Source organism: Caloenas nicobarica, chromosome 1 (assembly GCF_036013445.1).
Source record: "Caloenas nicobarica isolate bCalNic1 chromosome 1, bCalNic1.hap1, whole genome shotgun sequence".
Taxonomy (NCBI): domain Eukaryota; kingdom Metazoa; phylum Chordata; class Aves; order Columbiformes; family Columbidae; genus Caloenas; species Caloenas nicobarica.
Genome location: NC_088245.1, coordinates 88118684 through 88402629, shown reverse-complemented (window position 1 = coordinate 88402629; position 283946 = coordinate 88118684). Strand labels below are relative to the sequence as shown.

At 45.1% G+C, this 283946-nt stretch overlaps 15 protein-coding genes across 16 annotated transcripts; 8 read left to right on the top strand and 7 right to left on the bottom strand.

Annotated features, from left to right (window-relative positions):
- The first annotated feature begins 54810 nt into the window (after positions 1-54810).
- On the top strand, positions 54811-98166 carry LOC135995236 (extracellular calcium-sensing receptor). 2 transcript variants are annotated; one of them, XM_065646395.1, is made up of 7 exons: positions 54811-54995; positions 64669-64975; positions 68296-69177; positions 89852-90082; positions 90706-90727; positions 93632-93763; positions 96640-98166. In XM_065646395.1, exons 1-7 carry the CDS (start codon positions 54811-54813, stop codon positions 98088-98090), a joined length of 3210 nt encoding a protein of 1069 aa, XP_065502467.1. In that variant the 3' UTR covers positions 98091-98166. The 2 variants fall into 2 exon arrangements, with proteins under 2 accessions (XP_065502467.1, XP_065502458.1); XM_065646386.1 differs by lacking the exon at positions 90706-90727 and having other exon boundaries at positions 93640-93763.
- A 4055-nt stretch (positions 98167-102221) lies between these two features.
- Positions 102222-108241, top strand: LOC135994791 (cystatin-B-like). The gene is made up of 3 exons (XM_065645655.1): positions 102222-102335; positions 106591-106692; positions 107426-108241. The coding sequence occupies exons 1-3, from the start codon at positions 102270-102272 to the stop codon at positions 107552-107554; spliced, it is 297 nt and encodes a 98-aa protein (XP_065501727.1). The 5' UTR covers positions 102222-102269; the 3' UTR covers positions 107555-108241.
- A 1314-nt stretch (positions 108242-109555) lies between these two features.
- Positions 109556-118127, bottom strand: LOC136001352 (cystatin-A-like). Its single transcript, XM_065655587.1, has 3 exons — positions 118012-118127; positions 111908-112009; positions 109556-109721 (listed from the first exon to the last, which is right to left on the bottom strand). Exons 1-3 carry the CDS (start codon positions 118081-118083, stop codon positions 109593-109595), a joined length of 303 nt encoding a protein of 100 aa, XP_065511659.1. The 5' UTR covers positions 118084-118127; the 3' UTR covers positions 109556-109592.
- A 9896-nt stretch (positions 118128-128023) lies between these two features.
- Positions 128024-129154, top strand: LOC135990666 (extracellular calcium-sensing receptor-like). Its single transcript, XM_065638584.1, has one exon. It carries the CDS (start codon positions 128024-128026, stop codon positions 129152-129154), a length of 1131 nt encoding a protein of 376 aa, XP_065494656.1.
- Positions 129155-133216: 4062 nt separating this feature from the next.
- On the top strand, positions 133217-139224 carry LOC135994937 (cystatin-B-like). The gene is made up of 3 exons (XM_065645875.1): positions 133217-133318; positions 137575-137676; positions 138408-139224. The coding sequence occupies exons 1-3, from the start codon at positions 133253-133255 to the stop codon at positions 138534-138536; spliced, it is 297 nt and encodes a 98-aa protein (XP_065501947.1). The 5' UTR covers positions 133217-133252; the 3' UTR covers positions 138537-139224.
- Positions 139225-140559: 1335 nt separating this feature from the next.
- LOC136001298 (cystatin-A-like) lies at positions 140560-149256 on the bottom strand. The gene is made up of 3 exons (XM_065655425.1): positions 149141-149256; positions 142574-142675; positions 140560-140783 (listed from the first exon to the last, which is right to left on the bottom strand). Exons 1-3 carry the CDS (start codon positions 149210-149212, stop codon positions 140655-140657), a joined length of 303 nt encoding a protein of 100 aa, XP_065511497.1. The 5' UTR covers positions 149213-149256; the 3' UTR covers positions 140560-140654.
- Positions 149257-162145: 12889 nt separating this feature from the next.
- On the bottom strand, positions 162146-170842 carry LOC136001303 (cystatin-A-like). Its single transcript, XM_065655439.1, has 3 exons — positions 170727-170842; positions 164160-164261; positions 162146-162369 (listed from the first exon to the last, which is right to left on the bottom strand). Exons 1-3 carry the CDS (start codon positions 170796-170798, stop codon positions 162241-162243), a joined length of 303 nt encoding a protein of 100 aa, XP_065511511.1. The 5' UTR covers positions 170799-170842; the 3' UTR covers positions 162146-162240.
- Positions 170843-183731: 12889 nt separating this feature from the next.
- On the bottom strand, positions 183732-192428 carry LOC136001307 (cystatin-A-like). The gene is made up of 3 exons (XM_065655454.1): positions 192313-192428; positions 185746-185847; positions 183732-183955 (listed from the first exon to the last, which is right to left on the bottom strand). Exons 1-3 carry the CDS (start codon positions 192382-192384, stop codon positions 183827-183829), a joined length of 303 nt encoding a protein of 100 aa, XP_065511526.1. The 5' UTR covers positions 192385-192428; the 3' UTR covers positions 183732-183826.
- A 12879-nt stretch (positions 192429-205307) lies between these two features.
- LOC136001515 (cystatin-A-like) lies at positions 205308-213105 on the bottom strand. The gene is made up of 4 exons (XM_065655916.1): positions 213043-213105; positions 209092-209100; positions 207711-207812; positions 205308-205531 (listed from the first exon to the last, which is right to left on the bottom strand). The coding sequence occupies exons 1-4, from the start codon at positions 213103-213105 to the stop codon at positions 205403-205405; spliced, it is 303 nt and encodes a 100-aa protein (XP_065511988.1). The 3' UTR covers positions 205308-205402.
- A 12450-nt stretch (positions 213106-225555) lies between these two features.
- LOC135990619 (extracellular calcium-sensing receptor-like) lies at positions 225556-226686 on the top strand. The gene is given in 1 exon segment (XM_065638439.1): positions 225556-226686. A coding segment is annotated over 1 exon segment (1131 nt).
- Positions 226687-230757: 4071 nt separating this feature from the next.
- Positions 230758-236766, top strand: LOC135994319 (cystatin-B-like). Its single transcript, XM_065644806.1, has 3 exons — positions 230758-230859; positions 235117-235218; positions 235951-236766. Exons 1-3 carry the CDS (start codon positions 230794-230796, stop codon positions 236077-236079), a joined length of 297 nt encoding a protein of 98 aa, XP_065500878.1. The 5' UTR covers positions 230758-230793; the 3' UTR covers positions 236080-236766.
- A 1315-nt stretch (positions 236767-238081) lies between these two features.
- LOC136001420 (cystatin-A-like) lies at positions 238082-245874 on the bottom strand. Its single transcript, XM_065655730.1, has 3 exons — positions 245762-245874; positions 240434-240535; positions 238082-238247 (listed from the first exon to the last, which is right to left on the bottom strand). Exons 1-3 carry the CDS (start codon positions 245831-245833, stop codon positions 238119-238121), a joined length of 303 nt encoding a protein of 100 aa, XP_065511802.1. The 5' UTR covers positions 245834-245874; the 3' UTR covers positions 238082-238118.
- A 12444-nt stretch (positions 245875-258318) lies between these two features.
- LOC135990545 (extracellular calcium-sensing receptor-like) lies at positions 258319-259449 on the top strand. The gene has a single exon (XM_065638329.1). The coding sequence runs from the start codon at positions 258319-258321 to the stop codon at positions 259447-259449; it is 1131 nt and encodes a 376-aa protein (XP_065494401.1).
- A 4142-nt stretch (positions 259450-263591) lies between these two features.
- On the top strand, positions 263592-269600 carry LOC135994396 (cystatin-B-like). Its single transcript, XM_065644924.1, has 3 exons — positions 263592-263693; positions 267951-268052; positions 268785-269600. Exons 1-3 carry the CDS (start codon positions 263628-263630, stop codon positions 268911-268913), a joined length of 297 nt encoding a protein of 98 aa, XP_065500996.1. The 5' UTR covers positions 263592-263627; the 3' UTR covers positions 268914-269600.
- A 1336-nt stretch (positions 269601-270936) lies between these two features.
- LOC136001510 (cystatin-A-like) lies at positions 270937-278738 on the bottom strand. The gene is made up of 3 exons (XM_065655904.1): positions 278663-278738; positions 273340-273441; positions 270937-271160 (listed from the first exon to the last, which is right to left on the bottom strand). Exons 1-3 carry the CDS (start codon positions 278732-278734, stop codon positions 271032-271034), a joined length of 303 nt encoding a protein of 100 aa, XP_065511976.1. The 5' UTR covers positions 278735-278738; the 3' UTR covers positions 270937-271031.
- Between the last annotated feature and the right edge of the window lie 5208 nt (positions 278739-283946).

Here is a 283946-nt window from a genome sequence, read left to right as displayed (position 1 = left end):
ATTTTCAAAAGGAATTAAAAAAATCTGTTGAAATTTTCTTTTTAATACCTACAATTTTCTCTGCACTGAATTTTCTTTATGGGCTGATTTCAGCTGACCTAAAGAGAAACACTGAGAGACTGACCTACAAGTGAATAAAGAGGCCTGATAGTTTAGGTTAAATAGATCCCACTATCTAACATGTGTCATTAGACATGTATCAATATAAGTACAGTGTTTTTTAAGCTACATAGTACAGAATAACTCCATCGTGTATACTCTTTTCCATCAGCTGTATTTCCTAAATCTTTTATTGATGTGCATAAGTACAATTTCAAAAATAAATAACAACATGAAAATAGTGGAATTAAGTAATACTGCTGAGAGCAAGAAGGTCAGACAAGAAAAGGCCCTCTGAAGACTCTTAATGTGGCACAACTGTGAAAAAACAAGAAGTGTAGTATGAAATCCTTTCAGTTTGCACTAGCACTCTATACAATAGAACATCAGCTGTCTGAGACAAGAAAATCCATCCTCTTACATGCCCCTGTGACAATTTTGAAGCATTTAGGTAGGTTGAGTAGGGACCCGTAGGGGAAGGCTCCAGCATCACTTTTACTGCACACGCATGATGACTCCCACTGTGCAATGTAGCATTGTACTGACAAAACTGTGAAGCTAGGTAGGAGTGTCACAGTGACATTTTGCGAAAGCACTCTTTTGCAACATTCCCATGCAACCTCAACATCTTAAGGAAAAATGGTGTTATTATGTCCTGTTTACATTATCTAGTGCAGCAAGCAAAGGAAATGTAAGGCTCTGTCAGAATGACACAAGTATTCCTGCAATTGTGGATTTTCAGCAGACAATTTCTGCTTTCCCTGGGCATTTTAGGAGGTAGACTGAAGAGCGCATGGGACTTAAAGCCTTAGAGACATTACCATAGTTATTTATTGGCTTTATATAAAAATGTTACCTATTACTGATCTTCTCTGAGCTACTTTGTACATTCTCACTCCGGCTATACAAGCAATATTAACTGAAATTTTTGCCTTAGCAATATCTGAAAAGTACTTTAAATCCCCGCTCTTTTTTCTTCCCTTTCTGCCTCTCGCATGTGCAGGAAAGAAAAAAAAAAAAAAAATAGGGAATGCCCCACCCTTCCAGTCCTGGCAGCAGCTCTGCATGTTTGAAGAATACAAAATATTCTGGAAGAAAGCAATCAGTATCACTTGAGCTCTTGTAGTTGATACCTTGATTGTAGGAGGACCATCTTTTTTCTGCCTTTCTGAGCAATTTGAAGTAAAATAGCAGTTTCTGTGCGATCTCACCAGCCCTTAGGTCTCTTTGGCTCAGAAACAAAAGTTATTGGACCTTACATGGACTTAGCCCTGCTAATATGAGAAAAAAAAAGTTGCCCATAAGAAACTTCAAAAATATGCAGGAAAAACATCCAGAGAAATAAATTTCTTGATTTAAGTGTACTTCTTGAATAACCTCTAACAAGTATGTCACCAAATGCAATATATTCGATGGCAGGCAACTGCAATGGGTTTTTGCCTTCCTAGTGAAATATGGCCAAAATGCTGTTTATGTGAAAAGATGAAGAAGACAGCAGATCACCACAGGCTTAAGTGATTTCTCCAAAAAGATTTGAAGAGAAAAAAATTGAGATCCTCTGTAGGTCCTGATGAAAAGTTTCTGAGCATTAACTAGGTAAACCTGGATCTGGGTGCATCAGGACCTTCACAGTTGGTCCATGAGAGAAAATCAGAAAAAAAGAACACATCCCTTAGTATATTATGGCAGTACTGCTACTGGGTGCATACTGCTGAGCCAGCACTGTGCCCTTGTGGCCAAGAAGGCCAATGGCATCCTGGGGTGTATTAGAAGTGGGGTGGTTAGTAGGTCGAGAGAGGTTCTCCTTCCCCTCTACTCTGCCCTGGTGAGACCTCATCTGGAATATTGTGTCCAGTTCTGGGCCCCTCAGTTCAAGAAGGACAGGGAACTGCTGGAGAGAGTCCAGCGCAGGGCCACAAAGATCATTAAGGGAGTGGAGCATCTCCCTTATGAGGAAAGGCTGAGGGAGCTGGGGCTCTTTAGCTTGGAGAAGAGGAGACTGAGGGGTGACCTCATCAATGTTTATAAATATATAAAGGGTGGGTGTCAGGAGGATGGAGCCAGGCTCTTCTCGGTGACAACCAACAGTAAGACAAGGGGTAATGGGTTCAAGCTGGAACACAAGAGGTTCCACTTAAATTTGAGAAGAAACTTCTTCTCAGTGAGGGTGACGGAACACTGGAACAGGCTGCCCAGGGAGGTTGTGGATTCTCCTTCTCTGGAGACATTCAAAACCCGCCTGGACGCCTTCCTGTGTAACCTCATCTGGGTGTTCCTGCCCTGGCAGGCGGATTGGACTAGGTGATCTTTCGAGGTCCCTTCCAATCCCTAACATTCTGTGATTCTGTGATTCTGTGATACTCAGCATTCAGTAGGAAAATCCACTGCTTTTAAGCAAGTAGTCCAATATAGGTGTCAGAAATGCAGTGTCAGGAAAAAATGAGTTAGATTTTACAGGTGGTAGAGAATGCATATCGTTCTAACATGTTTGTCTGGTGGTCTTCTCCCACTGTTTAAAAAAAATGTCTATTGCTGAAGAGGAACAAGTTCACTCTGTTCCTCTTTCTGAGAACTGGAAGCAGCTAACATGGTTAAGCAGCCGAGCTGCTCTTAACTGATCTTAAGAAGATCTGTAAGAAGAGGCAAAATTCTGAAACTTGGTACCAGAAAATATAACAGGCCTTGGAATCAATCCTGCATGAACCATGCTGGGAACTAGTGAAAACATCACAGCCTCATCCCTTATCTTTTTGATAAGTACACATAGAGCAGCAACAGGAGAACTTACCCGTGTGAGTTTGCATATTTGGAGACGTGGGTGTTTCCTGCTACTTTACATGGGAAAGAGTAAAGATGTTTTCCTGAAGCTCCATTCTGTTCAGAAACTTCTGCAACAAAGTGCTAGGTAGAATTTCTTTTCAGTGAGAGAGAAATGTGGTTGCCCTGTTAGTCCTCCAGCCCAACGGCTAATTAAACAACTTGCACGATGTCTCATAAGGCAAAAATTATGAAGATGCATCTTGTTTGGGAATTTTTTCTAACTAAGTAAAATTCTTGATTCACAAAACAAAGGAGGAATCTGCCACCTTTAAGTCATAGAAAAAAAAGTAATTACAGGGTCCTCTACAATGTCCGAAGTGAGAATAAAACACAAGTCACTGGTTTCTTGGACCCTTTCGCTTCACAACTTTTCTCCTGCAGCCAGAACCCCACAAGAAAACAGAGAACTGAGATCTGGCCCAGAGTTGTATCCTACTGATTTTCCGGGAGACTCTGCTATGGAAACAGATCCTGAAAATGACCCTGCAATGGAGTGTCAGCCACAAGGAAATGTGTTTGAGAGATTAAGTTACCTTCAGTGAGGTGGGCATGTGAAGGCCTAATTCTCTATGTGTCGTATTCATTCTGTGTTGGAACAGCTCACTACCAAAATATCTGAGATGGACCACAGCAATTGTTTAACATCGCCTACAGACAAATGGTTCAAAGGAAGTTAGAAGGACCACTGACTAGCCAAAAATTCCAAGGACCAACTTCCTGCATTTGAAAGTAGATAGGAAAAAATTAAAATGGCTGTTATGATTAGCTGCAACCTGATTTATAATCTGGCATAAACGAAACCTTTCAGCAATAGGGAAAGTCTGGAATTGAAACCATGGAGCTAAACAGCTCCAAAAAAGAGCAGAGGAAACACTTAGGAAATTAAATTTAAGGGAAGGCATCTGTGAAGGTCCTGGTGTCTTTGTAGAACTGAGGTATATGTCAGGGCAGATACGGAAGGTGTCATTGGAGCTATCTAGTAATTTAGGTGCTCAATTTGTCAGCATCACCATAATATGCAAGGAATTCCCAAGGGAAGTAGTCAGGTACTGTCACACTGTGCCATGGGAGAACTAAAATACAGAGTTAAGCCATTTGACTGAAGCCACACAGGAAGGCTTTGACAGACCAAGGTAGAGAATCTGATCTCCTGAGAATCACTCCACTGTCTGATCCACAAGGCCATTCTTCCTTGTTGAGCCAACTGCTCAACAACTGGTCTCAGCCACTGCAGACCACTTTTCCAACAGGAAATCCACATTCTGGGGTTTGCTTGAAGCAGGATAAAAAAGGATGTAGATGTTTCTGAATGGCAAATGGATAAAAGCAGTTTTAGAATCTGAGCAGATTGATCTGCAAGGGAAAAAAGCACAGGGGAGGAAACAAACTGAGTCAGAGGCTTGAAAGTAGTATTTCGGCAAATGTGGATTAAATAAAGTATTGATTTATTGGTTTAAGTATCCTATATTCTTGTCAGAATATGCCTTTGTACTATCTAGAGCAAATAACCCTGCTTATCATCCATCCAAACGAGTATACTTAATCTTTTATTAATAACTGCATCTCCTAAGCCAGCCATTGGCATTTCCATGGCTCCTGGATCCTAGACCATTGTACACGTGCAGTCAGTACACAACAGAATTAATAGATTTTTCATAGTAATCATTCTGTAGTTGCTCATTTCCCATACACCTAAGGAAATGCATCACATCAGCAGTACAGTGCAGATATAGCTTGTGGGAAGTGCCAGGAAGCTGTCAGTAGGCATTAGGGACCATGTTACTAACCTGATCAGGAACCTTTGAAATTTGTCATGCTGGGGACAATATAGAAATAGACAGATTGCCTTGTAAATAATTTCTTGTCTCATTTGCAGCCATAGAGAACATGCTTCCCTGTATGCACATCCATGTGATGATATGTTTGTTACTGACAAGCAGCATGTGCTCCCCAGCCCCCATGTGAGGAGTTTTGCATTGCTTTTAAACACAGTCCTTCTTAAAACCAGATAAGATTTTCTGAAGTAACAGTGTTCATTAGGAAAAGCTAATTCTTCGAAACCAGCCCTGCTAGTGAGAGGAGCAGCTTTTCATAAATTGACTTGGTAAAATCTGGGGAAATTATGTGGTTATGATATCTGAACTTAATGCTTTGAAAATGAAGCCTTCTTTTTCATCTGGAAAATCTTTTTGTTTCCAATATTTATGTTTTAAAAGGTTTTAAATATTCAGAAGCTCAAATGGAAAAAGTAGGTTTCAAAATCAGCATAACAATATTTCAAAACTCCCCAATCTTTTTTTCCCCACAGATGATTTCCCACAGAATTTCCATTCACTATGTTTTATAAGCCTATGGTCTTTCTGCCACTTCAGGAAGAAGAGATACTTCAAAATCAGACCCTCATAGAAACACAAATCTGCTTGAGACTCCTCTGTAAACTTTCTCTATTTTTTTCACATCAGTGATACCTATCCAGATATTCCAAATCAGGCACTCTTCTAAAGCAGTTCTTACTAGGGCCTTTGCCAATAACTTTGCCTATTTTCCAGACATCTGCTTGTGATCAGTGTGGTTCATTCAACATCACAGATGTTGGCAAAATGAATACGTTCCGTCATGCCCTTTCCTGTAGATCACTTTGGTACTTTAGGTGTTTTTCAGACTTTCTAGATCAAAGAAACAACCACTTCATATTTCAGTTCCAAGGTCTGAAACACTGCAAGAACAATCTGATCTATCTATATAGTACTGTTCTATTTCTAGTTTCATTTCTGGCTGATGAGGGCAAGTAAAGGGATATGTAAGCACTTAGAAGCATAAATTGTATTTGAACTTTGAGCACTGACATCTAATACATTAGACAAAACATGCCTGGCATTGCTGTTGTCAAGCTCTGTATCCAGTAAATAACTTCTTTCATACTGACTCCATCAGTGCTGCAATGTACAGGTTCCAGGTGGAGACTTGAGACTTTGGGCTCAGAGAGTCAATCAGTGTCTGCAGTAAGGCTAAGATTTAAACAAAATTATTCCTGCGTTGTCTAAATGCTTGTGTTTCAGTATGTGTGCTCTTATAAAGATGGACAGAATAGAGGTATATACACATAAAAGTTGTTGCAAACATGGTTCATTCATTAGAACACAGGACTGAGTGTTGAGTATCTCTGAAATGGGAAGAATAATAATACTTCCTTGCCTGGGCAGTCTTTCCTTGGGTAAATCACAGGTATTTCTCTACCAAGTCACATTTTGGTGGTCTTTTTGCTATAGGAAGGGTTAGTCAGTTAATAATTACACTACTAACAAAGTATTTTAAAAATTACATCCTCGATGTTGTAAAAATAAGGTCCACAGAGAAAGGTACAGTCTCCACCATTGCCGGCCCTTACTTTCTGATTGTGTGACCTGACTTTGCACCTCAACTCTCTGCACATTAGTGTCCCTGATTGTTAGATAAGGTAATGGTCCCTCAAGCTACAAAAATGCTTTAGGATCCCTAGACAAAAGGCACTGTGGAAGCACAAAAGGACTGTTTACATGAGTTAAAAAATAACTTTTAACCTTTGATCTTGAAGATCTATTTCAGGTGTGCACCATATGCTCAAAGGCCTGACAGCTTCAGCTTCGCCTTTTTCCTGTGGATGCACTCTTTGACTTCACAGCCCTTAAGCTTTGAGCTTGATGGTACCCAAGATGTTTCTTAGCAATTGTATTCTGCCAGCAGCACACATTCTTTGCTCCTCAGTATCTGGGAAATTTGCTGCTTACCTCTCTTTTCCACACTGCTCTCTGGAGAAGTTAACCTCTGAAGAAACCCAAGCAAACAAACAAGAAATCCCACAAGCATAAGGGATTTGCAGCATGTTGAAAATGCATAGGGGTGGAAAAACAACTCTGTAGTTGTCAGCTGAACCTGATCCAAACAATCTGATCAAAGATGATAACTCAGCTTCATTTTGTGCAAAAAGACCTTTGTTTATACATCAGGTGCACAACAAGGGGAAACCATTAGCAACATTAAAGCAGCTGGTCTGCAACAAGAGATATGATGGCTAGAAGAGAGGAACAGCAGCCTTCAGAAGAAATTCAGTTTGTATAGGGCTTCTGGTGCCAAAGGAGATGGTATGGAATGTGGAAGGTTTACTTCAGGGCATATATTTTTGAACTGATATCTTCCCTCTAATATTTGATTTAGGGAATGTTGTGAGGCTATGGAATGGGCAGGAATAGGAACAGAGATGACAGAGACAGGAGATCAAACAGAAGCCTCACACTGAAAACTGCAAATTGAGTCACTTGAAAGTACAGGACAAGAAAAGGAAAAGGCAGATTCTTTCCCTGCTCTCCTTTCCTCCTGTCTAGCAGTCAACAATCACATCACCCAGCACTTTCTCACAGATGACTCGATATATCCCAATGCATTCAATGCTCCTCTCCATCTCTCTCTCCCTCTCTGTTCACAGCCTTCCTAAGCACATGAGAACAACCATCCTCAGTTTTAGTAATGCTCCACTTAAGAAGGTAGCATACTGCCTCTGTGGGCCATTGAGAAATGCTGAGGGAAGGAGTATAAGAACAGTCAAAATGTGTTTCAATTCTCTCCCAGGTTCTAGAAGTCCACCAGTTCAAATCCTCCCCACAAGCCAGAACAGTCCTGGGTGGAGGTTTCTTTCATGAGATTGTCAAATTCAATTTTGAATCCATTAATCCTTTTGGTGTCAATGACATCCCTTGTCACTGAACTCCACAACCTGTGTGGAAAAGACATTCCATCCTTTTGTTTGTTCGACCCTTTTCCATATCGTTTCACTAGGCTTCCAATGCAGTTCTTGTATTATGAGAAATGGCAAATTCCTTTTTTGCTTTTTCCAGACCATTCACAATTTTGCAGGCCTCTATCATAACATACCTCATCTGCCTCATCTCCAAACTGAAGAGCCTATGTAGTCTCTCCCTGAACATAAGCCATTCCTGTTCACTGATCATTCTTACTCCTTTACTTTGTGACTCTTGTAGTTCCAATATACCCTGTTTTCAGTGGGAAAGACCAGAGCTGAGGACAGCATTTCAGATGTGGACATCCCAGGGTTTTAGTCTTCCCATGGCATCTTCAAGTCTGCTGAATTCAACAAGAAGCTGAAAGGCAAACAGCTGGTAGCTGAATTGCAACCAGTTGTAAACAGTGTAAATCCTCTTGTACTATACAAGTATTCCCAAAAAAACCAAAGAATGAAATAAACAAAATTAGCAACCACCAAAATAAAAAAGAAAAAAAATGGGAAAAAAAAGAAAAAAAAAGGGAAAAAGAAGAAGAAAAAAGAAGAAAAAAAAAAAAAAAGGGAAAATAAAAATAAAAAGAGAAAGAGAAAGAAAAAGAAAAAGAAAAAGAGGAAAAGAAAAGGAAAAGGAAAAGGAAACTTTAAAAAAAAATAAAATAAAAAAGAAGAGAAGGAAAAAACAAAAGAAAACAAAACAAAACCAAAAAACAATCTGGTCACTGCAAAATAACAAAAGTTTTGCCATCATCCAAAACAAACCAGCAGCAGAAAAATAAATTTGAAAAACATTACTTACACCAAGGTATAGTGCCAAATGTTGCCTTCTGCCTTGTAAAATGATGGATGATTATTTTATTTCAAACTTCAAGCAAAATAAGTTGGATTCTGAGGAAGTTAAAAATTACTACAATACTTTCTGAGGGTGGCAAGTGCTACTTAGAAAAGCCAAAAATGCAAAGCAAGTGTAATAACTAGAAGAGAAGGGAAATGGTGAAAGCAGTAAATATGACAACTACTGATGGAGGACTATGGAATGATCAGCATAAAGTAAAAGGTAGAACTAATATTAAGACTCCAGAATACTACGTAAGATATCATCTCTGAGTACTGTCATTTGGTCATCCTAGACTGGAAAACTGTGAAGTGATGATACTAATTGTTGAGCCTTTGTTATAACAAATAAGTTATGTTTATGTCGAGTTACTATATTCTAATTGTACTTATATCAACCTTTTCCCAAATTCCAAGAAATCTGAGGTGAGCATTGAGAGGCAAAAAATTCAATTAATGTCTGATTGAAACTTGATTATACTAAGAGGAGGGGCCTTTCAACCTGAGGAGTGACTTTAGCTTACAAAAGCATTTTGAGAACTCCTAAGCAAGGGCTAGCTTTTTGGAAGAATCATCCTCAGACTAATTAATGTTTTCTGGGTTATTTCTCAGAATAGCTTCAGGAACCATCAAGGAATATGGGCATTATTCTGGGCCACTTTTTATAGCTATTTCTCCTGATTCAGGCAGCTGCCCTTCCTGTTCCCATCTGGCCTCTCCTTAGTTGTGATGCTATCAATGATTGCGGGGCTGTTCAGTAAAAAGGATCAAGTAAAAACATGTATTTTTAATTTTAATTCTTTAATCAGATCAATTCTCCGATTTCCTGTCCATCTCCACAGTCAAACACACACAACAAAGAGGTGACCATTGAGGGCCAAGGGAGTCAAGCAGGAATTTCTTAACCTTGTTGCTCCTTCTAGGAGGATTTTCTTGGAGTCATAGCCTCAAACACAGACAGGTGATGTAAGATATTCATCTGTGTATCTTGTTAGGCCCTTCCTTCTAAAAATGTAGAACTATCAGTGTTGTGATAATAGGTCCATTTGTTTTATTTCAATAGTGACCTAGTTGTTGAATCAGCAGAGGAACAGATGTGGCCATGGAACCAGTAGTTAAACTGGTCAGTCACTGACAAATAATAAGGTAAACAAGATCACACCAAAATTTGTTACAGACAATTAGACCAAGTCACAGCTGGTAAGGTGGAGAAATTATTTTCAAATACCCAGCACTAAAGGCCTATGTAATTAACCACTGCCTACTTGTTTGCAGAGTTGCTCATTCTTGTAACTATCTGAAACTAATCTCCGTAACACTGAATATGGATATTAACTCAAGTGAGTTGATTCATATTTGCAAAGGAGAGGCAATACTTAACCAAGTGTGTCTTTGCAGCAAAAAACTTTCCCAGAAGGAAAAGACTTCCTTAATTAAGACATTTTGTCATAGAAATTATTAAGACTGATCTAGTAAAAGAATGTAGTAGGATATAGAGCTAAACATGATAACATCTCTTCTCTTGCCCTTCAAACATGATGTCAATATTAACCAATAACTGAGTGTCTAAAAGCCATCCAGAAAATTCTCATTGTCTATAGAAGACTAAATAATTACTCTGCCCAAGAGTATGTTCTAAGGCATGATAAGTGTCAAAAAGTAGGTGCAACACAATAGCAACATTTTAAATTATTTTCTATGTTTTTAAAAGGAAACAGAATGTACTTTATGATGCACGTTACAGATATCATATCATCCCATTAGCAGCTGTGACAAAGAAGCCAAGAAGAGATTAATTATTTCCTTTCTTAAATGAAAAGATTTATTCAGTAATGGCTGAGCAGTATGTGTGACCATTTCACAGAGGTGGTTAATGAGAACTTCATTAAGACTGATGACCAAACAATATTGTAATAAAGGCATACATTAAGAGACTGGATGTTATAAAGACAGGAGAAAGCATTGTGTACATGTAACCCAATCTTTTCTGTGACAGAAACTGTTTGATTTGGAATTAATGTCCTGACTATTAAAAAAACCCAGTTTTGAATTGCGAAGATTTCCATTGCAGGAGATCATACCAGAAATTGTTGGTAATTATTCTGAAAGCTACTTTTCAGCTATGTTGCAAAACTTACTTGATTTCAAGTCTAAATTTGCTTAAATTCAAATTTCAACGAATGTCTCTTGCCCTCCTAGGTTTCTGGGTGTAAATGCGGGCATGTGGATGTCTGTCTATTTCTGAGGAACTAAGGGCTTACCTGTCTCTTTTTGCCTAGCTTGGACAACCAAACAGATAAGGTTATCTACTTTTTACTTTCCTACCATAAAACTGTCTCTGGCTTTGAAAATGAAAAGCTCTCTATTATGACTTTCCCACCCGCTGTAGGTGCTTGATGGCTTCCTTTTCATAAAGTAAACATGTCTGTCTCTTTCAAATTTTCACTGAGGCATTTTTTCCAAATCTTTAATAATCCTTATGTCCTTTTTCTTGCTCATCCCCAGTTTTAAGGCCATCTGACTTAAAGTGAGAACATTTGCCCTTGATACACCATTCCATCTGTTGCCACAGTAGTGCAAATCAGAGGCAGAAGATCTCCAGTTTCTAAATTAACATGTTTCTGTGCAGCATTGTTCAGGTGAACCTGATGTTCATCTACATGTCCACTGAGACGTTCAGCTGCTTTCATAGCAGTTGAAGACTAAGCCATAGTGGATACATGCACAAGTGTCAATGTGTGTGGATTTCTCATCACTAATAACCCAACAACAGCTGAAGAGATTAGATTTTTGTGAATCACTGAGCAGAAATGCTAAAGGAAGAGTGGTGGCATTTTGTGTGAATCTAAAAATATACTGAGAACTACATTCATCCTGGTTTTAAGATTTTTTTTTTCATCCAAATTTTAAGGTCCTGACTGAAGTATCTTGGTTAGGCATAAAAATTGTCCCATGTTGCCTCTCTACTCTGTAGAGACAGATGCCTCCAGGGTCTCTTGATGGGGCCTTATACTTTCACTGACCCTCTGTTATTTGTTATATAGTAAGTTTCCTAAATGATCTGAACTACAGACCACCTCTTGCACTGCCATTTCTTCATCTGCCTAGTGTTATTAGAGAACTACAGGAGACGGCAACTAATTTGTAGAAAGGCAGATCTCCGTGATTTATATGGAGGAGTGCATTAGCATTCAGCCTTTACTACAGTAAAAACTTTCACTTATGAAGATTATAGGGAAAAGGAGCTATTAACCTCCATCATAATGAATAATTAACCACAACAGCAGCTGAACTTAAGATTCATCTCTCAGTTAATGTTTGTCCAGACAGATAATACCTGAACTGACCAAAATCAAACACAAAACCCACACCACACCCAGTCAATCTGTCAAAATCTGCTCACACCTGCAACAACATGACACAGAATTGACTCTTTAAATAAATCACATTTTAAAATTATTTTCAGTATGTGAGCTAATTAAGAACCTTCTGTTCTTATAAGGCTCTTATTCAAAATGTAAATTGTCCGGGAATGCTAGTTTTGGTACAGATCATATATGCAACAGAAATTACAAGAGAAAGGAGTTGGTAGAAGAACCCAGAAAAGCAATCTTACATGCATACGGCTAGAAATCTGGCTAAAATGCAGAACTTTTGTGACGTGCTCTTTTAACAGAAGTGCAGCAGGAGATCAGGAAGGACAGGAGCTAAGGAGCTGTGGGAAACATGAGGGAAGACCAAGAGGCTTCCCAAGAGTAAATGAGCACTTAAGTTTTGACCTTGACATTTTTGGCTGCAAACATATAGGTCCTCCAGAAGCACTTCTAAATATGGGGGGCGGGGAGGAACGACACACACAGACAGATGGGACATTCTTGAGATATCCCGCTGTAACTTCAAAGTCTTCTGATTTCAATGTAGTTCTGTGTTTGGTTTTAATTCTATGATATAACTTTTGCTTGGGTTGTCAGTGCTGAAGGGACATTTGGAAGCCTCCTCTGAGGTCAGATTTGATGTTTCTCCATTCCAACACTTCACTTGCACTAACCGCAGACTGACACAAAGGGAATAGCATTTATGGACCTCCAGACTTATTAATCACTACTGCGTTAGGCAGATGTGCTGCCTTTGTGCTTCAGTCTGAGGAAAGAAGACAGGGTAGTGTGTGCAAGGTTTTCCTGTAGCTCTCCTGAACCAAACTTTGGAAATCTAGAGAAGAAATAAAGATGTAATAATGAGGGAAGACAGTGAGAGAACTAACATTAGAAAGGAGGAAAAAAAAAAACCAACCACCACCACCAACACCACAAAAAACAAACAAACCAAACCTGACTGAGGAAAGAATATCAGAGAACACAGCAGGAGCCTGACTGGAAAAAGCAGGTAGTCAGACGCTAGTGAATTTTGTCTTCAGTTCAGTTATTGTGCTAATACTGGAAAGCTTCATCCTCAGTGGCCTGTTTTGTCATGCTAGTTGTCTCTTCATTTATGAGCAAACAGAGACACTGTTCACCACACTGATTTTTAAATAGTTATTAATAGGCTCTGTTGCTGAAATATTGAAAGCAAGTCCTGCCTCCCAGAATTATTGTTTGAAGCTGGCAGCCTTCTAGTGCAGATATCACTACATCCATTTTGGCTGGCTCACATCTAGAAAGTTTTCTTTGCAATCATAAAATGTGGACATGAAACTGTTATTTTACCCATGGCTAGCTCCTGAAGCACAAGATGACTCTGTCATGAGGGAAAACAGCCAGGTCACTAGGCTGCCCCAAGAAGGCCAAATGTGACCTATAGATCAAACAAATGCAGGGACTGAATAATAAAAAAGGAGCTATGATAGTTATAAATAACATTTTTAACAGAAAATTCATTGCTGAAAAGTTATCGCAAAATAGGATTTTAAGAAGACTGTGCTTGGCTGTGATTAACAGAGGGACAGCATTCTCTGTGTGCTTCTGCTTTGATGTTCAGCAAATACCTTGGAGCTTTTGTTTTGGTTTTTAATACTCCCCAGGGCAGGATATTCCAGGGTTGCTCAACAAATAACTGCTCAAACGATATTGCTTAGGCTGCTTGTATCTGCCAGGGTAGCCCTGCCCAGCTGCACAGATCCTTTTATAAAAGCTAAGGAGGGAGAAGAAACACTTAAGAATAACCAAATAAGAAGTGCCTGTGCCCGAAAAGGGAATTCAAGAACAAAGAAGATGAAGAGGGAAAGGAGTAAAGAAAACATGAGAATGGACATCACCAGCTGTTTCCAGAACTTTACACGAGGAACACAGACCCTCACCAAAAAATTTAAAAATGAGTTTGGAGATGGTCTTGGAAAACGTACATGCAGAACAATTCTGCAATGGCAGCAGGGGGGATGGACTGGATGTGAACTTATTTGGTCTCTTCCATCTCCAGTTTCTATGAAAATAGTCACCATTCTTTAGCAATATGATAAATATTTTAAAAATCATAGATACAAACTAAATAAAACATATTAAATAACAAGTTCAGCCAATTTAATCATGACTTTTCAACTTTTTAAACCAAGACAGCAGGGAGGAAGAAGGAACAGGCTTGAGATTTTTAGTCCTCTTTGTTTAAGGCTAACTCACATAGGACACACCTTCATGAGACTTGTTCAATAACATTTGTGGAGCTGGGCTGAAGTTGTTGTTGGATTGTCCTCAGTCCATAGGGCTGCAGGTTTTATCCAATGCACACTGGGTGCAGTCCCTTTCTAGCAGCCTTTAATTCAGATTTTGCCTTGTTTATATTTCACTCCTAGACAGACCAGTAGATTTCATTTTGGGTAGTATAATACCAGTCTAGTCCTTTCAGCATTTAGCTACTAAAAGCTGATTCTCTTCTTCATTCCTGCACTGACCAAAACATCAACTGCCATCTGAGAGCAAATCTGCTCCTCTGTAAGGGATCTGTGTGTTGCAGATACACAGACTTCATGGTCCTCAGCAGGGGAAGAAGAATTTTTGCTTGAAAAACATAGAACTCATTATTTGAACACATGATCTATCCATAAATTCTAACCGCAGAGAGGGGACTTGTTTTCCATGGGACAGCCACTAGACAGTGATAGAGCCACATCTACACAGCCAAAGTATGTCAGCTTCACACCCCTGTAATAGCCCCAGCCTCTCTCTAGCGTTTCCTCCACAGTATAACAGCTCGAATTTTCTCTGAATCCCAGTCAAAACTCAGCCTACATATATTCATTCTGAGTGCTCATCATTCGGTCTCAGTAGAGAGGAAGGCTTGAATAAAGCTTTTTCTCCTATACAAGCCAAAGATGAGGAACGTTCTGGGGTAGCAGGAGACAAGGACATGCCTTGCCTGTGGTGCTCAGCTTGTCCTTTGGAAAGAAGACCTCAGCCTTCTGAGTTGTCAGTCTTCAAACTATGAGTCTACTTTCTTTGATTAGCAATAAAAGTAGTTTAAGAAGTTGAGGTAGACATAGTCATTCTCCCTGTCATATACTTCCCTGAATTTATCTAACAAAACAAAACAATGGAGAGCCTGGTTTAGGCTTTGTCAGTATAATTCTCTTCAGCACGTCAAGGCCTGGGAACAAGACTCATCCTTCAGTAACCTGGCTCAAATTTGTGTTTCAGCTTCACAGGCAACTGGGCTAACCCGCTTACATCCACACCCATTGTAATAAGCATACCTCTGGCAAGCACCTGCTGCATCCTCAGAAAGATTTGTCAGAATGGGACTTTCCAGCTGTCCCATCTGACTTTGCACCTTGCCATCTAGCCTTTACACCTGTGTTATCTACTCCCTAACAACCTTCCTCCTGACCCTTTCTTCTTCCCCAACCACATGCACATCCTGGATAAGAGACACAGATAAGCTGGAAGAGGCTAACTTAGAGGAGCAGCAAACCTGCCCTAGCACAAATCCACCCTGCCAACTAGGGCCAGGTGAATCAAACAGCTTTCCAGCCCTTTTGGAGAGCTGCCTGACTGCTGTACTTGAGAGCTGCAAGAGTTTTGTCTGGGAGGCCACGTAAATCTTTGTCCAGATGATGGACAGAGTTGTATCTCTGCAGAATTCCTGCAGGAAAATGATTCTGTGGGATTATTTTGTCCTTCACAAATAAAGGCAACCAGCAGCGGGTGAACAAAATGCCTGTATGCAAAGTGTGACCTTCAGTCCTCTGCCCTAGAAGCTTGCACCTGCCCTGTTCACATCAACATGACTTCCTGACTGCCTATGCCTTTGTGAGATTTCATGACCTCATGGCATCTGCACAGTCCCAACTCTGGCTACTCACTAGAAAATTAGCTTGGAGAGGAAAGATGGCTGCGCAATGCCATTCAACAGAGATGTTATTCCTGACCAGGGATCACCAGAGGTATCATCAGAAGAATCAGCAGCCTAATATAACTTGTCTAACTGTGCCCTAAAGGACAGTCCAGAAGACCCTATTTGCCTTAATTCTGCAAAATAAGATGTGTTACATACATAAATCCTCAGTAGGTCCAACTGTATACAGACTCCATTCCAATCAATGGTCTCCTCCAGGAATCCTTCCCAGCAGTTGCCCATGTCTCTCCCAACCCGCTTTTGCCTCTAAGTTGTTAATGTGCCTGGGTATCTGACGATATACAGTTGGAAACCATACCGGCCCTGCAGTCAAACAAAACCCTTGCAAGAGGAAAGCAGGTGTTTCTGAGGGTGATTCTGTCCTTCCAAATGGTCTCATTCTGAGAGACACCCCTTGTTGCTCCTTGAAGAATTTCCCCACTGACACCACAGGTGTCTTTCCATCATAAGGGACCCACTGCAACTTGGCAGACTTGCTTGACAATGCAGCCTTTGATCCCTTGAAATCAAACCCTGAAGGCTACAGTGCAGTAGAGGTGACCACACTACCCTGGAAACCAGAGAAGCCTCTTGCCACCTCAGCTTTTCTCTTCTTTACTCTTAGGTCTGGTGTTCCAGCTCAGCCCTGCCTGGCTTTTCCTTGTTTAAATTGCTTGTCGTATTCCAGGAAATACTCAAAGGTGGATTTGACTTGTAGTTTTAAAGGAACAAACAGCTGCATGTTCTCTGTAGTTCTATGTATTCCTTTTCTTTTTACTCTCACACACATCTTTGAAGTAGAGGTGATCCTCAGTTGGTTTGCTTCTTTCACAGGCCCTGTATCACTGGGCTACTAATGCTGTATAGTATTACAATAAATAGGGAATTTAATAATAAAAATAATACGTTTGGCTTTCACTTGTTATTTTTATGCTGTATTTTAAGTGTATGTTGTGTATGTCAAAGGCAGAGAGAAGTTGAGATATAAAGACTAGCTCCCAAATCGAGTCACTACTGAAGCTGGCTTGGATCCAGAGTCTACTAAAAACGGCAGCTTCATCTATAAAGAAAGTGATAGAGTCAAAACCACAATCAACTGTCATTAGCACAGCAATCAAAATGTTAGTGTTTCCCTGGTGTAAGGAGTTTATTCTTTCTTTTTCCCCCCACCAAATTCAAAACAAAATGAGGCGATGTGAAACAAAATGAAGGGTAGCATGGCTTTCAAAAGGACCTCATGGGTAACTCTTCCTCTGGAATGCTCTGTGGCCAGCTGTTCAGGCTACTCCCATGCTAAGTGAGAGATGTGGGTTCAAATCTGCTTAGACACAGGAGGAGCTGAGCCTTCTACATCCTGGCTGAGCTCTCCAAACACTGGAATTCGAGAGTGCCCTGACAAAGTGCCTTCTGGTATGGTCTGCTTGAACTCAGTAGGTGAGACCGAGAAAGAATGCCTGTCATGTTGCTCAGGCTTAGATACAAGGGCCCTGAATGGCTGTAACTTTACTATCTTGGCTTGTGTAGCTAAGCTCTAGGAAGCAGGGAGTTGTCCAGCAAGAGTACAGAAGGTCCCTATGGGCTTGTCCTGCTGCCTCTCTGTTTTCCCATTTTTATCAGCAGAAAACAGTTTTTGCTCTATTGCTGCTATCATTGTGGAAGAAGCAATCACAAAGTGATGAAATGGCAGATAACAGGGAGCTACAATTAATATAAAGAGAAATAAAAACCCAGAACCTTCTGTTACCTTGTTTCCTATTTGGTAAAACCATGCCTCAAATACTGGACCACACAAAACCTACAACATAAATTCCACCATTGGCTAAGTGGGGGTAGTGCCGCAATGAATATAGCAATACCTGATTTACAGATTTTGTGGGAGAAGTTTGGAAAGGTACCACAATCTGACATCTGACCTGGATGGTTTCCCATTCTAAAGGTGGGTCTTTTTGCTTCCATTTTTCCTGTCTCTACCCCAAAGCTATAGCTAGACGATTACTTAAAATAGCCACCTTCTTCTTCAACTCCAGTTTCTGTACAACCAGAGAATAGCCTTAAAAAAGTTGAATTTTATTGCCATGATACAGCATAGTCCTGAAAAACCTGACTCCACACACTTGGTATACAAAGAAATCTCTACTATTTCTTCCAATGAGTTTAATTTTTTGGGGGATTTAAAACATCAACACTTTTGACTGCTGCAGGGAACTGCTAGGTTTGTGTGGGTCCCTAAATAAACATTTAACTTAACCTTCATAGGGAATTGTCTGAATTTGTAAGTAAGCATGATTAAGAATTAAGGAAGCTATTCATTCACCTTTGCAATCAGCATTTTTTAAAAATCTGAAAATCATTTGTGATAATTTCTTTATGATCATGCAATTATACGGTAATAATTAACAGAAGTATGATCTGCTTCTTAGAAGTTTGTTTACTGCAGTAGAAGTGGGAAAATAAATACAACTATTTCTCAAAATAACTGCATCCTAATACACGAAATGCTATTTGGGGACCTAAGTGACTTTAAATCCATTGGTAATTCTGCAGTAATACATGGACTACTTATTTACTAAAGTTGGGTCTCATGGACCTCCTTCAGAAGCAAAGGTCTCTATCACCTCTTCAGGGTGAAAAATACAATACACTTTCAATATATTCTAAGTGTCACTCTCATGAGTACATTGCAGCTATAACAAATTTTATTTGGGAAAATGAAAACTGGACTCTCAGGACAGATCCAGACGACTAAGGTTGGGCTGTAGAACGGCAGCAGAATTTAAGTATAGGGCTACGTGCTACTTTTCCTAAAAACAAAACAAAACAACGAATTTATCAGGTTAAGAGATTTCAGATACAAACTGTATTATGATCCCAAAAGACAGTGTTGCTCTCAACCAATGTTAACAGATCGCTGGACGTGAAAAGCAGTGTAATAATGTGATAGCAAATAATGATGAAAACATTTTCTTCTCTGCATTTCAATTCTTAAGATGCAAAGAAATGGATGAACATGGCAAATCTGGAGCTGTTCGTGGCCGCACAACCACACAACAGAGCGAGCCGGGGTTTTTCTGCTTCAAGAGATACAGGTGTCCGGTATCTTTACTGCACGGGGCTCAGGTACCAGGGAACAGTGTAAAACAGGCGGCCAGACTTTTTTGGTGTGAACTGGAAGAAGACCTCAGACTTTAAAAGAAAACGGAACGAGTAATGCTCTCCCCCTCCGCCCCCCCACAGTCGTGTCCTGCTGCAGGGTGAAGAACTCGGGTGCCAACCTGCCGGATGCCGCTGCACGGGGAACCCCGAGAGCCAGGCAGCCCGGCGGCCGTGCCCCGGTGCCGTGCAGGGGAGCTCGCACGTCGGTCAGCGCAGCGCAGCCCAGCTGCAGAAAGGTTCATGAAGAGGTATCCGACCTGCCCGCACCTCCTGGCCGGTGTGCGCGGTGCCCCGGCCGGGGACGCCGTGCCCGGGAGCAGCGGGCGGCCCGGGCCGCTACCTGTGGGCGCAGCGCGGGGCGGCGCGGAGCGGGACGCACCCGGGCGGGTCCCCGCGGTCGCCGCCGCCGCCCGCCCCGCCTTGCGTGGCCCGTGGGAGCGGGCCCGGGTGCCGGAGGCGGCGGGGAGGGCTGGGACGGGGCCCTGGCCAGGGGTTTCTCTCTCCCCCACCCCCTCCTCCCCTCGCCGCCGGTTCCCGTGAGGCTGCAAGTGCCGCCGCGGCAGCTGGGGGGCCGGCGGGGGATGCTGCCGCCGCCCTGCCCAGTGCCGGAGTGAGGGCAGCAGCTGGTGGCGGCAGGAGCGGCCCCGGCGGCGGGAGGAGGTGAGCGGGGCGCGGGCCCGCGGGGCAGGTGGGTGCGCGCCCGGGAGCGGGGCCGGGAGCGGGGCCGGGAGCGGGGCCGGGGCGGGCAGTGCTCCCGCCGGGGCCAGCCCGCCCGCGCTGGGGGCGCACGGGGAAGGAACGGGGCACAGCCTGCGGGGTTTGCACGGGCGGCGAGGCGGGAGGGGAGAGAGCCCGCAATGCAGCGCCGGGGTCTGGATTTGGGGGTGCGGAAACCCAGAGGAGCAAAGCCCCCGGCGAGGCGGGGTCGGGGACAAGCCGAGGGCGACGAGGAGACAGGGCATTTCAGGCTGAGCCCGGCCGGCCATGCCAGATGCAGACGTAATTCCACGGAGGGACCCCTCCACCTCCCTTCCCCAAACCTTGGGCAGGGTGGCTTCTGTTACGTGGAGGATCAAGCAAAAGGAGCAATTTCCATAGACATCTGAGGTGTTTTGTCTGGCTGAAGTTATCTAGAAATAATATTGAGGGGAAGAACAGTAATTCATAACAAAACTTTGAAGAGAAACAGGTTGTTTTACTGAAAACACACGCACAGGGGAAAAAATCATCACAAGTGGGCCTGGTAGGAAGCAGCTAATAGCACTATTCTGCAAACTGATTTGTAACACAATGAGAAGTTTTGAGAGCTCAAAACACTGCTAAAAACAAATTTCACCCTATGCCTGAAGAGAGATTCTAAAACCTAATGAATCTGCCTTTAAAATCTTCATTTTGACTTCTGTGGATAAAGGATATGATCCTTAGAATTTCTTTGATATGTTTAATTGCTTTAAGTGTTTCCCTTTTTACTGATTTTTTTTTTTCTACTTTGAACGGGTGGTCTTTTATGTGCAGCCCTCCTGCTCGCTGTGAAGCTCTGCCCCCGAAAACCATCTCTGCATGCATTACTGTGTAGTCCTGGTGCAAAGCAGGTGCAAAACTGCTCGGCACTCCAGGCTGGACTGGGAGGAGTAGGGGAGGTAATGGGCCAGTAGCCCTACATCTCCCAGCCGTGCCCAGCGCGGTGCTCCTGCTCGGTCATGTGCGTGGGGGAGAGCGGCTTTGTAGGCTTTTCCTGATTTCCCCTTGTGAGTAGTGTCTCTATCACAGCCAGGACTTTTTTCCCTCCTACTCGAGTTTCACCCCCTGGTGTAAATGCAATGAGGATGTGCTGGGAGGGGCAAGGTCAGAGGAGTGTTAGTGAGGCGTTGCTAAGGCTATTTCCCAGTCAGTGTAGTGTCCCTGGAAGTGTTTATGCTAATTCTGGAAATTAGAGCCCTTAACTCCTGTTCTTGATTGAGGCTGGGGCTGGGCAACTCCTTTCTTCGCTTTCTGTCCTACCCTTTTCACCTCACCAGGCTGCAGGACTAAGCCCGCCTTTCAGTGAGAAATCCAAGTTCCAGCCCCAAGGACAGGATCCAGTTCTCTTCCCTGTGTATCCACCGGGGTCTGGTCATTGGTCCCAGTGTTGTGAAGTCTGGATCCATACATGTGTTCTAGTTGTGAGAGTGGAAAAAATTAGTATGATGATTATTAGGAATACTTTTGCTGAGGTTTACTGAGTGGTGGTGAAGGAATCTGATGGCTATTTCAATGAAACTGTTTCAATAACTAGCTTTAATTTAATTAATTTAATTTACATTAATTGAATTAATGTAATTGAAGTTGTTGAAAAGTAGATAGTTTTAAAGCAGATAGATTATGGCAGGTTGGTGATGACAAGGCATGCAGAGTATCCCAAAGTAATTTCTTTTATTCTAGGACATGACACGGCTGATGTTTGGAGTCATCTATGAAATTATTAAGGTGATCCCAATTCTGTGCCCAAGTGTGTGTTAGATTTCACCACAGTATTTGACACCAAACTGTCCTACCTGTAACTTCTCCAATAGGCTAGTGATGGAGTGGGTGACATGCAGGCAAAATTTTGACATCATTCCTGAAGTAGCAACAGAGCAATATTGACAGAGAAGGTTGCACGGTTACCTCCTGTGCTTAAACTTTATGGCTCAATGACAGAATTCAGATCCCAGGTCTGTCAGTCTGGCACTCTTTGTGTCATTCTCAGACCTCAATACTTTCTTGATGTTTTATAAGCTTGTTAGAATTATCTTCCAAAATACAAGCAAAAATGCCAAGTGAGACAACAGGAGCTTTTTCAGTCAGCTCCCATTCCATCTGCATGCTGGTTGCAAACTGTTGCATCTACTGTTGGTTGCAAACAACCTCTTCTGCATAAGTTGATAGACTTTCTCAGTCACTTATTAACTGCAAGAGTGAGGAATGCTTTACCTGCACTAATTTGTGCCACAGATTGTAAGAACATTATTGACACTCAAATAGGCTGAGGAGGGCATTGACAGAGTGGTGGTAGCTTTAGTACCAAAATAAGCTCTGTTGATGTATCAGGGCTAATTCTGTTCAAGTACATGTTTTGTTCAGCTGATGAAGTTAGAATAGATGAGCTGCTTAGCTCATGAAATATAAGAGATTGTAATCTCTTCAAGCATACATGAATTGCTAGTGAAGGCAACATGATCCAATGACTTAATTGTGAAGATGATTCCAGAACCTGTTCCAGGCTTGGACACTGGCCTCGGGCAAACCATTTCCTTTCAGTTTTCCAGTTTCTAAAGTGGGGATAAGAACCGTGCCTCACAGAGTCTTGTTAGAAATGTCTTGTTTTGAAACAGGGGTTTCTAAAGCACACTGGAATTTCCATACAAAATCTCTGTATTTTTGTAAGTTATGGTTACCGTATGGGAACAGGCAAAGCGGAGCGGTTCAGAAGTTTCTGATTCTTTTTCCTGCCATTTTCAGAAGAGTTCAACTGACTGTTGTGATGCACAGGGACAGGCGACTGTTTCTCTGTTCTGCAGTCTTCAGGTGGACCTTGTAGCTAGATCCCCTGTACCTGAAACTAGCTATATTGATCTAAATCTATTTTGCAGTTGGAAGGAAAACTTCATCTCACTGAGCTTGATAATTCCATTTATTAATAGTTTGGGGCACTTGGGGCTGGCATATTAACCTGTCCCTGCCTACAGTGCCTGACACTGGGACATAGACTACTTGGTGCTGAATATTTTGGTGGACAAGATACTGAACACCTGGGTGAGTGTCTGATATGGTTATGGCAGTTAGTAAATGCCTGGGTTCTGATTTTTGCTTCTTGAAAAACGGGCAGGAGGAGTTGTTAAACACTGCTGTGACATTGCAGATATAGATATGCAATATTCTCTTGTGGTACAGAAAGTGCGGGCCATTGTGCTGTGTCCTAAGTCTGGAGATAGACTTGAACCTTCACTTCTCAGGACTTGTCAGGGTGCAAGTACTCATGGTTAAGTGTGACACTTTGCATGCTAACAGTGACCACTCCAACACATTGCACAGGGGATGGGAATTTGTGATGACACATACAAGAAGAAGAAAAAGAAGACAGAGAAAAGAAAGAAGGATGGTGAAGGAAAGAGAGACAGAAGCAAGGGTGGCAATAATCCTAGCAAAGGGAACATTTTCCAGTAAGCAGTTCTGAATGTGATGTAAAAAATAACAACTAGAAGTTTTATTTTACTAAACAGAGCCCAAATTCTTTCTTTGATCTCTGTACAAGCTTCCTTTTGGCATCTGTGGGAGATCAGTAGAGAGAGGGGAGTGTGTAGTCTTGAATTTATGATGCAGCCCATGGACAGTCATGAAATGGAATTCGGTCCTCTCAAAAAATGAATACATTGCCATGACTCAACCAGAAAGGTACACTCATGGTCCTGAAAGATATGATAAAAATCAGTCTGTTCACAGACATCTGACAACCAAAACAGTAGTTATCTGAATACTCCATTCATTACAGCTAAACTGTTGGCATCTATTTAAAAAAATAACTCAGTGTCCATGCTAGTGTCTACAGGAATTCCTTAATACACTTGTTTTGTGTAAAAGTTTACACAAACACACTATTTTTGAGACTTTTACCAGTGCTCAGCTTCTAGAAACAGTTATTTCAGCTTAGGAACACATTAAGTGACCTCTAATGAGTAACAATAAATTCTGTACAACGCTTAAATTATGGGATCAGTTTAGTAAAGTTTCCTATATTAAACTTACTACTTGAAAATAGAAATATGTGAGCTTTGAAAGGTAGATGACAGATGCACCAACCTTTCTGAGCAAAACAAATACACAAGAATTCATAGGACAGTTTCTGGATTTTTTTCTGGTATTTATCATAGGTCTATTAATCTACAGAAAGCTCACTTTAACTTGAGAGAGTTTGACATCTGATGCTTCTGTTTGTTTATTATGCCACTGCTATACTTGGACACAAAGTCTTCAATTAAAACATTGGGAAACTAGGGACTTTGGGTTTCTTTACATACATCTTATGAGAAACAGAGTATTTAGGAGCAACCCAAATAAAAATCTAACATTAAAGGGTCACTATAAATCATCACTGTTGTAAGAAGCTCTGCCTGCTCTCTGCCTTCAGTCAGCAAGTCCTTCCAGCACCGCGACACTGCTCAGAGCAGTCTTGCTGGGTTTTGCAAGCAGCAGGGCTGCTGACCTGTTATTGTTACCATTACTTGTCTCTGCTTAGGAGGACATCTCCTGAATCAGAATAGTGGTCTACAGTATGCTCTGCAAGCTGAAAAGAGAGCTGGTCCCTGCCATAAAGTGCTGAAGTTGTCTCAGGCAGATTCAGTTAAGGAGATGTAAGACATTTAATCTTTCCATTTCTTGTTGTCATCTCCTTAAGGCAGAGCTTAACAGATCTAGTGGTTTTTTCCAAGAAGTACCGTCTAAACTGTATTTTCTGCTTTGTGTTCTCTGTGCTTTCTTTTTACTTTGTAAACTTAATCTTCTTGAAGCAGGGACATTCATTCCTAATTCCTGTTTTTCTACCCTCTGGCTCACCAATGTCCTGGCACCATTAATTAAGCATTTGCTTGTGAAGATGGTTTGTCTGGGAGCTGCCTGTGCTAGAGGAGCACCATTGAAGACCAGCTGTTGGAGGAATGTAATGTTATGGGGAGATTTCCTCCAGCCCCATTTTTGCTGGCTCCTCTAGTACTAACTGAAAGCATCAGGAGGGGATGGGGATGGGAGCAGACTGTTTCAGTGAATGTGCAACTGATCTGTGTCTCTTTTACTGGCCATTAGAGTCAAAGCATTCAGCATACTCGGGAGCTCTCCAGGAGCATCCACTCATGGCTGTGTTTACATGGTCTATTGCTCAAAACTCTCCACAGAGGCAAGGCAAAAAGGGCAGTTGAGGTCTTGGTGGTGATGAGGTTCATCAGTGAATTTGCAGGTTAGGGACTGAGGTAGCAGATGGGTTGTTCATCCGGTCTTCTACTTAAATTCTTCTTTGAGAAGCCTAAGCTGATCTAGAGCTTGAAGACTGTTTTGTTGGCACCCTTCTCTCTTCTCAGAAAGGTTGAGCTACCTTTAAAATACTCAGTGAGTACCATTTCATGTGTGCAGCAGTATGCCAGCCAGCCTGCAGCCGCTGTGCCCTGGAAGGGTAAGGACCTTTTGCAGGTCCTGTGTCACGTCTGTCAGACTGGTGCAGTCATCTCTGGTATTCTAGCAAGGCACAGTGTAGGCAGGTTTAAATGTCTAGACTAATGCCTCAGTAGTTGGTCCTTGTGGTGGGGATTGCCTCCTTATTCCCATCTTTCTCCACCTTTCACCTTATTGCTGCCTTTGCCACGTGCAATGCACATTTCTGCTCCGTTCTTTGGCACCACTTGAAACCCTGTTGCGGGAAGCCATGACTGGATGGGTCCACTCGTACCACACTCATTCTGCTGTGGTAGCTGCTTTCAAGGTTACCTGTTTAGCTGTATGTGGTTTTAAATATTTTGAACATATAATTGGTACTCACTATGAACTTCTGACTATCCCTGAGCAAGCCAACAGTCCACGCCCTCCAACAGCAACCCAGTTTTCAGATCTCTTTATTTGTTTACATTTTAGAACATGTTTTACATTTAGCCTTAGAGGAGAAATTTAACTAAGCTGTACCCAGTCTACAACAAACAGTACACTCTACACCATGCAGTGTTGCAGCTGTTCAGATGCCATTCTTTCTACAGAAGAGCTTTGAAAGTATTCTGAATTGTGGAGGTAGTTCCTTCCAGCAGACCTGGTACTGGAAATACAACAGTCTGCTCAAAGGACAACTAATCTACGTCACAGATAAGTCCCACAGATATTTTATGCCTTCTGCATGGCCGTATATTTTGCAAGACTGTCATATTCTTGCACAAATGACAAAATGTCAACCCTGCTGATGAGTTTCCTCCACTCAATGGCCTTCAGTCTAGCAAAAATGCACAGATTTATAAACCGGGCTGTAATCCTAAATCTTCCACTGCCTGTATTTATTATCGCAGGGAACAGGCCTGCAGTCCTTATCTTACCTTAGGGAGGTAACTAATTCTCCTGTTTTAAGTATTAGAGATTGAAGGGGCTGTATCCTGTTACTGAATGACAAACTGGGTATAAAAGTCTGGTTTCTGTACAACAAAAATAGTTCCACCTGTTGTACCACAATGTCCTTTAAATACATTACTCCATGTGATACCCTGGCCTAAAGCATCTTAATGAAGATGCAAACATTAGTATCAACAATAGTGTGTGAACGTGTAAGCATGAGTTCTTGATATGACTTAGACTTCTGTCTTTAACAAACATACCAATAGCAGATTATGCTTCTTTTACTTCCCAGGATAGTCTTAGGTGGACTAATTGTAGCAGCTAGCTGAGATGCAATTACTGCTGCTTCCATTTCTCAGGAAGTAGCGTTTGCACAGTTAATGGCCTCTCATGTGTCATGTCCATTTTTGTGGACATTTGCATACCTAAGCCTTTGAAAGCAGCAGTCAGTCAGAAAGCTCTGCTTAATCTTAAGAAGCCTTTACCCTCCCTTCTCCACAGTTAGATCAGCGTACATGCTTTGAATATGCTGTGTGGGAGCTTTCAGTTGTCTCTCTCTATGAACTGGTTCAGGAGGCACAGTGTCAGGGTGCTGGCTTGCAGTGATGAGATCTTAACCCTCCAGGCTTAAGCAGCAGCTGGGTGACACTTTTGAGGGTGGAAAAATCTCTGTGCCTAAATTGGGTGTTGAATATCTCAGGAACCTTAAAGGACCTGAGCTTTAGTTCCTCATTGTTAATAACTGCAATCCTGTCCTCTTCTGGAGTGTCCACAACATTTAATGCATTTGTTTCACTTTACTTATGCATTGAAGTTTCGGTTCACAGCCATGAGAGCTAGAAGTATTTAGTTTTAATTTAAAACTGAGGTTTAAGTGAAACCACATGATCGCTGTTCACCAAAGTCATAGGTACATTCTTGATGAGTTTGTGCTCTGACCATGGATGCATCAGTAACTCTGTGGTTGGAATCTCACAAAGGCAGGAGGATCTGTCACCATGTATTGGAAATAGCCAGAATGAAGCAGATCAAGTTTTGGGGATTTGCTTTCCTGTAATTAATTTCATTGATTTCACAGACTGTATTTCAGTTTTCAGTTGGGACAATGAAGTATTTCATGAAGGAAGAGCAACGAAAGTTGGACATGGGACACTTTTGATGGGAAGGAGTTCACTACAGTCAGAAATATCCATATGTACTGGTCAGTGTAATAGATGAACAATATGTGGTTCTCCTTGTGCAGTGGTTCTCTGATGGACTTCCTGTGTGCAGTGATAGACCTGAAGGTACTCCGGTAAGGGCCTGGATCTAGCCATTTTTCAGTACTTGTCAAACTGGAATTGCTCTAGCTGAAGTAGGACACATCTGATGTTATATCATCAGCATCGGATGAAGTAGCTGGCAGCGCGATGCAAGTGGGAGATGCTGCAGTGGTGGCACTGAAACCAGCAGTAGTGAGAGGGTCTGGATCAGATGTGGAGACCTGACAAGAGGCAGTGGTGGGGTGGGAGTTGAGGCAGGTACAGCGCTTGCACTGTCCGTGCTCTTACAGACCTGCCTAAGTGAAAGGTGGGAAGAACATAGTTCCTTGCATGGGAGTGGACAGGGCCAATGCGGTGAAACAAGGGACTGTGAGGCTGAGTGCTCCCCATTTGTTATTTGCATGAGGATGACATGCTTTTCCTATGAAGTGCTTGGTTCCTTTCTCCCCTTTGCTTTGTACATCAACATGTTATTTGCAGAAATAGACTTATTGTCTTTTAATGAGACTGAGGCATAGCACTTATTTTCCATCATTCTGGGTGAGGACTATTGCTGATGATAGCTGCATTTGATGATGTTTTTTAAGAACCTTTAGGCTGGTGACAGTGCCTGGCAAACAGCACTGAAGATCCCAATGACATCCTGCAAGAAGAGACTGTTGACAAAGATTATTACTGAGGAACAGATTATTTTAATGCCACTATGTCAAGATAATTTAAATAACTTATTCTGAAATTACTTCCATTTTCCTGAAAATTTTATAGTTTTGCCAAGATATCTTTCCTATAAGCAACGCTATGATATCGTTAGTGTTCGCAATTTTTACCGCAAAATCTTATTCCGGGTGGTGATTTGTAGTAGTCTCATTTTCTTATTCAATACATCTGTTGCCATATTTATCAAGGTGATAGCTGCAGTTACTGAAGACTAAAACAAATCTTGGGCGCTGCAGCTTCTATTAACATTGCAAAACCATTGGAGCTGGCACAACAATTTGTGTCCTCTCTCTTTGTGTGCATTGCCTAGAGAATTACTGACTTGTAATTGAGAACTGTTTACAGTTGTGCCAACAAACTGGGGGATACAGAAGAGTGTAGGTGACACTGAGGGTGCAGTTTGTTCTGATGGCTTTCTCTTGCTGTTAGCAATTTGCAAACTGGCAGATAAGTTTGGAGGGATGGCCATTAAAAACAATAACATCTTGTAAATTATAAAGAATATACTTGCATGCAACACATGTGGAGTATTAAGATTTTGTTTTTATAGGCACTTTCCAAAACAGCCCTACATTATATGGCCTTGTTTGAAAGCTCTGCTTGTTATAAATCAGAGTACATTGAAATAGCTGTCTCAGAAGTAAGAAATATTGGCTTGATTGAGCCAGGATTTGAACATACAATTCCAGACAGTAAAAACATTTGACAACAGCTTGGCATCCAGATACTGTCTTTCATCCAAAGATCTAAAAGAGCTTTTAAAAATGTCTAATTACAGCATAATGGGTTCTCATTTTGTATCAAGGATTGTCAAAGTAGAAAAAATACACAACTGTAACTTTCAGGTTCAGATTTCTATTGCTGGGTACTTACATTCATATTATATTTCATGTTATTGATCTAAATATTGGTTTAGATGGCAACTTGCATTCAAGTTTGAAATGATCTGACTTCCAGGCCTAGAGATGAAAAGGTGGAGTTTTTGATGAGCATATAAAACATTTAAAAGCCTGAAGTATTTTGTTTCTCACTAGGATTTGTGCTTTTAAATGTCTTTTTTGCTTTTGATACTTTGTCTCTGACTTCAGCCTGTAGTTGCCAGCTAGCATATATCTATGATGCTTACACTAATGTTATGACACCTTCTTCAGAAGTGAAGCAACTACAAAAATTGTTCTGGGAATATTACAGGAAGGATAACTAGGAAGGAAAAAGAAGTCATAATTCTTAGTTAAGCATGTAACGTGGTAGTGCTGGTGTGTCCCTAACAATGCACATTTCCTCCTAAATTAAGTATTTTAGGTGAGCAAGAGTTCACATCCTGTTGGGGAAAGGGATTACAAGATCTATACCTCTTGATTAAGGAACACAGTCTCACTAATACAGCTGGTGGTGGGGCTAGATAACTCATGGCTCTAATCTTTTCCTTTCGATACTGTGGGCTGATAGAAATTGAAGATGAGCACAGTAGCCTATGGGATCTCTCTGCTTTGCCTACACACTTTGTCCAGTTTAAGTGCTCTCATGTTAGTTTTATGGCATTGTTTCATCCCAAAAGTTTACAGAGTAGTTTTTAAATTGAGACGTTTCTAAAATTCAGAGACCTATTTCCTCAGTACTGGCCAGGTCCCTTAAAGTTTCCTGTACCTGGGGAAAATACCTGTGGGAAGTAGAGTTCACCTTCTCCTAAAGGTCCTTGGTCATCAAAAACCCTGTTGGAACCACAGGCAAGTGGGTGATATACAGAGACATCCTGTAGCTGTATGGTGGCATGCTGGGCTGGGGCTGCCCTCCCTGTTTGTTACAGGATTTGGGCAGCTGCAAAGATGGCATAAAGCTATTTTTGTTTCACCTTCTCTGGTCTTATGTCAAGAATAGCTTGGAGAATCTGGGCATGACTCGTACAGCAACACTTATTCATGCGTAATTGTTCCTTGCAGCACATAGTCCCTTTTCAGTTAAATGTTTAAGCTGTGAGTTTTAACAGATGCCTAGATTCATTGCTTTCTGCTATCTTTATTTTTTATTAATAAAGTAATAAAATCCTTATCTGCATGAATTGTTTAAATCTTAGAGGCAAAAAATAAATCCCTCTTCCATTGCTTATTTAGTTTGTAAAGCCCACTGCAGTCCTGACATCTGTTTAACACAGAGCATGTTTACAGTACAACTTAAATGGTTTAGAGTAATAATTGCGTATAAAAATATACAGATGTGCTCACTCTGAACAAAATCCATAACTATATCAAATGCCAAACCTTATCTCAGCCATTGCTCACTATACCTCTATTTTTCCTAAATACCTGAAGAAGCAGAGAGGATCTTGTGGGTTTGCTAAACGATCTGTCCTTCTTACACTATCTCCTTGGACCATTTCTTCAGAAATATTCTGCATGTTCCAAGACTCTACACTGACACATATAAAATTACAATAACAGCTGCCTGACATGATATTATTCCGGGAATACTGTATGGCTGTGTAAATAAAGATTGCATGATAACGCAAATCTCAGCTAGTTGAAAAATCAAAAGGTCATTCATTCTATACTGAGATGAAAAATGAAAAAATAGATGAATAGAGCAGTACAAATTTGAGCTCATGTTGTAGAGCTGAACTAGTTAATTTTTCAGTTCAGTTCTAACTCACGTGCTGCCATGACTGAAGTTATTTCATCTCATTTAAACAAAATAGCAAAATAATCATTCAGGTTCAGCTGTGATTTGAGGAAACGCTCCTGCTCCCTTGTTATGGGATGATTTAATTATGCATGGGTAATCAGGTAATTACAAATTGAATATAGGTAAAATTGATAGCAGGTTACAAAATTTTAATTAACTTTACACAGATTTTTTATTTGTTCAGAAATTTGTATCAGGAATGCATTTCCTTTGCAGTTCTTCATGTATTGTTTGCTATTGCGTAGTCTTAAACTATTAGTAGTTTAGAAATTAGAAAGCACATATGTAACTTTTGGATCCTTTTAAGGTCACATGATATCAAGAGAAATAAACTTTCTCAAATATTATTTGGCTGAACAACTCTTCTGCACTCACAAATAAGTAGAGTTTGAACATTTGTTCAGAGCTGTGTCCTCCTTTAACCTATCTCCTGGCTTCTGGTACTGTGAGTTTTTCCCACACTGCCCCTAGATTTCCTGTCGTCACACCTTCCCCATGTTCGCAAGCTTGATGCAGTTGTGTTGCTGTGTGATCTGACCAGTGGCAGAGCATGTTTGAAGGTTCATGCTCTGCAGATGAGAGGCGAGTTCTTCAGCCGAAGTTAAAAGGCCTTCTTCCCAGAGCTGAGCTGGAGATCTGAGCATTCTACCAGTGTGTGCAGGTGTGTTCACAAACAAAATAGCAGGTTCTTGTTTGGGTGATACTGCTCTGAAGGAGAAATGAGGGTAGAATTTGACAGAGAAAGTGAAATTATGTAAATCAAATCATGAAGGTATATAGAAGTCGTATTGGGAAAGGCTTTTTTCAAATACACAATAAAGTATTGGGTCAAAAAGAGGAAGGTCCATTTCATAATTGAATGACCATAACCTAATGTGCGGGTGGCTCACTTGGTATGTAGGATGGCCCAGTTCTAGTCTTTCAGGCAGATCAGGGCCTGGTTGGACTCCAGAAGTCGTGTGTTGCAGACAAGTGCCCACCTGGCCAATGGCAATGGCTTTCCTGGGCAATGTTCCTGACGTTTCTGGCTTAAAGCTGGGAAAGGTCTTGTAGTTCTTCTGATGAGGAATGGAAAAAAATATGTTTTAAGTTCTGACAACATTAACTACATGGGGGAACTTTTTTTGACATAGCTTTGTTATAGTGGTGGCTGATGTGTGGTTTTCAAACTCTGAATGATACCTTCATGGTAAACAAATAATTCATGGCTTTTTCAGCACCACTTAGGTTTTCAAGAGTCAGATTTTTAGACTTAAACTTTATCTGAACAGTAGATTAGTAGCCTAATGGGCTTTTCAAGTGTCCAATATCACCTAACTCTTTCTGGACTTTGTTTCCCAAGTCTGAGGATCCAAGTTTGGACTCTCCATTGAAATGGCAAGAGACTGTAGTATGTCATAAACTATCAGCATTTCTTCGAATAAAATGTAGTCCAGTCTCTCTCACTGAATCTCCAGTTCTTACTTTCAGTTGTTAATTTCTTAATTTCCTATTGTTACCAATCATTGTAGCTGTCTTTATTCACAATGTGTTTTGCTGGAGGTGTATCAGAAATAGGTTTATATTTATATTAATATGTCTATATAAGACACTCTAGCTTAGGGAAAGCTGAACTAACAGCAGTGACTGATCCATTTCAACATGTGTCAAATGCATTAACAGTAAATGGTGCTTAAACAGATGCCTGTCTCAAGGCCTAAACTTCTTAAGGTGATGGACCTGTGTAACCGTACTGGTTTGGAACCTGTGTCCTTGTGAATGAGACATCAGCTTTTTCCCTAAAAAAAACCCCTGTGTTGTTTTAAAGATGCAAAGAGTACTTTGCTTATTTTTACTGGGCTGACTTGATGCAAACTTTATTCAACATACTAGATCCCAGAAGACACAGGGAAAGCTGACAGTTTTACTAGCAAGGCCAAAGCCAGAACAGCAGATTGACAGACAAACGAAGACACACGGCTGTGTTTATGTGATTCTAAATACATAAATACAGTTAATATCTGAATAAAAACATATGCTTAGAAATTCAGAAATATTAATCACCCAGATATATAAATAAGAACAGTGATGGTGTCTGATTCATAGTCCTTGATAGAAGATATGTTGACAAACACACATCGTAAGGACAATTGAGTTAAAAAGTACTCACCTTTGAAAAAGGAAAAGGAACAGTTGAACTCTGGATTACAGCAGAGAGTTCCTCATTTTTAATCTCCTAAGTACAATGTGAGCCTTGTCTCCTTCTGATGGTTTTAACATGTGCACAATAATATGTTTGGGGACACTTACCCAACTCGGTCTTTCGGCTGGTATAGACAGAAAATCAGTATGGATTTTTAAAATCACCCTGGATATGTATGTCAGTCAGTGGAAAATTTACTGGCCCAAGAATATAGCAGGCTTGCAAAAATTATTTTTTTAAAAAGTAATGGTGAATAGTCATGACAATAAGAATATTCATTGCTAATGATGACACTTATTAGTAGAAATATGAAGTCCTTTTGCCTCAGTGCTTAAACAACTTATAACTGTTGGAGATGAAGGTGGAACCCAAGGTGGGAGGTTAATTATCCCAGCTCGGTGTATCTTGTTCTGAAATGACCAGTGATGATTTCTGCTGTAGAGAGAACCCATACAAGTTACATAGAGATGTGGATCCATTTTTTTTTTTCTGTGCCTGTGCATAAATTTTGATGCTGTTACTGGAATGCTGATAATCAAAGTAACATACTCGTATAATATTCCCCTCCTACTAATTTGTCTCTAAAATAAATAATAGAAATCTTTTCTGTGTCTCCAGGAAGCTTTTTGCTGGCTTCCTCTAAACTCTGAAGACACTTACTGTCCCTTGGTATTGGTGTTCCAGGCAGAGCTATTAGTGCTGAGCCTCCAGACACAGAAATTGAATTTACAGGCTCAAAGTTTTAAGGCTTCAAAGAGCTGAGGGAGTGGAGAGAGGCTGGCATGAAATAGTATACTTTTCTCAATTTCACTTTTGGGAAATTAAATAAACATTTACCAATAAAATCATGAATACTTTTTTTTTTTTTTTTTAAATTAGCTGTATAGACATTAGCTGTTCATTATATTCTCCCACTTGCAAATTGTAGTGAAGAACCATTTGTCTTCTGAGAATGTGGTGGTAAGGCTTAATTTAATGTTTATTAGGAAGTCTTGGATCCTTGGAGGGAAGCTGAGAGGAGTATGCAGTATCATTATAATAATTTTATATATAATAATATTCTGTTCTTTTATTTTGCTGAGGAACAATGATTCAGTCTCAACATCTTCCATCCTCCACAGGTCAAAGCTAGTTATCTCTCTATTTACTGGCTAGGGAAGCAGAGATTTCTTACGCTGCATTCAACATTGCACAAGAAGTAAATGACTGAGCAAGAAATAAAGCTGCCAAGAAATAAAGCATTTTCAGAGCACTCGAAATCTTACATCGTGTTTTACTGGAGTACCTCCTACTACTGTTTTGTTAGCGATGTGTTTGTTGCTAATGGGTTGAGCTCAGAAAGAGGTTACAAATGCTAATGTTAGTTTTGTGCTCTCCTTGATTACTTGCAGAAGGACCAATAGGGGAGTGCTTTGTTTTGTTTGAAATTGTTTCCTTCAGCTTTACAAATAGCAAGAGAGATGAATATTCTGTCTTCTGAAGGTTTAGGAGCAGTCTGCCTTGACGTTTTATAATTTGAAAAGGCGATTGTGCTGAGTCTTTAGCGAGGCTCTTTAGCAATGTTATCAGGCATAATTGAATAAAATAAAAAAAACCGAAATGAAACAAAGCAAAATAAATCAAAAAAGTGTTGAACAATTTGATTAAAATTTGCTGCTCCCAGTCACTTTCTAAATGTTTACTGCCTTGACTGTTTTGGTGATACTTTTTCACAGCCTGTCTGGTATTTTTGTAGAGTTTTCTGGTTTACAGAAATCCGAATTTGCTCAACTGCATTTCTGTTGTACACCTTAGGTCTGTCTTTTCAATAGTGGGAAGGGAGATAATATGACAATTTTTTCCCATTGACAGATTAATTTTAAGAGTATTCCCTTTCACTTTGTTCCATATGAGGTCTTTTAGCTGTGTACAGATCTGGTAGACTTGGGCTTATCAAGGTGCATTTTGAGTACTCAATCTGTACAGTCAAAAAGAGGAGAAAATAGGACATCACTTCAGTGAGAAGCCTCAGGAGGGTTTGAGAACTAGGTTTCAGGTGCAGTTTGAGCTTCGCCTTTTAAGTGTACTTAGCTCTTATAAAAGTGAGCTATCAATGTAATGATCTCTTGCTCATCTATATTTATTCTCCTTTTGGGGCTTTGTCTTTGCTCCATTCCGTTTTTAAGTCAAAACAAAGTATCACACCATTGCTAACACTGCAGGTTTATCCTGCTATCTGAACATCAAGCCAGGCTCGTTCTGCTTCATTGCAGTAGCACCCACAGGAAAAGGACTCTGGATCTGGAACTTATCAGGGTTTTTTGTTTATGCTTGAGTCAAGTATACATGTGACCTAGACTTCAACTTCTACTGTGCTGACACTATAGGAAACGCTTCCCTTGTCAGTAAGTTGATATGTCAACACCAGAAGTAGTTACAACAGTTATAACTAGTGGCTACTTTTTTAGCAGTTTTCTAGTCCTTTTTTTTGATATTCTAAGAGGACTGCCTAAACAGCTGAAACATGACAGCTCTGCAGAATTAATTCCTCAACAACTGAAGTTTATATAATCTGCAGCAGAATTCAGTGTCACATCATTCTCTTTTTATGACAGTGACGCATCTGTATCACAGTCTATATATGTCGCCTTTTGTTATGCCTCAAGTAGCTTGCAGAAAAACTCTCATGAGACATACAATATCACATGTAACCTCCCTTTACCCAAGTACTATGCATGGTTTTTGCCCCACATTTACTCAGAACGAACAAGCCTCTTAGTGTCATGCAGTGATTGCATCGCCTGAGGAGATATGTTTTACTTATTTAAGATCTTGTAAATCTATCAAATCTCTGGGTTTAAGTTTGTTATTTGCATCTCTCTGTGCAAGTCTAGGGAGATAAGAAGAGAAAGCAGTGAGTTAGCTGCACTTGGGATTCTCGCCAGTCTTCGTGGGGTGGAAAATTCCTTCCTAATTCCATATCTGACTTTAAATTTGACCCTCAGCGTGCGAGCAAGTTAGACCAACACAGGCACTTGAGAAAAAAAAGAGCCTTTGTGTCCTAGCAGGACACTGGTGCAACTTTTCCAGGGTCTCAGTCTAGCTGCTGCCAATCACTGAAGCCTCATCTTCCCTCAAGCATCCTAGAGTGTGCGGGTGAATTGGGCACCAGAAAAAAGAACAGTCCTCTGCCTCCTGCAGGCTGTCAACAAGAGCCTTGAAACACGAGATTTGGATCATCCCAATGCAGAGCTACCAGAAAGATGAGTATGTTGAGCACAATACAGAAAACCACTGATCCCCAGGGGACAGTTGTAGTTTTGTATATTCCAACATTAGTGATCACTTATACATTAAAACTGTCTTCTTCATTGCTAGCTTTTGTGTTCTACTCGGTTTTTAACAAGCACAGTTTCATTTTACTATCTAGACGACTGATTAAAAAATATTGAATAGGTTCAGAATGAGATTGATCTCTGAGTGTTGTCTTGAGAGATTACTCCACTCGTTGATATCATCCCTCTAACAAAACTTTCGAGATCTACCCATAAACTGGTTTCGAATCTCTCTATTAATTGCAGTTTTTAAATTTGTACAGTCATATGCCTTTTGGAAGTCTATGTTGTACTCCATGCAGTTGCTTTTATCAAATCAGCTTCTCATAAAAAGAACAGTGGAGTTTTTTGACAGGATGGTTCACATTAATTGTATTTTATCCTCATTGACTTTTAGAAAGAATGCTGAATTAACTAATTTCCTTATTGTATCCAAATTGATATTGGGGTGTGGTGCCTATAATTTCCTGGGCCTTCCTTCCTTAGCAGTTATTTAATACCTAGATACACTCGCAGTTTTCTGACCCTTCGGAATTTTCCCATTTTTCCATGGGTTGTTCAGTATCAACACTAGTGGTTCGGAGAACTCCTCATTGAGTTTATGTAAGACTCCAGGCCTGTTGATTTGAAAACATGTAATTTTAGCAGATCTCGTCTCACATCTCCTTTTATTACCTACAGTGAATTTTGTTGTGCTGACGTAATATGGGATGATATATTCTCCAGCTTCATTCCAAGGACAAAACAATGTGCAAAGGACAAAATGTTTATTGGATATTTCCGCCTTTTTTGCATTGTCATTTATGGTTTTATCACCGCATCTAGCAACGGGCACATGGCCAGTCTCAGGAGCACTAATATTTAGAAAAATATCTTTTTTGTCTCTTTATCTCTGTTAACTACTAGTACTTCCTTGATTTTATTAATTTCTCTCATAAGTTCTCTGTATATTCTGTCTTATGAATTGTTATTAACATTTACTTTTACTTTTCCCTTTCTTCTATGCTACAAATAAGCGATTAATAGTATGTTTTATTGCCATCTTTTATCTCAGACAGCTTCTGGTTTAGTATAAATCTTTTTGTGCTTAGAAGTGCATTTTTGGCCTGTGGTTGAATAGGCTTAATACTTTATATTATGTTTCCCATTTGACTTTACCAGTCAATTAGATTGATGATTGTTCAAAACTTCTGAAATTCGTCCTGTTTAAACCTCCAAGCCTACACTGTGGAACCAATCCTCTCCTATTGCTTGATGCCGCATTTTACTTGCATATCATAATTGTGAGCATATCACCAGTGTTGGTACCTAGACAATTGCCAGTTCTAGGCAAGCACTTAAAACTTCTTGTCCATCAGAAACAAGTCCATGGCTGAGCTGTTCAAGCTTCCACAGGGAAACTTTTGTGTTTCACTAGAGCCCTGGGAAACTTAACCATGATTTCGTTACTGGCCACTTGACAGGTACAGCACATTCTCTTAGCAAGAGCACATCCCCCATGACACAGTTTATTTCAAGTTAGCAAGGAAATTGTAATAAGGAGTGGGCAGGAAATGTGAACAAAAAGTCATTAGGAACAATTCCAGTCAGATTCCCAAAGGAAGCATGAGGGGTTTCCTGAAAATCCTTGAATTTCTTTTCCTCCCACTGGCTGCTTGTGATTGCTCCATGCTGATTGCCCCTTCTGTAGTGTTATGGAAAAGTTTATAGGGCTGTGCTGTAAATAAGAGCACGAAAACCCAATCAGACTTTCAAAATGTTGCCAATGAAGATGTGTTCTGATTTATAGCAGGGTCCCCTGGAAGTTTTATCAGCCAAATATCTATTCTTTGAAGTATTAATACTAGACTGAAAAAGCACAGGGTAGCGTGTTTTGTACCAGTCCCCAAGGCAGAGAGCTAAAATGGATATAGGTTGTCCTTCATGCAGTGGCAAGTATGACTTTGATGCTCGCTTCTGTAACTTCAATGCCATAAGAGCAGTCTTGGCTCCAGTTTAAGGAGGCTCCACTCTGAGGCGTTATAGGGATCCCCCTCAGAGAGAAAAGAGAGAGAAAAAAAAAGTCAGTTAAATATCTGAGGTCTTGTTGGGGATGATGAAAGCATGTGAAAAAAGGACCATCAGAAGGGAAGGCTGACCTTTCCACTGTGACGCACACTTTGTGTTTATCTTTTGGTGAAGGGTAATCTGGTTCATCCTCTGGTCTTGCACTCGTGTCATTGCTGGAGAATAGATCCCAAAATGAAGAGGCTCCTCACCTTTTGAAACTTAAAAATGGTCCGTCTTGCCTCCCTCCGGTTCTTTCTCTGAGATTTTCCAAGGGCAGAGGTAGTAGTATTTCCTTCTTTGAGGGGATTTATAGTCTGCCAGGAAGAATTACAGGAATAGGTCAAGAGAGGGCAGGATGGTTTTCCTTTGTCAGGGAGCAAAATTTCTCCCAGGCGAGGGGAAAGTATGCCTAAGAAATGGTGAATGAACATTTGGTTAATGGAATGAGCTCCTTCCATTCCTGTGCCTGGAATACTGACTCTCATCACTCACCTTTTGTCCCATGTAGCTAACGAAAGCACTCATTAACTCTGGTCCTATCCAGAACCATGTGGGGATGGAGTGAAGCCCTATGGGTGGGGAGCTGACTCCCGTGGAAAATATTACTGGAAGTGCAATGTGCATCCAAGTCTGGCCCTCTCCTGGCATTCATTCATTTGCCACGTTAATCCTGACAGCAGCACAACCGGTCAGCATACTGCCTCATTATAAACAAAGATACATAGATATCTAGTCAAAGTACAAAATGTGGGTTTGTTTTTTTTTTTCCTTTTCTATTATTTTCTTTTTCCACTTGCTTAAATAAGCACAGCAGAGCTGGTTTTTTATCACGCTCCTGCTCCTGCATTTTTCCAACCCAATTAGGCCATTACCAGGGCTAAATGAGGCATGGAGCCTCCAAAAGTCACACCGTCGTCCCGGAGATGAAGCGTGTATAGCTGCAGAGTTGGCAGGCGGGTGAGGTGGCTGGGGCTCACTGGAGTGTGACCCCTGGTGTTTTTCTGTTCCAGAAAGATCACCTTCAGAAAGTGTATGTGCAGCGGGGGCGGGGAGGGGGAGAAGTAAATTTTAAAATATTATTTTTAAAAGTAGTGTGTTAATGAGGGGTTGCCATGTTGTGGTCAATTAACATGGCTGTGTTTCTTAGGGATGCATGGAGGAAGTGAGTGGCCACAGTGTCTTCTGATTTCTGGACAGAGTGGCAAAAAGGGTCATGAAGACTATGGGTCAAGAAGACTATGAAAGCCTTCATGTATCTTCCAGTGGTTCTGATATTATTTTTTTCCTTCCTGGTCAAGAGCTCCCACTCTGCCGCAGCTTGCTCCAGGTCTGTAGGGCTGCTGGGCGATCCTGCTTTGCTGGGGGATGACTGGCATCCAGCAGCTAGGCTCCCTTGCCAGCTGAGGGCCTTCAAATCATTTGTATCGTGCCAGCTTGTGCAATAGAGCAGGGTGCTCTTCAACTCTTTCCATGACACAAATGCCATATTTGCTTCTATTCCCAAGCTGCTGGGAGGTCTTTGTGCTGGATATAGAAATGATACAGAGGAGGGGGTCATCTGTCCTGCCCTGAAGCTCTGGTAGCCCTCACCAATCATTCTTAAACTGTGAACTTAAAAAGATTACGTCAGAAGTGTCTAACACAAGGGGAAAATAAGGCTTCATTTAGAAAGACAGAATACAAAGCCTAGCAACTAGACTCATCAAAGACAAGCCTGGGATCTCCTGCTTTATTTCAGACAGTAGCTCTGCCAGTTTTAAGCGTATAAGTATTTGTGTGCTGAAAGAAAACTAGCACGTGTGCTTTTATGAATTTTCGTTTTATACAATGAAAAGAATGGATGAATTCCTTTGCTCTGAATACAGATTATTTTAAAAGTTGAATAGCTTTCATTGTCCTTACCTTCACCTCAGTTCTGCTGTCTTTGCTCACACTGAGCAATAGCTTAGTTACCAGCTAAATCATATGAAACTTCTTGCAGAATATTGTAGTAGAATCAGATGCAGTAGTGAATTCACCAGCTAAACAAATCTGGAAATGCAGAAGTTACAATACCTAGCTTTTTTCTGGTTTAAAAGCGAGATAATAGATCTGTTGAGATAAATGCAGTCAAAAGAAGCCTACACTTGAGCATTATTGGACATGCTCTTCTGTATCTAAGTGCAGTAGTTTGAGGTGTTATTCTTACATCAGGATGCTCTTCACCTGGGCATTCTCCCCAGCAGGAACCATGCTCCTGATCTGCTTCAGTGCCGAATCTCACTGATTTGGTTAATTGCATCTTCACAGCAGTTTGAGCTAAACTGCCAGAATTTGCAGGAAAAAGCTAAGGTGAAGGCTTGAGATCTGTTTTGATGATCCTTTGGGGCTCCTGATGACCTCCAGTGGAGCTGCAATTAAAAAATCACAGGTGAGACTTAGGTGATTGTATCAACTGGGAAGAGTGACAGGGAATTTCCAATAGGAGAATATCACTCAAGGATATATATTTTGTTTGCAGGAATGTGTGTGTCTCAGCTGTGGAGATAAATGAGCTTGAAAAAAAGTTAAGGTGTTGATTATTTTATTCTAGGGCTGACTTTTACAAAATTGGGGCTGTTTTTCACGAAAACTATTTGCTTAGGACCCTAACCAACTGCTAACTAGTGGAGCTAGGAATGTTCCTTGTAAGACAGTAGCGCTATAATTTTCTAGCACAATATTTTGAAGCAGGTATCACTGGGTACTGGTAGAGGCAGGCTTTTACACCAAATGGACTGCCGATCTGAATCTGGATGGTAAACTCCATCATCCTCATATGTTACGGGGCAGAAAACATGCATCTGTAGGGTTCAAGATGAAACCTTTGTAGAATCTAAGTGGGATTATTGAAAAAATGTTTACGTTTGTCCTCCACATCTTTTACAAATTATCACTGAAAATTTGCTTCATACAAACTCATGAGTGATAAAATGTTGCTGCTTTGGTATCATGACTCGCCAGTCTGTCATGGCTCTGTGGTATCACCTTTCTTACTGACATCTTTAGCAGGGAAGTGCAGCCTCACAGGCCCAGCCAGCATTTCTTAGGTGAATAATATAAATAATCATAACAGATAAACAAGTCATTGCATATCACATTGATCTTCCAGTGCATTGCGTAGGCAGATAAGGGTCACTGTTCCTATTCAGGGGTCAGTGTACAGCATTTTTTTCCACCCTGTGCCCCATCACCCATGAGACATGCCAGCACAAGCCAGCTCTGCAAAGAAGAGTCAGCAAAACCTGCCTTCTCTCCCCATAGGACTCATCTGGGACATGTGCCTGTCTGTGCCAGACACTCACCTCCCCATACGCCTGCATTTCTACTCAGTTTTCTCCTCTGCCTTCCACTGGTCTATGTTTGGTGATTTTATGGGTTCAGCAGAACTTCAGTCCTTGCTAAAGTCCAACATTTCTGATAACCTTACTGAGACTCCCTTTACATTGAACCTGTTTTCTTTTTCTGGGGAGCCCATTCACCCCTGCCTTCTTTAACAGGAAGAGGTTATGCATAGTAAGCAGGCAAAATAAATTATAAAATAGGAAAGAGTGTTTTGGTATTAGAATGAAAGGAGGAGAGGGAAGAAAGCTGGAGAAGGAACAATAATTGTTCCATTTTGAAAACCATAGAGAAGAGAAAATAAGCAATGGAAAAACAAAGAAAAAGACATGCAGGGACAGCAGAGAAATAGAAATAAAAGAGAAAGTATAGAAAAAAAGACCACAAAAATCCACAAGAATTTATTAATAAATTATGATGGACTGAATGTAAAAATAAACCATCCAACAGGAATAAAGTGTATATTTGTTTTTAATAATGGTATAAATGAGAATGGAACAGCCAGCCAGGGGCTACTTCAGTCTCTGATTCAGCAAACCACTGAAGTACATGCTAAGCTTTTAGAATCTACTAAATTTCATTAAAGTCAAATCTCTCTATAGTTGAGCACATACTTAAGTGTTTTTTTCTGAATTGGGTTCATGTTGAAATTGGCCCAGAATTAAAGTTGTCCTTATTGTTTGGTTCACTGAGGATTCTGCAGGGGGAAAATGAGACCAAATAAAGTGTTTCGCTTCAGACGCAGAGGTTTAAAAAAAAAATCAAGAAAAATTAGAGGAAATTACTAGGCAAAATATGTTTTTCCTTTGTAAGTTGAATTGGAAAAAATGTTTGGTTCTCAAATCTGTCTTTTATTTTATTTTTTTGCTAGAGAAAAGCCTGCATCAGCCTTGATTCAGCTGGTACTCAGTTTGACATCTGTTGACATGGATGAAGCATAGTTGCAATACATTTCTGCAATTATTACTGGCCACTATTACAAGTTGGGAAGCCAGGCCCAGACAGAGACAGTGATTGACATAAGGCTGCCCAGCCAGCAGGAGAAAGAAGCAGATATTACGGCAAGGATCCTTCCCCATGCCAGCTCTGAAAGAACATAGCTTTCAACAACACAGTACTGAGTTGTTATCAGAGATCTGTTACCCTAGTTTATGTAAAAGCTGCACTTCACAGACAGATTGACCTTTCTAGTGGCTTGCACCTAATACTGATGCATCACAGAAGGTTCTGGAAAGAAGAACTTTGCTGATATAGCTCAGGTTCTTCTTCTCATGTTTATTTACATGATCTGAACTTATTTGCTCCAGCTATTTTGTAGAAGAATCATCAAAAGCTGGTTGATTAAATCATGAAAATACAGAAAGGTACTTAAGCTTTTCCTTATTCTAGTGTTCTTATTCTGTTATTTTGTGCTTCCCAACCTCTCAGCTTGCTAACCAGCAGATCTTACGCAGGCCAGTCAGAAAGTGTGACATATCTCAGCCTGGAGAAGAGAAGACTCCGGGGAGACCTTATTGTGGCCTTTCAGTGCTTAAAAGGGACCTATAAGAAAGATGGGAACAGACTTTTTAGCAGGGTCTGTTGTGATAGGACAAGGAGTAATGGTTTTAAACTAAAAGAGGGGAGATTCTGGCTAGACAGGAAGAAGAAACTTTTTACAAGGAGGGTGGTGAAACACTGGCCCAGGTGGCCCAGAGAGGTGATACGTCTCCCCATCCCTGGAGACATTCAAGGCCAGGGTGGACGGGGCTCTGAGCAACCTGATCTAGTTGAAAATGTCCCTGCCCATTGCGCGGGGGTTGGACTAGATGAGCTTTGAAGGTCCCTTCTGACCAAAACTATTCTATGATTCTATGATTCTTTTCAACAACACTGCACTAAATTGTGTAATTTTAGCTACTTACAGATGACCAACTACTTTGGCATCTCCCCCACTACCCTCCTCTTCTTTCCTGCCTCACAATGTAGCACAGAAAGTAAACAGTTTAAAATGGCCTGATCCTGGTGACTAGTCCTTCTAACCTGGTATTTTCTAAACAGAAGAGAGACAAAAATTAAAGGCATAGAACATCCAGGAGCTGATAACAAGGATAGTTCCTTCTTATTTTTTCCAAGACAGACTAGAGGAGCTCAGTTTCAGAAATTATGTTCTTGGATTGGCACTTATTGATATTCAAGAATTGAGCTGAAGCCTCTTGTCATTTGCTTGTAGAGAAGCACATCTTAAAAAAATGCCCTGATGGAAAAGAGCATAACACAACCATATTGTCTGACGGGCATGCCTAGCAAGGAAGAAGGACTGTGCTAGGGGAATTGAATCTTCTTGTCAACCCCAGAGATGTTTCTTGTGAGAGAGGAAGAAGATAGACTAGGAGCCGGGAAAGATGGAGAAGCTTCTCAGTTACCTATGCAGGGTTGTTCTGTAGAGTAGTGGTGGACTTTACTTCTGTGGGCTGTGAACACAGTACCCATTAACACTTCTGTATCTTCTAAAGCCAGACCCAGAAAAGCTATTAATCCCACAAATTAGGAATTAAGAGCAATTCAGTTGAGTGACACTTCCTGGCAAAGCTTCTGTGTTGGATGTAGGAGGAAAGGCTTGCTTGAGATGCAGGAATGTATATATAATATGCAGGAATGTAAGGTACTCTGAAAGGTACACAGGCTGAATGTCTGACTGTTTCACCTGCAGGCAAAAGTCTGAACTAATCCAAATTTGCAAACAAAATCCCAGTGCCATATGCACCATCCCACAAGGATGTAGAGTCTTCATTCTGCAGAGCATCCCCCAGACTTTCTTTCTCTACCTGTCCAGCAGGGTCTAGTCACTTCCCAAAAATATAGAGGTGGGCTAAAATAGCTGTCACTGGAATGAACACTCTTTAGCATGGTTGGTGGGACTGTCTTTAGAAACAAGGAAAGACAAGGAAGCCAATTTCATAACAAGTGACACCTTAGAAAAGTATTTCACCTCCTATTTTATTGAAGCTCTTAAAAGGTCCTAATCTCCCCTGTACATGAAGACAAAAATAATTGAAATTACTGCGGAGCCTTAGAGTGGTATTATATCTATGCCATCTTTTCACCCATTCAAGCAATTTATAAAATCGTAGGCTTTTAACAGGAAGGGTAGGAACCAGCCAAGTTAGTAAACCATGACACAGCAAGAGAAGGTCAGAGTCTGGAATGCAGAGAGACAAAAGAGGACAGCTTTAAGATGTAGACAAGATGGATTCCCTGGTCCCTATATTCTCTAAATCTGAGATTGCTTGAGGGTCCAGTGCAGGTCCCAACATAAAGTAGGGTAGTCAGTAACCGGTTGGTTTATGGCGACTTCCCAAAAGGCTGCAGACAGGCTGCTGTGCTTCTGGAACTCCCTAGGACTTGGAAATCCCTCCATGCTCTGCTGTCCTGCCACAGCTCCTGTGCAGTGCTGTACCTCCTCAGCATTTCTTAGCAGTTCATTAAGCAATCTAATTAATTTGCCACATGTTGTTTCTTGTCTAGTCATTTTCCAGAGAGTGCTGGGGATGCAGCAGAATGATTTGCTTGACAGGATGCCTTGATAGCTTCATGCATTTCAGTAGTCCATTTATGTATATACACATGCACTTTTGCTGCACTTTTACTGAAGAAGGTACAGGAGTGGGAAGATGAGAAGTTGCAGAATTGTCTTATTCACTTCTGGTGTTTGTTTTAGAGCTCTGTGATAGGTCTTGCAGAAATGAGCTTTAGCGCTTATTGCAGAAAATTCTTACCCTTCATAGAAATAAAAAGTCATGCCCATGAGGCCTATAGAGCTGCTTCTCAGGCTAGTTTACAGCCACGCCTGTGTAGAAATGGCTCCAAAGACATAGGTAACCCTCCACATAGATTTCCACCAAGCACTCGCTACTCAGAAGCCACTTAGAGCCCTGTGCCTGCTGACACATCCCTGTGTCAGCTAATGGTGTGAGCTGAGTGCATTCAACGAGTCTCTAAGGTATTTTCTGTTACCACTTTTGTTTCTGGTTTTTGCTTCCCACCATCAGCATATGCAGAATTATTTCCACAAAAGGATATCAGTTCCCAGGACCCAAATCACACTAATCGTGGATTTCGAACAAGCTATTGATGCAAGTTACTTGAAAAGTTTTATATAAATCCCAAATTCGGATACAGTCCTGATTGAAAAGTGGATGCAATAAAGCCATTCCCAGCTACATTGCTTGTGAGCTTGTGCACTTTATGTGTGAGTGATAAAGTGGGGGAGAAGTCAGAGGCCTTGTAATCCCACACTAAATCTTCACATGCTAGATGCTGCCTGAAGAGCTGGGTGGGTTTGGATTTTTACCTGGTTCTGCAAAAGCCAGGGTCTGATGCTCTTTTGACTGCCATTGCTGCCACCAAATTTGTTTGAGACTCCTTGAAACAAAGTATTCTGGTTAGTCCTGGCTCCTTTTTCCATATTTGCCTTTCCCCAGAGGCTCAGACATCAGTCTGTAACAGTTGAGGCCTCCTTGTTCACAAATTACTGTGTTAAGCAGAACGTCAGCAGTGGTACCCTAGGCATATTTCATAGTGCTAAACACAGATCAGGGTGTGAATCCACACCCTTTTGTAGTAGGCTCTTTATTATTTGGACACCAGTACACGAGCTTAGGAGTAAAGGAAAACTAATAATATGGCTGCTACCTTAAAATAATGTTATAGGTACAAAAACTGTAGAAGCTTAAATGGTAACCCAGTGACAAGCTTAACAATGTTGGTCATATCAGATGTAGCAGAATTAAATGTGGTACAGTTGCCTGGTTTACTATATATTTTTAATGTTTAGTTTACCTTGGAGAGTTGAGAATGTTACTTTAGGAAAAATACTTAGGTTTTTCATGTCCAACTTAAACATATTCTTAGGCCTGCTTTTCCCTCTGTGGGCTATTCCTCCCAGTACTTAAGAAAGTGGCTTTTTTAATTTATCGGCCAGGTCTTGTTATTTATGAGATTCAACAGATTCTTCAGTACCATGACTGATTTGTATGAAATGTGTTCGACTTCCTCTTAGCTTTTCTAATGCTAAGTGTGACTGTGATGTACCTTTTTTTAACATACATTTTCTGTAGAGTAATAGGACATTAGCATCCTGATTCTTGCCAGCAAAATTCCATCAGTACCAGAAAACGCCTCTTTAAGCAAGTAGCAGAGCATGGTAATATTGTCCTGGAGATGCTGTGCTGATGGTCTTGATGATTTTATAAAGTCCCATTCTCTGTAAAAGCTCTAGCATCCATGTTTTGTACTTAGTTCAAAACCAAGAGTGTGGGTAGTGTTTTTAAAATGGAGTTGTTATTTTGTTCTGCACTCCTCTTGTCTCTGAACTGTCCAGACTTTTCCAAGGCTGAGATTCCATTTCCCAGTCATGCTATTTGTCCAGACAAAAATATCCCTGTTTTGAGGGGTCCAGTGTGTAAGAATTATGTCTTTTGGCATTGGCAACAAGTGCCTCATAGTAATTGTCAGTTAACGCTTGCCTTCTTTAAAGGCAAAACAGTTTAATTCCACAAACTTCCAACACAGGTCCTCCATTTGAGCACACTAGCAGTCCAGTTTTTGTTCCATCTTTGATGTGTCTACCTCTCTTTTTGACCAAACAGATGGAAGAAGGCTGTGCTAATATCTGCCCTGGTAATAAATGGGAACAATTTACCTTTTCTCATATTGCCATGGTGCTTCAGAATTAGAAGTCTTGTCTGGTCTCAGAACTATGAAGTCTTGTGTGTCTTGACAATTTGAAGTGTCCATTGTCCATTTTTCCACAGAATTGCCCTCCTTTAGCTGTCTTGAGCAAAGAGATTGGGCACAAAGTTGACCACATGTAACCTCTCTGATTTCTGTTCTACCTTAACCTGTTCCTTGTCTGTTGAGGGCAGGTGTGTTGCCTGAACCTCTTCCTTGTCTGTTGAGAGTCCAGGGTCTTTTGGGGTCTGGGATAGCCCTGTTGCCACGGCCAGGATCAGGAATCTTCCCCAGCTCTCTGCTGTAAAAAGGTCCTGAAAGCCTGGAAGACTGCTGAGCTAAAGCACAGCAGTTCCTTGTTGCTACCCAGATTGATCACATGAAATTTGGCAGGTTTTACCTTTGGGCTGAATGGCAGGGACAAGCTTTTGGAAGATGAGAATTTCTTGTGAGGTTTCATGGCCTTGTGGATGTAAACATCCTCAGCTTTGCCTTGTGTTCAGCTGATGATCTACCAGAAGTTAACAATGCCATGCTGTTCCGAAAAAGACGAGTGCCACGCTGAGCTGTATGAACAGAGCTGTAGCCTGCAAGACACACAAAGTAATCCTGCTACTCTGCTCGGAACTGGTAATGGCCCAACAAGGGTACTGCACCCATTTCTGGGCACTGGTCTGCACTAAATGTGGACACACACTGGAGAGAGGCCAGAGGAATGAAACAAGAATAATCTGAGCTCAGGGAAGCATCCTTTATTTTAAAAAAAAAAAAAAAAAAAAGATAAAAAGGTGAGGTGGATTCAAATCCCAAATAAGGTGACAATGAGGAGGAATGCACTGGTCTGCCTGTGATAGACAGAAGAAGACAGGCTTAAATTGCAATAAAAACCATTCAAGTTAGATGTGAGGATCCATTTGCTTTGGTAAGAGACGAGAATCATTGGAGTAGGCTACCCTGGGTTTCTGACAGGTCTCTTTCCTCAAAAGGTTTTAGAGGAAATAAGTCAGGAATGGCATGAGTATTGCTGAGCCTTTCCTGGGCTAAGGGACAGGCTGCATGACCCTGTGAGATCCTTTGCAACCCAACAGTTATATGAACTTGAGCAACTGTCATTTAAAGTTTTGGTTAGTTACTATTTGATTAAGAAGTACTTCATAAAGTCATGTATACCATGAGTGCACCACTCAGTTTCTTGTCACCCAAAGAACAAAGATTTATTGAACATTGCTGGCTTTTCTGCGTGATTTAATCTGACAACTAAAACATTCATTCAGCTACCAAGACAGTACCAATTGCTGAAAGCCTTTCAAATACCCATGGCTGTACCTTAGGTACCATCTCTCCTCCCTCAGGTATTGTTTCTGCTGTTATAATGGTGTCCTGATGTTTCCCCCTTTTCCTGGAACCACTTTAAGTTCCCCCCCTGAAGCTTAGGTGAGATAGCTGCTACTTTACTTCCACTTCCAAGGGAGTTCAAAATCAAAATGTCTGATAGTTACAAAACAGAGTGGGGAAAAAAAAAAAAAAAGAATATTTAAAGAGGGGGCGGAGACTAAATATAGTACTGTGTCAAAAAAAAAAAGAAATTACAATACTTTTAAAAAATATTTTTTCTTACAAAATAAATATTATAGAATTATAATAGTATTTTCTGAATATATGTACAGGGAAAAGGTTTTCTGAATTGAAGAGCTTATAATAAAAGAATTTATGTGCTAATACTAAATAATGCTTTAATTGCAAAAATATCTGCAAAGGAAAAAATCAGCAATGGATTCCAAGCTTCCTTCTTAATTCAGTAGTTTGTTAATTTAATGTTTTCAAGTTATTAGCTGAAAACTGCAGGACCACAGTAATTTATTCTATTAGCCGTTCAATTTCCACCTGCATTTTGCTAAGCTTTGATGTCTTCAAGCATGCATTAGCAGGTAATTCAATCTTTGGCTGCATAACGCTTTCCTTTAATAAGGAAGAGGCTCATAATCTTAATCCAGTTAGAGAAAAGAGAACTGAAGGAAGATTTGCCACAACAAAAGATTATTCTAAAGGATATTAACTTCTGGTACTGGCAGCAAGCTAATAACTGGTCATCTGGAAATCAGTATCTTCAAATATTTTCAACCTCAGGCTTGGAGAGCACTTGAAAGCAGCTGGGAGACCTGCACCTCATATTAAATGAGTTTGAGATACTTGGTGTCTCAGCTATAGGAGGTGTTTAAGTATGGAGAGTTTTAAATTTCGACACTGAGATTTACAAGGAGCTGGGCATACACTTAGTTTTGCCTGTCCTGGTTATCTTTTTTGTGTCAGTACATCTTTGCACATTTATCCCTGAGTCTGCAGCATCAGGGATGTAGTTTATATATATATGGCTCACCTTGTTCACAGACATTGATATTATTTCAGTTCTGTTTTCTATCCCTGAGAATAGCTAGTTCCAAATTATTCAGGGGGATACCAAGTATTACCCTCTACCATGAACGAATACCTTTTTTTCATTGTCTAATCCCTTCTTGTGCTCTTGGAGTACTGAGTGCTGTAAATGCTGTTTGAAAATGAACCCTTTTTGACCAGTTTAGATCTTTCAACTGCCTACTGTGAGAAAAGAGAAATAAGAAAGTGAATTTACTTTTTCTATGTTTAATACTTTAGACACATACTGTGTGGTGGTAAAGAATGGTTCCTAAATAGGCAGAAGCATCACCTCAAGCAGCACCACAGTATCTTGGTAAACTAACTTACATTGTCTCTCTGTTCATGATGAAAATGGTTTCCTTTTTCATAAGCAAAGAACCCTGAAGGTAAAAAGAAAGGCTTATTAAAGGGAAAGCAGAAAAACACAGTAATAAATCATCAGGCTGTGGTCTTAAGCTCACCCTCGTCCCGCAGCAGATGGGGAAGTCACTGATCTTGTCCCACCTTGGCTAAGTCCTGAGCATGGTTCTTTGCTCAGGCTCAGGACACCCCATTGCTGGCCACCTCCAGCTCTGACCCTGAAGAAACATGCAGTCCCCCACGTCTCTTTTCCAGCAGGGGGGGATGCAGGGGCAGGATGCCCTAGGCTAAATAGCATTAGTCAGACCATCCCATCTCTTTGCAGCCTCTCTTCAGAAATTATTCTCCCTCCTTCAAATGTCTCCCCTCTAAGTACTGGTCCCATGTGTGCTGGCCCTCACCTCAGTACACTGTATCAGCTTTTTTTCGTACTTCTTTTTTTTTCATACTACTGAAGAAATGAAAATCCATATCCCTCTTCCCCTTGTTTCTCGTTCCTACAACTCCTCCTTGTTCTCCTGGAAGGCTACATTGCTGGCTGGGGTGACTCCCCAGCCCTCGGGTGACCTCCCAGCCTGCCCTTGGCCTGTCCCTGCTTCTTGCAGAGGGGTTGGACTAGATGACCTTTAAAGGTTCTTTCCAACTCAAACTATTCTATGATTCTGTGGTCAGGTTGGATGGGGCTCTGAGCAACCTGATCTAGTTGAAGATGTCCCTGCTCATAGCAGGAGGATCAGACTAAATGGTCTTCGGAGGTCACTTCCAACTCAAACTATTCTATGACTATGATTCTATGGGCACAGCAGGGTGTGTCCATTCCTTACCAGATGTGATTAGCAGCATTTGATTCACACTATCCTCAAACCTGTTGGTATTTAAAAAGGCGTGCTCTACCTTAGCATGACTGCTGTGCCCATGATGCCAGCTCCCTAGCAGATGTGGGCACAGGGCTCCCCACAGAAAGTGGCCTTAGGCCAAAGCTCCAGGTCGCTCTTCTTTCCTTTTGCCCACAAGTGTCAGCCATGAGCTCTTGCCTGTCGCATCAGGCTCCACGTATTGTTTATCATTTCAAGTCTTTATTTTGCTCTTCTTTTTCCTTCATATAATCTCTTAATTAAAACAGTGCCCACCTTTCTAACCATGAAATCACTCCTGAACACACAACTTTTTGCTGGCTTTCTGAGCAGCTTTCTGATGTGCTATATGCTACTCTGGGACAGGTGGATCTGAGCCAACACTCTGCAAGCATATTTAAAGTTACTTTAATAATACTGCTGCATTAATTCCCAGGTTTTAATCTCACTTTGCTACCCAGGAGAGCACTTTACTTATTTTCTGGCTGCTATTTCTTACAGAATCCCTATTGAATTGTCCAGAAGAAGACCCAATTTTGGTCTGCTGTTATTGATTTTCTTGTGACTGCTCATTCTGGAACATGCACAGAAGCTAATCAAAATGAGTGTAAAAATATTTTTTTCAGCTCATAATTGCTTCTAAGAACAGCAGCTCCCAGCATAACTTTTCATGCCTGTGCCAGACAGAAATGGTGATTCAGCAGGAGATGTATCCTACTCAGATACATCAATCAATCAGGCAAGGAGGCAAGTGCAGTCATCTGCACCAAAGGCAGAGCACTCTGCTCCACTGGGCTGCATCATTCACACTGGGACTGGCTGGACCAGAGCTCATGTGACAGATCTCACTTGTCAGCCCCAGTGTCTCTCACAGACCATTTGCAGGCCCCAGGGCAATTCATGAAGGCCCTACCCACCTTTGCAGACTGCAAAACAGGTGAAGGAGTTCAGCTGAGGAGCAGACGACTCTTTTTGTCAGGGACCCCATGCAATCGGCTCGTCCAGCTTTGGGAGGGTGTCCTTGGAAAGACAGCAGCAAGGAACAAACAGACACTGGTGGAATGGTTTGACTACCTGTCTCCTTGCTGCCTGATCTGAGCAGTGTTTGGGAAAAAGGACAGGCAGAGTAGCGGCCATGGTTCTCCGTGTGGATGGAAACTTTCCTAGGTTGTCCTCTTATGTGGGCAGGGAGTGGGCTGTGCACAGGTGTACACAGCATGCATGGTGTACTTGGCCTCCCTGTCTGCAACAAATTTGGTGCGCTTCTGAAGCACTGAGCTTGCTGCACATTCACCAGCTACCTGGCTGTATGCTCAGGAAGGCTAGCTATGTGTCACAGCAGTGGACCATGGCATAAAGCCCTCTTCTGCAGCAAGAAGACCACATATCTTTCTCCCTGCCACAAAACCAGATGCCCATTCTGTAGATGATTGCAGATATTTCTGTGAGGCATCAGATAGTAATAGAGCTTCGTGAACAAGGACAGAAAGGAAAGAGTCTGCAGCTGACTGCGATGTTCGTTTGCCTTTCAGTAGTTCATCCCATAGGACTTGGTAGACATGGCCTAAGCCAGATAGAGAGAGCAGATATCAGCCTAGAAAATGTCTGTTATGCTTTTTCGTATCTTTTTTGAATCTATAAGTGGTGGCAGGAAGATAAGCTTTCCGTAGCTGAAAAGTGGCAGAGTACTTCCTTCCTTTTTCTGTTGGGCACTGAAGAATCAAGAGCCACCATCCATCCGCCAGGGGAAAGGAAAACCTAAAAGCTCAGAGACAGTTTTCTACACACTCATCTGTTGCTCTGTTCTGTCATGTCCTAGTCCTGGCTCTGGTTAAAGTTCTGTCATCCTGGTGTCAAAGGGACACATTCCAATACCAGCGGGCTTGTCAGTCAAAAGTGTCCATCAGATGTTAAGACAACACGCTCACAAGTGGTAGAGTATATTGTACCCTGGCTAGAGCAGTGTGACATGACTCCAGTTGCTTGTCAGAGGAAGATCCCAAGTGTTTTCTGACTGCCAGTGTTACTAGCAGCTGGACATTTCATGTCTATGTTTCAGATTTTGAGGATAGTGTTTAAATCCTCACTCAGCAGTAGGTACCTTGCAGTCAAGTTTGTCAAAAATGGGAGTTTCTGACTTTGGATTGAGTCAGTTGGATGCTGCGAATATGAAATACCTATTATTTCGTATGAAACCCAGTATGTTCCTACAAAATCTTTCAGTGTGACTCCACATCTGGTACAAAAAATGTTTACCTGGACGTATTTTGATCTCTAGCCAAAGTCTTGACTGCCCTTGCCAATAAATATGTGCTTGTTCAAGCCAGAACGAAAGAACAGTTTAGAGTGGACCCATCACAGAGGAGTGCAGCCCATGCCCAGCTGTCTAAGTGTGTTGACTGCAGAGGCATGAGAACAATCTGAGCTTTTTCACTGTTCTCCCATTGACTATTGCATCTGGACCTTCATTTTAACAAAAATAGGTGAAAGATTTCCACAGGCTTGGTGGTCACAGAGCATGCATATCACTATGGCTGGCTACTAGAAGAACCCCCATTATCACAATGTTTCCCTGCAGTAGCTCCTTTTTTGAACTAGGTAGAGGTCAAATCTGTTTAGGTACATTTAGTGGATAATAAGTCATCCTCACAAAAAGGTTCTCAGAACTTGAAAACTCCTGATGACTTATTTCAAAAATTAACTGTCCTCAGGATTAGCAACATATGCCTATCCTCTATTCTGAATTGGGCTAACTTCAGATTTTCACTACTAGCTCTTAGATCTATTCCAAATAGGCTGAAGTGCTGTTTATTATGATTTTTTTGTACTACCTCCTCCCTCATAGCTATTTTCATATGCCATAATTAAGTTAGTTCTTCATTTGGCAGGCCTATAGATGTGCTGCAGGGAAAATGGATTGAGCACAGAGAAGCTGCAGTATTTCTCATCCCTAGCTCGATAGCTAAGTTGTGATGACATGATCACCGAACCTTTCAAGCCTTCATGATTTTAAATGCTTCCCTGGAAGTCATCCTCACTTTGAATGTGAAAGAAGCCTTTCTTGCGACCTTGTTTAATTTTTAGCAAGGATAAATTGAAACCAGAGAGTTATGAATGATCAAGATTATCATAGCTCTTTGCTAAAGAGAAAGGTTTGATTCTTACTGCATTCGATGCTTCCTTATTCCCCACTTGCCCATCCAAGTCTCTCACAGTGTGCTCTGTTCATGGAGGTCTGATCACAAGTATTACAGGGCCTCCTGTGACCAGAGTCACGCAGAACCATAGGAAGATGGTATGAAGACATGCCTCACACCTGTGACAGAGAATTAGGCATCCAAGAGAATCCATGGCACTTGTTTGAGGAGGTGTGGCTGGCATCACTGCAGTGTCTGACTTCGTCAAATTTGGTCTGTCTCCTGCTCAGGTTGTTGAGGGAGAGCGGCCACAGGGGCATACTAAAAGTTGATGGAGCAGCAGAGAACCACTGTGGCAGCATGAGGTTCTGGTGTGTAGCTGAGTCACTTTTCCTGTCTTTCTTTTGCAGTTCTCAGAGATGGGCTCCCCATGATGCTGTGGTTATGAAGAAAGAAGAACTGCTGAATTGTTGTTTTGCAATGGAGAAGACAGAGGGAGAAATACCAGCACTGTGGTTCCTACCCTGTTGCCTATCTCCCTGCAGACATGTGTCCCAAGTCCTCTCTGTGCTATATTAAGGAAAGGAAAAGCTTAGACATTACAAAGTCTGCTTTCTTACATCACCTTTTCCAGTTTTGCATCCTATAACCCCCTGGTGAAAAGAGGAACAATGACTTTATATAGCTGCTGCTTGGTTCTTTTGCTATTTACCTGGAACACAGCTGCCTATGGGCCAAACCAACGGGCACAGAAGAAGGGAGATATTATTCTCGGAGGACTGTTCCCCATTCATTTTGGAGTGGCTGCTAAAGACCAGGATCTAAAATCAAGACCAGAATCAGGGGAGTGTATAAGGTAAGCCACAAAAAAGAGAAAATAAAAAGTTTTGGTGGGGAAGTCTTGACCTTTCTTGACTCCAGGTGACATGCTATACACTGCGTAAATAGGGTCTGTGATGTGATGTGTGTAGAGGCAAAGGGAAGGTATGGTGTAAATAACAGAAAATACAAGTGTGTAAGACAGGAAGTACATATGTTAAATAGTAACATAAACAATATTTGGACAGTAAAAGAGGACAATCTTTGTATTACCCAAAGCTATCAAAACAAAAATATACTGATCTATCTGGCCATTCACAGTAGACATTTTAATAGTATCTGAAAAATAGCTTTCCTAGAAGAAGGATGGAAAATAAACCATATTGCCCTTAAAGTAATTTGATTACAGTCATGCATGGCAAAATAGCTTAAAAATAAAATTTGTGGTGTTTTGTGTTGGTTGGGGTGTTTTTGTTGGTTTTTTTTCCAGTTCTGCCTCTCATCTTCTAAGACTTTACCAGCTATTTTGTTGCCTAAACAAGTGAATAGGTGAAAGTGAGATAGGTCACTGCTTTCGAAAAATCCCACTGAACACACAGATGTTTCTTTAGGATCTTTACAAAGTCTCAGACTTGAACTCCTTACCCAGGCTTTCCTCACTCAAAGTTGTTTTCTTCTGTGTAAATAGTGCATATAGGCTTTGTCTTAAGTCTTTGGCAGTTAACCCTGGAGGGAGAAATGCACACGAAAACAAATTATCTTATTATCGCAGCATACCCAGTTTTATGATGAAACATGAGGAATTTTTAACCTTGTAACCCTGCACATAATAGACATAACAATTGGAAAGCATGACAGAAACTGATTGCAACTGAAAAGTCATATAAACAAAATATTAGAAATTGATGTGGAATTTTGTCATGACCATGCAGGGGAAAACACTTCAGTGTTATGAGACCTCTTCAGTAACCATATGCGAAAAATTGTATATCTGGAGTTACTTGGAGCGCTCATCCTAGACTGGGAATCTGGTACAGTTTTGTTGCAGATGGTAACGAAGTATGGCTGACAGCATTCCTGCTATGCTTACAGATTCCAGGTGCAGTTTCTCAGTGAGGCACTGAGCAGGACACATCCACCTAGGTTGTGAGATCAGCCCCAAATGCTCTCACAGGGAGCACACAGAAAGAAGCGTAATTAAGCAGGGTTTCTTTTGGCTTCTGTGCGTGCACACAAAAGTAATGAACTCAATGTATATGGAATGTCCACTTCATGGAGCAAGAAGCTTGTTCAGTTTGTTTCAGCATTTTTTTTCTCTCCCAGATGCCGCTTTTTAAAGGCAGAATGCTGAAAAGCAATGGGTGTTTTCAGCTCCGTTGTCTTCTTCACCTGCTCCATGTGGCAGGCAGGACAGTACAGATATTTGCAAACTGAACACAGCATTCACTTCTGTCTGCGCTGGGTCAGCCTCAGTGACTCCCTCGACATGGTCGCATTATTAGAATGAATCACAGGAGAATATTCCCCCATGAATACTGCAAGTGCGTGGTTGCCAAACAACAGGCAAATCCTGAAAAGCCAGACCAGCTGTTTTAAGGACACAATGGGAGATCCTTCTGGTGGCATTTGATCTGTTAAAAGGCATCCTCCACCTGATTGCCTGGGTAAAATCCGTGTTCCTTTTACTCCTGCACCAAGAAGCTGCAGGTGCGAAAGAGAGGAGTTGACTAAAGAGTCATTTGTGCCATGTTGCTGCACTCCTTCAAGGAAATGGATAAATTGTGAGTTCATAGCACAATGCAAATGGAGAGAGAATACTTAAGGAAAGGCAGAGATTTAGCTGCAGAAGTAGTAGCAGCAACTACAATGGGAATGAGGGGGTGATCGGACCAGAGATGACTAGAAGTTCCTTCATTGCATGTCTTTACCAGAAAATGTCCATTTCCGGGAAAGTTTTAATTCAAAAGAGATTGTGCTGGGAAGGCTTTTTGAGACTGGTCATCAGATTTTAATGATGAAGATAATTAATCCATGGGGCAGTTTATGTGCTATGAAGTATTCCTTGTTATTGGTACATGTTAAATGGAGAGTAGATATTTTTTCTGAAAGGATTTTCTTTTTTAAACAGAATTTAAGTCAGAAAATTCCCCTGGCTGGACTTATACAGAGATCTCTCGACACAACCATAGTGGTCTTTTTGGTTTTGGACTACATGATTAGGAAGTAGCTGGGGGGCAGGGTTGTGCATGCTGACCTAAGAGCCCAGTACATTGTCTTTGAGTCATGAGTTAGAGTTTTTCATATAATATTTGAGCTTCCTCATTTCTGGGCAGGCGGCTAGTCTGGAATGAGCAAACTCATATTTTCTGGGGAGAAGGAAAAAAAAAAGTCCCTAGTTTCTTTCCAAAGTAAAATCTCCCCAGTCTTGCAGTGTCAAAAACTTTTATGGGGTAGGCAATCCACCAGAGGACCATAAACATGGCTGTACCTGGTCAAACCAAAGATGCTAAATCTGTTCCATAGCTTTGACTGCCCTTGTTGCCTTTCTCTGAGCCTTCTCTAGCACTGCTGTATCTTTTCAAAGCTGAGGCCAATCAGTTTTATACCTTTTTTAGATGGCTGTGTACAGCTTTTAATCTCTTTTTTACATAGCAAAATACGTCTCATATCACATAGAAAATTAGATCTAGGTCGCCCTAGGAGTATGTGGGTATCCTCTCTCTTTCCTCGTATTTCTACATTAGGTGGCAACAGCAAAAAGTCATCAGACCACACAACAAGCTCCTTGCTTTGAAACCAAGAGCAGACCTAAGGGTCCCAGTGAAACCCTGTGGGTGGTTTGCCCTTGTCTCTTCCGGAATTCAGTATCAAACAATTCAAGATAATGTGGCTTTCCTTTCTTCTGAGGACTGTTCAACCTGATCTGTGTTGTTTGAGTATCTTCCCACACATTTAGCTGTGTTCAGTGCCTTACCTTTTCTCCCAAACAGGGCTTCTCAAAATGTTTTCTCTCCACTTTTTCAGTTTTCACAGTCGTCGTACTCCTGTGGCATGGCACCTTTCTCCCCAGCTTGGCATGCATACTGACAGACCTACTATGCACACCTTGCACATGATTATTTGGAAAACTATATACATAATTCAGCAGTGAAAGGAAAATGGAACAGTAAAGATGTGTTCTCTGTTCTTTTTGTGCTGATTCTACTGAAAATGCATCTTTACGCTTTAAGCACTGAGTTGTAGAGTGAAAATTTACTCATTATTTTGCCTCACCAAATGTCAGATAGGAGAGCAATTTTGTTACCTCCGTTTCAGAAATACTTACATGGCTTATTGTTTAAGCAACGAAGTATCCCTCATTTGATATAAATACACCTTCTGTCTTTGTATGCCTCAGCTGCTGTGGCAGCAACTTTCCTCGTAACATTTGCAGATGCATATCTGATGTGTGCAGTGGAGGCAGAGGCTGAGCACAGCACAAGCAGCCCCTGACCCCCATTCTCTGTCAGCACCCACAGAGGTCTATTCTTAACTCGATTTCTCCATCCGTTCTTGATTTCAGGTAGATTAGCAGTAGTGATGGTGGTAGTATCATTAGTATTATTGTTAGCATTATTGCGCAGATGAGTGATACTCACAGATTCCTCTTACTGTAATGGACTGTTTGCAGTGAGGATATCACTTTACTGAGCTGGGATACAGTGTTGCCAACATGGTGTCACTAGGTCATCATTTTTAATACATATTCTGATCAGTGGTCTAGCCAAGGTCCCACATGGTGACACATAGCTTTCAGGCTGTGAAACTGTGATGAGACACCGTTGCGATGTTATAGTGCAGGACTTCACAGAGCGTGGCTCCGGGATGCTTTAGCTCACTGAGTCTGTCTGTCCTGAGAGAACAGAGAATTTTGATTCTACCCCTTGTGGATGTATTTGCTAATCCCACTGCAGAACTGAATGCGTAACATGATATTTAGAACTTCTTCCCTAAAGCCAGATTATTCCTTTTTTCTCTTCCACCCACCTTCTGTTTGGTTTTTGGTTGTCATTTTTGTTTGGTTTGGGGTTTTTTTTTTGTCATTGTTTGTTTTTTTGGGGTTTGTTTGTTCATTTGTTTTGTTTTGTTTTTTAATTTTCTTTGGTTTGCGCAGTACCCCTTACCGATAGCCCCTGCTTGTAAGAGTGGTAAGCAACTCATTATACCTACTGACTGCAGGAATCCCACAGGCGACTGAAGGTCTCCCCTTTGCGTAGCTTAGTAATAGCAGTGGTTGTAGCAGCAATAACATGTAATGAATGTACTGGAAATCTAGAGAGGACAGAGAAATTAGTATGTGCATACAGCCACTAGAGAAAGGGGAGTCCTGGTGTGAGCCAAGAGGCATACGCAGGCTTTGCCACCATTCTTGAATAAATGTACGTATCCAAGATGGGATTCTTCTTTTCCTTCATATTCTATTGCTTTTAATGTAGTTTTGATAAATGAAGGTAATGAATTCACATGAGGCTGTGAATTGCTCCTCTGTGGAGACGAACAGGGATCAGGACTAGCTTCCCCGCTGGATCCAGACTGCATGAGCTGTTGAAACCAAAGCAGACAAATGAGCTACAGAGAGCTCAAACCGTGCAGTGAACTTAGATCTCTTAAATTATATGCCCTTACTTTGTAACATTGTCTAGAGACATTTAGGCCATCCTGAGACCCCCTGCATAGACACATTTATACCAAACAGAAAGAAACCTACAGGAATCAGTGAATCTTTTTAGTTTGCTATGTAGCAAACTAGGTCACTGCGAAGATAATTGGACCCTGTGACCCCTGGAGATGTGAAGATTAAGATGAAGATTTGTGGAGGAATTGTTTCTGATTTCTCTTTCCCTGTTTGTGCTCCTGCCTGGGAATAGACACATCAGTGGGTTGCATACTCTGACAGGTGGGAGAACAGGCTAAAGAACTGAGTGCACTTTGGACACTGAATTCTTTACATTAAGCTCTTATCAAGCATGCCAACATGCCTGTAAAGTAATAAGTCAGAAAATAAGTTTTGGACTATGCGTATTTTCCACCATGAAAATATCAGTGGCTGTTTAAAGCTTCTGGAAATCTAATGAAAAGTTTGCTTCTGTTAGCAAATCCTTTGCAGTTTATTCATGGAAATGACTGGTCAAATTTCTGTAGAGCATTCCAGTGATCAGTAATATTAGTCACAGCAGCAGCAAGCAGCAACATCACACAGGAGACAGATGGCTCGGTGTAATCTGCTGCCAGGTTCAAAGGCTGCTCTTACCTGTCACTCATGCACACAGCAAGCCAAGAGGAGCCTATCTGCAGCCCTTTGCTGGGGTCTTACAGTACAATGGGAGAGAATTTATCCACACGGGATAATTCACATGGATTGAAGGAATCATGAAATCTCGCTTCATTTAGACTCTTTTAGTGGGACTGCCTTCATCTGACCATATCTGTGTTAGCGCTGGTACAGTACTGATACAACATTCTATCAGTTAACAAAATGAGACCTTGTCTGAAGCTCTATCAGGTGTTAGAGAAGACAGAGCTAGCTGTGTTTGTCTCCATCCCATCTGATCCTCTTCTCCTCACCTGCTGATGCTGCTATCAGCAGAGGTGCAACTGAAGAGAACTGCAGGTCTCCTGCCCAGCCTAGTTTGAGGTAAATTATCAACAGCATTTCAAAGACATTTTGGAGTCTAACTCCCAGAAAACACCCTCTGCCCTCCTTTCCCCTCCAAAATAAAACCAATCCAAACTCAAGTACCTGAAGTATAGGCCTTATGCTGTAAATAAACATTGATCAGGGACATATGTCAGAAAAGAAAATAAAGGCAATTGTGCATCATGGGCCTTAGTCTGCATCTACTGAATGAAATGGCAACACATTCTCTGACAGTCCAGTTCTCACTCTTTTGAAGATATCACCTTGCTGCATTTAAAAAAAAATAAGCCAAATTGCTCTCAAGAAGGCAAAATAATTCTGTGTCATAATCCACCTGCATAATTTAATGTGAGCAGGCTTAAATTTACTTTTACACATACTTGAAGGTGTGAAGTTTTTCACAGTGGTACAGTGGTAACTTTGAACTTCCCGGCTTCTCAGCAGTCTTCCCTTTAAGTATAGAAAATGCTTTCAGATTTTTCTCTTTTACATGAGGAGCCTTAATACAGTTCCTTGTTTCAAATCCTATTTTAATTTTAATTAAAAATACCTGTAAACACATTTAGCTTTTTAAGAAGTGTCACAAAACCCCTCCTTGCTGCCATTTATCCCAGTGAGCATTACTGACTGCATGAGGCAGCATGGTGTGCTCGGCACATCTTTTTTTTGTGCACAAACACTCACCACCTTTTTCACTCTGAAACATTATTTCAGAGCTCTCCCATTGCATCTTGCTCCTTAATGGTTTGGAACTAGAGAAAAAAAAATTCTAAATTACGAAAGTACTTTTAACTGTAACCCATACTCACATGTTCTAAAGAGTGTCCATTTTCTTCAGAGTGATCTTAAAATAGCTAGCTGTCTCTTTGGTCAGAAATGATAACTAAGGATTTTTATTGGCCTCCAATTTTTTGACTTGAAGAGATTCGTAATGAAATCATACTGTCTTCGAAGTACAACCTCAGAGCAGAACCTTATTTGGAAGTTGACCAAAGATGTCTGGCACAGGTGAAATAAAGTTGAATAAATTATTTAAGACTCAAAGACAAACCTTAGATGTGATATCTTTAGAACTTCTGATCCCAGATAAATCAGATAAAACTCCTAGAATGGAAGTAATGTGGCTATGTTCATTCAGCTTTAAAGAAGTCAGACATAGCTAACATCAACTTTGGAAGCAAATCATTTAATCCAGCAATTAAAAATGTTCAGGTTGTATATCACAGAATCACAGAATGTTAGAGATTGGAAGGGACCTCGAAAGATCATCTAGTCCAATCCGCCTGCCAGGGCAGGAACACCTAGGTGAGGTTACACAGGAAGGCGTCCAAGCGGGTTTTGAATGTCTCCAGAGAAGGAGACTCCACAACCTCCCTGGGCAGCCTGTTCCAGTGTTCCGTCACCCTCACTGAGAAGAAGTTTCTTCTCAAATTTAAGTGGAACCTCTTGTGTTCCAGCTTGAACCCATTACCCCTTGTCTTACTGCTGGTTGTCACCGAGAAGAGCCTGGCTCCATCCTCCTGACACCCACCCTTTATATATTTATAAACATTGATGAGGTCACCCCTCAGTCTCCTCTTCTCCAAGCTAAAGAGCCCCAGCTCCCTCAGCCTTTCCTCATAAGGGAGATGCTCCACTCCCTTAATCATCTTTGTGGCCCTGCGCTGGACTCTCTCCAGCAGTTCCCTGTCCTTCCTGAACTGAGGGGCCCAGAACTGGACACAATATTCCAGATGAGGTCTCACCAGGGCAGAGTAGAGGGGAAGGAATATCTCAGAGATTGGAAGCTCATGATTTCATGAAGCTTATGTTTAGAAATCTTCACCTTGGTAATGGAAACATCTCTCAAAGCATTTCAAAATGTGAAACCTAAAATTTACCATTTCCTACAGAACCTGTTCTTGGGCAGGCTATTTCCACAGGCTCTTCCAGTTCTGAGACCTGTCAGTTTTCCTAATAGTTCTCAAGCATAACAGCTTTGACACTGCATTGTTTCCAGCTGCAACTCAACACAAAACTGTGAACTAACTGCTCTCCTGACCTGTAGTGCATTACAAGGAAGGACAGTATGCTGGTTTGACTGAGAATGAGTTAATTTTCTTCGTGCAGTTAGAAACCTTTCTTTTCCACAGCTAGCACGGTCATTATTTGGACTTAGTTTGAGAACAAGAAGATGACACCCCAGCACAGAGTTAATGTTTTTAATTGCTCTGGTCTGAGAGCCAAGGATGTTCTGAGCGCTCTGCCCACAGGTGTGAGGCATTGAGGAAGGGAGGCAGAGCTTGACTGACATCCAGACTGATCAATAAGAGTATTCCATCCCATTAGCGTCATGATTCAGATTTAAAGAGAGTGGGAGGATCTTCCAGTCTCTCTGTCTTGGGGGCTTTCTTACTCTGGCTCTTGAGCACTTTCTCTTGCGTGCATTGTTTTTTTTTGTCTTTGCTCTTTTTTTCTGGAGACAGGGGAGTTTTGGTTTGGGATGTTTAGTTCAGCTTTTTGCCGTTTTGCAGAGGCCTCTGGGCATTTCTGTCTTTTTTCCTCTTTTTTCTCTGTTTGGGACCAGAGTGCCGCTTCCTGGGACTGGCTGCTCAGTTGTGGATGGAGTTCGTGAGGAATTGCCTTGAGTTTTTTTTTTTTCTATTTTAAATATGTATTTACTAGTAGTGTATTAGTATTTTGTTATTTTATTAAACTGTGTTTATCTCCATCCAAGTTTCTCTCTTCCCTTTTATTCTCTCCCCTGTTGGGTGGGGGAAGGAGGGGATGAGTGAGCAGCTATCGTGGTTGTATTGCTAGCTCGGATTAAACCACGACAGACAGCTTTCAGTTCATGAAAGATTCTGCTATTCTGGGTGAATTATCCTAAAACATGGCAGCTTCCCAGGCACACAACCAGTTTTTAACAGGAAAAAACACAGTGAGTAAAGCTTGAGAATAACACATATCAAAGCTACTTTCTTCTTGTTGCTTTCCACAAAGAAGCTTTTCTGGTTTTTGGATTAGTCACTCACTCCACATCAGCTTCTTTCACTGCCAGCCCATGCGATGCTCTAAACAGGGACTCCCAGGTCCTGCAGCACATTCTTGCCACCACTCCCCAACTCTGGGTTAGCTCCATGCACAGCTAAGGGAGAAACAGAAAAATCAGCTGCTCCATTTTAGAGAACAGAGTAGGCTTCAAAAAACATCTTCAGTTTCACAGGCCAGCTCTAATGGCATCTTCTGAGATCCTGTCTAAAGCAAATGTTTGAGAGCACTCTACCAAAGAGAAAAGCTATTCCTTTAATGAGAACACTGAAGTATCTAATTAACAAGTTAGGAAGCTAGGATTTACATTTATAGCATGTCTTTGTTCTCTGGCATAAAAAGGTTGACTGTGCCCTCTCTCACAGTGTGAAGTGTGTGATGTGAGGCCAGATTTCCCTGAGCAGAGCTCCCAGGCACCTGTGCACCTGGGGACACACCAGTGCTGTGTCTTGGCTCACTCTGCCTAAAGCCACCAAGAGCTGACACACCAAGTATCCCTGAGCCCAAGTCCTGGCAGCATGATGCTCAGCACAGGCTTTGCAGACACTGCCATCTGCATTCAGAAAAGTGTCAGAGGACCCTGGAAGGAGAAACCTGGTAGATGTAGCCTTGTGTCAGGGCATTTGGTCAGGAATTGTGAGATCCGGTTTTAGTGTCCCAAGCAGAAGGGACAGGCCAGAAGGGACACTCCAGGCATGCTCTCTGTTGACATTCCCAGACTGTAGGGGACTTAGAAAAGTTGACCTCATTCTCACAACCTCTGAAGTGAGATCCCAAACCGAAGAGTTGAAAACCAGAACAAAGCCTTGTAGCATTATACACACCTCTTCTGTAACCACTGAAGACAAAAGTAAAACTTTCTAAATTTAGTAGGGTACAAGAATGAACTAAAATTGCTTTTGCTTTTTGTATCTGGAATCCTTAATTCTCTTTTTGTCTCAGTCCTTATTTCCTCTCATCTGTTTCCCTCCTTCTCACTCTATTTTTATTTTTGTTCCCCCAGGTATAATTTCCGAGGCTTCCGCTGGCTCCAGGCTATGATCTTTGCCATAGAAGAAATAAACAGTAGCCCAACTCTCCTTCCCAACATGACCTTAGGATACAGGATATTTGACACTTGCAATACAGTCTCTAAAGCCCTTGAGGCCACACTGAGTTTTGTGGCCCAGAACAAGATAGACTCCTTGAATCTGGATGAATTCTGCAACTGCTCAGAACATATCCCTTCTACCATTGCAGTCGTGGGGGCAACCGGTTCTGGTATCTCTACTGCCGTGGCCAATCTGCTGGGACTCTTTTACATACCTCAGGTATGGTTTCACTCTTGTTTAGGTACAGCTGGGGGTTTTGCTGTTTGGAGGGAATCTTTAAGTACATTATAGAACCAGGGCATGGAACTACATTGCTGCCTTATGTGCTCCGCCTGTTTCAAACAAAGGAGGTTTTAGAAATGCAATAGCCCTAGCTGTGTGAATACATCCTTGGAGGGCTGAGAGGCAACACAACGATGAGAAGCACTGGCTTTTAAAGTGGGATGACAGTTTACATGAAAACAAACAGTCTGCTTCCCTCCCAACTTATGTCAAATCAAACCAAATTTTTTCATTTTTTTCTTAGTCAGAGATACAAGTTTTCAGGCTCACATTTGCCAGAAATGTATTTGGGACAGTACAGGTATGTGCAGTGTCATTGCCAGCTTCTCCCTCCCAGTCTGCCAATGTGTCCTAACTGCACACCAGGACATCTCAAGGGAAGTTCAGCCTGCATAGCTTGTTTAATCTTTGACATTTCCAATAGAACTTCAAGAATGTGGGGGATTTCTTACAGTAGACATATGTCTTGCTAGCAATTTACAATCCCCAAACACAGAGGTTTCCAAGCAGCCAATAACAACATTGAGCCAACAAGACTGAGTCAACAGCAATTTACTCCAGGATGACTAGAGCCCTCTAGAGTAGTTTAGTCTGTGAACATGGTTAATTTAGACCAATCATAGGCAGTTGCCAGCTTGAAAGGTTAGTTGTGATATTACTTCACCATGGTCACTGTCTAGTCATGCCCAACTCTCCTAGAGCCCACTTAAGAGGCAGAGTTCGGTCATTGCCAGATACTCTTAGGTCTCACAGTATCTCCGATCATTCAAGTAAGTGGTCTGTAAAGTTGTTGCTTCTGCTGATTAGGTGCTGTGAAGGTTTCTTCTGGGCTGACCTGCCTTGCTGTTGCCCTGGAGCCTCCAAAACAGGGTTTGTGAGAGCATGTGGATATGCCCCACCTTGTATTGGCACCATCTATGTGGTGGAGTAGTTGTACCAGCTCCTGTGTTGCAGCATCCTTCTTGCTGTCTGCTGACTTTACTGGGGCCAGTGCTGGCATCCACAGTCCCATCCTTTTGTTTAACAAACTTGTTGCTCTGCCAAGACCCTAAGCAAACTATAAGGCTGGTATATTATAGTTTAATGTTGTTGCTCTTGATTTTAGATTTCCACATTGAAGACAACTTTTGAAAAAATGCTTGGCCTTATCCCTTTATGTGTTGCCTTCTATAGCCATTCTAATGTTTCCAAATCCTCTTTTAAAATAAAAGGAGTCCTTCTAACAAGGTTGTATCACACCACACTCTCAGTCTGTCCTGAGAGGATATACCTTTATTTCAGCCAGAGCTCAAATTCCCATCTGCACTGCAAATGAAGAAGGAAGGATTCTTGTCTGCCTGGTGCACAGTAATATATCTTGTCTATTTAACGTTATTAGTCCGACTGTCTCACAGGAGTCTGAAAAAATGGACATTTGGTCTCTGAGCAGGGCAAAACTGGTTTAAAATAAAACCAATATATGCTATCTAGATATTGCCCAGAGTAGTACTGGAAGGTGGTGTGTAATAAGCATCATGATGGCATTTTAAGGCATACTGTTAATTTACACATCACATCACCAGGTGAACAAGGGCAGCCAAGAAGGGTGGGTGAGTTGAACTGAACATAAGAGATGTTTGCAGTTCTCAGGCTGTCCCTCTGAACAGGGTATGGAGTTCGTACTACAAGGAAATAGCCTTATCTAGAGGTTGCAGAAATGGGTAGATGTCAGGAGGTTCAGTTCTGGAACAAAATCTCAGCCAGGTGATTGAAGCAGGACAACTGCAAGCAGGCTTTTAAACTGGGAGTTGTTGGCCAGCATTAGAATACTCATTATCGCTGACATTTTTAGCAAGGCCACTAGCAAATCCATGCTTAATAGACTCTGCATTTCAGTACAAGTTGGAGGTAAATTTTACAATTAATGTAAGGCTCATTACTCATTCAGTTGACATAGAAACTGAAAATGTTATGACTTCAGTTCTGTTTCTCAATATCTCACCTCAGTGTACCCTTACAGCACATGCAGCAGTGGGGTACCTTGCAGGACTGGGGTACTTTCCTGTACCCCCTGGGACTAGGTTTTAGGAGATGAGAGTGGCACTGGGCAAGAGCCTGTCCAGGGGAGAGTATAGCTCTGTGAAAGGATTTGCTCCTGCAGCCCTTGAAACTGCACTAGGAGACCTCCTTCTCTTTCTTTTTGCAGAAATATCAAATGCCAGAGTTCCAGGAGGAGAAAAGGTTCTCTGTAAATTTCCACTTTGTACAAAATGAACTGTTTATAGAAGACATTTTCAAAGTGAGAGTCAGTCCTAAAGAGTTCAGATACTAATCTCACAATGCGAAGATAAGTGAGTTTTGAAAGTTCTCCAGGTCTTTAAACTATTCTCTTCTGGATTTTATGGTTTTCTTCCTACTTGCAGAAAATCAAAATTATATCTTAAGAGCATATGGCACTTGTTCTGATAGCTTTAGAAGAGGAAATAAAATCCCATTTTAACTATAAAACATGGTGGCTCTTGGAGCGTGGAATGCTTTCTGGCTTCTTTGCTGATTTTGGCCAGCAATCAGAAAATACTCCTGAGGTAGTATTGACCAGTGTTACTATAAGACTCCACAGGATCAAGGCGATTGATATACATCACATTCTTCTTACTTCAACTGGCAGAGATTGTATATAACACATGTATGGTGCCTGATGGAGCCTATTTATGGATAGAGACAGAGGTGAGACGCAAGGAGGGACAGACTGTGCTCGCTCTTCAAAGTTGGTCTGGGATGGCAATACCAGCCTGCTGCCTTATATCTGGTTCAGGCCAGAAGAAGCCTGCATTTTGTCTGAATTACGTGCATTGCCCTCATTTACCTAAAAGATACACTCTTCTTGTTTCTGGATTTGGCAGGAAGTGCAGCAAGGTGCATATAGGCCAGCTGTGGCTTACTTCTTTGCCATTCCTCCAAGCTAGTGTCAGTGTCTCTCTCCCTCAGAACCTTGACCTTACAGATGGACAGGAGCTTGCCAGTCTCTTGGGTCTGAGCAGCTGCTCCTGTATGTGTGCCTCTGTAAGACAGGCACAGCTACAAGAACATACAGACTCTTGGAGTGGATCATGTGCAACGACAGCCTAAGAGAGTGTGGCTGCCAGTGTGGTGCTCAGCTCTCTCTTCATCCCATCCGAGGTTACACAGATTGACAGCGATACTAGATAAATGTAGGCAATTTATTCCCAGGCATTTCACTTCATGGTGTGTTTTGCTTGTTCACTGTGCTCTCACAGGTCAGCTATGCCTCATCCAGTCGTCTCTTGAGCAATAAGAACCAGTTCAAGTCCTTCCTCCGCACAATCCCCAATGACGAGCATCAAGCCACAGCGATGGCAGACATCATCGAGTACTTTCGCTGGAACTGGGTGGGAACAATTGCAGCCGATGATGACTATGGACGGCCAGGGATTGAAAAGTTTCGGGAAGAGGCAGAGGAGAGAGACATCTGCATTGATTTTAGTGAGCTCATCTCCCAGTACTCGGATGAAGAGGAGATCCAGCAGGTGGTGGAGGTCATCCAGAACTCCACAGCAAGGGTGATTGTTGTTTTCTCCAGTGGCCCGGACCTGGAGCCCCTCATCAAAGAGATCGTCAGGCGAAACATCACTGGCAAGATCTGGTTGGCAAGCGAGGCCTGGGCCAGCTCTTCCCTGATAGCCATGCCAGAGTTCTTCCGTGTCATCGGCAGCACCATTGGGTTTGCACTAAAGGCAGGACAGATCCCAGGCTTTCGTGAGTTCCTGCAGAAGGTGCATCCCAAGAAGTCCAACAACAACGGCTTTGCCAAGGAGTTTTGGGAGGAGACGTTTAACTGCTATCTCCCGGATGGGTCCAAAAGTTCCCCAGCTTCAACTTCATTCCACAAGGGCCATGAAGATGGACTGGGAGCTGGAAATGGTACGGCTGCCTTCCGACCTCCATGCACAGGGGATGAAAACATCACCAGTGTGGAGACACCATACATGGACTACACACACTTGCGGATATCCTATAATGTGTATTTGGCAGTATATTCTATTGCCCATGCCTTGCAGGATATATATACGTGTACCCCTGGGAAAGGACTCTTCACTAACGGATCCTGTGCAGACATTAAGAAGGTTGAGGCATGGCAGGTAAGTCCTTTGTTTGCCTGCCTGTGCGATATACTTGCAGAAAAAAAAGGAAACCTGCCCCAGAGCTCTTAGGGTGCCTTTCATAATCCTGCATCTGAGGCACCGTGTCAGACTGCTGGGACATATCACTGCTTGCAAGTTAGGTGCACACTCCCACCTCACAGGAAATGTAAGGTAAGTGTGTTCGGTTTACTTGTGGTGAAAGGGTCTTAAATTAAGTTAAATTTTCTTGCTTTTGCTAAGGGCCAAGAGCGCGCACATAGACAATTACCAAACCCTGGCTGACGCAAGGTAACTTGATCATATATTGAGCCCTTATATAAACAAGAGGGCCTAGTGAAAGAACATAAATAAGGAAAACAGGTTTTGGGTTCATTTTCTTTGGCAAGCTCTGTCTTTTGCAATCCCATAGCAATTTTCCTTACAGACTGTATTTTTTTTCCACAGTTTGAAGCTTATATAGGATCAAACTAAAGCAGGTTGAGTAATGAAGGAAAACAATGTGTGAATGTTGGGCAAATAATAGATAGCTGCTTGGGTTTGACAGTGATATTTGTGAACTCATAAAATGATACTAACAACTTAGTCACATTTTTGAATTCATTCAGTGTGTTTTGCCCACCAGCATACAGGCGGTATTCTGGCATTTTGTCTTCTGGTTCTTTATGAATACTCTATACCTTACCATATGTTTCATTGTGCTATCTGATGTGATATTCAGTATGTGTTTTAGTATCTACTGCATTCTTAAATAATCGAGTTAGCTTGTAAGGCTATCAAATGAACATATACCCAATATGTAGCAAATTCTGTTTGCCCAGTTCTGGTCACGAGAGAAAAATTTGGCCCAAACGTGCCTGAAATCAGAACAACATAGATGAATATCAGGAGGGTCACATCCCCGTTTGCATGTGTAATTTCCTCTATTCAGAATAGTCTGAACAAAATAAAGGCTGTTCATGCCACAAACTTTGCAGATGTTGGATCAGCATTTGCATGTGGGAACTGTAATTTGGTTCCTGTCTAGTCTCAGTCAACTCAAAAACATCAGTCAGATGAAAGTAAAAGGCTTTGTCTTTTCATTTATGAGAAAACTGCATTTCTCTAGGTACCTGACTTGGGTTTGCCGAAAACACTTTACTCGGAGTTGATGAGTGCAGGATTTCACCCTGGTTTATGGGAATCCTGCGATTGTTGGCTCTCTCTGAGGGTTCCCTCTTTCAAAGCTGTTCTACTTTTCAGGAGCATACTGGTAGAAGTGGGTGAGTCACAGGCAGATTTAGCTTTCACTGTGTTGGTAAAAATGATCCAGAATAAATATATTTTAATTTATTCCCATACGCTTTGTCAACTTGGAATTAAATCAGGATATTAATACCATAGCTAAGTAAAATAATGTGGTGTTTATTGAGGTTTCCACAATCAGGAAGAACGTCTCTCATTTCTGTGTTGCATGTGTGGTGCTGAAGGATGGCTGTATCAAAATGTAAAGCATCCTGCTGGTCTAGGCTTTTGGGTATGTATACTTGCCTTAAAGGAGGGAATCAGCATCAAGAAAGAGTATGAGGGGTAGGAATAGTGGGTGCAGCAAGGGAAGAAGCTGTATTTGAAATGACCACCATTATATGGTGTTGGCTGTTGAGCATATTTGATATTTGTGCATTTTTGCACTTCATTTCAAAATCAAACACATGAATAGCAGCTAAATGCCAAATATGTGTGCACACCTGCGTCATATTGGGTATCGTGGCTCATTACCCTCGGGAAACTTTCCTCAGCCCCGGGGACAATGAGTTCACTTCACAAATGGACATCCTCCAGCACTCCAGAGAGCAGCTTTCTGACAACCAGATAGAAGAAAACCTTTATACTGAAGTCAGTCTCATTTGCAGCAGTATTTCTGTAACAGAGTCTGCTATCACTGACCAGGTGGTGTGTGGGACAGATAAGGTGAACCCCGTGAACTCGCAGCTCCATTAGCCTGAACTTCTGCTCAGAGCAGCCCTTGCCAGCAGGATCAGTGGCTGGGGAGGGTAAATGATGTGTTCCACAATTTAATTATGTACCATTTAGTTTTGCTGCCTTTCAATAGTGTTATTCTATTAACACACATGAGATATTATTTATACATTGTCTGCTAATAGTTAATTTTATGTACTCAGAATATAAACCTTTTTGGAGGAGCTGGTTTATATCATTTGTGGAGGGTGCTTGTTTGGGTCTATGTATAAAAATAACATTTTTACCTCAGTGATCAGTTCATTTGAGCTGAACAGCAGGAAGGATAGCACAGAATTCCTGAGTCAGTTAAACTGGGTGTAATTCTCCTACTACAAATTTACCATCTACTTTTTAACAAAGCTCTAAGTATGTTTCACCATGGGGTGCGTGGGATTTTTCTGTGTCTCCCAAGCTGAAATATCAAATACTAACAACTGCCTTCTCTACTTATTTATAGCTACTTATTTAAGAAGTTGCTTTCACGTTTTGTCCACCTGAGTTGATGCTTGGTAACAGACCCTGTCCATAAACCCCATCACAGAATCACAGAATCACAGAACGTTAGGGATTGGAAGGGACCTCAAAAGATCATCTAGTCCAATCCCCCTGCTGGAGCAGGAACACCTAGATGAGGTTACACAGGGAGGCATCCAGGCGGGTTTTGAATGTCTCCAGAGAAGGAGACTCCACAACCCCCCTGGGCAGCCTGTTCCAGGCTCTGTCACCCTCACTGAGAAGAAGTTTCTTCTCATATTTAAGTGGAACCTCCTGTGTTCCAGTTTGCACCCATTGCCCCTTGTCCTATCATTGGTTGTCACCGAGAAGAGCCTGGCTCCATCCTCCTGACACTCACCCTTTACATATTTATAAACATTAATGAGTTCACCCCTCAGTCTCCTCTTCTCCAAGCTAAAGAGCCCCAGCTCCCTCAGCCTTTCCTCATAAGGGAGATGCTCCACTCCCTTAATGATCTTCGTGGCCCTGCGCTGGACTCTCTCCAGCAGTTCCCTGTCCTTCTTGAACTGAGAGGCCCAAAACCGGACACAATATTCCAGATACAGTCTCATCTTGCTTCCTTTTGTTTTATCAGCATCTCTGAAGCTGACTGTGGGCTTCCTCACTAGAGATGGAAATGATGAGCCGGAGCCCACAGGCTGCCACAGCATTTGCCCAGAGCTGCGGAGATGCAGGCACAGGCAGAGCTGGGGAGCAGGCAAGGCAGCTTGCAGGCAAGGAGCTGTGCCACTCACTCCACATGTGCAGTTCCCACGTCTCTTCCATGCGCGAGAGCTCTTCTTGGTGGCTGCATATACAGACCAGAATAGCCTGTGCACACTTTGCATGATGCTCAGCTCAGTCTTTTCTACAGGGGCTGTAATCAAAAAGCACAGCTGTGCTAACAAGGTTCAGAGTCCTCTATCTGAAAATGGGAAAACCAGCACTTCTGTACTCTACAGAAAATTACAGACGTTAATAGCATGTCTGTGCTGCCCTTATTCTGAGCAATGTGTGTGCCTGCAGCTGTCATGTTTTAATAACCTATGCTACCACAAGGCAGAAGATAATCCAGGTACACACCTTTGCAAGATGCCTGCAGACAGCAGATAGTATTCTCTGCACATGCCATTGTTGTGTCCTGCACAATATTGATCAAGATCAGATTAATTATTTGTTTTTGCAGTGTTCTGTTCAGGTAACAAAAAGGTGCAAGGCAATCCAGAACAAAATGTATAAGAAATTTCTGTCACATTTGGAAAAAGCAAAATTTTGCACAAAGCAGTAAGGATTAAAGTGAATGACTGCCAATAGTACAACAGAAAGAATCCTCTTAAAGGAGTCTGTCACCTCTGGTCATCAGATACCCATTGTCTTTCGCTGGTGGGCTGTGCTTTTTTTAGGAGACTGTTTGAGTAGAGCTATTTCTGTATGTTGAACTGGTTCATGGACCGGCCTCCCCCAAATACAGGTGCTCCCATAAGCTATAGAATAGCAGTGGGAAGGTATGGCAAAGTCGGACATAGGCTCAGGGCTCCTGTACTGATGCTGCCTCTTTGTCAAAATTCTCTGCATCTCTGGCTTTTTTCTTTGTAACAGCTCAGTCTCCTTTTGAAGCCCATTTTTCTTAGTATCTTCCTTGATAAGATTTCCCAGATCCCTCAAGTTCTTTCTTGGTCTCTGCTCATGTGTCTATTCCCATGGTCACTTCTAACAGCAAGTCCATCTGTTCTTTTTTCAATTCCCCTATGAAGAAAGATTTATAATCTTTTGGGCATTTACAGGAGCCTCTGGTGTCTCTCTCATTTCAAACACTGGATGGTCCTGCAAAAAAAAGCAGAGGAAAACCAGTAAGGGATCCTAATCTATCCTTCAGAGCAAATATTTATTATCTGATTTGCTTTCTGAGTGAGAAAAGGAAAACCTTGTGTTCTCCTCAGACGCTCACTCCATGTTTCTGCCCATTCATTTGGGTTCTTGATGATTGCCAACAAGCAGCTGATGGGCTTCTCCCTCCTTCTGTCTCAGAGTAAAAGCGTTGTGATTAAATAGTGAAGATAGGCTCCCGTGGATTTGAGAAGGCAAAGGTTTGCAGTCACAGGTTCATGCAGTAGAGCATCCTTAGGTGGACTCCCAGATAGTTCTCAGGTTGTGGTTACCCTAGAGACTGTGAACTTTGGCAGGTTCATGAGTGAAAAATGCTCTTCTAGGCATCAAGGCAAAGCATGCTGCACAGGCTGAAAAAGCTGCTGTCCTAAAGGTCAGCAGGTTAAAGACATGCTCATATAAATTATTCTATGCCTGGAAATCTGATTGACTCCAGACTTAGTGAAAAGCTGCCATATGTTATTTGACAAAATAAAAGCAAATACAAGTTGGCTTCACCTAGCAACTCGTGAAGTCTTTGATTACACCTGTGCACCTCCCAGCCAACAGTTCCTTCCTCTGTGCTGGTGATAGGAACTATGAAGAGCTAAAATGGATTAGTGCCTTCTCCAGCTTTACATTTAGGTATGTCTGGCTGGCTGAAAATTGATTCTGCAAGGCTTTAAATAAGTGAATGATGCCTTAGATGACATACGTCTCTCCAGACCTTTGAGCCTAAGGGCTTACCTAATCAATTTTGTGTCTGTTGAACTACATAGGCCTGTCTGAACAATTAAAATGATGTATTGAAAACAGCTGCTTTGTGGTATAGAGAATGAAACAGTATCAGAACAGGTATCAACTGAGGCTGGTGTGAAAATTAATCATTCAGGAAGAATCGCAATGAAGACAGAGGAAGCTGCTGAGTATCAGGCAACTGCAAAACCTCACCTACTTTACACTACAAATACATTGGAGATACATTTGTTATAGACAGAAAGCAAGAAACCAGTGTGCCTTTGTTGTGAGAGACAGAATTGAGAGGCAGACAATGTGAGCCACACACAGAAATGTGTGGGTCAATAGAGCAAACACAGCTATTTCCCCACAAGGGCAATAACAGATGATCGCTGCTTCATCAATTTGGAGATAACTTGCTGTCAGCTGAGAACATGATTTGTGAGCTCTTCAACTAAGCAGACAATAAATGCAGTATTATTTAGATGTCTCTGCAACTAAAAGGAGAAAGACTTAACTGGACCTTACTAAACGGGAGGTCAGGCCTGTAATATCACCAGTAGAAAATGTGCAGGGAAACCATCACCCTTACAGGGTTGCTAGAAGAAGGGTGAATGAACTGCATGTAGCAAATACACAATCTCTATGTCATGAAATAAGGAGTTGTAGTTATTAATTACTTGGTAGAGAATGGCTGAAATCCTTCTAAATCAGGGTAGTACACACTGCCTCATGACAAAAAAATGCAGTATTCCTGCCCACCCCCCAAACGTGTTGAATTTTTCATAAAAGTAATTTTTAATATAGTCACTTATATGCTGCATCACAACAAAAGCTGCATTTGAAAATAAGCATTTTCTAATATTTATGAAGCTCATTTGTACCTTCATTACTTGGGGAAAATAAGTCCGTTTTTCAGCCTATATTGGACCTGTGAATTTTAGGGAAGGCTCCATGAAATGCTTATATAATGTCTCTGGATGTAGTGACTTCAAATAATAATAATACCTTGAATTACCAAGGCATCAGTATCTTTTACTAAGACACAGCATGTCTTTGTTACACTAAAGGATGTAAAGTTTCTTCTAGGACTGACCTTTCCTGATGCTACTCACAAATGGAGCTGGTGACAAAGGGCACCTTGAGAGCCCCCTAAAGGCACTCAGAATCTGAGGAAACTAGTGGATTTTTCAAAAATTCAGTTTCATGTTGGAATCATTCCCCTGACTTGGCTGATTAAGGTAGGATTGAAGCTAACTTCAGAGGCATGATAATCATAGTATAGTTTGTTATTTCTTTTCTTTCTAGGTGGTCACAGATATTTTATGAACCAGCCACATAGTTTTATCCTGAAAGTGAACTTTTCTGCACTATGAAGGACTGGTGTTGCTCCACAAAGTGGGTAAAGTTTGCAGGAAGGACACCAAGTTACCTTTTATGGCATATAAAGAACCCTTTTGCCTTACAGAATTAAAAGAGTGATCTCACTGGAACAGAAGCAGTCCTTCGCTCAGAAAGGACTTTTACCTGCGTTTCTAGGAGGAATTCTGTGAGAGTTATTTAGGAACCGTAGAAATCAAAGCCTTGGTAAGATTTCTTTGTTGACTGAGACTTACATTGATAGAGGAAATGGAAAAAAACGGTTTTATGCTAGTAGCCAAGTGGAACATGTGCCAAAACAGAATTACAGTGAATCCACAGGGACTTTAGTTGACCATTGATGGGACCTGTGACTGTGCTTGCAACAGATGCCCATTCTTAATGTCCAAAATAGTTGTGTGTGTTCAGTCAACTCAGTGTGACCATGGGAGACTTTAGGTCTGTTTGTTTTCTTTTTTTTTTTTAATGGATAGTAGTTCTTGAATATATTATAAATAACCATAGAATATAACTCAGGTTTGACAAATTACCATGGTTTTGTTATAATAAATGACACCAAGTCTGCAGTATCAGTTGGATGTCATTCTAACACAGAGAGGCAACTTACCCAACCATTGAAGTAATTCATCCCATAGTTCTAAATAAGAAAGAATTTACAGTCAAAAGCCATGACTTCCTCCTGGCCTAGAGACAGGCACCGTTCTTCAAATCAATATCAGCAGTGTTCTGTGCAGGATGCAGTTTTAGACCTTGTTGGGACTTCGAACAGACTGATCCATAAAGGGCTGTTAAGAGAAAGTGACAGCAAATGGGTGCAGCGAGACACATACACAGGCTCATTCTCTGCACAGCTGGGTAGAGACAGCATTAAACACCTCCTGGAAAAGACATTTCAATCAGATATGGATTACACAAGACATTATATGTGAATTAAGCTACTTGAAAACACTGACCTTATAGGATAACCATTTGCTCTATTATTAGCTTTACTAATTGGACAATTAATTATATATTGTTTAGTATTAAATTTAGACATAAATTAATGAAAAGAGCCCTATCTTAAGCCTTTAGATACTTTGCCATAATAGTTATTGTGCAGCATGATGACATCCCAAGAGCATCAAAATGTAATTTACTAAGTCAGGACTTCTGCCAATAGATCCATCACCATCAGTATACACAGCACCCAGGGCCATTGTACCCAATGGATTTTTTCATATTGCACTTGTTACAAGTGAAAAACAAAGCAATTATGGCACCAAGTATAGACTGGGTGGCCATAATGGCTCTTTCATATCATGGCTGTAGGTACATAGAGCACAAAATACATCTAACAGCACTGGCAGCTAGCTCTCACTGTACCTGTACCGTTGCCTTTGTCTGTCCAGAGACCATCTTGCCTCACAAAACCTTAATAAAAACCTAAATAATGTTTAAATGGAGTCACTTTCCAAAGGATAATGCAGTTTGAAATCCTTTGTATAATAAACTATGTAAATTTACACCACATTCAGGAAAAGTAATCTTGATCCAGTGAAGGGATGCTTCATATTGGATATAAAGCCTAGGTATGTCACTTCTGAAGGGCTCTGTTTGCCAGTCAAACTTGTGTTTAGCAAGATTTGTTTTCCCCAAAGACGTGCTGACTAGCAGATCTTTTTTTTATTAGTAGGATCCATGGCAGGTCACATCTCTTGTCTCAGGTCGTGTCTAGTTGGGATTTAACTGACCTTTAGTTTCATTGGTCCTTACTTGGCCTCGCTCCATTAAATTTAAAAGTCCAGATGAAGTACTCATCATTTTTCTCAATATGGTATTTATGCACATTGATCAAATTATTCCTCAATCTTATCTTGATAATTTAAGCAGAGTGGGTTTTAGTCATAAGATGTGTTTTCTGCTTTATTTCTGTATCTTGCCCATTAACTCATCCCTCTTTTGGCATATATTCAGTATTACTCTAACAGTCAGACAGTGAAACAAAATCCCACATTTATCATACACTTATTACTTCCTCATTTATACGTGCACAAATTACATTAACCTTCCTCGCCACAGCATGCAATGCAAAGGTCGCATGAAGTTGCCAGTAATACTTTGCAGGATATGGTACCCTTAGTGTGCTGTGGCTGGAATTTGTTACGCCTTGATACATAAGCCTGAATTTCACTTTGTTAAACACAGACGTGAGGGTGCTGTCTGAGGGAATGCTTTGTCTTAATCATTATTTGCCATTATGTTAATCCATGCATTTTCTGCAAATTTTCCCAGCAGTGCTGTTGTTTGCTGCCAGAGTATTGATGAACATACCAGATAACAGTGAGTTGTTTACTGAGGCTGGAGGAATTCCCCATGAGCTGTTGATCTGTCTCCGTTGATATCTGTTTTTACAAATCTGTCGGGCAATTCTTGATCCACAAATGGATGCTTTACATTAAATGTGAAGCTCAGATCTTTCACTTCTGAAGGGGTGTGTTTGTCAAGCAAACTTGGATTTAACAAGATCTGTATTCCTCAGAGCTTTATTGATTTGCAGCAATTCTGTTTCTGTCCTGTAATTTTGTATTAATTGATCCTCGACCCAGACCTCTCGTTTTCCCATTTTTTTTTTTCCGGGATTTATGTCAGTCTAACCAGCCTTTCATCACAGAGGACATCTCTCTGCCTTTGATGATACTGTCTTTGCTTGGCAGCTGTCGCAGCCTGTCGGAGGCTGACTCAGGAGCGGCCCACTGAGCAAAACGACAGGCTGCTGTCAGAGGGGTTAGCTCTGATCCATGCCCTGCAGAGACTGACACTGGGGAAACTTCAGGCACACTGTTGGGAGTGCATTACATGAGCATGTGTACCAGAAAGGTGAATTGGGATTGCTGTGGAATAATATTAGATAGCATATTGACTTTGTCATTCAAAGCCTGTGGCATTTTTATGTGTATATCATAAACCTACTGTATTAGCACTCTTTTTATTGCTCGTGGAGTGCTGTGATGAACTGTCTGGTTCTGTCAGCCTTTTAGATCCAATTTAAATTGCTCGGGCTGTTCTCTAATCTCTTTTTAAGGATCTTCTACCTCTGTTAATGTCACATTATGGCTCCAAAACAAGCGCCCTTGGGATAAGAATGTCCAGGGTTTTTTCTGATAGCAAGGGCAATAACACAGAATTCATTTAGCTTTCTTGCTCCTCCTCTTACCTGTCTCTTCAGCTGTCTCTTACACCCTTATGTCATGAGGATCCGGCATACATGACACCTCTCAATTTTAATATATTCAACAAATTTCTTATATTGCCTGGTGATTTTTTCCTCTTTGTTCTCCAGGTCTTTTGTATGTTCTACTTTCCATTAATACAATATTTGTGTTTCACAGCCTTGTTTGAATGGTCCATATCCGATAAGCGCTTTTAGAGCACACCATAATAAATACTGCTGTGTGAGCTTTATTTGTATGATGAGGATAGCAATGTGTCATTACTCATTAATTAATGACCTTTTTTTTAATGAACACAGCCAAAATCCAAGCTGTTAATGGGTTGATTAATGGGATAATGGGTTTATCATGCATAGGGTACAGTAATTCGATCCTTTCCTCTAGCTCGTTCATGGACTTTCTCCATTCTGTTGGGTACAGAGACCTCTGACATCACTGGCCTACACTTGTACATCACTGGGGCAGAGACTACTCAGAAGCCTGCTTGACTTTGTATAGCGTTATATTCCATGTCTAGGGATTCTCCACAGACATTATTTTTCCGTTCGCTACCATGCTTTTTGTTTTGATTACTAGGAACTCCATTAATGCTCACAGTATTTGTAAGGAGGGGAGAGATGCTGTCACTCCAGCCATTTTTCTGCAGAAAAAATGTGCTTTTGCAGACCTCCCGATGAATTCTTAGATCCTGCAGCCACTGCTTCTCAGGCAGTAGATCAGATTAAGTCTGCTTGGGATAGCGCTGAACTGGGACCGAGGTTACTCCAGATTCTTTAACTCCCGAAGCTACTCGTAAGAAGGGTTCTTTTGGACTCTTGGGAATTAATAGTACAATATAATGCTTTGGGCTACATAAATGTGTTGGGGTACCATCATACAGTGGATCTTAATTTAAAAGAAAAAAAGAAAAAAATGTTAGAGGAAAAAACTCTTACCTTAAAAGTGAACTAAGGTTATTTTAAAACGGTGTTAATTCACATTGCTATCGTCATCTCCCTTCTCCCCTGGAGTTAAGTAAAACTCACTAACTGCAGTTAAATCCAAGTTAATTGCAACAACACTGTCCAAACAAGCATTTTTACAGACACAAAATGAAGCATTTCCCCCTTTTCCCATTAAAAAAGTAATTACAATTTAAAATGGAACTGTGACTTGGAGGTTACCTTTTTAAATTTGACTTTAGAAAAATACATTTGCACTGAATTTCAGTTGACTGGATTTCACATGGTGTCTTCCTGTGTAAATCTTTGGTTTCAGAAAACTATATAGCTGAGATGTACGCAGAGGATGTTCCCACTCCTGTTCCTCAGGTATCATGTAGATCCAGTCGAGGCCAAGAACATGAAAACTTTCTTGCTATATCTTCCAGTCATGTCACACTTAGCAAAATCATTATCCTTTATCATAGCACACTTACACAATGTGCTGTTAGCTGTCAGTGTTGTATTAAGCAGTATGAGCTCAAGACTTGCATTCTGTGGACAAGTGTGCTTAAAACAGCAGTTGTACAAGTGGCCAGGATGAGATTTTGAGGACCTTCAGGAAACAAAATATCCTTACTGTGTCCCCTGACCTCCTGACTGGTAGTTAAATTGGTCTGTAAAACCAGCCATGTGATGTGGAAATAATGTAAGATCATTTCTTGATTCCTCTGGGAACCTCTGTGATTCCGCACACTGGTCTATCTGAAGCATTTTAGAGCCAGGTATTCAGGCATCTGCAAGCACTAGTAAATATCTAATGGGATTTTCTAAAGTATCTCAGTTAGACCAGACTTGTGACTTAGACCTCTGCTGTAAAATCCATTAGGCTTGTGGTTTTGATTTTTTTCTGGTCACCCTTGTAATCATAATACCTTAGTAAATCTGACCCTAAATCAGATTAGCCCTGTTTTATATCAAGACCTTTTTTGAAATGCATTCCTTTGACATATTTGTTCTAAAAGTTACTTGCTAATACTGTTGTAGCAGCTATTAATTTGTTACTTCTGTCACCCTTCATGGTGAAGAAAGCATCAAAGCTGCTGCAGCAAAGGAACTGCCAAACACATTCCACTAAGCAGCGAGGTGTTTCCACCACAGTCCACCTGAGTTGCTCCCTTTCCCAATTTCTGCAAATTTCTTTTGGACGGCCTGCTTCTCTGTCACAAAGCAAAACCAAAATGTATGCATGGGTGCCTACATCAGCACCACTGCTGCTCCTCCTCAAGCAGAGGCCACTGGTCAATATAGAGAGGGAGAGATCCATCTCTCAGCTGCCTAGGGATCTCATATCCATGATGGAAGCAAAACCAAACCAAACCAATTATCAGTTAAAATACGCCAATCAGCACATCTTGTCATGGGAGCTTGATGTCTGGTTCTTCTCTGAATACCTGAATAAGGTCAGTTGGCTTTGCAGGAGTCTCTGCTTCTGTAAGAATATGTCACCTCTTTCCCACAAATAACTATATGTGTCATAAACAGTTAAACAGTCCCACACTTTGATTTCTCTTCAAATGGAATTCAGACTGGCTGTCTAAGAGCTATCATCACCATCTGTGGACCCCTCTAATATTCCTTTAATTTTATTCTTCTTTCCTGATAAAGTGACTAGAACCAATTGCATTTTCCAAGGGAAACTGTACCGTCTATGTACATAGTTGCACCATATTTTCAATGTCCTTTTCTTTCCTTCATATCTTAATATTTTGCTTGCTCTTTCAACAGCATAATGCACAGAGTGTTTTTACTGAGCTGCCTACAACAATAAACAGGTCTATGACTTGAGTGTTTGGTTAATTTAGCTCCAACAAAGATTATTAATAGCTTAAATTATTATTTCTAATATATGGCACATTGTATTTGTCGTACACATTTAGCCTTCAGTCATGCTTTCCATTGACCTACCTAGCTTTATGAGGATGTCATTCAGTTCTATCAAAGCACAACTACTTTGAATGTTCTTGAGTTATTCTCAGCCTCTGTACAGCTAATCTTGAGTCTTGAACTGAACTCTTACTTTCACCCTGTTTTTCAAGTCACTGGCAGATCTAGCATTTCACCAAAGCTGGAATGTCCACCCCATCTTGCCTGAATTCCTTTGCAGTGTTGTCAGTGAATCTCTGGCTGATTATCAATGTTCCCTCTCTTCAACTCTTTGACACCAGCCCTTCTTCCAGGGTTTATCTCCCTTTATTCATCTACACTGTTACCAACCTGACAGTTTCAATCCTGGTGTACGGCCCAGTCCTTGTACAGTAGGTGATGACTGGTCTTCATTATTTGAGCATGATGTGCCCAGTATCCCATCTACAGACCTGGCCCTCCTTGTGCCTGGGGCTGGACTTGTGTGACAGAATGTTGTCCCATTTTTTGTGAAGTGTTTACAGTGAGAGTCCCAGCTCTCTTCCACGGTCCTTTTCAACTTCTCTGTCTGGGTAACCCTTATAGTGATAAACAGTATTAACAGTCACTTCTTCAGAGCAGAAAACCAGTAGAAAGCAGGCAGCTTATGTGGAATGTCACAGATGCTGCGGGATAACGAATCACATCCTCCACTGGCTAAACAACTCTGTTATCTTCTGAATGGCCTTCGGAAAAAGGTGAGATTAACAGTGTTGGCATGTCCTGGAATCTTGGTTTTAAAAAAACCCATCAGCACTACGTTGTCCCCACCAGTGCACAATGGGCAATGGGAGAGGAAGAGGGACTGTAGGGGGAAAAGGAGAGTTTAGCCCCTCTTGGAAAGAAGAATGCTTTGTGCAAAAGAGCTAGGTGCAATTAATCTTCCCCCACCTCAAGCTTCTGGAAACCGGTATTACTGACTCAAGGGGCCAGGGCCACCACCTTCCTGCCTGCCAGGTTCTTTGTGTCAGAACTAGTCAATTCTATGATGACAGCACTGCCTTTGGGAGAACCTAAAAGTTGGCTCTACATAAAAAACAGGCAGAACAAGATAATCCAAAGCAGACAATGCAGCAGGAATTAAATATTGATATAGACAGTAACAATTAAAGCTTTGCTGGCATGTAAATAAAGATTGACACATGGATAGATGGAAACAAAAGGAAGAAAGAAAATAAAAACCTGTTGCTTCAGGGGACATTTCTCTTGAAGTATTTTATAAGTGACTCTTTCAGAACTAGCATGGGCATATTTCCTCCTGATACCTGACCACTGGCAGAAGCAGAATCCTGTATACCATGACCACTGCGTTAATGTAATAGCTGAGCTCTCAAGTCCTTAATGCCTGTTACAGCATTATGAAAGCATCATCTTCAGGTGCTTGATTAGGAATCCAAAACAAGATGGGAGAATGGGCCCTCAGCAATTTGGAATGAAAAGGAGGACTTGCTGTTGCCAGTACAGTCACCAGCTTTCCATATTCACATTGACCCATGAAGCGGAATTGTTTGCGGCTCTCAGGATGGGCACCCTACCAAAGCAAAGAGAAAAACATTGGTACCCACTGGTCCAGAACTGTTTTACGGGCCTGGATATAGCTAGGCAGACAGAAATTAAAATTCAGTGTGGGAAAACTGTCAAGAGAGGATTCCTTGCAACTGTGTGTTAGGAGGGTGTCGCGGTTTAAGCCAAGCTAGCAATGTAACCACGATAGCTGCTTGGTCCCTCCCCCACCGCAAATATGGGAGAGAATCAAAAGGGAAGGGAGATACTTGTGGATTGAGATAAACACAGTTTAACAAAATCACACTAATATACTACTACTACTACTAATATCTATAAAATGGAAATAGAATATAAAATAAAAGATACTCAATGCAATTCCTCATGAACTCCATCCGCACTGAGCAGCCAGTCTCAGAAAACAGCACCTGGTCCCAAACAGCTGATCCCAGAGAGAGAAGAGAAAAAGGAAAAAAAAAAAAGGCAGAAAGGCCCAGAAGCCTCTGCAAAATGGCAGGATGTCAAAAGGCCAAACTAATGAAAGTCCCAAACAGAACTCCCCCGAACAGGTCTCTGTCCCGGGTCTGAGAGAGCTAGTCAGAAGGTTCTGACTTTCCTTAACTATGAAGCATGACACTAAAGGCATGAAATATTCTTATTGATCAGTCTGGATGTCAGTCAAGGTCTGCCCCATCTATGCTCCCCTTACTAGCCACCTCACACCTGTGGGCAGAGCTCAGAACACCCTTGGCTCTCAGACCAGAGCAATTAAAAACATTAACTCTGTCCCAGGGTGTTATCTTCTTGTTCTCAAACTAAGTCCAAACAATGGCCATGCTAGCTACAAAAAAGAAAGGTTTCTAACTGCATGAAGGAAAATTAACTAGTATTCAGTCAAACCAGCACAGAGGGGGAATTGGAATTGTTTGTCTTTCATGTGGACAGACAGTTGTAACATGCCCAGATTCACTTCCCTTGCAGGACCATTTGATCTAGTGAGGAAACGTGTTAGAAACAAACTGCAGAAGGAAGCCAAGGTTATTAAACACTTGCTGGTATATATGGAGACTAGTTGAGGACCTGTCACTGTTGAGACACAGTAGATGACAACCCATAGTAGATCTGGATACTGCCATTTGGTTAAGAACTACCAAGACTAGAGCTTTTAACCTACTTAGTATCTCCCTCACTTTCCCCACTTTAGTCCAGCTGCTATCAAAATGTACAACCAGTACATTCTGCTTGCAGCTAGCAAGAAGCAGGCTTGTGCTCCAGAGTAGAAAAGTTCACTTTTGGACATTCATGCATACACACGGTTATCTGCGGCCTGATAGAATTTACAATTTAAGTGGAGGGTTTTTTGCCTGCCATCGGTCCTACTAGTGACACAAAGTGCCTACTGCAGATCAAGAAGAGATGGAGAAAGGCTAAGGAAGCTGAGAAGGCAAAACGAAGGTGTTAAGTGGTGTTTATTAGAAGTGAGACAGCATCCTTCACATAGCTGAGTTACGTCCAGTGAGTAAAATTGGAAGAATCATAAACTCTGACAAGTTAAATGTAAAAATAAAATAAGGGAGGCCAAAAAACAGAATGAGGAACAGGCTGTAAATGGGGTAAAAGCTCATAAATCCTTTTTTAAACACTTCAGCAGTAGGAGTGTCTGTTGAGCCATAGATTATCACTGCAGAAGACAAGGTAAGGCCATGGCAGGAGAAAAGTGTGCTCTTTATGGATGAACTTCAGAAGGTTCCTGAGCTTATTTATTTATGGGAGACTTGTAGAGGATCTGTCTGATATTGAAGTGGCTGTAGAAGCTATAGGACACAAGAGCAAAATGAACCTTAATACTTCCGTGCAAGTGAATGATGTCCACCCAAGAGTTCTGACAGAACTCACAGATGAAGTAGCTGAAGTGCTGGTTAGAGTTACCAGCTCCTCACTTAAAATAGTCTTGGGCCCTGAGGCCTAGAAAGTTGACAGATGTGACATCAGTTTTCTAATAGGGTTCCAGAGGAGATCCAATGAACTAGCAAAGCCCATCTGAGCCCATTATTAGAAACTTTAGTAAGAAAAAAAATAAGGAAGGAAAAATAGAATATAATGAGAAGGAAGTGCCATGACTTTTGTAAAGAGAATTTCTATCTCGTAAACCTTCTGAAGTTACTTGAAGGCATTGGGATGTATGTGGATAAGGGAGCTCCTATTCATAGAGTACGCTCAGGCTTCTAAAAGGTTTCTGATAGTCTGTCATCAAATTCAGTCCTTGAATGGATGAACAGTTGGTTGAAAGATAGTCAGCAGAGGATAAAAATAAATGGTCAGTTCTGACTAATCACAAATGAGATCTTCAAGATTGAACAGGTCCTTAGGTGGACTCATCAGCTCCGGCTGAGTAGTAGTCAAAGAAGCAAATGCACTGTTAAGAATAGTCACACTGGAAAATGGGACAGAGAGGTAAACAGAGTGTCCTGGAGGCACTTCATTAACCCTTGGTGCATCTCACTTCAATATCAGTGCTGGTCTTAGGATTGATGAAGAAGACTGGGAAAGTTTGGAGAAGGGTCAATGGAATGGCTTACGTACAAGAAGCTGTAGAGTCAGATAGGGCTCATCAGCCTGGATGATGAAGAGGTGGCTGAGGAGAGATCTGACAAAGGTTTGTAAAATCCTGACAGGCATGGAAAAAGTCACCAGGAAACTACAGTCCTTGGCTTCTTCCAACATGAGCACAAAGGGCATCAAAAGAGCTTAGTAGCTGCTGTGTTCTGATGGGCTAGAAGAGGTGCTTTCCTCATAAAATGTAGATTTCCTTGCTGTAGGAGTCTGTGGATGTGAAAAGTCTGCACAGGTGCAGAACACAAATGCACAACGTCATGGAAGAAAAATCCACTGCAGGTTACCAAGCACAAAGACCTTTGGCCCAGGAAGTCACTGAGCTGCAAAATGTGTGAGAGTATTCTGGGGAAGTGTCACGTCCTGTTCTACTCCTGTGTAGGCATTTGCTGTTGGCCATGGTCAGAAACTTGTCCTGGGGAGAAGGACTGCTGATCTGACCTAATACAACTGTATTTATGTTATGTTTTTATGATTCTTCCATAAGAGGGGCAGTCACACTACCCAGAATATCTAGCCTCGATAAAGCATGAGCTGCTACATGGCTGGGAATGGCCTTACCAGGAATAATGGGAGGGTGAACTAGAGGGTAGCTTGCAAGTCCTTTCTGATAATACGTGTTTTAGTTAAAAGGCATTGCAATTCAACATGGAGCCTGTGACAGAGGGGAAAAAAAAGAAGGAAAAGTTACAGAAAGAAACATCTAAAGACAGCAGCTTGCACAATGCTCTCCCCACAGGCTTCCACCAGCTGCTGACGAGGCCAACACTTCTTTAGTAAACTCTTGGTTCCAGGATATGATCCATGCAGCCCTGACACGTGCTCTTGTCCTCACTAAAGCAGGGTCTTTTAAGTCTTTGTGGATTGAGTCCTGGGTATTTATGTTTCTATCTTTAGTTACAAAACACAGTGACACATTTTTAACTGTAAAGCCTTTAGCTAATCATTGATAGACTGATGCCTGTGAAAGAGTGCTGTAGTTATTCAGAGTCTACAACTTCCTCTTTTAAAGTTTAGTGCTTCTATATTCCTTGGCTGTTTAAACCATATTTTTACCCTGTAGAGAGCAGAATTTGTGTGATATCCAGATAGCATCCAGAGCTTTTCTTACTGTCTAAAACAGGAACATGTCCTAGCAGTTGTTCAGTTACCATTTCACAAGCTGCGCCTCAGAAATTTAGACTTGAAGGCAAACTTTGGTATTTACTGGAAAGAGAAAACAGGTTTTGTTACTCCTGTTGTTCCCGTTGCCCCTCCATTGGGGATTTTAAATTGGCCATGTGCCTTTCCTGCATGAACTGATACAACTGGGCTCTCCTGCTCCCCAGCTATGGCTGCATAGCTAAAGCTGCTACTTCGTACCTGGGGAAAGAAAACATACACTGCAGATCATTGCTTTTATATGAATATTTACCCACCAGATAAAGATATCAGCTCATACCTGAAATAGTTTATAACCTGGATCCTCAGGTGTAGTGTGTGTAGGTGTGTGAGATGAACATGCTGCTGAACCTACAAAAACCCACCAGTAGCTAGGGGTATGTATTGCTTTCTAAGAAGCCTAATGTCAGAAGGTAAGGCAAAGGATTAAACTAATTGAGATGAATGTTATGAAATTAAACAACAACAACAACAAAAAGTTGCATCCAGGGAATTCAGAAGTTTCTCCGCTGTTCATCTCTCTGACTCTGAGGCCAGCCAGACTGCAGCTGGCCAGGAGAGGCAACACTAGAACTGTAGAATCTTCAATACGGCCTTTGCAAGACTGTCTCCTAATGTGTGTCATAACCATAATCAAAAGAAGTGCAAGGTCTGTACAGATGTCAGTCAACCCAGCAGTGATATCTGATCAGGATATCCTATGGTCGTTCAGCAGAGTGCTGCAGTGCTGCACCAGAACACAACATTGAGTTGGAATGAGGAGAAACATGGCATTCAGCTCAACATAATGACTCAAATCTGACCTGGACATCAAAGCTACAGGTGTTACCCTGTGGTAGGTGCTAGAGCCTGCAGAGGAATGCGGTTACCTGCTTGGTAACCTACACTGCTTGTGGACAAGGTTCCTGCTAACACGTGCAGGATTGCAGCCCCACTACAGATGAGGCCAAAGTGAGTTGATGCAGTACAGATATTGCTGTGGATCTGCAGACCCTGTATCCTGTGTTCTGACCTCAGAGCTGCCTCTGCCCTGTTCTCTGCTGCAGCTGGGCAAGCAGCGCCTTCCTGGGAGCCCCTCGGGGATAAGGAGGAGGAGAGGGGAGCAGTCTCCTCTGTCCTTCCCCACAGCAGGCAATGCCTCATCCCTCCACAGCAAAGTGCCAGAGCAGAGCACCTCCTTTTGCCATGTCCATCAGAAGGTGAGGTCTTCTATGTACAGGTCCTGGCTCTTCAGTGAGGTCACTGCAGCTGCACACCTTATGGGGGAGCTGGTCTACTGAGGAGGGCCAGCAGAGATGAGAAAGACAGAAAAAAATCCTGCTTCCACCATCTCATCCATTATTCAAAGACTGGATACTGTGGCAATATTTTGATGTACTTCCATCAACATCACACAAATATTAAAAGGTATTGCCAGCCATGTCCTGCGTAGTACTACTGTGATTTTTCCAGACTCTCTCAGGCTGGCATTGATATAGGCAAAGAGGGAGGAGGGTATCTCTGTAGCTCTGGGGATTTTAGCTTGAGATAGGAGGATCCCAAAAGGAAACAGAGAAAAATGAGACAATTTAGCAAAACCGACAGGAATTAATGAAGTGATTCTGTTCTCCTGTCCTTCCAGGTGAAAAGGCTTCATCAAAACAATATTGCCTGTTCTATGTCTATGGAGTGAGGAGGGCTCTGCCTGCCCAGACAAATTGATTCCATTTTTCTTTTTCTTATATTTTTCCACCCAGGATCATATGTTTGGGCACCCACAGGTGAGAGAGAGAGGACTGGCCTTACAAGATGTTGCAGGTGCTAGAAGCACAGCAGCAACTATGCTGCAGTGGTCTAGGGACAGCTGACAGATGGGTGGCCCTCAGAGTCAACTCAGCTTTCCATAGATGAGCTCTACAGAGTAACTAACAACATCCATTAAATGAGGGGGAAAAAAAATCTGATAAGTGCACAAACCAGCATCTAACTTTTGAAGAAACATATGATGTGGATGTATCGCACCACAGCTGCCCATATCAGCTTTCTTTCATGCTGCAGTTTATTTGGTCTTCCTATCAGGCTATACTAGATTGTGAATTTCACAACTGCAGTTATTCCTGGGATTAACTGCTCTTGTCCACAGCATATGACAGTTTAAGGCATGAGATGAAAATTACAGGAGTCAACGCGTGGGGACAGGTAGAATGTGATTACTTGAAACTATGCAACCAGGTGACAGGAGCCAAAAAAAAGTGTTATGGATTCTTCAGGCCTGCCATGTGGTGAGCGAGCTTGATTTGTTGTTTTTTACTGAAGTGCATTGGGCCTGGGGTTTTTCAATCAAAAGTCAAGTTTGTAAATTGTTTCTCAAGCACTCCCTTTTCTGAGTGATTGATCATTCAAGGATGGGTGATGCCAACTGAGAGCATTTCTGCCAAGTGGTTGCAAGAGCAGGGTGAGAGGGATGTGTGGGTGACTGAAGCACTTCTGTGGCTGCTGCCGCTTCTCTGCCCCTGAAGGAGAGCTGTGGGCTTGCAGAGGTAGCTGGAAGGAACCAAAGAGGAATGCTAAATGGTTGATGGGGTAGCAGCTGGTAAGCAAAGCTTTACAGGTGGGTGCTGTCCACCCTGATGGCCGTGATACCTTGTGCTGTCTATGAGGTTTGTACAGGCTCTGTGTGTGTGTGATGTCTATGAGAGAAAACTTGCTACTGCTGTGATTAAGTGATTTTTAAGAGATTGAAGACTGTAGTAAATTGATTATTTCCAGTTTTGTCCCCACAGCGGATGTGTGCTGTGGTAGGGTTGTGACACACAGGCATTCACAGTGTCTCTTTCTCTCTAGGTTCTCAAGCATCTGCGCCACTTAAATTTCACCAATAACATGGGGGAGCAAGTGGATTTTGATGAGTTTGGGGATCTGGTGGGGAATTACTCAATAATCAATTGGCATCTCTCTCCGGAGGATGGCTCAGTCGTTTTTGAAGAGGTTGGGCACTACAATGTTTATGCCAAGAAAGGGGAGAGGCTTTTTATCAATGAAAACAAGATCCTGTGGAGTGGATTCTCTAAGGAGGTAAGTGCTCACAGCAATGTTTCCCAAGTTTCCACAAGCTGAAATTGCAACTAACCCTGCACACTCCTGTATTATGGCTCCATCTCTCATTAAAAGACTCATTCACCTTACTGTTTACGTGATCTCTGCCCTAATCTTTCACACTCTTATTACACACTTCTGGAAATAACAGGCAGCTAGTTCTCCTCTCCTACACATTTGATGAGCCTGAGTATTAGTGCTTTAAATAATGCCTTTTTTCTGGTTCAGGTAGTTAGCCTGTAATTTTGTAATGCTGTTTCCACAAGGATGAGAAATTGTCAAGTCTGGTTGTTAAGCCAAGTTTTCCTGAGCACAGTAGTTTCATTGCTGAAACAGCCATTTCTTCCATTCCCAGTATCTCTGTATCAAGAAGTGCCTCTTCCTGCTCCTAGTTAAATTTGCAGCTGTTTTCTGTTGGCTTTACCCTCCAAGTCCCAGAGCATTCCACACATCCTTGCCTTGCAAACCAAACAGAACAAGCCTTGCCAGTCTTTCCAGGTTAATTTGGACATGGTCCTCGAACAGTGGGAGATGCCAGTACCTGTTAACTTTTTTTAATCTACCAGAAGATGCTTATGCAGTCTCAAAAGTACATGATGTAGCCATTGACTTTATTCAGGCCTAAGTCCTTCTCTGCTTTCTTGCATAGGTTAGATCTTTTCAGCCTACCTGTATTGTCATTAGCAGCCATGACTGTGTCTTCCCAGCATGATGGGAATGCAGTGCAGGCATCTCTGGACAAGAGCCAGATGAGCTGCCATCATAGCCAGCAGCAGCCCACTCCAGCCTAGACAGAAACACCAGCTCTCAGAGGGAACACCGAGCGGACATCTGGCTTGTGGTCTGGGAGGTGACACAGCGTTACCTTGGAAAAGTCATTGGCCCTGTTGCAGTGTTTAGATGTATTAAATCAGCACCTGATCTAATGAACAAGGCAATTCACTTCCAGGTGATTATTCACTTTGGCCAACAGATCAGGTACCTGCTTCTGCAGTAGCCTAACTTGCCTAACACAACTACTCCAGCAGTTAAGTCTTACCTTCACTTCAGATACCCCAGTTTCACTTATGGTTCAAATCCAGGCCCCTCTGAAAGAGGCATGAATCAGGCATAGCACACTGTAGCAGAAATACTGAGCTCAGGCTTTTCTAAGCCCAGCTGGAGACTCTAAGCCCAAACTACAAGTGGAATTAAAAAAAACCCTGATATTTTAACCCCTGCTTCTGACCATTGTAAAATGCCACTGACACCTATTCCGACAGGCAGGATTTACTTTTTTTACCTTCAACTGAGTCTAAATTCCTCCAGCAGTGCAATATTTATCTTCATTCTCTGTCCTAAACTTTTAAAAATGCAACTGGATGTTGCAGTGTCATACCAGGGCATGTAAATTGTGTGCCAGTGGAGGGGTTTGTAATCTCTGTCTCTTGCAGCTTTCTTTCCAGTTTATAGAGTTTGAATTTCTTCCAGATAAAAGATTCTGCTCACAGAATAGCCAGTACTTCACTCATTGAAACTTTCTATGCCTCCATCATCCTCAAAAAAAATCAAATGTAGTTAATTGTAACTCAAGAACTTCAGCATTGGCCAGACTTGCAAAAGAACATGTTAAAGAGTAGGTATGATAGATAGATTCGTTTTGGCAGGAGTTGATGAAATTCCCCACAGAATACTTAAGAAGGCAGCCAAAGCCATCTCAAAAGTACTGAGCAATTCATCTTTGAGAAACTGGGAGGATGGGTGATGTCTCAAAGGATTGCAGGAGGGTAGTCATAATACCTGTTTTTAAAAGCAGATATAAGAGCCAAGGGAATTACACACAATAGAGCTGAGCTTCAATAATGTAAAAGACTTGATAAAAAAACATATTAAACCATTTATAAACACTTAGAGGATAATAAACCGATAGGAAAAAGCCAGCATGAATTTGTCAAGATGAAATCATGCCAAACCAATTTAATTTTCCTCCTTGGAAGCAAAATCAGTTTAATAAATAATGGGGAACCAGTGCATGACTTCAGTCAGGCCTTTGATTCAGTCCTGTTTGAAATGATCAGTGACAGCCTAGGGAAAGACAGTCTCGGCTGATGAAGCCCTCTTGGTGGATGCACAACCTGCTAAAAGACGGTCTCAAGGAACACATATTAACAGCAAACTGTATTAATAGCAATAGGTTTTAACAGCAAAGAGTGCTTCAAGCGGGGAGCTGCAGGGATTTGCCCTGGATATGTGTCTGTCCAATTAACTATGCAATCCTGATTAACACCTTAGAAACAGGGTTCCCAAACTGTGCTGCAGCTGTACTTCAGAATGACAGGCAATGGCAACTGCTCTCAGCTGCAGGCAAACACCAGAGTTATAAAATGGGTGGATTCACATATGAGTGGGCGCTACCGAGGACCTGCTTACCCTGTGGCTGAGGTCAATGCCTGCACACAGGCAATTTCCAGACCATACTCTGGACTCACTGCCAAAGTGCATCCACACAGGAGCTTCCTGGAGATCAGCAGGTTAGCAGCACTTGGGTAAAATAGCAGCAAACTTTCAAAAAGGTGAATGGAGGCTTCCAACCAGAGCAGCCCTTAGTTATGTACAGATGATGGTACCTTGCTGCCAGTGGAAGTTGTGGGTTTAACTCCCCTGAGCTGAGAAAGCCATGTTCCGTGTCACCTCTCTTTCTGTAATCTAGTTGGGAAAAGGTGACCTCAACCTCAGGCTGTACTTCTGTGCAGAAAAGGCCCAGACCTCCAGTCACTATGCTGAATACCTTGTTGTCAGTGTGCCTTAGGCATGCAGTGAGCATGCCCGTGCAGCCACTTGCTGCCGGGATACAACTGTGCCCAGGTGGGCTCACACACAGCGTAAATGCACAAACAGCAGGTGACACAGCCCATCATTTGCAGCAACAGAAGTCTGGAAGCCTTTGAGTCTGCATATAGCTGCTGATCTGCATCTTTAGATGCTCAATGTTCTCAAAACAGGGTCCTTCTTTCTTTCATATGAAAACACCTCTCGTTTAGTTAGTTTACCTATTTTTTTCTGGATTGGAGGGGGTCTTCAGAAGAACAGGAGGAAGTGGGTTTCAAGAAACTGTTTTAATGCCCATAAATCACTAGCAGTCAATATGCAATATATAGAATTGGCGATCAGCAGTCAGAGCCCATCACCTCCAAGGCTGACTCAGATTTCTGCCAGTAGAGATTCATTGTCTTTTAACCATCTGTTTTCTGGCATGTGTATCATGGGTCACATACCAGTTCACAGTGCCCACAATGCAGTAGAGATTACAAAGATCTACTGATCTTCCCTACCATCCCTTGATGTGTTCTTTCAAACAAATATCACTGCAGTAGGTTGGGGAACAACTATTGTGCAAAATGTGTCGGTTCTGTGGAGGGAAGATGTGAACCTCTGAGGGCTCTCCATCCAGCATGCTAATCAAGTCATAACACCCTTGGAGGAAGCCCAAGGACCTGCTGTAGAAAAGCTGTACGTGGGACACCACCATTAACCCTCCTTGGGCTCTTTTCTTGCAGGTGCCTTTCTCTAACTGCAGCAGGGACTGCCTCCCGGGCACCAGGAAGGGCATTATTGAGGGAGAGCCCACCTGCTGCTTCGAGTGTGTGGACTGCCCCGATGGGGAGTACAGTGATGAAACAGGTAATACCCACAGAGCTGCTTTGGGGTTTGGAGAGGACCACGTGAGGTCTCAACATTGCCTGCACCTGGGCTGAAGTCACTTTTCTGCAGTGCTGAGCTGAAGGCTGCCTCACCAGGGGCCTTCACAGAAAGCCTCGAGGAACTTCTGAAAAGCTTACAGGAAAAGCCACAGTCCTGTGGTCCTCAGGTCCTGTCTTCTGCTAAGCCTGCTTATCCCTTCTGCTTTGAGTTAGGAAAATTAAGGACTTGCATATAAGAAGCCTCTCAGACAAGTCACAAGCAAACTCCATTGCACTGTAGCAGTAGCTTTTGTTCCTCCAAAAACCTGGAGGAAGGAGACACTCCCTACCCTAATCCTAAATTCTGCAGTTATCTGTCTGTCTCCCTCTTTTCCTCATGTTGTCAGGGTTTTATTTCATGCTTTACGAAGAAAGAAAGTCAATTCCATCCCTGACTTCACAAGCAGAGAGGGATATTTCCCTTTATGGGCTCACCAACCACACCTTCTGTTGAGCACTGGCACTGCAAGAGAGCAGAATCTCTGGGTCCTATCCATGGACGTCTTTTTTGTTGATTTCAGTGGGAGCTTGGACCAAGCCACTCAGGTTCTGCAGTGGAGGGAAAAGATAACCTCAGTTTTAGAACTGGTTGAAAAATTCTGGATTTCCAACACCATTAGTGCTCCCTCAGTGCTGGGCATCCCCCGCCCAGGGTTAATGAAGGCCAGTAAATCCTTTCAGAAGAGCAGCCCCAACCATACTGCAGAGTGCTCGGGATCTCCTCACACCCTCTCCAGCAGCACCGGTCACAGCACATGGTGCAGACCTTGCCTGAGATTAAAACCTCAGTAACCTGCCTGCAAAATGGAACAAGTGGTATCCTTTGGGAGAATCTAATTTATATACTATCAGACAGGAATGATAATTTTTTAGAATAAACATATAGTACTACAGGATGCTTGGGAGTAGCATTTTCAAATTAAACAGAAGCAATTCTGGTCATGTGTAACGGGTATTTTGATGTTTTTCACATGATTTTGGGAGCTAGAACTGGTGTGCTAGTGAAATTTGTGGGGCTGCAGGGGCAACTGCCTTCTGATTCCACAGTTTCCTGCTGCAATTTCAGCTGACAGTAATGCTCTTTCTTTCCTGAGCTTGCCAGTTTTATAGGCATAGAGAGCAATTTTATTACCAGTCTCATCCAGCTGAGACAGTGATGCTACTGAAAGAGACGATCTGTCGGGTCCTCTCCCAGCTGTTTGCTGCCACCCTTTGTCTGGGAGCAGTGCTGGCACTCAGGGCATCATAGAGTGAGTTGGATCAGGCCTCTGGTCTTCCTAAAAACAAACTCTTGGCAAGCTGAGTTTCCAGCCAGAACGAGAAGCTGTCTGACCTCTACTGCTAACACAAAGGAGGGAGCAGGAATGACCAGCCTTGGGGAATGAGGGAGATCTGCTTTGCTCCCTTCAGTGGCAGCATAGTCTCTAAGTCACCACAAGACAACAGGGAAAGCACATCTTTAGGATGCAGAGCTGAAGAGCTGCTCCTGTCTCTGCTAGAGGTGGTTGAGCTCTCGGCTATGTGAAGTTGACTCTGCCTTGCCCACAGTTTGCCATAGGCCTCCAGCTAAAAGGCACAAAGAAAAATAAAAACGATTGGCTGGATGGATGAAAATTGAAATGACATGGTGATGGAGTTTTTCACATGAACAGCTTAGGTGAGGCAACCAGTCATTATGGAAGCAGTATCATATCAGGTCATGCATGCTCCCCCCAAACCACCCCTCCAGAACAAGAGAGCTTGAAATCCTGTGCCCTTGCTAGCTGGGCATTCCTGGATTTCTCATTAGCATCAAGCTCTGCTCTGGGAGCTATGCTCTGAGTGTCTGTCCATGCTCAGGTGCAAAGCCCAGAGGGAGGTTGCTGCTAAGGAGGTTTCTGAATGTGTGTTCCCAGCCCACTGCAGCCCATTGCTATCCACTGGGATCCTGAAGGCTGAGGTAGGTCGTGACTTCCAACTCACTGCTCCCAACCCCTTTCCACTGCCATCAAGGGAGTCATGACCGTCTGCATGGGTGCACAAGACCCTTTTGGGTTGAAGAAGAAGAGCAGAAGCAGCAGGTCTTCACCTTTTGATCCCAGCAGCCATTGGAGACATATGTTGCTAACCCAATAGGCACAACTAGTGTCATGTTGAGGAAAGAGATGGAGGCATCAATTTTTCCTTTCTAAGTATCAGCAGGTTTCTTTGCTGTGTGTGGGGAGAGTGATATCATTAAGACACATCTTCTGATGTTCCAGCATGAAATGAAAGAGCGATGGGAGTCAAGGGCATTGCCTACCTTCAGGGAAGAGCAATTTAAACATTTGTGAGACTCGCCTCTGTGGAATATGAAATAGGCTCTCAAAGCACTTAAGGAGGCAAGCACGTTTTTAATTTTCTCTGTAATAGAGACAGGCAGAATGTTTCAAATGATGATAAAAGTGTGAGAAGGATAAATACAGACAGAAGTAGATTATAAAAATGAAGGAACAAGAAAGAGAGAGGGACAGAGCCAGTATAACAGCTGATAGCAATCAAAGTTTGCAAAGTGTTGCCAGGAAATGGATTCCAAGAACATGAGTACAGGGGCAGGACTTTTTTTAAACTGTAACTGAGTGTGCTTTGTGTTTTGCTATATAAGCCCATGGGAGGCTGGTTCCTTCAGTGTAAAACACTCTGAGACACCAACATATGATTCTGGGAACCTGCAGACACCTGAAGGGAACACCCTGTGTATTTAAGGTGAAGGCTGGTGCACAGCTGCCATATACATCATTCCACATTTCAGCCTCTCATTCTGAAAAACGCTCCCTCTCCCTATCACTTCTTTTTCAGACGCAAGTGCCTGTGACAAGTGTCCTGAGGATTACTGGTCCAATGAGAACCACACATCCTGCATCCCCAAGCAGATAGAGTTTCTGTCCTGGACTGAGCCCTTTGGAATTGCTCTGACTCTCTTTGCTGTGCTGGGAATTTTCCTGACCTCTTTTGTCCTGGGAGTCTTCACCAAATTTCGCAACACGCCCATTGTCAAGGCCACAAACCGGGAGCTGTCCTACCTCCTCCTCTTCTCCTTGCTCTGCTGCTTTTCCAGCTCGCTGTTCTTCATTGGCGAGCCTCAGAACTGGACTTGCCGTCTGCGGCAGCCAGCTTTCGGCATCAGCTTTGTCCTCTGCATCTCCTGCATCCTGGTGAAAACCAACCGTGTCCTGCTTGTCTTTGAGGCAAAGATCCCCACGAGCCTCCACCGAAAGTGGTGGGGCCTCAACCTCCAGTTCCTCCTGGTTTTCTTGTGTACATTCGTGCAGATTGTCATCTGTGTGATTTGGCTTTACACAGCCCCACCATCCAGTTACCGAAACCATGAACTGGAGGATGAGATTATCTTCATCACCTGCCACGAAGGCTCCCTGATGGCCCTCGGCTTTCTCATTGGCTACACCTGCCTCCTGGCGGCCATCTGCTTCTTCTTTGCCTTCAAGTCTCGAAAGCTGCCTGAGAACTTTAATGAGGCCAAGTTTATCACCTTCAGCATGCTGATCTTCTTCATCGTCTGGATCTCCTTCATCCCTGCTTATGCCAGCACGTACGGCAAGTTCGTCTCTGCCGTGGAGGTGATTGCGATACTGGCTGCCAGCTTCGGGCTCCTGGCCTGCATCTTCTTCAACAAAGTCTACATCATCCTCTTCAAGCCCTCCCGCAACACAATCGAGGAGGTGCGCTGCAGCACAGCCGCCCATGCTTTCAAGGTGGCTGCCAGGGCTACGCTGAGACGGAGCAACGTGTCACGCAAGCGTTCCAACAGCCTGGGGGGCTCCACCGGCTCCACACCTTCCTCCTCCATCAGCAGCAAGAGCAACCATGAAGACCCTTTTCCTCTACCAGCCGCCGCCGAGCGGCAGCGCCAGCAGCAGCGTGGCTGCAAGCAGAAAGTCAGCTTCGGGAGCGGCACGGTCACCCTGTCGCTGAGCTTTGAGGAGCCGCAGAAGAACGCCATGGCCAACAGGAACGCCAAGCGCAGGAACTCCCTGGAGGCCCAGAACAGTGACGACAGCCTGATGCGGCACCGGGCCCTGCTTCCCCTGCAGAACAGTGAGCCCCTCAGCGCCGAGCCCGGTTTCCAGGCAGCTTCCAGCCCGGAGAGCAGCTCACAGGAGTCAGTGGTGGGAGACGCCAAAGAAGAGGTACCAAGCGCTGAGGTGGACCCTCCTCTGCTGTCAGCTAACTCCCGAAATTTTATAGGCACTGGAGGTGGCTCTGTCACAGAGAACACGGTACATTCCTAACGAAAGAAGATCATGAGAAGCACATCAGCCCCCCGAGAGGAACTTGCTCACCTCTTGCTTCTGAATGGGAAAGACGACAAAGACACGCTCCTGTGACACAGCCCCACCACACCGTACTGTTAGCGCTGGCAGGGTCTTACTCGTGCCTCCAGAGGAAGGAGTGTGTCTGGAGAGCCTTGGACTGAATTTGTATTTGCTTTATTGAAACCGGGTCATCCCAGAAGGATGAGTGAATATCTCCTCTGGTGGGGCTTAAGCAGAAGTCTGCATGCTGCCTTGCCTCTGTAAGCTTCTCCTGCCAGACTGCAACTCAGCTGACTATGGGAGGCATTAGGCAATCCACTATACTCTGCTTTTACATTTATGTATAATATTCCTCTTTCCCACTATGTATAATATTCCCTCTTTATCCAGTATATGTGATCTGTAACCATGTGCATCAGGACTCTCAGCTCTACAAAAGCAAGGTACACAGTTTCACTTGGGAAAAGTATGGTTGTGGGGAAAATTAAAAAAGCCCCAGCATCCTGCACATGTGTACAGCCGAGGGTGTGAACATGTAAAGTATTTATGTGACAGAGTGCCCTGCTATTTATATTTAGTAATGTCCCAATCTCTCCTTTCTGCCCAGCAGGAAATACTGGACAATACTCTTCATAGACTCCGTTGCACTAGACCAAGCTACTAGGTTGCTACTGGTTTCGTCCAGCTGAGGTAGCTTTCCCTCCAGCCTACCTGCTTTGGTGGAGGGGGAACAGCTTGTAAATCCCCGCCTAGAGAACGCTGCGAGAGCACAATGAGATGTATCTGTGATTATGTCGCTCGTAGTTGTATGCTTAACAGAGTGTTGCTGCTGTAATATTCCACATGGCATACATGGCTAACCCCTTCACACCATAGTCAGTGTTGTGCTTTCCCATATTGATCTGCCTCACACCTGCACAGAGCATTGTGCTGGTCCTGATGACACTGGTGGGCCTGAAACACACCAAATGAAACAAGGTGAAATGCACGAGTTAGGGGTGGAGAAGTAGCCCCAAACGTGGTAACACAATTGCAGGAATGAGTGAGTATCTGAAGTGTGTGTGCTGACAGGCAACAGGAGGAGGAAAACACACAGGCCTGGGCTCTGAGACATGCACACACAAATGGGTAAATTGGATATGTTTTGGCTCCTACAGACCACCTACCAGTTTATTTTCTTCTTGGCCCATCTTGAAGAGAGGGCGCCCAGCACAAGGAGGGCGGACTGTACCTAAAGAAAAACAGTACGGACTTCATCAAAGAAAACAGCAGAACTTCATTATTCTTGACACTTGTTCTGCTCCCCCAAAAGCAAACATAAGTGCTCCTGGCTTTGCAAGGTATTCCCGCTTCTTCTCCATCCATGCTGGAAAGGTTGGAAGTAAGAGAGCCATGAGAAGAGAGATTTATTTCCTGCAGCCTGGTGAGAGAAAAAGTGTCCCTCAACATCCTGGCAGGAGGGGGTACATTGCAGAATTTATTTCTCTCTTCCCAGATCTCATGTGCAAGAACAAGCATCTGGCACGAAGGCGTCAGTACCCTTCCTCATCAAACACAAAGGTAATCCAGACCGCTGCGGAAAGGTAGACGGGCCTGCAGCTTAGTGTGAGCAGAGACGGAATGACTGTGTGGATGCGTTGGGGAAAATGGCACCATTCTTTTGTTACTCTTTTTGCTCGGTTGTTCTTTTGCCAGGGCAGGCAAATAAAACTTACAGGTGACATTGCTACATAAAAACTTGATTTCACCACTTCTACTTGTTACTGATGAGGAAGAGGAGTTTGGGCTTAAGAGAGCACAGTCAAAGTCCATAACCCCAAGGAGCACGCTGGTCAGACAAGTTATTTTAGCCCTTTTCTTGACCTGTTAGATCCAGCTCAGCATGGGCTCAAATTTTAAGTACACCATGGAAGAACCAATCTAACTTTAACTGTAAGGCCTTCAGGTTATAATATTTGATTAAAGCCATGGCACAGCTGGTTAAAAGAAAAAAAAAAAAGGAGTTTGAAAACACAAATCCTTGTGGCCACAATTTTGGAAACCACATTCTACCCCCGGACCCAGTCGGAGTAGCTCATTGCTTCTGAAAAAACAGGTTCCTTCACCAGGCTGCTGAATGTGGCCTCTAGGTTTAGTTTAGGGGAATTAAGGAATTAAGACTCGCGGTCTCCTGAGTCTAAATGCATGAACAGAGATGGGCACTAGATGGCAGAAACGGCTAAAAAAAATAATAATACTTTGCTTATGGCCCACACTTCCAAAAACGGCAGTAGCCAAATAGTTTTAGTGCTAGTGCATTATTCCTACGGGCCCAAACCAGAACAGTAACCCCTGAAGTGAAGCTGACAGCACTGATATCCTAGAAGCGCTTAATGAATGAAACAAAATGACAAAATGACACAGGATACAAACTGAAAACTCTGTGCTAACACATGCAACAAGAGAAACAAAGTCACCATCGGCTGCCTTGTTTGGAGAACAATATTCTCTGGCTATGCACACAGTAGAGAATGTTGACATTTGGGTGGTTTTCATTCTTTGGGCAGTTTTCATTCTTTGGGTGTTTTTTTGTTCTTTACATCTACTTAAAAGGAATGTGTGCCCTGGCACAGGATGAGGCTCCAACAGCTGCCATAGTTTTACAGCGACAGACCAGCTGTGCTCGATTTGCTGGGGAACCCTCACCCACCCCCACTGGACATGTACCCTGAGCTCTGAGCCTGGAGCTCCACGCGCTGTGTGACAGCTGCTGCTGCAGCCTATTCTGGTGATGCACACGCTAGGTACAAGGGAAGCCCAGTGAAAAAGGACCCTCTTCGTTAAAGTGATTTGCAACCAAACCCTTTTTTCCATGCCCAGAGAAGAGTACATGTTCCCATCCTGCCAAGACCAGGACAAGAGGAAGTTTGCTCAGACACCTGTCCAAAAGGCGGTCTGTGTTTCACACAAGACAATACTGACGAAGACAAGTTGGGTAACATCCTTCTTTCGAAAGCTCAAGCCTGCAAACTTCCACTGGCATGTCCCACCAGAAGCTGTCCACATGAACGGCTGTCCCACCCCATCCCCTGTAGCTCAAACCCCTACTGGAAAGCACCTGCCAATGTCGGTGTTTCCCAAACCACCCGGCAGAGAAGCAACAGCAGTGGGGACAGAGGCAAAGAGCATTATCAGCTCCGTGGTGGGATTTCCATTGGCAAACATGGCCCATGGGCAGGGAACCATCCCAGTGAACAGCCCGATACTTCGCCTTCTGCTCACAAAGCCAGCTGAGCTCTGCCGGCCCAAAGCCCCAGCACAACATGTACTTGCTCTCCACGGAGGAGTGAGATGATGATACCAAGGAAAAGAAATCCTTCTTCCCTGGTCTGTTTCACCCTTCCCACCATGCCCCCCTTACCAGTGCAGGAGGTTGGTTCAGTATGGAATACCTGCTGTCCTTAGATGTAGGGCTATATTTACCAAATGTACCAAGGGCTGAAGGAAAGCAGGGGGAGGAAGGTAGGTTTTTGCTGTTGTTTTTCCAAGAAATCTGGGGGTGTGAATTGCAGCGAAGTTTAGCTAAAGACCTGAACGTTCAGAGTGCAGGGGATTTCTCAAAGGCCGGGTGATTCACACAGCTTTTGGTTTGCTGGCTGAGAAACAGCAAAAGCAGCCCAGGAGAGGGAACGATGAACACGGCAAACGAGGGAGTTGTGTACCGGGAAACTTTGCACGTAGGCGACGGCTGCTGGAAAACACGACAGACTGGGAAAGAAAGAAGCTCATGAGAGCCCTGTCCTGACACACGCCTCTCCCAGAGGTGTCACCGCCGAGGACAGGCTGCAGACCTCCCGGGGGTCGCTCTGCCGGCAGCTTTTGTTGCACCTCTTGCTTTCAGCGTCTCTTCCTCCCGCTGGCGACCGCAGCCTGTCCTGGGGCGGGGCGCGCTCTGCCGAGCCCGGACAGGGCTGGTCCCGCCGCGCTGCGCTAAGACTTCCCCGGCCCAGGAGCGTCCCTGGGGACACCGCTGCTCCCGCCCCCCAGCTCGGGAGCCGCAAACGCCGGGATTGAGTCACGCGTGGGGCTCGGCCCCGGTCCCGCCCCGCCGGCAGGCCCGGCCCCGCCTGAGCGGGAGGGCGGAGCGGAGCGGGGCGGAGCGGAGCGGCTGCCATCATGTTGTGCGGGGGCGCCTCGGCGGCCCGGGCCGCCACCCGTGAGACGCAGCAGATCGCGGAGGAGGTGAGGGGGCTGCGCTGCGCCGCGGCCAGCCCGGGAGGGACCCCCGGTCTCCCGGGGCTTCTCCCGCCGGGCTGCTGGCGGTCGGAGCGGCCGGTGTGACCGGACGGCTGGGGCCTCGTCCCGGTGCAGGGGGTGGCGGGGACCCGGGCGTCGGGCCATTGCCCAGCAGCGCTGGAGGCGGAGACGCCTTTCCTCCCCGCTCGGCTCGAAAGCAGGAACAGCGACCGGGAGTGCGGTGAGCGGTTCCTGGCGCCCTCTGCCCGCTTGGCCTCGCCTGGTTTTATTGACCGCAGGCAGGGCAGGCTCGGGATTTTGGGGGGACGTTTGGGGGGATTTCGAGAGCAAGCGTGGGCCGCGTGGAGTGCTCGGGGTCAGCGCCGGTGCTCCGGCCCCGTTCCTGCTGCCGGTGTCTGTCCCAGCTACAAAAGGTGCGGGAGCTTGAGGAAGGAGCTCAGGCGGTTCTTGCAAAGTCTGAATCTTGTAGCCGCTTTTGTTGTTGGTGTTGGAGGACGAAGAAAACGTCTCCGCTGCTTCTGCTATTCCCCCAAGCAGAATTCGGCTCTACACGCTGCCAGCTCCAAACCCTGAAACTACTTCCAGGACAGTTAAATGACAGCCCATGTCAAGGAGCAGCGCGTGCTTTTGCTCTAAAAATGCCGATGTACAACTAAGTTCTTCTTTCAAAGCACGTGGTCCTGTTTCAGTCATGACTGAACTCAAGTTCCTTCTGCTTTTCGGTTTGATCAGCCAGGGTGCGTCAAGCCAGTGCAGAAAGACGAAAGACAAGCTCCCTAGACTGCAGCAGTTACCAAACATGTACAGAGCACCCAAAGGCACAGTCACTGAAATTAAAGTTTAGCTTGTAGAATCTGATGATCTTGCATTCCAAAAAAACCAAAGAGATGTGCATCTCCTCAGCCCTAACCTGAGTCTGCAGTAATGAGTACCCTACTGAGAAGTGCCGAGAGAGTCATAGTAATTGTTTTGACCTGGACAGGTCTACGTGTTGTGTTAAAGATAACGTGAGTATGCAGTTAGTGTTGCATATGGACTGAAAACTAGATTGGTTTTAAATCCCGAATTTCCGTTCTGTGGCGGGCTGTGGTGGTTTCGTAGTCCAAATATAAGATGAAGAGTAAAAACAAAACCCATCTGGAATCAGACATGAAGGGAATTAACGAAAAATCTGGCATTTTCATTTAAATTACCTAAATATTTCAAAGTTTATCCAGCTTGTTTTGACTGCCAGCTTGTATTACTTTATTTAAAATACATAGAGAAACTCAAAACTGAAAGTTGCCTGTGCAGTTATATCTGTATCTGGATACGGACTGTGAAGGAAACATTCGTTTTCTTAAATCAAGGTAGACCTCTAAAATTACCTCGCTTGCTTAAAATCAAATCTTTGCAGAGATTTGTTAGAGCCTGCCAGTTTATTTGCCAGAAATACATTTCCCGTTCCTGCTTTTCCAGTTCTTGCCTCCATTTTACTGCTTTGTAAGAGCGACAGCGATGGCTGAGCATCCGTCAGATTCGTGGACCTGGCGAGTACTGCTGCTTGCCCAGAGCAGGTACAGCGGGAGGCAGAGCAGGACAGCTTCCCTCTGGCAGTGTCTCTGGCTCAGGAGTCCCACAGGAACGGCCTCCCCACAGCCAGGATTTCCACCCAGGCCTGTTCAGTCCTTGGCTTCTCGCTGGCACCTGTGGCAGAGGTCAGTCAGGGTGCCTTTTGAACCATCTGCTTTTCAGTAAGTGCTCTGGGAGTAAGCAAACAGGCCACGCAGAACAACAGAGAACCTTAATGGCATGATGGAATCACAGATTTTTGGGTGGGAAAGGACTGCACCTCTTGCCCAGCACAGGGTCAGCAGCCCCAGGCTGCTTGGGGCTTTGTCCAGTCAGGTCTTGAAAACCCCTGCGGACAGAAACTGCACAAGTTCTCTGGGCAGGCTGCTGTACTGCCAGTGTGGCCTCATGGGAAAAGCTCTTCCTTATACCCAGTCTGAACCTCCAATTTCAATTTAGGACCATTGAGTCTCACTCTTCTGCTCCTCTGTAAAGATCCTGGCTTCTTGTAAGGACTGGAAAGCTTTTATCCAAGCCTTCTCTTCTCCAGGCTGAGCAAGCTAATTTTCTTCCTTTCCTCACAGCACGAGTGCTCCAGCCATGTGACCTCGTGGTGGCCCTCTGCTGAGCTGGCTACAGTTTATTGACATCTTTCTTGTACTGGGGGCCCAAAAGTGGACGCAGTATTCCACATGTGCTCTAACAAGCACAGTAATCGTTTGCCTCTCTCTTCTGGCGAGGCTCCTGCAGATGCAGCCCAGAATGCTGTTACCTTCGTTATCACCAGGGCACAGCGATGGCTCATGTTTGGTGCACCGTCCGCCAGGACCTCCAGATCTAGACTGACACGATGAACTAGTATGGTGGGCAGTACCGGGTCTTTCAGAGAGTATTTCTGGGCTCTCCCTCTCCGTACTGCATCAAGATGCCTATTGTCACGTGCCGCGGTGAGTCGTTGTCACAATAACACCCTGACAAGCTGGCAGCCACGTGTCACCCCACGCTGCCTCCGGTCACGGAGCCCAGTGTTCGGCTTTCTGGTGGAAACACAAAATGTGCTGAGCCAGGGCAATTTGGAGACCTGAGAAACCAACCTTGCACAGCACCTAGGATTGCTAAAGGAGCACAGGACAGCATAGGGTCCGTGGGATACCTATGCCCACCCTCTCCCCTGCTGCTTAAAATTTGTAATAGTAGCTCTAGTGATGGAAACTGAAACCACTCAGGGAGGACGGAATCACTGCACTTTCTGGGGCTGCGCGCTTCCTTGCATCTTCAAATGCAAAGTTGCCGAGTGCGCTTTGATTTCTATAGGGAAAAAAAAACACGTACAAAAGCATCCAAACATCATCATCGTACTTTTGATGTAATGTCCATAGCCTGGAAGAAGTGTAGAGGGTATGACCTCTGAGGGATGATGTACAGTATGGTCACAGCTCTCAGCGACAGGACAATCACCGATCACCTGTCTTGGAAAGGCACCAGAGTTTAGTCCTGCGCCTTCTCAGTGGGAGGACATACCCTGTGGCAGACATTTTCTGTTCCTGCTTCACCTAGAGCACCTGAGCAGTGGCAAACTGGCACTTGTTTTCCTCCAAGGAAGCAGGTGGAGCTCAGGCAGGATAGCAAATATGTTCATTCCCCTTGAATTTAGGAAGAAGGCGAAATCCACCATGTAGCTGGAAAGAGAAAATGACTCACTGCTGGTACTGTTGCACTGGGAGTGGAGGGAGGGCTACCTAATGATGTGGTGCAGGAGGTAAGGCCTGGGTAGACCTGCGCTTGCAGCAAGGACTCCCAAGACTAATTCATATTGCCCTGATAAACAAAGCCTGAAATCTTCTGCTTCCCTGACCAAGAATTTTACCATATAGCCACAAGGTTCTAGAGAGCCAAGTGTGGGAAAGAAGAGCTGCACCTCTGTGAGTTCCTGCTTCCCGCTGAGGTACAGGACAAGTTGTTCTGATTTCTTGAGCACAGGTTTTGCACTCTGGAAAGGGGGATGATAGCTCGGAAGCTTAACGGTGCAATTATTTTTTGGAAAATATTTGCAGTTTGAAAACATTCTAGATTCCAGCAGACGTGCTGGAAGAACTGTCAGATTTGTGTTGTGTTGTAGGCTTGGGTAGTTTGCTCTGAAAGCTTGATTTCTGGATGGCTGTCTGTTCTGTGATGCTGGGTCTGTAACAACTTGTTCTGAATTTGAAAAGGGAGCTAATGCTGAAGATGGGCCTTTTTCTTGTAAGAAGGATAAATGTTAAAAACTTCTCTTTAAAAAGATGTATAGTCTTGTGCATGTGGGTACTGAATCACTTCCCATTTGTTGTTAGATATACAGAACAGAAAGGGAAGCTGAGACATCAATAGAGGAAATAATTTGTCAACATAAACCTTCTAGAATACCCACACAGTTCTCTGTTGGAGGCTCCAGATTCGGTGTCAGTCTATGATGACTGAATCACACCACTCTCTTGGCTTTGCTGCCTCTTTAGATTTCTCGTCTTTCTTGAACACAAAACTTAACATGATTCATTTTGATCTTTTAATCACTTGGAAAAGCAGCAGCTCTGTGTCTGGGAATTCAGCAGTAGTGACCTAAAGGGTGCAAAGGCACCCTTATAGAGTGGGCCTTAAGTCCTAAGTAACTTGAATCTTGCATCAGTCTTAAATACTCTGTTGTTTTGTTAAGGTGAAACCTCAGCTAGAAGAAAAAGAAGGGAAAACCTTTGATGTCTTCACTGCAGTGGAGTTTAAAACTCAGGTGGTTGCTGGAACAAACTACTTCATCAAGGTAGAGGACACTAGGCAATGTTGGTTGGTTGTTTTTAATTAACACGTATAGTTTTTGGAATGGTGGGGTTTTTTTCTTTACTTACCTAGACAGGGGTGCTTATGATTTGGCCTTAATAAGAAAAAAATCTATACATTAAAAAAAAATCCACCCCCCACCTCCCAGCCCACCTCCCTGTATTACATGGAGATGAGAGTACTTCCCTGTGTTCATAATGATTTTTACTTTTCGGTTCTTTTATGAAACTTAGATTTGGGGATAATTACACATCCGTGATGCTGAGCACTAACATTGCATTAAGTGAAGTCCAGGTGTGTGAAGATACAGTGAAGTGTCAAACCCACTGTGATTCTGCCTGTAGTGATGCCACACACAAAACCAAGCACCTGTGATGAAAGCATTGAAGTGCTGCTTGTGCCAGACAAGATTAGAGCATTTTACATGTATTTAATAGATTACTCACTTCTGTGCTGCCCTGGTTCCCTAGATGTACGTTCCCTGTCTCAGGCACAGGGAGCATTAACAAGCATAGAAGGATTAGAGGGTCATAAAGTCATAACTCCACAAAGTCAGAACTCTCAGTCTGGTTTAGAACAAGACCACACCTTCTGAGGTGATGGTTTTTCTTGCCACCTCTCTGCTTCTACCATCCTCAAGACACAGCAGTCTGACCACCCCTCTTGCTGAAGGTTGCTGTTACTCCGTGGAACTCACAGGTTTTTATGTTTTGCAGGTCCATGTTGGCAATGATGAGTTCATGCACCTGCGGGTGTTCAGGAGCCTTCCTCACGAGAACAAGCCGCTGAGTCTCCACAGTTACCAGAGCAGCAAGACTAAGCAGGATGAACTGGCTTTTTTCTAGCAAGCTTCTGTCTTGTGCATTTTCCTGATTGGTTCTGATGTGCATTTTCTATAGGGTGCAAAATGTTGATTCCTGTGCCTACAAAGGAGCAAAGTAAATGTGTTGGGTTTTTTTTAACTTCCCGCTGGAAAACATCAGTTGCTTTTATGCCATTCCATTCCTGTGCAATATCTACATTTTAGAGTCACACGGTTCTCCTTTCACCTACACTAACGCAAATCCAAGTAGCTGCACTGACTTCAGTGCAACATAACTGGAATACTGCGGCTGAGTCCTGTTTGTGGACTTCCCTGGTTTAGAAACTGAAAGGGGAGTGACACTGACATTCTGTATTTGCAGCAAGGAGTGAGAGGAAAACCCAGATCTCTTCTGTGCTATTTTGCAACTGTGAATATATCTGTAGATTTAAATTGTGCTATGTATTTTCTTGGCAAAGACCTGAAGAGAGACCAAAGCCAAAGTGGTTTTGAAAGCAAGAGGAGGATTATTGTCTTTTGAAACAAACATTCCCGTGGTGATCATGTTGATCCTCTTGCAGCAGCAGGATATGATGTCCAGTAGAGGGGGTATGTGTTTAAAACCAGAACTGAACTCAGTTCTCAGTCCTAAGGAAAAGTCCTGGAAAGGAACTTAAGCTGGACAAGCATTTCTGCATTAATAACAATAAACATTTCTCTTGAATCGAAAGGGCATATTTGACTTTGAGTAGTGTTTCACTGTTCTCTTTTCTGGTTTTCAATATTGGTTATGTTGCTCAGATGTTGGGGTTTTTTTTTCCATGAGTGTTTTTCATATTCCTTATAACCTTAGGTTTATTCCAGTCTTTTAGTTAGAAATTAGAAAGGAACACCAAGGAAAATGCAGTCCCTCTGTGCTGCGTGGAGCAGGGCACCTGCTAACAGAGGGCATGGGAAAGGCTGAGGCACTCGATGCTGCCTTTGTCTCAGCCTTTATTGGTAGGACTTGCCTACAGGAATTTGAGGTGCCTAAGATGAGCAGGCAAGTCTGGAGAAAAGAAGACTTTCCTCAGCAGAGCTGGACCAGGCCTGGGGCACACCTAAACCAGACTTAGGCAATGCCATGCGGTGTGAGGGGATGCATCCATGGATGCTGAGGGCCAGTGTCATTGCAAGGCCACACTCAAGGACCTTTGAAAGGTCATGTGCACTGGGGGAGGTTCCCCAGGACTGGAAGCAAGAAAACATCACTTCTATGTTGAAGACGGGCAAGAAGGAGAACCTGGAGCACTACAGGCTCATCAGCGTCACCTCAGTCCCTGGGAAGGCGCTGGAGCAAATGGTTCTGGAAGTCATTTCCACACATATTAAAGACAAAAAGGCAATTGGAAGTAGTCGGCATGGATTTACAAAGGGGAAGTCATGCTTCATCAACCTCATAGCCTGCTATGATTAGATATCCATCCTCTCTCAATTTGCCAAGATGTTTGTTGTTTACTTTGGTAAGGCTTTTGATGCTGTTCTCCATAACACCTCATAGATGAGCTGCTTAAGTGTGTGCCAGAGAAGTGGACTGCAAACTCGCTGAACTGCTGTGCTGAAAGAGTTCAGCAGCACAAGGTCCAGCCAGAGATCAGCGACCAGTGGTGTAGACTGTAGAATTGGCAAGCAGCTTTGAGAGGAGAGAGCATGGTGACCTTACCTGTGTGTTACTGGGCTTATTGTTGCAGGTGTGCTCTGTGGGAGTGTGTAACCAGCATTGCTTAGAAGGAGCATGTTCTGTCTCCTGAATATTAAGGGGTCTTAAATGCTTTTTCTCATAGCAGCCCAGAGAGTTCTCACGCAGACCCCCACCAAACAGGGAAAAATTGGAGACCCTAAGTCTGGCTTATTATAGCACTTCTTCTGCCTTGAATAGTATTTCAGAGCCCACTTGAGTTTTAGCCAGGCAGCAGACCTAGACATGACATGCAGTAGATGAACAAATAGCTTTCAAAACTTATTTTATTTTTGCGCATTTACTGACACAGGCAGAAACCACACACATCTTGCAGAAGTGAGGCACCATTCCTCATTGTCTCTCAGAAGTAGGTCAGAGGATCATCTCTGGTTTTCCCGGTCTGAAAACTGACAAGGCTGGGACAGTCGTTCTCAGCAGGGAGGCCCTGAAACACCCTTAAGTGGACATAGTTGTCATCAGAATCTTGGACCTAGAAACCAAAACAGTGGGAAAGTGAGGATCATGGGTGAAGCAGGTTCAAACAACAGGAAGAAGATCTTTGCTCAGGAGCTGAATTTTAGGTTTCTCTCCCCTTTTACTTCAACAGCTCTTAACCCATCTGGATAGTAACTAACTGGTGCTGGAAACTCTATACACCTGTAGAGAACTGTAATAAAAACCTTCAGACTCATGCAAATGGAAAATGGGCAGCACTGCTGGAGTGTGGAAGCACCAGCAGGCACAACAGGAGAAAGGTTTGCAGGGCACCCTATTCAGGTCACAAAGATCCCAGCACATCAGCTGACAGCTTCTCCGGACACTCAGAGTAGGAAACGAGAGACACTGGGTAAATTTTAATGCCTCAGGGCTGGGGCAAGGTGCAGAGACAGTGTCATCTCCCAGAAGGCACAGAAAGATCTAGCCACAGCCAGCACACGGTCCTAAGAAACCTGAAAGCCAGGATCCCTTGTCTGCAGAATTACTGCAAACACATCGGTGCCTGAACAGACAACTTGACACCTCTTGGTGCCTCTCAGAGTAGGGTGAGTGGCTGAAATAAATAATTTTCAAAATAAACTCACCTTCCCCTCCAGCAAGTCCTCCCGCTAAGGCTTGCTACTACAGAGCTGTGCATGATTTCATACATACAGAGCCAAGCACAAGTTTTCTCGCTGTTTGAGGTCTATGGCATTAAGGGAAAGTTTAATGCCTTAGGCTCCAGGAGGTTTTTGCATGCCTTCTGGAGGCTGCACTGTTTCTCTTGGTCTGGATTATATCTCATCTGCAAGTCTGTTGGTAAAATTTAGCAATGTGGAGAATTCAGAAGGATAAAAGAAAACAATCTTGTGACAGAGGTCATTCCAGCTACCGCTAAAGTGAATAACTGCGTCCTGCCACTTGCAAGATTGGGAAAACGAGACCCATCATCAGTTTTCAGTGCTATAAAATGGATTTCTTCCAAGTTCACTAACATGTCAGTCTTTATTTCCGAGTAGTTTGCTCATGAGGCTCAGCATGGACAGCAAACAAGTATCTTATATTGCCTGAGTCAGCAACAGGATGGCACTAAGTGAAGAAATGCAATTAGACGTGACTTCTGGTTTCACTGCAGCCTTCCTGTAAATTGTTACTCTGTATCACTCAGTACCTTGTCCACAAAGCGAAAGCGCATCTCAGAGGAGCCAGGGAAGGATAAACGCCATTTATGTGAGTAAGACTTGCATTAGCCATAGAATACGTACTCGGTCAGTACAATCCCCTGGTGCCCAGAGAGCAGAAATAACTGTTCAAGAGTTGTTTTAGCAGTGTCTGTCCTTCCTGGGATCAACTAAGTATGAGAAACTTAGAGCAAATGCTCATAATGTCTCTGCAGAACTACTAAATCCCAAACCGACTCTTGTCGAGGGAGCACATCCTACCAGGTGTAAGTCTGTGCACATGTGCGGTTCAGATACAGCAATCGCATCCAGTGTTTGCTCTGCTGCCAGAAAGCCAGCCTGCCACTAAGCAGTGCTTTCCGGCCTTCACTCGCAAAATAGGCCCAGCAATTACTTCCACTTTACTTCACAGAAAGCTGCTCAAATCCACGGGTAAGATTTTCTAGGAGAGGATGAACAGCACTATCAGAGGGCTCCAAATTAAGCACTACCTGTTTTTCCTCCACAACAGAAAGGGGGCTTTGGAAGTACAGAAAAACCAGCAGGCAGGCTGCTCCTCTGCAGCACATGACACAGAACCAAAACATCAGCATGCATGCTTGCCTGCAAAACTGGTCAGCCGAGCATGAGATGCTTGCATGAAATTAAAAAATTCACTCTAACTCTCCATCAGATCCTCAGGCTCACCCCCAGTTAATCCTAATAAACACAGTTGGAGGACGCAGAGGCAATAGGAAAGCTCCTTTGCCTTTAAAGGAAACAGGAGAGTAGAGTTATGACTAATTTAAATCATTTGAGCTGATAAGGCAATCTACAGTCTTTGACTGTGATGATCCTAAGAAAGTTATCATTCACATCCGAAGCAGCACAGTGCATGTTTTATAAGTTTCTATGTTCCTGTTGTACAGTAGCGCCAAACAGAGGAATTTTATAAGCATCAGGAGACAGTCCGTAACTCTTTTAGTCACATCAGATGGTCTTCTATGACAAAGCACTCCTTCCTATAATATATACAAACCTTGATAAAGTAGTTTGTCCCAGCAACCACTTGAGTCCTATATGATATGGCTTTAAAGATTTCACATGTCTTGTTTACTCTGCTTTCAAATTGTAGCTTCACCTGTAAAAAGAAAGGGAAGAATGGTTGGCAGGTTCGTATTTAGGCTTTACTTTCACAGCTACCACTGTAATTTTCATCCTTTCAAACGCACACCCTTAATGAAGTAAACCCTGGAGCCCCCAAATAAATAGGCAATCCAAGAGACTCCTGGAGTGCATTGAGGATAACTTCCTAAGCCAGGTAACAGACAGCCCTACCAGGGGAGATGCGACACCGGACCCGATAGTCACTAACGAGAGTGAGCTAATTGGTGACATCAAGACTGGAGGCAGCCAGGGCTGCAGTGATCATTTGCACATGGAGTTCACAGTCTCGAGGGATGTGGAATGGCTGAAGGGTAAAGTCAGGACACTCACTTTTTGGAAAGCCAACTTTCAGCTCTTCAAGGAGCTGGGCAGCAGGACCCCCTGGGAAACTGCCCTCAGGGACAAGGGAGCAGAACGCAGCTGGCAGATCTTCAAGGACGCTTTCCATAGAAAACAAGAGATCTCTTGATCCCCAGGTGTAAGAAATTGGGTAAGGAAGTCAAGAGGTGGCTGAGTTGAGACCTGCTGGTCAAACTAAAGGGCAAGAAGAGAATGCACAGGCAGTGGAAGCAGGGACAGGTATCCCAGAAAGAGTATAGGGACACTGCCCCGCTGTGCAGAGATGGGGTCAGGAAGGCCAAGGCACAGCTGGAGCTGAATTTGGCAAGACACACAAAGGATAACAAGAAGGGCTTCTGCACGTCATCCAGATGAGGAAAGTCAAAGAAAGTGTGTCCCCCCTGATGAGCAAGACTGGCAAACTGGTTAACAATGAACAAGGAGAAGACTGAGGTACTTCTTTGCCTCAGTCTTCATTGGCAAGCTCTCTGCCCACACTTCCCGAGTAGATGAACTGCAAGAAGGGGACTGGGGAACAAAGTCCCTCCCACTGTAAGAGAAGACCAGGTTTGTGACCAGTTGAGGGACCTGAACATACATCCATCTATGGGACCTGGTGAGATGCATCCCAGAGTCCTGAGGGAATTGGCTGATGTAGTGCCAAGCCACTCTCCATGATATTTGAGAAGTCATGGCACTCAGGTGAAGTCCCTGGTGGCTGGAAAAATGGAAATATTGCACCCATTTTTAAAAAGGATGGAAAAGAGGACCCTGGGAACTACCGACTTGTCGGCCTCACCTCTGTGCCTGGAAAGATCATGCGACAGATCCTCCTAGGAGCTGTGCTAAGGCATATGGAAGACAAGGAGGTGATTCAGGACAGCCAGCGTGGCTTCACCAAGGGCAAGTCCCACCTGACCAACCTAGTGGCCTTCCATGGTGGAGTGACTACCTCACTGAACAAAGGAAGGGCTACGGATGTCGTCTATCTGGACTTCTGTAAAGCTTTTGACGTGGTCCCTCACAACATCCTTCCCTCTGTGTTGGAGAGGTATGGATTTGATGGGTGGACTGTTCAGTGGATGAGGAATTGGCAAGATGATTGCATCCAGAGAGTGGTGGTCAAAGGCCCAGTGTCTGGATGGACACTGGTGAAAAGTGGTGTCCCTCAGCGATCCGCACTGGGACCAGTAACTCTTTAACATCATCATCAATGACACAGACAGTGAGACTGAGTACACCCTCAGCAAGTTCACGAATGACGCCAAGCTGAGTGGTGCAGTTGACACGCCTGAGGCACAGGATGCCATCCAAAGGGACCGGGACAAGCTTGAGAAGTGAGCCCATATGATCCTCATGAGGTTCAACGAGGCCAAGTGCAAGGTCCCGCACCTGGATTGAGGCAACCGCTGGTATCAATACAGGCTGGGGGATGAAGGGATTGAGAACAGCCCTGCAGAGAAGGCCTTGGGGGATACTGGTGGATGAAAGACTGGACATGAGCTGGCAATGTGCGCTTGCAGCTCAGAAGGCCGATTGTATCTTGGGCTGCATCAAAAGCAGCATGGCCGGCAGGTTCTGGGAGGGGATTCTGCCCCTCGCCTCCACTCTGGTGAGACCCCACCTGGAGTCCTGTGTCCAGCTCTGGAGCCCTCAGTACAGCAAAGACATGGACCTGTTGGAGAGGGGCCAGAGGAGGCCACAACAATCATCAGAAGGGTGGAACAGCTCTCCTGTGAGGAAAGGCTGAGAGAGTCAGGGTTGTTCAGCCTGGAGAAGAGAAGGTTCCAGGGAGACCTTATTGCAGCCTTTCAGTACTTAAAAGGGGCCGATAAGAAGGATAGGGACAGACTTTTTAGCAGGGCCTCTTGCGACAGGACAAGGGGTAATGGTTTTAAACCAAAGGAGGGGAGATTCAGACTAGACATGAGGAAGACATTTTGTAACATGAGGGTGGTGAAATACTGGCCCAGGTTGCCCAGAGGTGGCAGATGCCCCATCCCTGGAGACATTCCAGGCCAGGCTGGACAGGGCTCTGAGCAACCTGATCTAGTTGAAGATGTCCCTGCCCATTGCAGGGGGGTTGGACTAGATGACCTTTGAAGGTCCCTTCCAACCCAAACTATTGTACGATTCCATGCCGATGGCCCGAGGCAGGGCAGAGGCATCCAGCAGCCCAGCAGAGGAGCGCAGTGTCACTCAGGAGCCTGCTCAGGCAGCCCCTGGGAGGGGCCAGCAGCGTGTCAGGGCTTCTCACCACACACCTGTTCCACAGAAACACACAGAATTACTTGGCTTTCTCAGTATGTACACCTACAGCTGGCTGCCATTCTCAGGGCATTCCTTCCCAGCAGGCGAGGCCCAGAAATTGCCCTAGAAACATCCAGATCCACTATGTCCAGGTAGCCAGAAATGATCATCTTACTCAGGCTCTTCATAAACTCCTACTCTGCTCTTCTTCCCAGCAGCTTCCGTGGGTTTTCTATCCCAGGGGAGCAATAGCAATACTTTTAGCTCGGGAGCTGCTAAATCCAGCAAACCAGGGAAAGTTCAATTTCCAACCTGCTCCAGCAGGCTGGGTCTGAGGGCTCCTAGGATGATCCTAAGCGGCATTTTTTGGTACATATTATTTCTCTCTCAGAACAAAACCAAGCCAGTTCTCTCCCTTTTTACCATCTCTCCCATCCTCTGGCCACTACATCCCCCACTTGTTATTTCTGGACAGAGCCTTCAGTAAAATCAGGCAGGCAGACAGCTCCTTAATCCTCAGATGGAAAAATGTAAGATTCCTAAGCTCTTATCTAGCAGCTCCTTAAACCCAAAACCTTCCTCCATTTTAGGCAACAGCTGCGTAACAAGGAGAATGAATAAATAACATGCCCCAGCTCACTGACTATAGACAAGGCACAGGTATAATCCAAAGAGCAGAACAGATGTTGGGCATCCCAAGGTCTGCAGATGCTCTTCACAACTTCACTCAAATCACATGAATTGCTTCTCTGCTTTACAGAGCATAAAATCCCATAGAATGGCATCATGACAGTTAAGCACTGAGATTTCATCTCGGATGCACACTGCAATAGGGCAGGATCTTTTGATCACCAGCGACACTGCCAAGCATTAAGAACATAGCTCGGTATCTGGCATGCTACAGTGTCCCAGCAGTGTTCAAAGGAGGCCCTTAAGCGATTTCACAGGCTCATTAGTCAAACTTCACAGCCCCCAGCAGGCAGGAGACTTTGCCCTCCCTGTCCTACACATATGAGGCAACAGGAATTACAGGGACACCAAGGTGCTACGAGTCCTGCCCTAGGGTCTCTTCTCCACAGCTGAGGGAATTTATCACTGCAAGTGCTTCTCCTTCAACCACTTGTGCCAGCACAAGAGGAACAGGAGCACTGCTCCCGAGTAATTCAGTCGGTGCCTCACAAACAGTTTCAGATAATCCTTTTCTCTTTCTGTTCTGCCGTAAATTATCTCCCCTCTGATTAACCTGTTATCACATACTCCGTGCATGCGTGCTCAACTCTGGCAACCCCAACCGTGATTGACCAATACAGCCGTACAGTGGAAGAAGGCTCAGAGGAGCTGGGCAAGGGCGATGTGCCCACGAATCTCAGAAAATAATGCAGGGTGTGACAGACCACAGCTTCTGCAAAGCAGCTGACATTAGCTCAACACAATGCAGACCAGAGGGTGCTTGTTTTAGATAAACAGCTCTGTCAGTTGAGTGGAGTGACTGAGGGTGTCACTCCCTGAGTTCATTTAAAGAACGGTGAACACTGCCCTAAGTGAGCCAGGTCAGCATGGGGACAATGAATACGTGGCTCCGCCCAACACGCAGTACAAAAAGTCAACAACAAACAAAAGAATTTGGAAGACAATAGTGGGCTTGAGCTAGCCTCAGCACATGTTCTCCCTCCTGGTGGCTGAGAACGCCCAGCATCATGACAGTGAGCATATTCTAAAGAACAGTGATGGAGATCATATCTGTATGGTGATTGAAGTGTATTTTGCAATTGCTTTATTTTGCTAAGAGGAACCTAAATCAGAAACCTCATGTAACACCAAATATCTTCAAATAAGTCTGATATTAAACATTATACCCTCCATGTGTGGAATATCTAAAAGAACCTGGTCAGAGAATACTGGACTCTGGCATCAGCCTACGCAGCCCCTTTACAGATCTCTCCTGGTGGCACAGCCCAGCTCACCTTAGTCTGGTTTTATCATTGCCTGGTCTCAGCCTGCAAGCTCACGGGAGACGCGGATTGGTACTTGTCCTGGTTTTGGCTGGGATAGAGTTAATTTTCTACCCAGTAGCTGGTACATGGTGCTGTGTTTTGGATTTAGTATGAGAACAGCATTGACAATACACTGATGTTTTAGCTGTTCTTAAGTAGCCAAGGACTTTTCAGCTCCTATGCCAGGTGCACAAGAAGCTGAGAGGGCACACAGCCAGGACAGGTGACCCAAGCTGCCCAAAGGGACATTTGACACTATATGACGTCATGCTCAGCATATAGTTTGGGCAAAGCTGGCTGGAGGAACTGCTGCTTGGGGACAGACTAAGCATCAACCACCAGCTGGCGAGCAATTGCATTGTCCATCACTCATCTTGTATATTCTTTTATCTTTGGGGTTTTTTTCTCTTCTGCTGCCTTAGTAAACTCAACCTCAACTCAATTGCAAACCAGGGGGTTTACTTTTTTTCCCTCTTTCTCCCTCCCATCCTACTGCAGGGAAGGGGGAAGCAAGTGGCTGCATGGTGCTTAGTTGCCAGCTGGGGATAAACCATGCCAGTGCTGGTGCAAACTCTGTCCTCTGTGGCGCAGCAAAGGAGGGACATGGGAACCCTGCACACACAGGAGTGTGCAGCAGTATTGGCCAACATGTTCAGCCCCACGACTTCCTATTTTTGTTTCCTCAAGGAGGGTTTAAGTTCAGCTTTCTGCAGTTGCCAAAGCGGGTAGAGCCCATCTTTCAGAGCTGGGAGGGTGAAGGGGATTAGTCGGGTGGGTAAGAACACAAGATGGGAGACACAAAAGCAGCTTTCCCATGCCATGGTGTCCCCCTCTGGCTTCTCGGGATGCACTTTATACCCTTGGAAGAGCTGCTGCACTGCAGGGCTCTAGAGGATCTGCAGAGGTGCTGTTTACAGAGCTACTTCCAGAACAGGAAGTGATTTACCCATAGCCTTGTGCTGTATATATCTTGTTTTAGTGCCTACTACCACATGGTTTGTACTATCCATGTCCTTCAGTGAGGAATTAATTCTACCAGGTACAATCTTCTCCCTTCCAATACACCACCTTTAATTTCAAACAAGCAGCCTCAATGCTGGCATAGTAGAGTTGCCCTTCCAGCTGCACCCAAATGTTAACTGGAGGTGGCCCGTTATGGTCATGGACAAGGATGAGACAGAGAAGTGCCTTGTCTCAGTCTTACCGGCACACTGCCTATGCAGAATGCTGAGAAATACTGGCTGGCAATCAAGGGGATTCCCATTTTCCGCACAAGCTTCTTCAGTTTAAACACTGGTTCAAAATCACCACCTGGTCTCCCAGCCTTTGCACAAGCTTCAAGACTCGACCCTTTGCACACAGAGACTTTATCTTTAGATAGGCTGCAACTCACCTTGTCAACAATTTCCTGCACTTCGGGAGTAGCAGGCTCGGTCTCAGATAAGCCCCCAAGAGTCGGCGACATAGTGGCAGGTAACTGCTCTGAAGTGATGGTGGTTCTGAAGAGGGAAGTTCAGCGCAGTCTGAGCAGAGTCACCAGACATCTCGTATATATACATATACATGTGTCATGGAATCATGTGACTTGTAACATGTGGAACCTACCATTACTGAACTAGAGAATGAGAAAAACAGGGAAAACGGGGAAAAACTATGTAAAGCACTGAAAGTAATACTAAATGTATGAAGCACTTTAAAAAATCTTAAGCGTATATAGTAAATCTGAAGTGTATATAGTCTTCATGCTAATAAGAAAAGCCAGCAACAGCCTCCAGCCACCCACAAGTTTGGGCTGAAACCAGAACCTCTTGCTTCTCCACCCATGTGCAGATGACTAGTCTGTGTGTTAAGGAAGGGGATCAAAATCACACCCAGTGTTTCCCAACACTATTCAAGATCAGAAGCAAGCAGGCAGTGATTTCCTGGTGCAGATCCCATTCAACTTGAAATTGCATTGTCTCCATATCCTTCAAAGCGGGAAACAGAGGCGTTTTACTTTCAGTGACTTTCCTTCCCTCTGCCCGACCAGACAGGTGCCAAGGTAAACACCAAAACCAGAAGGGGAAAAAATAAATCCTAGGTTCAGGTAAGTACTGCAAATAAGTTATTTCTGCTTCTTTCCTATCAAACCTAGAGTTGTATTCAAGCAAGCATAATAACAACTGAATACGCTGTACCATTTACTTTTTTGTTGCAACTCCAGTGCCAGTTTCCTGGAAGACAAAGTACGATCCCTTGTACTACAGTAGTTGTGTGTGCACAACAGCTGTTCTAATTTCAAGGTACTTATATTTCACACACTGCTAAAATATGTAACATGCAGAATATATACTCAGAAGTATTCATTCTGCAGTTAGAGTTGAACAGACAACATAGTCACGTTCCTGACCATATACGAATGTTCACAGCTCAAAACACACGCAACCTACTGAGGAAAGACCAGCAACTGTTAGCAGCCCGACCTGGTAAGGGAGAGCTAACACTTCAAGACCACAAAAAAACCTGCTTCCCTTCAGTATTCCTGCCATCTCCCTCCTCTCCAGCAAATGGGAGGAAGGTTGTTCCAGAGAGGTAGCAACAGACCAGACAATTTTTAGTCCCTAGGGATGACTACATGGGAGGGGGTGAAATGAGAATACGTGCAGCACACAGGCAACAGGCATTTCTGCTGGAATCAGCACAAGGAATTAGCTAGAAACAAGCCTGTTCACAGGCACAGAGATGGTGACTGTGTAGCGCAGATTTATCAGTGTCGTAACTAGCCTACTGACGCTCCTCACAGATGACAAGTGATGCAATAGACAGCGTGGCGCCTTGAGATAACAACTTTCTGAAGAATAACGTCCCCAGTTCTTGGGAATAAAGGGAATGGGAGGTGTTAAAGCTAGAAGTCTGCCATTTTCTCCAAATTCAGCACTCCAGATGCAGAGTTCCTCACAGCTCAATTCGTGGAGTTAAGAACAATTCAAGCTGAAGAGCTCGCACTCCTTTTGCACAAGACCCTGCTGATTCACTCAAATGCTCATCATCTGCCACCACGTTGCTACCATGCGTCTTATTCACACGGCAGGACAGATGAGCTGACTGGAAGAGCCAGCTCACCTTACTGAAGCCAGAATTCATAGAATGCATCCAATAATCATATAGCACTAGTGCTAAAATCAGGTATTTTATAAACTCCTCCACTCACCAGGATGCAGATCTCACTAAGTCTTGTGGCAAGAGATGTTGCTAAGATTCCCGAAACAGCATTACCCCTCTGGAGAACTCTGGCTTCTGATTAGTAAGAAATAACCCGGAGGAGCAAGTCTAGGAGGGTTAAGTTGTAATCTTTAGAAAACTCTAGGTATGAAACTAAAGACGTTAATGTCGTGCGGAAATCATTCATGGGACTCCATATTTCTGGGTTTGCTGGTTTTTTTACTTCAAAACATAAGAACTTTTTTCCCCCTAGACTGCACAGAGTTCTGCAGAAGGGAAGGAATATCAACACCCATTGTCAGCAAGCTGATGCTAGAGTTTACACAGGCAAATCAGTCTGTTCTCTTTCTGTGGGAGTGCTAATGGCTGTTCCAAACCCCAGTGATATTTGTAAGACTGGGATCCAGCACTCATCCTGCATACATAGTTCATGAAGTCACCTTGAAATGCTGATGTTTCACAGACCTGCTGTCAAAGATAATCAGTGGCAACAGGCTGTCCCAGGCAACCCTCATCTACACCTCTCTCCATTTAAGCTTTGCATGTAATCAAACAGCATTTGGCCGCTGCCTTGACAAGAGCAGCCATCCCCATGCCTTCTCTTGGACATCATCGACAAGCTAGTGAGCATCTCCACTGTAGTATTTGAGATATTACACACCATTCCAGCCTGCCCTCGCCATTTGGACGGGTGGCAATTTCTCTTCACGTAACTGTACTGCTGTTACCTTGGAGAATCAGTGGTGGGAGAACTGCACTAGTACTATTCCAACAATGAAGAAACAAATCTTTGCAGGTTGCAGGCCACTACTCTCTGGTCCTGTATAAGCATTTTAAGAAGTAGAGGCTACAGTCAATAAATCGCCAGCACCGTAACAAAACAAAGCAAACACAAAAAACCCCCAAACTCCAGAGTTATGTATTTTTGAGTTGTTTTTAAACCAGACATGAAGCCACCTCTCTAGAAATGATTGTGAAAGCTAAGCTAGCAAGTCAGTCTTCTGGTTTCACAGTGTCAAGACATGTCATCGTGACTAGATGAAATGACACATGGTCTGCACCATTGTAATGGCTGCTAAAGGAAAGCAGCCCTCCATCTACCAATTGCGGATCTACTTGTCATCACCACAGCAACAACAGCCTTGACTTTCAAAATGCTGGTCTGCAAAAAAGGTTTCCCCTCCTGCTACCCACCCTGATTTCAAAATCACAGATGAGGCATGATGCTAGAATGGACAGGCGTCAGCAGACACAGAGGTTTTACCTGCCTGCGTTTAGTATGGCCCACAGCTCACACTAAGGCTGCTTACCTACCATCACAAACCATCCCACTTCACAGGCGGCTCTTAATTCCTCAATAAATGGCAAAGCCTTTTTCTCCTTCCCCGTGCTCCAGATCATGGCATGCAATTCCAGTGACTCACCTTAATGATCCAGCAAGTTCAACAGCAGGATTCAAACAGCCTCTGATTCATGTAGTTTGCCGTGAGCTGCAAGAGATAATCCTCTGTGTTCAGAGCAAACTCAATAGGAGTGATTCAACCTCTTAGTGCAACCTTCTGTATACAATCTGCAAACACCTGAGGAGGGCATGTTTGGGACTTGGAACTGTCTACTGTCTTCTTCTGGTGTCAGAAGCTTTTCATATACAGGTGTGTATAGATCTACTTGTTTGGCCTTGAGAAGCTGAGAAGCTTCTCAAATGCTCACAGTCGGAGTGTGGGGGGGGCACCACAGAGAAGCCGAGAAGCTTCTGGAATGCCCACAGCCAGAACTGAACAGACTATAAATGGGGTTCCCGCCGAAGACCCCTTTGTGTGGTCTCCTTGGAGCTGCGGGTCTGCCATGCTGCCGGAGTCCCTCCCCTTAGACGGAGAAGCCGTCTAAGGTAACCTCCCGGGATGGGGAGCGCCTCACCTCCGTGTGTGGGTGAGTGCTAAATTACTGAATATATGCTTTAATAAGTCCTCGCCTGGTAGGCAAGTGTGAATTCCTCGTCTGGGACAGACGAGTGTAAATTCCTTGCCTAGCAGGCAAGCGTAGGTCCTGGCTGCAACAGGCTAGTGTTTCTCTCTTATGAGCAGAACGGGGCAGAGAGGGCTCTGGTTTTGTTTTCTCGTGAGTGCGTGTATGCATGCTGTGGATCCTCATTATTCTTATTTCGCTGCACCCCAAATAATGTCTTAACCTAATATCCGAACCTGTATCTTATGTTATCGGAGTGCTAACTAATTGTATAAACCCCGTTTCTAATCGGTTTATTGGCGGTACTTTTCCAGCCAGAATAAAGCTTGTTTTGCACCTTGCTGTCTGCCTAAACGTATTTTGGGGTGCCTCCGTGACAAATATAAAATTCATTTGTTCACATAGGTTGTACAAAAAGATGAGTTGTTTACTCTTAATTACAGGAGAATCATTTCAACCTTGAGATCTCAGATAAGTAGGTCCAAAACAAAACAGGACTGGATTCTCCTGGTTCTAGAGGGTCCCAGTACAGCTCACCCAAGGTCTCTTTCCAGTTTGGCTCTCACGATTATGGACCACCTTGATGGTAAATACCCCACATCATTGACTCTTCGGAGGCTTGTAGTGAATTTGGCAACGCTCATTAAATACCTGAGACACCAAAACAGAAAAGCAAAAGTGAATCAGCCCTTATCCAGGAGATGAGCAGAACTTCAGAGATAGTTCAGGCAACCATCTCTTCACAAACACCCATCCCAAGCTGCCCAGCCCTGCTCTACCAATAAATGGTACTTACCAAGGCATCTGTCTCCATTCACCCTCTCTCCTGGCTTTAGCGAATCCAAAGTTTGCAACCTGATGCTGAGGGACTGCACAGCACTAAGTGTTCTCCCTCGGATACGGCAGTCTGTTATCCTCAAAGATGATGATGCCTTTTTTCTTTTGTTTTTTTTAAAGAGGGAGGGAAATTACCAGTGGAAGGCTCCTGACTGGCTGCATTCAGTAAGGTTCACTGTGGCACTGCAAGTTGGACACTGTATTCTTCTCTTCCTGAGCAACCGCATTTTGCATTGTCATGCCAGCTAAGAAGAGGTGCAAGGGCTCTTGGAAGCCACGTTCACATTTTTAGTTATCTGACCGCAGGTGCTGGTGCTGCCAGCACTCCTACGCAAAGGGCACACTGCTCTCACCTCACTCGCCTCTGGCACCTCTCTGGGTGAAATTTAGCACACAGAACTAGAGCCTGAAGTTCATGTTCATTTAGCTTGAACCACAGGCCTTGTCAAGCAGACTGCTTGCCCTAAGGAGGACCAATAAATGTGACTATTTAAAAGAAAGCAATCTGAATCAGAAGTACAACACACAGGCTCACACCAAAGTTGCAGGTGCTCTTTCCAAGCAACTTAGTTATTTATCATTTTAGCTCCAAGCTCTGTCCAGTGCGTGTCCTGAAAAGCAACACGAGCACCACCTAGCACCAAGTGGAGGCACTGGCAGATATTAGTGAAGTTTGCAGCATGCATTAGTTATAGCATTGATTCTTAACAATTTTGAGCCATTTTCGACTTATTTTCGAATGTAGCTTAAGAAACAGACACATACTACAAACTGCTTCGTATTGCAGAAAGAAAGCAGTTGTGATACAGTTTGTTTCACACACACAGACAGTCTGCCTCACTACATTACCACACACAATGGACAACTCTGGAAGAGTTAAGAGTATGTAAAGGTCTGCGATCTGATAAATGATAGAAGGAAAGTGTAGAAATTAAGAGCCGCAAAGGGTTCGCCTTAAGAAGCATTTTAACACTAAACAAATTCTACCATTTTTGTCCATTGTCTGTCTAAGACACTTTAAGGGCATATATGTCTTCAAGGGTACTGGAAATACACTCTAAAACACTGCAAGGGTCCTTTGCATCAAACAGCACAAGAAAAAGTTGCAGCTTCCAGCTTGCTGTCATGCAAACTTTTAAAGCATCCTTAACAGTAGCTCTGCAGCCTGTGGCAAGAAAATCAATACTGCAATCTTGCTAATACTGCCTCCTACTGTTAGGACCATGGACCCAGAGATTTCAGGGTGTTAGTCAGGCCAGGTAACTCCATTGGTCTACTTGTGAAGTGCTCTTCTCATTTTTCAGACAGGGAAAACAGTGCCTGAGAAATGTTAACATTCATGTTACTGTGCAGGTGTCCTGGTTTTGTTAAAAAACAAGTTTCTCTTTTAGTGAATTTCCCTGTCAGCTAAAGCCTTCTAAATAACTGCAGTTTTCCTGAAAGCTAGATACATGTTTTGGTAGACATAGCAATGGAATGTGAGGTCATTGATAAGGATTGATGCACATCTCGTGAGAGCAGTGAAGTGAAACAGGTGACCAAAAACCTGGCCAACTAAAGTATTCCATCCCGTTCACATCATACTTCATATAAAAGTGGGGGATCACGAGGATCTCGACCCTTTTTCCTTACGGGCCACATTGGGAGAGGACCTTGTGAGTTGTCCATGGGAACTGAGGCCTAGTGACAGACTGAATCCAGTTCTGGTAGGCTGCAGTGTCCAGTCCAGGACTTCGGGTGCCAGCCCTACACCTGCCGGAGCAGTTGCCAGGACTTCCAAGATTGGTTTTGTATATTTTATATTATTTTCTCTATTTTTATTAGTAGCATGAGTAAAACGTTTTTAATTTTTCCAACTCTCTTCTCTCTGTCCTTCTTTCCCTCCCAATTGCCTGTCTTTAGTGGGAAGGGGGGAGAGGGAGGTGAGGCGCGGTAAATGACCTTACAACCTGTGAGATTGTAAAGCAGGTATGTTTGTTCAGCGCTGGACACAGGGGAAATAATTTCCACCAAAGACATGTGCTAATTTCCAGTAGCTGAGAGCTTAGTTAAATACTGTGTTACATATTCATGTAACATATTCATGAAAGTTCTAGGAACGTCTATACATATTCATAACCTGTCCCCAAGAAGGCGGTTCTTATTACAATGAGTTCCGGGAAATCATTTCCATAGTCTCCACCTTTGGCCCCTCCTGGTTGCGCCTGCGCAGTGATCGTGAACCGGGATCATCTTCTCTGTACACGTTCACCTCTGGCCTGGTGTGCTGAGTTGGCTGGGACTCAGACTGCTGAGTTGGTTAGAACTGGCGTTATCTCCTGTCCTGTGCCCAAGTTTCGGTTATCTAATCCACCCAAGGATGCACCAAGGATGCACCCAAGATTTTGTCTCCCTGCAAGGCCTGTAAAGTCGTCTATAAACTTTTGTTTCTCTTATACAAGGCTAAGCAAAGCTAGGCAATTGTAATGTGGGTTAAGGGTTTGCTCTCTAGGTGTTAGCTCCTTAAGTGTTAGTTCTCTAAGTATTAATTAGTTAATTCCCTGTATCAGTCACCCCTTTTCTAAGAGGTTAGTAAATTCTTTTACTAATATGATGATTCTTTATCTGTGTTTTCTCTGACCACAGGTAAGAAGGGTACTTCTACCTGAGAAAACCCATCTCTATCCTTCAAAGAACAAACAGATTTTAATTTAATGCAAAAGTCAGGCTCCCGGTGGTTGTCCGCCATGCTGCTAAGCTCTTTTGGGGCAGTTGGTGATCATATGGCTGGTGCTCCGGCAGAAACGGCATCCTTTGGGCTGCGTTGGGAGCTTGCGTTCTTTGGCGTGGTGACCCCGCTCACTGCAGCTGTAGCATTTGTCTCTTCTTTTGGGTTTCTTCTTGCTGATGTAGTAAGTGCCCATGCCAATTTTCATCCCACCCGTGTGCTAAGGCTATGACCATAAGAAATACAATTTTCCAGGTTGCACCTGGATTACCCTTCATGGTGCTTTGCAGGCTTTCTTCACTTCAGAATGATGGATCCAGGCATTCTGTTCTTTAATCTTGATAGCAGTGAAGGATGTCAGGAGGACTTGAAATAGACCTTCCTATTGTGGTTCCAAAGTCTTTTCTGCAAGAGACTTCACATACACATAGTCTCCCAGTTGGATGTTATGTACTGGCCCATCCAAACTCCTGCTCCAAGTCCCAAACGTGTTTCCCAGTTTTGTTAAGTTGTTTACCCAATGCCACCATGTAAGAAGTCATAATTTCATCCCCTATTTGTGTAGACATTCCCTTCTGTACACTATAGGGTCTCCCATACAGGATTTCAAAAGGACTTAACCCTTCCTTTGCTCTTGGCCTTGTTCGTATAAGCAAGAGGGCCAAAGGCAAAGATTGAGGCCAAGCTAAGTTCGCCTCCTGCCCCAGTTTTACAATTTGTTGTTCAATTAGATGATTCATTTTTTCTACCTGGCCACTGGATTGAGGATGGTAAGGGGTATGTATTTGCCAGTCTATTCCCAAGTGCTGACTGACTTGCTGTATAACTTCTGAAATAAAATATGGCCCTCTGTCAGAGGATATAACAGCTGGAACTCCAAACCTTGGTATTATTTCTTGTGCTAATGTTCTAGTAACCTCCCGAGCTTTTGCTGTTCTGGTAGGGAATGCTTCTGGCCAACCTGAAAAGGTATCAATCAGTACCAACCAATATCGATACTCCCCTTTTCTAGGGAGTTCCGAAAAATCAATTTGCCGTTGTTGCCCAGGTCCATTTCCTTTCCCAATTTGACCCATTTCTGGCTTGGGTGTATTCTTGGGATTAGTCTGGAGGCAAAGATCACATTGCTGTGTCACCTGTCTTACGGTAGTACACAAATTTCTAGCTACCATTTTTTGATCAAATGTTTATATAGTGCTTCTGCTCCCCAGTGTCCCTTTCTGTGCTCTTCCCTTACTAAAGGCAAACTAAATAGGAGAGAACAATAAGTTTTATTATATGATCCCTCTGAATCTATAATAAGTTCCCGGTCTTCCTTAGTATACTCTGGCTTACCTTCCAAAGAGACCTGCCCATCGGGGACTAGGGCACTTTCTATTCTTACCTTTTGCTTAGCCGCCAATTTTGCCTCTCTGTCCACCAGCTCGTTCCCTTTTTCCAATTCTGCCATGGTTTTATTGTCACCCCGCAATCAAACCACGACAGCAGGAGTTTGACTTTGCTGTCTTTTATGCATTATTACAAACCACTGCAATGATAAACTCCAGCATGGAGGTGCTGTGCAGAGCCTAATGCAAGTGCCTTGTTTTGGAAGTCAATTCTTTTGTGGTATTTGCTATACAAAATTCTGCTGCCTGCATTTCTATAAAGCAGTATCTTTCTGTATGCCACTATTGTACAGCTACCCAGAGTGCTGGAAAATAACTTCCTGTTTCCTAATCAGATTTTTCCAATCAGTTTGCAATGAATTAGAGTTAAGTAAGTGCATAAGTGTTCTTTCCAAGTAAAAGTCTGCAACAGTAAAGAAGAGTGGAGGTCCTCTACTGCAAGCTAATAACCACTTCCTTGTAACAAATTGCATTTGGTCCACAATTATGACTGGGTCTAATTCCTTCAGTGAAATATTTTTTCAGGCAGCTAAATAAATGAGACTTGCATATAATAGCAGAGCTGGAGATAAAACCCAGAAACACTTTTGTCTTCAAGCCCCCCTATAAATACCAGATGGCTAGGATGACCTTGTACTATGCATACCTCACTATGTATACACTAAATGCTCTACGTCTTCAGGAAATTGCACATTTCTGTCACTAGTAAAAGCTTAATGTAGCTACAGGAAAACACTAAAATCAGTGCTAACTTCGGTGCCAACTCTGGGCTCCAGAATGGACACAGTGTGGGGCAGGTCTTCCCCCTAGCCCTTTTAAATAAAACTGACAGCAGAGCTGCTATAAAATGTTTGCCACTGGTGGCCTGCAGCATGTTGTTAAGACTGTGCAGTTGCTTAGTCATATCTGAGCTGGCTTTAAATTAATTAAGCTTAAGGACACACTTAGCTTTTTCAGACAGTACAGAGGCTGTACTGACAGCAAATCGTACCTTGAAAAAAGTGTAGATGCTCATCTGATCAACCTGCATTGAGCTGCACTGTGTTGACTAGACCTTGAAGAATACACCAGCTGTATAGCATTTATGCTGATGCAATCTAGAGGACTGAAATCCTGAAGCAGAGATTAAAAAGGGAGCTGCAGCTAGTACTAGCTCTTCGCAAAAAATTTTCTTTTGCATTTAAAAAAGGAGGTTCTCTGTACAGAATTGAAAGATCTGAAAAGCTAAAATGAATGAGAAAACAAGATACCATCTGGGACCATCAATCCAGAGAGTGATCTGCCCCCTCTGTTGACATAAGAGAGCCATGGCAAACCTGCCCCTTGTCACCTCCTGCATCCTGGTGAAAACCAACCGTGTCCTGCTTGTCTTTGAGGCAAAGATCCCCACGAGCCTCCACCGAAAGCAGGGGGGCCTCAACCTCCAGTTCCTCCTGGTTTTCTTGTGTACATTCGTGCAGATTGTCATCTGTGTGATTTGGCTTTACACAGCCCCACCATCCAGTTACCGAAACCATGAACTGGAGGATGAGATTATCTTCATCACCTGCCACAAAGGCTCCCTGATGGCCCTCAGCTTTCTCATTGGCTACACCTGCCTCCTGGCGGCCATCTGCCGCTTCTTTGCCTTCAAGTCTCGAAAGCTGCCTGAGAACTTTAACAAGGCCAAGTTCATCACCTTCAGCATGCTGATCTTCTTCATCGTCTGGATCTCCTTCATCCCTGCTTATGCCAGCACGTACGGCAAGTTCGTCTCTGCCGTGGAGGTGATTGCGATACTGGCTGCCAGCTTCGGGCTCCTGGCCTGCATCTTCTTCAACAAAGTCTACACCATCCTCTTCAAGCCCTCCTGCAACACAATCGAGGAGGTGCGCTGCAGCACAGCCGCCCATGCTTTCAAGGTGGCTGCCAGGGCTACGCTGAGATGGAGCAACGTGTCACGCAAGCGCTCCAACAGCCTGGGGGGCTCCACCGGCTCCACACCTTCCTCCTCCATCAGCAGCAAGAGCAACCATGAAGACCCTTTTCCTCTACCAGCCGCCGCCGAGCGGCAGCGCCAGCAGCAGCGTGGCTGCAAGCAGAAAGTCAGCTTCGGGAGCGGCACGGTCACCCTGTCGCTGAGCTTTGAGGAGCCGCAGAAGAACGCCATGGCCAACAGGAACGCCAAGCGCAGGAACTCCCTGGAGGCCCAGAACAGCGACGACAGCCTGATGCGGCACCGGGCCCTGCTTCCCCTGCAGAACAGTGAGCCCCTCAGCGCCGAGCCCGGTTTCCAGGCAGCTTCCAGCCCGGAGAGCAGCTCGCAGGAGTCAGTGGTGGGAGACGCCAAAGAAGAGGTACCAAGTGCTGAGGTGGACCCTCCTCTGCTGTCAGCTAACTCCCGAAATTTTATAGGCACTGGAGGTGGCTCTGTCACAGAGAACACGGTACATTCCTAACGAAAGAAGATCATGAGAAGCACATCAGCCCCCCGAGAGGAACTTGCTCACCTCTTGCTTCTGAATGGGAAAGACGACAAAGACACGCTCCTGTGACACAGCCCCACCACACCGTACTGTTAGCGCTGGCAGGGTCTTACTCGTGCCTCCAGAGGAAGGAGTGTGTCTGGAGAGCCTTGGACTGAATTTGCATTTGCTTTCTTGAAACCGGGTCATCCCAGAAGGATGAGTGAATATCTCCTCTGGTGGGGCTTAAGCAGAAGTCTGCATGCTGCCTTGCCTCTGTAAGCTTCTCCTGCCAGACTGCAACTCAGCTGACTATGGGAGGCATTAGGCAATCCACTATACTCTGCTTTTACATTTATGTATAATATTCCTCTTTCCCACTATGTATAATATTCCCTCTTTATCCAGTATATGTGATCTGTAACCATGTGCATCAGGACTCTCAGCTCTACAAAAGCAAGGTACACAGTTTCACTTGGGAAAAGTATGGTTGTGGGGAAAATTAAAAAAGCCCCAGCATCCTGCACATGTGTACAGCCGAGGGTGTGAACATGTAAAGTATTTATGTGACAGAGTGCCCTGCTATTTATATTTAGTAATGTCCCAATCTCTCCTTTCTGCCCAGCAGGAAATACTGGACAATACTCTTCATAGACTCCATTGCACTAGACCAAGCTACTAGGTTGCTACTGGTTTCGTCCAGCTGAGGTAGCTTTCCCTCCAGCCTACCTGCTTTGGTGGAGGGGGAACAGCTTGTAAATCCCCGCCTAGAGAACGCTGCGAGAGCACAATGAGATGTATCTGTGATTATGTCGCTCGTAGTTGTATGCTTAACAGAGTGTTGCTGCTGTAATATTCCACATGGCATACATGGCTAACCCCTTCACACCATAGTCAGTGTTGTGCTTTCCCATATTGATCTGCCTCACACCTGCACAGAGCATTGTGCTGGTCCTGATGACACTGGTGGGCCTGAAACACACCAAATGAAACAAGGTGAAATGCACGAGTTAGGGGTGGAGAAGTAGCCCCAAACGTGGTAACACAATTGCAGGAATGAGCGAGTATCTGAAGTGTGTGTGCCGGTAGGCAACAGGAGGAGGAAAACACACAGGCCTGGGCTCTGAGACATGCACACACAAATGGGTAAATTGGATATGTTTTGGCTCCTACAGGCCACCTACCAGTACGAACTTCATCAAAGAAAACAGCAGAACTTCTTTATTCTTGACACTTGTTCTGCTCCCCCAAAAGCAAACATAAGTGCTCCTGGCTTTGCAAGGTATTCCCGCTTCTTCTCCATCCATGCTGGAAAGGTTGGAAGTAAGAGAGCCGTGAGAAGAGAGATTTATTTCCTGCAGCCTGATGAGAGAAAAAGTGTCCCTCAACATCCTGGCAGGAGGGGGTACATTGCAGAATTTATTTCTCTCTTCCCAGATCTCATGTGCAAGAACAAGCATCTGGCACGAAGGCGTCAGTACCCTTCCTCATCAAACACAAAGGTAATCCAGACCGCTGCGGAAAGGTAGACGGGCCTGCAGCTTAGTGTGAGCAGAGACGGAATGACTGTGTGGATGTGTTGGGGAAAATGCCACCATTCTTTTGTTACTCTTTTTGCTCGGTTGTTCTTTTGCCAGGGCAGGCAAATAAAACTTACAGGTGACATTGCTACGTAAAAACTTGGTTTCACCACTTCTACTTGTTGCTGATGAGGAAGAGGAGTTTGGGCTTAAGAGAGCACAGTCAAAGTCCATAACCCCAAGGAGCACGCTGGTCGACAAGTTATTTTAGCCCTTTTCTTGACCTGTTATATCCACCTCAGCATGGGCTCAAATTTTAATTACACCATGGAAGAACCAATCCAACTTTAACTGTAAGGCCTTCAGATTACAATATTTGATTAAAGCCATGGCACAGCTGGTTAAAAGAAAAAAAAAAAAAAGGGAGTTTGAAAACACAAATCCTGGTGGCCACAATTTTGGAAACCACATTCTAGCCCTGGACCCAGTCGGAGTAGCTCATTGCTTCTGAAAAAACAGGTTCCTTCACCAGGCTGCTGAATGTGGCCTCTAGGTTTAGTTTAGGGGAATTAAGGTATTAAGACTCGCGGTCTCCTGAGTCTAAATGCATGAACAGAGATGGGCACTAGATGGCAGAAACGGCTAAAAAAAAAAAATACTTTAGTTATGGCCCGCACTTCCAAAAATAGCAGTAGCCAAATAGTTTTAGTTCTAGTGCATTATTCCTACGGGCCCAAACCAGAACAGTAACCCCTGAAGTGAAGCTGACAGCACTGATATCCTAGAAGCGCTTAATGAATGAAACAAAATGACAAAATGACACAGGATACAAACTGAAAACTCTGTGCTAACACATGCAACAAGAGAAACAAAGTCACCATCGGCTGCCTTGTTTGGAGAACAATATTCTCTGGCTATGCACACAGTAGAGAATGTTGACATTTGGGTGGTTTTCATTCTTTGGGCAGTTTTCATTCTTTGGGTGTTTTTTTGTTCTTTACATCTACTTAAAAGGAATGTGTGCCCTGGCACAGGATGAGGCTCCAACAGCTGCCATAGTTTTACAGCGACAGACCAGCTGTGCTCGATTTGCTGGGGAACCCTCACCCACCCCCACTGGACATGTACCCTGATCTCTGAGCCTGGAGCTCCACGCGCTGTGTGACAGCTGCTGCTGCAGCCTATTCTGGTGATGCACACGCTAGGTACAAGGGAAGCCCAGTGAAAAAGGACCCTCTTCGTTAAAGTGATTTGCAACCAAACCCTTTTTTCCATGCCCAGAGAAGAGTACATGTTCCCATCCTGCCAAGTCCAGGACAAGAGGAAGTTTGCTCAGACACCTGTCCAAAAGCCGGTCTGTGTTTCACACAAGACAATACTGACGAAGACAAGTTGGGTAACATCCTTCTTTCGAAAGCTCAAGCCTGCAAACTTCCACTGGCATGTCCCACCAGAAGCTGTCCACATGAACGGCTGTCCCACCCCATCCCCTGTAGCTCAAACCCCTACTGGAAAGCACCTGCCAATGTCGGTGTTTCCCAAACCACCCGGCAGAGAAGCAACAGCAGTGGGGACAGAGGCAAAGAGCATTATCAGCTCCGTGGTGGGATTTCCATTGGCAAACATGGCCCATGGGCAGGGAACCATCCCAGTGAACAGCCCGATACTTCGCCTTCTGCTCACAAAGCCAGCTGAGCTCTGCCGGCCCAAAGCCCCAGCACAACACGTACTTGCTCTCCACAGAGGAGTGAGATGATGATACCAAGGAAAAGAAATCCTTCTTCCCTGGTCTGTTTCACCCTTCCCACCATGCCCCCCTTACCAGTGCAGGAGGTTGGTTCAGTATGGAATACCTGCTGTCCTTAGATGTAGGGCTATATTTACCAAATGTACCAAGGGCTGAAGGAAAGCAGGGGGAGGAAGGTAGGTTTTTGCTGTTGTTTTTCCAAGAAATCTGGGGGTGTGAATTGCAGCGAAGTTTAGCTAAAGACCTGAACGTTCAGAGTGCAGGGGATTTCTCAAAGGCCGGGTGATTCACACAGCTTTTGGTTTGCTGGCTGAGAAACAGCAAAAGCAGCCCAGGAGAGGGAACGATGAACACGGCAAACGAGGGAGTTGTGTACCGGGAAACTTTGCACGTAGGCGACGGCTGCTGGAAAACACGACAGACTGGGAAAGAAAGAAGCTCATGAGAGCCCTGTCCTGACACACGCCTCTCCCAGAGGTGTCACCGCCGAGGACAGGCTGCAGACCTCCCGGGGGTCGCTCTGCCGGCAGCTTTTGTTGCACCTCTTGCTTTCAGCGTCTCTTCCTCCCGCTGGCGACCGCAGCCTGTCCTGGGGCGGGGCGCGCTCTGCCGAGCCCGGACAGGGCTGGTCCCGCCGCGCTGCGCTAAGACTTCCCCGGCCCAGGAGCGTCCCTGGGGACACCGCTGCTCCCGCCCCCCAGCTCGGGAGCCGCAAACGCCGGGCTTGAGTCACGCGTGGGGCCCGGCCCCGGTCCCGCCCCGCCGGCAGGCCCGGCCCCGCCTGAGCGGGAGGGCGGAGCGGGGCGGAGCGGGGCGGCTGCCATCATGTTGTGCGGGGGCGCCTCGGCGGCCCGGGCCGCCACCCGTGAGACGCAGCAGATCGCGGAGGAGGTGAGGGGGCTGCGCTGCGCCGCGGCCAGCCCGGGAGGGACCCCCGGTCTCCCGGGGCTTCTCCCGCCGGGCTGCTGGCGGTCGGAGCGGCCGGTGTGACCGGACGGCTGGGGCCTCGTCCCGGTGCAGGGGGTGGCGGGGACCCGGGCGTCGGGCCATTGCCCAGCAGCGCTGAAGGCGGAGACGCCTTTCCTCCCCGCTCGGCTCGAAAGCAGGAACAGCGACCGGGAGTGCGGTGAGCGGTTCCTGGCGCCCTCTGCCCGCTTGGCCTCGCCTGGTTTTATTGACCGCAGGCAGGGCAGGCTCGGGATTTTGGGGGGACGTTTGGGGGGATTTCGAGAGCAAGCGTGGGCCGCGTGGAGTGCTCGGGGTCAGCGCCGGTGCTCCGGCCCCGTTCCTGCTGCCGGTGTCTGTCCCAGCTACAAAAGGTGCGGGAGCTTGAGGAAGGAGCTCAGGAGGTTCTTGCAAAGTCTGAATCTTGTAGCCGCTTTTGTTGTTGGTGTTGGAGGACGAAGAAAACGTCTCCGCTGCTTCCGCTATTCCCCCAAGCAGAATTCGGCTCTACACGCTGCCAGCTCCAAACCCTGAAACTACTTCCAGGACAGTTAAATGACAGCCCATGTCAAGGAGCAGCGCGTGCTTTTGCTCTAAAAATGCCGATGTACAACTAAGTTCTTCTTTCAAAGCACGTGGTCCTGTTTCAGTCATGACTGAACTCAAGTTCCTTCTGCTTTTCGGTTTGATCAGCCAGGGTGCGTCAAGCCAGTGGAGAAAGACGAAAGACAAGCTCCCTAGACTGCAGCAGTTACTAAACATGTACAGAGCACCCAAAGGCACAGTCACTGAAATTAAAGTTTAGCTTGTAGAATCTGATGATCTTGCATTCCAAAAAAACCAAAGAGATGTGCATCTCCTCAGCCCTAACCTGAGTCTGCAGTAATGAGTACCCTACTGAGAAGTGCCGAGAGAGTCATAGTAATTGTTTTGACCTGGACAGGTCTACGTGTTGTGTTAAAGATAACGTGAGTATGCAGTTAGTGTTGCATATGGACTGAAAACTAGATTGGTTTTAAATCCCGAATTTCCGTTCTGTGGCGGGCTGTGGTGGTTTAGTAGTCCAAATATAAGATGAAGAGTAAAAACAAAACCCATCTGGAATCAGACATGAAGGGAATTAACGAAAAATCTGGCATTTTCATTTAAATTACCTAAATATTTCAAAGTTTATCCAGCTAGTTTTGACTGCCAGCTTGTATTACTTTATTTAAAATACATAGAGAAACTCAAAACTGAAATTTGCCTGTGCAGTTATATCTGTATCTGGATACGGACTGTGAAGGAAACATTCCTTTTCTTAAGTCAAGGCAGACCTCTAAAATTACCTCGCTTGCTTAAAATCAAATCTTTGCAGAGATTTGTTAGAGCCTGCCAGTTTGTTTGCCAGAAATACATTTCCCGTTCCTGCTTTTCCAGTTCTTGCCTCCATTTTACTGCTTTGTAAGAGCGACAGCGATGGCTGAGCATCCGTCAGATTCGTGGACCTGGCGAGTACTGCTGCTTGCCCAGAGCAGGTACAGCGGGAGGCAGAGCAGGACAGCTTCCCTCTGGCAGTGTCTCTGGCTCAGGAGTCCCACAGGAACGGCCTCCCCACAGCCAGGATTTCCACCCAGGCCTGTTCAGTCCTTGGCTTCTCGCTGGCACCTGTGGCAGAGGTCAGTCAGGGTGCTTTTTGAACCATCTGCTTTTCAGTAAGTGCTCTGGGAGTAAGCAAACAGGCCACGCAGAACAACAGAGAACCTTCATGGCATGATGGAATCACAGATTTTTGGGTGGGAAAGGACTGCACCTCCTGCCCAGCACAGGGTCAGCAGCCCCAGGCCACTCGGGGCTTTGTCCAGTCAGGTCTTGAAAACCTCTGTGGACAGAAACTGCACAAGTTCTCTGGGCAGGCTGCTGTACTGCCAGTGTGGCCTCATGGGAAAAGCTCTTCCTTATACCCAGTCTGAACCTCCAATTTCAATTTAGGACCATTAAGTCTCACTCTTCTGCTCCTCTGTAAAGATCCTGGCTTCTTGTAAGGACTGGAAAGCTTTTATCCAAGCCTTCTCTTCTCCAGGCTGAGCAAGCTAATTTTCTTCCTTTCCTCACAGCACGAGTGCTCCAGCCATCTGACCTCGTGGTGGCCCTCTGCTGAGCTGGCTACAGTTTATTGACATCTTTCTTGTACTGGGGGCCCAAAAGTGGACGCAGTATTCCACATGTGCTCTAACAAGCACAGTAATCGTTTGCCTCTCTCTTCTGGCGAGGCTCCTGCAGATGCAGCCCAGAATGCTGTTACCTTCGTTATCACCAGGGCACAGCGATGGCTCATGTTTGGTGCACCGTCCGCCAGGACCTCCAGATCTAGACTGACACGATGAACTAGTATGGTGGGCAGTACCGGGTCTTTCAGAGAGTATTTCTGGGCTCTCCCTCTCCGTACTGCATCAAGATGCCCATTGTCACGTGCCGCGGTGAGTCATTGTCACAATAACACTCTGACAAGCCGGCAGCCACGTGTCACCCCACGCTGCCTCCGGTCACGGAGCCCAGTGTTCGGCTTTCTGGTGGAAACACAAAATGTGCTGAGCCAGGGCAATTTGGAGACCTGAGAAACCAACCTTGCACAGCACCTAGGATTGCTAAAGGAGCACAGGACAGCATAGGGTCCGTGGGATACCTATGCCCACCCTCTCCCCTGCTGCTTAAAATTTGTAATAGTAGCTCTAGTGATGGAAACTGAAACCACTCAGGGAGGACGGAATCACTGCACTTTCTGGGGCTGCGCGCTTCCTTGCATCTTCAAATGCAAAGTTGCCGAGTGCGCTTTGATTTCTATATGGAAAAAAAAACACGTACAAAAGCATCCAAACATCATCATCGTACTTTTGATGTACTATCCATAGCCTGGAAGAAGTGTAGAGGGTATGACCTCTGAGGGATGATGTACAGTATGGTCACAGCTCTCAGCGACAGGACAATCACCGATCACCTGCCTTGGAAAGGCACCAGAGTTTAGTCCCGCGCCTTCTCAGTGGGAGGACATACCCTGTGGCAGACATTTTCTGTTCCTGCTTCACCTAGAGCACCTGAGCAGTGGCAAACTGGCACTTGTTTTCCTCCAAGGAAGCAGGTGGAGCTCAGGCAGGATAGCAAATATGTTCATTCCCCTTGACTTTAGGAAGAAGGCGAAATCCACCATGTAGCTGGAAAGAGAAAATGACTCACTGCTGGTACTGTTGCACTGGGAGTGGAGGGAGGGCTACCTAATGATGTGGTGCAGGAGGTAAGGCCTGGGTAGACCTGCGCTTGCAGCAAGGACTCCCAAGACTAATTCATATTGCCCTGATAAACAAAGCCTGAAATCTTCTGCTTCCCTGACCAAGAACTTTACCATATAGCCACAAGGTTCTAGAGAGCCAAGTGTGGGAAAGAAGAGCTGCAACTCCTGTGAGTTCCTGCCTCCCGCTGAGGTACTGGACAAGTTGTTCTGACTTCTTGAGCACAGGTTTTGCACTCTGGAAAGGGGGATGATAGCTCGGAAGCTTAATGGTGCAATTATTTTTTGGAAAATATTTGCAGTTTGAAAACATTCTAGATTCCAGCAGACGTGCTGGAAGAACTGTCAGATTTGTGTTGTGTTGTAGGCTTGGGTAGTTTGCTCTGAAAGCTTGATTTCTGGATGGCTGTCTGTTCTGTGATGCTGGGTCTGTAACAACTTGTTCTGAATTTGAAAAGGGAGCTAATGCTGAAGATGGGCTTTTTTCTTGTAAGAAGGATAAATGTTAAAAACTTCTCTTTAAAAAGATGTATAGTCTTGTGCATGTGGGTACTGAATCACTTCCCATTTGTTGTTAGATATACAGAACAGAAAGGGAAGCTGAGACATCAATAGAGGAAATAATTTGTCAACATAAACCTTCTAGAATACCCACACAGTTCTCTGTTGGAGGCTCCAGATTCGGTGTCAGTCTATGATGACTGAATCACACCACTCTCTTGGCTTTGCTGCCTCTTTAGATTTCTCGTCTTCCTTGAACACAAAACTTAACATGATTCATTTTGATAATTTAGTAACTTGGAAAAGCAGCAGCTCTGTGTCTGGGAATTCAGCAGTAGTGACCTAAAGGGTGCAAAGGCACCCTTATAGTGTGGGCCTTAAGTCCTAAGTAACTTGAATCTTGCATCAGTCTTAAATACTCTGTTGTTTTGTTAAGGTGAAACCTCAGCTAGAAGAAAAAGAAGGGAAAACCTTTGATGTCTTCACTGCAGTGGAGTTTAAAACTCAGGTGGTTGCTGGAACAAACTACTTCATCAAGGTAGAGGACACTGGGCAGTGTTGGTTGGTTGTTTTTAATTAACACGTATAATATTTGGAATGGTGGGGTTTTTTCTTTACTTACCTAGACAGGGATGCTTATGATTTGGCCTTAATAAGAAAAAAATCTATACATTAAAAAAAAATCCACCCCCCACCTCCCAGCCCACCTCCCTGTATTACATGGAGATGAGAGTACTTCCCTGTTTTCATAATGATTTTTACTTTTCGGTTCTTTTATGAAACTTAGATTTGGGGATAATTACACATCCGTGATGCTGAGCACTAACATTGCATTAAGTGAAGTCCAGGTGTGTGAAGACACAGTGAAGTGTCAAACCCGCTGTGATTCTGCCTGTAGTGATGCCACACACAAAACCAAGCACCTGTGATGAAAGCATTGAAGTGCTGCTTGTGCCAGGCAAGATTAGAGCATTTTACATGTATTTAATAGATTACTCACTTCTGTGCAGCCCTGGTTCCCTAGATGTACGTTCCCTGTCTCAGGCACAGGGAGCATTAACAAGCATAGAAGGATTAGAGGGTCATAAAGTCATAACTCCACAAAGTCAGAACTCTCAGTCTGGTTTAGAACAAGACCACACCTTCTGAGGTGATGGTTTTTCTTGCCACCTCTCTGCTTCACCATCCTCAAGACACACCAGTCTGACCACCCCTCTTGCTGAAGGTTGCTGTTACTCCGTGGAACTCACAGGTTTTTATGTTTTGCAGGTCCATGTTGGCAATGATGAGTTCATGCACCTGCGGGTGTTCAGGAGCCTTCCTCACGAGAACAAGCCGCTGAGTCTCCACAGTTACCAGAGCAGCAAGACTAAGCAGGATGAACTGGCTTTTTTCTAGCAAGCTTCTGTCTTGTGCATTTTCCTGATTGGTTCTGATGTGCATTTTCTATAGGGTGCAAAATGTTGATTCCTGTGCCAACAAAGGAGCAAAGTAAATGTGTTGGGGTTTTTTTTAACTTCCCACTGGAAAACATCAGTTGCTTTTATGCCATTCCATTCCTGTGCAATATCTAAATTTTAGAGTCACACAGTTCTCCTTTCACCTACACTAACGCAAATCCAAGTAGCTGCACTGACTTCAGTGCAACATGACTGGAATACTGCGGCAGAGTCCTGTTTGTGGACTTCCCTGGTTTAGAAACTGAAAGGGGAGTGACACTGGCATTCTGTATTTGCAGCAAGGAGCGAGAGGAAAACCCAGATCTCTTCTGTGCTATTTTGCAACTGTGAAAATATCTGTAGATTTAAATTGTGCTATGTATTTTCTTAGCAAAGACCTGAAGAGAGACCAAAGCCAAAGTGGTTTTGAAAGCAAGAGGAGGATTATTGTCTTTTGAAACAAACATTCCCGTGGTGATCATGTTGATCCTCTTGCAGCAGCAGGATATGATGTCCAGTAGAGGGGGTATGCGTTTAAAACCAGAACTGAACTCAGTTCTCAGTCCTAAGGAAAAGTCCTGGAAAGGAACTTAAGCTGGACAAGCATTTCTGCATTAATAACAATAAACATTTCTCTTGAATCGAAAGGGCATATTTGACTTTGAGTAGTGTTTCACTGTTCTCTTTTCTGGTTTTCAATATTGGTTATGTTGCTCAGATGTTGGGTTTTTTTTTTCCATGAGTGTTTTTCATATTCCTTATAACCTTAGGTTTATTCCAGTCTTTTAGTTAGAAATTAGAAAGGAACACTAAGGAAAATGCAGTCCCTCTGTGCTGCGTGGAGCAGGGCACCTGCTAAGAGAGGGCATGGGAAAGGCTGAGGCACTCGATGCTGCCTTTGTCTCAGCCTTTATTGGTAGGACTTGCCTTCAGGAATTTGAGGTGCTTAAGATGAGCAGGCAAGTCTGGAGAAAAGAAGACTTTCCTCAGCAGAGCTGGACCAGGCATGGGGCACACCTAAACCAGACTTAGGCAATGCCATGGGGTGTGAGGGGATGCATCCATGGATGCTGAGGGCCAGTGTCATTGCAAGGCCACACTCAAGGACCTTTGAAAGGTCATGTGCACTGGGGGAGGTTCCCCAGGACTGGAAGCAAGAAAACATCACTTCTATGTTGAAGACGGGCAAGAAGGAGAACCTGGAGCACTACAGGCTCATCAGCGTCACCTCAGTCCCTGGGAAGGCGCTGGAGCAAATGGTTCTGGAAGTCATTTCCACACATATTAAAGACAAAAAGGCAATTGGAAGTAGTCGGCATGGATTTACAAAGGGAAAGTCATGCTTCATCAACCTCATAGCCTGCTATGATTAGATATCCATCCTCTCTCAATTTGCCAAGATGTTTGTTGTTTACTTTGGTAAGGCTTTTGATGCTGTTCTCCATAACACCTCATAGATGAGCTGCTTAAGTATGTGCCAGAGAAGTGGACTGCAAACTCGCTGAACTACTGTGCTGAAAGAGTTCAGCAGCACAAGGTCCAGCCAGAGATCAGCGACCAGTGGTGTAGACTGAAGAATCGGCAAGCAGCTTTGAGAGGAGAGAGCATGGTGACCTTACCTGTGTCTTACTGGGCTTTTTGTTGCAGGTGTGCTCTGTGGGAGTGTGTAACCAGCATTGTTTAGAAGGAGCATGTTCTGTCTCCTGAATATTAAGGGGTCTTACATGCTTTTTCTCATAGCAGCCCAGAGAGTTCCCACGCAGACCCCCCCCAAACAGGGAAATATTGGAGACCCTAAGTCTGGCTTATTATAGCACTTCCTCTGCCTGTCAGCATTTTGGAAAGAGGAGCTGAAATGCGTGTGCTCTGTCTTACAGCTCTAGTACCTCAGGTGGCACAAACAGCCTTGAATACTATTTCAGAGCCCACTTGAGCTTTAGCCAGGCAGCAGACCTGGACATGACACGCAGTAGATGAACAAATAGTTTTCAAAACTTATTTTATTTCCGTGCATTTACTGACACAGGTAGAATCCACACACATCTTGCAGAAGTGAGGCACCATTCCTCATTGTCTCTCAGAAGTAGGTCAGAGGATCATCTCTGGTTTTCCCAGTCTGAAAACTGACAAGGCTGGGACAGTCGTTCTCAGCAGGGAGGCCCTGAAACACCCTTAAGTGGACATAGTTGTCATCAGAATCTTGGACCTAGAAACCAAAACAGTGGGAAAGTGAGGATCATGGGTGAAGCAGGTTCAAACAACAGGAAGAATATCTTTGCTCAGGAGCTGAATTTTAGGTTTCTCTCCCCTTTTACTTCAACAGCTCTTAACCCATCTGGATAGTAACTAACTGGTGCTGGAAACTCTATACACCTGTAGAGAACTGTAATAAAAACCTTCAGACTCATGCAAATGGAAAATGGGCAGCACTGCTGGAGTGTGGAAGCACCAGCAGGCACAACAGGAGAAAGGTTTGCAGGGCACCCTATTCAGGTCACAAAGATCCCAGCACATCAGCTGACAGCTTCTCCGGACACTCAGAGTAGGAAACAAGAGACACTGAGTAAATTTTAATGACTCAGGGCTGGGGCAAGGTGCAGAGACAGTGTCATCTCCCAGAAGGCACAGAAAGATCTAGCCACAGCCAGCACACGGTCCTAAGAAACCTGAAAGCCAGGATCCCTTGTCTGCAGAATTACTGCAAACACATCGGTGCCTGAACAGACAACTTGACACATCCTGGTGCCTCTCAGAGTAGGGCGAGTGGCTGAAATAAATAATTTTCAAAATAAACTCACCTTCCCCTCCAGCAAGTCCTCCCCCTAAGGCTTGCTACTACAGAGCTGTGCATGATTTCATACATACAGAGCCAAGCACAAGTTTTCTCGCTGTTTGAGGCATTAAGGGAAAGTTTAATGCCTTAGGCTCCAGGGGGTTTTTGCATGCCTTCTGGAGGCTGCACTGTTTCTCTTGGTCTGGATTATATCTCATCTGTAAGTCTGTTGGTAAAATTTAGCAATGCGGAGAATTCAGAAGGATAAAAGAAAACAATCTTGTGACAGAGGTCATTCCAGCTACCGCTAAAGTGAATAACTGCTTCTTGCCACTTGCAAGATTGGGAAAACGAGACCCATCATCAGTTTTCAGTCCTATAAAATGGATTTCTTCCAAGTTCACTAACATGTCAGTCTTTATTTCCGAGTAGTTTGCTCATGAGGCTTAGCATGGACAGCAAACAAGTATCTTACATGGCCTGAGTCAGCAACAGGATGGCGCTAAGTGAAGAAATGCAATTAGACATGACTTCTGGTTTCACTGCAGCCTTCCTGTAAATTGTTGCTCTGTATTACTCAGTACCTTGTCCACAAAGCGAAAGCGCATCTCAGAGGAGCCAGGGAAGGATAAACGCCATTTATGTAAGTAAGACTTGCATTAGCCATAGAATACGTACTCGGTCAGTACAATCCCCTGGTGCCCAGAGAGCAGAAATAAGTGTTCAAGAGTTGTTTTAGCAGTGTCTGTCCTTCCTGGGATCAACTAAGTATGAGAAACTTAGAGCAAATGCTCATAATGTCTCTGCAGAACTACTAAATCCCAAACCGACTCTTGTCGAGGGAGCACATCCTACCAGGTGTAAGTCTGTGCACATGTGCGGTTCAGATACAGCAATCGCATCCAGTGTTTGCTCTGCTGCCAGAAAGCCAGCCTGCCACTAAGCAGTGCTTTCCGGCCTTCACTCGCAAAATAGGCCCAGCAATTACTTGGAATCATTTGAGCTGATAAGGCAATCTACAGTCTTTGACTGTGATGATCCTAAGAAAGTTATCATTCACATCCGAAGCAGCACAGTGCATGTTTTATAAGTTTCTATGTTCCTGTTGTACAGTAGCGCCAAACAGAGGAATTTTATAAGCATCTGGAGATAGTCCATAACTCTATTAGTCACATCAGATGGTTTTCTACGACAAAGCACTCCTTCCTATAATATATACAAACCTTAATAAAGTAGTTTGTTCCAGCAACCACCTGAGTCCTATATGATATGGCTTTAAAGATTTCACATGTCTTGTTTACTCTGCTTTCAAATTGTAGCTTCACCTGTAAAAAGAAAGGGAAGAATGGTTGGCAGGTTCGTATTTAGGCTTTACTTTCACAGCTACCACTGTAATTTTCATCCTTTCAAACACACACCCTTAGTGAAGTAAACCCTGGAGACCCAAAATAAATAGGCAATCCAAGAGACTCCTGGAGTGCATTGAGGATAACTTCCTAAGCCAGGTAACAGACAGCCCTACCAGGGGAGATGCGATACCGGACCCGATAGTCACTAACGAGAGTGAGCTAATTGGTGACATCAAGACTGGAGGCAGCCAGGGCTGCAGTGATCATGTGCACATGGAGTTCACAGTCCTGAGGGATGTGGGATGGCTGAAGGGTAAAGTCAGGACACTGAATTTTAGGAAAGCCGACTTGCAGCTCTTCAAGGAGCTGGGCAGCAGGACCCCCTGGGAAACTGCCCTCAGGGACAAGGGAGCAGAACACAGCTGGCAGATCTTCAAGGATGCTTTCCATAGAAAACAAGAGATCTCTCGATCCCCGGGTGTAAGAAATTGGGTAAGGAAGTCAAGAGGTGGCTGAGTTGAGACCTGCTGGTCAAACTAAAGGGCAAGAAGGGAATGCACAGGCAGTGGAAGCAGGGACAGGTATCCCAGAAAGAGTATAGGGACACTGCCCCGCTGTGCAGAGATGGGGTCAGGAAGGGCAAGGCACAGCTGGAGCTGAATTTGGCAAGAGACACAAAGAATAACAAGAAGGGCTTCTGCATGTCAGCCAGATGAGGAAAGTCAAAGAAAGTGTGTCCCCCCTGATGAGCAAGACTGGCAAACTGGTAACAACGAACAAGGAGAAGGCCGAGGTACTTCAACAAATAGTCTTCACTGGCAAGCTATCTGCCCACACTTCCCAAGTAGAGGAACTGCAAGAAGGGGACTGGGGAACAAAGTCCCTCCCACTGTAAGAGAAGACCAGGCTTGTGACCAGTTGAGGGACCTGAACATACATCCATCTATGGGACCTGGTGAGATGCATCCCAGAGTCCTGAGGGAATTGGCTGATGTAGTGCCAAGCCACTCTCCATGATATTTGAGAAGTCATGGCAGTCAGGTGAAGTCCCTGGTGGCTGGAAAAATGGAAATATTGCACCCATTTTTAAAAAGGATGGAAAAGAGGACCCTGGGAACTACCGACTTGTCGGCCTCACCTCTGTGCCTGGAAAGATCATGCGACAGATCCTCCTAGAAGCTGTGCTAAGGCATATGGAGGACAAGGAGGTGATTCAGGACAGCCAGCGTGGCTTCACCAAGGGCAAGTCCCACCTGACCAACCTAGTGGCCTTCCATGGTGGAGTGACTACCTCACTGAACAAAGGAAGGGCTACGGATGTCGTCTATCTGGACTTCTGTAAAGCTTTTGACGTGGTCCCTCACAACATCCTTCCCTCTATGTTGGAGAGGTATGGATTTGATGGGTGGACTGTTCAGTGGATGAGGAATTGGCAAGATGATTGCATCCAGAGAGTGGTGGTCAAAGGCCCAGTGTCTGGATGGACACTGGTGAAAAGTGGTGTCCCTCAGCGATCCGCACTGGGACCAGTAACTCTTTAACATCATCATCAATGACACAGACAGTGAGACTGAGTACACCCTCAGCAAGTTCACGAATGACACCAAGCTGAGTGGTGCAGTTGACACGCCTGAGGCACAGGATGCCATCCAAAGGGACCTGGACAAGCTTGAGAAGTGAGCCCATATGATCCTCATGAGGTTCAACGAGGCCAAGTGCAAGGTCCTGCACCTGGATTGAGGCAACCCCTGGTATCAATACAGGCTGGGGGATGAAGGGATTGAGAGCAGCCCTGCAGAGAAGGACTTGGGGGATACTGGTGGATGAAAGACTGGACATGAGCTGGCAATGTGCGCTTGCAGCTCAGAAGGCCGATTGTATCTTGGGCTGCATCAAAAGCAGCATGGCCGGCAGGTTCTGGGAGGGGATTCTGCCCCTCGCCTCCACTCTGGTGAGACCCCACCTGCAGTCCTGTGTCCAGCTCTGGAGCCCTCAGTACAGCAAAGACATGGACCTGTTGGAGAGGGGCCAGAGGAGGCCACAACAATCATCAGAAGGGTGGAACAGCTCTCCTGTGAGGAAAGGCTGAGAGAGTCAGGGTTGTTCAGCCTGGAGAAGAGAAGGTTCCAGGGAGACCTTATTGCAGCCTTTCAGTACTTAAAAGGGGCCGATAAGAAGGATAGGGACAGACTTTTTAGCAGGGCCTCTTGCGACAGGACAAGGGGTAATGGTTTTAAACCAAAGGAGGGGAGATTCAGACTAGACATGAGGAAGACATTTTGTACAATGAGGGTGGTGAAATACTGGCACAGGTTGCCCAGAGGTGGCAGATGCCCCATCCCTGGAGACATTCCAGGCCAGGCTGGACGGGGCTCTGAGCAACCTGATCTAGTTGAAGATGTCCCTGCCCATTGCAGGGGGGTTGGACTAGATGACCTTTGAAGGTCCCTTCCAACCCAAACTATTGTACGATTCCATGTCGATGGCCCGAGGCAGGGCAGAGGCATCCAGCAGCCCAGCAGAGGAGCGCAGCGTCACTCAGGAGCCTGCTCAGGCAGCCCCTGGGAGGGGCCAGCAGCATGTCAGGGCTTCTCACCACTCACCTGTTCCACAGAAACACACAGAATTACTTGGCTTTCTCAGCACATACACCTACAGCTGGCTGCCACTCTCAGGGCATTCCTTCCCAGCAGGCAAGGCCCAGAAATTGCCCTAGAGGCAGATCAGATCCAGATCAACTATGTCCAGATAGCCAGAAATGACCATCTTACTCAGGCTCTTCATAAACTCTTACTCTGCTCTTCTTCCCAGCAGCTTCCATGGGTTTTCTATCCCAGGGCAGCAACAGCAATACTTTTAGCTCAGGAGCTGCTAAATCCAGCAAACCAGGGAAAGTTCAATTTCCAACCTGCTCCAGCAGGCTGGGTCTGAGGGCTCCTAGGATGATCCTAAGCGGCATTTTTTGGTACATATTATTTCTCTCTCAGAACAAAACCAAGCCAGTTCTCTCCCTTTTTACCATCTCTCCCATCCTCTGGCCACTACATCCCCCACTTGTTATTTATGGACAGAGCCTTCAGTAAAATCAGGCAGGCAGACAGCTCCTTAATCCTCAGATGGAAAAATGTAAGATTCCTAAGCTCTTATCTAGCAGCTCCTTAAACCCAAAACCTTCCTCCATTTTAGGCAACAGCTGCATAACAAGGAGAATGAATAAATAACATGCCCCAGCTCACTGACTATAGACAAGGCACAGGTATAATCCAAAGAGCAGAACAGATGTTGGGCATCCCAAGGTCTGCAGATGCTCTTCACAACTTCACTCAAATCACATGAATTGCTCCTCTGCTTTGCAGAGCATAAAATCCCACAGAATTGCATCATGAAAGGGTGACACTGTTATCTGGTGGGAAACACAGATAAGGTTTGTCTCCCTAAGAATATTTTGCTTAGAGAACTATACCGAAGGCTCTGTGGAAGGGAAAGACAAGGGGGAGTTCTCTCTCCTGCTCTCAGCACAAGGCAGAGATTTCACCTTGCGGAAAACAAAGAGCAATGAAATAATTTGTTTTCATTTTCTTGAAGTTACAGAGAATGGATGAACACCAAAATTAAGATTGCCCTCTTCTGGAATCACCACAAAGACTTTACAAAAACAAACAAAAGAATTTGGAAGACAACAGCGGGCTTGAGCTAGCCTCAGCATGTTATCCTTCCTGGTGACTGAGAACGCCCAGCGTCATGACAGTGAGCTTATTCTAAAGAACAGTAATGGAGATCCTATCTGTATTGTGATTGAAGTGTATTTTGCAATTGCTTTATTTTGCCATAGAATAGCATCATGACAGTTAAGCACTGAGATTTCATCTCGGATACACACTGCAATATGGCAGGTTCTTTTGATCACCAGCGACACTGCCAAGCATTAAGAACATAGCTCGGTATCTGGCATGCTACAGTGTCCCAGCAGTGTTCAAAGGAGGCCCTTAAACGATTTCACAGGCTCATTAGTCAAACTACACAGCCCCCAGCAGGCAGGAGACTTTGCTCTCCCTGTCCTACACATATGAGGCAACAGGAATTACAGGGACACCAAGGTGCTACGAGTCCTGCCCTAGGGTCTCTTCTCCACAGCTGAGGGAATTTATCACTGCAAGTGCTTCTCCTTCAACCACTTGTGCCAGCACAAGAGGAACAGCAGCACTGCTCCCGAGTAATTCAGTCGGTGCCTCACAAACAGTTTCAGATAATCCTTTTCTCTTTCTGTTCTGCCGTAAATTATCTCCCCTCTGATTAACCTGTTATCACATACTCCGTGCATGCGTGCTCAACTCTGGCAACCCCAACCGTGATTGACCAATACAGCCGTACAGTGGAAGAAGGCTCAGAGGAGCTGGGCAAGGGCGATGTGCCCACGAATCTCAGAAAATAATGCAGGGTGTGACAGACCACAGCTTCTGCAAAGCAGCTGACATTAGCTCAACACAATGCAGACCAGAGGGTGCTTGTTTTAGATAAACCGCTCTGTCAGTTGAGTGGATCGACTGAGGGTGTCACTCCCTGAGTTCATTTAAAGAACGCGAACACTGCCCTAAGTGAGCCAGGTCAGCATGGGGACAATGAATACGTGGCTCCGCCCAACATGCAGTACAAAAAGTCAACAACAAACAAAAGAATTTGGAAGACAATAGCGGGCTTGAGCTAGCCTCAGCACATGTTCTCCCTCCTGGTGGCTGAGAACACCCAGCATCATGACAGTGAGCATATTCTAAAGAACAGTGATGGAGATCATATCTGTATTGTGATTGAAGTGTATTTTGCAATTGCTTTATTTTGCTAAGAGGAACCTAAATCAGAAACCTCATGTAACACCAAATATCTTCAAATAAGTTTGATATTAAACATTATACCCTCCATGTGTGGAATATCTAAAAGAACCTGGTCAGAGAATACTGGACTCTGGCATCAGCCTACGCAGCCCCTTTACAGATCTCTCCTGGTGGCACAGCCCAGCTCACCTTAGCCTGGTTTTATCATTGCCTGGTCTCAGCCTGCAAGCTCACGGGAGACGCGGATTGGTACTTGTCCTGGTTTTGGCTGGGATAGAGTTAATTTTCTACCCAGTAGCTGGTACATGGTGCTGTGTTTTGGATTTAGTATGAGAACAGCATTGACAATACACTGATGTTTTAGCTGTTCTTAAGTAGCCAAGGACTTTTCAGCTCCTATGCCAGGTGCACAAGAAGCTGAGAGGGCACACAGCCAGGACAGGTGACCCAAGTTGCCCAAAGGGATATTCGACATTATATGACGTCATGCTCAGCATATAGTTTGGGCAAAGCTGGCTGGAGGAACTGCTGCTTGGGGACAGACTAAGCATCAACCACCAGCTGGCGAGCAATTGCATTGTCCATCACTCATCTTGTATATTCTTTTATCTTTGGGGTTTTTTTCTCTTCTGCTGCCTTAGTAAACTCAACCTCAACTCAATTGCAAACCAGGGGGTTTACTTTTTTTCCCTCTTTCTCCCTCCCATCCTACTGCAGGGAAGGGGGAAGCAAGTGGCTGCATGGTGCTTAGTTGCCAGCTGGGGATAAACCATGCCAGTGCTGGTGCAAACTCTGTCCTCCGTGGCGCAGCAAAGGAGGGACATGGGAACCCTGCACACACAGGAGTGTGCAGCAGTATTGGCCAACATGTTCAGCCCCACGACTTCCTATTTTTGTTTCCTCAAGGAGGGTTTAAGTTCAGCTTTCTGCAGTTGCCAAAGCGGGTAGAGCCCATCTTTCAGAGCTGGGAGGGTGAAGGGGATTAGTCGGGTGGGTAAGAACACAAGATGGGAGACACAAAAGCAGCTTTCCCATGCCATAGTGTCCCCCTCTGGCTTCTCGGGATGCACTTTATACCCTTGGAAGAGCTGCTGGACTGCAGGGCTCTAGAGGATCTGCAGAGGTGCTGTTTACAGAGCTACTTCCAGAACAGGAAGTGATTTACCCATAGCCTCGTGCTGTATATATCTTGTTTTAGTGCCTACTACCACATGGTTTGTACTATCCATGTCCTTCAGTGAGGAATTAATTCTACCAGGTACAATCTTCTCCCTGCAAATACACCACCTTTAATTTCAAACAAGCAGCCTCAATGCTGGCATAGTAGAGTTGGCCTTCCAGCTGCACCCAAATGTTAACTGGAGGTGGCCCGTTATGGTCATGGACAAGGATGAGACAGAGAAGTGCCTTGTCTCAGTCTTACCGGCACACTGCCTATGCAGAATGCTGAGAAATGCTGGCTGGCAATCAAGGGGAATCCCATTTTCCGCACAAGCTTCTTCAGTTTAAACACTGGTTCAAAATCACCACCTGGTCTCCCAGCCTTTGCACAAGCTTCAAGACTCGACCCTTTGCACACAGAGACTTTATCTTTAGATAGGCTGCAACTCACCTTGTCAACAATTTCCTGCACTTCGGGAGTAGCAGGCTCGGTCTCAGATAAGCCCCCAAGAGTCGGCGACATAGTGGCAGGTAACTGCTCTGAAGTGATGGTGGTTCTGAAGAGGGAAGTTCAGCGCAGTCTGAGCAGAGTCACCAGACATCTCGTATATATACATATACATGTGTCATGGAATCATGTGACTTGTAACATGTGGAACCTACCATTACTGAACTAGAGAATGAGAAAAACAGGGAAAACGGGGAAAAACTATGTAAAGCACTGATAGTAATACTAAATGTAAGAAGCACTTTAAAAAATCTTAAGTGTATATAGTAAATCTGAAGTGTATACAGTCTTCATGCTAATAAGAAAAGCCAGCAACAGCCTCCAGCCACCCACAAGTTTGGGCTGAAACCAGAACCTCTTGCTTCTCCACCCATGTGCAGATGACTAGTCTGTGTGTTAAGGACGTGGATCAAAATCACACCCAGTGTTTCCCAACACTATTCAAGATCAGAAGCAAGCATGCAGTGATTTCCTGGTGCAGATCCCATTCAACTTGAAATTGCATTGTCTCCATATCCTTCAAAGCGGGAAACAGAGGCGTTTTACTTTCAGTGACTTTCCTTCCCTCTGCCCGACCAGACAGGTGCCAAGGTAAACACCAAAACCAGAAGGGGAAAAAATAAATCCTAGGTTCAGGTAAGTACTGCAAATAAGTTATTTCTGCTTCTTTCCTATCAAACCTGGAGTTGTATTCAAGCAAGCAGAATAACAACTGAATATGCTGTACCATTTACTTTTTTGTTGCAACTCCAGTGCCAGTTTCCTGGAAGACAAAGTACGATCCCTCGTACTACAGTAGTTGTGTGTGCACAATAGCTGTTCTAATTTCAAGGTACTTGTATATCACACACTGCTAAAATATCTAACATGCAGAGTATATACTCAGAAGTCTTCATTCTGCAGTTAGAGTTGAACAGACAACATAGTCACGTTCCTGACCATGTATGAATGTTCACAGCTCAAAACACATGCAACCTACTGAGGAAAGACCAGCAACTGTTAGCAGCCCGACCTGGTAAGGGAGAGCTAACACTTCAAGACCACAAAAAAACCTACTTCCCTTCAGTATTCCTGCCATCTCCCTCCTCCCTAGGGATGACTACATGGCAGGGGGTGAAATGAGAATACGCGCAGCACACAGGCAACAGGCATTTCTGCTGGAATCAGCACAAGGAATTAGCTAGAAACAAGCCTGTTCACAGGCACAGAGATGGTGACTGTGTAGCGCAGATTTATCAGTGTCCTAACCAGCCTACTGACGCTCCTCACAGATGACAAGTGATGCAATAGACAGCAAACAAATACTTCATATCTAACTTCAAGGTCTGTTCCTTGCACAAAGGACCTGAGATTGAGAAACTGCGGCCGTAAGGGCCCTAAACTCAACGGTATACAGATCAAGTTAAGAGCATGTTACCAAGAAGAATGTTGCAGAAATTCCCAAACTTGGGCAGCAGTGTTATGGGAGTGGAGGAAAGGCATTTGAGAAAAAACAGGTGGCATCCTGAGATAACATCTTTCTGAAGAAAAACATCCACAGAGGCAATTGTTGCTATACAAAAGCAGTCTGTCAGATCATGACCAAAGTGTTCTGTCAGATCATGACCAAATTGTTCTATCAGATCATGACTGTGGTCACGGGGTGGATTGTGTGGCAGTTGCACTTTCCCCCACCACACGACCTGAGAACTGGTGTGGTAGTCACACTGGTAGCTGGCCATGTCCCTCTCAGAATTGCAGCCTTCAATGGGGCAGTTAATGGCTCTTTGTGGAGACCCAGAGTTGGTGGGCAGGGTCGTTAGCAGAGGAGGGGCCAAGCGTGCCCACAGCCCAGAGAAGCTGAGAAGCTTCTCGAATGCCCACAGTTGGAGCAGGGTGGGCACAGAGAAGCCAAGAAGCTTCTGGAATGCCCACAGTCAGATCTGAATAGACTATAAGTGGGGTTCCCGCCAAAGACCCCCTTTGTGTGGTCTCCTTGGAGCTGCGGGTCTGCCATGCTGCCGGAATTCCTCCCCTTAGATGGAGAAGCCGTCTAAGGTAACCTCCCGGGATGGGGAGCGCCTCACCTCCGTGTGTGGGTGAGTGATAAATTACTGAATGTATGCTTTAATAAGTCCTCGCCTGGTAGGCAAGTGTGAACTCCTAGTCTGGGACAGACGAGTGTAAATTCCTTGCCTAGCAGGCAAGCGTAGGTCCTGGCGGCAATAGGCTAGTGTTTCTCTCTTATGAGCAGAACGGGGCAGAGAGGGCTCTGGTTTTGTTTTCTCGTGAGTGCGTGTATGCATGCTCTGGGTCTTCATTATTCTTATTTCGCTGCACCCCAAATAATGTCTTAACCTAATATCCGAACCTGTATCTTATGTTATCGGAGTGCTAACTAATTGTATAAACCCCGTTTCTAATCGGTTTATCGGCGGTACTTTTCCAGCCAGAATAAAGCTTGTTTTGGAGTGCCTCCGTGACATTTAAATGGCGTAGCTGGCAGGATATTAAAAATGGAATTATTTTGGGATTACAGTTATGATATTCCTTGCACTGCTGCCTGCATCCGGGCTGAAGCGAGGTGGTTCGGTCCTGAAATTATCGTAGCTGTGTGTGCTGTGTTCTGTGTTGCCGCATGTGTGCTACTGTTTGTCCCGTGCAAATGCCTTCAGCAAATACAGGACCAGTCAGGGAGATGTGATTATAAGAGGGAGCTGAAAACAGATCGTTTGAGAAGGAGGTTGTGTTTGTTAGAAATAAATTGTTTGAGGGCGGAATCGCTATGGTAGGAAAAGCACATGTGTTTGTTAGAACAAAGGAGATGGTGTTTGTTAACCTGGGCAAGACCCCCCGCTAGGGCTCCCCGAATTCAGAAAGAAATTGCCAGCCGGGGGCACCGGTGTGTAACCGAGGACTGGGACGGAGATATCTGGGGAGATTCTGAAAATAGTGCTGATAAGGAGCAGGTGGAGACAAAGTATGTGCATCCTCTCATTAGAACTGAGACCCATACGGGACCACGGCGTGGAAATCCCGCCCCTAGACGGCTTCCTCCGGACGGCTCCTCGGCGCCCCGGGAACTTGAACTCGGCGACTCACGATCTAGATCCTCACATGAGCTGGGCGAAATAGAAACTGAATATCTTTGGCATGTTTCACTTACCCGGGTTGATCAGATATCACTGAGTAATGAGGCGGTTGCGGGCTTTTGGGAACTTGATGTGTTTTCAAGTGATAGTCCGGGCGGCTCTCCCCCCTACTCCAGGAACATGATGGGACCAAAAGAGTTTGGAGAACAGGCTGCAAGGCTCCTCCCAGGTAGCTCCCCCCACGCTCAGGAACGTGGAGAGACCGACACCAGTAAGACAGGCTTGCCGGAGCTACTTGAGGGCATTCAGGGGTCTGAGGGAGGGTTACAAGGACTTCCCCGCCGCATGGCTGTGCCAGTAAATCCGACCCACCTTCAGCCGCTTGAGCTGCCGGACGCTTTAAAGATACATGTCCAGTCCCTCAGGGAGGGAATCCAGGAGGCCATCGACCTTAGCAAGCAGAAGCCCCGAAATCCTCCTGCGCACGTATTAACCTGGGCTGAAATCCTGCACAACTTAGGCACCATGTGGACAATGAACCCTCGTTTCCTGTGTCCACTGCTTTGGGACTTGCTGGACCCGGGAGGCCACACAGAGAAAACGGGTCGCGAGCCTCCCCCACTCCGCGATCGGCAGAGTGGAGCGGAGCCGCCTGTGGCGCCCGGCCTCGCGAGCAACCTCCCCCACCGAGGTAGAGGAAAAAAATAGAAGCCACGGCTTGGGACCTGGACCGCCCAACCCGCTTAGTAGCTGATAAGGGTGCTTAGAGTTTGAGAGCCACGGGGCAGAGGCACCTGCCGTTAGGACCTTGCAATTTACCTCTGCGCCGTTGCAGCCTAAGGGAGCTGCTAAGATTAGGATTTTGCAACCCATTCTCCCTATATTGGCCTGTTTGCACATCTGATGAGCAGTGGCACTTAACAAAGATATGCTTTTCATGATTCCCCTCTAAGGGAGGAAGACAAAGCATAATTTGCGTTTACCTAGTAAACCCTCTGCATTAGTGTCCGGTGGGTAGTCCCAGACTTCTAACTCCAAAAGCCTGGTTCCCAAGAGACCAAGGCCTGTCTTTGTGTTCTCTTACAGGACAAAAGGAAGATGAACAATCCTGAGCGTTCCAACATATGGACGGGGTGGAAGAGGCTCCAGCTGAAACTGGGTGGTGGTTAAAGTCAGTCTTTGGAATGAGAGTCACGCCAGGCGACACCAACAAACCATTGAGGAGGCAGCCATTAAGATTGGTGCCTGCGTGTGTAAGCAGTTGGTCTTAACAGAACCCTGTTACCTGAAATGTGCATTTAGAGTTTTCGTAATGCTGGTTTGTCATCTGTACACTATCTTTGAAGGATTTTTTTTTCTCCTCTCCCTAATCTTGAATGTCTAGTGACTTTAATCTGTCTTGATTGTATTGTGTCTGTATATGCATTTTTCCTTTCCAGTAAGTAACTACTTTCTACAATGTGCACACACAGTGTGTGTGTGTGGGCCTGTTTCAGTGGTGAGACACTGACCATCTAGATTTCTGCATAGTTTGCATTCTAAAGGCACAATTGGGTATAGCTGCTTGTAGTGGTAGATATTTTGCTGCTCTTCCGATCTAGACGTGCAGTGACCTAAAAATCTGAACTTATCTGCATAAATGTTGGAAGACTCTTCCACAGCAGCAGAAGTCATAAAGCATGGAATTTGTGTGCTGAATTGGTACACTTAGCACACAGTTGAACGCTACCTTCATAGAGGTATCTCCACTCAAATTATGTGGAACGACTTTGTTTGCCTTTAGCGATGTAATCTGACTGGTTCTGTGGTAGGTTTATGGGCTTATATTCAAGCTCGATTAAAGCCCTATAACTATTGCAGCACCTGATGTACTGAACTTCTAAGTTCCCTCTCTTGGATAATGTCTCTAGCCTGGAATCAAAATATTTTTGTTTCACCTTCTGGTAATAGGTAATCTTAAATTGTACATTCTTCCCAAGATAAGAAGGTACTTTTTTTGAAGGGGTGATGGGAGCTGTTCTGGGTGCAGTGGTACTCCAGGAAGAAAGGCAAGGATCAGAACAGACGATATTAATTTGTAATATCCTAGTTTTAGTTGTTTATAGAAATAGTTTAACCCTTACTGTTTGAGATTTGGAGCAAGTTAGGCATTTAGATATCTTACACAGACTAAGACTTGAACTGAAGGGCTGAAGCACTGTACAAATAAGCATTTGAAGGTTTCAGCTTTCTTCTCTGCACTCAGTGGTTTATACCCAAATGCTTAAGTTCTAAGTATGAAAGCAGAGAGGAAACACTAATGAACTCTATGCATGACATTGCATAGGCTCCATAAACAAAATGACTGTCCAGAGCCAGGCCGTATTACACTTGATCCTATTGAAGGAAAAGGTGTATACCAGAAGCTGTGTCTACATCCTGAGCATCTGGGTGCCTTTACAAGAACAACTACAAGGACAAATAACGGAGGACTCAGAGGCAATTGTTGCTATAGTGGGGAGCAACTGATAAGAACTTTTACTGTATTTGTTTTCCTTATCAGGATGGCTAACCAGCCTCCTCTAACATTTGTTAACAACTGTAATTGCTGTAATTTGCACTATTGCATTGTTTATCAGCAGGTTGATTTGTGATGATAATGATAACAAGGTGACACACATAAGGTATGGTGATCCACAGTGGGCATTAAAACTCACCAACAGAATGCCCCCTTTGACTTTGGAGGCAAGAGGTGACTGCACCACCACTCCGAAGTGGTCTGTCAGATCATGACTGTGGTCACGGGGTGGATTGTGTGGCAGTTGCACTTCCCCCCCGCCACGCCCTGAGAACTGGTGTGGCAGTCGCACTGGTAGCTGCCTATCCCCCTCTCAGAACTGCAGCCTTCAATGGGGCAGTTAATGGCTCTCTTTGTGGAGACTCAGAGTCGCTGGGCAGGGTCGTTAGCAGAGGAGGGGCCCAGAGCGCCCACAGCCCAGAGAAGCTGAGAAGCTTCTCAAATGCCCACAGTCAGAGCAGGGTGGGCACAGAGAAGCCAAGAAGCTTCTGGAATGCCCACAGCCAGATCTGAACAGACTATAAATGGGGTTCCCGCCGAAGACCCCCTTTGTGTGGTCTTCTTGGAGTTGCGGGTGTACCATGCTGCCGGAGTCCCTCCCCTTAGACGGAGATAGGCGAGTGTAAATTCCTCGTCTGGGACAGACGAGTGTAAATTCCTTGCCTAGCAGGCAAGCGTAAGTCCTGGCCACAATAGGCTAGTGTTTCTCTCTTATGAGCAAAACAGGGCAGAGAGGGCTCTGGTTTTGTTTTCTTGTGAGTGCGTGTGTGCACGCTCTGGATCCTCATTATTCTTATTTTGCTGCACCCCAAATAATGTCCTAACCCAATATCCGAACCTGTATCTTATGTTAGAGTGCTACCTAATTGTATAAACCCCGTTTCTAATCGGTTTATTGGCGGTACTTTTCCAGCCAGAATAAAGTTTGTTTTGGACCTTGTTGTCTGCCTAAACTTATTTTGAGGTGCCTCCATGACAACTATAAAATTCATTTGTTCACATATTTTGTACAAATAACGAGTTGTTTACTCTTAATTACAGGAGAATCATTTCAACCTTGAGATCTCAGATAAGTAGGTCCAAAACAAACCAGGACTGGATTCTCCTGGTTCTGGAGGGTCCCAGTACAGCTCACCCAAGGTCACTTTCCAGTTTGGCTCTCACGGTTATGGACCATCTTGATGGTAAATACCCCACATCATTGACTCTTCGGAGGCTTGTAGTGAATTCAGCAACGCTCATTGAATACCTGAGACACCAAAACAGAAAAGCAAAAGTGAATCAGCCCTTATCCAGGAGGTGAGCAGAACTTCAGAGATAGTTCAGGCAACCATCTCTTCACATAGCACCCATTTCAAGCTGCCCAGCCCTGCTCTACCAATAAATGGTACTTACCAAGGCATCTGTCTCCATTCACCTTCTCTCCTGGCTACAGCGAATCCAAAGTTTGCAGCCTGATGCTGGGGGAGTGCACAGCACTAAGTGTTCTCCCTCGGATACGGCAGTCTGTTATCCTCAAAGATGATGATGCCCTTTTTGTTTTGTTTTTTTAAAGAGGGAGGGCAGTTATCAGTGGAAGGCTCCTGACTGGCTGCACTCAGTTAAGTTCACTGTGGCACTGCAAGTTGGACACCGTATTCTTCTCTTTCCTGAGCAACCGCATTTTGCATTGTCATGCCAGCTAAGAAGAGGTGCAAGGGCTCTTGGAAGCCATGTTCACATTTTTAGTTATCTGACCGCAGGTGCTGGTGCTGCCAGCACTCCTACGCAAAGGGCACACTGCTCTCACCTCACTCGCCTCTGGCACCTCTCTGGGTGAAATTTAGCACACAGAACTAGAGCCTGAAGGTCATGTTCATTTAGCTTGAACTGCGGGCCTTGTCAAGCAGACTGCTTGCCCTAAGGAGGACCAGTAAATGTGACTATTTAAAAGAAGGCAATCTGAATCAGAAGTACAATACACAGGCTCACACCAAAGTTGCAGGTGCTCTTTCCAAGCAACTTAGTTATTTATCATTTTGGCTCCAAGCTCTGTCCAGTGCATGTCCTGAAAAGCAACACAAGCACCACCTAGCACCAAGTGGAGGCACTGGCAGATATTAGTTCCCCCACCAGAATTCCTGCAAGAGCATGTTTTGCTGTCCAGAGACTTTTCAATCCAAATGCCTGTGATCTTCAAGTTGTCAAGTTTCGTGAACACTCCCATTGGCTTCACATGCAAAGTGAGTGGTCTCCTCATTTAGAGGAAGTTATGCATCACTTGATATGAACACATTATTTTAAACTGTATCTTCCTAGAATCTTCTACAGCTGATCTCCTTATTCAGTGTTCAGAACCTATGGCAACTTCAGCAAAAGTGACGTTTGCAGCATGCATTAGTTATAGCATTGATTCTTAACAATTTTGACCCATTTTCAAATTATTTTCGAATGTAATTTATCTTAAGAAACAGACACATACTACAAACTGCTTCCTATTGCAGAAAGAAAGCAGTTGTGATATAGTTTGTTTCACACACAGAGACAGCCTGTCTCACTACATTACCACACACAATGGACACCTCTGGAAGAGTTAAGAGTATGTAAAGGTCTGTGATCCGATAATTGATAGAAGGAAAGTGTAGAAATTAAGAGCCGCAAAGGGTTCGTGTTAAGAAGCATTTTAATACTAAACAAATTCTACCATTTTTGTCCATTGTCTGTCTAAGACACTTTAAAGGCATATATGTCTTAAAGGGTACTGGAAATACACTCAAAAACACTGTAGGGGACCCATTCATCAAACGGAACAAGAAAAAAATTGCAGCTTCCAGCTTGCTGTCATGCAAACTTTTAAAGCATCCTTAACAGTGCCTCTGCAGCCTGTGGCAAGAAAATCAATACTGCAATCTTGCTAATACTGCCTCCTACTGTTAGGACTATGGACCCAGAGATTTCAGTGTGTTAGTCAGGCCAGGTAACTCCATTGGTCTACTTGTGAAGTGCAATTCTCATTTTTCACACAGGGAAAACAGTGCCTGAGAAATGTTAACATTCACGTTACTGTGTGTCGTGGTTTGATCGTGGGGAGACAATATAAAAAACACGGCAGATTGTATTTCTCTTAACCTCTTCTCCCTTCCCCCTTGCCTCCCTCTTTCTCCTCCCCCTTTTCACTACGGACAGGCGATTTTGAGAGGAGAGGAAAGGAAAAGAAAGGAAAGGAAAGGAAAGGAAAGGAGAGGAGAGGAGAGGAGAGGAGAGGAGAGGAGAGGAGAGGAGAGGAAAGACAGAGAGAAGAGAGCTGGAAAATTTGACAACGTTTTACTAATGCTACTAAATAAACATAGAGAAAAATAACGCAGAACAAGTCTTATAGAACCAGCCTTGCAACTCCCAGCAGCTACTCTGGCAGGATCCTGCAGCCAACCGGAACTAGATTCAGTCTGCCACAACGCCTCAGCTTGCAGGGATGGCAGAAAAGAAGCAGAGACGAAGGAGAAGCAAAGCGAAGCAGCAGAAGACCCAGCAGAAGAGAGAGAGAGTCCTTTTGGTCTCCACCTTCTATATCCAGGATATCGTGAATGGGATGGAATACTCCAATTGGTCAATTCGTGGTCACCTGACTCAGACCACTTCCTCTCGTTGCTTCCCCCAATCACCCAGGACATGCTGCTTGCCCAGAGCAGGTAGAGCGGGAGGCAGAGCAGGACAGCTTCCCTCTGACAGTGTCTCTGGCTCAGGAGTCCCACAGGAACGGCCTCCCCACAGCCAGGATTTCCACCCAGGCCTGTTCAGTCCTTGGCTTCTCGCTGGCACCTGTGGCAGAGGTCAGTCAGGGTGCTTTTTGAACCATCTGCTTTTCAGTAAGTGCTCTGGGAGTAAGCAAACAGGCCACGCAGAACAACAGAGAACCTTCATGGCATGATGGAATCACAGATTTTTGGGTGGGAAAGGACTGCACCTCCTGCCCAGCACAGGGTCAGCAGCCCCAGGCTGCTCGGGGCTTTGTCCAGTCAGGTCTTGAAAATAGAGGAAATAATTTGTCAACATAAACCTTCTAGAATACCCACACAGTTCTCTGTTGGAAGCTCCAGATTCGGTGTCAGTCTGTGATGACTGAATCACACCACTCTCTTGGCTTTGCTGCCTCTTTAGATTTCTCGTCTTTCTTGAACACAAAACTTAACATGATTCATTTTGATAATTTAGTAACTTGGAAAAGCAGCAGCTCTGTGTCTGGGAATTCAGCAGTAGTGACCTAAAGAGTGCAAAGGCACCCTTATAGTGTGGGCCTTAAGTCCTAAGTAACTTGAATCTTGCATCAGTCTTAAATACTCTGTTGTTTTGTTAAGGTGAAACCTCAGCTAGAAGAAAAAGAAGGGAAAACCTTTGATGTCTTCACTGCAGTGGAGTTTAAAACTCAGGTGGTTGCTGGAACAAACTACTTCATCAAGGTAGAGGACACTGGGCAATGTTGGTTGGTTGTTTTTAATTAACACGTATAATATTTGGAATGGTGGTTTTTTTTTCTTTACTTGCCTAGACAGGGGTGCTTATGATTTGGCCTTAATAAGAAAAAAATCTATACATTAAAAAAAAATCCACCCCCCACCTCCCAGCCCACCTCCCTGTATTACATGGAGATGAGAGTACTTCCCTGTTTTCATAATGATTTTTACTTTTCGGTTCTTTTATGAAACTTAGATTTGGGGATAATTACACATCCGTGATGCTGAGCACTAACATTGCATTAAGTGAAGTCCAGGTGTGTGAAGATACAGTGAAGTGTCAAACCCACTGTGATTCTGCCTGTAGTGATGCCACACACAAAACCAAGCACCTGTGATGAAAGCATTGAAGTGCTGCTTGTGCCAGAGAAGATTAGAGCATTTTACATGTATTTAATAGATTACTCACTTCTGTGCAGCCCTGGTTCCCTAGATGTACGTTCCCTGTCTCAGGCATAGGGAGCATTAACAAGCATAGAAGGATTAGAGGGTCATAAAGTCATAACTCCACAAAGTCAGAACTCTCAATCTGGTTTAGAACAAGACCACACCTTCTGAGGTGATGGTTTTTCTTGCCACCTCTCTGCTTCACCATCCTCAAGACACACCAGTCTGACCACCCCTCTTGCTGAAGGTTGCTGTTACTCCGTGGAACTCACAGGTTTTTATGTTTTGCAGGTCCATGTTGGCAATGATGAGTTCATGCACCTGCGGGTGTTCAGGAGCCTTCCTCACGAGAACAAGCCGCTGAGTCTCCACAGTTACCAGAGCAGCAAGACTAAGCAGGATGAACTGGCTTTTTTCTAGCAAGCTTCTGTCTTGTGCATTTTCCTGATTGGTTCTGATGTGCATTTTCTATAGGGTGCAAAATGTTGATTCCTGTGCCAACAAAGGAGCAAAGTAAATGTGTTGGGGTTTTTTTTAACTTCCCACTGGAAAACATCAGTTGCTTTTATGCCATTCCATTCCTGTGCAATATCTAAATTTTAGAGTCACACAGTTCTCCTTTCACCTACACTAACGCAAATCCAAGTAGCTGCACTGACTTCAGTGCAACATGACTGGAATACTGCGGCAGAGTCCTGTTTGTGGACTTCCCTGGTTTAGAAACTGAAAGGGGAGTGACACTGGCATTCTGTATTTGCAGCAAGGAGCGAGAGGAAAACCCAGATCTCTTCTGTGCTATTTTGCAACTGTGAAAATATCTGTAGATTTAAATTGTGCTATGTATTTTCTTAGCAAAGACCTGAAGAGAGACCAAAGCCAAAGTGGTTTTGAAAGCAAGAGGAGGATTATTGTCTTTTGAAACAAACATTCCCGTGGTGATCATGTTGATCCTCTTGCAGCAGCAGGATATGATGTCCAGTAGAGGGGGTATGCGTTTAAAACCAGAACTGAACTCAGTTCTCAGTCCTAAGGAAAAGTCCTGGAAAGGAACTTAAGCTGGACAAGCATTTCTGCATTAATAACAATAAACATTTCTCTTGAATCGAAAGGGCATATTTGACTTTGAGTAGTGTTTCACTGTTCTCTTTTCTGGTTTTCAATATTGGTTATGTTGCTCAGATGTTGGGTTTTTTTTTTCCATGAGTGTTTTTCATATTCCTTATAACCTTAGGTTTATTCCAGTCTTTTAGTTAGAAATTAGAAAGGAACACTAAGGAAAATGCAGTCCCTCTGTGCTGCGTGGAGCAGGGCACCTGCTAAGAGAGGGCATGGGAAAGGCTGAGGCACTCGATGCTGCCTTTGTCTCAGCCTTTATTGGTAGGACTTGCCTTCAGGAATTTGAGGTGCTTAAGATGAGCAGGCAAGTCTGGAGAAAAGAAGACTTTCCTCAGCAGAGCTGGACCAGGCATGGGGCACACCTAAACCAGACTTAGGCAATGCCATGGGGTGTGAGGGGATGCATCCATGGATGCTGAGGGCCAGTGTCATTGCAAGGCCACACTCAAGGACCTTTGAAAGGTCATGTGCACTGGGGGAGGTTCCCCAGGACTGGAAGCAAGAAAACATCACTTCTATGTTGAAGACGGGCAAGAAGGAGAACCTGGAGCACTACAGGCTCATCAGCGTCACCTCAGTCCCTGGGAAGGCGCTGGAGCAAATGGTTCTGGAAGTCATTTCCACACATATTAAAGACAAAAAGGCAATTGGAAGTAGTCGGCATGGATTTACAAAGGGAAAGTCATGCTTCATCAACCTCATAGCCTGCTATGATTAGATATCCATCCTCTCTCAATTTGCCAAGATGTTTGTTGTTTACTTTGGTAAGGCTTTTGATGCTGTTCTCCATAACACCTCATAGATGAGCTGCTTAAGTATGTGCCAGAGAAGTGGACTGCAAACTCGCTGAACTACTGTGCTGAAAGAGTTCAGCAGCACAAGGTCCAGCCAGAGATCAGCGACCAGTGGTGTAGACTGAAGAATCGGCAAGCAGCTTTGAGAGGAGAGAGCATGGTGACCTTACCTGTGTCTTACTGGGCTTTTTGTTGCAGGTGTGCTCTGTGGGAGTGTGTAACCAGCATTGTTTAGAAGGAGCATGTTCTGTCTCCTGAATATTAAGGGGTCTTACATGCTTTTTCTCATAGCAGCCCAGAGAGTTCCCACGCAGACCCCCCCCAAACAGGGAAATATTGGAGACCCTAAGTCTGGCTTATTATAGCACTTCCTCTGCCTGTCAGCATTTTGGAAAGAGGAGCTGAAATGCGTGTGCTCTGTCTTACAGCTCTAGTACCTCAGGTGGCACAAACAGCCTTGAATACTATTTCAGAGCCCACTTGAGCTTTAGCCAGGCAGCAGACCTGGACATGACACGCAGTAGATGAACAAATAGTTTTCAAAACTTATTTTATTTCCGTGCATTTACTGACACAGGTAGAATCCACACACATCTTGCAGAAGTGAGGCACCATTCCTCATTGTCTCTCAGAAGTAGGTCAGAGGATCATCTCTGGTTTTCCCAGTCTGAAAACTGACAAGGCTGGGACAGTCGTTCTCAGCAGGGAGGCCCTGAAACACCCTTAAGTGGACATAGTTGTCATCAGAATCTTGGACCTAGAAACCAAAACAGTGGGAAAGTGAGGATCATGGGTGAAGCAGGTTCAAACAACAGGAAGAATATCTTTGCTCAGGAGCTGAATTTTAGGTTTCTCTCCCCTTTTACTTCAACAGCTCTTAACCCATCTGGATAGTAACTAACTGGTGCTGGAAACTCTATACACCTGTAGAGAACTGTAATAAAAACCTTCAGACTCATGCAAATGGAAAATGGGCAGCACTGCTGGAGTGTGGAAGCACCAGCAGGCACAACAGGAGAAAGGTTTGCAGGGCACCCTATTCAGGTCACAAAGATCCCAGCACATCAGCTGACAGCTTCTCCGGACACTCAGAGTAGGAAACAAGAGACACTGAGTAAATTTTAATGACTCAGGGCTGGGGCAAGGTGCAGAGACAGTGTCATCTCCCAGAAGGCACAGAAAGATCTAGCCACAGCCAGCACACGGTCCTAAGAAACCTGAAAGCCAGGATCCCTTGTCTGCAGAATTACTGCAAACACATCGGTGCCTGAACAGACAACTTGACACATCCTGGTGCCTCTCAGAGTAGGGCGAGTGGCTGAAATAAATAATTTTCAAAATAAACTCACCTTCCCCTCCAGCAAGTCCTCCCCCTAAGGCTTGCTACTACAGAGCTGTGCATGATTTCATACATACAGAGCCAAGCACAAGTTTTCTCGCTGTTTGAGGCATTAAGGGAAAGTTTAATGCCTTAGGCTCCAGGGGGTTTTTGCATGCCTTCTGGAGGCTGCACTGTTTCTCTTGGTCTGGATTATATCTCATCTGTAAGTCTGTTGGTAAAATTTAGCAATGCGGAGAATTCAGAAGGATAAAAGAAAACAATCTTGTGACAGAGGTCATTCCAGCTACCGCTAAAGTGAATAACTGCTTCTTGCCACTTGCAAGATTGGGAAAACGAGACCCATCATCAGTTTTCAGTCCTATAAAATGGATTTCTTCCAAGTTCACTAACATGTCAGTCTTTATTTCCGAGTAGTTTGCTCATGAGGCTTAGCATGGACAGCAAACAAGTATCTTACATGGCCTGAGTCAGCAACAGGATGGCGCTAAGTGAAGAAATGCAATTAGACATGACTTCTGGTTTCACTGCAGCCTTCCTGTAAATTGTTGCTCTGTATTACTCAGTACCTTGTCCACAAAGCGAAAGCGCATCTCAGAGGAGCCAGGGAAGGATAAACGCCATTTATGTAAGTAAGACTTGCATTAGCCATAGAATACGTACTCGGTCAGTACAATCCCCTGGTGCCCAGAGAGCAGAAATAAGTGTTCAAGAGTTGTTTTAGCAGTGTCTGTCCTTCCTGGGATCAACTAAGTATGAGAAACTTAGAGCAAATGCTCATAATGTCTCTGCAGAACTACTAAATCCCAAACCGACTCTTGTCGAGGGAGCACATCCTACCAGGTGTAAGTCTGTGCACATGTGCGGTTCAGATACAGCAATCGCATCCAGTGTTTGCTCTGCTGCCAGAAAGCCAGCCTGCCACTAAGCAGTGCTTTCCGGCCTTCACTCGCAAAATAGGCCCAGCAATTACTTGGAATCATTTGAGCTGATAAGGCAATCTACAGTCTTTGACTGTGATGATCCTAAGAAAGTTATCATTCACATCCGAAGCAGCACAGTGCATGTTTTATAAGTTTCTATGTTCCTGTTGTACAGTAGCGCCAAACAGAGGAATTTTATAAGCATCTGGAGATAGTCCATAACTCTATTAGTCACATCAGATGGTTTTCTACGACAAAGCACTCCTTCCTATAATATATACAAACCTTAATAAAGTAGTTTGTTCCAGCAACCACCTGAGTCCTATATGATATGGCTTTAAAGATTTCACATGTCTTGTTTACTCTGCTTTCAAATTGTAGCTTCACCTGTAAAAAGAAAGGGAAGAATGGTTGGCAGGTTCGTATTTAGGCTTTACTTTCACAGCTACCACTGTAATTTTCATCCTTTCAAACACACACCCTTAGTGAAGTAAACCCTGGAGACCCAAAATAAATAGGCAATCCAAGAGACTCCTGGAGTGCATTGAGGATAACTTCCTAAGCCAGGTAACAGACAGCCCTACCAGGGGAGATGCGATACCGGACCCGATAGTCACTAACGAGAGTGAGCTAATTGGTGACATCAAGACTGGAGGCAGCCAGGGCTGCAGTGATCATGTGCACATGGAGTTCACAGTCCTGAGGGATGTGGGATGGCTGAAGGGTAAAGTCAGGACACTGAATTTTAGGAAAGCCGACTTGCAGCTCTTCAAGGAGCTGGGCAGCAGGACCCCCTGGGAAACTGCCCTCAGGGACAAGGGAGCAGAACACAGCTGGCAGATCTTCAAGGATGCTTTCCATAGAAAACAAGAGATCTCTCGATCCCCGGGTGTAAGAAATTGGGTAAGGAAGTCAAGAGGTGGCTGAGTTGAGACCTGCTGGTCAAACTAAAGGGCAAGAAGGGAATGCACAGGCAGTGGAAGCAGGGACAGGTATCCCAGAAAGAGTATAGGGACACTGCCCCGCTGTGCAGAGATGGGGTCAGGAAGGGCAAGGCACAGCTGGAGCTGAATTTGGCAAGAGACACAAAGAATAACAAGAAGGGCTTCTGCATGTCAGCCAGATGAGGAAAGTCAAAGAAAGTGTGTCCCCCCTGATGAGCAAGACTGGCAAACTGGTAACAACGAACAAGGAGAAGGCCGAGGTACTTCAACAAATAGTCTTCACTGGCAAGCTATCTGCCCACACTTCCCAAGTAGAGGAACTGCAAGAAGGGGACTGGGGAACAAAGTCCCTCCCACTGTAAGAGAAGACCAGGCTTGTGACCAGTTGAGGGACCTGAACATACATCCATCTATGGGACCTGGTGAGATGCATCCCAGAGTCCTGAGGGAATTGGCTGATGTAGTGCCAAGCCACTCTCCATGATATTTGAGAAGTCATGGCAGTCAGGTGAAGTCCCTGGTGGCTGGAAAAATGGAAATATTGCACCCATTTTTAAAAAGGATGGAAAAGAGGACCCTGGGAACTACCGACTTGTCGGCCTCACCTCTGTGCCTGGAAAGATCATGCGACAGATCCTCCTAGAAGCTGTGCTAAGGCATATGGAGGACAAGGAGGTGATTCAGGACAGCCAGCGTGGCTTCACCAAGGGCAAGTCCCACCTGACCAACCTAGTGGCCTTCCATGGTGGAGTGACTACCTCACTGAACAAAGGAAGGGCTACGGATGTCGTCTATCTGGACTTCTGTAAAGCTTTTGACGTGGTCCCTCACAACATCCTTCCCTCTATGTTGGAGAGGTATGGATTTGATGGGTGGACTGTTCAGTGGATGAGGAATTGGCAAGATGATTGCATCCAGAGAGTGGTGGTCAAAGGCCCAGTGTCTGGATGGACACTGGTGAAAAGTGGTGTCCCTCAGCGATCCGCACTGGGACCAGTAACTCTTTAACATCATCATCAATGACACAGACAGTGAGACTGAGTACACCCTCAGCAAGTTCACGAATGACACCAAGCTGAGTGGTGCAGTTGACACGCCTGAGGCACAGGATGCCATCCAAAGGGACCTGGACAAGCTTGAGAAGTGAGCCCATATGATCCTCATGAGGTTCAACGAGGCCAAGTGCAAGGTCCTGCACCTGGATTGAGGCAACCCCTGGTATCAATACAGGCTGGGGGATGAAGGGATTGAGAGCAGCCCTGCAGAGAAGGACTTGGGGGATACTGGTGGATGAAAGACTGGACATGAGCTGGCAATGTGCGCTTGCAGCTCAGAAGGCCGATTGTATCTTGGGCTGCATCAAAAGCAGCATGGCCGGCAGGTTCTGGGAGGGGATTCTGCCCCTCGCCTCCACTCTGGTGAGACCCCACCTGCAGTCCTGTGTCCAGCTCTGGAGCCCTCAGTACAGCAAAGACATGGACCTGTTGGAGAGGGGCCAGAGGAGGCCACAACAATCATCAGAAGGGTGGAACAGCTCTCCTGTGAGGAAAGGCTGAGAGAGTCAGGGTTGTTCAGCCTGGAGAAGAGAAGGTTCCAGGGAGACCTTATTGCAGCCTTTCAGTACTTAAAAGGGGCCGATAAGAAGGATAGGGACAGACTTTTTAGCAGGGCCTCTTGCGACAGGACAAGGGGTAATGGTTTTAAACCAAAGGAGGGGAGATTCAGACTAGACATGAGGAAGACATTTTGTACAATGAGGGTGGTGAAATACTGGCACAGGTTGCCCAGAGGTGGCAGATGCCCCATCCCTGGAGACATTCCAGGCCAGGCTGGACGGGGCTCTGAGCAACCTGATCTAGTTGAAGATGTCCCTGCCCATTGCAGGGGGGTTGGACTAGATGACCTTTGAAGGTCCCTTCCAACCCAAACTATTGTACGATTCCATGTCGATGGCCCGAGGCAGGGCAGAGGCATCCAGCAGCCCAGCAGAGGAGCGCAGCGTCACTCAGGAGCCTGCTCAGGCAGCCCCTGGGAGGGGCCAGCAGCATGTCAGGGCTTCTCACCACTCACCTGTTCCACAGAAACACACAGAATTACTTGGCTTTCTCAGCACATACACCTACAGCTGGCTGCCACTCTCAGGGCATTCCTTCCCAGCAGGCAAGGCCCAGAAATTGCCCTAGAGGCAGATCAGATCCAGATCAACTATGTCCAGATAGCCAGAAATGACCATCTTACTCAGGCTCTTCATAAACTCTTACTCTGCTCTTCTTCCCAGCAGCTTCCATGGGTTTTCTATCCCAGGGCAGCAACAGCAATACTTTTAGCTCAGGAGCTGCTAAATCCAGCAAACCAGGGAAAGTTCAATTTCCAACCTGCTCCAGCAGGCTGGGTCTGAGGGCTCCTAGGATGATCCTAAGCGGCATTTTTTGGTACATATTATTTCTCTCTCAGAACAAAACCAAGCCAGTTCTCTCCCTTTTTACCATCTCTCCCATCCTCTGGCCACTACATCCCCCACTTGTTATTTATGGACAGAGCCTTCAGTAAAATCAGGCAGGCAGACAGCTCCTTAATCCTCAGATGGAAAAATGTAAGATTCCTAAGCTCTTATCTAGCAGCTCCTTAAACCCAAAACCTTCCTCCATTTTAGGCAACAGCTGCATAACAAGGAGAATGAATAAATAACATGCCCCAGCTCACTGACTATAGACAAGGCACAGGTATAATCCAAAGAGCAGAACAGATGTTGGGCATCCCAAGGTCTGCAGATGCTCTTCACAACTTCACTCAAATCACATGAATTGCTCCTCTGCTTTGCAGAGCATAAAATCCCACAGAATTGCATCATGAAAGGGTGACACTGTTATCTGGTGGGAAACACAGATAAGGTTTGTCTCCCTAAGAATATTTTGCTTAGAGAACTATACCGAAGGCTCTGTGGAAGGGAAAGACAAGGGGGAGTTCTCTCTCCTGCTCTCAGCACAAGGCAGAGATTTCACCTTGCGGAAAACAAAGAGCAATGAAATAATTTGTTTTCATTTTCTTGAAGTTACAGAGAATGGATGAACACCAAAATTAAGATTGCCCTCTTCTGGAATCACCACAAAGACTTTACAAAAACAAACAAAAGAATTTGGAAGACAACAGCGGGCTTGAGCTAGCCTCAGCATGTTATCCTTCCTGGTGACTGAGAACGCCCAGCGTCATGACAGTGAGCTTATTCTAAAGAACAGTAATGGAGATCCTATCTGTATTGTGATTGAAGTGTATTTTGCAATTGCTTTATTTTGCCATAGAATAGCATCATGACAGTTAAGCACTGAGATTTCATCTCGGATACACACTGCAATATGGCAGGTTCTTTTGATCACCAGCGACACTGCCAAGCATTAAGAACATAGCTCGGTATCTGGCATGCTACAGTGTCCCAGCAGTGTTCAAAGGAGGCCCTTAAACGATTTCACAGGCTCATTAGTCAAACTACACAGCCCCCAGCAGGCAGGAGACTTTGCTCTCCCTGTCCTACACATATGAGGCAACAGGAATTACAGGGACACCAAGGTGCTACGAGTCCTGCCCTAGGGTCTCTTCTCCACAGCTGAGGGAATTTATCACTGCAAGTGCTTCTCCTTCAACCACTTGTGCCAGCACAAGAGGAACAGCAGCACTGCTCCCGAGTAATTCAGTCGGTGCCTCACAAACAGTTTCAGATAATCCTTTTCTCTTTCTGTTCTGCCGTAAATTATCTCCCCTCTGATTAACCTGTTATCACATACTCCGTGCATGCGTGCTCAACTCTGGCAACCCCAACCGTGATTGACCAATACAGCCGTACAGTGGAAGAAGGCTCAGAGGAGCTGGGCAAGGGCGATGTGCCCACGAATCTCAGAAAATAATGCAGGGTGTGACAGACCACAGCTTCTGCAAAGCAGCTGACATTAGCTCAACACAATGCAGACCAGAGGGTGCTTGTTTTAGATAAACCGCTCTGTCAGTTGAGTGGATCGACTGAGGGTGTCACTCCCTGAGTTCATTTAAAGAACGCGAACACTGCCCTAAGTGAGCCAGGTCAGCATGGGGACAATGAATACGTGGCTCCGCCCAACATGCAGTACAAAAAGTCAACAACAAACAAAAGAATTTGGAAGACAATAGCGGGCTTGAGCTAGCCTCAGCACATGTTCTCCCTCCTGGTGGCTGAGAACACCCAGCATCATGACAGTGAGCATATTCTAAAGAACAGTGATGGAGATCATATCTGTATTGTGATTGAAGTGTATTTTGCAATTGCTTTATTTTGCTAAGAGGAACCTAAATCAGAAACCTCATGTAACACCAAATATCTTCAAATAAGTTTGATATTAAACATTATACCCTCCATGTGTGGAATATCTAAAAGAACCTGGTCAGAGAATACTGGACTCTGGCATCAGCCTACGCAGCCCCTTTACAGATCTCTCCTGGTGGCACAGCCCAGCTCACCTTAGCCTGGTTTTATCATTGCCTGGTCTCAGCCTGCAAGCTCACGGGAGACGCGGATTGGTACTTGTCCTGGTTTTGGCTGGGATAGAGTTAATTTTCTACCCAGTAGCTGGTACATGGTGCTGTGTTTTGGATTTAGTATGAGAACAGCATTGACAATACACTGATGTTTTAGCTGTTCTTAAGTAGCCAAGGACTTTTCAGCTCCTATGCCAGGTGCACAAGAAGCTGAGAGGGCACACAGCCAGGACAGGTGACCCAAGTTGCCCAAAGGGATATTCGACATTATATGACGTCATGCTCAGCATATAGTTTGGGCAAAGCTGGCTGGAGGAACTGCTGCTTGGGGACAGACTAAGCATCAACCACCAGCTGGCGAGCAATTGCATTGTCCATCACTCATCTTGTATATTCTTTTATCTTTGGGGTTTTTTTCTCTTCTGCTGCCTTAGTAAACTCAACCTCAACTCAATTGCAAACCAGGGGGTTTACTTTTTTTCCCTCTTTCTCCCTCCCATCCTACTGCAGGGAAGGGGGAAGCAAGTGGCTGCATGGTGCTTAGTTGCCAGCTGGGGATAAACCATGCCAGTGCTGGTGCAAACTCTGTCCTCCGTGGCGCAGCAAAGGAGGGACATGGGAACCCTGCACACACAGGAGTGTGCAGCAGTATTGGCCAACATGTTCAGCCCCACGACTTCCTATTTTTGTTTCCTCAAGGAGGGTTTAAGTTCAGCTTTCTGCAGTTGCCAAAGCGGGTAGAGCCCATCTTTCAGAGCTGGGAGGGTGAAGGGGATTAGTCGGGTGGGTAAGAACACAAGATGGGAGACACAAAAGCAGCTTTCCCATGCCATAGTGTCCCCCTCTGGCTTCTCGGGATGCACTTTATACCCTTGGAAGAGCTGCTGGACTGCAGGGCTCTAGAGGATCTGCAGAGGTGCTGTTTACAGAGCTACTTCCAGAACAGGAAGTGATTTACCCATAGCCTCGTGCTGTATATATCTTGTTTTAGTGCCTACTACCACATGGTTTGTACTATCCATGTCCTTCAGTGAGGAATTAATTCTACCAGGTACAATCTTCTCCCTGCAAATACACCACCTTTAATTTCAAACAAGCAGCCTCAATGCTGGCATAGTAGAGTTGGCCTTCCAGCTGCACCCAAATGTTAACTGGAGGTGGCCCGTTATGGTCATGGACAAGGATGAGACAGAGAAGTGCCTTGTCTCAGTCTTACCGGCACACTGCCTATGCAGAATGCTGAGAAATGCTGGCTGGCAATCAAGGGGAATCCCATTTTCCGCACAAGCTTCTTCAGTTTAAACACTGGTTCAAAATCACCACCTGGTCTCCCAGCCTTTGCACAAGCTTCAAGACTCGACCCTTTGCACACAGAGACTTTATCTTTAGATAGGCTGCAACTCACCTTGTCAACAATTTCCTGCACTTCGGGAGTAGCAGGCTCGGTCTCAGATAAGCCCCCAAGAGTCGGCGACATAGTGGCAGGTAACTGCTCTGAAGTGATGGTGGTTCTGAAGAGGGAAGTTCAGCGCAGTCTGAGCAGAGTCACCAGACATCTCGTATATATACATATACATGTGTCATGGAATCATGTGACTTGTAACATGTGGAACCTACCATTACTGAACTAGAGAATGAGAAAAACAGGGAAAACGGGGAAAAACTATGTAAAGCACTGATAGTAATACTAAATGTAAGAAGCACTTTAAAAAATCTTAAGTGTATATAGTAAATCTGAAGTGTATACAGTCTTCATGCTAATAAGAAAAGCCAGCAACAGCCTCCAGCCACCCACAAGTTTGGGCTGAAACCAGAACCTCTTGCTTCTCCACCCATGTGCAGATGACTAGTCTGTGTGTTAAGGACGTGGATCAAAATCACACCCAGTGTTTCCCAACACTATTCAAGATCAGAAGCAAGCATGCAGTGATTTCCTGGTGCAGATCCCATTCAACTTGAAATTGCATTGTCTCCATATCCTTCAAAGCGGGAAACAGAGGCGTTTTACTTTCAGTGACTTTCCTTCCCTCTGCCCGACCAGACAGGTGCCAAGGTAAACACCAAAACCAGAAGGGGAAAAAATAAATCCTAGGTTCAGGTAAGTACTGCAAATAAGTTATTTCTGCTTCTTTCCTATCAAACCTGGAGTTGTATTCAAGCAAGCAGAATAACAACTGAATATGCTGTACCATTTACTTTTTTGTTGCAACTCCAGTGCCAGTTTCCTGGAAGACAAAGTACGATCCCTCGTACTACAGTAGTTGTGTGTGCACAATAGCTGTTCTAATTTCAAGGTACTTGTATATCACACACTGCTAAAATATCTAACATGCAGAGTATATACTCAGAAGTCTTCATTCTGCAGTTAGAGTTGAACAGACAACATAGTCACGTTCCTGACCATGTATGAATGTTCACAGCTCAAAACACATGCAACCTACTGAGGAAAGACCAGCAACTGTTAGCAGCCCGACCTGGTAAGGGAGAGCTAACACTTCAAGACCACAAAAAAACCTACTTCCCTTCAGTATTCCTGCCATCTCCCTCCTCCCTAGGGATGACTACATGGCAGGGGGTGAAATGAGAATACGCGCAGCACACAGGCAACAGGCATTTCTGCTGGAATCAGCACAAGGAATTAGCTAGAAACAAGCCTGTTCACAGGCACAGAGATGGTGACTGTGTAGCGCAGATTTATCAGTGTCCTAACCAGCCTACTGACGCTCCTCACAGATGACAAGTGATGCAATAGACAGCAAACAAATACTTCATATCTAACTTCAAGGTCTGTTCCTTGCACAAAGGACCTGAGATTGAGAAACTGCGGCCGTAAGGGCCCTAAACTCAACGGTATACAGATCAAGTTAAGAGCATGTTACCAAGAAGAATGTTGCAGAAATTCCCAAACTTGGGCAGCAGTGTTATGGGAGTGGAGGAAAGGCATTTGAGAAAAAACAGGTGGCATCCTGAGATAACATCTTTCTGAAGAAAAACATCCACAGAGGCAATTGTTGCTATACAAAAGCAGTCTGTCAGATCATGACCAAAGTGTTCTGTCAGATCATGACCAAATTGTTCTATCAGATCATGACTGTGGTCACGGGGTGGATTGTGTGGCAGTTGCACTTTCCCCCACCACACGACCTGAGAACTGGTGTGGTAGTCACACTGGTAGCTGGCCATGTCCCTCTCAGAATTGCAGCCTTCAATGGGGCAGTTAATGGCTCTTTGTGGAGACCCAGAGTTGGTGGGCAGGGTCGTTAGCAGAGGAGGGGCCAAGCGTGCCCACAGCCCAGAGAAGCTGAGAAGCTTCTCGAATGCCCACAGTTGGAGCAGGGTGGGCACAGAGAAGCCAAGAAGCTTCTGGAATGCCCACAGTCAGATCTGAATAGACTATAAGTGGGGTTCCCGCCAAAGACCCCCTTTGTGTGGTCTCCTTGGAGCTGCGGGTCTGCCATGCTGCCGGAATTCCTCCCCTTAGATGGAGAAGCCGTCTAAGGTAACCTCCCGGGATGGGGAGCGCCTCACCTCCGTGTGTGGGTGAGTGATAAATTACTGAATGTATGCTTTAATAAGTCCTCGCCTGGTAGGCAAGTGTGAACTCCTAGTCTGGGACAGACGAGTGTAAATTCCTTGCCTAGCAGGCAAGCGTAGGTCCTGGCGGCAATAGGCTAGTGTTTCTCTCTTATGAGCAGAACGGGGCAGAGAGGGCTCTGGTTTTGTTTTCTCGTGAGTGCGTGTATGCATGCTCTGGGTCTTCATTATTCTTATTTCGCTGCACCCCAAATAATGTCTTAACCTAATATCCGAACCTGTATCTTATGTTATCGGAGTGCTAACTAATTGTATAAACCCCGTTTCTAATCGGTTTATCGGCGGTACTTTTCCAGCCAGAATAAAGCTTGTTTTGGAGTGCCTCCGTGACATTTAAATGGCGTAGCTGGCAGGATATTAAAAATGGAATTATTTTGGGATTACAGTTATGATATTCCTTGCACTGCTGCCTGCATCCGGGCTGAAGCGAGGTGGTTCGGTCCTGAAATTATCGTAGCTGTGTGTGCTGTGTTCTGTGTTGCCGCATGTGTGCTACTGTTTGTCCCGTGCAAATGCCTTCAGCAAATACAGGACCAGTCAGGGAGATGTGATTATAAGAGGGAGCTGAAAACAGATCGTTTGAGAAGGAGGTTGTGTTTGTTAGAAATAAATTGTTTGAGGGCGGAATCGCTATGGTAGGAAAAGCACATGTGTTTGTTAGAACAAAGGAGATGGTGTTTGTTAACCTGGGCAAGACCCCCCGCTAGGGCTCCCCGAATTCAGAAAGAAATTGCCAGCCGGGGGCACCGGTGTGTAACCGAGGACTGGGACGGAGATATCTGGGGAGATTCTGAAAATAGTGCTGATAAGGAGCAGGTGGAGACAAAGTATGTGCATCCTCTCATTAGAACTGAGACCCATACGGGACCACGGCGTGGAAATCCCGCCCCTAGACGGCTTCCTCCGGACGGCTCCTCGGCGCCCCGGGAACTTGAACTCGGCGACTCACGATCTAGATCCTCACATGAGCTGGGCGAAATAGAAACTGAATATCTTTGGCATGTTTCACTTACCCGGGTTGATCAGATATCACTGAGTAATGAGGCGGTTGCGGGCTTTTGGGAACTTGATGTGTTTTCAAGTGATAGTCCGGGCGGCTCTCCCCCCTACTCCAGGAACATGATGGGACCAAAAGAGTTTGGAGAACAGGCTGCAAGGCTCCTCCCAGGTAGCTCCCCCCACGCTCAGGAACGTGGAGAGACCGACACCAGTAAGACAGGCTTGCCGGAGCTACTTGAGGGCATTCAGGGGTCTGAGGGAGGGTTACAAGGACTTCCCCGCCGCATGGCTGTGCCAGTAAATCCGACCCACCTTCAGCCGCTTGAGCTGCCGGACGCTTTAAAGATACATGTCCAGTCCCTCAGGGAGGGAATCCAGGAGGCCATCGACCTTAGCAAGCAGAAGCCCCGAAATCCTCCTGCGCACGTATTAACCTGGGCTGAAATCCTGCACAACTTAGGCACCATGTGGACAATGAACCCTCGTTTCCTGTGTCCACTGCTTTGGGACTTGCTGGACCCGGGAGGCCACACAGAGAAAACGGGTCGCGAGCCTCCCCCACTCCGCGATCGGCAGAGTGGAGCGGAGCCGCCTGTGGCGCCCGGCCTCGCGAGCAACCTCCCCCACCGAGGTAGAGGAAAAAAATAGAAGCCACGGCTTGGGACCTGGACCGCCCAACCCGCTTAGTAGCTGATAAGGGTGCTTAGAGTTTGAGAGCCACGGGGCAGAGGCACCTGCCGTTAGGACCTTGCAATTTACCTCTGCGCCGTTGCAGCCTAAGGGAGCTGCTAAGATTAGGATTTTGCAACCCATTCTCCCTATATTGGCCTGTTTGCACATCTGATGAGCAGTGGCACTTAACAAAGATATGCTTTTCATGATTCCCCTCTAAGGGAGGAAGACAAAGCATAATTTGCGTTTACCTAGTAAACCCTCTGCATTAGTGTCCGGTGGGTAGTCCCAGACTTCTAACTCCAAAAGCCTGGTTCCCAAGAGACCAAGGCCTGTCTTTGTGTTCTCTTACAGGACAAAAGGAAGATGAACAATCCTGAGCGTTCCAACATATGGACGGGGTGGAAGAGGCTCCAGCTGAAACTGGGTGGTGGTTAAAGTCAGTCTTTGGAATGAGAGTCACGCCAGGTGACACCAACAAACCATTGAGGAGGCAGCCATTAAGATTGGTGCCTGCATGTGTAAGCAGTTGGTCTTAACAGAACCCTGTTACCTGAAATGTGCATTTAGAGTTTTCGTAATGCTGGTTTGTCATCTGTACACTATCTTTGAAGGATTTTTTTTTCTCCTCTCCCTAATCTTGAATGTCTAGTGACTTTAATCTGTCTTGATTGTATTGTGTCTGTATATGCATTTTTCCTTTCCAGTAAGTAACTACTTTCTACAATGTGCACACACAGTGTGTGTGTGTGGGCCTGTTTCAGTGGTGAGACACTGACCATCTAGATTTCTGCATAGTTTGCATTCTAAAGGCACAATTGGGTATAGCTGCTTGTAGTGGTAGATATTTTGCTGCTCTTCCGATCTAGACGTGCAGTGACCTAAAAATCTGAACTTATCTGCATAAATGTTGGAAGACTCTTCCACAGCAGCAGAAGTCATAAAGCATGGAATTTGTGTGCTGAATTGGTACACTTAGCACACAGTTGAACGCTACCTTCATAGAGGTATCTCCACTCAAATTATGTGGAACGACTTTGTTTGCCTTTAGCGATGTAATCTGACTGGTTCTGTGGTAGGTTTATGGGCTTATATTCAAGCTCGATTAAAGCCCTATAACTATTGCAGCACCTGATGTACTGAACTTCTAAGTTCCCTCTCTTGGATAATGTCTCTAGCCTGGAATCAAAATATTTTTGTTTCACCTTCTGGTAATAGGTAATCTTAAATTGTACATTCTTCCCAAGATAAGAAGGTACTTTTTTTGAAGGGGTGATGGGAGCTGTTCTGGGTGCAGTGGTACTCCAGGAAGAAAGGCAAGGATCAGAACAGACGATATTAATTTGTAATATCCTAGTTTTAGTTGTTTATAGAAATAGTTTAACCCTTACTGTTTGAGATTTGGAGCAAGTTAGGCATTTAGATATCTTACACAGACTAAGACTTGAACTGAAGGGCTGAAGCACTGTACAAATAAGCATTTGAAGGTTTCAGCTTTCTTCTCTGCACTCAGTGGTTTATACCCAAATGCTTAAGTTCTAAGTATGAAAGCAGAGAGGAAACACTAATGAACTCTATGCATGACATTGCATAGGCTCCATAAACAAAATGACTGTCCAGAGCCAGGCCGTATTACACTTGATCCTATTGAAGGAAAAGGTGTATACCAGAAGCTGTGTCTACATCCTGAGCATCTGGGTGCCTTTACAAGAACAACTACAAGGACAAATAACGGAGGACTCAGAGGCAATTGTTGCTATAGTGGGGAGCAACTGATAAGAACTTTTACTGTATTTGTTTTCCTTATCAGGATGGCTAACCAGCCTCCTCTAACATTTGTTAACAACTGTAATTGCTGTAATTTGCACTATTGCATTGTTTATCAGCAGGTTGATTTGTGATGATAATGATAACAAGGTGACACACATAAGGTATGGTGATCCACAGTGGGCATTAAAACTCACCAACAGAATGCCCCCTTTGACTTTGGAGGCAAGAGGTGACTGCACCACCACTCCGAAGTGGTCTGTCAGATCATGACTGTGGTCACGGGGTGGATTGTGTGGCAGTTGCACTTCCCCCCCGCCACGCCCTGAGAACTGGTGTGGCAGTCGCACTGGTAGCTGCCTATCCCCCTCTCAGAACTGCAGCCTTCAATGGGGCAGTTAATGGCTCTCTTTGTGGAGACTCAGAGTCGCTGGGCAGGGTCGTTAGCAGAGGAGGGGCCCAGAGCGCCCACAGCCCAGAGAAGCTGAGAAGCTTCTCAAATGCCCACAGTCAGAGCAGGGTGGGCACAGAGAAGCCAAGAAGCTTCTGGAATGCCCACAGCCAGATCTGAACAGACTATAAATGGGGTTCCCGCCGAAGACCCCCTTTGTGTGGTCTTCTTGGAGTTGCGGGTGTACCATGCTGCCGGAGTCCCTCCCCTTAGACGGAGATAGGCGAGTGTAAATTCCTCGTCTGGGACAGACGAGTGTAAATTCCTTGCCTAGCAGGCAAGCGTAAGTCCTGGCCACAATAGGCTAGTGTTTCTCTCTTATGAGCAAAACAGGGCAGAGAGGGCTCTGGTTTTGTTTTCTTGTGAGTGCGTGTGTGCACGCTCTGGATCCTCATTATTCTTATTTTGCTGCACCCCAAATAATGTCCTAACCCAATATCCGAACCTGTATCTTATGTTAGAGTGCTACCTAATTGTATAAACCCCGTTTCTAATCGGTTTATTGGCGGTACTTTTCCAGCCAGAATAAAGTTTGTTTTGGACCTTGTTGTCTGCCTAAACTTATTTTGAGGTGCCTCCATGACAACTATAAAATTCATTTGTTCACATATTTTGTACAAATAACGAGTTGTTTACTCTTAATTACAGGAGAATCATTTCAACCTTGAGATCTCAGATAAGTAGGTCCAAAACAAACCAGGACTGGATTCTCCTGGTTCTGGAGGGTCCCAGTACAGCTCACCCAAGGTCACTTTCCAGTTTGGCTCTCACGGTTATGGACCATCTTGATGGTAAATACCCCACATCATTGACTCTTCGGAGGCTTGTAGTGAATTCAGCAACGCTCATTGAATACCTGAGACACCAAAACAGAAAAGCAAAAGTGAATCAGCCCTTATCCAGGAGGTGAGCAGAACTTCAGAGATAGTTCAGGCAACCATCTCTTCACATAGCACCCATTTCAAGCTGCCCAGCCCTGCTCTACCAATAAATGGTACTTACCAAGGCATCTGTCTCCATTCACCTTCTCTCCTGGCTACAGCGAATCCAAAGTTTGCAGCCTGATGCTGGGGGAGTGCACAGCACTAAGTGTTCTCCCTCGGATACGGCAGTCTGTTATCCTCAAAGATGATGATGCCCTTTTTGTTTTGTTTTTTTAAAGAGGGAGGGCAGTTATCAGTGGAAGGCTCCTGACTGGCTGCACTCAGTTAAGTTCACTGTGGCACTGCAAGTTGGACACCGTATTCTTCTCTTTCCTGAGCAACCGCATTTTGCATTGTCATGCCAGCTAAGAAGAGGTGCAAGGGCTCTTGGAAGCCATGTTCACATTTTTAGTTATCTGACCGCAGGTGCTGGTGCTGCCAGCACTCCTACGCAAAGGGCACACTGCTCTCACCTCACTCGCCTCTGGCACCTCTCTGGGTGAAATTTAGCACACAGAACTAGAGCCTGAAGGTCATGTTCATTTAGCTTGAACTGCGGGCCTTGTCAAGCAGACTGCTTGCCCTAAGGAGGACCAGTAAATGTGACTATTTAAAAGAAGGCAATCTGAATCAGAAGTACAATACACAGGCTCACACCAAAGTTGCAGGTGCTCTTTCCAAGCAACTTAGTTATTTATCATTTTGGCTCCAAGCTCTGTCCAGTGCATGTCCTGAAAAGCAACACAAGCACCACCTAGCACCAAGTGGAGGCACTGGCAGATATTAGTTCCCCCACCAGAATTCCTGCAAGAGCATGTTTTGCTGTCCAGAGACTTTTCAATCCAAATGCCTGTGATCTTCAAGTTGTCAAGTTTCGTGAACACTCCCATTGGCTTCACATGCAAAGTGAGTGGTCTCCTCATTTAGAGGAAGTTATGCATCACTTGATATGAACACATTATTTTAAACTGTATCTTCCTAGAATCTTCTACAGCTGATCTCCTTATTCAGTGTTCAGAACCTATGGCAACTTCAGCAAAAGTGACGTTTGCAGCATGCATTAGTTATAGCATTGATTCTTAACAATTTTGACCCATTTTCAAATTATTTTCGAATGTAATTTATCTTAAGAAACAGACACATACTACAAACTGCTTCCTATTGCAGAAAGAAAGCAGTTGTGATATAGTTTGTTTCACACACAGAGACAGCCTGTCTCACTACATTACCACACACAATGGACACCTCTGGAAGAGTTAAGAGTATGTAAAGGTCTGTGATCCGATAATTGATAGAAGGAAAGTGTAGAAATTAAGAGCCGCAAAGGGTTCGTGTTAAGAAGCATTTTAATACTAAACAAATTCTACCATTTTTGTCCATTGTCTGTCTAAGACACTTTAAAGGCATATATGTCTTAAAGGGTACTGGAAATACACTCAAAAACACTGTAGGGGACCCATTCATCAAACGGAACAAGAAAAAAATTGCAGCTTCCAGCTTGCTGTCATGCAAACTTTTAAAGCATCCTTAACAGTGCCTCTGCAGCCTGTGGCAAGAAAATCAATACTGCAATCTTGCTAATACTGCCTCCTACTGTTAGGACTATGGACCCAGAGATTTCAGTGTGTTAGTCAGGCCAGGTAACTCCATTGGTCTACTTGTGAAGTGCAATTCTCATTTTTCACACAGGGAAAACAGTGCCTGAGAAATGTTAACATTCACGTTACTGTGTGTCGTGGTTTGATCGTGGGGAGACAATATAAAAAACACGGCAGATTGTATTTCTCTTAACCTCTTCTCCCTTCCCCCTTGCCTCCCTCTTTCTCCTCCCCCTTTTCACTACGGACAGGCGATTTTGAGAGGAGAGGAAAGGAAAAGAAAGGAAAGGAAAGGAAAGGAAAGGAGAGGAGAGGAGAGGAGAGGAGAGGAGAGGAGAGGAGAGGAGAGGAAAGACAGAGAGAAGAGAGCTGGAAAATTTGACAACGTTTTACTAATGCTACTAAATAAACATAGAGAAAAATAACGCAGAACAAGTCTTATAGAACCAGCCTTGCAACTCCCAGCAGCTACTCTGGCAGGATCCTGCAGCCAACCGGAACTAGATTCAGTCTGCCACAACGCCTCAGCTTGCAGGGATGGCAGAAAAGAAGCAGAGACGAAGGAGAAGCAAAGCGAAGCAGCAGAAGACCCAGCAGAAGAGAGAGAGAGTCCTTTTGGTCTCCACCTTCTATATCCAGGATATCGTGAATGGGATGGAATACTCCAATTGGTCAATTCGTGGTCACCTGACTCAGACCACTTCCTCTCGTTGCTTCCCCCAATCACCCAGGACATGCTGCTTGCCCAGAGCAGGTAGAGCGGGAGGCAGAGCAGGACAGCTTCCCTCTGACAGTGTCTCTGGCTCAGGAGTCCCACAGGAACGGCCTCCCCACAGCCAGGATTTCCACCCAGGCCTGTTCAGTCCTTGGCTTCTCGCTGGCACCTGTGGCAGAGGTCAGTCAGGGTGCTTTTTGAACCATCTGCTTTTCAGTAAGTGCTCTGGGAGTAAGCAAACAGGCCACGCAGAACAACAGAGAACCTTCATGGCATGATGGAATCACAGATTTTTGGGTGGGAAAGGACTGCACCTCCTGCCCAGCACAGGGTCAGCAGCCCCAGGCTGCTCGGGGCTTTGTCCAGTCAGGTCTTGAAAATAGAGGAAATAATTTGTCAACATAAACCTTCTAGAATACCCACACAGTTCTCTGTTGGAAGCTCCAGATTCGGTGTCAGTCTGTGATGACTGAATCACACCACTCTCTTGGCTTTGCTGCCTCTTTAGATTTCTCGTCTTTCTTGAACACAAAACTTAACATGATTCATTTTGATAATTTAGTAACTTGGAAAAGCAGCAGCTCTGTGTCTGGGAATTCAGCAGTAGTGACCTAAAGAGTGCAAAGGCACCCTTATAGTGTGGGCCTTAAGTCCTAAGTAACTTGAATCTTGCATCAGTCTTAAATACTCTGTTGTTTTGTTAAGGTGAAACCTCAGCTAGAAGAAAAAGAAGGGAAAACCTTTGATGTCTTCACTGCAGTGGAGTTTAAAACTCAGGTGGTTGCTGGAACAAACTACTTCATCAAGGTAGAGGACACTGGGCAATGTTGGTTGGTTGTTTTTAATTAACACGTATAATATTTGGAATGGTGGTTTTTTTTTCTTTACTTGCCTAGACAGGGGTGCTTATGATTTGGCCTTAATAAGAAAAAAATCTATACATTAAAAAAAAATCCACCCCCCACCTCCCAGCCCACCTCCCTGTATTACATGGAGATGAGAGTACTTCCCTGTTTTCATAATGATTTTTACTTTTCGGTTCTTTTATGAAACTTAGATTTGGGGATAATTACACATCCGTGATGCTGAGCACTAACATTGCATTAAGTGAAGTCCAGGTGTGTGAAGATACAGTGAAGTGTCAAACCCACTGTGATTCTGCCTGTAGTGATGCCACACACAAAACCAAGCACCTGTGATGAAAGCATTGAAGTGCTGCTTGTGCCAGAGAAGATTAGAGCATTTTACATGTATTTAATAGATTACTCACTTCTGTGCAGCCCTGGTTCCCTAGATGTACGTTCCCTGTCTCAGGCATAGGGAGCATTAACAAGCATAGAAGGATTAGAGGGTCATAAAGTCATAACTCCACAAAGTCAGAACTCTCAATCTGGTTTAGAACAAGACCACACCTTCTGAGGTGATGGTTTTTCTTGCCACCTCTCTGCTTCACCATCCTCAAGACACACCAGTCTGACCACCCCTCTTGCTGAAGGTTGCTGTTACTCCGTGGAACTCACAGGTTTTTATGTTTTGCAGGTCCATGTTGGCAATGATGAGTTCATGCACCTGCGGGTGTTCAGGAGCCTTCCTCACGAGAACAAGCCGCTGAGTCTCCACAGTTACCAGAGCAGCAAGACTAAGCAGGATGAACTGGCTTTTTTCTAGCAAGCTTCTGTCTTGTGCATTTTCCTGATTGGTTCTGATGTGCATTTTCTATAGGGTGCAAAATGTTGATTCCTGTGCCAACAAAGGAGCAAAGTAAATGTGTTGGGGTTTTTTTTAACTTCCCACTGGAAAACATCAGTTGCTTTTATGCCATTCCATTCCTGTGCAATATCTAAATTTTAGAGTCACACAGTTCTCCTTTCACCTACACTAACGCAAATCCAAGTAGCTGCACTGACTTCAGTGCAACATGACTGGAATACTGCGGCAGAGTCCTGTTTGTGGACTTCCCTGGTTTAGAAACTGAAAGGGGAGTGACACTGGCATTCTGTATTTGCAGCAAGGAGCGAGAGGAAAACCCAGATCTCTTCTGTGCTATTTTGCAACTGTGAAAATATCTGTAGATTTAAATTGTGCTATGTATTTTCTTAGCAAAGACCTGAAGAGAGACCAAAGCCAAAGTGGTTTTGAAAGCAAGAGGAGGATTATTGTCTTTTGAAACAAACATTCCCGTGGTGATCATGTTGATCCTCTTGCAGCAGCAGGATATGATGTCCAGTAGAGGGGGTATGCGTTTAAAACCAGAACTGAACTCAGTTCTCAGTCCTAAGGAAAAGTCCTGGAAAGGAACTTAAGCTGGACAAGCATTTCTGCATTAATAACAATAAACATTTCTCTTGAATCGAAAGGGCATATTTGACTTTGAGTAGTGTTTCACTGTTCTCTTTTCTGGTTTTCAATATTGGTTATGTTGCTCAGATGTTGGGTTTTTTTTTTCCATGAGTGTTTTTCATATTCCTTATAACCTTAGGTTTATTCCAGTCTTTTAGTTAGAAATTAGAAAGGAACACTAAGGAAAATGCAGTCCCTCTGTGCTGCGTGGAGCAGGGCACCTGCTAAGAGAGGGCATGGGAAAGGCTGAGGCACTCGATGCTGCCTTTGTCTCAGCCTTTATTGGTAGGACTTGCCTTCAGGAATTTGAGGTGCTTAAGATGAGCAGGCAAGTCTGGAGAAAAGAAGACTTTCCTCAGCAGAGCTGGACCAGGCATGGGGCACACCTAAACCAGACTTAGGCAATGCCATGGGGTGTGAGGGGATGCATCCATGGATGCTGAGGGCCAGTGTCATTGCAAGGCCACACTCAAGGACCTTTGAAAGGTCATGTGCACTGGGGGAGGTTCCCCAGGACTGGAAGCAAGAAAACATCACTTCTATGTTGAAGACGGGCAAGAAGGAGAACCTGGAGCACTACAGGCTCATCAGCGTCACCTCAGTCCCTGGGAAGGCGCTGGAGCAAATGGTTCTGGAAGTCATTTCCACACATATTAAAGACAAAAAGGCAATTGGAAGTAGTCGGCATGGATTTACAAAGGGAAAGTCATGCTTCATCAACCTCATAGCCTGCTATGATTAGATATCCATCCTCTCTCAATTTGCCAAGATGTTTGTTGTTTACTTTGGTAAGGCTTTTGATGCTGTTCTCCATAACACCTCATAGATGAGCTGCTTAAGTATGTGCCAGAGAAGTGGACTGCAAACTCGCTGAACTACTGTGCTGAAAGAGTTCAGCAGCACAAGGTCCAGCCAGAGATCAGCGACCAGTGGTGTAGACTGAAGAATCGGCAAGCAGCTTTGAGAGGAGAGAGCATGGTGACCTTACCTGTGTCTTACTGGGCTTTTTGTTGCAGGTGTGCTCTGTGGGAGTGTGTAACCAGCATTGTTTAGAAGGAGCATGTTCTGTCTCCTGAATATTAAGGGGTCTTACATGCTTTTTCTCATAGCAGCCCAGAGAGTTCCCACGCAGACCCCCCCCAAACAGGGAAATATTGGAGACCCTAAGTCTGGCTTATTATAGCACTTCCTCTGCCTGTCAGCATTTTGGAAAGAGGAGCTGAAATGCGTGTGCTCTGTCTTACAGCTCTAGTACCTCAGGTGGCACAAACAGCCTTGAATACTATTTCAGAGCCCACTTGAGCTTTAGCCAGGCAGCAGACCTGGACATGACACGCAGTAGATGAACAAATAGTTTTCAAAACTTATTTTATTTCCGTGCATTTACTGACACAGGTAGAATCCACACACATCTTGCAGAAGTGAGGCACCATTCCTCATTGTCTCTCAGAAGTAGGTCAGAGGATCATCTCTGGTTTTCCCAGTCTGAAAACTGACAAGGCTGGGACAGTCGTTCTCAGCAGGGAGGCCCTGAAACACCCTTAAGTGGACATAGTTGTCATCAGAATCTTGGACCTAGAAACCAAAACAGTGGGAAAGTGAGGATCATGGGTGAAGCAGGTTCAAACAACAGGAAGAATATCTTTGCTCAGGAGCTGAATTTTAGGTTTCTCTCCCCTTTTACTTCAACAGCTCTTAACCCATCTGGATAGTAACTAACTGGTGCTGGAAACTCTATACACCTGTAGAGAACTGTAATAAAAACCTTCAGACTCATGCAAATGGAAAATGGGCAGCACTGCTGGAGTGTGGAAGCACCAGCAGGCACAACAGGAGAAAGGTTTGCAGGGCACCCTATTCAGGTCACAAAGATCCCAGCACATCAGCTGACAGCTTCTCCGGACACTCAGAGTAGGAAACAAGAGACACTGAGTAAATTTTAATGACTCAGGGCTGGGGCAAGGTGCAGAGACAGTGTCATCTCCCAGAAGGCACAGAAAGATCTAGCCACAGCCAGCACACGGTCCTAAGAAACCTGAAAGCCAGGATCCCTTGTCTGCAGAATTACTGCAAACACATCGGTGCCTGAACAGACAACTTGACACATCCTGGTGCCTCTCAGAGTAGGGCGAGTGGCTGAAATAAATAATTTTCAAAATAAACTCACCTTCCCCTCCAGCAAGTCCTCCCCCTAAGGCTTGCTACTACAGAGCTGTGCATGATTTCATACATACAGAGCCAAGCACAAGTTTTCTCGCTGTTTGAGGCATTAAGGGAAAGTTTAATGCCTTAGGCTCCAGGGGGTTTTTGCATGCCTTCTGGAGGCTGCACTGTTTCTCTTGGTCTGGATTATATCTCATCTGTAAGTCTGTTGGTAAAATTTAGCAATGCGGAGAATTCAGAAGGATAAAAGAAAACAATCTTGTGACAGAGGTCATTCCAGCTACCGCTAAAGTGAATAACTGCTTCTTGCCACTTGCAAGATTGGGAAAACGAGACCCATCATCAGTTTTCAGTCCTATAAAATGGATTTCTTCCAAGTTCACTAACATGTCAGTCTTTATTTCCGAGTAGTTTGCTCATGAGGCTTAGCATGGACAGCAAACAAGTATCTTACATGGCCTGAGTCAGCAACAGGATGGCGCTAAGTGAAGAAATGCAATTAGACATGACTTCTGGTTTCACTGCAGCCTTCCTGTAAATTGTTGCTCTGTATTACTCAGTACCTTGTCCACAAAGCGAAAGCGCATCTCAGAGGAGCCAGGGAAGGATAAACGCCATTTATGTAAGTAAGACTTGCATTAGCCATAGAATACGTACTCGGTCAGTACAATCCCCTGGTGCCCAGAGAGCAGAAATAAGTGTTCAAGAGTTGTTTTAGCAGTGTCTGTCCTTCCTGGGATCAACTAAGTATGAGAAACTTAGAGCAAATGCTCATAATGTCTCTGCAGAACTACTAAATCCCAAACCGACTCTTGTCGAGGGAGCACATCCTACCAGGTGTAAGTCTGTGCACATGTGCGGTTCAGATACAGCAATCGCATCCAGTGTTTGCTCTGCTGCCAGAAAGCCAGCCTGCCACTAAGCAGTGCTTTCCGGCCTTCACTCGCAAAATAGGCCCAGCAATTACTTGGAATCATTTGAGCTGATAAGGCAATCTACAGTCTTTGACTGTGATGATCCTAAGAAAGTTATCATTCACATCCGAAGCAGCACAGTGCATGTTTTATAAGTTTCTATGTTCCTGTTGTACAGTAGCGCCAAACAGAGGAATTTTATAAGCATCTGGAGATAGTCCATAACTCTATTAGTCACATCAGATGGTTTTCTACGACAAAGCACTCCTTCCTATAATATATACAAACCTTAATAAAGTAGTTTGTTCCAGCAACCACCTGAGTCCTATATGATATGGCTTTAAAGATTTCACATGTCTTGTTTACTCTGCTTTCAAATTGTAGCTTCACCTGTAAAAAGAAAGGGAAGAATGGTTGGCAGGTTCGTATTTAGGCTTTACTTTCACAGCTACCACTGTAATTTTCATCCTTTCAAACACACACCCTTAGTGAAGTAAACCCTGGAGACCCAAAATAAATAGGCAATCCAAGAGACTCCTGGAGTGCATTGAGGATAACTTCCTAAGCCAGGTAACAGACAGCCCTACCAGGGGAGATGCGATACCGGACCCGATAGTCACTAACGAGAGTGAGCTAATTGGTGACATCAAGACTGGAGGCAGCCAGGGCTGCAGTGATCATGTGCACATGGAGTTCACAGTCCTGAGGGATGTGGGATGGCTGAAGGGTAAAGTCAGGACACTGAATTTTAGGAAAGCCGACTTGCAGCTCTTCAAGGAGCTGGGCAGCAGGACCCCCTGGGAAACTGCCCTCAGGGACAAGGGAGCAGAACACAGCTGGCAGATCTTCAAGGATGCTTTCCATAGAAAACAAGAGATCTCTCGATCCCCGGGTGTAAGAAATTGGGTAAGGAAGTCAAGAGGTGGCTGAGTTGAGACCTGCTGGTCAAACTAAAGGGCAAGAAGGGAATGCACAGGCAGTGGAAGCAGGGACAGGTATCCCAGAAAGAGTATAGGGACACTGCCCCGCTGTGCAGAGATGGGGTCAGGAAGGGCAAGGCACAGCTGGAGCTGAATTTGGCAAGAGACACAAAGAATAACAAGAAGGGCTTCTGCATGTCAGCCAGATGAGGAAAGTCAAAGAAAGTGTGTCCCCCCTGATGAGCAAGACTGGCAAACTGGTAACAACGAACAAGGAGAAGGCCGAGGTACTTCAACAAATAGTCTTCACTGGCAAGCTATCTGCCCACACTTCCCAAGTAGAGGAACTGCAAGAAGGGGACTGGGGAACAAAGTCCCTCCCACTGTAAGAGAAGACCAGGCTTGTGACCAGTTGAGGGACCTGAACATACATCCATCTATGGGACCTGGTGAGATGCATCCCAGAGTCCTGAGGGAATTGGCTGATGTAGTGCCAAGCCACTCTCCATGATATTTGAGAAGTCATGGCAGTCAGGTGAAGTCCCTGGTGGCTGGAAAAATGGAAATATTGCACCCATTTTTAAAAAGGATGGAAAAGAGGACCCTGGGAACTACCGACTTGTCGGCCTCACCTCTGTGCCTGGAAAGATCATGCGACAGATCCTCCTAGAAGCTGTGCTAAGGCATATGGAGGACAAGGAGGTGATTCAGGACAGCCAGCGTGGCTTCACCAAGGGCAAGTCCCACCTGACCAACCTAGTGGCCTTCCATGGTGGAGTGACTACCTCACTGAACAAAGGAAGGGCTACGGATGTCGTCTATCTGGACTTCTGTAAAGCTTTTGACGTGGTCCCTCACAACATCCTTCCCTCTATGTTGGAGAGGTATGGATTTGATGGGTGGACTGTTCAGTGGATGAGGAATTGGCAAGATGATTGCATCCAGAGAGTGGTGGTCAAAGGCCCAGTGTCTGGATGGACACTGGTGAAAAGTGGTGTCCCTCAGCGATCCGCACTGGGACCAGTAACTCTTTAACATCATCATCAATGACACAGACAGTGAGACTGAGTACACCCTCAGCAAGTTCACGAATGACACCAAGCTGAGTGGTGCAGTTGACACGCCTGAGGCACAGGATGCCATCCAAAGGGACCTGGACAAGCTTGAGAAGTGAGCCCATATGATCCTCATGAGGTTCAACGAGGCCAAGTGCAAGGTCCTGCACCTGGATTGAGGCAACCCCTGGTATCAATACAGGCTGGGGGATGAAGGGATTGAGAGCAGCCCTGCAGAGAAGGACTTGGGGGATACTGGTGGATGAAAGACTGGACATGAGCTGGCAATGTGCGCTTGCAGCTCAGAAGGCCGATTGTATCTTGGGCTGCATCAAAAGCAGCATGGCCGGCAGGTTCTGGGAGGGGATTCTGCCCCTCGCCTCCACTCTGGTGAGACCCCACCTGCAGTCCTGTGTCCAGCTCTGGAGCCCTCAGTACAGCAAAGACATGGACCTGTTGGAGAGGGGCCAGAGGAGGCCACAACAATCATCAGAAGGGTGGAACAGCTCTCCTGTGAGGAAAGGCTGAGAGAGTCAGGGTTGTTCAGCCTGGAGAAGAGAAGGTTCCAGGGAGACCTTATTGCAGCCTTTCAGTACTTAAAAGGGGCCGATAAGAAGGATAGGGACAGACTTTTTAGCAGGGCCTCTTGCGACAGGACAAGGGGTAATGGTTTTAAACCAAAGGAGGGGAGATTCAGACTAGACATGAGGAAGACATTTTGTACAATGAGGGTGGTGAAATACTGGCACAGGTTGCCCAGAGGTGGCAGATGCCCCATCCCTGGAGACATTCCAGGCCAGGCTGGACGGGGCTCTGAGCAACCTGATCTAGTTGAAGATGTCCCTGCCCATTGCAGGGGGGTTGGACTAGATGACCTTTGAAGGTCCCTTCCAACCCAAACTATTGTACGATTCCATGTCGATGGCCCGAGGCAGGGCAGAGGCATCCAGCAGCCCAGCAGAGGAGCGCAGCGTCACTCAGGAGCCTGCTCAGGCAGCCCCTGGGAGGGGCCAGCAGCATGTCAGGGCTTCTCACCACTCACCTGTTCCACAGAAACACACAGAATTACTTGGCTTTCTCAGCACATACACCTACAGCTGGCTGCCACTCTCAGGGCATTCCTTCCCAGCAGGCAAGGCCCAGAAATTGCCCTAGAGGCAGATCAGATCCAGATCAACTATGTCCAGATAGCCAGAAATGACCATCTTACTCAGGCTCTTCATAAACTCTTACTCTGCTCTTCTTCCCAGCAGCTTCCATGGGTTTTCTATCCCAGGGCAGCAACAGCAATACTTTTAGCTCAGGAGCTGCTAAATCCAGCAAACCAGGGAAAGTTCAATTTCCAACCTGCTCCAGCAGGCTGGGTCTGAGGGCTCCTAGGATGATCCTAAGCGGCATTTTTTGGTACATATTATTTCTCTCTCAGAACAAAACCAAGCCAGTTCTCTCCCTTTTTACCATCTCTCCCATCCTCTGGCCACTACATCCCCCACTTGTTATTTATGGACAGAGCCTTCAGTAAAATCAGGCAGGCAGACAGCTCCTTAATCCTCAGATGGAAAAATGTAAGATTCCTAAGCTCTTATCTAGCAGCTCCTTAAACCCAAAACCTTCCTCCATTTTAGGCAACAGCTGCATAACAAGGAGAATGAATAAATAACATGCCCCAGCTCACTGACTATAGACAAGGCACAGGTATAATCCAAAGAGCAGAACAGATGTTGGGCATCCCAAGGTCTGCAGATGCTCTTCACAACTTCACTCAAATCACATGAATTGCTCCTCTGCTTTGCAGAGCATAAAATCCCACAGAATTGCATCATGAAAGGGTGACACTGTTATCTGGTGGGAAACACAGATAAGGTTTGTCTCCCTAAGAATATTTTGCTTAGAGAACTATACCGAAGGCTCTGTGGAAGGGAAAGACAAGGGGGAGTTCTCTCTCCTGCTCTCAGCACAAGGCAGAGATTTCACCTTGCGGAAAACAAAGAGCAATGAAATAATTTGTTTTCATTTTCTTGAAGTTACAGAGAATGGATGAACACCAAAATTAAGATTGCCCTCTTCTGGAATCACCACAAAGACTTTACAAAAACAAACAAAAGAATTTGGAAGACAACAGCGGGCTTGAGCTAGCCTCAGCATGTTATCCTTCCTGGTGACTGAGAACGCCCAGCGTCATGACAGTGAGCTTATTCTAAAGAACAGTAATGGAGATCCTATCTGTATTGTGATTGAAGTGTATTTTGCAATTGCTTTATTTTGCCATAGAATAGCATCATGACAGTTAAGCACTGAGATTTCATCTCGGATACACACTGCAATATGGCAGGTTCTTTTGATCACCAGCGACACTGCCAAGCATTAAGAACATAGCTCGGTATCTGGCATGCTACAGTGTCCCAGCAGTGTTCAAAGGAGGCCCTTAAACGATTTCACAGGCTCATTAGTCAAACTACACAGCCCCCAGCAGGCAGGAGACTTTGCTCTCCCTGTCCTACACATATGAGGCAACAGGAATTACAGGGACACCAAGGTGCTACGAGTCCTGCCCTAGGGTCTCTTCTCCACAGCTGAGGGAATTTATCACTGCAAGTGCTTCTCCTTCAACCACTTGTGCCAGCACAAGAGGAACAGCAGCACTGCTCCCGAGTAATTCAGTCGGTGCCTCACAAACAGTTTCAGATAATCCTTTTCTCTTTCTGTTCTGCCGTAAATTATCTCCCCTCTGATTAACCTGTTATCACATACTCCGTGCATGCGTGCTCAACTCTGGCAACCCCAACCGTGATTGACCAATACAGCCGTACAGTGGAAGAAGGCTCAGAGGAGCTGGGCAAGGGCGATGTGCCCACGAATCTCAGAAAATAATGCAGGGTGTGACAGACCACAGCTTCTGCAAAGCAGCTGACATTAGCTCAACACAATGCAGACCAGAGGGTGCTTGTTTTAGATAAACCGCTCTGTCAGTTGAGTGGATCGACTGAGGGTGTCACTCCCTGAGTTCATTTAAAGAACGCGAACACTGCCCTAAGTGAGCCAGGTCAGCATGGGGACAATGAATACGTGGCTCCGCCCAACATGCAGTACAAAAAGTCAACAACAAACAAAAGAATTTGGAAGACAATAGCGGGCTTGAGCTAGCCTCAGCACATGTTCTCCCTCCTGGTGGCTGAGAACACCCAGCATCATGACAGTGAGCATATTCTAAAGAACAGTGATGGAGATCATATCTGTATTGTGATTGAAGTGTATTTTGCAATTGCTTTATTTTGCTAAGAGGAACCTAAATCAGAAACCTCATGTAACACCAAATATCTTCAAATAAGTTTGATATTAAACATTATACCCTCCATGTGTGGAATATCTAAAAGAACCTGGTCAGAGAATACTGGACTCTGGCATCAGCCTACGCAGCCCCTTTACAGATCTCTCCTGGTGGCACAGCCCAGCTCACCTTAGCCTGGTTTTATCATTGCCTGGTCTCAGCCTGCAAGCTCACGGGAGACGCGGATTGGTACTTGTCCTGGTTTTGGCTGGGATAGAGTTAATTTTCTACCCAGTAGCTGGTACATGGTGCTGTGTTTTGGATTTAGTATGAGAACAGCATTGACAATACACTGATGTTTTAGCTGTTCTTAAGTAGCCAAGGACTTTTCAGCTCCTATGCCAGGTGCACAAGAAGCTGAGAGGGCACACAGCCAGGACAGGTGACCCAAGTTGCCCAAAGGGATATTCGACATTATATGACGTCATGCTCAGCATATAGTTTGGGCAAAGCTGGCTGGAGGAACTGCTGCTTGGGGACAGACTAAGCATCAACCACCAGCTGGCGAGCAATTGCATTGTCCATCACTCATCTTGTATATTCTTTTATCTTTGGGGTTTTTTTCTCTTCTGCTGCCTTAGTAAACTCAACCTCAACTCAATTGCAAACCAGGGGGTTTACTTTTTTTCCCTCTTTCTCCCTCCCATCCTACTGCAGGGAAGGGGGAAGCAAGTGGCTGCATGGTGCTTAGTTGCCAGCTGGGGATAAACCATGCCAGTGCTGGTGCAAACTCTGTCCTCCGTGGCGCAGCAAAGGAGGGACATGGGAACCCTGCACACACAGGAGTGTGCAGCAGTATTGGCCAACATGTTCAGCCCCACGACTTCCTATTTTTGTTTCCTCAAGGAGGGTTTAAGTTCAGCTTTCTGCAGTTGCCAAAGCGGGTAGAGCCCATCTTTCAGAGCTGGGAGGGTGAAGGGGATTAGTCGGGTGGGTAAGAACACAAGATGGGAGACACAAAAGCAGCTTTCCCATGCCATAGTGTCCCCCTCTGGCTTCTCGGGATGCACTTTATACCCTTGGAAGAGCTGCTGGACTGCAGGGCTCTAGAGGATCTGCAGAGGTGCTGTTTACAGAGCTACTTCCAGAACAGGAAGTGATTTACCCATAGCCTCGTGCTGTATATATCTTGTTTTAGTGCCTACTACCACATGGTTTGTACTATCCATGTCCTTCAGTGAGGAATTAATTCTACCAGGTACAATCTTCTCCCTGCAAATACACCACCTTTAATTTCAAACAAGCAGCCTCAATGCTGGCATAGTAGAGTTGGCCTTCCAGCTGCACCCAAATGTTAACTGGAGGTGGCCCGTTATGGTCATGGACAAGGATGAGACAGAGAAGTGCCTTGTCTCAGTCTTACCGGCACACTGCCTATGCAGAATGCTGAGAAATGCTGGCTGGCAATCAAGGGGAATCCCATTTTCCGCACAAGCTTCTTCAGTTTAAACACTGGTTCAAAATCACCACCTGGTCTCCCAGCCTTTGCACAAGCTTCAAGACTCGACCCTTTGCACACAGAGACTTTATCTTTAGATAGGCTGCAACTCACCTTGTCAACAATTTCCTGCACTTCGGGAGTAGCAGGCTCGGTCTCAGATAAGCCCCCAAGAGTCGGCGACATAGTGGCAGGTAACTGCTCTGAAGTGATGGTGGTTCTGAAGAGGGAAGTTCAGCGCAGTCTGAGCAGAGTCACCAGACATCTCGTATATATACATATACATGTGTCATGGAATCATGTGACTTGTAACATGTGGAACCTACCATTACTGAACTAGAGAATGAGAAAAACAGGGAAAACGGGGAAAAACTATGTAAAGCACTGATAGTAATACTAAATGTAAGAAGCACTTTAAAAAATCTTAAGTGTATATAGTAAATCTGAAGTGTATACAGTCTTCATGCTAATAAGAAAAGCCAGCAACAGCCTCCAGCCACCCACAAGTTTGGGCTGAAACCAGAACCTCTTGCTTCTCCACCCATGTGCAGATGACTAGTCTGTGTGTTAAGGACGTGGATCAAAATCACACCCAGTGTTTCCCAACACTATTCAAGATCAGAAGCAAGCATGCAGTGATTTCCTGGTGCAGATCCCATTCAACTTGAAATTGCATTGTCTCCATATCCTTCAAAGCGGGAAACAGAGGCGTTTTACTTTCAGTGACTTTCCTTCCCTCTGCCCGACCAGACAGGTGCCAAGGTAAACACCAAAACCAGAAGGGGAAAAAATAAATCCTAGGTTCAGGTAAGTACTGCAAATAAGTTATTTCTGCTTCTTTCCTATCAAACCTGGAGTTGTATTCAAGCAAGCAGAATAACAACTGAATATGCTGTACCATTTACTTTTTTGTTGCAACTCCAGTGCCAGTTTCCTGGAAGACAAAGTACGATCCCTCGTACTACAGTAGTTGTGTGTGCACAATAGCTGTTCTAATTTCAAGGTACTTGTATATCACACACTGCTAAAATATCTAACATGCAGAGTATATACTCAGAAGTCTTCATTCTGCAGTTAGAGTTGAACAGACAACATAGTCACGTTCCTGACCATGTATGAATGTTCACAGCTCAAAACACATGCAACCTACTGAGGAAAGACCAGCAACTGTTAGCAGCCCGACCTGGTAAGGGAGAGCTAACACTTCAAGACCACAAAAAAACCTACTTCCCTTCAGTATTCCTGCCATCTCCCTCCTCCCTAGGGATGACTACATGGCAGGGGGTGAAATGAGAATACGCGCAGCACACAGGCAACAGGCATTTCTGCTGGAATCAGCACAAGGAATTAGCTAGAAACAAGCCTGTTCACAGGCACAGAGATGGTGACTGTGTAGCGCAGATTTATCAGTGTCCTAACCAGCCTACTGACGCTCCTCACAGATGACAAGTGATGCAATAGACAGCAAACAAATACTTCATATCTAACTTCAAGGTCTGTTCCTTGCACAAAGGACCTGAGATTGAGAAACTGCGGCCGTAAGGGCCCTAAACTCAACGGTATACAGATCAAGTTAAGAGCATGTTACCAAGAAGAATGTTGCAGAAATTCCCAAACTTGGGCAGCAGTGTTATGGGAGTGGAGGAAAGGCATTTGAGAAAAAACAGGTGGCATCCTGAGATAACATCTTTCTGAAGAAAAACATCCACAGAGGCAATTGTTGCTATACAAAAGCAGTCTGTCAGATCATGACCAAAGTGTTCTGTCAGATCATGACCAAATTGTTCTATCAGATCATGACTGTGGTCACGGGGTGGATTGTGTGGCAGTTGCACTTTCCCCCACCACACGACCTGAGAACTGGTGTGGTAGTCACACTGGTAGCTGGCCATGTCCCTCTCAGAATTGCAGCCTTCAATGGGGCAGTTAATGGCTCTTTGTGGAGACCCAGAGTTGGTGGGCAGGGTCGTTAGCAGAGGAGGGGCCAAGCGTGCCCACAGCCCAGAGAAGCTGAGAAGCTTCTCGAATGCCCACAGTTGGAGCAGGGTGGGCACAGAGAAGCCAAGAAGCTTCTGGAATGCCCACAGTCAGATCTGAATAGACTATAAGTGGGGTTCCCGCCAAAGACCCCCTTTGTGTGGTCTCCTTGGAGCTGCGGGTCTGCCATGCTGCCGGAATTCCTCCCCTTAGATGGAGAAGCCGTCTAAGGTAACCTCCCGGGATGGGGAGCGCCTCACCTCCGTGTGTGGGTGAGTGATAAATTACTGAATGTATGCTTTAATAAGTCCTCGCCTGGTAGGCAAGTGTGAACTCCTAGTCTGGGACAGACGAGTGTAAATTCCTTGCCTAGCAGGCAAGCGTAGGTCCTGGCGGCAATAGGCTAGTGTTTCTCTCTTATGAGCAGAACGGGGCAGAGAGGGCTCTGGTTTTGTTTTCTCGTGAGTGCGTGTATGCATGCTCTGGGTCTTCATTATTCTTATTTCGCTGCACCCCAAATAATGTCTTAACCTAATATCCGAACCTGTATCTTATGTTATCGGAGTGCTAACTAATTGTATAAACCCCGTTTCTAATCGGTTTATCGGCGGTACTTTTCCAGCCAGAATAAAGTTTGTTTTGGAGTGCCTCCGTGACATTTAAATGGCGTAGCTGGCAGGATATTAAAAATGGAATTATTTTGGGATTACAGTTATGATATTCCTTGCACTGCTGCCTGCATCCGGGCTGAAGCGAGGTGGTTCGGTCCTGAAATTATCGTAGCTGTGTGTGCTGTGTTCTGTGTTGCCGCATGTGTGCTACTGTTTGTCCCGTGCAAATGCCTTCAGCAAATACAGGACCAGTCAGGGAGATGTGATTATAAGAGGGAGCTGAAAACAGATCGTTTGAGAAGGAGGTTGTGTTTGTTAGAAATAAATTGTTTGAGGGCGGAATCGCTATGGTAGGAAAAGCACATGTGTTTGTTAGAACAAAGGAGATGGTGTTTGTTAACCTGGGCAAGACCCCCCGCTAGGGCTCCCCGAATTCAGAAAGAAATTGCCAGCCGGGGGCACCGGTGTGTAACCGAGGACTGGGACGGAGATATCTGGGGAGATTCTGAAAATAGTGCTGATAAGGAGCAGGTGGAGACAAAGTATGTGCATCCTCTCATTAGAACTGAGACCCATACGGGACCACGGCGTGGAAATCCCGCCCCTAGACGGCTTCCTCTGGACGGCTCCCCGGCGCCCCGGGAACTTGAACTCGGCGACTCACGATCTAGATCCTCACATGAGCTGGGCGAAATAGAAACTGAATATCTTTGGCATGTTTCACTTACCCGGGTTGATCAGATATCACTGAGTAATGAGGCGGTTGCGGGCTTTTGGGAACTTGATGTGTTTTCAAGTGATAGTCCGGGCGGCTCTCCCCCCTACTCCAGGAACATGATGGGACCAAAAGAGTTTGGAGAACAGGCTGCAAGGCTCCTCCCAGGTAGCTCCCCCCACGCTCAGGAACGTGGAGAGACCGACACCAGTAAGACAGGCTTGCCGGAGCTACTTGAGGGCATTCAGGGGTCTGAGGGAGGGTTACAAGGACTTCCCCGCCGCATGGCTGTGCCAGTAAATCCGACCCACCTTCAGCCGCTTGAGCTGCCGGACGCTTTAAAGATACATGTCCAGTCCCTCAGGGAGGGAATCCAGGAGGCCATCGACCTTAGCAAGCAGAAGCCCCGAAATCCTCCTGCGCACGTATTAACCTGGGCTGAAATCCTGCACAACTTAGGCACCATGTGGACAATGAACCCTCGTTTCCTGTGTCCACTGCTTTGGGACTTGCTGGACCCGGGAGGCCACACAGAGAAAACGGGTCGCGAGCCTCCCCCACTCCGCGATCGGCAGAGTGGAGCGGAGCCGCCTGTGGCGCCCGGCCTCGCGAGCAACCTCCCCCACCGAGGTAGAGGAAAAAAATAGAAGCCACGGCTTGGGACCTGGACCGCCCAACCCGCTTAGTAGCTGATAAGGGTGCTTAGAGTTTGAGAGCCACGGGGCAGAGGCACCTGCCGTTAGGACCTTGCAATTTACCTCTGCGCCGTTGCAGCCTAAGGGAGCTGCTAAGATTAGGATTTTGCAACCCATTCTCCCTATATTGGCCTGTTTGCACATCTGATGAGCAGTGGCACTTAACAAAGATATGCTTTTCATGATTCCCCTCTAAGGGAGGAAGACAAAGCATAATTTGCGTTTACCTAGTAAACCCTCTGCATTAGTGTCCGGTGGGTAGTCCCAGACTTCTAACTCCAAAAGCCTGGTTCCCAAGAGACCAAGGCCTGTCTTTGTGTTCTCTTACAGGACAAAAGGAAGATGAACAATCCTGAGCGTTCCAACATATGGACGGGGTGGAAGAGGCTCCAGCTGAAACTGGGTGGTGGTTAAAGTCAGTCTTTGGAATGAGAGTCACGCCAGGTGACACCAACAAACCATTGAGGAGGCAGCCATTAAGATTGGTGCCTGCATGTGTAAGCAGTTGGTCTTAACAGAACCCTGTTACCTGAAATGTGCATTTAGAGTTTTCGTAATGCTGGTTTGTCATCTGTACACTATCTTTGAAGGATTTTTTTTTCTCCTCTCCCTAATCTTGAATGTCTAGTGACTTTAATCTGTCTTGATTGTATTGTGTCTGTATATGCATTTTTCCTTTCCAGTAAGTAACTACTTTCTACAATGTGCACACACAGTGTGTGTGTGTGGGCCTGTTTCAGTGGTGAGACACTGACCATCTAGATTTCTGCATAGTTTGCATTCTAAAGGCACAATTGGGTATAGCTGCTTGTAGTGGTAGATATTTTGCTGCTCTTCCGATCTAGACGTGCAGTGACCTAAAAATCTGAACTTATCTGCATAAATGTTGGAAGACTCTTCCACAGCAGCAGAAGTCATAAAGCATGGAATTTGTGTGCTGAATTGGTACACTTAGCACACAGTTGAACGCTACCTTCATAGAGGTATCTCCACTCAAATTATGTGGAACGACTTTGTTTGCCTTTAGCGATGTAATCTGACTGGTTCTGTGGTAGGTTTATGGGCTTATATTCAAGCTCGATTAAAGCCCTATAACTATTGCAGCACCTGATGTACTGAACTTCTAAGTTCCCTCTCTTGGATAATGTCTCTAGCCTGGAATCAAAATATTTTTGTTTCACCTTCTGGTAATAGGTAATCTTAAATTGTACATTCTTCCCAAGATAAGAAGGTACTTTTTTTGAAGGGGTGATGGGAGCTGTTCTGGGTGCAGTGGTACTCCAGGAAGAAAGGCAAGGATCAGAACAGACGATATTAATTTGTAATATCCTAGTTTTAGTTGTTTATAGAAATAGTTTAACCCTTACTGTTTGAGATTTGGAGCAAGTTAGGCATTTAGATATCTTACACAGACTAAGACTTGAACTGAAGGGCTGAAGCACTGTACAAATAAGCATTTGAAGGTTTCAGCTTTCTTCTCTGCACTCAGTGGTTTATACCCAAATGCTTAAGTTCTAAGTATGAAAGCAGAGAGGAAACACTAATGAACTCTATGCATGACATTGCATAGGCTCCATAAACAAAATGACTGTCCAGAGCCAGGCCGTATTACACTTGATCCTATTGAAGGAAAAGGTGTATACCAGAAGCTGTGTCTACATCCTGAGCATCTGGGTGCCTTTACAAGAACAACTACAAGGACAAATAACGGAGGACTCAGAGGCAATTGTTGCTATAGTGGGGAGCAACTGATAAGAACTTTTACTGTATTTGTTTTCCTTATCAGGATGGCTAACCAGCCTCCTCTAACATTTGTTAACAACTGTAATTGCTGTAATTTGCACTATTGCATTGTTTATCAGCAGGTTGATTTGTGATGATAATGATAACAAGGTGACACACATAAGGTATGGTGATCCACAGTGGGCATTAAAACTCACCAACAGAATGCCCCCTTTGACTTTGGAGGCAAGAGGTGACTGCACCACCACTCCGAAGTGGTCTGTCAGATCATGACTGTGGTCACGGGGTGGATTGTGTGGCAGTTGCACTTCCCCCCCGCCACGCCCTGAGAACTGGTGTGGCAGTCGCACTGGTAGCTGCCTATCCCCCTCTCAGAACTGCAGCCTTCAATGGGGCAGTTAATGGCTCTCTTTGTGGAGACTCAGAGTCGCTGGGCAGGGTCGTTAGCAGAGGAGGGGCCCAGAGCGCCCACAGCCCAGAGAAGCTGAGAAGCTTCTCAAATGCCCACAGTCAGAGCAGGGTGGGCACAGAGAAGCCAAGAAGCTTCTGGAATGCCCACAGCCAGATCTGAACAGACTATAAATGGGGTTCCCGCCGAAGACCCCCTTTGTGTGGTCTTCTTGGAGTTGCGGGTGTACCATGCTGCCGGAGTCCCTCCCCTTAGACGGAGATAGGCGAGTGTAAATTCCTCGTCTGGGACAGACGAGTGTAAATTCCTTGCCTAGCAGGCAAGCGTAAGTCCTGGCCACAATAGGCTAGTGTTTCTCTCTTATGAGCAAAACAGGGCAGAGAGGGCTCTGGTTTTGTTTTCTTGTGAGTGCGTGTGTGCACGCTCTGGATCCTCATTATTCTTATTTTGCTGCACCCCAAATAATGTCCTAACCCAATATCCGAACCTGTATCTTATGTTAGAGTGCTACCTAATTGTATAAACCCCGTTTCTAATCGGTTTATTGGCGGTACTTTTCCAGCCAGAATAAAGTTTGTTTTGGACCTTGTTGTCTGCCTAAACTTATTTTGAGGTGCCTCCATGACAACTATAAAATTCATTTGTTCACATATTTTGTACAAATAACGAGTTGTTTACTCTTAATTACAGGAGAATCATTTCAACCTTGAGATCTCAGATAAGTAGGTCCAAAACAAACCAGGACTGGATTCTCCTGGTTCTGGAGGGTCCCAGTACAGCTCACCCAAGGTCACTTTCCAGTTTGGCTCTCACGGTTATGGACCATCTTGATGGTAAATACCCCACATCATTGACTCTTCGGAGGCTTGTAGTGAATTCAGCAACGCTCATTGAATACCTGAGACACCAAAACAGAAAAGCAAAAGTGAATCAGCCCTTATCCAGGAGGTGAGCAGAACTTCAGAGATAGTTCAGGCAACCATCTCTTCACATAGCACCCATTTCAAGCTGCCCAGCCCTGCTCTACCAATAAATGGTACTTACCAAGGCATCTGTCTCCATTCACCTTCTCTCCTGGCTACAGCGAATCCAAAGTTTGCAGCCTGATGCTGGGGGAGTGCACAGCACTAAGTGTTCTCCCTCGGATACGGCAGTCTGTTATCCTCAAAGATGATGATGCCCTTTTTGTTTTGTTTTTTTAAAGAGGGAGGGCAGTTATCAGTGGAAGGCTCCTGACTGGCTGCACTCAGTTAAGTTCACTGTGGCACTGCAAGTTGGACACCGTATTCTTCTCTTTCCTGAGCAACCGCATTTTGCATTGTCATGCCAGCTAAGAAGAGGTGCAAGGGCTCTTGGAAGCCATGTTCACATTTTTAGTTATCTGACCGCAGGTGCTGGTGCTGCCAGCACTCCTACGCAAAGGGCACACTGCTCTCACCTCACTCGCCTCTGGCACCTCTCTGGGTGAAATTTAGCACACAGAACTAGAGCCTGAAGGTCATGTTCATTTAGCTTGAACTGCGGGCCTTGTCAAGCAGACTGCTTGCCCTAAGGAGGACCAATAAATGTGACTATTTAAAAGAAGGCAATCTGAATCAGAAGTACAATACACAGGCTCACACCAAAGTTGCAGGTGCTCTTTCCAAGCAACTTAGTTATTTATCATTTTGGCTCCAAGCTCTGTCCAGTGCATGTCCTGAAAAGCAACACAAGCACCACCTAGCACCAAGTGGAGGCACTGGCAGATATTAGTTCCCCCACCAGAATTCCTGCAAGAGCATGTTTTGCTGTCCAGAGACTTTTCAATCCAAATGCCTGTGATCTTCAAGTTGTCAAGTTTCGTGAACACTCCCATTGGCTTCACATGCAAAGTGAGTGGTCTCCTCATTTAGAGGAAGTTATGCATCACTTGATATGAACACATTATTTTAAACTGTATCTTCCTAGAATCTTCTACAGCTGATCTCCTTATTCAGTGTTCAGAACCTATGGCAACTTCAGCAAAAGTGACGTTTGCAGCATGCATTAGTTATAGCATTGATTCTTAACAATTTTGACCCATTTTCAAATTATTTTCGAATGTAATTTATCTTAAGAAACAGACACATACTACAAACTGCTTCCTATTGCAGAAAGAAAGCAGTTGTGATATAGTTTGTTTCACACACAGAGACAGCCTGTCTCACTACATTACCACACACAATGGACACCTCTGGAAGAGTTAAGAGTATGTAAAGGTCTGTGATCCGATAATTGATAGAAGGAAAGTGTAGAAATTAAGAGCCGCAAAGGGTTCGTGTTAAGAAGCATTTTAATACTAAACAAATTCTACCATTTTTGTCCATTGTCTGTCTAAGACACTTTAAAGGCATATATGTCTTAAAGGGTACTGGAAATACACTCAAAAACACTGTAGGGGACCCATTCATCAAACGGAACAAGAAAAAAATTGCAGCTTCCAGCTTGCTGTCATGCAAACTTTTAAAGCATCCTTAACAGTGCCTCTGCAGCCTGTGGCAAGAAAATCAATACTGCAATCTTGCTAATACTGCCTCCTACTGTTAGGACTATGGACCCAGAGATTTCAGTGTGTTAGTCAGGCCAGGTAACTCCATTGGTCTACTTGTGAAGTGCAATTCTCATTTTTCACACAGGGAAAACAGTGCCTGAGAAATGTTAACATTCACGTTACTGTGTGTCGTGGTTTGATCGTGGGGAGACAATATAAAAAACACGGCAGATTGTATTTCTCTTAACCTCTTCTCCCTTCCCCCTTGCCTCCCTCTTTCTCCTCCCCCTTTTCACTACGGACAGGCGATTTTGAGAGGAGAGGAAAGGAAAAGAAAGGAAAGGAAAGGAAAGGAAAGGAGAGGAGAGGAGAGGAGAGGAGAGGAGAGGAGAGGAGAGGAAAGACAGAGAGAAGAGAGCTGGAAAATTTGACAACGTTTTACTAATGCTACTAAATAAACATAGAGAAAAATAACGCAGAACAAGTCTTATAGAACCAGCCTTGCAACTCCCAGCAGCTACTCTGGCAGGATCCTGCAGCCAACCGGAACTAGATTCAGTCTGCCACAACGCCTCAGCTTGCAGGGATGGCAGAAAAGAAGCAGAGACGAAGGAGAAGCAAAGCGAAGCAGCAGAAGACCCAGCAGAAGAGAGAGAGAGTCCTTTTGGTCTCCACCTTCTATATCCAGGATATCGTGAATGGGATGGAATACTCCAATTGGTCAATTCGTGGTCACCTGACTCAGACCACTTCCTCTCGTTGCTTCCCCCAATCACCCAGGACATGCTGCTTGCCCAGAGCAGGTAGAGCGGGAGGCAGAGCAGGACAGCTTCCCTCTGACAGTGTCTCTGGCTCAGGAGTCCCACAGGAACGGCCTCCCCACAGCCAGGATTTCCACCCAGGCCTGTTCAGTCCTTGGCTTCTCGCTGGCACCTGTGGCAGAGGTCAGTCAGGGTGCTTTTTGAACCATCTGCTTTTCAGTAAGTGCTCTGGGAGTAAGCAAACAGGCCACGCAGAACAACAGAGAACCTTCATGGCATGATGGAATCACAGATTTTTGGGTGGGAAAGGACTGCACCTCCTGCCCAGCACAGGGTCAGCAGCCCCAGGCTGCTCGGGGCTTTGTCCAGTCAGGTCTTGAAAATAGAGGAAATAATTTGTCAACATAAACCTTCTAGAATACCCACACAGTTCTCTGTTGGAAGCTCCAGATTCGGTGTCAGTCTGTGATGACTGAATCACACCACTCTCTTGGCTTTGCTGCCTCTTTAGATTTCTCGTCTTTCTTGAACACAAAACTTAACATGATTCATTTTGATAATTTAGTAACTTGGAAAAGCAGCAGCTCTGTGTCTGGGAATTCAGCAGTAGTGACCTAAAGAGTGCAAAGGCACCCTTATAGTGTGGGCCTTAAGTCCTAAGTAACTTGAATCTTGCATCAGTCTTAAATACTCTGTTGTTTTGTTAAGGTGAAACCTCAGCTAGAAGAAAAAGAAGGGAAAACCTTTGATGTCTTCACTGCAGTGGAGTTTAAAACTCAGGTGGTTGCTGGAACAAACTACTTCATCAAGGTAGAGGACACTGGGCAATGTTGGTTGGTTGTTTTTAATTAACACGTATAATATTTGGAATGGTGGTTTTTTTTTCTTTACTTGCCTAGACAGGGGTGCTTATGATTTGGCCTTAATAAGAAAAAAATCTATACATTAAAAAAAAATCCACCCCCCACCTCCCAGCCCACCTCCCTGTATTACATGGAGATGAGAGTACTTCCCTGTTTTCATAATGATTTTTACTTTTCGGTTCTTTTATGAAACTTAGATTTGGGGATAATTACAGATCCGTGATGCTGAGCACTAACATTGCATTAAGTGAAGTCCAGGTGTGTGAAGATACAGTGAAGTGTCAAACCCACTGTGATTCTGCCTGTAGTGATGCCACACACAAAACCAAGCACCTGTGATGAAAGCATTGAAGTGCTGCTTGTGCCAGAGAAGATTAGAGCATTTTACATGTATTTAATAGATTACTCACTTCTGTGCAGCCCTGGTTCCCTAGATGTACGTTCCCTGTCTCAGGCATAGGGAGCATTAACAAGCATAGAAGGATTAGAGGGTCATAAAGTCATAACTCCACAAAGTCAGAACTCTCAATCTGGTTTAGAACAAGACCACACCTTCTGAGGTGATGGTTTTTCTTACCACCTCTCTGCTTCTACCATCCTCAAGACACAGCAGTCTGACCACCCCTCTTGCTGAAGGTTGCTGTTACTCCGTGGAACTCACAGGTTTTTATGTTTTGCAGGTCCATGTTGGCAATGATGAGTTCATGCACCTGCGGGTGTTCAGGAGCCTTCCTCACGAGAACAAGCCGCTGAGTCTCCACAGTTACCAGAGCAGCAAGACTAAGCAGGATGAACTGGCTTTTTTCTAGCAAGCTTCTGTCTTGTGCATTTTCCTGATTGGTTCTGATGTGCATTTTCTATAGGGTGCAAAATGTTGATTCCTGTGCCAACAAAGGAGCAAAGTAAATGTGTTGGGTTTTTTTTAACTTCCCGCTGGAAAACATTCAGTTGCTTTTATGCCATTCCATTCCTGTGCAATATCTAAATTTTAGAGTCACACGGTTCTCCTTTCACCTACACTAACGCAAATCCAAGTAGCTGCACTGACTTCAGTGCAACATAACTGGAATACTGCGGCTGAGTCCTGTTTGTGGACTTCCCTGGTTTAGAAACTGAAAGGGGAGTGACACTGGCATTCTGTATTTGCAGCAAGGAGCGAGAGGAAAACCCAGATCTCTTCTGTGCTATTTTGCAACTGTGAATATATCTGTAGATTTAAATTGTGCTATGTATTTTCTTGGCAAAGACCTGAAGAGAGACCAAAGTGGTTTTGAAAGCAAGAGGAGGATTATTGTCTTTTGAAACAAACATTCCCGTGGTGATCATGTTGATCCTCTTGCAGCAGCAGGATATGATGTCCAGTAGAGGGGGTATGTGTTTAAAACCAGAACTGAACTCAGTTCTCAGTCCTAAGGAAAAGTCCTGGAAAGGAACTTAAGCTGGACAAGCATTTCTGCATTAATAACAATAAACATTTCTCTTGAATCGAAAGGGCATATTTGACTTTGAGTAGTGTTTCACTGTTCTCTTTTCTGGTTTTCAATATTGGTTATGTTGCTCAGATGTTGGGTTTTTTTTTTCCATGAGTGTTTTTCATATTCCTTATAACCTTAGGTTTATTCCAGTCTTTTAGTTAGAAATTAGAAAGGAACACCAAGGAAAATGCAGTCCCTCTGTGCTGCGTGGAGCAGGGCACCTGCTAAGAGAGGGCATGGGAAAGGCTGAGGCACTCGATGCTGCCTTTGTCTCAGCCTTTATTGGTAGGACTTGCCTTCAGGAATTTGAGGTGCCTAAGATGAGCAGGCAAGTCTGGAGAAAAGAAGACTTTCCTCAGCAGAGCTGGACCAGGCATGGGGCACACCTAAACCAGACTTAGGCAATGCCATGGGGTGTGAGGGGATGCATCCATGGATGCTGAGGGCCAGTGTCATTGCAAGGCCACACTCAAGGACCTTTGAAAGGTCATGTGCACTGGGGGAGGTTCCCCAGGACTGGAAGCAAGAAAACATCACTTCTATGTTGAAGACGGGCAAGAAGGAGAACCTGGAGCACTACAGGCTCATCAGCGTCACCTCAGTCCCTGGGAAGGCGCTGGAGCAAATGGTTCTGGAAGTCATTTCCACACATATTAAAGACAAAAAGGCAATTGGAAGTAGTCGGCATGGATTTACAAAGGGGAAGTCATGCTTCATCAACCTCATAGCCTGCTATGATTAGATATCCATCCTCTCTCAATTTGCCAAGATGTTTGTTGTTTACTTTGGTAAGGCTTTTGATGCTGTTCTCCATAACACCTCATAGATGAGCTGCTTAAGTATGTGCCAGAGAACTGGACTGCAAACTCGCTGAACTGCTGTGCTCAAAAAGTTCAGCAGCACAAGGTCCAGCCAGAGATCAGCGACCAGTGGTGTAGACTGAAGAAATGGCAAGCAGCTTTGAGAGGAGAGAGCATGGTGACCTTACCTGTGTGTTACTGGGCTTTTTGTTGCAGGTGTGCTCTGTGGGAGTGTGTAACCAGCATTGTTTAGAAGGAGCATGTTCTGTCTCCTGAATATTAAGGGGTCTTACATGCTTTTTCTCATAGCAGCCCAGAGAGTCCCCACACAGACCCCCCCCAAACAGGGAAATATTGGAGACCCTAAGTCTGGCTTATTATAGCACTTCCTCTGCCTGTCAGCATTTTGGAAAGAGGAGCTGAAATGCGTGTGCTCTGTCTTACAGCTCTAGTACCTCAGGTGGCACAAACAGCCTTGAATACTATTTCAGAGCCCACTTGAGCTTTAGCCAGGCAGCAGACCTGGACATGACACGCAGTAGATGAACAAATAGTTTTCAAAACTTATTTTATTTCCGTGCATTTACTGACACAGGTAGAATCCACACACATCTTGCAGAAGTGAGGCACCATTCCTCATTGTCTCTCAGAAGTAGGTCAGAGGATCATCTCTGGTTTTCCCGGTCTGAAAACTGACAAGGCTGGGACAGTCGTTCTCAGCAGGGAGGCCCTGAAACACCCTTAAGTGGACATAGTTGTCATCAGAATCTTGGACCTAGAAACCAAAACAGTGGGAAAGTGAGGATCATGGGTGAAGCAGGTTCAAACAACAGGAAGAATATCTTTGCTCAGGAGCTGAATTTTAGGTTTCTCTCCCCTTTTACTTCAACAGCTCTTAACCCATCTGGATAGTAACTAAGTGGTGCTGGAAACTCTATACACCTGTAGAGAACTGTAATAAAAACCTTCGGACTCATGCAAATGGAAAATGGGCAGCACTGCTGGAGTGTGGAAGCACCAGCAGGCACAACAGGAGAAAGGTTTGCAGGGCACCCTATTCAGGTCACAAAGATCCCAGCACATCAGCTGACAGCTTCTCCGGACACTCAGAGTAGGAAACAAGAGACACTGAGTAAATTTTAACGACTCAGGGCTGGGGCAAGGTGCAGAGACAGTGTCATCTCCCAGAAGGCACAGAAAGATCTAGCCACAGCCAGCACACGGTCCTAAGAAACCTGAAAGCCAGGATCCCTTGTCTGCAGAATTACTGCAAACACATCGGTGCCTGAACAGACAACTTGACACATCCTGGTGCCTCTCAGAGTAGGGCGAGTGGATGAAATAAATAATTTTTAAAATAAACTCACCTTCCCCTCCAGCAAGTCCTCCCACTAAGGCTTGCTACTACAGAGCTGTGCATGATTTCATACATACAGAGCCAAGCACAAGTTTTCTCGCTGTTTGAGGCATTAAGGGAAAGTTTAATGCCTTAGGCTCCAGGAGGTTTTTGCATGCCTTCTGGAGGCTGCACTGTTTCTCTTGGTCTGGATTATATCTCATCTGCAAGTCTGTTGGTAAAATTTAGCAATGTGGAGAATTCAGAAGGATAAAAGAAAACAATCTTGTGACAGAGGTCATTCCAGCTACCGCTAAAGTGAATAACTGCTTCCTGCCACTTGCAAGATTTGGAAAACGAGACCCATCATCAGTTTTCAGTGCTATAAAATGGATTTCTTCCAAGTTCACTAACATGTCAGTCTTTATTTCCGAGTAGTTTGCTCATGAGGCTTAGCATGGACAGCAAACAAGTATCTTATATTGCCTGAGTCAGCAACAGGATGGCACTAAGTGAAGAAATGCAATTAGACGTGACTTCTGGTTTCACTGCAGCCTTCCTGTAAATTGTTACTCTGTATCACTCAGTACCTTGTCCACAAAGCGAAAGCGCATCTCAGAGGAGCCAGGGAAGGATAAACGCCATTTATGTGAGTAAGACTTGCATTAGCCATAGAATACGTACTCGGTCAGTACAATCCCCTGGTGCCCAGAGGGCAGAAATAACTGTTCAAGAGTTGTTTTAGCAGTGTCTGTCCTTCCTGGGATCAACTAAGTATGAGAAACTTAGAGCAAATGCTCATAATGTCTCTGCAGAACTACTAAATCCCAAACCGACTCTTGTCGAGGGAGCACATCCTACCAGGTGTAAGTCTGTGCACATGTGCGGTTCAGATACAGCAATCGCATCCAGTGTTTGCTCTGCTGCCAGAAAGCCAGCCTGCCACTAAGCAGTGCTTTCCGGCCTTCACTCGCAAAATAGGCCCAGCAATTACTTGCACTTTACTTCACAGAAAGCTGCTCAAATCCACGATTAAGATTTTCTAGTAGAGGATGAACAGCACTATCAGAGGGCTCCAAATTAAGCAGTACCTGTTTTTCCTCCACAACAGAAAGGGGGCTTTGGAAATACAGAAAAACCAGCAGGCAGGCTGCTCCTCTGCAGCACATGACACAGAACCAAAACATCAGCATGCATGCTTGCCTGCAAAACTGGTCAGCCAAGCATGAGATGCTTGCATGAAATTAAAAAATTCACTCTAACTCTCCATCAGATCCTCAGGCTCACCCCCAATTAATCCTAATAAACACAATTGGAGGACGCAGAGGCAATAGGAAAGCTCCTTTGCCTTTGAAGGAAACAGGAGAGTAGAGTTATGACTAATTTAAATCATTTGAGCTGATAAGGCAATCTACAGTCTTTGACTGTGATGATCCTAAGAAAGTTATCATTCACATCCGAAGCAGCACAGCGCATGTTTTATAAGTTTCTATGTTCCTGTTGTACAGTAGCGCCAAACAGAGGAATTTTATAAGCATCAGGAGACAGTCCGTAACTCTATTAGTCACATCAGATGGTCTTCTATGACAAAGCACTCCTTCCTATAATATATACAAACCTTGATAAAGTAGTTTGTCCCAGCAACCACTTGAGTCCTATATGATATGGCTTTAAAGATTTCACATGTCTTGTTTACTCTGCTTTCAAATTGTAGCTTCACCTATAAAAAGAAAGGGAAGTATGGTTGGCAGGTTCGTATTTAGGCTTTACTTTCACAGCTACCACTGTAATTTTCATCCTTTCAAACACACACCCTTAATGAATTAAACCCTGGAGCCCCCAAATAAATAGGCAATCCAAGAGACTCCTGGAGTGCATTGAGGATAACTTCCTAAGCCAGGTAACAGACAGCCCTACCAGGGGAGATGCGATACCGGACCCGATAGTCACTAACAAGAGTGAGCTAATTGGTGACATCAAGACTGGAGGCAGCCAGGGCTGCAGTGATCATGTGCACATGGAGTTCACAGTCCTGAGGGATGTGGGATGGCTGAAGAGTAAAGTCAGGACACTGAATTTTAGGAAAGCCAACTTGCAGCTCTTCAAGGAGCTGGGCAGCAGGACCCCCTGGGAAACTGCCCTCAGGGACAAGGGAGCAGAACGCAGCTGGCAGATCTTCAAGGACGCTTTCCATAGAAAACAAAAGATCTCTCGATCCCCGGGTGTAAGAAATTGGGTAAGGAAGTCAAGAGGTGGCTGAGTTGAGACCTGCTGGTCAAACTAAAGGGCAAGAAGGGAATGCACAGGCAGTGGAAGCAGGGACAGGTATCCCAGAAAGAGTATAGGGACACTGCCCCGCTGTGCAGAGATGGGGTCAGGAAGGGCAAGGCACAGCTGGAGCTGAATTTGGCAAGAGACACAAAGGATAACAAGAAGGGCTTCTGCATGTCATCCAGATGAGGAAAGTCAAAGAAAGTGTGTCCCCCCTGATGAGCAAGACTGGCAAACTGGTTAACAATGAACAAGGAGAAGACTGAGGTACTTCTTTGCCTCAGTCTTCATTGGCAAGCTCTCTGCCCACACTTCCCGAGTAGATGAACTGCAAGAAGGGGACTGGGGAACAAAGTCCCTCCCACTGTAAGAGAAGACCAGGTTTGTGACCAGTTGAGGGACCTGAACATACATCCATCTATGGGACCTGGTGAGATGCATCCCAGAGTCCCGAGGAAATTGGCTGATGTAGTGCCAAGCCACTCTCCATGATATTTGAGAAGTCATGGCAGTCAGGTGAAGTCCCTGGTGGCTGGAAAAATGGAAATATTGCACCCATTTTTAAAAAGGATGGAAAAGAGGACCCTGGGAACTACCGACATGTCGGCCTCACCTCTGTGCCTGGAAAGATCATGCGACAGATCCTCCTAGAAGCTGTGCTAAGGCATATGGAGGACAAGGAGGTGATTCAGGACAGCCAGCGTGGCTTCACCAAGGGCAAGTCCCACCTGACCAACCTAGTGGCCTTCCATGGTGGAGTGACTACCTCACTGAACAAAGGAAGGGCTACGGATGTCGTCTATCTGGACTTCTGTAAAGCTTTTGACGTGGTCCCTCACAACATCCTTCCCTCTATGTTGGAGAGGTATGGATTTGATGGGTGGACTGTTCAGTGGATGAGGAATTGGCAAGATGATTGCATCCAGAGAGTGGTGGTCAAAGGCCCAGTGTCTGGATGGACACTGGTGAAAAGTGGTGTCCCTCAGCGGTCCGCACTGGGACCAGTAACTCTTTAACATCATCATCAATGACACAGACAGTGAGACTGAGTACACCCTCAGCAAGTTCACGGATGACGCCAAGCTGAGTGGTGCAGTTGACACGCCTGAGGCACAGGATGCCATCCAAAGGGACCTGGACAAGCTTGAGAAGTGAGCCCATATGATCCTCATGAGGCCAAGTGCAAGGTCCTGCACCTGGACTGAGGCAACCCCTGGTATCAATACAGGCTGGGGGATGCAGGGATTGAGAGCAGCCCTGCAGAGAAGGACTTGGGGGATACTGGTGGATGAAAGACTGGACATGAGCTGGCAATGTGCGCTTGCAGCTCAGAAGGCCGATTGTATCTTGGGCTGCATCAAAAGCAGCATGGCCGGCAGGTTCTGGGAGGGGATTCTGCCCCTCGCCTCCTCTGTGGTGAGACCCCACCTGGAGTCCTGTGTCCAGCTCTGGAGCCCTCAGTACAGCAAAGACATGGACCTGTTGGAGAGGGGCCAGAGGAGGCCACAACAATCATCAGAAGGGTGGAACAGCTCTCCTGTGAGGAAAGGCTGAGAGAGTCAGGGTTGTTCAGCCTGGAGAAGAGAAGGTTCCAGGGAGACCTTATTGCAGCCTTTCAGTACTTAAAAGGGGCCGATAAGAAGGATAGGGACAGACTTTTTAGCAGGGCCTCTTGCGACAGGACAAGGGGTAATGGTTTTAAACCAAAGGAGGGGAGATTCAGACTAGACATGAGGAAGACATTTTGTACCATGAGGGTGGTGAAATACTGGCACAGGTTGCCCAGAGGTGGCAGATGCCCCATCCCTGGAGACATTCCAGGCCAGGCTGGACAGGGCTCTGAACAACCTGATCTAGTTGAAGATGTCCCTGCCCATTGCAGGGGGGTTGGACTAGATGACCTTTGAAGGTCCCTTCCAACCCAAACTATTGTACGATTCCATGCCGATGGCCCGAGGCAGGGCAGAGGCATCCAGCAGCCCAGCAGAGGAGCGCAGTGTCACTCAGGAGCCTGCTCAGGCAGCCCCTGGGAGGGGCCAGCAGCGTGTCAGGGCTTCTCACCACACACCTGTTCCACAGAAACACACAGAATTACTTGGCTTTCTCAGCATGTACACCTACAGCTGGCTGCCATTCTCAGGGCATTCCTTCCCAGCAGGCGAGGCCCAGAAATTGCCCTAGAAACATCCAGATCCACTATGTCCAGGTAGCCAGAAATGATCATCTTACTCAGGCTCTTCATAAACTCTTACTCTGCTCTTCTTCCCAGCAGCTTCCGTGGGTTTTCTATCCCAGGGGAGCAATAGCAATACTTTTAGCTCGGGAGCTGCTAAATCCAGCAAACCAGAGAAAGTTCAATTTCCAACCTGCTCCAGCAGGCTGGGTCTGAGGGCTCCTAGGATGATCCTAAGCGGCATTTTTTGGTACATATTATTTCTCTCTCAGAACAAAACCAAGCCAGTTCTCTCCCTTTTTACCATCTCTCCCATCCTCTGGCCGCTACATCCCCCACTTGTTATTTATGGACAGAGCCTTCAGTAAAATCAGGCAGGCAGACAGCTCCTTAATCCTCAGATGGAAAAATGTAAGATTCCTAAGCTCTTATCTAGCAGCTCCTTAAACCCAAAACCTTCCTCCATTTTAGGCAACAGCTGCGTAACAAGGAGAATGAATAAATAACATGCCCCAGCTCACTGACTATAGACAAGGCACAGGTATAATCCAAAGAGCAGAACAGATGTTGGGCATCCCAAGGTCTGCAGATGCTCTTCACAACTTCACTCAAATCACATGAATTGCTTCTCTGCTTTACAGAGCATAAAATCCCATAGAATGGCATCATGACAGTTAAGCACTGAGATTTCATCTCGGATACACACTGCAATAGGGCAGGATCTTTTGATCACCAGCGACACTGCCAAGCATTAAGAACATAGCTCGGTATCTGGCATGCTACAGTGTCCCAGCAGTGTTCAAAGGAGGCCCTTAAGCGATTTCACAGGCTCATTAGTCAAACTTCACAGCCCCCAGCAGGCAGGAGACTTTGCTCTCCCTGTCCTACACATATGAGGCAACAGGAATTACAGGGACACCAAGGTGCTACGAGTCCTGCCCTAGGGTCTCTTCTCCACAGCTGAGGGAATTTATCACTGCAAGTGCTTCTCCTACAACCACTTGTGCCAGCACAAGAGGAACAGCAGCACTGCTCCCGAGTAATTCAGTCGGTGCCTCACAAACAGTTTCAGATAATCCTTTTCTCTTTCTGTTCTGCTGTAAATTATCTCCCCTCTGATTAACCTGTTGTCAGATACTCTGTGCATGCGTGCTCAACTCTGGCAACCCCAACTGTGATTGACCAATACAGCCGTACAGTGGAAGAAGGCTCAGAGGAGCTGGGCAAGGGCGATGTGCCCACGAATCTCAGAAAATAATGCAGGGTGTGACAGACCACAGCTTCTGCAAAGCAGCTGACATTAGCTCAACACAATGCAGACCAGAGGGTGCTTGTTTTAGATAAACCGCTCTGTCAGTTGAGTGGATCGACTGAGGGTGTCACTCCCTGAGTTCATTTAAAGAACGTGAACACTGCCCTAAGTGAGCCAGGTCAGCATGAGGACAATGAATACGTGGCTCCACCCAACACGCAGTACAAAAAGTCAACAACAAACAAAAGAATTTGGAAGACAATAGCGGGCTTGAGCTAGCCTCAGCACATGTTCTCCCTCCTGGTGGCTGAGAACGCCCAGCATCATGACAGTGAGCATATTCTAAAGAACAGTGATGGAGATCATATCTGTATTGTGATTGAAGTGTATTTTGCAATTGCTTTATTTTGCTAAGAGGAACCTAAATCAGAAACCTCATGTAACACCAAATATCTTCAAATAAGTCTGATATTAAACATTATACCCTCCATGTGTGGAATATCTAAAAGAACCTGGTCAGAGAATACTGGACTCTGGCATCAGCCTCCGCAGCCCCTTTACAGATCTCTCCTGGTGGCTCAGCCCAGCTCACCTTAGCCTGGTTTTATCATTGCCTGGTCTCAGCCTGCAAGCTCACGGGAGACGCGGATTGGTACTTGTCCTGGTTTTGGCTGGGATAGAGTTAATATTCTACCCAATAGCTGGTACATGGTGCTGTGTTTTGGATTTAGTATGAGAACAGCATTGACAATACACTGAGGTGCTGTTTACAGAGCTACTTCCAGGACAGGAAGTGATTTACCCATAGCCTCGTGCTGTATATATCTTGTTTTAATGCCTACTACCACATGGTTTGTACTATCCATGTCCTTCAGTGAGGAATTAATTCTACCAGGTACAATCTTCTCCCTGCAAATACACCACCTTTAATTTCAAACAGCCTCAATGCTGGCATAGTAGAGTTGCCCTTCCAGCTGCACCCAAATGTTAACTGGAGGTGGCCAGTTATGGTCATGGACAAGGATGAGACAGAGAAGTGCCTTGTCTCAGTCTTACCGGCACACTGCCTATGCAGAATGCTGAGAAATACTGGCTGGCAATCAAGGGGATTCCCATTTTCCGCACAAGCTTCTTCAGTTTAAACACTGGTTCAAAATCACCACCTGGTCTCCCAGCCTTTGCACAAGCTTCAAGACTCGACCCTTTGCACACAGAGACTTTATCTTTAGATAGGCTGCAACTCAGCTTGTCAACAATTTCCTGCACTTCAGGAGTAGGAGGCTTGGTCTCAGATAAGCCCCCAAGAGTCGGCGACATAGTGGCAGGTAACTGCTCTGAAGTGATGGTGGTTCTGAAGAAGGAAGTTCAGCGCAGTCCAAGCAGAGTCACCAGACATCTCGTATATATACACATATACATGTGTCATGGAATCATGTGACTTATAACATGTGGAACCTACCATTACTGAACTAGAGAATGAGAAAAACAGGGAAAACGGGGAAAAACTATGTAAAGCACTGATAGTAATACTAAATGTAAGAAGCACTTTAAAAAATCTTAAGTGCATGTAGTAAATCTGAAGTGTATATAGTCTTCATGTTAATAAGAAAAGCCAGCAACAGCCTCCAGCCACCCACAAGTTTGGGCTGAAACTTGAACCTCTTGCTTCTCCACCCATGTGCAGATGACTAGTCTGTGTGTTAAGGAAGTGGATCAAAATCACGCCCAAAATCACACCCCAAATCACACACTATTCAAGATCAGAAGCAAGCAGGCAGTGATTTCCTGGTGCAGATCCCATTCAACTTGAAATTGCATTGTCTCCATATCCTTCAAAGCAGGAAACAGAGGCGTTTTACTTTCAGTGACTTTCCTTCCCTCTGCCCGACCAGAAAGGTGCCAAGGTAAACACCAAAACCAGAAGGGGAAAAAATAAATCCTAGGTTCAGGTAAGTACTGCAAATAAGTTATTTCTGCTTCTTTCCTATCAAACCTGGAGTTGTATTCAAGCAAGCAGAATAACAACTGAATATGCTGTACCATTTACTTTTTTGTTGCAACTCCAGTGCCAGTTTCCTGGAAGACAAAGTACGATCCCTTGTACTACAGTAGTTGTGTGTGCACAACAGCTGTTCTAATTTCAAGGTACTTATATTTCACACACTGCTAAAATATGTAACATGCAGAATATATACTCAGAAGTCTTCATTCTGCAGTTAGAGTTGAACAGACAACATAGTCACGTTCCTGACCATATACGAATGTTCACAGCTCAAAACACACGCAACCTACTGAGGAAAGACCAGCAACTGTTAGCAGCCCGACCTGGTAAGGGAGAGCTAACACTTCAAGACCACAAAAAAACCTGCTTCCCTTCAGTATTCCTGCCATCTCCCTCCTCTCCAGCAAATGGGAGGAATGTTGTTCCAGAGAGGTAGCAACAGACCAGACAATTTTTAGTCCCTAGGGATGACTACATGGGAGGGGGTGAAATGAGAATACGTGCAGCACACAGGCAACAGGCATTTTTGCTGGAATCAGCACAAGGAATTAGCTAGAAACAAGCCTGTTCACAGGCACAGAGATGGTGACTGTGTAGCGCAGATTTATCAGTGTCGTAACTAGCCTACTGACGCTCCTCACAGATGACAAGTGATGCAATAGACAGCGTGGCGCCTTGAGATAACATCTTTCTGAAGAATAACGTCCCCAGTTCTTGGGAATAAAGGGAATGGGAGGTGTTAAAGCTAGAAGTCTGCCATTTTCTCCAAATTCAGCACTCCAGATGCAGAGTTCCTCACAGCTCAATTCGTGGAGTTAAGAACAATTCAAGCTGAAGAGCTCGCACTCCTTTTGCACAAGACCCTGCTGATTCACTCAAATGCTCATCATCTGCCGCCACGTTGCTACCATGCCTCTTATTCACACGGCAGGACAGATGAGCTGACTGGAAGAGCCAGCTCACCTTACTGAAGCCAGAATTCACAGAATGCATCCAATAATCATACAGCACTAGTGCTAATACCAGGTATTTTATAAACTCCTCCACTCACCAGGATGCAGATCTCACTAAGTCTTGTGGCAAGAGATGTTGCTAAGATCCCCGAAACAGCATTACCCCTCTGGAGAACTCTGGCTTCTGATTAGTAAGAAATACCCTGAGGAGCAAGTCTAGGAGGGTTAAGTTGTAATCTTTAGAAAACTCTAGGTATGAAACTAAAGACGTTAATGTCGTGCGGAAATCATTCATGGGACTCCATATTTCTGGGTTTGCTGGTTTTTTTACTTCAAAACATAAGAACTTTTTTCCCCCTAGACTGCACAGAGTTCTGCAGAAGGGAAGGAATATCAACACCCATTGTCAGCAAGCTGATGCTAGAGTTTACACAGGCAAATCAGTCTGTTCTCTTTCTGTGGGAGTGCTAATGGCTTGTTCCAAACCCCAGTGATATTTGTAAGACTGGGATCCAGCACTCATCCTGCATACATAGTTCATGAAGTCACCTTGAAATGCTGAAGTTTCACAGACCTGCTGTCGTTTCACAGACCTGCTGTCAAAGATAATCAGTGGCAACAGGCTGTCCCAGGCAACCCTCATCTACACCTCTCTCCATTTAAGCTTTGCATGTAATCAAACAGCATTTGGCCGCTGCCTTGACAAGAGCAGCCATCCCCATGCCTTCTCTTGGACATCATCGACAAGCTAGTGAGCATCTCCACTGTAGTATTTGAGATATTACACACCATTCCAGCCTGCCCTCGCCATTTGGATGGGTGGCAATTTCTCTTCACGTAACTGTACTGCTGTTACCTTGGAGAATCAGTGGTGGGAGAACTGCACTAGTACTATTCCAACAATGAAGAAACAAATCTTTGCAGGTTGCAGGCCACTACTCTCTGGTCCTGTATAAGCATTTTAAGAAGTAGAGGCTACAGTCAATAAATCGCCAGCACCGTAACAAAATAAAGCAAACACAAAAAACCCCCAAACTCCAGAGTTATGTATTTTTGAGTTGTTTTTAAACCAGACATGAAGCCACCTCTCTAGAAATGATTGTGAAAGCTAAGCCAGCAAGTCAGTCTTCTGGTTTCACAGTGTCAAGATATGTCATCGTGACTAGATGAAATGACACATGGTCTGCACCATTGTAACGGCTGCTAAAGGAAAGCAGCCCTCCATCTACCAATTGCGGATCTACTTGTCATCACCACAGCAACAACAGCCTTGACTTTCAAAATGCTGGTCTGCAAAAAAGGTTTCCCCTCCTGCTACCCACCCTGATTTCAAAATCACAGATGAGGCATGATGCTAGAATGGACAGGCGTCAGCAGACACAGAGGTTTTACCTGCCTGCATTTAGTATGGCTCACAGCTCACACTAAGGCTGCTTACCTACCATTACAAACCATCCCACTTCACAGGCGGCTCTTAATTCCTCAATAAATGGCAAAGCCTTTTTCTCCTTCCCCGTGCTCCAGATCATGGCATGCAATTCCAGTGACTCACCTTAATGATCCAGCAAGTTCAACAGCAGGATTCAAACAGCCTCTGATTCATGTAGTTTGCCATGAGCTGCAAGAGATAACCCTCTGTGTTCAGAGCAAACTCAATAGGAGTGATTCAACCTCTTAGTGCAACCTCCTGTATACAATCTGCAAACACCTGAGGAGGGCATGTTTGGGACTTGGAACTATCTACTGTCTTCTTCTGGTGTCAGAAGCTTTTCATGTACAGGTGTGTATAGATCTACTTGTTTGGCCTTATATTCAAATGAAAAATGGTGCTACGTTGGGGTTTGGTCCTTTTTTTTTTACAGAGTTTTCTCATAACAAATGCTAAGCTGGGCTACTGTAAAAAAATAAAGAAAAATCTGCATATGTATCACATCCTTCTCACAGGTCATTTTTCACAGCATCTGCTTAAGTGAAGAAGTTTTCTCACAACAGCTGAGCAAACATCTGGATGGAGAGAGGAGGACAGCGATTAATTATCATTACAGTCTCTAATTTCTACAGAAATACAAGATTAATTATTTCAAGACTATTGAAGTTGACTCTATACACACTGGCAGGCTTGTATCATACAATTGGCTTAAAAGGAGAATTCATCTCCACAGTTTTAGATCCAGGCCCTGGAGATAACAAATATTTTAGACACCTATATTAGAGGTCGGTATTAGAGCACCAGCTTTGAAATCAAAACTAACTGTTCTCAGCATCCCATCAGTGGACCTTCTCCTGTGAAAATTAGGTTATTAGCAACTCAGCCCACAGTTCTGAGCAGTATTTGATTTCCACTTTGAGGATAAACAATTATAAGAATTTAACAGTTGAAGAACAAACATGTTTGCTGCTTTCAGACTTGCAGAAAAACAATGAGTGCTCCAACTGCAGTAAAGTTCTGCTTAGAGTAGTTGCAGTACTTTGGGAAAAACAGAAAACCAACAAAGTTTGAACATTAGGACTTACACCCTCAAAGACTTCAAATATATTTCTGCCTCATTCTCAAAGAAAAGTGAGACTAAATGACTCTGCTGCCTAAAAATAAAGGCCGAGAAGGAAAGTATTGGACAAACAACTATAAAACAGATGATGTTGCATAGAACTTTGCCAGCTTGCAGGTTCATTCCCACATCTCCTTCCCACCTCTCATATATGCACAGCTTTTAAGGATGCAAGAGTATACAGTCATGTCAGTGCTGTAACTGAGCTCCAGTGTTCGCAAGATAGGGCCTGTATTTTTAAGGTTCTCTTCAAGTTCAGTGTTTCTTAAAGACTTATCACTAAATAAGAAATCCAGCTGGCAACCAAGCAAACCTTGTCATTTGACTGTCAGCCAATAGCTAATAAAAAATAAAGGTATAATTACAGCAGTTCTGCTTTCCTTATACTTATCTGCTTTTAAATGCTGTGTTACTACAGGGATGTTGCATTTAAACTTTTCTAAATACAACACTATGGCCAGAATCAACGGGATCAGGTATGCACCACTGAAATGCAATTCACCTATAGAATTAATTCTAAAGGCTCAGAAGGAGGGACAAAATAGGGTCACTGGATAGTTAACTGTCTCGTTCCTGAATGAGACACATCTTCACCCCCAACCCAGAGTGGTTTTAAGTGACACGATGTTCCCTATTTTAAAGAAAAAAATGCAGAACAAGTAACACAGACCAAAGGCCAGTGCGCAACAGATGCTGCCTGTCAGCATTGTGGGAACAATGTCAAACCTGCATCTGCGTGCGACTCTGAACCAGTGCTGCTGGTGCTGAGTAGTTCAGAACAATACTGGCAGCTTCTTCCTTTCAGGTTGTAGTAGCTTATTCCCACAAGCAGACCATGTTAACTGGTAGTTTAGCAAGCATCAGTTCAGGGAGAGTGCTGTCCTCCCAGCTCAGAGCTGGTTTTGACTGCTCCTTCCCCTCTAGGGCTGCTGAAGCTGTAGAAGTTCAAGAAAGACGCCAGTTTCTCATTGCATTTGAAAATTATTTTAATACTATTGTGGCAGCTGCAATTTCCCCCCACACGACCTGAGAACTGGTGTGGCAGTCGCACTGGTAGCTGGCCGTGCCCCTCTCAGAACTGCAGCCTTCAATGGGGCAGTTAACGGCTCTTTGTGGAGACCCAGGGTCGCTGGGCAGGGTCGTTAGCAGAGGAGGGGCCCAGAGCGCCCACAGCCCAGAGAAGCTGAGAAGCTTCTCAAATGCTCAAAGTCGGAGTGTGGGGGGGGCACCACAGAGAAGCCGAGAAGCTTCTGGAATGCCCACAGCCAGAACTGAACAGACTATAAATGGGGTTCCCGCCGAAGACCCCTTTTGTGTGGTCTCCTTGGAGCTGCGGGTCTGCCATGCTGCCAGAGTCCCTCCCCTTAGACGGAGAAGCCGTCTAAGGTAACCTCCCGGGATGGGGAGCGCCTCACCTCCGTGTGTGGGTGAGTGATAAATTACTGAATATATGCTTTAATAAGTCCTCGCCTGGTAGGCAAGTGTGAATTCCTCGTCTGGGACAGACGAGTGTAAATTCCTTGCCTAGCAGGCAAGCGTAGGTCCTGGCCGCAACAGGCTAGTGTTTCTCTCTTATGAGCAGAATGGGGCAGAGAGGGCTCTGGTTTTGTTTTCTTGTGAGTGCGTGTATGCACGCTGTGGATCCTCATTATTCTTATTTCGCTGCACCCCAAATAATGTCTTAACCTAATATCCGAACCTGTATCTTATATTATCGGAGTGCTAACTAATTCTTTAAACCCCATTTCTAATCGGTTTATTGGCGGTACTTTTCCAGCCAGAATAAAGCTTGTTTTGGACCTTGCTGTCTGCCTAAACGTATTTTGAGGTGCCTCCATGACAACTATAAAATTCATTTGTTCGCATAGGTTGTACAAAAAGATGAGTTGTTTACTCTTAATTACAGGAGAATCATTTCAACCTTGAGATCTCAGATAAGTAGGTCCAAAACAAAACAGGACTGGATTCTCCTGGTTCTGGAGGGTCCCAGTACAGCTCACCCAAGGTCTCTTTCCAGTTTGGCTCTCACGATTATGGACCACCTTGATGGTAAATACCCCACATCATTGACTCTTCGGAAGCTTGTAGTGAATTTGGCAACGCTCATTAAATACTTGAGACACCAAAACAGAAAAGCAAAAGTGAATCAGCCCTTATCCAGGAGATGAGCAGAACTTCAGAGATAGTTCAGACAACCATCTCTTCACATAGCACCCATCCCAAGCTGCCCAGCCCTGCTCTACCAATAAATGGTACTTACCAAGGCATCTGTCTCCATTCACCCTCTCTCCCGGCTTTAGCGAATCCAAAGTTTGCAGCCTGATGCTGAGGGACTGCACAGCACTAAGTGTTCTCCCTCGGATACGGCAGTCTGTTATCCTCAAAGATGATGATGCCTTTTTTCTTTTGTTTTTTTAAAGAGGGAGGGCAATTATCAGTGGAAGGCTCCTGACTGGCTGCACTCAGTTAGGTTCACTGTGGCACTGCAAGCTGGACACCGTATTCTTCTCTTCCTGAGCAACCGCATTTTGTATTGTCATGCCAGCTAAGAAGAGGTGCAAGGGCTCTTGGAAGCCACGTTCACATTTTTAGTTATCTGACCGCAGGTGGCGGTGCTGCCAGCACTCCTACGCAAATGGCACACTGCTCTCGCCTCACTCGCCTCTGGCACCTCTCTGGGTGAAATTTAGCACACAGAACTAGAGCCTGAAGATCATGTTCATTTAGCTTGAACCACAGGCCTTGTCAAGCAGACTGCTTGCCCTAAGGAGGACCAATAAATGTGACTATTTAAAAGAAAGCAATCTGAATCAGAAGTACAACACACAGGCTCACACCAAAGTTGCAGGTGCTCTTTCCAAGCAACTTAGTTATTTATCATTTTGGCTCCAAGCTCTGTCCAGTGCGTGTCCTGAAAAGCAACACGAGCACCACCTAGCACCAAGTGGAGGCACTGGTAGATATTAGTGAAGTTTGCAGCATGCATTAGTTATAGCATTGATTCTTAACAATTTTGAGCCATTTTCGACTTATTTTCGAATGTAGCTTATCTTAAGAAACAGACACATACTACAAACTGAGCCAGCACTGTGCCCTTGTGGCCAAGAAGGCCAATGGCATCCTGGGGTGTATTAGAAGGGGGGTGGTTAGTAGGTCCAGAGAGGTTCTCCTTCCCCTCTACTCTGCCCTGGTGAGACCTCATCTGGAATATTGTGTCCAGTTCTGGGCCCCTCAGTTCAAGAAGGACAGGGAACTGCTGGAGAGAGTCCAGCGCAGGGCCACAAAGATGATTAAGGGAGTGGAGCATCTCCCTTATGAGGAAAGGCTGAGGGAGCTGGGTCTCTTTAGCTTGCAGAAGAGGAGACTGAGGGGTGACCTCATTAATGTTTATAAATATATGAAGGGCGGGTGTCACGAGGATGGAGCTAGGCTCTTCTCAGTGACAACCAACAGTAAGACAAGGGGTAATGGGTTCAAGCTGGAACACAAGAGGTTCCACTTAAATGTGAGAAGAAACTTCTTCTCAGTGAGGGTGACAGAGCACTGGAACAGGCTGCCCAGGGAGGTTGTGGATTCTCCTTCTCTGGAGACATTCAAAACCCGCCTGGACGCCTTCCTGTGTAACCTCACCTAAGTTTTCCTGCTCTGGCAGGGGGATTGGACTAGATGATCTTTTGAGGTCCCTTCCAATCCCTAACATTCTGTGATTCTGTGATTCTGTGAACTGCTTCGTATTGCAGAAAGAAAGCAGTTGTGATACAGTTTGTTTCACACACACAGACAGCCTGCCTCACTACATTACCACACACAATGGACAACTCTGGAAGAGTTAAGAGTATGTAAAGGTCTGAGATCCAATAAATGATAGAAGGAAAGTGTAGTAATTAAGAGCCGCAAAGGGTTCGCGTTAAGAAGCATTTTAACACTAAACAAATTCTACCATTTTTGTCCATTGTCTGTCTAAGACACTTTAAGGGCATATATGTCTTCAAGGGTACTGGAAATACACTCTAAAACACTGCAAGGGTCCTTTGCATCAAACAGCACAAGAAAAAGTTGCAGCTTCCAGCTTGCTGTCATGCAAACTTTTAAAGCATCCTTAACAGTAGCTCTGCAGCCTGTGGCAAGAAAATCAATACTGCAATCTTGCTAATACTGCCTCCTACTGTTAGGACCATGGACCCAGAGATTTCAGTGAGTTAGGCCAGGTAACTCCATTGGTCTACTTGTGAAGTGCTCTTCTCATTTTTCAGACAGGGAAAACAGTGCCTGAGAAATGTTAACATTCATGTTACTGTGCAGGTGTCCTGGTTTTGTTAAAAAACAAGTTTCTCTTTTAGTGAATTTCCCTGTCAGCTAAAGCCGTCTAAATAACTGCAGTTTTCCTGAAAGCTAGATACATGTTTTGGTAGACATAGCAAAGGAATGTGAGGTCATTGATAAGGATTGATGCACATCTCGTGAGAGCAGTGAACTGAAACAGGTGACCAAAAACCTGGCCAACTAAAGTATTCCATCCCGTTCACATCATACTTCATATAAAAGTGGGGGATCACGAGGATCTCGACCCTTTTTCCTTATGGGCCACATTGGGAGAGGACCTTGTGAGTTGTCCATGGGAACTGAGGCCTAGTGACAGACTGAATCCAGTTCTGGTTGGCTGCAGTGTCCAGTCCAGGACTTCGGGTGCCAGCCCTACACCTGCCGGAGCAGTTGCCAGGACTTCCAAGATTGGTTTTGTATATTTTATATTATTTTCTCTATTTTTATTAGTAGCATGAGTAAAACGTTTTTAATTTTTCCAACTCTCTTCTCTCTGTCCTTCTTTCCCTCCCAATTGCCTGTCTTTAGTGGGAAGGGGGGAGAGGGAGGTGAGGCGCGGTAAATGACCTTACAACCTGTGAGATTGTAAAGCAGGTATGTTTATTCAGCGCTGGACACAGGGGAAATAATTTCCACCAAAGACATGTGCTAATTTCCAGTAGCTGAGAGCTTAGTTAAATACTGTGTTACATATTCATGTAACATATTCATGAAAGTTCTAGGAACGTCTATACATATTCATAACCTGTCCCCGAGAAGGCGGTTCTTATTACAATGAGTTCCGGGAAATCATTTCCATAGTCTCCACCTTTGGCCCCTCCTGGTTGCGCCTGCGCAGTGATCGTGAACTGGGGTCATCTTCTCTGTACACGTTCACCTCTGGCCTGGTGTGCTGAGTTGGCTGGGACTCAGACTGCTGAGTTGGTTAGAACTGGCGTATCTCCTGCCCTTTGCCCAAGTTTCGGTTATCTAATCCACCCAAGGATGCACCAAGGATGCACCCAAGATTTTGTCTCCCTGCAAGGCCTGTAAAGTCGTCTATAAACTTTTGTTTCTCTTATACAAGGCTAAGCAAAGCTAGGCAATTGTAATGTGGGTTAAGGGTTTGCTCTCTAGGTGTTAGCTCCTTAAGTGTTAGTTCTCTAAGTATTAATTAGTTAAGTGTTAATTAGTTAATTCCCTGTATCAGTCACCCCTTTTCTAAGAGGTTAGTAAATTCTTTTACTAATATGATGATTCTTTATCTGTGTTTTCTCTGACCACAGGTAAGAAGGGTACTTCTACCTGAGAAAACCCATCTCTATCCTTCAAAGAACAAACAGATTTTAATGTTAATGCAAAAGTCAGGCTCCCGGTGGTTGTCCGCCATGCTGCTAAGCTCTTTTGGGGCAGTTGGTGATCATATGGCTGGTGCTCCGGCAGAAACGGCATCCTTTGGGCTGCGTTGGGAGCTTGTGTTCTTTGGCGTGGTGACCCCGCTCACTGCAGCTGTAGCATTTGTCTCTTCTTTTGGGTTTCTTCTTGCTGATGTAGTAAGTGCCCATGCCAATTTTCATCCCACCCGTGTGCTAAGGTTATGACCATAAGAAATACAATTTTCCAGGTTGCACCTGGATTACCCTTCATGGTGCTTTGCAGGCTTTCTTCACTTCAGAATGATGGATCCAGGCATTCTGTTCTTTAATCTTGATAGCAGTGAAGGATGTCAGGAGGACTTGAAATAGACCTTCCTATTGTGGTTCCAAAGTCTTTTCTGCAAGAGACTTCACATACACATAGTCTCCCAGTTGGATGTTATGTACTGGCCCATCCAAACTCCTGCTCCAAGTCCCAAACGTGTTTCCCAGTTTTGTTAAGTTGTTTACCCAATGCCACCATGTAAGAAGTCATAATTTCATCCCCTATTTGTGTAGACATTCCCTTCTGTACACTATAGGGTCTCCCATATAGGATTTCAAAAGGACTTAACCCTTCCTTTGCTCTTGGCCTTGTTCGTATAAGCAAGAGGGCCAAAGGCAAAGACTGAGGCCAAGATAAGTTCGCCTCCTGCCCCAGTTTTACAATTTGTTGTTCAATTAGATGATTCATTTTTTCTACCTGGCCACTGGATTGAGGATGGTAAGGGGTATGTATTTGCCAGTCTATTCCCAAGTGCTGACTGACTTGCTGTATAACTTCTGAAATAAAATATGGCCCTCTGTCAGAGGATATAACAGCTGGAACTCCAAACCTTGGTATTATTTCTTGTGCTAATGTTCTAGTAACCTCCCGAGCTTTTGCTGTTCTGGTAGGGAATGCTTCTGGCCAACCTGAAAAGGTATCAATCAGTACCAACCAATATCGATACTCCCCTTTTCTAGGGAGTTCCGAAAAATCAATTTGCCGTTGTTGCCCAGGTCCATTTCCTTTCCCAATTTGACCCATTTCTGGCTTGGGTGTATTCTTGGGATTAGTCTGGAGGCAAAGATCACATTGCTGTGTCACCTGTCTTACGGTAGTACACAAATTCCTAGCTACCATTTTTTGATCAAATGTTTATATAGTGCTTCTGCTCCCCAGTGTCCCTTTCTGTGCTCTTCCCTTACTAAAGGCAAACTAAATAGGAGAGAACAATAAGTTTTATTATATGATCCCTCTAAATCTATAATAAGTTTCCGGTCTTCCTTAGTATACTCTGGCTTACCTTCCAAAGAGACCTGCCCATCGGGGACTAGGGCACTTTCTATTCTTACCTTTTGCTTAGCCGCCAATTTTGCCTCTCTGTCCACCAGCTCGTTCCCTTTTTCCAATTCTGCCACGGTTTTATTGTCACCCCGCAATCAAACCACGACAGCAGGAGTTTGACTTTGCTGTCTTTTATGCATTATTACAAACCACTGCAATGATAAACTCCAGCATGGAGGTGCTGTGCAGAGCCTAATGCAAGTGCCTTGTTTTGGAAGTCAATTCTTTTGTGGTATTTGCTATACAAAATTCTGCTGCCTGCATTTCTATAAAGCAGTATCTTTCTGTATGCCACTATTGTACAGCTACCCAGAGTGCTGGAAAATAACTTCCTGTTTCCTAATCAGATTTTTCCAATCAGTTTGCAATGGATTAGAGTTAAGTAAGTGCATAAGTGTTCTTTCCAAGTAAAAGTCTGCAACAGTAAAGAGGAGTGGAGGTCCTCTACTGCAAACTAATAACCACTTCCTTGTAACAAATTGCATTTGGTCCACAATTATGACTGGGTCTAATTCCTTCAGTGAAATATTTTTTCAGGCAGCTAAATAAATGAGACTTGCATATAATAGCAGAGCTGGAGATAAAACCCAGAAACACTTTTGTCTTCAAGCCCCCCTATAAATACCAGATGGCTAGGATGACCTTGTACTATGCATACCTCACTATGTATACACTAAATGCTCTACGTCTTCAGGAAATTGCACATTTCTGTCACTAGTAAAAGCTTAATGTAGCTACAGGAAAACACTAAAATCAGTGCTAACTTCGGTGCCAACTCTGGGCTCCAGAATGGACACAGTGTGGGGCAGGTCTTCCCCCTAGCCCTTTTAAATAAAACTGACAGCAGAGCTGCTATAAAATGTTTGCCACTGGTGGCCTGCAGCATGTTGTTAAGACTGTGCGGTTGCTTAGTCATATCTGAGCTGGCTTTAAATTAATTAAGCTTAAGGACACACTTAGCTTTTTCAGACACCAGCTGTACAGCATTTATGCTGATGCAATCTAGAGGACTGAAATCCTGAAGCAGAGATTAAAAAGGGAGCTGCAGCTAGTACTAGCTCTTCGCAAAAAATTTTCTTTTGCATTTAAAAAAAGAAGGAGGTTCTCTGTACAGAATTGAAAGATCCGAAAAGCTAAAATGAATGAGAAAACAAGATAGCATCTGGGACCATCAATCCAGAGAGTGATCTGCCCCCTTTGTTGACACAAGAGAGCCATGGCAAACCTGCCCCTTGTCACCACCTGCATCCTGGTGAAAACCAACCGTGTCCTGCTTGTCTTTGAGGCAAAGATCCCCACGAGCCTCCACCGAAAGCGGTGGGGCCTCAACCTCCAGTTCCTCCTGGTTTTCTTGTGTACATTCGTGCAGATTGTCATCTGTGTGATTTGGCTTTACACAGCCCCACCATCCAGTTACCGAAACCATGAACTGGAGGATGAGATTATCTTCATCACCTGCCACGAAGGCTCCCTGATGGCCCTCAGCTTTCTCATTGGCTACACCTGCCTCCTGGCAGCCATCTGCTTCTTCTTTGCCTTCAAGTCTCAAAAGCTGCCTGAGAACTTTAATGAGGCCAAGTTCATCACCTTCAGCATGCTGATCTTCTTCATCGTCTGGATCTCCTTCATCCCTGCTTATGCCAGCACGTACGGCAAGTTCGTCTCTGCTGTGGAGGTGATTGCGATACTGGCTGCCAGCTTTGGGCTCCTGGCCTGCATCTTCTTCAACAAAGTCTACACCATCCTCTTCAAGCCCTCCTGCAACACAATCGAGGAGGTGCGCTGCAGCACAGCCGCCCATGCTTTCAAGGTGGCTGCCAGGGCTACGCTGAGACGGAGCAACATGTCACACAAGCGTTCCAACAGCCTGGGGCGCTCCACCGGCTCCACACCTTCCTCCTCCATCAGCAGCAAGAGCAACCATGAAGACCCTTTTCCTCTACCAGCTGCCGCCGAGCGGCAGCGCCAGCAGCAGCGTGGCTGCAAGTAGAAAGTCAGCTTCGGGAGCGGCACGGTCACCCTGTCGCTGAGCTTTGAGGAGCCGCAGAAGAACGCCATGGCCAACAGGAACGCCAAGCGCAGGAACTCCCTGGAGGCCCAGAACAGCGACGACAGCCTGATGCGGCACCGGGCCCTGCTTCCCCTGCAGAACAGTGAGCCCCTCAGCGCCGAGCCCGGTTTCCAGGCAGCTTCCAGCCCGGAGAGCAGCTCACAGGAGTCAGTGGTGGGAGACACCAAAGAAGAGGTACTAAGTGCTGAGGCGGACCCTCCTCTGCTGTCAGCTAACTCCCGAAATTTTATAGGCACTGGAGGTGGCTCTGTCACAGAGAACACGGTACATTCCTAACGAAAGAAGATCATGAGAAGCACATCAGCCCCCCGAGAGGAACTTGCTCACCTCTTGCTTCTGAATGGGAAAGATGACAAAGACACGCTCCTGTGACACAGCCCCACCACACTGCACTGTTAGCGCTGGCAGGGTCTTACTCGTGCCTCCAGAGGAAGGAGTGTGTCTGGGGAGCCTTGGACTGAATTTGCATTTGCTTTCCTGAAACCGGGTCATCCCAGAAGGATGAGTGAAGATCTCCTCTGGTGGGGCTTAAGCAGAAGTCTGCATGCTGCCTTGCCTCTGTAAGCTTTTCCTGCCAGACTGCAACTCAGCTGACTATGGGAGGCATTAGGCAATCCACTATACTCTGCTTTTACATTTATGTATAATATTCCTCTTTCCCACTATGTATAATATTCCCTCTTTATCCAGCATATGTGATCTGTAACCATGTGCATCAGGACTCTCAGCTCTACAAAAGCAAGGTACACAGTTTCACTTGGGAAAAGTATGGTTGTGGGGAAAATTAAAAAAGCCCCAGCATCCTGCACATGTGTACAGCCGAGGGTGTGAACATGTAAAGTATTTATGTGACAGAGTGCCCTGCTATTTATATTTAGTAATGTCCCAATCTCTCCTTTCTGCCCAGCAGGAAATACTGGACAATACTCTTCATAGACTCCATTGCACTAGACCAAGCTACTAGGTTGCTACTGGTTTCGTCCAGCTGAGGTAGCTTTCCCTCCAGCCTACCTGCTTTGGTGGAGGGGGAACAGCTTGTAAATCCCCGCCTAGAGAACGCTGCGAGAGCACAATGAGATGTATCTGTGATTATGTCGCTCGTAGTTGTATGCTTAACAGAGTGTTGCTGCTGTAATATTCCACATGGCATACATGGCTAACCCCTTCACACCATAGTCAGTGTTGTGCTTTCCCATATTGATCTGCCTCACACCTGCACAGAGCATTGTGCTGGTCCTGATGACACTGGTGGGCCTGAAACACACCAAATGAAACAAGGTGAAATGCACGAGTTAGGGGTGGAGAAGTAGCCCCAAACGTGGTAACACAATTGCAGGCATGAGCGAGTATCTGAAGTGTGTGTGCCGGTAGGCAACAGGAGGAGGAAAACACACAGGCCTGGGCTCTGAGACATGCACACACAAATGGGTAAATTGGATATGTTTTGGCTCCTACAGGCCACCTACCAGTACGAACTTCATCAAAGAAAACAGCAGAACTTCTTTATTCTTGACACTTGTTCTGCTCCCCCAAAAGCAAACATAAGTGCTCCTGGCTTTGCAAGGTATTCCCACTTCTTCTCCATCCATGCTGGAAAGGTTGGAAGTAAGAGAGCCGTGAGAAGAGAGATTTATTTCCTGCAGCCTGGTGAGAGAAAAAGTGTCCCTCAACATCCTGGCAGGAGGTGGTACATTGCAGAATTTATTTCTCTCTTCCCAGATCTCATGTGCAAGAACAAGCATCTGGCACGAAGGCGTCAGTACCCTTCCTCATCAAACACAAAGGTAATCCAGACCGCTGCGGAAAGGTAGACGGGCCTGCAGCTTAGTGTGAGCAGAGACGGAATGACTGTGTGGATGTGTTGGGGAAATGCCACCATTCTTTTGTTACTCTTTTTGCTCGGTTGTTCTTTTGCCAGGGCAGGCAAATAAAACTTACAGGTGACATTGCTACATAAAAACTTGGTTTCACCACTTCTACTTGTTGCTGATGAGGAAGAGGAGTTTGGGCTTAAGAGAGCACAGTCAAAGTCCATAACCCCAAGGAGCACGCTGGTCGACAAGTTATTTTAGCCCTTTTCTTGACCTGTTATATCCAGCTCAGCATGGGCTCAAATTTTAATTACACCATGGAAGAACCAATCCAACTTTAACTGTAAGGCCTTCAGATTACAATATTTGATTAAAGCCATGGCACAGCTGGTTAAAAGAAAAAAAAAAAAAAAGGGAGTTTGAAAACACAAATCCTGGTGGCCACAACTTTGGAAACCACATTCTACCCCTGGACCCAGTCGGAGTAGCTCATTGCTTCTGAAAAAACAGGTTCCTTCACCAGGCTGCTGAATGTGGCCTCTAGGTTTAGTTTAGGGGAATTAAGGAATTAAGACTCGCGGTCTCCTGAGTCTAAATGCATGAACAGAGATGGGCACTAGATGGCAGAAACAGCTAAAAAAAAAAAATACTTTAGTTACGGCCCGCACTTCCAAAAATAGCAGTAGCCAAATAGTTTTAGTGCTAGTGCATTATTCCTACGGGCCCAAACCAGAACAGTAACCCCTGAAGTGAAGCTGACAGCACTGATATCCTAGAAGCGCTTAATGAATGAAACAAAATGACAAAATGACACAGGATACAAACTGAAAACTCTGTGCTAACACATGCAACAAGAGAAACAAAGTCACCATCGGCTGCCTTGTTTGGAGAACAATATTCTCTGGCTATGCACACAGTAGAGAATGTTGACATTTGGGTGGTTTTCATTCTTTGGGCAGTTTTCATTCTTTGGGTGTTTTTTTGTTCTTTACATCTACTTAAAAGGAATGTGTGCCCTGGCACAGGATGAGGCTCCAACAGCTGCCATAGTTTTACAGCAACAGACCAGCTGTGCTCGATTTGCTGGGGAACCCTCACCCACCCCCACTGGACATGTACCCTGAGCTCTGAGCCTGGAGCTCCACGCGCTGTGTGACAGCTGCTGCTGCAGCCTATTCTGGTGATGCACACGCTAGGTACAAGGGAAGCCCAGTGAAAAAGGACCCTCTTCGTTAAAGTGATTTGCAACCAAACCCTTTTTTCCATGCCCAGAGAAGAGTACATGTTCCCATCCTGCCAAGTCCAGGACAAGAGGAAGTTTGCTCAGACACCTGTCCAAAAGCCGGTCTGTGTTTCACACAAGACAATACTGACGAAGACAAGTTGGGTAACATCCTTCTTTCGAAAGCTCAAGCCTGCAAACTTCCACTGGCATGTCCCACCAGAAGCTGTCCACATGAACGGCTGTCCCACCCCATCCCCTGTAGCTCAAACCCCTACTGGAAAGCACCTGCCAATGTCGGTGTTTCCCAAACCACCCGGCAGAGAAGCAACAGCAGTGGGGACAGAGGCAAAGAGCATTATCAGCTCCGTGGTGGGATTTCCATTGGCAAACATGGCCCATGGGCAGGGAACCATCCCAGTGAACAGCCCGATACTTCGCCTTCTGCTCACAAAGCCAGCTGAGCTCTGCCGGCCCAAAGCCCCAGCACAACACGTACTTGCTCTCCACAGAGGAGTGAGATGATGATACCAAGGAAAAGAAATCCTTCTTCCCTGGTCTGTTTCACCCTTCCCACCATGCCCCCCTTACCAGTGCAGGAGGTTGGTTCAGTATGGAATACCTGCTGTCCTTAGATGTAGGGCTATATTTACCAAATGTACCAAGGGCTGAAGGAAAGCAGGGGGAGGAAGGTAGGTTTTTGCTGTTGTTTTTCCAAGAAATCTGGGGGTGTGAATTGCAGCAAAATTTAGCTAAAGACCCGAACGTTCAGAGTGCACTCTCACCAGGGGATTTCTCAAAGGCCGGGTGATTCACACAGCTTTTGGTTTGCTGGCTGAGAAACAGCAAAAGCAGCCCAGGAGAGGGAACGATGAACACGGCAAACGAGGGAGTTGTGTACCGGGAAACTTTGCACGTAGGCGACGGCTGCTGGAAAACACGACAGACTGGGAAAGAAAGAAGCTCATGAGAGCCCTGTCCTGACACACGCCTCTCCCAGAGGTGTCACCGCCGAGGACAGGCTGCAGACCTCCCGGGGGTCGCTCTGCCGGCAGCTTTTGTTGCACCTCTTGCTTTCAGCGTCTCTTCCTCCCGCTGGCGACCGCAGCCTGTCCTGGGGCGGGGCGCGCTCTGCCGAGCCCGGACAGGGCTGGTCCCGCCGCGCTGCGCTAAGACTTCCCCGGCCCAGGAGCGTCCCTGGGGACACCGCTGCTCCCGCCCCCCAGCTCGGGAGCCGCAAACGCCGGGCTTGAGTCACGCGTGGGGCCCGGCCCCGGTCCCGCCCCGCCGGCAGGCCCGGCCCCGCCTGAGCGGGAGGGCGGAGCGGGGCGGAGCGGGGCGGCTGCCATCATGTTGTGCGGGGGCGCCTCGGCGGCCCGGGCCGCCACCCGTGAGACGCAGCAGATCGCGGAGGAGGTGAGGGGGCTGCGCTGCGCCGCGGCCAGCCCGGGAGGGACCCCCGGTCTCCCGGGGCTTCTCCCGCCGGGCTGCTGGCGGTCGGAGCGGCCGGTGTGACCGGACGGCTGGGGCCTCGTCCCGGTGCAGGGGGTGGCGGGGACCCGGGCGTCGGGCCATTGCCCAGCAGCGCTGAAGGCGGAGACGCCTTTCCTCCCCGCTCGGCTCGAAAGCAGGAACAGCGACCGGGAGTGCGGTGAGCGGTTCCTGGCGCCCTCTGCCCGCTTGGCCTCGCCTGGTTTTATTGACCGCAGGCAGGGCAGGCTCGGGATTTTGGGGGGACGTTTGGGGGGATTTCGAGAGCAAGCGTGGGCCGCGTGGAGTGCTCGGGGTCAGCGCCGGTGCTCCGGCCCCGTTCCTGCTGCCGGTGTCTGTCCCAGCTACAAAAGGTGCGGGAGCTTGAGGAAGGAGCTCAGGAGGTTCTTGCAAAGTCTGAATCTTGTAGCCGCTTTTGTTGTTGGTGTTGGAGGACGAAGAAAACGTCTCCGCTGCTTCCGCTATTCCCCCAAGCAGAATTCGGCTCTACACGCTGCCAGCTCCAAACCCTGAAACTACTTCCAGGACAGTTAAATGACAGCCCATGTCAAGGAGCAGCGCGTGCTTTTGCTCTAAAAATGCCGATGTACAACTAAGTTCTTCTTTCAAAGCACGTGGTCCTGTTTCAGTCATGACTGAACTCAAGTTCCTTCTGCTTTTCGGTTTGATCAGCCAGGGTGCGTCAAGCCAGTGGAGAAAGACGAAAGACAAGCTCCCTAGACTGCAGCAGTTACTAAACATGTACAGAGCACCCAAAGGCACAGTCACTGAAATTAAAGTTTAGCTTGTAGAATCTGATGATCTTGCATTCCAAAAAAACCAAAGAGATGTGCATCTCCTCAGCCCTAACCTGAGTCTGCAGTAATGAGTACCCTACTGAGAAGTGCCGAGAGAGTCATAGTAATTGTTTTGACCTGGAGAGGTCTACGTGTTGTGTTAAAGATAACGTGAGTATGCAGTTAGTGTTGCATATGGACTGAAAACTAGATTGGTTTTAAATCCCGAATTTCCGTTCTGTGGCGGGCTGTGGTGGTTTAGTAGTCCAAATATAAGATGAAGAGTAAAAACAAAACCCATCTGGAATCAGACATGAAGGGAATTAACGAAAAATCTGGCATTTTCATTTAAATTACCTAAATATTTCAAAGTTTATCCAGCTAGTTTTGACTGCCAGCTTGTATTACTTTATTTAAAATACATAGAGAAACTCAAAACTGAAATTTGCCTGTGCAGTTATATCTGTATCTGGATACGGACTGTGAAGGAAACATTCCTTTTCTTAAGTCAAGGCAGACCTCTAAAATTACCTCGCTTGCTTAAAATCAAATCTTTGCAGAGATTTGTTAGAGCCTGCCAGTTTATTTGCCAGAAATACATTTCCCGTTCCTGCTTTTCCAGTTCTTGCCTCCATTTTACTGCTTTGTAAGAGCGACAGCGATGGCTGAGCATCCGTCAGATTCGTGGACCTGGCGAGTACTGCTGCTTGCCCAGAGCAGGTACAGCGGGAGGCAGAGCAGGACAGCTTCCCTCTGGCAGTGTCTCTGGCTCAGGAGTCCCACAGGAACGGCCTCCCCACAGCCAGGATTTCCACCCAGGCCTGTTCAGTCCTTGGCTTCTCGCTGGCACCTGTGGCAGAGGTCAGTCAGGGTGCTTTTTGAACCATCTGCTTTTCAGTAAGTGCTCTGGGAGTAAGCAAACAGGCCACGCAGAACAACAGAGAACCTTCATGGCATGATGGAATCACAGATTTTTGGGTGGGAAAGGACTGCACCTCCTGCCCAGCACAGGGTCAGCAGCCCCAGGCTGCTTGGGGCTTTGTCCAGTCAGGTCTTGAAAACCCCTGCGGACAGAAACTGCACAAGTTCTCTGGGCAGGCTGCTGTACTGCCAGTGTGGCCTCATGGGAAAAGCTCTTCCTTATACCCAGTCTGAACCTCCAATTTCAATTTAGGACCATTGAGTCTCACTCTTCTGCTCCTCTGTAAAGATCCTGGCTTCTTGTAAGGACTGGAAAGCTTTTATCCAAGCCTTCTCTTCTCCAGGCTGAGCAAGCTAATTTTCTTCCTTTCCTCACAGCACGAGTGCTCCAGCCATCTGACCTCGTGGTGGCCCTCTGCTGAGCTGGCTACAGTTTATTGACATCTTTCTTGTACTGGGGGCCCAAAAGTGGACGCAGTATTCCACATGTGCTCTAACAAGCACAGTAATCGTTTGCCTCTCTCTTCTGGCGAGGCTCCTGCAGATGCAGCCCAGAATGCTGTTACCTTCGTTATCACCAGGGCACAGCGATGGCTCATGTTTGGTGCACCGTCCGCCAGGACCTCCAGATCTAGACTGACACGATGAACTAGTATGGTGGGCAGTACCGGGTCTTTCAGAGAGTATTTCTGGGCTCTCCCTCTCCGTACTGCATCAAGATGCCCATTGTCACGTGCCGCGGTGAGTCATTGTCACAATAACACTCTGACAAGCCGGCAGCCACGTGTCACCCCACGCTGCCTCCGGTCACGGAGCCCAGTGTTCGGCTTTCTGGTGGAAACACAAAATGTGCTGAGCCAGGGCAATTTGGAGACCTGAGAAACCAACCTTGCACAGCACCTAGGATTGCTAAAGGAGCACAGGACAGCATAGGGTCCGTGGGATACCTATGCCCACCCTCTCCCCTGCTGCTTAAAATTTGTAATAGTAGCTCTAGTGATGGAAACTGAAACCACTCAGGGAGGACGGAATCACTGCACTTTCTGGGGCTGCGCGCTTCCTTGCATCTTCAAATGCAAAGTTGCCGAGTGCGCTTTGATTTCTATATGGAAAAAAAAAACATGTACAAAGGCATCCAAACATCATCATCTTACTTTTGATGTACTATCCATAGCCTGGAAGAAGTGTAGAGGGTATGACCTCTGAGGGATGATGTACAGTATGGTCGCAGCTCTCAGCGACAGGACAATCACCGATCACCTGTCTTGGAAAGGCACCAGAGTTTAGTCCTGCGCCTTCTCAGTGGGAGGACATACCCTGTGGCAGACATTTTCTGTTCCTGCTCCACCTAGAGCACCTGAGCAGTGGCAAACTGGCACTTGTTTTCCTCCAAGGAAGCAGGTGGAGCTCAGGCAGGATAGCAAATATGTTCATTCCCCTTGAATTTAGGAAGAAGGCAAAATCCACCATGTAGCTGGAAAGAGAAAATGACTCACTGCTGATACTGTTGCACTGGGAGTGGAGGGAGGGCTACCTAATGATGTGGTGCAGGAGGTAAGGCCTGAGTAGACCTGCGCTTGCAGCAAGGACTCCCAAGACTAATTCATATTGCCCTGATAAACGAAGCCTGAAATCTTCTGCTTCCCTGACCAAGAATTTTACCATATAGCCGCAAGGTTCTAGAGAGCCAAGTGTGGGAAAGAAGAGCTGCAACTCCTGTGAGTTCCTGCCTCCCGCTGAGGTACAGGACAAGTTGTTCTGACTTCTTGAGCACAGGTTTTGCACTCTGGAAAGGGGGATGATAGCTCAGAAGCTTAACGGTGCAATTATTTTTTGGAAAATATTTGCAGTTTGAAAACATTCTAGATTCCAGCAGACGTGCTGGAAGAACTGTCCGATTTGTGTTGTGTTGTAGGCTTGGGTAGTTTGCTCTGAAAGCTTGATTTCTGGATGGCTGTCTGTTCTGTGATGCTGGGTCTGTAACAACTTGTTCTGAATTTGAAAAGGGAGCTAATGCTGAAGATGGGCCTTTTTCTTGTAAGAATGATAAATGTTAAAAACTTCTCTTTAAAAAGATGTATAGTCTTGTGCATGTGGGTACTGAATCACTTCCCATTTGTTGTTAGATATACAGAACAGAAAGGGAAGCTGAGACATCAATAGAGGAAATAATTTGTCAACATAAACCTTCTAGAATACCCACACAGTTCTCTGTTGGAGGCTCCAGATTCGGTGTCAGTCTGTGATGACTGAATCACACCACTCTCTTGGCTTTGCTGCCTCTTTAGATTTCTCGTCTTTCTTGAACACAAAACTTAACCTGATTCATTTTGATAATTTAGTAACTTGGAAAAGCAGCAGCTCTGTGTCTGGGAATTCAGCAGTAGTGACCTAAAGGGTGCAAAGGCACCCTTATAGTGTGGGCCTTAAGTCCTAAGTAACTTGAATCTTGCATCAGTCTTAAATACTCTGTTGTTTTGTTAAGGTGAAACCTCAGCTAGAAGAAAAAGAAGGGAAAACCTTTGATGTCTTCACTGCAGTGGAGTTTAAAACTCAGGTGGTTGCTGGAACAAACTACTTCATCAAGGTAGAGGACACTGGGCAATGTTGGTTGGTTGTTTTTAATTAACACGTATAATATTTGGAATGGTGGTTTTTTTTCTTTACTTACCTAGACAGGGATGCTTATGATTTGGCCTTAATAAGAAAAAAATCTATACATTAAAAAAAAATCCACCCCCCACCTCCCAGCCCACCTCCCTGTATTACATGGAGATGAGAGTACTTCCCTGTTTTCATAATGATTTTTACTTTTCGGTTCTTTTATGAAACTTAGATTTGGGGATAATTACACATCCGTGATGCTGAGCACTAACATTGCATTAAGTGAAGTCCAGGTGTGTGAAGATACAGTGAAGTGTCAAACCCGCTGTGATTCTGCCTGTAGTGATGCCACACACAAAACCAAGCACCTGTGATGAAAGCATTGAAGTGCTGCTTGTGCCAGACAAGATTAGAGCATTTTACATGTATTTAATAGATTACTCACTTCTGTGCAGCCCTGGTTCCCTAGATGTATGTTCCCTGTCTCAGGCACAGGGAGCATTAACAAGCATAGAAGGATTAGAGGGTCATAAAGTCATAACTCCACAAAGTCAGAACTCTCAGTCTGGTTTAGAACAAGACCACACCTTCTGAGGTGATGGTTTTTCTTGCCACCTCTCTGCTTCTACCATCCTCAAGACACAGCAGCCTGACCACCCCTCTTGCTGAAGGTTGCTGTTACTCCGTGGAACTCACAGGTTTTTATGTTTTGCAGGTCCATGTTGGCAATGATGAGTTCATGCACCTGCGGGTGTTCAGGAGCCTTCCTCACGAGAACAAGCCGCTGAGTCTCCACAGTTACCAGAGCAGCAAGACTAAGCAGGATGAACTGGCTTTTTTCTAGCAAGCTTCTGTCTTGTGCATTTTCCTGATTGGTTCTGATGTGCATTTTCTATAGGGTGCAAAATGTTGATTCCTGTGCCAACAAAGGAGCAAAGTAAATGTGTTGGGTTTTTTTTAACTTCCCGCTGGAAAACATCAGTTGCTTTTATGCCATTCCATTCCTGTGCAATATCTAAATTTTAGAGTCACACGGTTCTCCTTTCACCTACACTAACGCAAATCCAAGCAGCTGCACTGACTTCAGTGCAACATAACTGGAATACTGCGGCTGAGTCCTGTTTGTGGACTTCCCTGGTTTAGAAACTGAAAGGGGAGTGACACTGGCATTCTGTATTTGCAGCAAGGAGCGAGAGGAAAACCCAGATCTCTTCTGTGCTATTTTGCAACTGTGAATATATCTGTAGATTTAAATTGTGCTATGTATTTTCTTGGCAAAGACCTGAAGAGAGACCAGAGCCAAAGTGGTTTTGAAAGCAAGAGGAGGATTATTGTCTTTTGAAACAAACATTCCCGTGGTGATCATGTTGATCCTCTTGCAGCAGCAGGATATGATGTCCAGTAGAGGGGGTATGCCTTTAAAACCAGAACTGAACTCAGTTCTCAGTCCTAAGGAAAAGTCCTGGAAAGGAACTTAAGCTGGACAAGCATTTCTGCATTAATAACAATAAACATTTCTCTTGAATCGAAAGGGCATATTTGACTTTGAGTAGTGTTTCACTGTTCTCTTTTCTAGTTTTCAATATTGGTTATGTTGCTCAGATGTTGGTGGTTTTTTTTTCCATGAGTGTTTTTCATATTCCTTGTAACCTTAGGTTTATTCCAGTCTTTTAGTTAGAAATTAGAAAGGAACACCAAGGAAAATGCAGTCCCTCTGTGCTGCGTGGAGCAGGGCACCTGCTAAGAGAGGGCATGGGAAAGGCTGAGGCACTCGATGCTGCCTTTGTCTCAGCCTTTATTGGTAGGACTTGCCTTCAGGAATTTGAGGTGCCTAAGATGAGCAGGCAAGTCTGGAGAAAAGAAGACTTTCCTCAGCAGAGCTGGACCAGGCCTGGGGCACACCTAAACCAGACTTAGGCAATGCCATGGGGTGTGAGGGGATGCATCCATGGATGCTGAGGGCCAGTGTCATTGCAAGGCCACACTCAAGGACCTTTGAAAGGTCATGTGCACTGGGGGAGGTTCCCCAGGACTGGAAGCAAGAAAACATCACTTCTATGTTGAAGACGGGCAAGAAGGAGAACCTGGAGCACTACAGGCTCATCAGTGTCACCTCAGTCCCTGGGAAGGCGCTGGAGCAAATGGTTCTGGAAGTCATTTCCACACATATTAAAGACAAAAAGGCAATTGGAAGTAGTCGGCATGGATTTACAAAGGGGAAGTCATGCTTCATCAACCTCATAGCCTGCTATGATTAGATATCCATCCTCTCTCAATTTGCCAAGATGTTTGTTGTTTACTTTGGTAAGGCTTTTGATGCTGTTCTCCATAACACCTCATAGATGAGCTGCTTAAGTGTGTGCCAGAGAAGTGGACTGCAAACTCGCTGAGCTGCTGTGCTCAAAAAGTTCAGCACCACAAGGTCCAGCCAGAGATCAGCGACCAGTGGTGTAGACTGTAGAATTGGCAAGCAGCTTTGAGAGGAGAGAGCATGGTGACCTTACCTGTGTGTTACTGGGCTTTTTGTTGCAGGTGTGCTCTGTGGGAGTGTGTAACCAGCATTGCTTAGAAAGAGCATGTTCTGTCTCCTGAATATTAAGGGGTCTTACATGCTTTTTCTCATAGCAGCCCAGAGAGTTCCCACACAGACCCTCCCCAAACAGGGAAAAATTGGAGACCCTAAGTCTGGCTTATTATAGCACTTCTTCTGCCTTGCATAGTATTTCAGAGCCCACTTGAGTTTTAGCCAGGCAGCAGACCTAGACATGACATGCAGTAGATGAACAAATAGCTTTCAAAACTTATTTTATTTTTGCACATTTACTGACACAGGCAGAAACCACACACATCTTGCAGAAGTGAGGCACCATTCCTCATTGTCTCTCAGAAGTAGGTCAGAGGATCATCTCTGGTTTTCCCGGTCTGAAAACTGACAAGGCTGGGACAGTCGTTCTCAGCAGGGAGGCCCTGAAACACCCTTAAGTGGACATAGTTGTCATCAGAATCTTGGACCTAGAAACCAAAACAGTGGGAAAGTGAGGATCATGGGTGAAGCAGGTTCAAACAACAGGAAGAAGATCTTTGCTCAGGAGCTGAATTTTAGGTTTCTCTCCCCTTTTACTTCAACAGCTCTTAACCCATCTGGATAGTAACTAACTGGTGCTGGAAACTCTATACACCTGTAGAGAACTGTAATAAAAACCTTCAGACTCATGCAAATGGAAAATGGGCAGCACTGCTGGAGTGTGGAAGCACCAGCAGGCACAACAGGAGAAAGGTTTGCAGGGCACCCTATTCAGGTCACAAAGATCCCAGCACATCAGCTGACAGCTTCTCCGGACACTCAGAGTAGGAAACGAGAGACACTGGGTAAATTTTAATGCCTCAGGGCTGGGGCAAGGTGCAGAGACAGTGTCATCTCCCAGAAGGCACAGAAAGATCTAGCCACAGCCAGCACACGGTCCTAAGAAACCTGAAAGCCAGGATCCCTTGTCTGCAGAATTACTGCAAACACATCGGTGCCTGAACAGACAACTTGACACCTCTTGGTGCCTCTCAGAGTAGGGTGAGTGGCTGAAATAAATAATTTTCAAAATAAACTCACCTTCCCCTCCAGCAAGTCCTCCCGCTAAGGCTTGCTACTACAGAGCTGTGCATGATTTCATACATACAGAGCCAAGCACAAGTTTTCTCGCTGTTTGAGGTCTATGGCATTAAGGGAAAGTTTAATGCCTTAGGCTCCAGGAGGTTTTTGCATGCCTTCTGGAGGCTGCACTGTTTCTCTTGGTCTGGATTATATCTCATCTGCAAGTCTGTTGGTAAAATTTAGCAATGTGGAGAATTCAGAAGGATAAAAGAAAACAATCTTGTGAAAGAGGTCATTCCAGCTACCACTAAAGTGAATAACTGCTTCCTACCACTTGCAAGATTGGGAAAACGCGACCCATCATCAGTTTTCAGTGCTATAAAATGGATTTCTTCCAAGTTCACTAACATGTCAGTCTTTATTTCCGAGTAGTTTGCTCATGAGGCTCAGCATGGACAGCAAACAAGTATCTTATATTGCCTGAGTCAGCAACAGGGTGGCACTAAGTGAAGAAATGCAATTAGACGTGACTTCTGGTTTCACTGCAGCCTTCCTGTAAATTGTTACTCTGTATCACTCAGTACCTTGTCCACAAAGCGAAAGCGCATCTCAGAGGAGCCAGGGAAGGATAAACGCCATTTATGTAAGTAAGACTTGCATTAGCCATAGAATACGTACTCGGTCAGTACAATCCCCTGGTGCCCAGAGAGCAGAAATAAGTGTTCAAGAGTTGTTTTAGCAGTGTCTGTCCTTCCTGGGATCAACTAAGTATGAGAAACTTAGAGCAAATGCTCATAATGTCTCTGCAGAACTACTAAATCCCAAACCGACTCTTGTCGAGGGAGCACATCCTACCAGGTGTAAGTCTGTGCACATGTGCGGTTCAGATACAGCAATCGCATCCAGTGTTTGCTCTGCTGCCAGAAAGCCAGCCTGCCACTAAGCAGTGCTTTCCGGCCTTCACTCGCAAAATAGGCCCAGCAATTACTTGCACTTTACTTCACAGAAAGCTGCTCAAATCCATGGGTAAGATTTTCTAGTAGAGGATGAACAGCACTATCAGAGGGCTCCAAATTAAGCAGTACCTGTTTTTCCTCCACAACAGAAAGGGGGCTTTGGAAATACAGAAAAACCAGCAGGCAGGCTGCTCCTCTGCAGCACATGACACAGAACCAAAACATCAGCATGCATGCTTGCCTGCAAAACTGGTCAGCCGAGCATGAGATGCTTGCATGAAATTAAAAAATTCACTCTAACTCTCCATCAGATCCTCAGGCTCACCCCCAGTTAATCCTAATAAACACAATTGGAGGACGCAGAGGCAATAGGAAAGCTACTTTGCCTTTAAAGGAAACAGGAGAGTAGAGTTATGACTAATCTAAATCATTTGAGCTGATAAGGCAATCTACAGTCTTTGACTGTGATGATCCTAAGAAAGTTATCATTCACATCCGAAGCAGCACAGCGCATGTTTTATAAGTTTCTATGTTCCTGTTGTACAGTAGCGCCAAACAGAGGAATTTTATAAGCATCTGGAGACAGTCTATAACTCTATTAGTCACATCAGATGGTCTTCTATGACAAAGCACTCCTTCCTATAATATATACAAACCTTGATAAAGTAGTTTGTCCCAGCAACCACCTGAGTCCTATATGATATGGCTTTAAAGATTTCACATGTCTTGTTTACTCTGCTTTCAAATTGTAGCTTCACCTGTAAAAAGAAAGGGAAGAATGGTTGGCAGGTTCATATTTAGGCTTTACTTTCACAGCTACCACTGTAATTTTCATCCTTTCAAACACACACCCTTAATGAAGTAAACCCTGGAGCCCCCAAATAAATAGGCAATCCAAGAGACTCCTGGAGTGCATTGAGGATAACTTCCTAAGCCAGGTAACAGACAGCCCTACCAGGGGAGATGCGACACCGGACCCGATAGTCACTAACGAGAGTGAGCTAATTGGTGACATCAAGACTGGAGGCAGCCAGGGCTGCAGTGATCATTTGCACATGGAGTTCACAGTCTCGAGGGATGTGGGATGGCTGAAGGGTAAAGTCAGGACACTGAATTTTCGGAAAGCCAACTTGCAGCTCTTCAAGGAGCTGGGCAGCAGGACCCCCTGGGAAACTGCCCTCAGGGACAAGGGAGCAGAACGCAGCTGGCAGATCTTCAAGGACGCTTTCCATAGAAAACAAGAGATCTCTCGATCCCCGGGTGTAAGAAATTGGGTAAGGAAGTCAAGAGGTGGCTGAGTTGAGACCTGCTGGTCAAACTAAAGGGCAAGAAGAGAATGCACAGGCAGTGGAAGCAGGGACAGGTATCCCAGAAAGAGTATAGGGACACTGCCCCGCTGTGCAGAGATGGGGTCAGGAAGAGCAAGGCACAGCTGGAGCTGAATTTGGCAAGACACACAAAGGATAACAAGAAGGGCTTCTGCATGTCATCCAGATGAGGAAAGTCAAAGAAAGTGTGTCCCCCCTAATGAGCAAGACTGGCAAACTGGTTAACAATGAACAAGGAGAAGACTGAGGTACTTCTTTGCCTCAGTCTTCATTGGCAAGCTCTCTGCCCACACTTCCCGAGTAGATGAACTGCAAGAAGGGGACTGGGGAACAAAGTCCCTCCCACTGTAAGAGAAGACCAGGTTTGTGACCAGTTGAGGGACCTGAACATACATCCATCTATGGGACCTGGTGAGATGCATCCCAGAGTCCTGAGGGAATTGGCTGATGTAGTGCCAAGCCACTCTCCATGATATTTGAGAAGTCATGGCAGTCAGGTGAAGTCCCTGGTGGCTGGAAAAATGGAAATATTGCACCCATTTTTAAAAAGCATGGAAAAGAGGACCCTGGGAACTACCGACATGTCGGCCTCACCTCTGTGCCTGGAAAGATCATGCGACAGATCCTCCTAGAAGCTGTGCTAAGGCATATGGAGGACAAGGAGGTGATTCAGGACAGCCAGCGTGGCTTCACCAAGGGCAAGTCCCACCTGACCAACCTAGTGGCCTTCCATGGTGGAGTGACTACCTCACTGAACAAAGGAAGGGCTACGGATGTCGTCTATCTGGACTTCTGTAAAGCTTTTGACGTGGTCCCTCACAACATCCTTCCCTCTATGTTGGAGAGGTATGGATTTGATGGGTGGACTGTTCAGTGGATGAGGAATTGGCAAGATGATTGCATCCAGAGAGTGGTGGTCAAAGGCCCAGTGTCTGGATGGACACTGGTGAAAAGTGGTGTCCCTCAGCGGTCCGCACTGGGACCAGTAACTCTTTAACATCATCATCAATGACACAGACAGTGAGACTGAGTACACCCTCAGCAAGTTCACGGATGACGCCAAGCTGAGTGGTGCAGTTGACACGCCTGAGGCACAGGATGCCATCCAAAGGGACCTGGACAAGCTTGAGAAGTGAGCCCATATGATCCTCATGAGGCCAAGTGCAAGGTCCCGCACCTGGATTGAGGCAACCCCTGGTATCAATACAGGCTGGGGGATGAAGGGATTGAGAGCAGCCCTGCAGAGAAGGCCTTGGGGGATACTGGTGGATGAAAGACTGGACATAAGCTGGCAATGTGCGCTTGCAGCTCAGAAGGCCGATTGTATCTTGGGCTGCATCAAAAGCAGCATGGCCGGCAGGTTCTGGGAGGGGATTCTGCCCCTCGCCTCCACTCTGGTGAGACCCCACCTGGAGTCCTGTGTCCAGCTCTGGAGCCCTCAGTACAGCAAAGACATGGACCTGTTGGAGAGGGGCCAGAGGAGGCCACAACAATCATCAGAAGGGTGGAACAGCTCTCCTGTGAGGAAAGGCTGAGAGAGTCAGGGTTGTTCAGCCTGGAGAAGAGAAGGTTCCAGGGAGACCTTATTGCAGCCTTTCAGTACTTAAAAGGGGCCGATAAGAAGGATAGGGACAGACTTTTTAGCAGGGCCTCTTGCGACAGGACAAGGGGTAATGGTTTTAAACCAAAGGAGGGGAGATTCAGACTAGACATGAGGAAGACATTTTGTACAATGAGGGTGGTGAAATACTGGCACAGGTTGCCCAGAGGTGGCAGATGCCCCATCCCTGGAGACATTCCAGGCCAGGCTGGACAGGGCTCTGAGCAACCTGATCTAGTTGAAGATGTCCCTGCCCATTGCAGGGGGGTTGGACTAGATGACCTTTGAAGGTCCCTTCCAACCCAAACTATTGTACGATTCCATGCCGATGGCCCGAGGCAGGGCAGAGGCATCCAGCAGCCCAGCAGAGGAGCGCAGTGTCACTCAGGAGCCTGCTCAGGCAGCCCCTGGGAGGGGCCAGAAGCGTGTCAGGGCTTCTCACCACACACCTGTTCCACAGAAACACACAGAATTACTTGGTTTTCTCAGCATGTACACCTACAGCTGGCTGCCATTCTCAGGGCATTCCTTCCCAGCAGGCGAGGCCCAGAAATTGCCCTAGAAACATCCAGATCCACTATGTCCAGGTAGCCAGAAATGATCATCTTACTCAGGCTCTTCATAAACTCTTACTCTGCTCTTCTTCCCAGCAGCTTCCGTGGGTTTTCTATCCCAGGGGAGCAATAGCAATACTTTTAGCTCGGGAGCTGCTAAATCCAGCAAACCAGGGAAAGTTCAATTTCCAACCTGCTCCAGCAGGCTGGGTCTGAGGGCTCCTAGGATGATCCTAAGCGGCATTTTTTGGTACATATTATTTCTCTCTCAGAACAAAACCAAGCCAGTTCTCTCCCTTTTTACCATCTCTCCCATCCTCTGGCCACTACATCCCCCACTTGTTATTTCTGGACAGAGCCTTCAGTAAAATCAGGCAGGCAGACAGCTCCTTAATCCTCAGATGGAAAAATGTAAGATTCCTAAGCTCTTATCTAGCAGCTCCTTAAACCCAAAACCTTCCTCCATTTTAGGCAACAGCTGCGTAACAAGGAGAATGAATAAATAACATGCCCCAGCTCACTGACTATTGACAAGGCACAGGTATAATCCAAAGAGCAGAACAGATGTTGGGCATCCCAAGGTCTGCAGATGCTCTTCACAACTTCACTCAAATCACATGAATTGCTTCTCTGCTTTACAGAGCATAAAATCCCATAGAATGGCATCATGACAGTTAAGCACTGAGATTTCATCTCGGATACGCACTGCAATAGGGCAGGATCTTTTGATCACCAGCGACACTGCCAAGCATTAAGAACATAGCTCGGTATCTGGCATGCTACAGTGTCCCAGCAGTGTTCAAAGGAGGCCCTTAAGCGATTTCACAGGCTCATTAGTCAAACTTCACAGCCCCCAGCAGGCAGGAGACTTTGCTCTCCCTGTCCTACACATATGAGGCAACAGGAATTACAGGGACACCAAGGTGCTACGAGTCCTGCCCTAGGGTCTCTTCTCCACAGCTGAGGGAATTTATCACTGCAAGTGCTTCTCCTTCAACCACTTGTGCCAGCACAAGAGGAACAGCAGCACTGCTCCCGAGTAATTCAGTCGGTGCCTCACAAACAGTTTCAGATAATCCTTTTCTCTTTCTGTTCTGCTGTAAATTATCTCCCCTCTGATTAACCTGTTGTCAGATACTCTGTGCATGCGTGCTCAACTCTGGCAACCCCAACTGTGATTGACCAATACAGCCGTACAGTGGAAGAAGGCTCAGAGGAGCTGGGCAAGGGCGATGTGCCCACGAATCTCAGAAAATAATGCAGGGTGTGACAGACCACAGCTTCTGCAAAGCAGCTGACATTAGCTCAACACAATGCAGACCAGAGGGTGCTTGTTTTAGATAAACCGCTCTGTCAGTTGAGTGGATCGACTGAGGGTGTCACTCCCTGAGTTCATTTAAAGAACGGTGAACACTGCCCTAAGTGAGCCAGGTCAGCATGGGGACAATGAATACGTGGCTCCGCCCAACACGCAGTACAAAAAGTCAACAACAAACAAAAGAATTTGGAAGACAATAGTGGGCTTGAGCTAGCCTCAGCACATGTTCTCCCTCCTGGTGGCTGAGAACGCCCAGCATCATGACAGTGAGCATATTCTAAAGAACAGTGATGGAGATCATATCTGTATTGTGATTGAAGTGTATTTTGCAATTGCTTTATTTTGCTAAGAGGAACCTAAATCAGAAACCTCATGTAACACCAAATATCTTCAAATAAGTCTGATATTAAACATTATACCCTCCATGTGTGGAATATCTAAAAGAACCTGGTCAGAGAATACTGGACTCTGGCATCAGCCTACGCAGCCCCTTTACAGATCTCTCCTGGTGGCACAGCCCAGCTCACCTTAGCCTGGTTTTATCATTGCCTGGTCTCAGCCTGCAAGCTCACGGGAGACGCGGATTGGTACTTGTCCTGGTTTTGGCTGGGATAGAGTTAATTTTCTACCCAGTAGCTGGTACATGGTGCTGTGTTTTGGATTTAGTATGAGAACAGAATTGACAATACACTGAGGTGCTGTTTACAGAGCTACTTCCAGGACAGGAAGTGATTTACCCATAGCCTCGTGCTGTATATATCTTGTTTTAATGCCTACTACCACATGGTTTGTACTATCCATGTCCTTCAGTGAGGAATTAATTCTACCAGGTACAATATTCTCCCTGCAAATACACCACCTTTAATTTCAAACAAGCAGCCTCAATGCTGGCATAGTAGAGTTGCCCTTCCAGCTGCACCCAAATGTTAACTGGAGGTGGCCAGTTATGGTCATGGACAAGGATGAGACAGAGAAGTGCCTTGTCTCAGCCTTACCGGCACACTGCCTATGCAGAATGCTGAGAAATACTGGCTGGCAATCAAGGGGATTCCCATTTTCCGCACAAGCTTCTTCAGTTTAAACACTGGTTCAAAATCACCACCTGGTCTCCCAGCCTTTGCACAAGCTTCAAGACTCGACCCTTTGCACACAGAGACTTTATCTTTAGATAGGCTACAACTCACCTTGTCAACAATTTCCTGCACTTCAGGAGTAGCAGGCTTGGTCTCAGATAAGCCCCCAAGAGTCGGCGACATAGTGGCAGGTAACTGCTCTGAAGTGACGGTGGTTCTGAAGAGGGAAGTTCAGCGCAGTCTGAGCAGAGTCACCAGACATCTCGTATATATACCCATATACGTGCGTCATGGAATCATGTGACTTGTAACATGTGGAACCTACCATTACTGAACTAGAGAATGAGAAAAACAGGGAAAACGGGGAAAAACTATGTAAAGCACTGACAGTAATACTAAATGTAAGAAGCACTTTAAAAAATCTTAAGTGCATGTAGTAAATCTGAAGTGTATATAGTCTTCATGTTAATAAGAAAAGCCAGCAACAGCCTCCAGCCACCCACAAGTTTGGGCTGAAACTTGAACCTCTTGCTTCTCCACCCATGTGCAGATGACTAGTCTGTGTGTTAAGGAAGTGGATCAAAATCACGCCCAAAATCACACCCAAAATCACACACTATTCAAGATCAGAAGCAAGCAGGCAGTGATTTCCTGGTGCAGATCCCATTCAACTTGAAATTGCATTGTCTCAATATCCTTCAAAGCGGGAAACAGAGGCGTTTTACTTTCAGTGACTTTTCTTCCCTCTGCCCAACCAGAAAGGTGCCAAGGTAAACACCAAAACCAGAAGGGGAAAAAATAAATCCTAGGTTCAGGTAAGTACTGCAAATAAGTTATTTCTGCTTCTTTCCTATCAAACCTAGAGCTGTATTCAAGCAAGCAGAATAACAACTGAATACGCTGTACCATTTACTTTTTTGTTGCAACTCCAGTGCCAGTTTCCTGGAAGACAAAGTACGATCCCTTGTACTACAGTAGTTGTGTGTGCACAACAGCTGTTCTAATTTCAAGGTACTTATATTTCACACACTGCTAAAATATGTAACATGCAGAATATATACTCAGAAGTATTCATTCTGCAGTTAGAGTTGAACAGACAACATAGTCACGTTCCTGACCATATACGAATGTTCACAGCTCAAAACACACGCAACCTACTGAGGAAAGACCAGCAACTGTTAGCAGCCCGACCTGGTAAGGGAGAGCTAACACTTCAAGACCACAAAAAACCTACTTCCCTTCAGTATTCCTGCCATCTCCCTCCTCTCCAGCAAATGGGAGGAATGTTGTTCCAGAGAGGTAGCAACAGACCAGACAATTTTTAGTCCCTAGGGATGACTACATGGGAGGGGGTGAAATGAGAATACGTGCAGCACACAGGCAACAGGCATTTTTGCTGGAATCAGCACAAGGAATTAGCTAGAAACAAGCCTGTTCACAGGCACCGAGATGGTGACTGTGTAGCGCAGATTTATCAGTGTCGTAACTAGCCTACTGACGCTCCTCACAGATGACAAGTGATGCAATAGACAGCGTGGCGCCTTGAGATAACATCTTTCTGAAGAATAACGTCCCCAGTTCTTGGGAATAAAGGGAATGGGAGGTGTTAAAGCTAGAAGTCTGCCATTTTCTCCAAATTCAGCACTCCAGATGCAGAGTTCCTCACAGCTCAATTCGTGGAGTTAAGAACAATTCAAGCTGAAGAGCTCGCACTCCTTTTGCACAAGACCCTGCTGATTCACTCAAATGCTCATCATCTGCCACCACGTTGCTACCATGCCTCTTATTCACACGGCAGGACAGATGAGCTGACTGGAAGAGCCAGCTCACCTTACTGAAGCCAGAATTCACAGAATGCATCCAATAATCATATAGCACTAGTGCTAAAACCAGGTATTTTATAAACTCCTCCACTCACCAGGATGCAGATCTCACTAAGTCTTGCGGCAAGAGATGTTGCTAAGATTCCCGAAACAGCATTACCCCTCTGGAGAACTCTGGCTTCTGATTAGTAAGAAATACCCTGAGGAGCAAGTCTAGGAGGGTTAAGTTGTAATCTTTAGAAAACTCTAGGTATGAAACTAAAGACGTTAATGTCGTGCGGAAATCATTCATGGGACTCCATATTTCTGGGTTTGCTGGTTTTTTTACTTCAAAACATAAGAACTTTTTTCCCCCTAGACTGCACAGAGTTGTGCAGAAGGGAAGGAATATCAACACCCATTGTCAGCAAGCTGATGCCAGAGTTTACACAGGCAAATCAGTCTGTTCTCTTTCTGTGGGAGTGCTAATGGCTTGTTCCAAACCCCAGTGATATTTGTAAGACTGGGATCCAGCACTCATCCTGCATACATAGTTCATGAAGTCACCTTGAAATGCTGAAGTTTCACAGACCTGCTGTCGTTTCACAGACCTGCTGTCAAAGATAATCAGTGGCAACAGACTGTCCCAGGCAACCCTCATCTACACCTCTCTCCATTTAAGCTTTGCATGTAATCAAACAGCATTTGGCCGCTGCCTTGACAAGAGCAGCCATCCCCATGCCTTCTCTTGTACATCATCGACAAGCTAGTGAGCATCTCCACTGTAGTATTTGAGATATTACACACCATTCCAGCCTGCCCTCGCCATTTGGACGGGTGGCAATTTCTCTTCACGTAACTGTACTGCTGTTACCTTGGAGAATCAGTGGTGGGAGAACTGCACTAGTACTATTCCAACAATGAAGAAACAAATCTTTGCAGGTTGCAGGCCACTACTCTCTGGTCCTGTATAAGCATTTTAAGAAGTAGAGGCTACAGTCAATAAATCGCCAGCACCGTAACAAAATAAAGCAAACACAAAAAACCCCCAAACTCCAGAGTTATGTATTTTTGAGTTGTTTTTAAACCAGACATGAAGCCACCTCTCTAGAAATGATTGTGAAAGCTAAGCCAGCAAGTCAGTCTTCTGGTTTCACAGTGTCAAGATATGTCATCGTGACTAGATGAAATGACACATGGTCTGCACCATTGTAACGGCTGCTAAAGGAAAGCAGCCCTCCATCTACCAATTGCGGATCTACTTGTCATCACCACAGCAACAACAGCCTTGACTTTCAAAATGCTGGTCTGCAAAAAAGGTTTCCCCTCCTGCTACCCACCCTGATTTCAAAATCACAGATGAGGCATGATGCTAGAATGGACAGGCGTCAGCAGACACAGAGGTTTTACCTGCCTGCGTTTAGTATGGCCCACAGCTCACACTAAGGCTGCTTACCTACCATTACAAACCATCCCACTTCACAGGCGGCTCTTAATTCCTCAATAAATGGCAAAGCCTTTTTCTCCTTCCCCGTGCTCCAGATCATGGCATGCAATTCCAGTGACTCACCTTAATGATCCAGCAAGTTCAACAGCAGGATTCAAACAGCCTCTGATTCATGTAGTTTGCCATGAGCTGCAAGAGATAACCCTCTGTGTTCAGAGCAAACTCAATAGGAGTGATTCAACCTCTTAGTGCAACCTCCTGTATACAATCTGCAAACACCTGAGGAGGGCATGTTTGGGACTTGGAACTGTCTACTGTCTTCTTCTGGTGTCAGAAGCTTTTCATGTACAGGTGTGTATAGATCTACTTGTTTGGCCTTATATTCAAATGAAAAATGGTGCTACGTTGGGGTTTGGTCCTTTTTTTTTTACAGAGTTTTCTCATAACAAATGCTAAGCTGGGCTACTGTAAAAAAATAAAGAAAAATCTGCATATGTATCACATCCTTCTCACAGGTCATTTTTCACAGCATCTGCTTAAGTGAAGAAGTTTTCTCACAACAGCTGAGCAAACATCTGGATGGATAGAGGAGGACAGCGATTAATTATCATTACAGTCTCTAATTTCTACAGAAATACAAGATTAATTATTTCAAGACTATTGAAGTTGACTCTATACACACTAGCAGGCTTCTATCATACAATTGGCTTAAAAGGAGAATTCATCTCCACAGTTTTAGATCCAGGCCCTGGAGAAAACAAATATTTTAGACACCTATATTAGAGGTCAGTATTAGAGCACCAGCTTTGAAATCAAAACTAACTGTTCTCAGCATCCCATCAGTGGACCTTCTCCTGTGAAAATTAAGTTATTAGCAACTCAGCCCACAGTTCTGAGCAGTATTTGATTTCCACTTTGAGGATAAACAATTTAACAGTTGAAGAACAAACACATTTGCTGCTTTCAGACTTTCAGGAAAACAATGAGTGCTCCAACTGCAGTAAAGTTCTGATTAGAGCAGTTGCAGTACTGACGTGCAGAAACAACTTTACAACCTAGAAAGTCATAAAACTTTACAATTCGCAAGGTTATAAAGCAGGTATGTTTTATTCATCATCGGGCGCGTGAAGGATCATTCCTTTAGTCTTGTGCATGTCTTCTAACAATAGAAGGTGTGCTTATATACAGCAAGGTGTTACATATTCATAGTAAACCCAGGTACGGCTATACATATTCATAACCTTTCCCCGAGAAGGCGGTTCTTATTAAAATGAGTCCCAGGAAATCATTTCCATAGTCCCATCCTTGAGCCCTCCCTGTTGCGCCTGCGCAGTGTCACCTGGTGGTCTTGAGGAGGGGTCTTTGGAGGAAGGCTCCTTCAGCTTCGTCACTGTGAACTTTTTACCTTTGGTTTGGTATGCTGAATTGACTTGAACCTAAACCGCCAAGTCAGTTGAAACCAGATTGATGCCCTCCTTTCTGCTGTAAATCTTTGTTGTTTCGTCTCCTCCAGGTTACATCTGGGTTCTGTAAAACTTCTTATCTTTGCATTCAATAAGGCTCTGTGTCTTAACATAGTACACAAAACTCTAGGCCCTTGCTATGTGGTTAACCCTTTAATTGTTAGTTCCCTGTAACAGTACTTTGGGAAAAAACGGAAAACCAACAAAGTTTGAACATTAGGACTTACATCCTCAAAGACTTCCAATATATTTCTGCCTCATTCTCAAAGAAAAGTGAGACTAAATGACTCTGCTGCCTAAAAATAAAGGCCGAGAAGGAAAGTATTGGACAAACAACTATAAAACAGATGATGTTGCATAGAACTTTTCCAGCTTGCAGGTTCGTTCCCACATCTCCTTCCCACCTCCCATATATGCACAGCTTTTAAGGATGCAAGAGTATATAGTCATGTCAGCGCTGTAACTGAGCTCCAGTGTTCGCAAGATAGGGCCTGTATTTTTAAGGCTCTCTTCAAGTTCAGTGTTTCTTAAAGACTTATCACTAAATAAGAAATCCAGCTGGCAACCAAGCAAACCTTGTCATTTGACTGTCAGCCAATAGCTAATAAAAAATAAAGGTATAGTTACAGCAGTTCTGCTTTCCTTATCTGCTTTTAAATGCTGTGTTACTACAGGGATGTTGCATTTAAACTTTTCTGAATACAACACTATGGCCAGAATCAATGGGATCAGGTATGCACCGCTGAAATGCAATTCACCTATAGAATCAATTCTAAAGGATCAGAAGGAGGGACAAAATAGGGTCACTGGATAGTTAACTGTCTCATTCCTGAATGAGACACATCTTCACCCCCAACCCAGAGTGGTTTTAAGTGACACAACGTTCCCTATTTTAAAGAAAAAATGCAGAACTTAGTAACACAGACCAAAGGCCAGTGCACAACAGATGCTGCCTGTCAGCATTGTGGGAACAATGTCAAACCTGCATCTGCGTGCAACTCTGAACCAGTGCTGCTGGTGCTGAGTAGTTCAGAACAATACTGGCAGCTTCTTCCTTTCAGGTTGTAGTAGTTATTCCCACAAGCAGACCATGTTAACTGGTAGTTTAGCAAGCACCAGTTCAGGGAGAGTGCTGTCCTCCCAGCTCAGAGCTGGTTTTGACTGCTCCTTCCCCTCTAGGGCTGCTGAAGCTGTAGAAGTTCAAGAAAGATGCCAGTTTCTCATTGCATTTGAAAATTATTTTAATACTATTGTGGCAGTTGCAATTTCCCCCCACACGACCTGAGAATTGGTGTGGCAGTCGCACTGGTAGCTGCCTATCCCCCTCTCAGAACTGCAGCCTTCAATGGGGCAGTTAACGGCTCTTTGTGGAGACCCAGAGTCGGTGGGCAGGGTCGTTAGCAGAGGAGAGGCCCAGAGCGCCCACAGCCCAGAGAAGCTGAGAAGCTTCTCAAATGCTCACAGTTGGAGTGTTGGGGGGGCACCACAGAGAAGCCGAGAAGCTTCTGGAATGCCCACAGCCAGAACTGAACAGACTATAAATGGGGTTCCCGCCGGCGACCCCCTTTGTGTGGTCTCCTTGGAGCTGCGGGTCTGCCATGCTGCCGGAGCCCCTCCCCTTAGACGGAGAAGCCGTCTAAGGTAACCTCCCGGGATGGGGAGCGCCTCACCTCCGTGTGTGGGTGAGTGATAAATTACTGAATATATGCTTTAATAAGTCCTCACCTGGTAGGCAAGTGTGAATTCCTCGTCTGGGACAGACGAGTGTAAATTCCTTGCCTAGCAGGCAAGCGTAGGTCCTGGCCGCAACAGGCTAGTGTTTCTCTCTTATGAGCAGAACGGGGCAGAGAGGGCTCTGGTTTTGTTTTCTCGTGAGTGCGTGTATGCACGCTGTGGATCCTCATTATTCTTATTTCGCTGCACCCCAAATAATGTCTTAACCTAATATCCGAACCTGTATCTTATGTTATCGGAGTGCTAACTAATTGTATAAACCCCGTTTCTAATTGGTTTATTGGCGGTACTTTTCCAGCCAGAATAAAGCTTGTTTTGGACCTTGCTGTCTGCCTAAACGTATTTTGCGGTGCCTCCATGACAAATATAAAATTCATTTGTTCACATAGGTTGTACAAAAAGATGAGTTGTTTACTCTTAATTACAGGAGAATCATTTCAACCTTGAGATCTCAGATAAGTAGGTCTGAAACAAAACAGGACTGGATTCTCCTGGTTCTGGAGGGTCCCAGTACAGCTCACCCAAGGTCTCTTTCCAGTTTGGCTCTCACGATTATGGACCACCTTGATGGTAAATGCCCCACGTCATTGACTCTTCGGAGGCTTGTAGTGAATTTGGCAACGCTCATTAAATACCTGAGACACCAAAACAGAAAAGCAAAAGTGAATCAGCCCTTATCCAGGAGGTGAGCAGAACTTCAGAGATAGTTCAGGCAACCATCTCTTCACAAACACCCATCCCAAGCTGCCCAGCCCTGCTCTACCAATAAATGGTACTTACCAAGGCATCTGTCTCCATTCACCCTCTCTCCTGGCTTTAGCGAATCCAAAGTTTTCAGCCTGATGCTGAGGGACTGCACAGCACTAAGTGTTCTCCCTCGGATACGGCAGTCTGTTATCCTCAAAGATGATGATGCCTTTTTTGTTTTGTTTTTTTTAAAGAGGGAGGGAAATTACCAGTGGAAGGCTCCTGACTGGCTGCACTCAGTAAGGTTCACTGTGGCACTGCAAGTTGGACACTGTATTCTTCTCTTCCTGAGCAACCGCATTTTGCATTGTCATGCCAGCTAAGAAGAGGTGCAAGGGCTCTTGGAAGCCACGTTCACATTTTTAGTTATCTGACCGCAGGTGCTGGTGCTGCCAGCACTCCTACGCAAAGGGCACACTGCTCTCGCCTCACTCGCCTCTGGCACCTCTCTGGGTGAAATTTAGCACACAGAACTAGAGCCTGAAGTTCATGTTCATTTAGCTTGAACCACAGGCCTTGTCAAGCAGACTGCTTGCCCTAAGGAGGACCAATAAATGTGACTATTTAAAAGAAAGCAATCTGAATCAGAAGTACAACACACAGGCTCACACCAAAGTTGCAGGTGCTCTTTCCAAGCAACTTAGTTATTTATCATTTTAGCTCCAAGCTCTGTCCAGTGCGTGTCCTGAAAAGCAACACGAGCACCACCTAGCACCAAGTGGAGGCACTGGCAGATATTAGTGAAGTTTGCAGCATGCATTAGTTATAGCATTGATTCTTAACAATTTTGAGCCATTTTCGACTTATTTTCGAATGTAGCTTAAGAAACAGACACATACTACAAACTGCTTCCTATTGCAGAAAGAAAGCAGTTGTGATACAGTTTGTTTCACACACACAGACAGCCTGCCTCACTACATTACCACACACAATGGACAACTCTGGAAGAGTTAAGAGTATGTAAAGGTCTGAGATCCAATATATGATAGAAGGAAAGTGTAGAAATTAAGAGCCGCAAAGGGTTAGCGTTAAGAAGCATTTTAACACTAAACAAATTCTACCATTTTTGTCCATTGTCTGTCTAAGACACTTTAAGGGCATATATGTCTTCAAGGGTACTGGAAATACACTCTAAAACACTGCAAGGGTCCTTTGCATCAAACAGCACAAGAAAAAGTTGCAGCTTCCAGCTTGCTGTCATGCAAACTTTTAAAGCATCCTTAACAGTAGCTCTGCAGCCTGTGGCAAGAAAATCAATACTGCAATCTTGCTAATACTGCCTCCTACTGTTAGGACCATGGACCCAGAGATTTCAGTGTGTTAGTCAGGCCAGGTAACTCCATTGGTCTACTTGTGAAGTGCTCTTCTCATTTTTCAGACAGGGAAAACAGTGCCTGAGAAATGTTAACATTCATGTTACTGTGCAGGTGTCCTGGTTTTGTTAAAAAACAAGTTTCTCTTTTAGTGAATTTCCCTGTCAGCTAAAGCCTTCTAAATAACTGCAGTTTTCCTGAAAGCTAGATACATGTTTTGGTAGACATAGCAATGGAATGTGAGGTCATTGATAAGGATGGATGCACATCTCGTGAGAGCAGTGAACTGAAACAGGTGACCAAAAACCTGGCCAACTAAAGTATTCCATCCCGTTCACATCATACTTCATATAAAAGTGGGGGATCACGAGGATCTCGACCCTTTTTCCTTATGGGCCACATTGGGAGAGGACCTTGTGAGTTGTCCATGGGAACTGAGGCCTAGTGACAGACTGAATCCAGTTCTGGTTGGCTGCAGTGTCCAGTCCAGGACTTCGGGTGCCAGCCCTACACCTGCCGGAGCTGTTGCCAGGACTTCCAAGATTTGTTTTGTATGTTTTATATTGTTTTGTCTATTTTTATTAGTAGCATGAGTAAAACGTTTTTAATTTTTCCAACTCTCTTCTCTCTGTCCTTCTTTCCCTCCCAATTGCCTGTCTTTAGTGGGAAGGGGGGAGAGGGAGGTGAGGCGCGGTAAATGACCTTACAACCTGTGAGATTGTAAAGCAGGTATGTTTATTCAGCGCTGGACACAGGGGAAATAATTTCCACCAAAGACATGTGCTAATTTCCAGTAGCTGAGAGCTTAGTTAAATACTGTGTTACATATTCATGTAACATATTCATGAAAGTTCTAGGAACGTCTATACATATTCATAACCTGTCCCCAAGAAGGCGGTTCTTATTACAATGAGTTCCGGGAAATCATTTCCATAGTCTCCACCTTTGGCCCCTCCTGGTTGCGCCTGCGCAGTGATCGTGAACCGGGATCATCTTCTCTGTACACGTTCACCTCTGGCCTGGTGTGCTGAGTTGGCTGGGACTCAGACTGCTGAGTTGGTTAGAACTGGCGTATCTCCTGTCCTGTGCCCAAGTTTCGGTTATCTAATCCACCCAAGGATGCACCAAGGATGCACCCAAGATTTTGTCTCCCTGCAAGGCCTGTAAAGTCGTCTATAAACTTTCGTTTCTCTTATACAAGGCTAAGCAAAGCTAGGCAATTGTAATGTGGGTTAAGGGTTTGCTCTCTAGGTGTTAGCTCCTTAAGTGTTAGTTCTCTAAGTATTAATTAGTTAATTCCCTGTATCAGTCACCCCTTTTCTAAGAGGTTAGTAAATTCTTTTACTAATATGATGATTCTTTATCTGTGTTTTCTCTGACCACAGGTAAGAAGGGTACTTCTACCTGAGAAAACCCATCTCTATCCTTCAAAGAACAAACAGATTTTAATGTTAATGCAAAAGTCAGGCTCCCGGTGGTTGTCCGCCATGCTGCTAAGCTCTTTTGGGGCAGTTGGTGATCATATGGCTGGTGCTCCAGCAGAAACGGCATCTTTTGGGCTGCGTCGGGAGCTTGCGTTCTTTGGCGTGGTGACCCCGCTCACTGCAGCTGTAGCATTTGTCTCTTCTTTTGGGTTTCTTCTTGCTGATGTAGTAAGTGCCCATGCCAATTTTCATCCCACCCGTGTGCTAAGGCTATGACCACAAGAAATACAATTTTCCAGGTTGCACCTGGATTACCCTTCATGGTGCTTTGCAGGCTTTCTTCACTTCAGAATGATGGATCCAGGCATTCTGTTCTTTAATCTTGATAGCAGTGAAGGATGTCAGGAGGACTTGAAATAGACCTTCCTATTGTGGTTCCAAAGTCTTTTCTGCAAGAGACTTCACATACACATAGTCTCCCAGTTGGATGTTATGTACTGGCCCATCCAAACTCCTGCTCCAAGTCCCAAACATGTTTCCCAATTTTGTTAAGTTGTTTACCCAATGCCACCATGTAAGAAGTCATAATTTCATCCCCTATTTGTGTAGACATACCCTTCTGTACACTATAGGGTCTCCCATACAGGATTTCAAAAGGACTTAACCCTTCCTTTGCTCTTGGCCTTGTTCGTATAAGCAAGAGGGCCAAAGGCAAAGATTGAGGCCAAGATAAGTTCGCCTCCTGCCCCAGTTTTACAATTTGTTGTTCAATTAGATGATTCATTTTTTCTACCTGGCCACTGGATTGAGGATGGTAAGGGGTATGTATTTGCCAGTCTATTCCCAAGTGCTGACTGACTTGCTGTATAACTTCTGAAATAAAATATGGCCCTCTATCAGAGGATATAACAGCTGGAACTCCAAACCTTGGTATTATTTCTTGTGCTAATGTTCTAGTAACCTCCCGAGCTTTTGCTGTTCTGGTAGGGAATGCTTCTGGCCAACCTGAAAAGGTATCAATCAGTACCAACCAATATCGATACCCCCCTTTTCTTGGGAGTTCCGAAAAATCAATTTGCCGTTGTTGCCCAGGTCCATTTCCTTTCCCAATTTGACCCATTTCTGGCTTGGGTGTATTCTTGGGATTAGTCTGGAGGCAAAGATCACATTGCTGTGTCACCTGTCTTACGGTAGTACACAAATTCCTAGCTACCATTTTTTGATCAAATGTTTATATAGTGCTTCTGCTCCCCAGTGTCCCTTTCTGTGCTCTTCCCTTACTAAAGGCAAACTAAATAGGAGAGAACAATAAGTTTTATTATATGATCCCTCTAAATCGATAATAAGTTTCCGGTCTTCCTTAGTATACTCTGGCTTACCTTCCAAAGAGACCTGCCCATCGGGGACTAGGGCACTTTCTATTCTTACCTTTTGCTTAGCCGCCAATTTTGCCTCTCTGTCCACCAGCTCGTTCCCTTTTTCCAATTCTGCCACGGTTTTATTGTCACCCCGCAATCAAACCACGACAGCAGGAGTTTGACTTTGCTGTCTTTTATGCATTATTACAAACCACTGCAATGATAAACTCCAGCATGGAGGTGCTGTGCAGAGCCTAATGCAAGTGCCTTGTTTTGGAAGTCAATTCTTTTGTGGTATTTGCTATACAAAATTCTGCTGCCTGCATTTCTATAAAGCAGTATCTTTCTGTATGCCACTATTGTACAGCTACCCAGAGTGCTGGAAAATAACTTCCTGTTTCCTAATCAGATTTTTCCAATCAGTTTGCAATGGATTAGAGTTAAGTAAGTGCATAAGTGTTCTTTCCAAGTAAAAGTCTGCAACAGTAAAGAAGAGTGGAGGTCCTCTACTGCAAGCTAATAACCACTTCCTTGTAACAAATTGCATTTGGTCCACAATTATGACTGTGTCTAATTCCTTCAGTGAAATATTTTTTCAGGCAGCTAAATAAATGAGACTTGCATATAATAGCAGAGCTGGAGATAAAACCCAGAAACACTTTTGTCTTCAAGCCCCCTATAAATACCAGATGGCTAGGATGACCTTGTACTATGCATACCTCACTATGTATACACTAAATGCTCTACGTCTTCAGGAAATTGCACATTTCTGTCACTAGTAAAAGCTTAATGTAGCTACAGGAAAACACTAAAATCAGTGCTAACTTCGGTGCCAACTCTGGGCTCCAGAATGGACACAGTGTGGGGCAGGTCTTCCCCCTAGCCCTTTTAAATAAAACTGACAGCAGAGCTGCTATAAAATGTTTGCCACTGGTGGCCTGCAGCATGTTGTTAAGGCTGTGCGGTTGCTTAGTCATATCTGAGCTGGCTTTAAATTAATTAAGCTTAAGGACACACTTAGCTTTTTCAGACAGTACAGAGGCTGTACTGACAGCAAATCGTACCTTGAAAAAAGTGTAGATGCTCATCTGATCAACCTGCATTGAGCTGCACTGTGTTGACTAGACCTTGAAGAATACACCAGCTGTATAGCATTTATGCTGATGCAATCTAGAGGACTGAAATCCTGAAGCAGAGATTAAAAAGGGAGCTGCAGCTAGTACTAGCTCTTCGCAAAAAATTTTCTTTTGCATTTAAAAAAGGAGGTTCTCTGTACAGAATTGAAAGATCTGAAAAGCTAAAATGAATGAGAAAACAAGATACCATCTGGGACCATCAATCCAGAGAGTGATCTGCCCCCTCTGTTGACATAAGAGAGCCATGGCAAACCTGCCCCTTGTCACCTCCTGCATCCTGGTGAAAACCAACCGTGTCCTGCTTGTCTTTGAGGCAAAGATCCCCACGAGCCTCCACCGAAAGCAGGGGGGCCTCAACCTCCAGTTCCTCCTGGTTTTCTTGTGTACATTCGTGCAGATTGTCATCTGTGTGATTTGGCTTTACACAGCCCCACCATCCAGTTACCGAAACCATGAACTGGAGGATGAGATTATCTTCATCACCTGCCACAAAGGCTCCCTGATGGCCCTCAGCTTTCTCATTGGCTACACCTGCCTCCTGGCGGCCATCTGCCGCTTCTTTGCCTTCAAGTCTCGAAAGCTGCCTGAGAACTTTAACAAGGCCAAGTTCATCACCTTCAGCATGCTGATCTTCTTCATCGTCTGGATCTCCTTCATCCCTGCTTATGCCAGCACGTACGGCAAGTTCGTCTCTGCCGTGGAGGTGATTGCGATACTGGCTGCCAGCTTCGGGCTCCTGGCCTGCATCTTCTTCAACAAAGTCTACACCATCCTCTTCAAGCCCTCCTGCAACACAATCGAGGAGGTGCGCTGCAGCACAGCCGCCCATGCTTTCAAGGTGGCTGCCAGGGCTACGCTGAGATGGAGCAACGTGTCACGCAAGCGCTCCAACAGCCTGGGGGGCTCCACCGGCTCCACACCTTCCTCCTCCATCAGCAGCAAGAGCAACCATGAAGACCCTTTTCCTCTACCAGCCGCCGCCGAGCGGCAGCGCCAGCAGCAGCGTGGCTGCAAGCAGAAAGTCAGCTTCGGGAGCGGCACGGTCACCCTGTCGCTGAGCTTTGAGGAGCCGCAGAAGAACGCCATGGCCAACAGGAACGCCAAGCGCAGGAACTCCCTGGAGGCCCAGAACAGCGACGACAGCCTGATGCGGCACCGGGCCCTGCTTCCCCTGCAGAACAGTGAGCCCCTCAGCGCCGAGCCCGGTTTCCAGGCAGCTTCCAGCCCGGAGAGCAGCTCGCAGGAGTCAGTGGTGGGAGACGCCAAAGAAGAGGTACCAAGTGCTGAGGTGGACCCTCCTCTGCTGTCAGCTAACTCCCGAAATTTTATAGGCACTGGAGGTGGCTCTGTCACAGAGAACACGGTACATTCCTAACGAAAGAAGATCATGAGAAGCACATCAGCCCCCCGAGAGGAACTTGCTCACCTCTTGCTTCTGAATGGGAAAGACGACAAAGACACGCTCCTGTGACACAGCCCCACCACACCGTACTGTTAGCGCTGGCAGGGTCTTACTCGTGCCTCCAGAGGAAGGAGTGTGTCTGGAGAGCCTTGGACTGAATTTGCATTTGCTTTATTGAAACCGGGTCATCCCAGAAGGATGAGTGAAGATCTCCTCTGGTGGGGCTTAAGCAGAAGTCTGCATGCTGCCTTGCCTCTGTAAGCTTCTCCTGCCAGACTGCAACTCAGCTGACTATGGGAGGCATTAGGCAATCCACTATACTCTGCTTTTACATTTACGTATAATATTCCTCTTTCCCACTATGTATAATATTCCCTCTTTATCCAGTATATGTGATCTGTAACCATGTGCATCAGGACTCTCAGCTCTACAAAAGCAAGGTACACAGTTTCACTTGGGAAAAGTATCGTTGTGGGGAAAATTAAAAAAGCCCCAGCATCCTGCACATGTGTACAGCCGAGGGTGTGAACATGTAAAGTATTTATGTGACAGAGTGCCCTGCTATTTATATTTAGTAATGTCCCAATCTCTCCTTTCTGCCCAGCAGGAAATACTGGACAATACTCTTCATAGACTCCATTGCACTAGACCAAGCTACTAGGTTGCTACTGGTTTCCTCCAGCTGAGGTAGCTTTCCCTCCAGCCTACCTGCTTTGGTGGAGGGGGAACAGCTTGTAAATCCCCGCCTAGAGAACGCTGCGAGAGCACAATGAGATATATCTGTGATTATGTCACTCGTAGTTGTATGCTTAACAGAGTGTTGCTGCTGTAATATTCCACATGGCATACATGGCTAACCCCTTCACACCATAGTCAGTGTTGTGCTTTCCCATATTGATCTGCCTCACACCTGCCCAGAGCATTGTGCTGGTCCTGATGACACAGGTGGGCCTGAAAAACACCAAATGAAACAAGGTGAAATGCACGAGTTAGGGGTGGAGAAGTAGCCCCAAACGTGGTAACACAATTGCAGGAATGAGTGAGTATCTGAAGTGTGTGTGCTGACAGGCAACAGGAGGAGGAAAACACACAGGCCTGGGCTCTGAGACATGCACACACAAACGGGTAAATTGGATATGTTTTGGCTCCTACAGGCCACCTACCAGGTTATTTTCTTCTTGGCCCATCTTGAAGAGAGGGCGCCCAGCACAAGGAGGGCGGACTGTACCTAAAGAAAAACAGTACGAACTTCATCAAAGAAAACAGCAGAACTTCATTATTCTTGACACTTGTTCTGCTCCCCCAAAAGCAAACATAAGTGCTCCTGGCTTTGCAAGGTATTCCCGCTTCTTCTCCATCCATGCTGGAAAGGTTGGAAGTAAGAGAGCCGTGAGAAGAGATATTTATTTCCTGCAGCCTGGTGAGAGAAAAAGTGTCCCTCAACATCCTGGCAGGAGGGGGTACATTGCAGAATTTATTTCTCTCTTCCCAGATCTCATGTGCAAGAACAAGCATCTGGCACGAAGGCGTCAGTACCCTTCCTCATCAAACACAAAGGTAATCCAGACCGCTGCGGAAAGGTAGATGGGCCTGCAGCTTAGTGTGAGCAGAGACGGAATGACTGTGTGGATGCGTTGGGGAAAATGGCACCATTCTTTTGTTACTCTTTTTGCTCGGTTGTTCTTTTGCCAGGGCAGGCAAATAAAACTTACAGGTGACATTGCTACATAAAAACTTGGTTTCACCACTTCTACTCGTTGCTGATGAGGAAGAGGAGTTTGGGCTTAAGAGAGCACAGTCAAAGTCCATAACCCCAAGGAGCACGCTGGTCGACAAGTTATTTGAGCCCTTTTCTTGACCTGTTATATCCAGCTCAGCATGGGCTCAAATTTTAATTACACCATGGAAGAACCAATCCAACTTTAACTGTAAGGCCTTCAGATTACAATATTTGATTAAAGCCATGGCACAGCTGGTTAAAAGAAAAAAAAAGGGAGTTTGAAAACACAAATCCTGGTGGCCACAACTTTGGAAACCACATTCTACCCCTGGACCCAGTCGGAGTAGCTCATTGCTTCTGAAAAAACAGGTTCCTTCACCAGGCTGCTGAATGTGGCCTCTAGGTTTAGTTTAGGGGAATTAAGGAATTAAGACTCGCGGTCTCCTGAGTCTAAATGCATGAACAGAGATGGGCACTAGATGGCAGAAACGGCTAAAAAAAAAAAATACTTTAGTTATGGCCCGCACTTCCAAAAATAGCAGTAGCCAAATAGTTTTAGTGCTAGTGCATTATTCCTACGGGCCCAAACCAGAACAGTAACCCCTGAAGTGAAGCTGACAGCACTGATATCCTAGAAGCGCTTAATGAATGAAACAAAATGACAAAATGACACAGCATACAAACTGAAAACTCTGTGCTAACACATGCAACAAGAGAAACAAAGTCACCATCGGCTGCCTTGTTTGGAGAACAATATTCTCTGGCTATGCACACAGTAGAGAATGTTGACATTTGGGTGGTTTTCATTCTTTGGGCAGTTTTCATTCTTTGGGTGTTTTTTTGTTCTTTACATCTACTTAAAAGGAATGTGTGCCCTGGCACAGGATGAGGCTCCAACAGCTGCCATAGTTTTACAGCGACAGACCAGCTGTGCTCGATTTGCTGGGGAACCCTCACCCACCCCCACTGGACATGTACCCTGAGCTCTGAGCCTGGAGCTCCACGCGCTGTGTGACAGCTGCTGCTGCAGCCTATTCTGGTGATGCACACGCTAGGTACAAGGGAAGCCCAGTGAAAAAGGACCCTCTTCGTTAAAGTGATTTGCAACCAAACCCTTTTTTCCATGCCCAGAGGAGAGTACATGTTCCCATCCTGCCAAGTCCAGGACAAGAGGAAGTTTGCTCAGACACCTGTCCAAAAGCCGGTCTGTGTTTCACACAAGACAATACTGACGAAGACAAGTTGGGTAACATCCTTCTTTCGAAAGCTCAAGCCTGCAAACTTCCACTGGCATGTCCCACCAGAAGCTGTCCACATGAACGGCTGTCCCACCCCATCCCCTGTAGCTCAAACCCCTACTGGAAAGCACCTGCCAATGTCGGTGTTTCCCAAACCACCCGGCAGAGAAGCAACAGCAGTGGGGACAGAGGCAAAGAGCATTATCAGCTCCGTGGTGGGATTTCCATTGGCAAACATGGCCCATGGGCAGGGAACCATCCCAGTGAACAGCCCGATACTTCGCCTTCTGCTCACAAAGCCAGCTGAGCTCTGCCGGCCCAAAGCCCCAGCACAACATGTACTTGCTCTCCACAGAGGAGTGAGATGATGATACCAAGGAAAAGAAATCCTTCTTCCCTGGTCTGTTTCATCCTTCCCACCATGCCCCCCTTACCAGTGCAGGAGGTTGGTTCAGTATGGAATACCTGCTGTCCTTAGATGTAGGGCTATATTTACCAAATGTACCAAGGGCTGAAGGAAAGCAGGGGGAGGAAGGTAGGTTTTTGCTGTTGTTTTTCCAAGAAATCTGGGGGTGTGAATTGCAGCGAAGTTTAGCTAAAGACCTGAACGTTCAGAGTGCACTCTCACCAGGGGATTTCTCAAAGGCCAGGTGATTCACACAGCTTTTGGTTTGCTGGCTGAGAAACAGCAAAAGCAGCCCAGGAGAGGGAACGATGAACACGGCAAACGAGGGAGTTGTGTACCGGGAAACTTTGCACGTAGGCGACGGCTGCTGGAAAACACGACAGACTGGGAAAGAAAGAAGCTCATGAGAGCCCTGTCCTGACACACGCCTCTCCCACAGGTGTCACCGCCGAGGACAGGCTGCAGACCTCCCGGGGGTCGCTCTGCCGGCAGCTTTTGTTGCACCTCTTGCTTTCAGCGTCTCTTCCTCCCGCTGGCGACCGCAGCCTGTCCTGGGGCGGGGCGCGCTCTGCCGAGCCCGGACAGGGCTGGTCCCGCCGCGCTGCGCTAAGACTTCCCCGGCCCAGGAGCGTCCCTGGGGACACCGCTGCTCCCGCCCCCCAGCTCGGGAGCCGCAAACGCCGGGCTTGAGTCACGCGTGGGGCCCGGCCCCGGTCCCGCCCCGCCGGCAGGCCCGGCCCCGCCTGAGCGGGAGGGCGGAGCGGGGCGGAGCGGGGCGGCTGCCATCATGTTGTGCGGGGGCGCCTCGGCGGCCCGGGCCGCCACCCGTGAGACGCAGCAGATCGCGGAGGAGGTGAGGGGGCTGCGCTGCGCCGCGGCCAGCCCGGGAGGGACCCCCGGTCTCCCGGGGCTTCTCCCGCCGGGCTGCTGGCGGTCGGAGCGGCCGGTGTGACCGGACGGCTGGGGCCTCGTCCCGGTGCAGGGGGTGGCGGGGACCCGGGCGTCGGGCCATTGCCCAGCAGCGCTGAAGGCGGAGACGCCTTTCCTCCCCGCTCGGCTCGAAAGCAGGAACAGCGACCGGGAGTGCGGTGAGCGGTTCCTGGCGCCCTCTGCCCGCTTGGCCTCGCCTGGTTTTATTGACCGCAGGCAGGGCAGGCTCGGGATTTTGGGGGGACGTTTGGGGGGATTTCGAGAGCAAGCGTGGGCCGCGTGGAGTGCTCGGGGTCAGCGCCGGTGCTCCGGCCCCGTTCCTGCTGCCGGTGTCTGTCCCAGCTACAAAAGGTGCGGGAGCTTGAGGAAGGAGCTCAGGAGGTTCTTGCAAAGTCTGAATCTTGTAGCCGCTTTTGTTGTTGGTGTTGGAGGACGAAGAAAACGTCTCCGCTGCTTCCGCTATTCCCCCAAGCAGAATTCGGCTCTACACGCTGCCAGCTCCAAACCCTGAAACTACTTCCAGGACAGTTAAATGACAGCCCATGTCAAGGAGCAGCGCGTGCTTTTGCTCTAAAAATGCCGATGTACAACTAAGTTCTTCTTTCAAAGCACGTGGTCCTGTTTCAGTCATGACTGAACTCAAGTTCCTTCTGCTTTTCGGTTTGATCAGCCAGGGTGCGTCAAGCCAGTGGAGAAAGACGAAAGACAAGCTCCCTAGACTGCAGCAGTTACTAAACATGTACAGAGCACCCAAAGGCACAGTCACTGAAATTAAAGTTTAGCTTGTAGAATCTGATGATCTTGCATTCCAAAAAAACCAAAGAGATGTGCATCTCCTCAGCCCTAACCTGAGTCTGCAGTAATGAGTACCCTACTGAGAATTGCCGAGAGAGTCATAGTAATTGTTTTGACCTGGAGAGGTCTACGTGTTGTGTTAAAGATAACGTGAGTATGCAGTTAGTGTTGCATATGGACTGAAAACTAGATTGGTTTTAAATCCCGAATTTCCGTTCTGTGGCGGGCTGTGGTGGTTTAGTAGTCCAAATATAAGATGAAGAGTAAAAACAAAACCCATCTGGAATCAGACATGAAGGGAATTAACGAAAAATCTGGCATTTTCATTTAAATTACCTAAATATTTCAAAGTTTATCCAGCTAGTTTTGACTGCCAGCTTGTATTACTTTATTTAAAATACATAGAGAAACTCAAAACTGAAATTTGCCTGTGCAGTTATATCTGTATCTGGATACGGACTGTGAAGGAAACATTCCTTTTCTTAAGTCAAGGCAGACCTCTAAAATTACCTCGCTTGCTTAAAATCAAATCTTTGCAGAGATTTGTTAGAGCCTGCCAGTTTATTTGCCAGAAATACATTTCCCGTTCCTGCTTTTCCAGTTCTTGCCTCCATTTTACTGCTTTGTAAGAGCGACAGCGATGGCTGAGCATCCGTCAGATTCGTGGACCTGGCGAGTACTGCTGCTTGCCCAGAGCAGGTACAGCGGGAGGCAGAGCAGGACAGCTTCCCTCTGGCAGTGTCTCTGGCTCAGGAGTCCCACAGGAACGGCCTCCCCACAGCCAGGATTTCCACCCAGGCCTGTTCAGTCCTTGGCTTCTCGCTGGCACCTGTGGCAGAGGTCAGTCAGGGTGCTTTTTGAACCATCTGCTTTTCAGTAAGTGCTCTGGGAGTAAGCAAACAGGCCACGCAGAACAACAGAGAACCTTCATGGCATGATGGAATCACAGATTTTTGGGTGGGAAAGGACTGCACCTCCTGCCCAGCACAGGGTCAGCAGCCCCAGGCTGCTTGGGGCTTTGTCCAGTCAGGTCTTGAAAACCCCTGCGGACAGAAACTGCACAAGTTCTCTGGGCAGGCTGCTGTACTGCCAGTGTGGCCTCATGGGAAAAGCTCTTCCTTATACCCAGTCTGAACCTCCAATTTCAATTTAGGACCATTGAGTCTCACTCTTCTGCTCCTCTGTAAAGATCCTGGCTTCTTGTAAGGACTGGAAAGCTTTTATCCAAGCCTTCTCTTCTCCAGGCTGAGCAAGCTAATTTTCTTCCTTTCCTCACAGCACGAGTGCTCCAGCCATCTGACCTCGTGGTGGCCCTCTGCTGAGCTGGCTACAGTTTATTGACATCTTTCTTGTACTGGGGGCCCAAAAGTGGACGCAGTATTCCACATGTGCTCTAACAAGCACAGTAATCGTTTGCCTCTCTCTTCTGGCGAGGCTCCTGCAGATGCAGCCCAGAATGCTGTTACCTTCGTTATCACCAGGGCACAGCGATGGCTCATGTTTGGTGCACCGTCCGCCAGGACCTCCAGATCTAGACTGACACGATGAACTAGTATGGTGGGCAGTACCGGGTCTTTCAGAGAGTATTTCTGGGCTCTCCCTCTCCGTACTGCATCAAGATGCCCATTGTCACGTGCCGCGGTGAGTCATTGTCACAATAACACTCTGACAAGCCGGCAGCCACGTGTCACCCCACGCTGCCTCCGGTCACGGAGCCCAGTGTTCGGCTTTCTGGTGGAAACACAAAATGTGCTGAGCCAGGGCAATTTGGAGACCTGAGAAACCAACCTTGCACAGCACCTAGGATTGCTAAAGGAGCACAGGACAGCATAGGGTCCGTGGGATACCTATGCCCACCCTCTCCCCTGCTGCTTAAAATTTGTAATAGTAGCTCTAGTGATGGAAACTGAAACCACTCAGGGAGGACGGAATCACTGCACTTTCTGGGGCTGCGCGCTTCCTTGCATCTTCAAATGCAAAGTTGCCGAGTGCGCTTTGATTTCTATATGGAAAAAAAAAACATGTACAAAGGCATCCAAACATCATCATCTTACTTTTGATGTACTATCCATAGCCTGGAAGAAGTGTAGAGGGTATGACCTCTGAGGGATGATGTACAGTATGGTCGCAGCTCTCAGCGACAGGACAATCACCGATCACCTGTCTTGGAAAGGCACCAGAGTTTAGTCCTGCGCCTTCTCAGTGGGAGGACATACCCTGTGGCAGACATTTTCTGTTCCTGCTCCACCTAGAGCACCTGAGCAGTGGCAAACTGGCACTTGTTTTCCTCCAAGGAAGCAGGTGGAGCTCAGGCAGGATAGCAAATATGTTCATTCCCCTTGAATTTAGGAAGAAGGCAAAATCCACCATGTAGCTGGAAAGAGAAAATGACTCACTGCTGATACTGTTGCACTGGGAGTGGAGGGAGGGCTACCTAATGATGTGGTGCAGGAGGTAAGGCCTGAGTAGACCTGCGCTTGCAGCAAGGACTCCCAAGACTAATTCATATTGCCCTGATAAACGAAGCCTGAAATCTTCTGCTTCCCTGACCAAGAATTTTACCATATAGCCGCAAGGTTCTAGAGAGCCAAGTGTGGGAAAGAAGAGCTGCAACTCCTGTGAGTTCCTGCCTCCCGCTGAGGTACAGGACAAGTTGTTCTGACTTCTTGAGCACAGGTTTTGCACTCTGGAAAGGGGGATGATAGCTCAGAAGCTTAACGGTGCAATTATTTTTTGGAAAATATTTGCAGTTTGAAAACATTCTAGATTCCAGCAGACGTGCTGGAAGAACTGTCCGATTTGTGTTGTGTTGTAGGCTTGGGTAGTTTGCTCTGAAAGCTTGATTTCTGGATGGCTGTCTGTTCTGTGATGCTGGGTCTGTAACAACTTGTTCTGAATTTGAAAAGGGAGCTAATGCTGAAGATGGGCCTTTTTCTTGTAAGAATGATAAATGTTAAAAACTTCTCTTTAAAAAGATGTATAGTCTTGTGCATGTGGGTACTGAATCACTTCCCATTTGTTGTTAGATATACAGAACAGAAAGGGAAGCTGAGACATCAATAGAGGAAATAATTTGTCAACATAAACCTTCTAGAATACCCACACAGTTCTCTGTTGGAGGCTCCAGATTCGGTGTCAGTCTGTGATGACTGAATCACACCACTCTCTTGGCTTTGCTGCCTCTTTAGATTTCTCGTCTTTCTTGAACACAAAACTTAACCTGATTCATTTTGATAATTTAGTAACTTGGAAAAGCAGCAGCTCTGTGTCTGGGAATTCAGCAGTAGTGACCTAAAGGGTGCAAAGGCACCCTTATAGTGTGGGCCTTAAGTCCTAAGTAACTTGAATCTTGCATCAGTCTTAAATACTCTGTTGTTTTGTTAAGGTGAAACCTCAGCTAGAAGAAAAAGAAGGGAAAACCTTTGATGTCTTCACTGCAGTGGAGTTTAAAACTCAGGTGGTTGCTGGAACAAACTACTTCATCAAGGTAGAGGACACTGGGCAATGTTGGTTGGTTGTTTTTAATTAACACGTATAATATTTGGAATGGTGGTTTTTTTTCTTTACTTACCTAGACAGGGATGCTTATGATTTGGCCTTAATAAGAAAAAAATCTATACATTAAAAAAAAATCCACCCCCCACCTCCCAGCCCACCTCCCTGTATTACATGGAGATGAGAGTACTTCCCTGTTTTCATAATGATTTTTACTTTTCGGTTCTTTTATGAAACTTAGATTTGGGGATAATTACACATCCGTGATGCTGAGCACTAACATTGCATTAAGTGAAGTCCAGGTGTGTGAAGATACAGTGAAGTGTCAAACCCGCTGTGATTCTGCCTGTAGTGATGCCACACACAAAACCAAGCACCTGTGATGAAAGCATTGAAGTGCTGCTTGTGCCAGACAAGATTAGAGCATTTTACATGTATTTAATAGATTACTCACTTCTGTGCAGCCCTGGTTCCCTAGATGTATGTTCCCTGTCTCAGGCACAGGGAGCATTAACAAGCATAGAAGGATTAGAGGGTCATAAAGTCATAACTCCACAAAGTCAGAACTCTCAGTCTGGTTTAGAACAAGACCACACCTTCTGAGGTGATGGTTTTTCTTGCCACCTCTCTGCTTCTACCATCCTCAAGACACAGCAGCCTGACCACCCCTCTTGCTGAAGGTTGCTGTTACTCCGTGGAACTCACAGGTTTTTATGTTTTGCAGGTCCATGTTGGCAATGATGAGTTCATGCACCTGCGGGTGTTCAGGAGCCTTCCTCACGAGAACAAGCCGCTGAGTCTCCACAGTTACCAGAGCAGCAAGACTAAGCAGGATGAACTGGCTTTTTTCTAGCAAGCTTCTGTCTTGTGCATTTTCCTGATTGGTTCTGATGTGCATTTTCTATAGGGTGCAAAATGTTGATTCCTGTGCCAACAAAGGAGCAAAGTAAATGTGTTGGGTTTTTTTTAACTTCCCGCTGGAAAACATCAGTTGCTTTTATGCCATTCCATTCCTGTGCAATATCTAAATTTTAGAGTCACACGGTTCTCCTTTCACCTACACTAACGCAAATCCAAGCAGCTGCACTGACTTCAGTGCAACATAACTGGAATACTGCGGCTGAGTCCTGTTTGTGGACTTCCCTGGTTTAGAAACTGAAAGGGGAGTGACACTGGCATTCTGTATTTGCAGCAAGGAGCGAGAGGAAAACCCAGATCTCTTCTGTGCTATTTTGCAACTGTGAATATATCTGTAGATTTAAATTGTGCTATGTATTTTCTTGGCAAAGACCTGAAGAGAGACCAGAGCCAAAGTGGTTTTGAAAGCAAGAGGAGGATTATTGTCTTTTGAAACAAACATTCCCGTGGTGATCATGTTGATCCTCTTGCAGCAGCAGGATATGATGTCCAGTAGAGGGGGTATGCCTTTAAAACCAGAACTGAACTCAGTTCTCAGTCCTAAGGAAAAGTCCTGGAAAGGAACTTAAGCTGGACAAGCATTTCTGCATTAATAACAATAAACATTTCTCTTGAATCGAAAGGGCATATTTGACTTTGAGTAGTGTTTCACTGTTCTCTTTTCTAGTTTTCAATATTGGTTATGTTGCTCAGATGTTGGTGGTTTTTTTTTCCATGAGTGTTTTTCATATTCCTTGTAACCTTAGGTTTATTCCAGTCTTTTAGTTAGAAATTAGAAAGGAACACCAAGGAAAATGCAGTCCCTCTGTGCTGCGTGGAGCAGGGCACCTGCTAAGAGAGGGCATGGGAAAGGCTGAGGCACTCGATGCTGCCTTTGTCTCAGCCTTTATTGGTAGGACTTGCCTTCAGGAATTTGAGGTGCCTAAGATGAGCAGGCAAGTCTGGAGAAAAGAAGACTTTCCTCAGCAGAGCTGGACCAGGCCTGGGGCACACCTAAACCAGACTTAGGCAATGCCATGGGGTGTGAGGGGATGCATCCATGGATGCTGAGGGCCAGTGTCATTGCAAGGCCACACTCAAGGACCTTTGAAAGGTCATGTGCACTGGGGGAGGTTCCCCAGGACTGGAAGCAAGAAAACATCACTTCTATGTTGAAGACGGGCAAGAAGGAGAACCTGGAGCACTACAGGCTCATCAGCGTCACCTCAGTCCCTGGGAAGGCGCTGGAGCAAATGGTTCTGGAAGTCATTTCCACACATATTAAAGACAAAAAGGCAATTGGAAGTAGTCGGCATGGATTTACAAAGGGGAAGTCATGCTTCATCAACCTCATAGCCTGCTATGATTAGATATCCATCCTCTCTCAATTTGCCAAGATGTTTGTTGTTTACTTTGGTAAGGCTTTTGATGCTGTTCTCCATAACACCTCATAGATGAGCTGCTTAAGTATGTGCCAGAGAACTGGACTGCAAACTCGCTGAACTGCTGTGCTCAAAAAGTTCAGCACCACAAGGTCCAGCCAGAGATCAGCGACCAGTGGTGTAGACTGAAGAAATGGCAAGCAGCTTTGAGAGGAGAGAGCATGGTGACCTTACCTGTGTGTTACTGGGCTTTTTGTTGCAGGTGTGCTCTGTGGGAGTGTGTAACCAGCATTGTTTAGAAGGAGCATGTTCTGTCTCCTGAATATTAAGGGGTCTTACATGCTTTTTCTCATAGCAGCCCAGAGAGTTCCCACGCAGACCCCCCCCAAACAGGGAAATATTGGAGACCCTAAGTCTGGCTTATTATAGCACTTCCTCTGCCTGTCAGCATTTTGGAAAGAGGAGCTGAAATGCGTGTGCTCTGTCTTACAGCTCTAGTACCTCAGGTGGCACAAACAGCCTTGAATACTATTTCAGAGCCCACTTGAGCTTTAGCCAGGCAGCAGACCTGGACATGACACGCAGTAGATGAACAAATAGTTTTCAAAACTTATTTTATTTCCGTGCATTTACTGACACAGGTAGAATCCACACACATCTTGCAGAAGTGAGGCACCATTCCTCATTGTCTCTCAGAAGTAGGTCAGAGGATCATCTCTGGTTTTCCCAGTCTGAAAACTGACAAGGCTGGGACAGTCGTTCTCAGCAGGGAGGCCCTGAAACACCCTTAAGTGGACATAGTTGTCATCAGAATCTTGGACCTAGAAACCAAAACAGTGGGAAAGTGAGGATCATGGGTGAAGCAGGTTCAAACAACAGGAAGAATATCTTTGCTCAGGAGCTGAATTTTAGGTTTCTCTCCCCTTTTACTTCAACAGCTCTTAACCCATCTGGATAGTAACTAAGTGGTGCTGGAAACTCTATACACCTGTAGAGAACTGTAATAAAAACCTTCGGACTCATGCAAATGGAAAATGGGCAGCACTGCTGGAGTGTGGAAGCACCAGCAGGCACAACAGGAGAAAGGTTTGCAGGGCACCCTATTCAGGTCACAAAGATCCCAGCACATCAGCTGACAGCTTCTCCGGACACTCAGAGTAGGAAACAAGAGACACTGAGTAAATTTTAACGACTCAGGGCTGGGGCAAGGTGCAGAGACAGTGTCATCTCCCAGAAGGCACAGAAAGATCTAGCCACAGCCAGCACACGGTCCTAAGAAACCTGAAAGCCAGGATCCCTTGTCTGCAGAATTACTGCAAACACATCGGTGCCTGAACAGACAACTTGACACATCCTGGTGCCTCTCAGAGTAGGGCGAGTGGATGAAATAAATAATTTTTAAAATAAACTCACCTTCCCCTCCAGCAAGTCCTCCCACTAAGGCTTGCTACTACAGAGCTGTGCATGATTTCATACATACAGAGCCAAGCACAAGTTTTCTCGCTGTTTGAGGCATTAAGGGAAAGTTTAATGCCTTAGGCTCCAGGAGGTTTTTGCATGCCTTCTGGAGGCTGCACTGTTTCTCTTGGTCTGGATTATATCTCATCTGCAAGTCTGTTGGTAAAATTTAGCAATGTGGAGAATTCAGAAGGATAAAAGAAAACAATCTTGTGACAGAGGTCATTCCAGCTACCGCTAAAGTGAATAACTGCTTCCTGCCACTTGCAAGATTTGGAAAACGAGACCCATCATCAGTTTTCAGTGCTATAAAATGGATTTCTTCCAAGTTCACTAACATGTCAGTCTTTATTTCCGAGTAGTTTGCTCATGAGGCTTAGCATGGACAGCAAACAAGTATCTTATATTGCCTGAGTCAGCAACAGGATGGCACTAAGTGAAGAAATGCAATTAGACGTGACTTCTGGTTTCACTGCAGCCTTCCTGTAAATTGTTACTCTGTATCACTCAGTACCTTGTCCACAAAGCGAAAGCGCATCTCAGAGGAGCCAGGGAAGGATAAACGCCATTTATGTGAGTAAGACTTGCATTAGCCATAGAATACGTACTCGGTCAGTACAATCCCCTGGTGCCCAGAGGGCAGAAATAACTGTTCAAGAGTTGTTTTAGCAGTGTCTGTCCTTCCTGGGATCAACTAAGTATGAGAAACTTAGAGCAAATGATCATAATGTCTCTGCAGAACTACTAAATCCCAAACCGACTCTTGTCGAGGGAGCACATCCTACCAGGTGTAAGTCTGTGCACATGTGCGGTTCAGATACAGCAATCGCATCCAGTGTTTGCTCTGCTGCCAGAAAGCCAGCCTGCCACTAAGCAGTGCTTTCCGGCCTTCACTCGCAAAATAGGCCCAGCAATTACTTCCACTTTACTTCACAGAAAGCTGCTCAAATCCACGGTTAAGATTTTCTAGTAGAGGATGAACAGCACTATCAGAGGGCTCCAAATTAAGCAGTACCTGTTTTTCCTCCACAACAGAAAGGGGGCTTTGGAAATACAGAAAAACCAGCAGGCAGGCTGCTCCTCTGCAGCACATGACACAGAACCAAAACATCAGCATGCATGCTTGCCTGCAAAACTGGTCAGCCAAGCATGAGATGCTTGCATGAAATTAAAAAATTCACTCTAACTCTCCATCAGATCCTCAGGCTCACCCCCAATTAATCCTAATAAACACAATTGGAGGACGCAGAGGCAATAGGAAAGCTCCTTTGCCTTTGAAGGAAACAGGAGAGTAGAGTTATGACTAATTTAAATCATTTGAGCTGATAAGGCAATCTACAGTCTTTGACTGTGATGATCCTAAGAAAGTTATCATTCACATCCGAAGCAGCACAGCGCATGTTTTATAAGTATCTATGTTCCTGTTGTACAGTAGCGCCAAACAGAGGAATTTTATAAGCATCAGGAGACAGTCCGTAACTCTATTAGTCACATCAGATGGTCTTCTATGACAAAGCACTCCTTCCTATAATATATACAAACCTTGATAAAGTAGTTTGTCCCAGCAACCACTTGAGTCCTATATGATATGGCTTTAAAGATTTCACATGTCTTGTTTACTCTGCTTTCAAATTGTAGCTTCACCTATAAAAAGAAAGGGAAGTATGGTTGGCAGGTTCGTATTTAGGCTTTACTTTCACAGCTACCACTGTAATTTTCATCCTTTCAAACACACACCCTTAATGAATTAAACCCTGGAGCCCCCAAATAAATAGGCAATCCAAGAGACTCCTGGAGTGCATTGAGGATAACTTCCTAAGCCAGGTAACAGACAGCCCTACCAGGGGAGATGCGATACCGGACCCGATAGTCACTAACAAGAGTGAGCTAATTGGTGACATCAAGACTGGAGGCAGCCAGGGCTGCAGTGATCATGTGCACATGGAGTTCACAGTCCTGAGGGATGTGGGATGGCTGAAGAGTAAAGTCAGGACACTGAATTTTAGGAAAGCCAACTTGCAGCTCTTCAAGGAGCTGGGCAGCAGGACCCCCTGGGAAACTGCCCTCAGGGACAAGGGAGCAGAACGCAGCTGGCAGATCTTCAAGGACGCTTTCCATAGAAAACAAAAGATCTCTCGATCCCCGGGTGTAAGAAATTGGGTAAGGAAGTCAAGAGGTGGCTGAGTTGAGACCTGCTGGTCAAACTAAAGGGCAAGAAGGGAATGCACAGGCAGTGGAAGCAGGGACAGGTATCCCAGAAAGAGTATAGGGACACTGCCCCGCTGTGCAGAGATGGGGTCAGGAAGGGCAAGGCACAGCTGGAGCTGAATTTGGCAAGAGACACAAAGGATAACAAGAAGGGCTTCTGCATGTCATCCAGATGAGGAAAGTCAAAGAAAGTGTGTCCCCCCTGATGAGCAAGACTGGCAAACTGGTTAACAATGAACAAGGAGAAGACTGAGGTACTTCTTTGCCTCAGTCTTCATTGGCAAGCTCTCTGCCCACACTTCCCGAGTAGATGAACTGCAAGAAGGGGACTGGGGAACAAAGTCCCTCCCACTGTAAGAGAAGACCAGGTTTGTGACCAGTTGAGGGACCTGAACATACATCCATCTATGGGACCTGGTGAGATGCATCCCAGAGTCCCGAGGAAATTGGCTGATGTAGTGCCAAGCCACTCTCCATGATATTTGAGAAGTCATGGCAGTCAGGTGAAGTCCCTGGTGGCTGGAAAAATGGAAATATTGCACCCATTTTTAAAAAGGATGGAAAAGAGGACCCTGGGAACTACCGACATGTCGGCCTCACCTCTGTGCCTGGAAAGATCATGCGACAGATCCTCCTAGAAGCTGTGCTAAGGCATATGGAGGACAAGGAGGTGATTCAGGACAGCCAGCGTGGCTTCACCAAGGGCAAGTCCCACCTGACCAACCTAGTGGCCTTCCATGGTGGAGTGACTACCTCACTGAACAAAGGAAGGGCTACGGATGTCGTCTATCTGGACTTCTGTAAAGCTTTTGACGTGGTCCCTCACAACATCCTTCCCTCTATGTTGGAGAGGTATGGATTTGATGGGTGGACTGTTCAGTGGATGAGGAATTGGCAAGATGATTGCATCCAGAGAGTGGTGGTCAAAGGCCCAGTGTCTGGATGGACACTGGTGAAAAGTGGTGTCCCTCAGCGGTCCGCACTGGGACCAGTAACTCTTTAACATCATCATCAATGACACAGACAGTGAGACTGAGTACACCCTCAGCAAGTTCACGGATGACGCCAAGCTGAGTGGTGCAGTTGACACGCCTGAGGCACAGGATGCCATCCAAAGGGACCTGGACAAGCTTGAGAAGTGAGCCCATATGATCCTCATGAGGCCAAGTGCAAGGTCCTGCACCTGGACTGAGGCAACCCCTGGTATCAATACAGGCTGGGGGATGCAGGGATTGAGAGCAGCCCTGCAGAGAAGGACTTGGGGGATACTGGTGGATGAAAGACTGGACATGAGCTGGCAATGTGCGCTTGCAGCTCAGAAGGCCGATTGTATCTTGGGCTGCATCAAAAGCAGCATGGCCGGCAGGTTCTGGGAGGGGATTCTGCCCCTCGCCTCCTCTGTGGTGAGACCCCACCTGGAGTCCTGTGTCCAGCTCTGGAGCCCTCAGTACAGCAAAGACATGGACCTGTTGGAGAGGGGCCAGAGGAGGCCACAACAATCATCAGAAGGGTGGAACAGCTCTCCTGTGAGGAAAGGCTGAGAGAGTCAGGGTTGTTCAGCCTGGAGAAGAGAAGGTTCCAGGGAGACCTTATTGCAGCCTTTCAGTACTTAAAAGGGGCCGATAAGAAGGATAGGGACAGACTTTTTAGCAGGGCCTCTTGCGACAGGACAAGGGGTAATGGTTTTAAACCAAAGGAGGGGAGATTCAGACTAGACATGAGGAAGACATTTTGTACCATGAGGGTGGTGAAATACTGGCACAGGTTGCCCAGAGGTGGCAGATGCCCCATCCCTGGAGACATTCCAGGCCAGGCTGGACAGGGCTCTGAACAACCTGATCTAGTTGAAGATGTCCCTGCCCATTGCAGGGGGGTTGGACTAGATGACCTTTGAAGGTCCCTTCCAACCCAAACTATTGTACGATTCCATGCCGATGGCCCGAGGCAGGGCAGAGGCATCCAGCAGCCCAGCAGAGGAGCGCAGTGTCACTCAGGAGCCTGCTCAGGCAGCCCCTGGGAGGGGCCAGCAGCGTGTCAGGGCTTCTCACCACACACCTGTTCCACAGAAACACACAGAATTACTTGGCTTTCTCAGCATGTACACCTACAGCTGGCTGCCATTCTCAGGGCATTCCCTCCCAGCAGGCGAGGCCCAGAAATTGCCCTAGAAACATCCAGATCCACTATGTCCAGGTAGCCAGAAATGATCATCTTACTCAGGCTCTTCATAAACTCTTACTCTGCTCTTCTTCCCAGCAGCTTCCGTGGGTTTTCTATCCCAGGGGAGCAATAGCAATACTTTTAGCTCGGGAGCTGCTAAATCCAGCAAACCAGGGAAAGTTCAATTTCCAACCTGCTCCAGCAGGCTGGGTCTGAGGGCTCCTAGGATGATCCTAAGCGGCATTTTTTGGTACATATTATTTCTCTCTCAGAACAAAACCAAGCCAGTTCTCTCCCTTTTTACCATCTCTCCCATCCTCTGGCCGCTACATCCCCCACTTGTTATTTATGGACAGAGCCTTCAGTAAAATCAGGCAGGCAGACAGCTCCTTAATCCTCAGATGGAAAAATGTAAGATTCCTAAGCTCTTATCTAGCAGCTCCTTAAACCCAAAACCTTCCTCCATTTTAGGCAACAGCTGCGTAACAAGGAGAATGAATAAATAACATGCCCCAGCTCACTGACTATAGACAAGGCACAGGTATAATCCAAAGAGCAGAACAGATGTTGGGCATCCCAAGGTCTGCAGATGCTCTTCACAACTTCACTCAAATCACATGAATTGCTTCTCTGCTTTACAGAGCATAAAATCCCATAGAATGGCATCATGACAGTTAAGCACTGAGATTTCATCTCGGATACGCACTGCAATAGGGCAGGATCTTTTGATCACCAGCGACACTGCCAAGCATTAAGAACATAGCTCGGTATCTGGCATGCTACAGTGTCCCAGCAGTGTTCAAAGGAGGCCCTTAAGCGATTTCACAGGCTCATTAGTCAAACTTCACAGCCCCCAGCAGGCAGGAGACTTTGCTCTCCCTGTCCTACACATATGAGGCAACAGGAATTACAGGGACACCAAGGTGCTACGAGTCCTGCCCTAGGGTCTCTTCTCCACAGCTGAGGGAATTTATCACTGCAAGTGCTTCTCCTACAACCACTTGTGCCAGCACAAGAGGAACAGCAGCACTGCTCCCGAGTAATTCAGTCGGTGCCTCACAAACAGTTTCAGATAATCCTTTTCTCTTTCTGTTCTGCCATAAATTATCTCCCCTCTGATTAACCTGTTGTCAGATACTCTGTGCATGCGTGCTCAACTCTGGCAACCCCAACTGTGATTGACCAATACAGCCGTACAGTGGAAGAAGGCTCAGAGGAGCTGGGCAAGGGCGATGTGCCCACGAATCTCAGAAAATAATGCAGGGTGTGACAGACCACAGCTTCTGCAAAGCAGCTGACATTAGCTCAACACAATGCAGACCAGAGGGTGCTTGTTTTAGATAAACCGCTCTGTCAGTTGAGTGGATCGACTGAGGGTGTCACTCCCTGAGTTCATTTAAAGAACGGTGAACACTGCCCTAAGTGAGCCAGGTCAGCATGAGGACAATGAATACGTGGCTCCACCCAACACGCAGTACAAAAAGTCAACAACAAACAAAAGAATTTGGAAGACAATAGCGGGCTTGAGCTAGCCTCAGCACATGTTCTCCCTCCTGGTGGCTGAGAACGCCCAGCATCATGACAGTGAGCATATTCTAAAGAACAGTGATGGAGATCATATCTGTATTGTGATTGAAGTGTATTTTGCAATTGCTTTATTTTGCTAAGAGGAACCTAAATCAGAAACCTCATGTAACACCAAATATCTTCAAATAAGTCTGATATTAAACATTATACCCTCCATGTGTGGAATATCTAAAAGAACCTGGTCAGAGAATACTGGACTCTGGCATCAGCCTCCGCAGCCCCTTTACAGATCTCTCCTGGTGGCTCAGCCCAGCTCACCTTAGCCTGGTTTTATCATTGCTGGTCTCAGCCTGCAAGCTCACGGGAGACGCGGATTGGTACTTGTCCTGGTTTTGGCTGGGATAGAGTTAATATTCTACCCAATAGCTGGTACATGGTGCTGTGTTTTGGATTTAGTATGAGAACAGCATTGACAATACACTGAGGTGCTGTTTACAGAGCTACTTCCAGGACAGGAAGTGATTTACCCATAGCCTCGTGCTGTATATATCTTGTTTTAATGCCTACTACCACATGGTTTGTACTATCCATGTCCTTCAGTGAGGAATTAATTCTACCAGGTACAATATTCTCCCTGCAAATACACCACCTTTAATTTCAAACAGCCTCAATGCTGGCATAGTAGAGTTGCCCTTCCAGCTGCACCCAAATGTTAACTGGAGGTGGCCAGTTATGGTCATGGACAAGGATGAGACAGAGAAGTGCCTTGTCTCAGTCTTACCGGCACACTGCCTATGCAGAATGCTGAGAAATACTGGCTGGCAATCAAGGGGATTCCCATTTTCCGCACAAGCTTCTTCAGTTTAAACACTGGTTCAAAATCACCACTTGGTCTCCCAGCCTTTGCACAAGCTTCAAGACTCGACCCTTTGCACACAGAGACTTTATCTTTAGATAGGCTGCAACTCACCTTGTCAACAATTTCCTGCACTTCAGGAGTAGCAGGCTTGGTCTCAGATAAGCCCCCAAGAGTCGGCGACATAGTGGCAGGTAACTGCTCTGAAGTGATGGTGGTTCTGAAGAAGGAAGTTCAGCGCAGTCTGAGCAGAGTCACCAGACATCTCATATATATACACATATACATGTGTCATGGAATCATGTGACTTATAACATGTGGAACCTACCATTACTGAACTAGAGAATGAGAAAAACAGGGAAAACGGGGAAAAACTATGTAAAGCACTGATAGTAATACTAAATGTAAGAAGCACTTTAAAAAATCTTAAGTGCATGTAGTAAATCTGAAGTGTATATAGTCTTCATGTTAATAAGAAAAGCCAGCAACAGCCTCCAGCCACCCACAAGTTTGGGCTGAAACTTGAACCTCTTGCTTCTCCACCCATGTGCAGATGACTAGTCTGTGTGTTAAGGAAGTGGATCAAAATCACGCCCAAAATCACACCCCAAATCACACACTATTCAAGATCAGAAGCAAGCAGGCAGTGATTTCCTGGTGCAGATCCCATTCAACTTGAAATTGCATTGTCTCCATATCCTTCAAAGCAGGAAACAGAGGCGTTTTACTTTCAGTGACTTTCCTTCCCTCTGCCCGACCAGAAAGGTGCCAAGGTAAACACCAAAACCAGAAGGGGAAAAAATAAATCCTAGGTTCAGGTAAGTACTGCAAATAAGTTATTTCTGCTTCTTTCCTATCAAACCTGGAGTTGTATTCAAGCAAGCAGAATAACAACTGAATATGCTGTACCATTTACTTTTTTGTTGCAACTCCAGTGCCAGTTTCCTGGAAGACAAAGTACGATCCCTTGTACTACAGTAGTTGTGTGTGCACAACAGCTGTTCTAATTTCAAGGTACTTATATTTCACACACTGCTAAAATATGTAACATGCAGAATATATACTCAGAAGTCTTCATTCTGCAGTTAGAGTTGAACAGACAACATAGTCACGTTCCTGACCATATACGAATGTTCACAGCTCAAAACACACGCAACCTACTGAGGAAAGACCAGCAACTGTTAGCAGCCCAACCTGGTAAGGGAGAGCTAACACTTCAAGACCACAAAAAAACCTGCTTCCCTTCAGTATTCCTGCCATCTCCCTCCTCTCCAGCAAATGGGAGGAATGTTGTTCCAGAGAGGTAGCAACAGACCAGACAACTTTTAGTCCCTAGGGATGACTACATGGGAGGGGGTGAAATGAGAATACGTGCAGCACACAGGCAACAGGCATTTTTGCTGGAATCAGCACAAGGAATTAGCTAGAAACAAGCCTGTTCACAGGCACAGAGATGGTGACTGTGTAGCGCAGATTTATCAGTGTCGTAACTAGCCTACTGACGCTCCTCACAGATGACAAGTGATGCAATAGACAGCGTGGCGCCTTGAGATAACATCTTTCTGAAGAATAACGTCCCCAGTTCTTGGGAATAAAGGGAATGGGAGGTGTTAAAGCTAGAAGTCTGCCATTTTCTCCAAATTCAGCACTCCAGATGCAGAGTTCCTCACAGCTCAATTCGTGGAGTTAAGAACAATTCAAGCTGAAGAGCTCGCACTCCTTTTGCACAAGACCCTGCTGATTCACTCAAATGCTCATCATCTGCCGCCACGTTGCTACCATGCCTCTTATTCACACGGCAGGACAGATGAGCTGACTGGAAGAGCCAGCTCACCTTACTGAAGCCAGAATTCACAGAATGCATCCAATAATCATACAGCACTAGTGCTAATACCAGGTATTTTATAAACTCCTCCACTCACCAGGATGCAGATCTCACTAAGTCTTGTGGCAAGAGATGTTGCTAAGATCCCCGAAACAGCATTACCCCTCTGGAGAACTCTGGCTTCTGATTAGTAAGAAATACCCTGAGGAGCAAGTCTAGGAGGGTTAAGTTGTAATCTTTAGAAAACTCTAGGTATGAAACTAAAGACGTTAATGTCGTGCGGAAATCATTCATGGGACTCCATATTTCTGGGTTTGCTGGTTTTTTTACTTCAAAACATAAGAACTTTTTTCCCCCTAGAATGCACAGAGTTGTGCAGAAGGGAAGGAATATCAACACCCATTGTCAGCAAGCTGATGCTAGAGTTTACACAGGCAAATCAGTCTGTTCTCTTTCTGTGGGAGTGCTAATGGCTTGTTCCAAACCCCAGTGATATTTGTAAGACTGGGATCCAGCACTCATCCTGCATACATAGTTCATGAAGTCACCTTGAAATGCTGAAGTTTCACAGACCTGCTGTCGTTTCACAGACCTGCTGTCAAAGATAATCAGTGGCAACAGGCTGTCCCAGGCAACCCTCATCTACACCTCTCTCCATTTAAGATTTGCATGTAATCAAACAGCATTTGGCCTCTGCCTTGACAAGAGCAGCCATCCCCATGCCTTCTCTTGGACATCATCGACAAGCTAGTGAGCATCTCCACTGTAGTATTTGAGATATTACACACCATTCCAGCCTGCCCTCGCCATTTGGATGGGTGGCAATTTCTCTTCACGTAACTGTACTGCTGTTACCTTGGAGAATCAGTGGTGGGAGAACTGCACTAGTACTATTCCAACAATGAAGAAACAAATCTTTGCAGGTTGCAGGCCACTACTCTCTGGTCCTGTATAAGCATTTTAAGAAGTAGAGGCTACAGTCAATAAATCGCCAGCACCGTAACAAAATAAAGCAAACACAAAAAACCCCCAAACTCCAGAGTTATGTATTTTTGAGTTGTTTTTAAACCAGACATGAAGCCACCTCTCTAGAAATGATTGTGAAAGCTAAGCCAGCAAGTCAGTCTTCTGGTTTCACAGTGTCAAGATATGTCATCGTGACTAGATGAAATGACACATGGTCTGCACCATTGTAACGGCTGCTAAAGGAAAGCAGCCCTCCATCTACCAATTGCGGATCTACTTGTCATCACCACAGCAACAACAGCCTTGACTTTCAAAATGCTGGTCTGCAAAAAAGGTTTCCCCTCCTGCTACCCACCCTGATTTCAAAATCACAGATGAGGCATGATGCTAGAATGGACAGGCGTCAGCAGACACAGAGGTTTTACCTGCCTGCATTTAGTATGGCCCACAGCTCACACTAAGGCTGCTTACCTACCATTACAAACCATCCCACTTCACAGGCGGCTCTTAATTCCTCAATAAATGGCAAAGCCTTTTTCTCCTTCCCCGTGCTCCAGATCATGGCATGCAATTCCAGTGACTCACCTTAATGATCCAGCAAGTTCAACAGCAGGATTCAAACAGCCTCTGATTCATGTAGTTTGCCATGAGCTGCAAGAGATAACCCTCTGTGTTCAGAGCAAACTCAATAGGAGTGATTCAACCTCTTAGTGCAACCTCCTGTATACAATCTGCAAACACCTGAGGAGGGCATGTTTGGGACTTGGAACTATCTACTGTCTTCTTCTGGTGTCAGAAGCTTTTCATGTACAGGTGTGTATAGATCTACTTGTTTGGCCTTATATTCAAATGAAAAATGGTGCTACGTTGGGGTTTGGTCCTTTTTTTTTTACAGAGTTTTCTCATAACAAATGCTAAGCTGGGCTACTGTAAAAAAATAAAGAAAAATCTGCATATGTATCACATCCTTCTCACAGGTCATTTTTCACAGCATCTGCTTAAGTGAAGAAGTTTTCTCACAACAGCTGAGCAAACATCTGGATGGATAGAGGAGGACAGCGATTAATTATCATTACAGTCTCTAATTTCTACAGAAATACAAGATTAATTATTTCAAGACTATTGAAGTTGACTCTATACACACTAGCAGGCTTCTATCATACAATTGGCTTAAAAGGAGAATTCATCTCCACAGTTTTAGATCCAGGCCCTGGAGAAAACAAATATTTTAGACACCTATATTAGAGGTCAGTATTAGAGCACCAGCTTTGAAATCAAAACTAACTGTTCTCAGCATCCCATCAGTGGACCTTCTCCTGTGAAAATTAAGTTATTAGCAACTCAGCCCACAGTTCTGAGCAGTATTTGATTTCCACTTTGAGGATAAACAATTTAACAGTTGAAGAACAAACACATTTGCTGCTTTCAGACTTTCAGAAAAACAATGAGTGCTCCAACTGCAGTAAAGTTCTGATTAGAGCAGTTGCAGTACTGACGTGCAGAAACAACTTTACAACCTAGAAAGTCATAAAACTTTACAATTCGCAAGGTTATAAAGCAGGTATGTTTTATTCATCATCGGGCGCGTGAAGGATCATTCCTTTAGTCTTGTGCATGTCTTCTAACAATAGAAGGTGTGCTTATATACAGCAAGGTGTTACATATTCATAGTAAACCCAGGTACGGCTATACATATTCATAACCTTTCCCCGAGAAGGCGGTTCTTATTAAAATGAGTCCCAGGAAATCATTTCCATAGTCCCATCCTTGAGCCCTCCCTGTTGCGCCTGCGCAGTGTCACCTGGTGGTCTTGAGGAGGGGTCTTTGGAGGAAGGCTCCTTCAGCTTCGTCACTGTGAACTTTTTACCTTTGGTTTGGTATGCTGAATTGACTTGAACCTAAACCGCCAAGTCAGTTGAAACCAGATTGATGCCCTCCTTTCTGCTGTAAATCTTTGTTGTCTCGTCTCCTCCAGGTTACATCTGGGTTCTGTAAAACTTCTTATCTTTGCATTCAATAAGGCTCTGTGTCTTAACATAGTACACAAAACTCTAGGCCCTTGCTATGTGGTTAACCCTTTAATTGTTAGTTCCCTGTAACAGTACTTTGGGAAAAAACGGAAAACCAACAAAGTTTGAACATTAGGACTTACATCCTCAAAGACTTCCAATATATTTCTGCCTCATTCTCAAAGAAAAGTGAGACTAAATGACTCTGCTGCCTAAAAATAAAGGCCGAGAAGGAAAGTATTGGACAAACAACTATAAAACAGATGATGTTGCATAGAACTTTGCCACCTTGCAGGTTCGTTCCCACATCTCCTTCCCACCTCCCATATATGCACAGCTTTTAAGGATGCAAGAGTATATAGTCATGTCAGCGCTGTAACTGAGCTCCAGTGTTCGCAAGATAGGGCCTGTATTTTTAAGGCGCTCTTCAAGTTCAGTGTTTCTTAAAGACTTATCACTAAATAAGAAATCCAGCTGGCAACCAAGCAAACCTTGTCATTTGACTGTCAGCCAATAGCTAATAAAAAATAAAGGTATAGTTACAGCAGTTCTGCTTTCCTTATCTGCTTTTAAATGCTGTGTTACTACAGGGATGTTG

Excerpts from the sequence above, each read along its gene's own strand:
- LOC135995236 (XM_065646395.1), top strand. The coding sequence starts at position 54,811 with ATGACTTTATATAGCTGCTGCTTGGTTCTTTTGCTATTTACCTGGAAC. Across the intron at positions 54,996-64,668 it reads GAATCAGGGGAGTGTATAAG|GTATAATTTCCGAGGCTTCC; the intron begins GTAAGCCACAAA and ends TTGTTCCCCCAG. Across the intron at positions 93,764-96,639 it reads GGAGTACAGTGATGAAACAG|ACGCAAGTGCCTGTGACAAG; the intron begins GTAATACCCACA and ends CTTCTTTTTCAG.
- LOC135994791 (XM_065645655.1), top strand. The coding sequence starts at position 102,270 with ATGTTGTGCGGGGGCGCCTCGGCGGCCCGGGCCGCCACCCGTGAGACG. Across the intron at positions 102,336-106,590 it reads CGCAGCAGATCGCGGAGGAG|GTGAAACCTCAGCTAGAAGA; the intron begins GTGAGGGGGCTG and ends TGTTTTGTTAAG. Across the intron at positions 106,693-107,425 it reads GAACAAACTACTTCATCAAG|GTCCATGTTGGCAATGATGA; the intron begins GTAGAGGACACT and ends TATGTTTTGCAG.
- LOC136001352 (XM_065655587.1), bottom strand. The coding sequence starts at position 118,083 with ATGTCGCCGACTCTTGGGGGCTTATCTGAGACCGAGCCTGCTACTCCC. Across the intron at positions 112,010-118,011 it reads TGCAGGAAATTGTTGACAAG|GTGAAGCTACAATTTGAAAG; the intron begins GTGAGTTGCAGC and ends TTCTTTTTACAG. Across the intron at positions 109,722-111,907 it reads GGACAAACTACTTTATCAAG|GTCCAAGATTCTGATGACAA; the intron begins GTTTGTATATAT and ends TTTGGTTTCTAG.
- LOC135990666 (XM_065638584.1), top strand. The coding sequence starts at position 128,024 with ATGGCAAACCTGCCCCTTGTCACCTCCTGCATCCTGGTGAAAACCAAC.
- LOC135994937 (XM_065645875.1), top strand. The coding sequence starts at position 133,253 with ATGTTGTGCGGGGGCGCCTCGGCGGCCCGGGCCGCCACCCGTGAGACG. Across the intron at positions 133,319-137,574 it reads CGCAGCAGATCGCGGAGGAG|GTGAAACCTCAGCTAGAAGA; the intron begins GTGAGGGGGCTG and ends TGTTTTGTTAAG. Across the intron at positions 137,677-138,407 it reads GAACAAACTACTTCATCAAG|GTCCATGTTGGCAATGATGA; the intron begins GTAGAGGACACT and ends TATGTTTTGCAG.
- LOC136001298 (XM_065655425.1), bottom strand. The coding sequence starts at position 149,212 with ATGTCGCCGACTCTTGGGGGCTTATCTGAGACCGAGCCTGCTACTCCC. Across the intron at positions 142,676-149,140 it reads TGCAGGAAATTGTTGACAAG|GTGAAGCTACAATTTGAAAG; the intron begins GTGAGTTGCAGC and ends TTCTTTTTACAG. Across the intron at positions 140,784-142,573 it reads GAACAAACTACTTTATTAAG|GTCCAAGATTCTGATGACAA; the intron begins GTTTGTATATAT and ends TTTGGTTTCTAG.
- LOC136001303 (XM_065655439.1), bottom strand. The coding sequence starts at position 170,798 with ATGTCGCCGACTCTTGGGGGCTTATCTGAGACCGAGCCTGCTACTCCC. Across the intron at positions 164,262-170,726 it reads TGCAGGAAATTGTTGACAAG|GTGAAGCTACAATTTGAAAG; the intron begins GTGAGTTGCAGC and ends TTCTTTTTACAG. Across the intron at positions 162,370-164,159 it reads GAACAAACTACTTTATTAAG|GTCCAAGATTCTGATGACAA; the intron begins GTTTGTATATAT and ends TTTGGTTTCTAG.
- LOC136001307 (XM_065655454.1), bottom strand. The coding sequence starts at position 192,384 with ATGTCGCCGACTCTTGGGGGCTTATCTGAGACCGAGCCTGCTACTCCC. Across the intron at positions 185,848-192,312 it reads TGCAGGAAATTGTTGACAAG|GTGAAGCTACAATTTGAAAG; the intron begins GTGAGTTGCAGC and ends TTCTTTTTACAG. Across the intron at positions 183,956-185,745 it reads GAACAAACTACTTTATTAAG|GTCCAAGATTCTGATGACAA; the intron begins GTTTGTATATAT and ends TTTGGTTTCTAG.
- LOC136001515 (XM_065655916.1), bottom strand. The coding sequence starts at position 213,105 with ATGTCGCCGACTCTTGGGGGCTTATCTGAGACCAAGCCTCCTACTCCT. Across the intron at positions 205,532-207,710 it reads GGACAAACTACTTTATCAAG|GTCCAAGATTCTGATGACAA; the intron begins GTTTGTATATAT and ends TTTGGTTTCTAG.
- LOC135994319 (XM_065644806.1), top strand. The coding sequence starts at position 230,794 with ATGTTGTGCGGGGGCGCCTCGGCGGCCCGGGCCGCCACCCGTGAGACG. Across the intron at positions 230,860-235,116 it reads CGCAGCAGATCGCGGAGGAG|GTGAAACCTCAGCTAGAAGA; the intron begins GTGAGGGGGCTG and ends TGTTTTGTTAAG. Across the intron at positions 235,219-235,950 it reads GAACAAACTACTTCATCAAG|GTCCATGTTGGCAATGATGA; the intron begins GTAGAGGACACT and ends TATGTTTTGCAG.
- LOC136001420 (XM_065655730.1), bottom strand. The coding sequence starts at position 245,833 with ATGTCGCCGACTCTTGGGGGCTTATCTGAGACCAAGCCTGCTACTCCT. Across the intron at positions 240,536-245,761 it reads TGCAGGAAATTGTTGACAAG|GTGAAGCTACAATTTGAAAG; the intron begins GTGAGTTGTAGC and ends TTCTTTTTACAG. Across the intron at positions 238,248-240,433 it reads GGACAAACTACTTTATCAAG|GTCCAAGATTCTGATGACAA; the intron begins GTTTGTATATAT and ends TTTGGTTTCTAG.
- LOC135990545 (XM_065638329.1), top strand. The coding sequence starts at position 258,319 with ATGGCAAACCTGCCCCTTGTCACCTCCTGCATCCTGGTGAAAACCAAC.
- LOC135994396 (XM_065644924.1), top strand. The coding sequence starts at position 263,628 with ATGTTGTGCGGGGGCGCCTCGGCGGCCCGGGCCGCCACCCGTGAGACG. Across the intron at positions 263,694-267,950 it reads CGCAGCAGATCGCGGAGGAG|GTGAAACCTCAGCTAGAAGA; the intron begins GTGAGGGGGCTG and ends TGTTTTGTTAAG. Across the intron at positions 268,053-268,784 it reads GAACAAACTACTTCATCAAG|GTCCATGTTGGCAATGATGA; the intron begins GTAGAGGACACT and ends TATGTTTTGCAG.
- LOC136001510 (XM_065655904.1), bottom strand. The coding sequence starts at position 278,734 with ATGTCGCCGACTCTTGGGGGCTTATCTGAGACCAAGCCTGCTACTCCT. Across the intron at positions 273,442-278,662 it reads TGCAGGAAATTGTTGACAAG|GTGAAGCTACAATTTGAAAG; the intron begins GTGAGTTGCAGC and ends TTCTTTTTATAG. Across the intron at positions 271,161-273,339 it reads GGACAAACTACTTTATCAAG|GTCCAAGATTCTGATGACAA; the intron begins GTTTGTATATAT and ends TTTGGTTTCTAG.